The 288,358-nt window shown below is 42.7% G+C and overlaps 2 protein-coding genes and 1 long non-coding RNA gene across 4 annotated transcripts; 2 read left to right on the forward strand and 1 right to left on the reverse strand.

Annotated features, from left to right (window-relative positions):
- Positions 1 to 19,017: 19,017 nt before the first annotated feature.
- On the forward strand, positions 19,018 to 88,733 carry ELAPOR2 (endosome-lysosome associated apoptosis and autophagy regulator family member 2). The gene is made up of 22 exons (XM_034424853.3): positions 19,018 to 19,461; positions 47,907 to 48,027; positions 52,130 to 52,325; positions 53,736 to 53,883; positions 55,959 to 56,045; positions 59,017 to 59,122; positions 60,778 to 60,930; positions 62,607 to 62,695; positions 64,386 to 64,566; positions 66,328 to 66,456; positions 67,198 to 67,288; positions 68,531 to 68,633; positions 69,502 to 69,639; positions 71,080 to 71,343; positions 73,855 to 74,028; positions 76,498 to 76,687; positions 79,609 to 79,705; positions 81,637 to 81,738; positions 84,739 to 84,865; positions 86,215 to 86,393; positions 87,008 to 87,173; positions 88,416 to 88,733. The coding sequence occupies exons 1-22, from the start codon at positions 19,339 to 19,341 to the stop codon at positions 88,473 to 88,475; spliced, it is 3,024 nt and encodes a 1,007-aa protein (XP_034280744.2). The 5' UTR covers positions 19,018 to 19,338; the 3' UTR covers positions 88,476 to 88,733.
- An 8,246-nt stretch (positions 88,734 to 96,979) lies between these two features.
- On the reverse strand, positions 96,980 to 172,566 carry GRM3 (glutamate metabotropic receptor 3). Of its 2 annotated transcripts, XM_060694943.2 has the most exons (6): positions 171,922 to 172,566; positions 121,980 to 122,584; positions 119,361 to 120,216; positions 100,564 to 101,630; positions 98,270 to 98,444; positions 96,980 to 97,510 (listed from the first exon to the last, which is right to left on the reverse strand). In XM_060694943.2, exons 2-6 carry the CDS (start codon positions 122,445 to 122,447, stop codon positions 97,437 to 97,439), a joined length of 2,640 nt encoding a protein of 879 aa, XP_060550926.2. In that variant the 5' UTR covers positions 122,448 to 122,584; positions 171,922 to 172,566; the 3' UTR covers positions 96,980 to 97,436. The 2 variants fall into 2 exon arrangements, with proteins under 2 accessions (XP_060550926.2, XP_087730488.1); XM_087874362.1 differs by lacking the exons at positions 121,980 to 122,584; positions 171,922 to 172,566 and adding an exon at positions 121,255 to 121,313.
- Positions 172,567 to 195,221: 22,655 nt separating this feature from the next.
- LOC148112964 (uncharacterized) lies at positions 195,222 to 196,460 on the forward strand. Its single transcript, XR_015728820.1, has 2 exons — positions 195,222 to 195,512; positions 196,383 to 196,460. It is a non-coding gene; the product is annotated as an uncharacterized LOC148112964 (long non-coding RNA).
- Positions 196,461 to 288,358: the final 91,898 nt, after the last annotated feature.

The following is a 288,358-nucleotide window of genomic DNA, read 5'->3' on the forward strand; positions in this document are numbered from 1 at the left end:
GCGAAAATACAGCCAGCAACCCGAAGCAAATCTCACGCATGTTGTCACTATCAACACAACAGCAGCAACAGCAAAGACCCCCTCTGAGGCTCAGGAAAGCCGTTGAAAAGTCTTGAAAAGATGCTAGGATGACACCCGAAAACAGATTTGTAAGCGGGTCCAAGGTGCAGGCAGGGAATAAAACGCAGGTCAAGACAGAGACTGGAAAAAAAAAAAATTCCAAATGGCCTTTGCTGGAAAATCGTCATACAAGAGATGAGGGGTGGAAGATGAGAATTGGCAGCAGGTCTCAAGAAAAGGGAGCCAAAGTCCTGGAGAAGCTTAGCTGGTGGGTTTAATGGCAGGCAGGGCGAATGTCAGCAGTGGCAGAAAAAGAACAAGAAGGTTAGCCAGGAAGATTTGAAGACTGACAGTTTGTGTTTTCCTTCCTGTCAATTTGGCCTCGTTTCTTCCCTTCTGCCCTGTTGGGTAAATGAACATCAGCGCCCAAAATGTCACGGAGAGCACAGAACGGAAAGTCTCAGAAAGTTTTCTCTTGCTCCCCCATCACTTCAGAAGAGAGATATTCTACAGATTAACAGAATTGGAAGGGACCTTGTAGGTCATCTAGTCCAACCCCCCACCCAAGCAGGAGACCCTACGCCATTTCTGACAGATGGCAGTCCAGTCTCTTCTTGAAAGCCTCCAGTGATGAAGCTCCCACAACTTCCAAAGGCAACTTCTGTTCCACAGAAAATTCCTCCTTATTTCTAGGTTGAATCTCTCCTTGATCAGTTTCCATCCATTGTTCCTTGTTTGGCCTTCAGGTGCCTTGGAAAATAGCTTGACCCCCTTTCTCCTCTCTCTGGCAGCCCCTGAGATATTGGAAGACTGATCTCATCTCTTCGCTGGTCCTTCTCTTCACTAGACTAGCCAGGCCCAGTTCCTGCAACCGTTCATCGTATGTTTTAGCCTCCAGTCCCCTCATCATCCTGGTTGCTCTTCTCTGCACTTTTTCTAGAGTCTCAACCTCTTTTCTATAGTGTGGTGACCAAAACTGGATGCAGTACTCTAGGTGTGGCCTTACTAGGGCTTTATAGAGTGGTGTTAGTTCCTCACTTGATCTTGATTGAATCCCTCTGTTAATGCAATTCAGGATCGCGTTGGCTTTTCTGGCTGCCCCTGCACACTGCTGGCTCATATTTAGCTGGTTCTCCACTAAGACCCCTCTCACAGTCACTGCTATTATTATTATTATTATTATTATTATTATTATTTAATTAATTAATTAATTAATTTATTGAATTTCTATATCGCCCTTCTCCCGAAGGACTCAGGGCAGTGAACAGAATAAGATTTCATATACATATAATAATTTTTTTTATATATAAACAGTAAATAATAAATTGAGTCAACTTGGTGTATCTGCTAAGAACCTGGCATAGAATTTAGATGTTTCTGCTAGCCCTGCTTGTTGAAACAGAAAGGTCTTCAGGGCACGTGGGAAAGTGCGAAGATCTGGGATTATTCGTATTCCAGGGGGTATTTTGTTCCAAAGAGTAGGTGCCCCCACAGAGAAGGCTCTCTCCCTTGGAACTACTAGATGACATTGTTTTAATATAGCATATATAGATGACAGAAGTTTTTAATTGCTGCATCTTGGGAACAGCAGGCCAGGCTCTTTTGCAAAACGACGGAGACGTTCATCCAAATTTATTATGGCTGGGATAGAGAAACTCCCTCAAGACGAAGGGGAAGAATGTGGGAGGGGGAGAAACGGTGGTGGTACCTATTGGAAAGGATGCCATTGTAAGGGTGTAGATTGTTGTTCCGGGGTGGAGGGAGGGCTGAAGCTTTGGGAGGCCAACACTGCAGGGTTGCCAGTATTTTCCTCCAGGCCAGGCATTCCTGATTTAGCGTCCTGCAAATACGTTAAATTTTTTTCCAAATTTCTAGAAGTGAGATTGTCGCTTGAAGGAGGTTCCAGGAAGTTAGGGAGGATTTTTAAAGGTCCTGTTAAACTTCGCATCTCAGAACAGCTTTTTCAAAAGGCACCAGGATGGGGTTTCCCCCCCCTTCTTTTTTCTTTGAGGAAGGGGAAGACTCCTCATCCGAGAAACTCGAGCAGGGGGTTGGACTAGAAGACCTCCGAGGTCCCTTCCGACTCTGTTACTCTGTTATTCTCTTAATTAATCAGTGGAACGACTTGCCTCCAGAAGTTGTGGGGGCTCCGTCATTGGAGGCTTTCAAGAAGGGGCTAGACAACCATCTATCTGACATGCTATAGGGTCTCCTTTCACAAGCAGGGGGTTGGACTAGATGACCTCCAAGGTCCCTTCCAGCTCTGTTATTCTATGTTCTATGCTTATCCCTCGCTTTGCACAATGTTCTCAAGATGGCAAAGCTGCGAAAAAGGGAAAGCCGTTTGTTGCAGCCAAGGGGGGGTGGGGGGAGTGGAGCAGAGTTGCAACAACTCACACATTCTGGCAGCCTTCGGATCTCCCGGAAAAAGCCGAGAGGTTTTCCTTGGAATGACTTCGTTACTCTCACATTTCATACCTGTAAGTCCCACGTGCCAAACCGGGCGAGCTCTTTCTGGCTCCTGAAGGAAGATGTTGATGGCTGGCGATTCATATTAAGGAAAATGGAAGAGAACTTCTGGTGCCCGACCATTGTTGCAATTGGCAAGACTTTTTTTCCCCCTCCGGAGAAGAAAGATGCAATGGTTACCGCTAGCTATCAGAAGGCACCTGGGGTGATTTATAAATCGATTAAATATTCTACCTTCCTCCCAGGCTTTTTGTTCGTTCGGAGGAAGAATAAAAAGTGAATTGATTTGCACTGGGTTGGCGCTTTTGTTCTGTAAATATGTGTGAGTGCCGCTCGGAATGAGCTATTCAAGAGCCTTTTCTCTCTCTCTCCACCCTTCAGAACGACTACAATGCGTCGGCAATCACGGGATTTTTATGTCAAAAGTCAGGCCCTTTCAGGTTTATTTCTTTAGATCCTGCTGCCTGTAGGTGGATGACACAGAAGGGACAGTGAAGACATTCAGTTCCCTGCTTTCTAATTTTTGTTTTGGTTGAGGGTGAGAAATCAATGCCTGTCTTGTATCTTATTGTGTTTCATTCTCTCTTATTCCATCCTATTCCATCCCAAACTCTTTCAGGGGACTGAAGAGAAATAAGATGTTGCTAATAGAGGAGGAGGTAGCTCCATTCCAGCTGCCGGGTCCCGACGGAGAAAATTTGGATGACCACAAAACAGCATTAATCTTTCATCAGAATAGAGCTGGAAGGGACCTTGGAGGTCTTCTAGTCCAACCCCCTGCTCAAGAAGAAAACTCTATACCATTTCAGACAAGGGACTGTCCAACCTCTTCTTAAAAACCTCCAGTGATGAAGCACCTACAACTTCTGGAGGCAGGCTGTTCCACTGGTTGATTGTCCTCATAGTTAGGAAGTTTCTCCTTAATTCCAGGTTGCTTCTCTCCTTGATGAGTTTCCATCCGTTGCTTCTTGTCCTGCCTTCAGGGGCTTTGGAGAATAATCTGACCCCCTCCTCTTTGAGGCAGCCCCTCAATTACTGGAATACTGCTATCATGTCCCCCCAAGTCCTTTTTTTTCCTCTAGACTGAGTGACCAAACCCAAATCCTGCAACCCGTTCTTCATAGGTTTTAGTTTCCCGCCCTTTAATTATCTTAGTTGCTCTTTTCTGCACATTTTTTTGAAAGTCTCAACATCTTTTTTGTAATGGGGTGACCAAAACTGGACGCAGTATTCCAGATGCGGCCTTACTAAGGTTTTATAAAGCAGTACGAACACTTCACGTGATTTTGATTCTGTGCCTCTGTTTATACAACCAAGGATTGTGTTAGCTTTCTTGGCTGCTGCCGCACACAGCGTTTTAAAGAAACTTTTGAAAGAAACTCTTTTTTGCTATTTGTTGGGATTTGTGCATTGAGATCCAAGAGCCCCAAATTAAATCCGCCTATCAGAGATGGGGAAACATTGGAGAATAAACGTATCTTTTCTTTTATGTACACTGAGAGCATATGCACTAAGACAAATTCCTTGTGTGTCCAATACTTGGCCAATAAAAAGAATTCTATTCTATTCTATTCTATTCTATTCTATTCTATTCTATTCTATTCTATTCTATTCTATTCTATTCTATTCTATTCTATTCTATTCTATTCTATTCTTCTTATTCTAAACAGAAGAAAGATACCAACCAAACCAAGGAAAGAGGAAGAAAAATGGTCTTGAAGAGACATTATTGTATTGGAGTACCAGCATATTTCAAGAGGATTCAACCAGTTTTAAGCATGAATAGTGTCTATAACAATGACTATATTAGGGAAATAGATGGAATTTCTGAAACATAGACACCTGTATAATCCTAATTTTGGTTCCAGTTTCAATTTATTGCAATCAAAGAGCCATCCTCTCTGTATTTTCTGCAAATCTGGTTTCCTTGTGTGTAACTCATTACCTCAGTTCCCTAAAGTTACATCATGGCGCTCTTCCTTCTACAATCTCGTCTAATCAAAACCATAATTCATAAGTTTATGTTTTTCCCACAAAAAGTCCATAGGGGGTTTTCAGAGAGCAATAAACAGAGATTATTTCTTTAATCAAGCAAGTCAATTTGGCCATCTCAGCAAATTTCTCTCATCTTCACCAACCATTCTTCCACTGTAGGAATTGCCAAATCTTTCCATCTTTGTGCACACAATAATTTTTCTAAATAATATTTAGAGGAATATATGAAAAATTGCAAGGGGCCAGGGGGAAAAAATGGTGACGAGAATTGAAGCTCCATCTGGATAGATAGATAGATAGATAGATAGATAGATAGATAGATAGATAGATAGATGTGATAGATAAATAGATAAACAGATGAGATAGATGATAGATGATTGATAGATAGATGATTGATAGATAGATAGATGATAGATAGATATACAGTTAAGATAGATAGATAGATAATTGATAGATAGATGATAGATAGAAGATAGATAGATAGATGATAGATATAAAGTTAGTTAGATAGATATAGGGATAGATAGATAATGATAGATAGATATAGAGATAGATGATAGATAGATGATAGATACAGTTAATATAGATAGTAGATAGATAGATAGATAGATAGATAGATAGATAGATAGATATACAGTTAAGATAGATAGATGATAGATGATTGATAGATAGATGATAGATAGATAGATAGATAGATATACAGTTAATATAGATAGATAGATAGATAGATAGATAGATATACAGTTAAGATAGATAGATGATAGATGATTGATAGATAGATGATAGATAGATAGATAGATAGATATACAGTTAATATAGATAGATGATAGATAGATGATAGATAGATGATAGATAGATATACAGTTAGATAGATAGATAGATAGATAGATATAGATAGATAGATATACAGTTAAGATAGATAGATAGATGATAGATAGATATACAGTTAAGATAGATAGATAAATAGATATACAGTTAAAATAGATAGATGATAGATAGATGATAGATAGATATACAGTTAGATAGATAGATAGATATACAGTTAATATAGATAGATGATAGATGATAGATAGATAAATAAATAGATATACAGTTAATATAGATAGATGATAGATAGATGATAGATAGAAGATAGATAGAAGATAGATAGATAGATAGATAGATAGATAGATAGATGATAGATATAAAGTTAGATAGATAGATATAGGGATAGATAGATAATGATAGATATAGAGATAGATGATAGATAGATGATAGATACAGTTAATATAGATAGTAGATAGATAGATAGATAGATAGATAGATAGATAGATAGATAGATAGATAGATTTTATATCCATATACTTATCAACTTTAAGATTTGTGGACGTTGCTTATGTAGAAGGTGAAGAAGAGACCACTGAGCTTCAGATACAAGTCCTAGAGTGCTTCTGAAACTTGCCAATGTGAAGATGAGTGGGCTGGCGGGCTGGCTGGGGAATTCTGGGAGTTGAAGTCCACACCTCCTAGAGAGCATAACTGGCTGTCGATCTCACTGTCAGATATGAGATTCATTGGGTTTGTCACCCCTGACAGGCCCCACTCAATATGGTGTTGCACGGCTGCGGCTGAATGATGAACTCTATTGGTGAAATTCTGCACAAATGACCCCGTTATTGACATGTTCTATTTTTTTTTTTTTAAGAAAGCCACAGATTGTAGCATTTCTGCTTCTGCCTTTGTAGCAAGGAGAAGAAACCAGAACAGACTGGTTGCATGCTTTGAATTATTTCGCTTTAAATATTACCTTCTCGGTAATAGCTTGGCAGTGCCTGGAAATCTTTGCATAATAAAACAGCTTGCAGCCTAAGCAAGTTGGTAGTCTCTGAGCTGATGGCAACCACAGATCGTGTTATCCGTAAGGCCAATGCATTCATTTAAGGTCTTCCGCTGCTTTCAAGCCGCTGATAGTGAAGGAAATTCCTTTTTCATCTTGCTTGATAGGCCTTGCTGTCAAAGACCTGTGAGAGGCTTCTTAAAACTGGAGTTAAATTTAAATGGGCATTCACCAGGGAACAGAGCTGATACCAAGCGTCAAGGATAACAAACAGAAGAGGAAATTAAATCAAATGAAAGACAATCTGTTTAAAAGCTTTTCCTGCTAAGCTGCCAGGATGGATTTCTAAAGGAGATTTCCGAAAGGAGATTGCTACCAATTTCACTAGAGCTTTTATATTCCTAGCACGGAATTTGGTCTTCCTCCTGTCTGATATTTGGCAGAATATTCTCTCTCGTATAATTGTGTTCCCCTATCAGAAGGTAAGAGGACAATTAGCCTCTTGGTGTTTGAAGGAGTTAAATCGCATCTCTGGTGCGTAATTAGGAAATCGTATCAAGAATAAATCGATCCTAAAAGCCTAACCATCCCTTTCAAGAGCTCTTGTTACAGGCCGATACAGGTTGCTTTCCGATAATGCAGGATGTGGGTGTACGGTGCTTTCCCCATTCAGAAAATTAACTGGACAGAAAACGCATTTTAGTGCATTACGGTTCATGAGTCACCCTCTGCTATCACGATGGAGAAAATAAGAGGCACAAGGACAGTTGGTGAGGCTGTTCTTTAGGGGTGAGGAATACTCTGGAAGCTCAGAAGGTCTACTGCCTTCGACTATCCTCGCCTCAGCCCTTCAAACCTTAGGCCAGGGGTTGGCCAAGCTCAGCAATATTTAGGATAGGATAGGATAGGATAGGATAGGATAGGATAGGATAGGATAGGATAGGATAGGATAGGATAACAGAGTTGGAAGGGACCTTGGAGGTCTTCTAGTCCAACCCCCTGCTTAGGCAGGAAACCCTGTAACATTTCAGACAAATGGTTGTCCAATCTTTTCTTTAAAACTTCCAGTGTTGGAGCCTTCACAACTTCTGGTGGCAAGCTGTTCCGCTGGTTAGTTATTCTCACTGTCAGGAAAGTTCTCCTTAGTTCCAGGTTGCTTCTCTCTTTGCTTAGTTTCCATCCGTTCCTTCTTCTGGTCCTTTGGAGAATAGGTTGACTCTTCTTTCTTTGGGGCAGCCCCTCAGGTCCTGCAACCGTTTATCGTATGTTTTAGCCTTCCGCCCGCTAACCATGATTATTCCTTTCTGGTGGAACAACTCAACTTGGCTTTGTTCTAGATGGCCCAGATGTTCTGGCCGTAAGACCTTCCTTCCTTTTACTTCCCTATAGATGTATGGGGCTCCATTGTCCCCTGTTTGTTCTGCTTGCACAAGTTTGTGAATGCAGCTTTGTTCGGTCAGCGATTCATCCTTTCACGGAAGCCTTTGAGGGCAGCTGCTTTCAGCAGTGCCCTGGAATGAAAACATAATAGCCGAGCACACAGAGGCAAAAAACAAAACAAAGCAAAAAAAGCACCGAATCTCTTCTCATTCACTTCAATTTTGCTTTATTCTCCCCCCCCCTTAACAACCTCAGGAAAACAAGAGAAATTAAAATAAAGTGCCATTATCTGCCCATCATCCAGCTTCCTCCAGCCTGCAACTGGAAGGTGAATTCTGTCAGCTTATTTATAAGAGAAATCAAGCCAATCTCAGATAGGGATCCCAGCCGCTGTAGATTCTTCACGCTTGTCCTTTTATCCTTGGGAAGAGCAGGGAGAAATTATCTTCTGCCGCTGAGTTTCTTCGGCTGCTGTAAATGATCCTTTTCGCAAACCAGTGACCTGAGTTTTCTCGCCAAACAAATGAGGAAGGTTGCTCCAGACTGGACAAACTGTCCAAGAGTCCATACTGCTTTTTAACAAATCCCATCATAAACTGTTGGTCAGGTAGAGCTTCTCCAATGGGAAGTTCCAGTATTTGAGGGGTTGCCCCAAAGAAGAGGGAGTCAAACTATTCTCTAAAGCACCTGAAGGCAGGACAAGAAGCAACGGATGGAAGCTAACCAAGGAGAGAAGCAACTCTCTTAAGAGAAATTTCTTAACAGCGAGGACAGTTAATCAGTGGAACAACTCGCCTCCAGAAATTGTGGGTGCTCCATCACTGGAGGCGTGAAAGAAGAGACTGGACAGCCATCTTTTTGGGGACCCTGTACAGAAAATAGGGTTTATGCCAGTAGTAGGTTTCAAATCCCGGCGCTACCAGTTCGCTATCGGTAGCCTGCGGGTGTAGGCGCAGAAGCTTCTGTGCATACACAGAAGCTTCTGCGCCTACGCAGAGCGTTTTTGATGATGTCTGGGTGGAGCCTCCTGCCACCACCACTACCGGTTTGCCCGAATCGGGGTGAACCAGGAGCAACCCACCACTGGTTTATGCCTCTGACAGAGATATGCAGAAACTGTCTAGGCAAGGGAGATGAATAATTTTTTAACTGCAAAACAAGATAACATTCTGAGGTAGTTCGGACAGGTACCTCTCAAAATCTCTTGAAGAGCTACAGCGTGAGGTTCAACAGAAATAACGGAGTTAGAAGGGACCTTGGAGGTTTTCTCGCCCAACCTCCTGCTCAAGGAGACCCTGTACCATTCCAGACAAGTGACTGTCCAGTCTCTTCTTAAAAACCTCCATTGATGGAGCATTCACAACTTCTGGAGGCAAGCTGTTCCACTGGTTGATTTTTCTCACTGTCAAGAAATTTCTCCCTAGTTCTGGGTTGCTTCTCTCCTTGATGAGTTTCCATCCGTTGCTTCTTGTCCTGCCTTCAGGTGCTTTGGAGAATAGCTTGACCCCCTCTTCTTTGTGGCAGCCCCTCAAATACTGGAAGACAGCTATCATATCTCCCCTAGTCTTTCTTTTCACTAGACTAGACATGTCCAATTCCTGCAATACTATGTCACTCCTAGTCCTTCTTTCCACCAGACTGCAGATATCAAATTCCTGCAATAATCCAGGAAAGTTTATTTCTGATAGTCATTCCTGACATGTTGCATTCTTAACCAAAGAACAATGGCAAAACACTGCCAGCGGAATCCTATCACAGATTTAGACATTTTTAAAACGGGTGATGTGTTTTTTACGGCTTAAGTGAGTTATCTTGACTTTTGATGATGAGTTGCCTTGGGCGCCCTTTGTAATGGAGAGGCAGGATAGACATATAACGCGCGAAAGGTTTTTCTTCCAGTTCCGTACCAGCCAATGGCACCAGATTATTTCGGGGAACCTTCCTTTCTCCAAACCCTGAAGTTCAGCAGATGCTGCTCCCGTCTGCTCCTTTTCACAACTCTGCAGAAACTGCCTGCCCAGATAATGGCCCCTTAGAGAGCCCCCTCCGTGCTCGCTGGATAATGAGCTTGTTAAGACAATGAGGACCAGCCACAAGTGGGTCACGACATCCAGCATTTAATACAGTATCTGGACAGGCAGTTTCAGCAAGGGATGCAAAATACACAAGGAAGGTGGCTTGGAAAGGTATCCGGAAAAACCTTCTGCGGAGGCCGATGCATTCATTTTGGAAAAGTTTTTCAGTTTTATTTCTTATACACATAAGAAATTTTCTTATACATAATTAATCCTACATATACATGTTTTCCTTAAAGAAAGCATTAAAATAAGGCATTTTAATTACATTCGGAGTTGCTCTTCTACCCTTCTTCATTTTGCAACACCCCTTCTTCTCCTCCTCCTCTTCCCCTTCCCTCCATCCTCTCCTCTCCTACTTTCTCTTCCCTCCTCTCCTACTTCATCCTACTTCCCCTTCCTTTCCCCCACTCCTCTCTTCTTTCCCCCCTACTCACCTTCTCTCCTACTCCTATCCCCTCCCCTTCCTTCCTCTCCTTTTCCCTTTCTTCCATTCCTCTCCCTTCCTCTCCTCTTCCTACCCTCTCCTCCTCTCTCCTTTCTACCTTCTTTGCTGTGGAATAGTCTCCTTCTTTGGTATCCGAACAACTCCTGTATTCTAATAGTATATACTTTCTTTCAATTTCTTTTCAGATTTATTCTATCTACCAGTATTATCATCGTAATTGTACACTTATTCTTATTCTCTTCTTTCTTTTCCCCTCCCATCCCCCTTTTTCATTTACTCTGGTGTCATCTGGGTTTCTATTTCTTTTTTATCCTCTCCCTTGTTTAACTTTCTATTATCTAAATCATTTATCTATCCTCTTATCTTCATATTTCTTTTCTAACCATACGTAAAATCTTCCCCATGTCTTGAAATACACTGATTCGTCTTTATCTCTTATTCTTAGAGTTAATCTATTCATTTCCGCATGCTATCAGTGGTTATCTCCTCTTTATGATGAGTCTGGAGGATGAAACACTTACGGCCTGTTGTAGGCTGGCTGAGGAGATGAAGCCAACACCGTTGCTTATCTCATTCTGCATATTTAAGACCACACAGGTGGTCCTCGACCTACAACAGTCCATTTAGTGACCGTTCAAAGTTACAACGGCACCGGAAAACGCAACTTAGGTCCATTCTTCACACTTACAACCGTTATAGCATTTCCACAGTCACGTGAGCAAAATTCAGCCACTTGGCAACTTGGCTCATATTAATGACGGAGGCAGCATCCCTGGGCTCCCCTTTTGCGACCTTCTGATGAGCAAAGTCAATGGGGAAAGCCAGATTCACTTAGCAACCGTGTTACTAACTTAACAGCTGCAGCGATTCCCTTAAGAAGTGTGGCAAGAAAGGTGGTAGAATGGGACAAAATTCACTTAACAACTGTCTCACTTAGCAACACAAATGTTGGGCTCAGCTGGGGTCGTAAGTCGAGGATTATCTGTATGTGTGTGTCTAGGCATACGCCATTCCTTCCTTCTGTGCATAAGAAGTTTTTTTCCCCCCCCAATTCTCATGGTTTTTATAGCCGTGTGGTTATTTTCCCAAGGAGTAAATTCTTTTTGTTCTGCAAGAGACTTTCTTCTAGAATAGGATCGTGCCAGCCCAGAGAGGCCACAATTTCAGCACCAGAGAATTAAAAACCCCACAATAAAGAGGCATTCAAAAGCCTCCAGATTTCACAACCACACAATCGACCTATTGAGGTGCTTCTGGGTGCTGTTTTAATCTCCAGAGATTGTTTAAGCAATGCCTGTAATCCAAGTAAATATCAAAGGTGACTCGACTCACCGGCTGCTCTGAATCGATGACTCAGTATTGCCTTTATGGCAAGCACATTCATTTTATCAGCTGCCTGTTTACCTTCTGATAGGTAAACCTAAAGGTGGACTTCCCAAATGATAACCAAGGCGGGAATTGTGTGTTCCACCTTTCTCCACACTTCCCTCTGTGGGGTGGAGTCTGGGCCACTGAATGATGGAGCTAGCAGAGCGTTTTAATGGCTGGGTGCCCTTCCTGTCACCATTGTGGAGTTTTGTTCAGCAGATATATTCTCAGTGTGCCCAGAGAGAGAAATATCTGCCTCTACCTAGGATCGAACTCACAGCCTCCTGATTGTGAGACGAAGGCTCCACCTCTAGGTCACCACACCACTCCCAGGTAATATTCACATGGCTGACGAATTCTACTCCTGACAGTGGGATCGGGTGGTTTGAGTTTCAGGATAACGCCTCTTGCAAACCACAGGCATTGACAAAATCCCCATCAGTCAATTGCAAGAGGCAATTTTACTGGGAACAGCTTACATCCTGCAACGAGACCTTTCACATCATTAAACAATAGCATCTGCCTATCCCAGCTCCTTGGGAAGGACTCGTTAAGTGGAACAAAGGCCAAATCCTATGGGATCAACCATAATAATAATACTAATAAAAATATTATGAGCCCACTGGATACTAAAGAAAATCCTGGACAGTACATAGAAGGTATGCACATTGTCAAAATTTCCATTACAAAAGGCCCTGCTGCTTGGATCTGCATATTTACTACTTCGATTCAGCTTCTTGGGAAGAACTTGATGCAAAAAAATTGGCAGCTGTGATTTCCCATCGATGTGTATATAATAATAACTATTATTATTATTTCACAATTTTTGATAAGAAAGACAGAAATAAGCCTGGGTAGCGGACATGGCAGTACCTGGAGACGGTAGAGTGAAAGAGAAAGAACTGGAGAAAATCTCAAACTACAAAGACGTGCAAATAGAAGTAGAACGACCGTGGCAAAAGGAAGCGAAGGTAGTCGCAATAGTCACAGGCGCCTTGGGGGCAATCCCAAAACATCTGGAGCTCCACTGGAACACCATCGGCATTGACAAAATCTCCATCAGTCAATTGCAAAAGGCGGTTTTACTCGGAACAGCTTCCATCCTCCTACCAGACTTTTAACACCATCCAAACATCCATATCTGCCTATGCCCGGTCCTTGGGAAGGACTCAATAGGCGAATAAAAGGATCAAATCCAGTCTAAACATCTGACTGATTATTGTTTTTCTTCCTTCTATCTTTATTATACCAATTTTTGCCTAAATGTGGCCTGTGTTTTCAGTAAAACTAGTTTTCCATACTCAAAACAGAAACTGCTTAATTTTTAGCATTTCTTGGACGCTACTAAGACACCAAGGTCAATTTTAGCTAGTGGAAAAGATGCAGCTTACAAAAATGCTTTTTCCAATGGATGCCCCTGCCTTCCAGCTATTTTTGCCTTTAAGGAAGCAGCTGACTGAGAAAAGGAGTTTGCCTATTGCTTTTACAGAGGAATATGTCCGGTATTTGCAGAACAGGAAAAAGCTTTTTGTAAGTTAGTTATTGGCTTAAGGAGACAGTGTAAAGTGCTATCCAAATATTAGGATTTCCAGATTGTATGGGCTGATCTGCTGTTCCTGATCTTCCTGTTTGTCCCAGTGAGGCAATGGGCCACCTGTTAATTTGGGAGGGGAGAAATGAGTAATGTCATTCTCAGATTGCCCCTTAACCTGCAAGGAAGGTGAACCTCACCTGAGGTCTCTTCCCCCCCCCCCTTGCTGGTTCAAATGGTATTGGGACAGTCCATTAAGTGTGTTGCAGTTCCTTCTGTCTTGCACAAATGGGACTTGACCATTCCCGACCACTTCCCAAAATTAAAAGTAAAAACGTTAGGAGTCACCTTGCAACAAAGAAGCCAGATGAGCTGGATTTTTGAGCCACGTAAAGGGGAGAAAGGTAGGAGGTGAAGTTGGTTACCTCCAAGAAAACAAACCTTTGCGTGTGGGTTACCTCATTTGCATAAAAATTTACTCAACGTGTGTAAATGTATACAAATGGTTCTTGTGTGCTATTTATTTGATCTGTGTGGTGGCCCACCTCATTTAAGCAACTGAATGGAAACTCATCAAGGAGAGAAGCAACCTGGGATTAAGGAGAAACTTCCTAACAGTGGGAACAACTAACCAGTGGAACAGCCTGCCACCAGAAGTTGTGGGTGCTCCATCACTGGAGGTTTTTAAGAAGAGACTGAACAGTCTCTTGTCTGAAATGTCACAGGGTCTCCTGGTTGACCTCCAAGGCCCCCTCCAACTCTATTATTCTGGACGCTGCCTTTATGTGCTGTTTTATGTGCCAAGTGCTGTTTTTGACCTTGAAGTCCCTACATCCGTGATGGCGAACCTATGGCACGTGTGTCAGAGGTGGCACGCAGCGCCCTCTCTCTGGGCATGCAAGCCGTTGCCCCACTTCAGCTCCGCCACGAATGTGTGTGCGCCTCCCGCCGGCCAGCTGGTCTTCAGATCTCTGCCGTGCATGTGGGGAGGCTCATGCGGGGGGTGTGTGTGCACACATGTGCAGGGTGCGGGATGTGGGTGGGGGCACACATGCATGCGGGGGATACACGCACATTGTATTTTGGGGGGGTGTCAGGCACGCACGCACGCACACACACATTCACATGTGCATGCATGCTCTTTGGGCACTCAGTCTAGAAAAGATTAGCTGTCACTGCCCTACATGGTTTGCTACCAGAGCATTGCAAGAAGACCTTTTCTCCACCAATTTTAACCTGTCTGACTTGGACATCCTGGGGGAACCTGCTCAGGAGACCCCACTTTCATAAGGTGAGTGTGTGTGTGTGTGTGGAGAAGCTTGTAGGTGAGCATTTTCTGGGGTTACGTCTCCATTTCGGAATGGACTTCCCTCCAAGTTTCAACCTGCTCCCACTTTACTAGCTTTCTGCACACTATTGAAAACTGAAATTGTTTCAGAAAGCCTCTGGGAGAAGCAGCCGACACCACCGAAGTGACTGATGATTGCGTGGCTTTTGATTAATTGTGTTTATATCCTTTTGGTGAGATGCTTTATTGCGCTGCTGTTGATGTATATGAAGAGTCTCTTAGATTGCGGTGGACTGTAAAGCTAATAAATAAATTCACTGGGGTGTGTGTGTGAGTAATTGGAGTAAATTTATTTGCAAAACAATGTAAGATCTCTTCATATATATGCTTATCTTTGGGCATTTGCACCAAATAGATGCTCTAACTTTTCTGAATGGAACAAAAGATAAGATCGATTGGTCTTCCAGGATGCATCCATTCAAATATGAATTATATTAATAGCTAGATTCAAGGCACTTCACTTACGTGCAACTATGTGGAAGCGCTTTCAAGCTGTAGGCTTGTTTGTATATTGTTCTTTAGCTGAGACACCCCTGTGAACCCCATCCAAATTCTGGCCCTCCATAGCTCCACAGCATAGCTCTGTCTATGATGAAGACAATGTTTTCTTCCAGTTTCTCTGCTAGATTGAAGCAGATGTGTGCACACATCACTTGGTAGGTTTTTCCTTTAGAGTAGAATAGAATAACAAGAGTTGGAAGGGTCATCCAGTCCAACCCCCCCAGGGCCCAAGCAGGAGACCCTACACCATCTCTGACAGATGGCAGTCCAGTCTCTTCTTGAAAGCGTCCAGTGATGAAGCTCTCACAACTTCCGAAGGCAACTTCTGTTCCATCAATTGATTGCTCTCACTGTCAGGAAATTTCTCCTTATTTCTAGGTTGAATCTCCTTGATCAGTTTCATTCATCCATTCTTCCTTGTCTGGCCTTCAGGTGCCTTGGAAAATAGCTTGACCCCCTTCCTCCTCTCTGTGGCAGCCCCTCAAATATTGGAAGACTGCTATCATGTCTCCCCTGGTCCTTCTCTTCACTAGACTAGCCAGGCCCAGTTCCTGCAACCGTTCATTGTATTACATTAAAATGTAAATGAAATAATTTTCTTTCCCTCTCTGAATTGAAATTGGAGTGACTAAAATGCCAGCCTTCCCGGAGTTCTTTTAATAACGCTGCGGAAGACAGAATAACTTTTTTTAATCACCGTTGAGCCATTATGACACAATGTCCTAGATCTGCTTTATCTCGAAAGAGAAAACTGGGTTACTTGTGATCCTCTTGATCTCGACAATAATGTCATCAACCTGTTTTATCTGATCGTTTATAGCTGTAAAAATAACCTAAGAGTAACAGGATAACAGAGTTGGAAGGGACCTTGGAGGTCTTCTAGTCCAACCCTCTGCTCAGACAGGAAATCCTACACCATTCTGGACAAACAGCTGTCTAATCTCTTCTTCAAAGCCTCCAGTGTTGCAGCACCCACAACTTCTGGAGGCAAGCAGTTCCACTGTCAGGAAATTTCTCTTTAGTTCTAGGTTGCTTCTCTTCTTGATTCAGCATTTGCTGGATGGAACTGACCTATGGAAGGTCAACAGTATGCAGGGAATTAGAGGTGTTCCATAATTTAAAAGCTCCTTTTCTATACCCTGGACCTCCATGGGTCATCCAAGGTGATGGCCATCAGCTGTGTGTTGACAGCTGCATCCAGCTTTCATCCCATGGTTACAATCACCATATTGCCTTGTTTCTTTTTCTTTTTTTAAAAAAGTCCTCTATAAACGCTCAGAGTCCCCAGCTCTTTCCTTTCCTTTCCTTTCCTTTCCTTTCCTTTCCTTTCCTTTCCTTTCCTTTCCTTTCCTTCCTTCCTTCCTTTCTTTCTCTTTCCTTCCTTCCTTCCTTCCCTCCCTCCCTCCCTCCTTCCTTCCTTCTTTCGCACAAATTTGGCAGCGTAAAAAAAAAATCAGTGGTACAAAGTTCCTGACTTTTTGATGTAGGAGTCACCTAGAAATGAAAGCATGCCCTAAAATAGACTCCGTGGGGCTAAAAGAACAAAGGAAATTTGTCTGAAGCGAGATGGGCAGCATACAAATCTAAATAACATAAATAAACAAACAAACAAATAAATATTCAGAGCACCAGGAAACCCTAGTCCCACCTCTATGTGAAGTAGCTATACCACTCTGCATCTTTCCTGTCTCTCCAGATTCTCTGTCCAATGTTGACATGTAGCCAAAATTAGGAAAGGTTCTTCACCTTTCCCGTTTAAGAACTGAGCTAGTGTGTGTGTGTAGGTGTGTCTTTTGCCTGTCAGTAGCTTCCTTGACACTGGAACTCCATTTCACTGGAAAATTCCTGCATTATCCCGACTCCCAAACTCATGATGATGCTGGCAGATCTTGTAAGAGGAAAGGAGGCTTGGAGGCTTTTCAGCACCCAAGGAGAGGAAATGCTAGGATTTTGTTTTTTAAATAAAAAGGCATAGAAATGAATACAAGGGGAATGAAGGACGTGGATTTTCTTTCTTTCTTTGTGGGCCTACAAGCACTTTGGAAAAGATCTGGAGCCACAATTTTTTACTTTTTTCTAACAGGCTTTTTTTTGTACATAGTATTCCACATTCTATCAGCAGGTGCATTTCAGTGTCACCTACTTGAAGCTTTATGCCACTGTTATAATTTCTCGATGCTAAGTTAAAACAAATGCACCCATTAAATTGCAGGAGGAACTGATTTTATGTGGTCTGTGATTTGTTCCTTCATGGAGCTCCATAGCATGAAAATGGAGGCTTAAAACAATTTTATCTTCGCTTAGGATCGCACAGTCCAAAGATATGGCTCAAGTTCGAATTTTAAAATTACTGCATTTGCATCATAATCTTTGATTTAGTTTGTTTGGGAATAATAAAGACACAAAATGACAATCCCGATGCAGATGTTAAAAGAAATTCAGTAGAGCTGAGTGTTAGCGGCTGCTGACAGCCATTTCATTGTGCATATTTTGGAAACATGAATTAAATTGTTACAAGCCACAGATTTTTATATATATTACACACTCCCATATATAAAAATAACATGCCACTGATTGTAGTCCCATAAAGGATAAGAAATATTAGTAAGCTTCTCTGAATGTCTGGTTTTGCTTAAATAGTGAAAATTATTACCTTGCAAGATTTTTCTAGGAAGTCAAAGGAGAAATGGTGAAGATGGATGATTATGAAGGTGATAAAAATAAAGATTTCATTTTCTATTTTTTTTCTCAGTATTGCACCACAGAGAAAAAAAAAAGTCTGTTTATTTGGAATTTCTTTTATGATGGATTGCAGTTGCTTTTGCAAACATTAACTTTACAGCCATATTTTTTCTGAGTCTTTTGAAGATATTCATTTACCATTTGACTTTCATTGCATGTGCACCAAAAATCTCACATTCTACTTTATGGCAACATCCAGATATATTCTGCAAAAGCTTTTAAGGAGAATCACATGCAACCCGTAACCATGGTGAAGTAAATCTTGGTTCCCTCCATTAATCCAGTTTTACAAGTCTGCTCAACACACTGAACCATAAATTAACAGCTGAGTTAGCATAAGGAGGCTGGGTTGCGACTCTGCAGACAAGCCCACCCCCCTCCCCCTGGGGGCAGGCTGAACCTGGTTAATGTTAACCTCGGTTCTTTGTCTTGTGGCAGGAGGGACTTGGAGCAAACATAGTTTGTTCAATTACTTTATAGTGCCCTGGGCTCAGAAAACCAGGGTTAATTAATAATCATACAAATACAGTCTTTCTGGATAAAAAAATAAATAAATTCTTGCGTGATCCAATTGGTGATTCACTTAGGATTCAGGTGCCTTGTGAATCTGGGAATCTCCTGGGGCGCAGCGAGCGCATGGTGCCAACCTAACCATTCCCAGCCTGGCCCTCATCTAGAACGGATGGTATTACCTAGTTCGGTAATGAAACGCCTACAAAAACCCACCAAGCTCAGGCCGCACCAAGGACCCCTCATTTCAACCCTGAGCTACAAATACAGGTAGCCCTCGACTTACAACAGTTCCTTTAGCGACCCTTTTGAAGTTACGTTGGCACTGGAAAAAAAAGTCACCTAGGACTGTTTTCCACACTTATGACCATTGCAGGTTCCCCCTGGTCACTTGACCAAAATTGAGAGACTTGGCAAACTGGCTCATATTTATGACGGTTGCAGCATCCTGGGGTCATTCAATCCCCTTTTGTGACCTTCTGACCAGCAAGGGGGAAGCCAGATTCACTTAACAACCGCAGGGAGAAATTTGGGGCAAAATCCACTTGACAAGCATGTTTGGCTTAGCAATGGAAATGCTGGGCTCCGTTGTGGAAGTGAAGGACCACCTTTATAAATCAACACATCAAATTCTCCTATTTCAGGGGGGTTTATTATTATTATTCTGCGAGGGGGGGGCTTTGTCCCAGTCCAGGTAGCCCTCGATTTACGACCACAAGATAAAAACCGAAAGAGGCGGCTCTGCTGCCTTGGTGCCAGCCTGCATCTCACCACCTGCGCCCCTCGGAGCGCATCGGCCACTCCGCCCTCTCCCGCGCATCCCCTCCGAGCTGGCACAACGGGGCCCCTGCCTCCCCCCTCCCCATTGGCGCCTGCGCAGTGGCAGGTCCTCCTCCCCCGGCGGCCCCGCCCTCTCCCTCCCCCCAGTCTCCCCCCCTCCCCTCCGGCTCCTCGGTCGCCCAGCAGCTGGCAGGCGGGCAGGCAGGCAGGGAGCGTCGGTGCCCGGCCGGGAGGGCAGCGGAGGAAGGCAGGCAGGAAAGCAGGCAGGCTTCCAGGCGGAGCGGCGGCGAGCGGGCACGGCGCCTGCCCTGGGCGATGGTCCGGCTGCCGGGCGCGCTGTGCTGGCTGGGCGGCTGGGCAGCGCTTCTGCTGGGCTGGCCGGCCGATGCCGATGCCGTGGCCGCCACCGCCAGCCTGCAGCTGCCGCCCTGCCGGGAGGTGAGAGCCACGCGCGACGGCGGGAGGGAGGGAGGGAGGGAGGGAGGGATTCCCCCGGGGGGGGTGGGGGTTTCCAAGAGGTTCCCGAGGTGGGCTCCGCTTCCCCTCCGCCGTGGGGAAAGCCTCCCCGACCCCCCCGACCCCCGGGAAGCTGTCCGCGGAGCTCCAAGACTTGCGCGGGGAAAGGGCTTGCGCTCCTCGGTAGCTGACCCGGGAGAGGAGACCACCAGGAAAGCCCCGGAGGCTCACTTAGACGGGGCGCCGGGAAACGCAGCCGATGCCAAGGCAAAGGCGCTCGGCGGGGGTTTGGACAGTTCCTGGGCTGCGTCGCCCGGAGCTCAAGAGCAGAGCGATTTCCCCAAGGGTTGGGTGTGTGTGTGTGGGTGTGTGTGGCCTGCTTGTGTTTTGCAGTCACAACCATCTCCTGGCATGCAAAGGGCCAAGAAAGAAAGGTGCATATTTGGGGCATTAGCTGCCTTGAGCCTCAGGCACAGAAATGGAGCTGCCCATCTTCTTGGCTTAGAGAGAATAAATGGGATGCCCCTCTGAAATTTGCCAAGGAACAAGATCGGCTAGTAAATTTCCTCCAGAATCCAAACTCAATCAAATTCTTCATCTTTTTTTCTAATGAAATACCTCTATTTGCACAGCAACAGTCGTTAAGCCAGTTATTGAGTTAACCTGCAGTTTGTTTGAATCCAAAACTCTAAAGAACATAGACTGGCAGTCCAGAAACCCTCTTTCTAACAAACCAGGATAATCCTAACTTCTTCTTTTTTTTTTTGCACGTTTTATTCCTTGCCCTTTTTCTTAGTTGTGGAAATGCAGCTTTTGCGACTCAGAAGTGCAGGTGATAAAGGTGCCGTCCTGTTGGGGGGAAATGGGCTTTTCCAAAAACGTATTCCTTGGAAAGCGAAATTTGGAATTGCATCCGAGAATTGAGGAGGGTTTCCCATTTGTATTCAGAGGAACATAGATGGGCCGTTGGGATGAAATATCAGCTTGGGGTGGGTGAGGGGGGGGGTTTGGCTTTGTGACCCAGACTCTGGAGAAGGCAAGGGAATATTGGAGTCTCCTCCAAGACATTCTTCACTCCTGTGATGCAGAAAGGAATATGGTTTAGGATAGTTTGTTTGGTCTCGATCTCATGTCTGTGCAGGAAGGGAATAACTGCCTTCTAGGCGTCTCTTTATTTTATTTTCCGATTGGGTTTTAATGGTCCCATCCTGCTTAGTTTCTCGTGCCAGAGCCAGCCAACCAGGATTGGATTCTTGCTCCATGTCTTAGGATGCCTTGACCTTGTTCTCAGCTGATCTAGAACCCGACGGAGTAGAGAACATCACTGGAAAAGGGAAACGATTCGTCTGGCTTTAGAAAAAAATCAGAGGAAGTGAATTGAACATCCTTCTTCTCATTTTCTCTCCTGCGGCTTTTAATCTTATGGTTAATGATTGTAACTGTGATTTGTGACCTGTGACCTGTCGCTTTGTTGTTATTTGTGTGCACACTGAGCGCTTATACACTGGAGACCCTAACCCTTGGGGGTCCCTTTGGTCTCCGCCGTCTAGGAAACAACGTGGCCCTGGCCAGGAAGGCAACTGAAGCCTCACTTGAAGGACTTTGGTATCTTTTGGTTGTAACACACAGCAGCACTCAGCTGTAGGGTTCATTTATTTATTCATTTAATTTTTTGGCCCACTTTTAATACTTTATAAGTAACTCAAGGCAGCGGACATACCTAATACTCCCGCCTCCTCCTTCTCCTCTTTTTCTCCACAACAACCCTGTGAGGTTGGTTGGGTTAGGAGAGAGGGACTGGCTCAAAGACACCCAACTGGCTTCCATGCCTAAATCTGGATTAGAACTCACAGCTGCCTGGTGATTGGCTCAAAGTCACCCAGCCGGTTTCCATGCCTGAGGTGGAACTAGAACTCACAGTCCCCTGGTGATTGGCCTGAAGTCACTAGCTGGCTTTCATGCCTAAATCAGGACTAGAACTCACAGCCTCCTGGTGATTGGCCTAACATCAGCCAAATTGCTCTCATGCCTGAGGCAGAACTAGAACTCACAACCTCCTGGTGATTGGCCCAATGTCACCCAGATGGCTTTCATCCTAAGGCAGGACTAGAACTCGCCGTCTCCTTGTGATGGGATGATGCAATGAGTTGGTGGTCTCCCTCCCTCCTGTCCTGGCCAAGAGAAGACAGACCCCCAACTGTGAAGGGGGCTTCATCTGGATTTCTGGATTGATGGCCTGAAAACTCCCTTCCAGCTGTCGGGTTTGAATGAAGAGCCTTGTTCCTATTCAGAAAATTACTCAGGAAGGGCCTGGTTATTATAGGCTGCTTTGTCTTTTGCAAGACAACCTCATCTTTGGCATTTCAGCTTCAGAGAGACTGGCCTGGTTTTGTTTCTCTCTTACATTTTGGAGAGAAAACAGGACAAACAAACAAGTCCCTTGCTTACATGGAGGCAAGAAAAGCAACCTTCTTTGTAATTAATGTTGATGTGCTGAATTATTCCGTGGCTGTTTTGGTTCTATTATAATTCCACTCCTCTCCCCCCCAAATGGTATTTTGCTTTGAAGACCGAGGTTTTAAAAATCTGGCCCCTGGACCTATCTTTCTGCTCCTAAATACTCTTTCATTGGGCTTTTTTCTTTTTTCTTTTGGAGAATTATATTTACTGACAGCATTTGCACCAAAGACAAATTCCTTGTGTGTCCAATCACACTTGGCCAATAAAGAATTCCATTCCATTCCATTCTATTCTAATTATTTCCATTTCTATTCTATTTCTATTCTGTTTCTATTCTATTTCTATTCTGTTTCTATTCTATTTCTATTCCATTCCATTCCATTCTACTCTTTCCTATTCTATTCTATTCTATTCTATTCTATTCTATTCTATTCTATTCTATTCTACTCTACTCTACTCTACTCTACTCTACTCTACTCTACTCTACTCTACTCTACTCTACTCTATTCTATTCTATTCTATTCTATTCCATTCCATTCCATTCCATTCCATTCTATTCTATTCTAATTATTTCCATTTCTAGTCTATTTCTATTCTGTTTCTATTCTATTTCTATTCTGTTTCTATTCTATTTCTATTCCATTCCATTCCATTCCATTCTACTCTATTCTATTCTATTCTATTCTATTCTATTCTATTCTATTCTATTCTATTCTATTCTATTCTATTCTATTCCATTCTATTCTATTCCATTCCATTCCATTCCATTCCATTCCATTCTATTCTAATTATTTCCATTTCTATTCTATTTCTATTCTGTTTCTATTCTATTTCTATTCTGTTTCTATTCTATTTCTATTCCATTCCATTCCATTCTACTCTTTCCTATTCTATTCTATTCTATTCTATTCTATTCTATTCTATTCTATTCTATTCTATTCTACTCTACTCTTCTCTACTCTACTCTACTCTACTCTACTCTACTCTACTCTACTCTACTCTACTCTATTCTATTCTATTCCATTCCATTCCATTCTATTCTATTCTAATTATTTCCATTTCTAGTCTATTTCTATTCTGTTTCTATTCTATTTCTATTCTGTTTCTATTCTATTCTATTCTATTCTATTCTATTCTATTCTATTCTATTCTATTCTATTCTATTCTATTCTATTCTATTCCATTCCATTCTATTCTATTCCATTCCATTCCATTCCATTCCATTCTATTCTATTCTAATTATTTCCATTTCTATTCTATTTCTATTCTGTTTCTATTCTATTTCTATTCTGTTTCTATTCTATTTCTATTCCACTCCATTCCATTCTACTCTTTTCTATTCTATTCTATTCTATTCTATTCTATTCTATTCTATTCTATTCTATTCTATTCTATTCTATTCTATTCTATTCTATTCTAGATTCCATTCCATTCCACTCCATTCCATTCTTATTTACTTTGAAGGGGCTGGGAAGGCCACCAAGCTGCAAAACCTGAACTGTATTCCTTTTATTTCCAAAGACATCTCTGGCCACTAGGAAGGAACCTGGAGGGCTCGGCCACAATCGTCCCCATCCAGGGAAGCACCCCGACACACACACCCCGCCCAAGCAAGAATAGATAAAGGAAGACAACAAAGGTTGCTTGGAATTGGACTGGAGACTTGAAGTTGGGATGATGATGATGATGATGATGATGATGATGATGATGATGATGATATGAGGACGATAGGTTTCATGGCAGTGAGTCTGTGTCGGTTTGAGGCTGTTTTCATTCCTGTTTATATTGCCTGGTCTGTTTGGTCAGCTTTTTTTTTTTAATTCCCCCTGTGGATTTCTCTCTCTCTATCTGTGAGCATTTCCTATTGGATGCGTGCAAAACAATATTTGCTCTGGCTTTGCAGTGGGCCCGAGTTTCCAAGCCCAATTCTGCCTTTTGCATTCCTCCCTCCGCCCCCCCCCCCGATTATTTCCTCGCTTCCCTTTTAAGCTCAACCAGGGCATAAATGTGCTGTAGCAGGCGGTTCCCCCCTCACCCTCCTCCTGCTGCATCCCTGTGCATCATCTCGTCTCCAGCCCCTGAGTCAGAGAGGCTGAAGTCATCCTGAGCTGCCATGGGATTCATTCAATAATGTTTCCCCCCCCTCTGTTTCCCCACGGAGAGGCCTCGAATCTGCTGGGTTTTGTCACCCAGGACCCCCGGGGAAACTCCGGAGCCGGCCTGCATCTCGATGATTTTATCTGCCAGAAGAAATCAGAACCACCAGTTCTGTATCCGGTGTTGGCCTGCCTGGGCATTGAGTTCCATCCAAGAACCTCCTAGGACAGAGGCCTTCAAACTGGGCAGTTTTAAAACCTGTGGACTTCAGCTCCCAGAATTCCAGCTCTGCCGGCTGGAGAATTCTGGGAGTTGAAGTCCAGAAGTCTTAAAGCTGCCAAGTTTGAAGGCCTCTGTCCTAGGAGGTCGAACAAGTAGACCACAACTGAGCCCAGAATTTCTGTTGCCGAGCGAGACGCTTGTTCAGTGGGTTTTGTCCCGTTGTACGACTTTTCTTGCCACGGCTGTTAAGTGAATCACTGCAGCTGTTAAGGTTGTTGGGCAAATCTGGCTTCCTCTTAAAAAGGATTATGTGACCCCCCCGGGGCATTGAAACAGCACTTTCTAATTTTAGTATCCAATATTGCGCTCTTTCAAGGATATCATTCTTTTTGTTTAGTGCAATTACTTAATTGCTTGATATGATACAGATCCCTAATATTCGGACGTTGTGGGAGCTCCGTCCCTGGAAGCTTTCAAGAAGACCCCGGGCTGCCATCTGTCAGAAATGGGGGAGGGTCTCCTGCTTGGACTAGGGCAGTGGTGGTGGCAGAGGTGGCAGTCAGAGCCCTCTCTATGGGCACACGCACCGTCGCCCCAGCCCAGCTCCATCCTTTCTCCCGCAGGGGGGAGGGAGAGAGGGAGGGAGAGGGAGGGAGGGAGGGAAGAAAAGAGAGAGAGAGGGAGGTGAAGAGAGAGAGAGAGGGAGGGAGGGAAAGAGAGAAATGATATTACAAAAGTTTTCAAAATATTTCAAAAGCAGAAAAAAATGAAGGGGCATTTATCACGTTTTTCTTAGAACAATTAGCTGAACTCTGCCTTGTTTATCATTATTTTAGGTGGTAAAACCTCATTATTCAGGTTAAATTGCGATAAATAAGTGGGTTTGGGGTTGCAGTTTGGGTAACCTAAAGGTTAGCCATCACTGGACTTGGGGGTTGGACTAGATGACCTACAAGGTCCCTTCCACCTCTGTTATTCCGTTATTGTAACTCCTAGTGAGTAATAAAAGGCCTCTTCCTAACAAAGGGGATTTGTATAGAAGCCGGTTCATTATTCTGTAGATAATGAGTTATCAGTAGGATGAACTGAATGACAGCAGAAAAGCAACACATTTGTTAAAAAACAAACAAACCTAAAGGAAATTTTTGGGGGAAATACCGTAGCTTTCATCTATCTGACCTGCCGCCATACATTTTAGCATAGTTTGCAATCTTGCATTTATTCCCCTGATAGGAACATTTGGGATTAAACTAGAGAGAGGTTATATTGAAGGGTATTTTCCAGCCGTTGCCATTTTAAGATGTCTGGACTTCAACTTCCAGAATGGTCCAGCCAGCATTGCAAAATCTGGGAAAGGTTGCCCGTTCTTTCATTTGATTGGCAGTTTTAAACAGAAACGGTCAACGATGGAGCTTTTTCCAAAAGGCCACTGGACATTGAAAAGGTTCTCCTTCTCCTTTCATCGGTTCTGAAGTTTCTGAAGAAAAACCGAAGAAGCTTCTCGGAAGAGAAGCAAAACGTTTTCAAAGAAAAAAAAGAAAGAAAGTCCAGTCGCCTTTTGGAAGCAAACCCCCCCTCCCCCCCCACTTTTGGAACAATCATGACCTGGACGATGGAGGATCTTCATAGACCAGGGGTAGGCAACCTGCGGCTCTGGAGCCGCCTGTGGCTCTTGCATCCTTCAGCTGCGGCTCTGTTCTGCCCCAGCTCCGGATTGACACACACCAACCGTCCTTACCAAATTTATTAAGTAGCAAGAATAAACAAGACCGGCAAAGGTTGGCAACCAGCCCAGAAAACAAGATACGATAAACCAAAATACACTGATAATAAATAAGAGTTGTTTCCAGCAAGAAACTTACTAATGGTGTGTGACTTAAATAGGCTAAGGGAATGGCCAATTATCCTCAAGCCTTACTCTCGAGGAGACCTCCTCCTCCTGAGTAGCCACTCCTGCCTTTTGGCAGCCCTGCGTGCCCGAGCATTGAGGAGAGGCTCCTCCACTTCGCTCTCTCCACTTGAAGGAGCCTCTGGAGGTTCTGAAGGCCCTGGCTGAGTCTCTGCCTCTGGCACCACATCCTCTTCAGCCTCCTCGCTGTCCGACGCGAGCGCCGGCTGCGCAGGCTGCTGGCGTGACCCCACACCAACCTCCTCTTCGTCGGGATCAGCCACGATTCGCGCAGGCGGCTGGCGGGCCACAACAGGCTCCCTGTCACCAGTCAGCTCCACAGTATATTGATAATTGATAACTGAGAGGGCTTTCAGTTCGGATAGGTAGAGGAAAAAGGCCGCTGCACTAGGAGGAGACACTATGGTGGAGGGAACCGGACTTCCAGTTGGCTGCAGAATTGAATGGGGGCTTCTGGTTAGGGCCTTTGTGGCTCTGGTTGCCGACCCCTGTCATAGACCTTCAAAAATGGTCTGTAGAAAAACAGAAATAAGGGAAAATCTGGACGGATGTAGAAAGTTCCACCCCATAATTTGGTGAAGGGGGTTGGGGGGGTTGGAAAGGCTGCAAAAGGAGGTTGCAAAATGTTGGGCTCTCCGATTGAAAAGGCCGTTATCCGAGGCAGCAACAATTCTTTTCCGAAGAGCAAACAGAAAAGGCCAATGAGGAGGAGTAACTCAGGGTGGTGCATCGGCCCATTACAGCCAAGCACGAGAAACTAATTACCCAGGGAGCCTGAATGAGCCTAGATTGCTTTCCAAAGTGTAAATGGATGCCGGTTACCAAATGATCGGAAACAAATGCCTCCTTCTTCTTCTTCTTCTTTGGGCCCCTCTGGGTGCTTTGCTTTGCCTTGCCAGAAAAGGAACTGCTCGGACGGACGCCTGTTTCAGCACTATGTCTCCCACGGCTGGTTTTGTGGGTCTAAGGAAGGGCTGGAGCTCCGAGTGCCAAGTTCGAGAGTTGGGAGCGGCATAAAGGTGGCCTGAGGTATGGCTGTGGGTGTGGGTGGGTGTTTTAAACCTCTCCCGCAGGAGATCATGAGCCCGTCCATCTTCCTCTGCTGCCTTTTGCTGCCAGAAGCCCCCCCTCCCCCCACCCTCCCTTGGCTGAAGGGAAAAGGGAGAAGATCCCTGGAAAGAGGAAGAGAGTTAATTATCCATGCCGCCATAAGTAAATGAGGCATTTTACAATCCTCGTTGCAATGGTGTCTGTTTTTGCCTTGAAGTTAGTAAGTAGTTGCTGAATTGTTTTGGCAGGCAAGGAATGTGAGACAGATTAGATAGGTAGATAGATAGATAGATAGATAGATAGATAGATAGATAGATAGATATAGAGAGACCCAGTAGATAGACAGATAAATAGATATAGATGATAGATAGATAGATACAGACATGTTAGATAGATAGATAGATAGATAGATAGATAGATAGATAGATAGATAATAGGTAGGTGGGTAGATAGATAAGTGATAGATAGATGGATGGATAGATAGATATAGAGACCCAGTAGATAGACAGATAAATAGATATAGATGATAGATAGATAGATACAGACATGTTAGATGGATAGATAGATAGATAGATAGATAGATAGATAGATAGATAATAGGTAGGTGGGTAGATAGATAAGTGATAGATAGATGGATGGATAGATAGATATAGAGACCCAGTAGATAGACAGATAAATAGATATAGATGATAGATAGATAGATACAGACATGTTAGATAGATAGATAGATAGATAGATAGATAGATAGATAGATAGATAATAGGTGGGTAGATAGATAAGTGATAGATAGATGGATGGATAGATAGATATAGAGACCCAGTAGATAGACAGATAAATAGATATAGATGATAGCTAGCTAGCTAGCTAGCTAGCTAGATGATAGGCAGGCAGGCAGGCAGGAAGGCATTTAATGAATTTGATACCAAGTCTTTCTGGTCCAAAAACTAGCGAGTGTTTGCACAGAGCCAGGGAGTGTTTCCTCAGTGATCAGACACACCATTGGAAACATTTTGCTCCTTTGCTGGCTGGAGCTGGTAAAATACTCAGACAAGGATTGGCCAGGATTACCATCTGTCTGCTTTGTAGGCTGGCTTGGCAGGGGTAGGGGAAACCCTGGCACTGCGGCACAGGTAACGGTTAAACGGGCGTTTGAATAAGTGGAAATAAAGATGCAGATGATCAATGGCTGGTGTATTGGGAAAGGCAGTCTCTAATCAAACTTGTGAGTTGCTTCATTTATTCCAAGAATAATGTGTTATAATGGCTTGTAACAAGCCAAATACGTCCAGACCTTATTTCCAATTGCCCTCAAAGCTCTTCTATTTCCATAACTTTCTGCCTTTCCCCTTCATTTAGTACAAATTGCTTTGCTCTTCCTTTTCCTCAGGTTATTCAGATTTGCTCCAAAATTACATAGGCCATCCTTTTTACTCCCTTTCTGAATTCTAAGGCAAACGTAGAAGGTTCCTGAGATTAAAACGATGGGTTATCTGTTCAAGATCCCAGGATGAAGGCTGGTTGGCTTCGATCTGCTTTGACCTGGCAGCTGCACGTAAGCAGTTCATGGTGTGTTCTCTAGTTGGCTCCCGGCTATGTCTCTGCTGTTGTTGCTGAGCTCTTCCAGTTTCTGATTCCAATAATATAATCTATTTCATTTCTGTGTACTGTGTCCGGTGATGTCCATGAATACATGCATCAGTTGAAGAAGAGCATAACAGAGTTGGAAGGGACCTTGGAGGTCTTCTAGGCCATTTCAGACAAATGGCTGTCCAATCTCTTCTTAAAAACTCCCAGTATGGAGCACCCACAACTTCTGCAGGCAAGTTGTTCCACTGATTAATTGTTCTCACTGTCAGGAAATTCCTCCTTAGTTCTAGGTTGCTCTCTCCATGATTAGTTTCCATCCATGGCTTCTTGTCCTGCCTTCTGGTGCTTTGGAAAATAGCTTGATTCCCTCTTCTTTGTGGCAGCCCCTGAGATATTGGACCACTGCTATCACGTCTTTCCTAGTCCTTCTTTTCATTATACTAAGCATACCCAATTCCTGCAACCGTTCTTCATATGTTCTTAGCCTCCGTTCCCCTCATGTGTTGGCAATAATTGGATTGTCAAACCTGGTAAGTCCTTCTGCTCCTCACTTCTGTTCCCCATTGCACAGAATCCAACTGTGTTTTCCTCCATCATATTTCCCCACCATTGGCATTCCAGCAGCCCATTCCAGCCTGACTCTTCTGCCTATTTCAGGCTAAACCCGATCATAAGCCTCACCCACTTCTTCTGCCTCAGTGGTTGAACCATCAGTGGTCGTTGAAAGGGTCGTGCCTGAAGATGGCCGTAGTTTGGATTAGGAGGGGAAAAAGATGCTTCCGAGCCGATGGCTTTGTGGCATCTGCCTAAAAAGCTTCAACAAAACACTTTTTTTTTTTTGGCCAGGATTACATGTGGCTCTGTAGGACACTGCACAAGAACAAACACAATAGCTTCGTGCAGTTGAAGACATGGGCCACAAAGTCTTCTTCTGAGATCCAGGCTCAGATCCAATTTTTTTTATTGCCAGTTCTATGAGCGTGGCTTGGTGGGCATGGCAGAAGAAGGATACTGCAAAATCTTCATTCCCACTCCACTCCAGGGGAAGGATACTGCAAAATCTCCATTCCCACTCCACTCCAGGGGAAGGATACTGCAAAATCTCCATTCCCACCCCACTCCAGGGGAAGGATACTGCAAAATCTCCATTCCCATCCCACTCCAGGGGAAGGATACTGCAAAATCTCCATTCCCACCCCACTCCAGGGGAAGGATACTGCAAAATCTCCATTCCCATCCCACTCTGGGACCAGCCAGAGGTGGTATTTGCCAGTTCTTTGAACTACTCAAAATTTCCGCTGCCGGTTCACCAGAACCTGTCAGAACCTGCTGGATTTCACCCCTGGTCCAAAGTTCTCTACATCTTTACAAACGGTCCCTGTTCCCATAAGCATCAGGAACTCATGGGATAAGTGGTGAGATGTGAACACTGCAATCTAGACTGAAGGGATTTCACACTTTCTCAGAGCCCAGAGATTGTGTCCTGTAGCCACAGAAAGATGGATCTCTAACCAGGGGAATGTCTAACTAGGTCAACTCCTTTCTGCGAAGGTAGCTGCCATCTGTCTTTTTCCAAGCGACTCCAAAACAATCCCATTTTTTAAGGCCACATTCTTACTCTCTTATCCCGTGTTCCATTTCTCTCCCTGAATTGCTTTGGTTCAGGAAGCCCACTCCAGACGTGGTCCCTTTCTGAGCAGGAAAGAACATCAACAGACTTCCAAATGTGGTGAGTCTTTATGTCCGATCTATTTCCATTGACCGCTTACCTTAAAAGTCTAGCTTGCGTGCCCAGAAGATATATTCCACCAGGCATGTATCGGTATTTGTTTATTTTTACTTACTGACATTTTTATACCACTCATCTATAATGCTTGGTATGCTAACGTCAGCATCATGCAATATTAATAACCGGGGAGACGTGAATTGCATCGGTAGGAACAGTAAACTCAATGTTACAATGGATAAAAGGACCCTATGGTTGCGTGGATCTATTGCTAGGGAGGACGGGCTTCCCTGGGGACTCAAAAAATCTTGATTGTATAGTCAGATCATGGCTTTATGACTCCTTCCGTGGATGCTCCTGGCTCCATCTCTTTCAAGAACAAAAAGACACACCTTTTGTTCTTCATCCCCAGATCCTTCATGACGTTCCTTTCTAATTGCAGCCTTGAGAATGAGGTTATAACCCCAATCCTTTCTGGTTTATTCTTAGAACATAGAATCCTAGGGCTGGAAGGGACCTTGGAGGTCATCTAGTCCAACCCCCTGATCAGGGGCAGGAGACCTTATACCAGGGGTCTCCAACCTTAGCAACTTTAAGCCTGGAGGACTTCAACTCCCAGAATTCAACTCCCAGACTTCAACTCCCTCTTCTTGAAAATCTCCAGTGATGGAGCAGCACAACTTTGAGAGGCAACTTATAATCAAATTGTAATCACTGCGTAGCCTTTAACTCTGGAAATGGTAAAGGAGAATTAGATACAGGCTGTCCTTTATCTGGCCACAGGGACAATTCTTGCCATGGCCCAGGCTCTGTTCAGCTCACCACGGTCCTTCGATGGAGACCTCCAATTAGGAAAATTTTCCCCGAAGACAGGCAATTTGCAAACACAATTGTATCTGATTGGCTTTGTATTTTTCCTAATTGCAATTGATCTGTTGGCCCTGGTTCTGGAAGTAGGACAGCCTTCGGAATGGAGCTCGCATTTTCCAGCCTGCTGGCCTTTTAAGGACCAAAAGCAGGCAAGGAAACCACAAGCGGGCTTCGTATCATTTTTAACTAAGCCTTCGGTTCCCTGTATCACGTAATGGTAAACAAGGTTTATACATTGACTGGGATGAGCTGGGCGATGAGCAAAGAGCCCCAGTCTGGTTTTATATAGATTAGAGCATCAAATTCCATTTAACCTAAACTACGTAAATGTTTGATAATGATACCAGGCTAAAGAGAACTCAAAAATATTTGAGATCTGAATTCAAATATTTTCAGGAATTGCAGTAGTGCATGGTGAATGTCAAGGGGATGGATGGATGGATAGATAAATACTGTAGATAGATAGATAGATAGATAGATAGATAGATAGATAGATAGATAGATAAATTTTCTAAGAAAGCTTTTCCTTATAGGAAACTCATATCATTTTTATATCTGGTTTTTGGTTTTTTGGCCTTAAAGATAATGGCAACAGTCAAAAATGTTTCCTTTTAAAAAGGTATTGTTTATTCATCGAAAGTTACTTTCACGAAAGGCTACTTACACCACCACTCCCAGGAATGTTTTATACGCTTTATGGCGTTATAGAATTGCCAATGTTTTACATACCTTTGTCACCAAAGGCTGAATGTTTCCTAAAGCCAATTTTTCTGTTTTGGAATTTGAGACGCTGCTGGTTTTTAAAAAGTGAAACTGCCGATCCTGGTTATTAGCGAAGATCTAATAAACATCCATCTTTTATTTCAAAATAGAATAAGGTTTTAGGTTATTCTGTGCAGGAGCTGGAATCCTTCAGCTCTTCAGAAGCCGCGTCATTTTCTGGCTTCCATTTCTGCTGGCAAAGCAAGGGGCACACGCCAAGGACAAACCCCCTCCCCTCCAATCTGAGGTGGAGGATAATGCAGAGTTGGATTTAGGGGTGGGTTGTTTTTTTTTTTTTGCAAATTATTTTTAATAATTTAATAATGGCTAGAAGTGTTGGTAAGGGAGCAACGGATGAAAAATAACTAAGGAGAGAAGCAACCTGGAATTAAGGAGAATCTCCCTAACAGTGAGAACAATTAACCCGTGGAACAGCTGGCCTCCAGAAGTTGTGGCTGCTTCATCACTGGAGGGTTTTAAAAAGAGACTGGATAGCCATTGGTCTCCTGCTTGAGCAAGAGGTTGGACTAAAAGACCTCCAAGGTCCCTTCCGACTTTGTTATTCTTTCATTGTGTTTTCCTTCCTTCCTTCCTTCCTTCCTTCCTTCCTTCCTCCCTCCCTCCCTCCCTCCCTCCCTCCCTCCCTCTTTCTTTCTTTCTTTTTCTTTCGTTCCTTCTTCTTTCCTTTTTTACAAATTCAACTTCTGCTTTTGAATCTGTTCACTCAACTGAAGCAACAGGCGTGAGACTTTGTTTGAAGGTGGTGCGGAAAGAAAAATGTTTAGTCTCGGAAAGGCTGCTTCTGCCATTGCAATAAAAACCTTCGTATTAAGCCAGAGATTTTTAAAAGACATTTGTTCAGTCTTTCCCTCCAAATTACAGTCCTGTGTTTTATGGAACAAATCTGGAATTAAATGCGCATTGGAGAGACTTTACAGAACATTGTAACAAGTGGGAGATGCCAAAATACAGTTAGCCATCTGTTAAAAAACAAAAAACCCCACAGGAGAAATAAAACAGAAAATTCTGAAGAGAAAGATTGCAAATCTCCTGGTATAAAGTTATAATTATCCCGACTTATATATGTACAGTGTATCCAAGGACCACATAAAAATAAAGCCTCATAAAGCCTTCATAAGGCCACCGCAGGAATCCTGCATCCAGTTTTGATCACCACAAAGATGTTGAGACTTTGGAAAAAGTGCAGAGAAGAGCAACTAAGATGATGAGGGGCCTGGAGGCTAAAACATATAAAGGACGGTTGCAGGAACTGGGCACGGCTAGACTAGTGAAGAGAAGGACCAGGGGAGACAGGAGAGCAGTCTTCCAGGATTTGAGGGGCTGCCACAGAGAGGAGGAAGGGGATCAAGCTATTTTCCAAAGCACCTGAAGGCAGGAGAAGAAACAACGGATGGAAATTCATCAAGGAGAGAAGCAACCCAGAATTAAGGAGAAACTTCCTAACAGTGAGGACAATTAACCAGTGGAACAGCTTGCCACCAGAAGTTATGGCAAAGACTAGACAGCCATTTGTCTGAAATGGCATAGAGTCTCCTGCTCGAGCAGGAGGTTGGACTAGAAGACCCCCAAGGTCCCTTCAAGCTCTATTCTGATTTGGCTCTTAGTTATACAATCCTTTGGAAAGGAATGTGACTGCATCCAACACGCAGATGCTTCACACTCAAAAATCTTTGCATTCAGATATTGAAATCAAACGCACGGTTTAATGAACCTTGCCAAGGATTTTCCTTCTCGATTAGGACGAACAGATTGAATGCATGTTTGGGTCCCTTGTGGGAATTGAAAAAAAAAAAAAACAACATAATGAGATTATGCCCTGCCTGCCACGGTCGTTTCGGGTGGAAAGTATTTGGGATTTAAAAATCGGTTGCAGGAAGTCAAGGAAGGAAATCAGCGCAGCTCAAGGGAGCTGATAAGATTTCTGAGCTTGGGGGTAAAAACCCAGAGAGGCTGACTTCTCTGCTGACCGAAACAGCCTTCCTTCCTATGATTGGGAGTTGGACACATGTCCCGGGTGTCGAAGGCAAAAATTTGCTTCGGGGTCACAAAATGGGACACCTGTTGACTACCTTGAACTTAAATCAATGTTTGGGCTGGATGGCAATGCAGATGCGGATAGCAGGGAGTTCTTTTACTTTAATGTCACTGCATTCTTCTCACTGATAGTGAAGAATAAAACTGTTGTGGTCAGCCAGCAGCCTGCGGAGCTGGCAGTGGAGTCGGACAGTGAGGAGGCTGGGGAGGAACATGGGCCAGTCCTGGAGTCTGGGGAAGGCTCGGACAAGGGCTCTGCATCGGAGGCAGAGATGGGGCCAGGGCCATCTGGGAGTGATGCGCAGACTCCGGAGCCCCCAGAGTCAGACAACAGGAGGAGCCTGTTCCTACTGCACACATGTGCAGAGCTGCTAGAAGGCAACAGCAGCTAAAGCAAAAGGAACGACTCGGGAGTAAGGCCAGGAGATGATTGGCCCCTCCTATAAGGCTTAAAAGAGAAACAAAGGCACTTGGGCCTTTTGCAGGAAAGCAACGTTGCTAACTCTGTTTCCAATCGGCATCTCTTGTTGTTTCTGAACTTTGTGGGGCTTTGCCAAGTAAGGCCTTTGGCAGGGTGTCAAAGAAGAGAAAGGTTGGTGATTATCCCGAAGGACTTCTTCTGAAGGACTTGCTTTGCAACTAATTGGGACTCAGCTGGGAATGAACGTAATTCTCAGCTGTTACAATAAAATAGGTTGGTTTGGGACTAATTGTGTATTGTAATTACTCAGTAAGCCTAGGTCACAACAAAAACCTGCAGATACAGAAAAAATGCACACCAAAACAAAATACTTTAAAATACCTGAAGAACGTCATAAAAAAAAAATCAAAAACTCTTAGACAACTTGTTTTTCTTTCATTGTCTGTAGACACGAATCACATTTTAAATATTTGTACTTTTCTTGAAATATGGAAAACTGTGGCTTATGTTTTAAAAAATATTTTTATCTTAATTTGTAATCTTTTCATCATAATCTGTATTGAAATATCCAAACGCACCTTGCTTTGTAATGTATGTCTATGGGAGCCCTTCTAGCTTGAATGTAGTTAAAGTACGAATAAATAAAGTCAGTTTTGCCATCCCTACATATATCCTCCACTTTTGGCCTTCCGTTCTTGTATTCTTGGCAGGGTTTCCCTTTTGCAGTCTTGAGCCAAATTGGTTCTTGCTGATGTTAATGTTTCTTAGTAGATCGTGATTACGTTTTGTTTCTCCTCTCTGGAATTAATCCTAGTAAAAAATATTTGTGGTTTTTAGTCAGATGTTATTTTTAAAAAAATATTATTAATGTTTTGATGTATTCCCTTCCAGTAGCCTTGGTTGTTTTTAAACAAGCACCACGTGTGGTAGTCTTCTTTCCTTAATATTGCACTTCCGACATTTCTTATTTTAGGGTTTCTTCTTCTGGTTAACCGCTGACAGGGATTTTGTACTAATTTTCTCTCAAACTGTAGTTTCAGGTGATTTTTTTTTAAACTGATTTTTTTCCCCCTCCATTATTTTTCTCAATTAATTGCCTGTTTGGAGTTTTCCATTCATTTTGTCACACAATTTTTAATTGGTTCCTTTTCCGTGGCTTATTTCAAAGGCAATTTATAGATGTGTCTTGGTTGATTATATTGAGTTGGGCATGCTTCAAATTCTGTCCTATTTCTCAAAGTTTCTTTTGCATTGAGATCTCTTTTTTTTCTTCTAGTAACTTGTAGGTGCTCTAACTGTTTGTAAATTCCCAATTCCATTAAGCAATTCTTGCTGCGTTTTTCATCTCTTTCCTGAATCACGACACACCATATTGACTCACAAAATTACAGTTCTTACTATCTTTGGAGTGAAACCTGTCATGTATTACATTGGAAACGGAGTTAGATTCCTAAATGCACTTTAGCTACTCAGTCACAGTGAATTCTGATTAGCCCCTTGCTAATAAGGGAAAAATATACTTAACAGAATAACAGAGTTGGAAGGGACCTTGGAGGTATTCTGGTCCTGCTCAAGCAGGAGACCCTAGACCCGTGATGGCGAACCTGTGATGGCACGCGTGGCACAGGTGGCACTCGGAGCCATATCAGTGGACACACGAGCTTTGCCCTAGCTCAGCTCCGGTGGGAGGGCCTCCGGGGGGTGGGAAGGCCCATTTTTTGCTCTCCCCAGGCTCCAGAGCCTTTCTAGGAGCCTGGGGAGGGCAAAAATGGCCTTCCCCCCGGAGGCCCTCCGGAGGCCGGAAACGGCCCATTTGCTAACTTCCAGTGGGACCGGAAGGCCCAATTTTCACTCTTCCCAGGCTCCAGAGGCTTTCCCCACCTTCCCACCCCTCCGGAGGCCCCCCGGAGGCCGAAAACAACCCGTTTCTCGACCCCCCTCAAGAGAGCCTCTGGAGCCTGGGAAGGGCGAAAAACAGACCTACCAGGCCCAGAGGGAAGGGGAGCATGGGGGAGTCGCACGTGCATGTGCAGGGGGGGCACATTGAATTATGGGTGTGGGCATGCGGATGTGGGCATTGAATTATGGGTGTGGACATGCGTGACCCCCCCACGCCCCCATGCTGCTTTTGGCACATGACAGCAAAAAGATTAGCCATCATTGCCCTAGACGATTGCAGTATCTCCATGGTCACATGATCAAAATGCAGACATCTGACTCATATTTATGACCGTCTCAATGTCCCGGCATCATATGACCCCTTTTTGAGACATTCTGAGGAGTCAATAGGGAAGCCAGATTCACTTAGCAACCATGTTACCAAAGAGCCATGGTGGCGCAGTGGTTAGAATGCAGTACTGCAGGCAAATTCTGCCCACTGTCAGCAGTTCAATCCTGACCGGCTCAAAGTTGGCTCAACCTTCCATCCTTCCTAAGTCAGGAAAATGAGGACCCAGATTGTCGGGGACAAGAGGCTGACTCGGTAAACTGCTTGTGAAGCACTGTAAAGCGGTATATAAGTCTAAGTCAGTGTTTCTCAACCTTGGTAGCTTGAAGATGGGTGGACTTCAACTTATTTATTTATTTATTGGTTCGATTTATATGCCGCCCTTCTCCGGAGACTCAGGGCGGCTTACAATGCGTTAAGCAATAGCCTTCATACTTTTGTATATACCTGCTTAGTAGGGCTTTCCCCCCCCCCCAAGCGCTGTTCTTTTTTATACAAAGTCAGCTTATTGCCCCCACAATCCGGGTCCTCAGCGCTGGCTGGGGGATTCTGGGAGTTGAAGTCCACCCATCTTCAAGCTTCCAAGGTTGAGAAACACTGGTCGAAGTGCTATTGCTATTGCTGCTCATTTAATAACTGTAGTGATTCACTTAACAACTGGCAGGATGGGGCAGACTTTGCTTAACACATGCCTGAGGCGAAATTTGGGGCTCATTTGTGGTCACACGTCAAGGATGACCTACAGTTGATCTTGGAGACGTCTCGCAGCTTCTGGGGTGGAATCGAAGGGGTTTATCAAAATTATAGGGAAGAGCTGGTGCAGCTGCAGCCAAAGCATTCATATTTTTTTCCAGCCGCGCTCGTTTACATCTCGAAGGGAAAAACGGGGGCAGCCTTGTAATTTGTGCATTAAGGTGCTGAATTAGCAGGATTTGACAACCTGCTGTTTGGTAGTTGCGTTTGCTTCCGTCTTGTTGTGTTTCTCTCTCGCTGTCTAGACTACATTAACCTTGGAGAGGTTCCCTGGGGCTGCCTAGGAGAAGATGGATGGGAGCGGCTTTTTTTCTGGGCTCGGTGTCACAATCTCCCTCTTGCTGCCCAATCCAGCCAGCCCTGGAGAGTTAAATAAAGAAGACCTCGCTCAGGCCGGCAGTGACTCTTCGTTCTCGACCTGCCTCAAATGCCCTCGAAGCAGCGAGGCAGATACGGCCGAATTAAATGGCAGCAACAAGCGGAGAAAGCATCTCTGAATACAGGCAAGAAAATAGCAGCTGCAGTTGTGTCGGAGGCTTTCTTGCTGCGTGTAAGACAAGGCGGGAGTCAACCAATCAGAGCAGAGCTGGAAGGGACCTTGGAGGTCTTCTAGTCTAATCCCCTGCTTGAGAAGGAAACCCTCTACCATTTCAGGCAAATGGTTCTCCAGTCTCTTCTTAAAAATCTCCAGTGTTGGAGCATCCACAACTTCTGGAGGCAACTTCTGTTCCACTGGTTAATTGTCCTCACTGTCAGGAAGTTCCTCCTTAATTCCAGGTTGCTTCTCTCCTTGATTAGTTTCCACCCGTTGCTTCTTGTCCTGTCTTCAGAATCAGAATCAGAATCGAGATGGAAGGGTCCTTGGAGGTCTTCTAGTCCAGCCCCCTGTTCAAGCAGGAGATCCTATACCATTTCAGACAAAAAATGGTACTGTCCAGTCTCTTCTTAAAAGCCTCCAGTGATGAAGCATCCACAGCTTTTGAAGGCCAACTGTTAATTGCCTTCACTCTTAGGAACTTTCTCCTTAATTCCAGGTTGGTTCTCTCCTTGATTAGTCTCCATCCATTCTTTCTTGTCTTGCTTTCTAGTGCTTTGTAGAATAATTTGACCCCCTCTTCTTTGAGGCAGCGCCTCAAATACTGGAATACTGCTATCATGTCTCCCCTAGTCCTTCTTTTCTCTAGACTGGCCAGTCCCCAGTTCCTGCAACCGTTCTTTGTATGTTTTAGCCTCCAGTCCCCTAATCCTCTTTGTTGCTCTTCTCTGCACTCTTTCTAGAGTCTCAACAACTTTTTTACATTGTGGTGACCAAAACTGGATTCAATAGTCCAAGTGTGGCCTTATAAACTGGTATTAACACTTCACATGATCCTGATTCTATCCCTCTGTTAATGCAGCCTAGGATTGCATATAGATGTTTAAAGAGCTCAGGTAGAAAAGAACAGACATCTATGTTTTATATAGATTGTATATATAATTGTCAAAAGGCGTCTGAACATGAAAGATCATTTTTCTGGTGTCCCCCCCCCTTTTGCTTACTGTTTAAGATTCTGGTTAGTTTATATAGGTAGTCCTTGACTTATGACCATTTGCTTAATAACAGTTCAACATTGCGAGAGCCTCCGGAAAAGTGATTTATGAGCTATGCTTGCACTTATGCTTCTCACACCGCCTCTAAAATCATGCGATTGTAATTCAAATGTTTGGCAAACAGCTCGCATTTATGGCCCGTTGTAGCATCCTGTGGTCGTAGGATCACGACTTTCAACCCTTTTCTGCCCATTTTCAGCCCAAAAAAAATGTCCATCAGGGAAGCTGGTGATTTGCTTAATGGCTGGGATGATTTGCTTAACAACCATGGTCAAAATGGTTGGAAAATCCGTTCTGACTCGACTTATGACTCCCAACGACTTGCACCGAAATTTCTGATCCCGATGGAGGTCGTAAGTCGAGGAGTCCCTGCAGGATGAGAAAGTCTGTTTTGGGGGGCAGGTGAGTGACACGTGGCGAATAGATCGCTGGAGGACATCAAGGCTGGTATTTTTTCTGATAATAAAGAGAGGAGCACCTCCCAGCAGCTTTTGTGACAAGAACGCAATTACATATTTCCTGCAGTGGATAAGCACGGCCTGAAATTTAGCTAAGCCTCGAGGAAGAGATGGGACGCTTGGAGGGATGAATACGAGGTGTGAGAGGAGGTGGCTTAATCACGCGGAAGTTGCTTTCTTCCCCCTCTGTGCAGAAAAGGCCGCAGATGGGAAGATGCACATTTGCAGACGTAGAATTTGACATTTCGTCGCCAGCTGTGGAGACAGAAATAACATCCAAGCTAGGTTAAGACTGCGTCTCTATGGCTGCTCTGGTGCACATTTAATATAATGCCTGTTTTGCACGTGACATTAGCTGGCACCCAGCCAGAATCCCTTTCCTCAGCCAGGCCTCAGTTTCTCCGTGGCTTTGGAAGAATTGGGATTTAATTTTCAGCTAAGTTTGCCATATGACGAAAGGGATTCATTTTGTTCGGAGGGGAATAGAGAGAGAGAAAAAAAGTTACTTTCAGGCGTATGGCCTCCTCAGCCAGTGAGGAATCTGAGAATTAAAAAAAAAGTATAGTGGAAATGTTTATTTTAAATATTTTCCAACTTACCTTGTTTCAAAATGTACTTTTTGCATCCCCCACTCTCATCTCTATTATCTGTCTGTCGGTCTGTCTGTCCCATCCATCCATTTCTATCTCTATCTATCTATCTATCTATCTATCTATCTATCTATCTATCTATCTTTTTCATCTATACATCTCTCTCTCTCTCTCATCTCTATACCTATCTATATCTACTGTACATCTATCTGCCTGTCTGTCTGTCCGTCCGTCCGTCCATCCATCCATCCATCCATCCATCCATCCATCCATCCCTGTTAGTATATTACTAATGGATATTTGGGAAGTATGATCCCTGTTCACTAAATGAGTTCTTGTTAATTATTTTTAAACGAGAGATATAAATCTGGTCATTTCTTCAGTGAAGATGGAAACCTGGAAACCGTTTTGACAGTTGGTGTATTGTGCTCTTTTTAACACGAACAACTCAGCGTCAGAGTAATTCAGACTCAAGAGCCCAAACTAACTGTTTCATCTCTAGCAGGCTGTCATTTCCATTGAAAACACATGCGTAATTTTTTCTCTTCGAGAAAATGAGTTGGCTAGCTTCATCTTGGAAATACATTGCAAGCGGTAGTCACAAAATCTTATGTAAAAGGACATATCATTCTATGTATTAAATGCTCTCAACCATATAATTCTATGGTACTACTCCAAAAAAACAAAACAAAACAAAAAAAACCCCATGGTGTTCTTAGCTAGTTTTAGAAAATACACTACTCCCAAAAGGTTTCCGCAATTTTGGCCACTACCATATGTGATGGAACTGGCTTCTGACCTAGATCTAGGATATATTCGCTGCCCTGAATTATTTGTAAAAATAATAAAAGTGGGTTTTTTGCACTGAATTTTCTTAAATACAGCATTGGGAATTATATGGCGAGGAACTCGAAGGCATGATTGGGAAAAGATAATTGCAAATAACAAAGATATTAACAAATACAGGAGTGGAACCTTCCTGGCTAATCAGGCAGATCTGCTCTATTCATTCTTTTATCAAACCAGAATGCTGCATTTTCACATTCATGGCATTTCACACATATCTGTGTTCCCCCCTACATCTTCTTCCTGTTATAAAAAGACACTAAAAAGGTAAAGGTTCCCCTCGCACATATGTGCTAGTCGTTCCCGACTCTAGGGGGGCGGTGCTCATCTCCGTTTCAAAGCCGAAGAGCCAGCGCTGTCCGAAGATGTCTCTGTGGTCATGTGGCCGGCATGACTCAATGCCAAAGGCGCATGGAACGCTGTTCCCTTCCCACCAAAGGTGGTCCCTATTGCCTTTTTTACCTGCTTTCGAACGGCTAGGTTGGCAGAAGCTGGGACAAGTCACGGGAGCTCACCCTGTTACGCGGCACTAGGGATTCGAACCACTGAACTGTCGACCTTTCGATCGGCAAGCTCAGCGTCTTACCCACTAAGCCACCGCGTCCCTACAAACCTTGTCGTCTGCTATCAATATGAAACCTGTATTGAGGTTTTCCACGTGGGCAGTCGGATTCTGGCCGTTTTCTGCTGGCGTCTGGAAGGCCTTCTGTTCGGTTTGTGGAGGTTGGTGAGATGTTTGTGGGGGAGAGCCACCAACTGCTCCCTCTGCATGTTGAGGGTGTAACAGAAGAAACGTCTAAGCAAGGTTTCTGTCGTCTAGCCTTCTGCACAGATGGCGCGGAGGGCGCATGGCGTTTCTGCAGACACAGAATCCTCATTAGCGAATCGTGTGAAAGAACAAGGCTTCTCTTGCAAGCCTCCTCAACTGCTCATCATTTCAGACACGTTGGAGGTGCAGCCAGCGACGAATCTTTCTCTGTGCTGTGATGTTGTCATCCATTCATTCATCAAAATCATAGAACAAAGTAACCTGAAAATAGATTCAGGTATAACAATGATGGCTATACTTTTATTCCAGAATGGAATTTCAGACAGATAGCAACTTTTAAAAATAAATCTGTCTGCGTGGGAAACAGGGTGCATGAGGAACCCAGTTTGGTGGTTAAGGTAAAGGAAGATTTTACTCTGCTAACTTTTTGCTGAGTTTAGGGGGAGCTGCTCATCTCTGTTTCAAGGCCATTGAGCCAGTGCTGTCCAAAGATATTCCCATGGTCATGTGGCCACATGATGTCACAGAGCACTCCTACCTTCCCGCAAAAGTGGTACCTATTTATCTACTCGCACTTGCATGCTTTCGAACTGCTAGGCGGGCAGCTGCAGGGGTGAGGACGGGAGCTCAGCCCATCACGTGGCACTCAGGTCTCGAACATGGGCTGCCAACTTTCCAGCTGACAAGCTCAGTGTCTTAACCGCTGAGCCACCATGCCACCCCGATGTGGATCAGTTTGATGAAAGAGTTGCAGACGGAAACTGGCGATAAAATAACATTTACGTAATCCTTGTGCTATCTGTTTCCTTGTATTGTATGTTGTAAATGACTCTGTTCTTTCTTCTTTCTTCTTCTTGGGCTTCTAGGTCTTTTAGTTTACTTAGGGTGTTTTGGTTTACTTAGGGTTTAACGTCTCTGGTTTTAATCATTATCATCAATTTTAAGCTAATACATAACATCATCCTTTATCTTTGTACAAATTTACATTACTTCTTGCATGTCAAGTATATAGATTAATTCCTCCTAAAATTTTTGGCATCAAATAAGGTGTTGGTAGAAGAGATTCTAAAATTAAAAATAGAGGTTAAACCGGAATTTTTCCTATTAGGTATTATAGAGGGCAAATATAACAAGAACACAAGCTAGCTAATATTATACATATTAACAGCAGCAAGATTAGCCTTTGCCCAAAAATGGAAGAGCAAAGAAACCCAATCGGAAGAAGAAGTGCTCATCAAAATCCTCAATTGTGCAGAAATGGACAGACTGACCTTGGAGCTCAGGAATAAAAATGAATCAGCATACTACGAAATCTGGACTAAATTTTATGAATGGTTGGACAGGAGGAGGACTGCTAAGAGGAAAGTGTAGTGAATGTCTAGAAACGGACATGTCAGTGTATGTTAAACTTGTATGTGAGATATGATTACACTGAGTATGGATGTAGCTGTTTAGGAGGATCCTTTTCATAACTTGGGTTGATTGCGCTGCAATGGGTTGAGTGTCCAGGCACGCTTTGGTAAAGTTGTGTGTGTATCCACTTTGTTGGAAGATGTTGCATAGCCGTTCTCATTCCTTTTTCTGCTATTCAAGATTGCTGTAGTGCAGGAATGCAATTTCACTGAGGGCCACATCAGGGTTGTGGTTGACCTTGGGGGGCGGGGCGGCCAGGTATGGCCAGCTTGACGCCACTCCCCAAACTGCTGGCATGTTTCCTTTTTTTTTTTTGGTAATTTTTTTTATTTTTTAAGACCAACAAACATTTAATACATCAATCCTCCCTTCCCTGTGACGCCTCGGTGTTATCTTCTAGGCTTCTTCTCCATCTTCCATAAATTTCTCCTATCTTCATATTCATGCAAATCATTCTAACATTTAATTTCTAAATCAGTATTATAATCATCATTTGTACACAATTATAGCATCAGTCATTTATATCTCTTTTCCAACCAACTATAAAAATAATTCCATGTTTTAAAATATTCTGATTCCTCCTTATCTTTAATCATCAAAGTTAATCTATTCATTTCTGCACAGTCTAAAATTTTTTTTATCACTTCTTCTTCCAACGGTATTTTCTCTGATTTCCAATTTTGTGCATGCTTCCTCTTCACATTGGGTAGACCGGGCCAAAGCAATGCAGACCAGCCCCTTACATTTTCCAGGACGGCCCCATGGACCAGATCCAACCACATCGCAGGCTGGCTCTGGCCCACGGGCCTTGAGCCTGACACCCCTGCTGTAATGGGCTGTCAGGAATGTCCACTTGGTTTAAGGTTTGGAGGTGAAAATTGTGTTGGGGTTAAAGGAGAGCAAGAGGCACCTCCGCTTTCAGCTTTGTCCGGTTCTGTATTTCCTCCTTGGCTGTTTGTGAGCCACGTCCCGATTTTATCATTCTTGTCCTACCTGAAAGATCTCTCTTGTGGCTACACTGTTGCGGTCATTGAATGAGCAAGTTCTGTGTGGGTGTTATATAGTCAACACAAGATCAAGCGTGGCTCCCTCTGATTGTGAGCAATTTTTGATCAGGGGTTGAAGGAAGAATTGTGCCTGGTGACTCAGCAGACTAAAAGCACTGTTATTAACATCTGCTGTGTGCAATTACTGTAAGTTCGAATCTCACCAGGCTCAAGGTTGACTCAGCCTTCCATCCTTTCTAAGGTGGGTAAATCGAGGACCCAGATTGTGGGGGCAATAAGCTGACTTTGTATAAATATACAAAAGGATGAAGGCTATTGCTTAACGCATTGTAAGCTGCCCTGAGTCTCCGGAGAAGGGTGGTGTATAAATCAAATTAAAAAAAAAAGTTGTACCTATACCAGCCGTCTGGCTCAACTGTGGTCCTTGTTAGCTAGCGGTGCTTCCTTTTTGAACCACAGGCTTGCAAAAATATTTGGGGGAACAAAATGTGATTGTTTGAGGCCAAGTGGGAGTGGAGACAGACGTCAATCATCTGCACTGCATGGCCTTCAAGGAGAGATGTATTCAGAAGCCCAGCTGCATGTATTTCCGGGTCATAGTCTGTGCTCTGTAATGTAAAACAAGGATCTCAGCAGCTCTAGTAATATAATGCAATTTATTGCAGGGTTTGCAAACCTTGGCAACTTTAAGACCAGAGGTAGATTTCAGCAGGTTCTGACCAGTTCTGGAGAACCGGCAGCGGAAATTTTGAGTAGTTTGGAGAAGCGGTAAATACCACCTCTGGCTGGCCCCGCCCCCATCTATTCTCTGCCTCCCGAGTCCCAGCTGATCAGGAGGAAATGGGGATTTTGCACTATCCTTCCCTTGGAATGGGGTGGGAATGGAGATTTTACAATACCCTTCCCCTGCAATGCCCACCAATCCACGCCCACAGAACTGGTAGTAAAATTTTTTGAATCCCACCACTGTTCAAGACGTGCGGACTTCAACTCCCAGAATTCCCCTGCCAGGCATGTGGACTTAGACCATTTGTGAACATGTAATGATTCCAGGCCAAGTCCTCTCTTGACGCCGCCTCCGGGCTCTGCCTCTTCTTTTCCTACAGATAAACCGTGTCTTACACAAGAAAGAGAAAATATATGAATTGGTCCATGAAGGGACCCCCTGCCTTTGAAAGAGGCTTTCCATCAAAGGGGGGGGGCAGAAAGAGGTCAGATAAAACAAGATGGCAGCTTTGATTGCACTGTCATGGCAGCCCTCTTGAGGGCCTTTTAAAAGCCTCCCCCGTGGACAACCCTGCTTTCCACCGGTAATTAGGTGAAACAGAGACGAGTGGAGGAGGATGAGTAAATGATCCCCGTTGCATTTGGCAGGCAAAACAGATTGGAGCCACAGGGCACCAATGAATCACGGCAATTAGAGAGTGATGTGCCCCACAGCCGCTGGCACTGATGAAGACCAAGCGAATCAACCACCCCCGTGCGTCCTACGCAGGGATTATGTCGAATATAACTCACCTAGGCAATTATTCCAACCAAAGAGGTAGCGGTCGCTCTCTTTCCTGAATAATTCCGCATCTTCTCCCGTCGTTTCCATTCCACAGTCCTGCTAAAAGCCCTCTTGACTTGGGAGCATCTTTTCTTCCTGGTATCTTCAAACTCTAAAAATAGTGCGGCGGTGACTAGGCCCCCTTGGGGAAGGCAGGAAAGAAGGAGAAGGCTGCATGTGTGAGTGGAGGGGAGGTGGGAGTGGGAAGCTAGAATTCCTGCCAGGGAAGGAACGCAAAGTCACCCACAAACGCTGCAGGGTGATCTCGCTTTTGATCCAAAGGCCGCCTTCAGACGAACATTAGCTAAGCCACCAGTTCATCAGCTGGACAGTGTCAACACGAAGAGACCCATCAGGTCTAGTACTGGTTCTGAAATGGTTCCCAGTGCCCTAGTCTGGAATCCCCCCCCCCCACTTCACTTTGAAAAATCACCAGGATAATATTAAGATTGCTCCATATCTCTGTGCCTTATTGCTTGAGGAGTCTGAAAACGTTTTTTTAACTCTGTCCATTTGTTGGAAAACAGCTGGATTTTCACTATCTGGGTGGAGGGAGGCAAAGGTCAAAGAAAAGTGCAGAATGAAGCAATTACACACACACAAATTGCTTTCTTTGCTATATTACTGTTAACTTTTGTAGCTGACCCTTGCAAAATTTATTATGGCAGGCTCTCTGGAATACTTGGAAAAATATCAGATAGATAGATAGATAGATAGATAGATAGATAGATAGATAGATAGATAGATAGATAATCATAGATGATAGATAGATACATAGATAGATGGATGATAGATAGATTAATAATAGATGACAGATAAATAGATGGATGATAGATGATAGATAGATGATAGATGATAGATAGATAGATGGATGATAGATAGATAATCATAGATGATAGATAATCATAGATGATAGATAGATGGATGATAGATGATAGATAGAAGATTGATAGATAGATAGATAGATAGATAGATAAATAGATAGATAAATAGATGGATGATAGATGATAGATGATAGATGATAGATAGATAGATGGATGATAGATAGATAATCATAGATGATAGATAATCATAGATGATAGATAGATGGATGATAGATGATAGATGATAGATAGATTAATCATAGATGATAGATGGATGATAGATAGATAGGTAGGTAGGTAGGTAGGTAGGTAGGTAGGTAGGTAGATAGATAGATAGATAGATAGATAGATAGATAGATGATGATAGATAGATAATCATAGATGATAGATAGATAGATGGATGATAGATGGAATACACATTTATTATTTCCTTCCCTCCCTCTCTCTGTGTCTACTTCTCTCTCTCTCTCTCTCTCTCTCTCTCTCTCTCTCACACACACACACACACACACACACACACACACACACACACACGGGGGGGTGGAGAGAGAGAGAGAGAAAAGAAGATATATAAAAGGCTAAGCGGTAGGTGGATTTTTAATAGCGACATTCACCTTCTGACTCTGACCTCAAACCTCAATCTTACTGAAGGCTTTAGATAAAGTCAAACGCTGGGGGGGTGGGGGGGTTTACAACCCGGATTTGCGTGGTGTCTTTGAGATGCCTGTGAAAAGAATGACAATTCAACTACGTTTTTTCTGCCACCCCCTTTTCGAAACCTCTTCTCCTTCCCTTTCTTCTCCACCATCGACCCCCGACCAAGATCTAAACCGAGGCTGCTGACTCTCTAGAGTGAGAAGGGTTGGTGTGGAAGGGTCGAGAGCAGCAGCCGTCTTCGGTTGTGTTGTGGCTGTGGCAGAAACAACAGCAGTGGAACAGGTGGGTCCCTTCCTTGGCCGTCCCTCGGGAGGCTCTTAACCAGGTCATGTCGTGGCTGAATCTCACAAATCTCATCTGACCCAAAGAAAAAGCTTATCTAAGGCAGGGGAAAAAAAAAAGATTTAGAATATAGAATAACAGAGTTGGAAGGGACCTCGGAGGTCTTCTAGTCCAACCCCCTGCTCAGGCAGGAAACCCTACACCACTTCAGACAAATGGACAAAATTTGTTCTTATTCTTTCTTTTTTTTTTAATTTCTTGCAGGCCGACTACCACTTTGAGTACACCGAATGTGACAGCAGCGGCTCCAGATGGAGAGTGGCCATCCCGAATCCGGGAGCCAAATGTTCTGGCTTGCCTGATCCCGTCAAAGGAAAAGAATGCAGTAGGTCTTTCTGGATTTAAAAACTAAATAGAATAACACATCAGAAAAAAATAATACCCCGTGTTTCCCTGAAAATAAGACCCTGCCTTATATTTTTTTGAACCCCAAAAGAAGCACTTGGCCTTATTTTCGGGGAGGTCTTATTATTTTGGGGCGTGTGGAGCAAGATGGGGCTCCTCTTGCCGTCTTACCTGATTTCCAGCTGTGCGTTTAAATATTTTTGGGGAGGGCTTATTTTCGGGGCCGGCTTATTTTAGCGCATGTGCTCAAAAGCCCGATTGGGCTTATTATCAGGGGAGGTCTTATTTTCGGGGAAACAGGGCATGTGTACTATACTAGGATTAGTAAGGATGGCCTGATTAAATAGAATAAATTAAAGAATTAAGTGGAAAGATTAGGGGCTGAAAGATAGTATTATGCATGCTTAAACAATGTTGTAATTTGCATTAGAATGATACATTTAAATACTGAATAATTAAATAAGGTTTATATCTTAATACAAATACTGTGTTTCCCTGAAAATAAAATCCTGTCTTATATTTTTTTGTACCCTGAAATAAGCGCTTGGCCTTATTGCCATGCGCTCAAAAGCCCAATTGGGCTTATTATCAGGGGATGTCTTATTTTGGGGGAAACAGGGTAAGGGTATTAATACTAGGAGTATACAAGCTTAATTAAGGTAACAAATATTATTGATATTAGTGTTGTTATTTGTATCAAAATGAATGATACCCAGATACCACTCTGTTCATGTATTGATCTTGATGTATATATAAAAATAAAAGAAAAAACATATAACAAAAAAGAAGAAAAAAAGAAAAAAATAATTTAATTTTTTAAAAGTAACAATTTAATAATAGTAATAATAATAATAATAATAATAATAATAATAATAATAATAATGTGGTAATAAATCTGCTACAGACTTCACCAATCCTCATTGCTTCCATTTATGGGCTACGTTCATTTAGTTTCTCAGGCTGTAAAAGAGACAGAGGCAGATTTGCACTTTCAGACTTGCACGGCTCTGTCAATGTAGCTTCACAATGAGGTCGAATTAGCTCTCCTGATTGTGATCCTTACCTGGTTGATGCCATGAAGCCGACATGGTCTGACCTCAAAAACGAGCCCTTTGGACACCTCACTGAAAACTTCCTTAATCCTCATATGAACTATTTATTTAGTATCTGAGGTTGGGAAGACATCTAGCAGAGGGTGGCTCTTCTCAGCGGGGCCCCCTAAGCATGGTCACTCTTAACCTAAAGAGCTGTGGTGGCCCAGTGGTCGGCATGCAGTATTGCAGGCTAATTCTGCCGAATGCCAGCAGTTTGATCCTGACCTGTTTAAGGTTGACTCAGGCCTTCCATCTTTCTGAGGTGGGTAAAATGAGGACCCAGATTGTTGGGAGCAATTATGATGACTCTGTAAAGTGCTTACAGAGGGAGGGAGGGAGGGAGGGAGGGAGGGAGGGAGGGAGGGAGGAAGGAAGGAAGGAAGGAAGGAAGGAAGGAAGGAAGGAAGGTAGGTTAGAATGCAGCATTGCAGGCTAATTCTGCTGAGTGCCAGGAGTTCGATCCTGACCTCCTGGCACCTCAAGGTTAACTCAGCCTTCCATTCTTCCGAGGTTGATAAAATGAGATCCTGTTTCTCAGGATTTTGATCTGTTTCTCTGTTATAAATTTTATTGTTTTTGTTGGGCTGCCTGTTGCCTCTCATTAGAGGAGTCTTTGCTTCCTGCCGTTCTGTGGTTTCATTTTATTCATAACCACCTTGATATTTTAAGTAAAAGGTGGAAGAATATAAATTTACAATTAGGTGCCCAGTGTGGTTTTTCTTTTACCAGCGCAGGAGGGAAATGTAATTTCTTTTTATGTAGTTATGTACTGCTGATATTTCAGTAGAGCAAAAAAGCAGTTGTGGCTAATGAGGCTTCACAATTTCGCTGGGTATTTTCCTCGCTCAGCCTGGTCATAATTTAGCAGAAAAGTATGAGTGTTTTTTCCCAAGTTCAAGGCTTGTTGTTTTTCAGAGAACTGGCCGATGGATCTTCGTTGCTGTTTTTTTTTCCCTTTGGGAATTGAAAAAAAATTGCCCCAACTGACTAGTATTAATGTTTCATGTACGCTCCCCGTGCATTCTCCCCATGCCCCCCATACATGTGCACCCCCCATTTTGGGCCTAGTAGGCCTCCCTACATCCTCCTGGGCCCAAAAACGGGCCACCTCCCCCATGCATGCGTGCGTGTCTCCTGCATGCGTCCCCCGAGCATCCTGAAGATCGGCTGGCCAAGTGGGAACTGCGTGCACATGCGCGGTGGCGGGCGATGGCTCATGTGCCTGCAGAAAAGGCTCCGCGTGCCATAGGTCCCCCATCATGGCCCTCTACCATTTTGGACCAATGGTTATTTTTTTTTTTTGATTTTTTTTTTTCATTTGGCTAGTTACACTGACTTTTAATTTTTTTATAAAAAAAAAAAACCAGACAGCCACACCTGACTGAATGGAAAACATCATCATTATCATCAATCAATCAATATGGAAAAAAAGATCGCACAATGTATATTCTATGAAATTACCAGCAACCTCCTTTTGGGTAAAGATGCAGCTTTGGGGAAGAAATTTTGAGAGTTTGTTTTTCAGGGAGAAGAGAAATAATAAGACGGGCTATCTCAGTTTTCACGAAAGGCAGCTTAGCAACCACGGTCAGCTGTTCCTCTGATGCAAACTCACCTGGGAGCCAGGTGTGTATTCTTGGTCTCCCCAGAGAGAGCTCAGAAGCCCAGAAGGTGTGTTCCCCACACCCTCCTCACCCAGTCTGTGGCCCAGCTAATTGCAGGGGGCGGAAAGTCTTGTTGATGGTCTGAGAGAATAACAAATTTAGCTGAAAATCAAGCCGTCCGGGGGTCCCAGGTACTAATTTGCTATTAGTGGCCATCCGCTGCTGATTAAAACCGGCAACAGCTGGCATTATTCCTCCTTATGGACATGTGTGCTATTAAGGGAACAAAGACACAGCTGTGGAACATGGAAAGAAGAGGCTGAGCAGGGATCAAAGCACGTTAATGAAGAAACAGAAAACTTCATCGGTGACGTAAAACTAGCGTAGGTTCTAATTCACTGCATTTTCAGCTGAATATATATAAAAAATTACGTTCCACTCTGCTGTAGGTCAGGAATGAGAACCTACTTGGAAGGATGTGTGAGTTGTGGTCAAACCTGAAAGTCAAGTTTGGTTGGAAGGCACACAAGTGAATGATATTCTCCTCTCCTAGGAGGTTCCTCTTGGTAGGAGGCCCACAAGTTCAGCACAGATCAGCATTGTAAAGAAAAGAGCATGATGGAAATTGCATGTTCTCCTGAGATGAATTATGAGTAGAAGATCAGCAATGACCTAAAGGATATTGGTTGGATCCATCCTTCCTTCCTTCCTTCCTTCCTTCCTTCCTTCCTTCCTTCCTTCCTTCCTTCCTTCCTTCCTTCCTCCCTCCCTCCCTCCCTCCCCCCTCCTTCTCTTCTCTTCCCTTCCCCATTCTCCCTCACTCCCTCCCTGCTGCAGTGTTAGAACACAAGGAATAAATTCCGGATAATCATAGCAAAATATATTTTAATTTTGAGCTTCAAAAGCAGCCCACCTTCTGTGTAAAACAGCTACAGGACCCACATAACTCTAACCACGAAACCTCTCTGGGTGCCTTGAGAGATTTTGGTGGCAAAATTCACAGCTTCAGCCGCACAACCTCAACAGGTAACAATAAGTTGCCCAAACTGTTAAAAACCAAATGAAACCTCAGCAGGAAAATTCGTGTTCCTTGCAAAGAATTCACTGCGTTGCCATTTCACTTTTGGTGACTCTTGAAGTAAGAATAGAACAGGAGGTCTGGAGCAGCCCCTCCTCACCCTAACCACTCCCTACCATAGTTAAAACATGAAGGTCCTTGAATGCCAAAAATGGGAGGGCACGTTTAGTGCAATTCCCCGAATTGCTGCTACCATTGTTGTAAGTGAATTGTGCAATAATCAATGCTTTTTTTAAAAAAAAACATCATTAGAATGTGAACTGCTGCCTTTCTCTACTAATCATTTGTAAACTTTTTCCTCCTCAGCTTTCTCTTGTGCTTCTGGTGAATACCTGGAGATGAAGAATCAGGTTTGCAGTAAATGCGCAGAAGGGACTTACTCGCTGGGAAGCGGGATCAAGTTTGACGAATGGGATGACCTGCCAGCGGGATTCTCTAACGTAGCCACGTACATGGACTCCACTCTTGGCTCAGCCGAGAGTAAAGCAGACAGCTGTGCCAAGTAAGGACCTCACGGATCTTCTGGTCTCCAGGACTTCGATGAGAACTAACCCCTTCCTCTCCTTATGGATGCCAAGGCTCCAATAGTAGCCAGAAGATGCCAGCTAGAGGATGTAAACAGCCACTCGCCTGACAAGAATCTGGTCTAGGTTTAGCATTCAGAAGGCCAGGATCCTCCTAGAGACCAGTCCAGTGTTGTAAAAAAGCATGAGGATGTATTACACAATCATTGGTTGCAGGAGTCAGGAAGAATATTGGAAACTAGCTGGTCCAATCTTTGTCCAGTGTAGGAAGCTTTGTTGCGACGTTCCTGACTGATGGTCACCCATCCGGTGTTTATTTAAGCATCTCTAGCAAAGGCGAGATAGTGTCATTGACACAATAAACATGAGTTTGGACTAATTCCAGGAGACAATGTGGTGGGGGAACTGTCCCTCCATTCTCTCCCAGAGTTTGCCCAAATCCACCTTCATTGCGTTGATGACACCATCTAAACATCTTCTCCTCTGCCGTCTCCTTCTCCTTTGGCCTTCCATCTTTCCCAACATCAGGGTCTTTGCCAATGACTCCCCTCTTCTCATTAAGGGGCCGAAGTATTTGAGCTTCAGCGTCAGGGTCTGTCCTTCCAAAGGGCACTCAGGGTTGATTTCCTTTAGGATCGACGGACAGGATCTCCTTGCAGTCCAGGGGGCTCTCAAGAGCCTTCTCCAAAAACCCCCAATCAGAAAGCATCCGTTCTTCGGCACTCGGCCTTCCTTGTGGTCCAACTCTCACAGCCAGACATAAACCCCGTAGCTTTGACTGGAAAAGGCAATGGCCACCCACTCCGGTATCCTTGCCAAAAAAACCCCACGGACAGTATCGAAAAGGAAATAGATCCATTAAAAAAATATTTTAAGATTGCATTCTTTAAAAAAACAAACTCCCTTCCGCCATTCCAGTAATTTAGTAAACAGCCTGTTGACATAGCCAAATAGATAATTAAATAAAGAGCCCATAAGTCAGGAGTGCCAAACACAAGATCTGCGGGCCGGATCCAGCCCACAATGTGGTCAGATCCAGCCCGCGCAGCCATCCTAGAAAATGTAAGTGGGCAGCCTGCGTGGCTTTGGCCTGGTCTACCCAATGCGAAGAGGAAACATGCCAACAGTTTGGGGAGTGGCATCAAGCTGGCTACGCCTACCCAATCAGACATTCCCACCAAGTTGACCACGCCCCCTGAGTGGCGTCAAGCTGGCCACACCCACCCAGTAGGCCACACCCATCCATCCCCCTCAAGGTCAACCACAGCCCTGATGCGACCCTCAATGAAATTGAGTTTGACACCCCTGCTGTAAGTTAACAGTTCCTGATATAGATATAAACCCGGCTGGGATAAGACAAGGCTTTGTTTCTCGTTATATTTCTCCAGATCTTCGTGGGCCCCTCGTGGGAATTACATTGAGTCCAACAGGGATGACTGCACCGTCTCTTTGATCTACACCGTCCACCTGAAGAAACCCGGCTCCGTCTTCTTCGAGTATCAGTATATTGATAACAACATCTTCTTTGAATTCTTTGTAAGGGAGAATTTCTGCACTAAATCCATCTTGAATTGACGCATGGTATTCCGAAACAGAGCCTAGGGAGGATAATTTTAAGATAGTTTATTGGCCTTCTCAGCGACATTTTTTTTAGGGCTTACGAAGACGTGATTCTCCCCCTACAATAAGACAGAGTCCTTACTCAGAGTTGCCTGATGTGATCCGATAGGCTGCAATTCTCCAAGATCTCTGAGGCTTTGATGTCCACCAGATAGGAAAAGTGGCCCACTCAATGACTACCGTAACTAAGAAACCTTGTAAGGCAAAATGTTGTAGACATCGGCTCTTTAAGAGCAAATTCACATGGTTTTGGGTGCTCTAGTTGTAGCCTGTGGCTTGGTTCCTCTTGTGCTTCATGATCAGGTTGAGATGGTTTGGAAGTTCTGATCGAACTGTGTAGACTCTAGGTCATTTTCTTGGCAACAATATGGAAGTGATTCCCCATTGCTTTTTTTCCCTTCTCTCTCTCTCTCTCTTTCCAACAATCTTGGAATTTCCAGTAAGATCACCATGTGAACTTACTGAACGTCGGAAGGGATGCTGCCTAGATCTGTGAGTGTTTGACTTGGCTGGATAAAATAAGGCCACTAATGGACCGGAAATAGCCGTTGGCTATTAAGCAGATAAAACCACTGGAAATATCAGCTTGAAACTTCCAGAGGTTCCTCTAGAAACATCTGAAGGGTCTCATCGTGGAGGTCCTGAGCCAAGATAGGCAGTGAGGGCCACGTAGGATGGACTTTGTAATACTTGAGAAACAGAATAGAATAGAGTCGGAAGGGACCTTGGAGGTCTTCTAGTCAAACAGGAGACCCTGGACCAGTGATGGTGAACCTTTTTGCCTTCATGTGCCAAAAGCAGGGGGGTCGCGCGCGCATGTGCCCACACCCATAATTCAATGTGCCCGAACCCCATGCATGCGCACACAACCCCCCCTCTCCGGTGCTCCCTCCGCTTTTGGCACGCGATGGCACGGTGGGCTTTCTTGGAGCCTAGGGAGGGCAAAAACGGCCTTCCCCACCCCCCCGGATGCCAGAAATGTCCTGTTTGCTGACTTCTGGGCCATTTCCGGCCTCCGGAGGGCCTCCAGTGGGGTGGGGAAGGCTGTTTTTGCCCTCCTCAGGCTCCTAGAAAGGCTCTGGAGCCTGGGGAGAACGAAAAAACGGGCCTTCCCCACCCCCCGGAGACCCTCCTTATGTTTCTGTTATATTTGGACATCTGACCATTAGAAGGACCCCATCTTTCAACACACGCTTGTTCTTGTTAAATGACACGGACAAAAGTGTTAGACATGGATGCCACAACTTAGTATATTTTCTCTCCCAAGCCAGTTGAACTGGTTAGTAACTTGTCTACTGAATAATACCGCTCAGGGATCTTAGCGTGATTATTGTAAAGTGATATTTTTTTTTGCAGTGTGACCTGGGTTCAAACCTCACATGAATCTAAAAAGCACAAATGCTGTTACACAGCAAAGGAATCTCACTGTAAATTAGCAAAGCTTTGCTTCGAATACGCATGCAATTTTTTTCACGAGGAAGAAGGACCACACAATGGTTTATGCAAACCATGGTTCTCTTACGTTCCCCTCTGTCCCCCATAAGTCCTCTGATTCTGTAAATAGGGTGATGGGACCTGTAGCTCACTTTATGACAGGGCAAGGATGATGGGATTGCAGGTAAAGATGGCATAAATTCTAATTGTTCGTTTGCCTTGATCGACAGCCTGGTAACTCCTGTTATTATTATTATTATTATTATTATTTTTAAAAATTTGATTTATATGCCGCCCTTCTCCGGAGACTCAGGGCGGCTTACAATGCGTTAAGCAATAGCCTTCATACTTTTGTATATTTATACAAAGTCAGCTTATTGCCCCCACAAACTTGGTCCTCAATTTACCTACCTTAGAAAGGATGGAAGGCTGAGTCAACCTTGAGCCTTGGCGAGATTCGAACCAGCAGTAATTGCAGGCAGCTGTGTTAATAACAGGGTGCTTTAGACCACTGTACTATCAAGGCTCTCTTGATCATTATTTTATTATTTTTTCAGATTCAAAACGACCAGTGCCAAGAGATGGACTCCACCAGTGATAAATGGGTGAAATTAACAGATAATGGAGAATGGGGTTCCTATTCGGTAAGTGTGACCTTATGTAGCTTCAGTTGAAAGTTGTTGGTTTTTTAGAGCGATTATGTTGAGCATCCCAAAGTGGTCCAAACTACATCTATTCCAAGATCAAAATGACTTAACTCTGGATCTGACCGTTTGGCTTGACGATGTTCCAGAATTTTAACAGTGACAAATTTAGTGGTCAGATGTTCTGACCTCAGACTGTTTTGATCTCAAAACCTTTCGTGGGTCTCTGTTACTTAATGGCCGAATAATGAAGTGCTAACAGCCCAAAAGGATATGGCTTTTTAAAAAAAATATATATTATTCATCCTTCCTTATTTTTTTCTTTCCTTGGTTCTCTGATGTTACCAGCAAATTCATGAAAATCCAGCAGTCACAACTTGGCTAATCTTAGTGAATAGTGAATAGGCCCACCTGTTCTCCAAAGCCTTTGAGGGCAGGATAAGAAGTAACGGGTGGAAGATCATTAAATAAAGGTCTAATCTAGAACTAACAATTAATTACCTGACAATTAATCAGTGGGATGGCTGATTTAGTTGTGGCTGCTCCATCACTGGAGGCTTTTAAGAAGAGACTGGACAGTCACCGGTCTGAAATGGTGTAGAGTCTCCTGCTTGATTTATTGAGCAGGGGGTTGGACTAGATGACCTCCAAAGTCCCTTCCAACTTTGTTATTCTGTTATCCTTCCTTCCTTCCTTCCTTCCTTCCTTCCTTCCTTCCTTCCTTCCTTCCTTCCTTCCTTCCTTCCCTCCCTCCCTCCCTTCCTCCCTCCCTCCCTCCCTTCCTTCCTTCCTTCCTTCCCTCCCTCCCTCCCTCCCTCCTTTCCTTCCTTCCTTCCTTCCTTCCTTCCTTCCCTCCCTCCCTCCCTCCCTCCCTCCCTCCCTCCCTCCCTCCCTCCCTTCCCTCCCTCCCTCCCTCCCTCCCTCCCTCCCTCCCTCCCTCCCTCCCTCCTTCCTTCCTTCCTTCCTTCCTTCCTTCCTTCCTTCCTTCCTTCCTTCCTTCCTTCTCCATCACTGGAGGTTTTAAAGAAGAGATTGGACAGCCACTTGTCTGAAATGGTATAGGGAAGGTCTTCTGCCTGAGCAGGGGGTTGGACTAGATGACCTCCAAGGTGCCTTCCAGCTCTGTTATTCTATTATTCTATGCATGGTCTCCCTTCTGCCGTTTCACCCGGATTGAAGGAAGCGGTGCAGCCACTAAATAACTAGGCTTATGCGTTACACTAAGTCACAAGATGGCTAGTGGTGCATTTCGTGACTTAGTGCCACAAACTGTTATGGTTGGTCACGGAAATTTGTACTGTAATGAGGCCAGTTGTTGCGGCTTTACTTTTACAATTTTTTTTTTAAATCCATGCCTTTGAACAATGTAATTGATCGATTAAAGCAGCATTTAAGTGAGGCCGCTGTAGTCTTTTTGTAAGGAGTCTCCTAGAGAACTCCCAATTTCCATACTCACAATAAAGCGAAGATTGAGATTGTGTGCCTGGTGTGGGTGTGTGGACTGTCTTCAGAACGGTGGAGAGAAACGTCGCATAAAATGCTCGGATATGTGAGACGGTGCATTTTAGTTACCCACCCTTTGCCTTATCACACGTGTAAACATTTCTGAGCAAACTCCAGGGCTGAACCAACAGGGTGAGGCTTTCCTTTTAGAAATGAACTCCTTTCCTCTGGGCTTGGGGTGTGGAAATTGTGTGTTCTTGTGCTGTCAAATTGCTTTCAAATTGGGTTGTCACTGTGTTTGGCTCTAGTTAGCTAATTCCTTCAAGGCACTTCAGCAAAACAAAGTGTGGTGACCCAAAAAACTCACATCAATCTCAGTGCTTCGTTATCAGTTCAAATGTATAATACTTTTCTTGTCAGGGTTTTTTCCTATGTAGCTCAAGTTGTTTTGTGTAGCCATAGTGGGTGATAGTGATTTGAGATATCACCCCACTATGGCTACAGCCCTGGTTCTGTGAAATCTCATTCACAAGTTTCTGGGCTTTTTATTTCTAGCTGACAAACAGCAACTCAGTTGCTGTTTCTCCCAAAGAGCAGCACTGAGTTGCTGTTTGCCAGCAAGAAACAAAAAGCCCAGAAACTTGTGAATGAGATTTCACAGAACTAGGGCTGTAGAACATCTTAGCTTACATAGGTAAAACCTGGCTAGAAAGAATATGCATGCATGCATGTATGTATGTATGTATGTATGTATGTATGTATGTATATTCTCTTCTACGAGCATTTGCTGGCCAGAGATTTATACTTTCCAGGAAAAAGCTTGACTAAAAGACTAGACTAGCGCTCCATGGCATAGGACCCGGGTACCTTCGAGACCGACTTCTGCCACCAATAGCCTCCCACCGACCAGTCCGCTCCCACAGAGAGGGTCTCCTCAGGGTGCCTTCGGCCAAGTTATGTCGGCTGGCGACACCCAGGGGGAGGGCCTTCTCTGTGGGAGCCCCAGCCCTGTGGAACGAACTGCCCCCGGAAATACGTAAGATCCCCGACCTCCGGGTATTTTGCTGTGCACTGAAGACCCTGTTGTTCCGCCAGGCCGGGCTATCAACATAATAATTTTAAATTGGGGTATTTTAAATTTCTGGGGTTTTAAATGGAGCCAAATTTATTTAATAATTTTAAATTTTAAATTGATGTCTGTCTTGTGTTTTTAAATAGGCTGTACACCGCCCTGAGTCCTTCGGGAGAAGGGCGGTATAGAAATAAAATTATTATTATTATTATTATTATTATTATTATTATTATTATTATTATTATTATTATTATTATTATTATTTTTAGACAATCACCTGTCTGGAATGCTTGAGCAGGGGGTTGGACTACATGACCTCTAAGGTCCCTTCCAGCTCTCTTGTGATTGATTGATTGATTGGCCTCTTTCTCTTCCATCCAGTCTGTGCTGTGCTTAGTTTGTGTTAACGTGAGTCTGTCTGGAGTCCTAATCGTGTTATTCCTTTCTTCCTTTCAGGTAACGCTGAAATCAGGAACGAATATCTTGTACTGGAGAACCACGGGGATCCTGATGGGGTCGCAGGTGGTAAAGCCCATCCTTCTGAAAAACATCACAATCGAAGGTGACCATTTTCAGTGCATCAATGCGACAATTTTGTTTTGATTGCAAGGAACACTCTTGTCTTGTAGTCACAGCTCTTGCCACTTTTAGGATACTTAAAACAGTTCTATTCTGCTTTTCTTAAAAAAATCAAAAAATGAATCATGCAAAACCGGTCGTAAAAACACCTTGATTGTAAATGCATTTCTTCAAGGAAAGCCAATGGCAGAAAAAAAAAATAATAACCAGGGGGAGAGGATTAAATCAAAACGCAAAAAAATAGAAATTAAAAATCGGGAGGCCTTGAGTGACACTTGAAAATTTGTGCCTTTGGATACAAAGAGTTACTCTGAAAAACTCTTTGTATGCAAAGGCAAAAATTTTCATGAGGCTCAGCTCAGCCAATCAGCTGCATAGCTGGTGGATGGGACACCAACAGGAAACCCCCAAGTTGAAAAGGAATCCTTTAAAAAAGTAAAAATAATAATAATAATTTTTAAAATCATGGAAAAAGAAACTATCTATTTCTATCTTGTGGCCAGGCAAACAATATAGATAAGTTCATGGAGACTCCAGGAATTTAGATCAGATTGTGAGAATGTTTATCTTTGCAGCTGGAATAGGGGATGTATAGGAAAAGACTTAAAATGAAAATGTGAAGTTTCTGATTTCTTATTCTTACTTTCTTACTTATTCTTACTTTACATCTCTCTGAGGGAGATGGGGCGTTAAGAAATAGGGAATATAAATAAATATTTGCAGTGGCATTTTTTTAAAAAATGTATACTAGTTGGGTTAGTATATAGCAGTTTGGTGGGTGAGTTAGTTACTAGGAAAACAGTGACACCTGCTGGATAGAAGCGAATCCGCAGGGAAAATAGTAGCTTGATTAAGAATTCAGGTGAGTGAAAAATTAAAATTCACATGAGGTTAACGCATGAGTTATAGAACAATAGATGGAGTAATATCATTACACAAAATGGTCCCTCTTTTGTAGAACAGCAAGAAAAAAATGCATTGGGTGGGAAAAGAATTATAGTTTTTCATTTATGTGTAATTTGTAAATTGTGTAAATTTTATTGTTAGAATAGGAGAGCGCTCTGCAAATGTGTTGATTGCAGCCTATGAAATGGATTACACAAGGATTTTTTTCCCCAAGATGTTTTGGGAGAGGCAAAATCCCATCTAAGAGATAAGCGGCCCTTTCTGCATGCCTGTCTCCCAGGAATTTCCCTTCCTCCCACCTCCTTTTTAAAAACCTCTCGCCAAACTTTTGAGTGAAAGTTGACACCGAAGAAGACACGCATCCCTAGGTGTCAAAGGAATTCACAGAATTTTATCCTTCAGCTGTCATTTTATATGTGAGCCCTTTGAACACTTGAAGCTTTTAAAAGAAAGTAGATCTGTTATTTGTGTTCAGTTTTTTAATACATCCTCCACTGTTTAGACTTGAGTATAAAGAGGCTTTATACTGGCTAATCCAAGAAAGTTCTAGGTAAATAAAATTCTGAATTTTGTAGCTGAACAGGGATTGAAACCCAGATAATCTTGCTCCAATCCAGCATTATGCACTCCAAAATACCCTCATACGTACACACACCTCCATTGTTGCAATTGGAAGCAAGCTACTTCTGGGTTGGTTGTGTACTTTCTAAATGGCTCTGTCTTGTTTTGCAGGGGTGGCCTACACGTCTGAATGCTTTCCCTGCAAACCGGGCACCTTTAGCAACAAATCAGGTTCCTCCCTGTGCGAAATCTGTCCAAGAAACACCTACTCAGAAAAAGGGGCCAAGGAATGCACGAAGTGTCCAGAAGCCACCCATTACTCAGGTACTTTCCCTTCGCCAAGGAAGCACCGGACGGACAGAGATGCCCCCTCAAAGCGAAGGAAGATTCAGAGATTAGAGACCCACTTTTTATGAAGGCAGCTCTAAGAACTCGTAGCCAGACAGAGAAGCACTTTGTAAGCATGGAGGCCTTTGTGATGTGATATTAAGTAAGAAAGGTCATTAATGTTGCATGTTCAGAAGTTTGCATGAATGAAGGGGCATCATAGAACATAGCATGATGAGAGTTGGCAGGGACCTCAGAGGTCTTCTAGTCCAGCTCCCAGCTTAAGACAAGAGCCTTAGACTGTCCCAGCCAAATGGTTGTCCAGTCTATTTTTGAAAACCTCCAGTCCTGGGGCATCCACAACTCTGGGAGGCAAGCTATTCCATGGATTAATTGGGCAGATGTTACCGTATATTAATGCCGTTACTTGGTGGGATGCAAGCCAAGAACCAGGCCCCTTAGTGCCACCAGGCACTAAGGGGCCTGGTGGCTCAGCAGACTGATAGCATTGTGATTAACACCAGCTGTCTGCAAATACTGTAAGTTCGAACCTCACCAGGCTCAAGGTTGACTCAGCCTTCCATCCTTTCTAAGGTAGGTAAAATGAGGACCCAGTTTGTGGGGGCAGTAAACTGACTTTGTATAAAATACACAAAAGTATGAAGGTTATTGCTTAACGCACTGTAAGCCGCCCTGAGTCTCCGGAGAAGGACGGCATATAAATAAATAAATAAAAAAAGAATGGAATACACACCTAGAGGGATTTAAATTGTTTAAAAGAAACAGACCTAATAAAAGAGGAGGTAGAGTTGCACTCTATGTCAGAATTGACTACATTTCTACAGAACTACAGCAGGACAATGATGAAATAGATTTGTGTCAATATAAAAGGAAAAAAGAATTGTATTGCCATAGATGTATTCTACAGGCCACCCAACCATGCAGAATAGATGAACTTTTTGCTAGTCAGTTAACTAAGTTATGTAGGAAGCCCACTGCAATAGTAATGAGGGACTTTAACTACTCTGACATCAACTGGGAGACAAACTCTGCACCTAATGGAAGATCAAAGACATTATTCTGTCACTTATTTGCACTATCAGATTTTTTTCACCCTTATTTCTAAGTTGGATCTCTCTTGCTCAAGCTTCCACCCGTTGCTTCTTGTCCTGCTCTCTGGTGTCATAGAGAATGGGTCAATCCCCTCTTCTTTATGATGGCCCCACAAGTCCTGGAAGACAGCTACATGCCCCCCCCCATAACCCTTCTCTTCATAAATAAAGTTGCCTCGAGAGACAGCTAAAGAGAATCTGCTTTCCAGATTTATTGTAACCAAAATAGCAGGCAAACAAAGAGAGCCAACCTAGAAATAAAGAGAAATCTCCCGTCAGTGAGAACAATTAACCAGTGGAACTGCTTGCCTCCAGAAGTTGTGGCTGCTCCATCAGAGGAGGCTTTCAAGAAGAGATTGGACAACCCCTTGTCTGGAAAGGCATAGGGTTCTCCTGTTTGAGCAGGGGGTTGGTCTAGAAGACCTCCGAGGTCCCTCCCAGCTCTGTCATCCTGGCTCTTGCTTCTCCCCCAGTGGAAGAAAAAAACCCCACCTTCGGTATTTCATGTCTCATGTCTTGCCAGGCAAGGTGGGCCTCACGCTTCATGTCTTTTGCTTTCAGATGAAGGATCAGGCCAATGTCTGGAACGCCTTCCTTGCTCCAACAAGGACTTTTTCCAAATCCATACTCCGTGCGATTCGGAAGGAAAAGTGAGTTGCCGTCCCTTCCCCTGCTCCCAATCCTAAATCTTCCCAATCGGTTTAAAATGGGGAGATGGCAGTGGGTCAGATGTCAGAAGTCTCCACTCAGGAGCGTCTGAAGGCTGCTCCTCCTTTGACCAGGGATTGGCTCCTGGGTGTCAAAGTCCTTGGCTGGGCTGAAATCTGCGTTTGTCCTTTCTGGACCGGGACGCCTTGCGCACGGTCACTCATGCCCTTGTTACCTCCCGGCTGGACTATTGTAATGTTCTCTACATGGGGCTCCCCTTGAAGAACACTCGGAGGCTCCAGCTGGTCCAGAATGCGGCCGCGCGGGTGGTTATGGGCGCAACTCTTTGTGCCCGCGTGACACCCCTCCTGCGCGAGCTGCACTGGCTCCCAGTGGTCTTCCGGGTGTGATTCAAGGTGTTGGTTACCACCTTTAAAGCGCTCCATGGCACAGGACCCGGGTACCTTCGAGACCGTCTTCTGCCACCAATAGCCTCCCGCCGACCAGTCCGCTCCCACAGAGAGGGTCTCCTCAGGGTGCCATCGGCCAAGTTATGTCGGCTGGCGACACCCAGGGGGAGGGCCTTCTCTGTGGGAGCCCCAGCCCTGTGGAATGAACTGCCCCCGGAAATACGCAAGATCTCCGACCTCCGGGTGTTTCGCTGCGCACTCAAGACCCTGTTGTTCCGCCAGGCAGGGCTATCAACATAATAATTTTAAATTGGAGTATTTTAAATTTTTGGGGTTTTAAATCGGCCAAATCTATTTAATTATTTTAATTTTTAATTATTGTTGTGTCTTGTGTTTTTAAATTGGCTGAACACCGCCCTGAGTCCTTCGGGAGAAGGGCGGTATAGAAATAAAATTATTTAAATTTAAATTTATTTAAATAAATTTATTTATTTTACAAGAGTAAAATGGTTTCAAATGCCTTGGAGGTAGATTTTTATTTTTATTTATTTTATTTTATTTTATTTTATTTATTTCGAATTTATATACCGCACCTTCTCCCGAGGGTCTCAGGGCGGTGTACAGCCAGATAAAAACATACAATACAAACATTAAAAACAATTAAAAGGATATATATTAATTTGGCCCCAATTTAAGATAACAAGATGGGCCCAGTGTCAAATGTCATGGCAGAAAAGCAGTCCATGCCCAGCCAGGTTGCTCATTCTTGATGTCACCAATAGAAGGGAAGATTTGTAGCTCAGGGTTGGACAGTGCTTCTCTCTCCGAAGATCAGTTGTGCTTTAGAAGCTTTTTTTTTAAATCCCCAAGCAGGGGATAAAAAACAGCAAATTAAGGTGCTGAAGCTGACCAGACTAAGGACGCTAGCCAGATGAATACCTGGTAGGCCAATATTTTTTTTCCTCCCCAAAAACTAAGCTGCGTCTTATACTCCGGTGGGTCTTATACTCCGAAAAATACGGTACTTTTAATTAGGTGAAAATGGTGGGAATATTCAGAGTCGGTTTTCACCAAGTCTGTGCCAATATGACATACCCAGTAAACGTATTCTTTGAGGAATATACTTGCATCAGAGTTTTCGTTTGCTATGGGTATGTGACTTGGACCCTTGACAGTTGCTTCGTTCCCTTGCTTTCTTTCTTCTTCCAGCTGTGCCTACCTGACTGTCCATCTTTCTTAAGCATATCAGTCTTTCTTTGCTTCTGTGTCTTCTCGTTTTCAGACCCAGATCATGTACAAATGGGTGGAGCCCAAGATCTGCCAAGAGGACGTCTCCGAAGCGGTGAAGCTCCCTCCTTCAGGAGAGAAGAAAGAATGTCCACCTTGCAACCCTGGTTTCTACAACAACGGCTCGTCATTCTGCACTCCGTGTCCACCGGGGATGTTTTCTAATGGAAATCAGGGTATGAGAAACTGACCGGGGATGGAAACTCTGGATTAGTAATAGAAGCCCTTGCTTTTATTTGAGGTAGTGTTAGTGGTGGTACCCATACATCCTCCTCTCTATGAACTCAGACTGTGATATATATACAACACGGATCTTGAAGGATCTTCTGTCTCTTAAAAATGGGGAAACTCATTTAATCAGAGGCAAAACAGGCAGGAAACTATCAGAGTTTCTTGCAAAAATCAAATCCAGAAGCACACACAGATATTGATTCAGCTGGATTCATTAACTTCTTTATATACATAATAACAGATGAAGTATTTACAATACCGATATAGATTCTTCTTCAACGTAGTAGCAGTTACAACACAAGGCAGGAGAGAACAGTTAGTTTCATTTCAGCAGAGCAGACTAGTTCACACACAAACTGGTTTCAGTTTCGTTTCTCAGCACAGACTCAGAAGCTGCAGACTAAGACATGCCCTGGTTCCAGTCTGTCTCAGCTCCCAATTGGCTGACTTAGTTGCTATGCCTATTCATTGGCTGACCTTGTTATCCTGTCTCTGCCAGTTCATGAATAATCTGACAGAAACTAGACTGGATGAATTAATTTGACTTTATTGTAAGGCTACGTTAACAGAACCTGGCACGTCTGAAGGTACAAGCTTCTTGCTTCCAGTTTTAAGTGATTGGTTCATTAGGGCGGGTCCTTCTTAAGGATCTTTCTCTGGCCCTGAAGCCCTGGAGGCTCCCTTTAGTGCCAACTTCCTCTCGATCGTCTAAGGCAGAATATCGTAGGCTGTTTTCTGACCCAATGTGTCTATTGAGTAGTACAAGGCCCTCATGCAAGGGGAGCATCACGCTTTCCGAAATGATGAAGGCTGTGTTAACTGAAAGATAGCTGGCCTTGGAATAATCGAAGCAGGTTCATCCACGAAGGTCTGTGTCAAGATGCCACCCACAACCATGTGATCTGTGTGGCTTGTGTAAAAAAAAAGAGGACAGAGCTTTGATTCCATGGTTGCAACCATCCTCTTGAAATTTTTCATTCTCTCTCTGTGGGGGCATATAGACTGGGGTGGGGCTGTTTTTGTTTTTACGGTGCCTATTAAAACAGTTTGTTTTAAAAATCAAGGGTTTTTTGGGTGGGGGGATTGTTCTGACCCAGCTCCCCAAACATGACAAACCCTCTGAAGTGAACTCAAAGATTCCTTTAATTAGGAGCGCCAGCAGCCCCGGCAAAAAGTCTCTCTCTCCCTCACAGCGGGCTAACAAGTCCATCTGCCACGTCTATTCATCTCTGCCCCCTGCCTTTTATCCCCAGAGCTAGGGTGCACCGGTGCTAGCAGCGGTGGGTCTTCCTTCCCAAGGACCGGCTATAGATTTCCTCTCCTCTCCTCTCCTCTCCTCTCCTCTCCTCTCCTCTCCTCTCCTCTCCTCTCCTCTCCTCTCCTCTCTCCTCTCTCCTCTCCTCTGACTTCTGCACATCAGTGCATCAGGCACTGGACCCAGCTGCTTCTCCTCTTCCTCATTAGCCACCTCCAGAGCTGGGGGCTGTTGACTCTCCATCTGAGGGCTGACGGACGGCCCAGGCTCCATCTCTCTCTCTCTCTCTCTGCCAGCTCCATTCCCTCTTCCCCCTTGGAGCTCTCAGGTTGCCCTGATGCTGGCCCTGACTCCCACGCCTCCTCCTCCTCCTCTGATTCGGCTGCTGGAGGGGCTGGTGGCCGACAGTCCACAACAGGAATATCTTAATTCTCGTCTCCTCCTTCTTTAGACTGCAAGGCCTGTCCTGCTGGCACCGAGCCAGTGCTTGGACTGGAATACAAGTGGTGGAATATGCTGCCACTCAACATGAAGACTTCCTGCTTCAATGTTGGGAACTCCAAATGCGATGGGATGAATGGTGAGCTGACCTTTATATTACATTTCCCGTCTCTACCTTCCTGTTGCTTCAGGCCCTGCAAGAGATGTTGGGTGAGCAAGGATCAAACCAAGCGTAGCGTTTCCTACAACATCAAGAACTCGGTCTGTGCTTTCGTCTTAACAGGAGATAAGGATTTAGCTGTTCTCCAAGACTGGAGGACATTTTCTCCTAAGCTCGAACCTTCACCCAAGGTTCAGCTGTGTGGTTAGGAAAAGCACATCCAATCGAGAGCAAAGGAAGAAATTCCATCCAAGGAACTCGGCAGTCCCTGGCAGAGGAGAAAGTTACAGCCAAGATGCAGCCCTTGTTTTTAAGGTGAGAAATGGGCCTGCTATGCCTCTCAGAGACTTCAAGCTCCCATTTCTTCTCTTAAAAAGTCCACAACAATTTCCCTAAATTGACTCCACCCATTCTGGAGGTTCATGGCATCTTCAAGTTGTCTCTTGTGGCCCTTTTGGTGGCCAGAAGCTTGGAGATGTCCTCTGCTTGGACCTCTGGCAAGTTGGATCATTTGCATGATCAGCGATTCCTCTTCATACCAGCTTGGCAATGTTCCTTGAAGGCTACCATAGCAAGCTGTAGTTTCTGTGCCTACGGGCAAGGGAAGTGTGTCTCTCTGTGTGTTTGTGTAAACAAAAGTGATTGGATTTAGGGGAGATTTGTTTCCATTTTCAAAATTACGGCTGGTCTATCTTTAGACGGGGCTTTTATTTTTTTCAGGCTGGGAAGTTGCTGGTGACCACATCCGGAGCGGAGCAGGAGGCACAGATAACGACTATCTCATTGTGAACCTTCACGTACCTGGATTTAAGTAAGGAATCCTGCCGTATCTGATGGGCCTGGCGAGGGGCTTGTGTCCTGATCCTTTAGCCTGCTCTCAGGTGGAGCCTGCCAAACCTGGGTGGGAGGCCGTGGGGGTCCTTGTTGCAGTCGGCTTTGTCTCTGCGTTAAGAAGCAGGATTTCTTTTTTAATATGTTTTTATTTTATTAGTTTAGACTCTAAAATACAAAAATACGGGGAAAAAAAACCAGTAGGAAAATAAGGAAGGGAGAAGGGAAGGGAAAAGTGTAGGAAAAAGGGGAAAAAAAGAAAGAAAAGGTGTTGAATTCTGACTCCCTGTGATGCAGTAGAATAAGATAATAGCATCAAACCTCAATTTTTTTACTTTTCCATAGCAACAACAACTAGCCATTTCTATAACAACAAGCCTATTTAATCGGTAAAACCCAAAATCAAAGTTTCAGGTTTTTTCCACCTCAAGCACAAAGTCCAGAGGTAGTTTCCAAGTAGAAACAAAAGTAATTGTGGTGTTTTTTTTTCTTTAATAAGAAACATAATTTCTGAAACTCAACCTTGATAAGGTAAAGTACAAATAGCATAACATGCTTTATGTGACAATATATACATATATAAAATTAACAGTTCATTGCAGGCACCAAACAGGCTCTGTTTTAAGGTTGTCCAACCTTGGCAACTTTAAGACTTGTGGACTTCATCAGGATCTTTTGACACACATGAGTTCGGTCTTAAATTTAGGAAGAGGAAATAAAGATCCTTTATTAGTTTAGTAAAAAAAAAAAGAAGAAGAGAAAATGGAACAAAAATAGGCCGCACAAGGCTAAAGATGCTCAACTTTTTTTAAAATGAGAAATCCAATACTGAGTTTTAGATGAGCAAACTAATGAACAGCAAGATATTCCAAAGGTCCTTTTTTTTCAAGAGGCAGCTGGACTTTCTGGTTTTTCTTTGAAGACGTTTCGCTTCTCATCCAAGAAGCTTCTTCAGTTCTGAGCTTCTTCACCTCTGAGCTCTGAGCCGAAGAAGCTCCTTTGGATGAGAAGCGAAACGTCTTCAAAAGAAAAATCCAGAAAATCCAGTTGCCTCTTGAAAAAAAAGCACCTTTGGGACAAACGTGACCTGGAGGACGGAGTATCTCCATAGGCAAACAGCAAGATGGGCTTTTCGTTTCTTTGGACCTTAAGTGGCAAGTTGTTTTGAAAGGACTCTGTCTCGGAGCACCTGGCAACTCATCCCTTCCGCTCTGTTGAACAGGCCTCCCACATCGGTAACAGGAGCGACCGGCTCAGAACTTGGACGCATCACGTTCGTGTTTGAGACCATTTGCTCTGCCGACTGTGTGCTCTACTTCATGGTGGTAAGTGAGGAGGATCCACTGAGGACCACTGCGTGCGGCCTTCCTCCCAGCCGCTCTCATTCCTAAGCAGGAACCTTCTGGGTGGCAGTGATGGATGCCATCCCTTCAGGGGTGGTAGAAGAGAGAACTTCACCCTTGCTGACCTCTGTCCTCAGTCCTAGATAAGTGTTAAGGATATTGTTGTTGTGTTACCAACCAGCAGAGTGTAGAGCACAGAGAAACGTTGCTGAGAGCAATGAATAAGAGATGTGCAAACTGGTTTATCAAAAGTTTACTTTATAGTGAAAAAACAATCTCATAGTCTTTAAATCAATCCAAGTCTTTGCCAGTTAAATCAGTCCAGTGATACAGAAACTCTTCTTACCACACAAACAGTAGTTGGTTAGAATAACAAACTCACTCTGGTTCACAAACCACGATGGTAGCAGATCCATCCAACGATGATAGCTCAATGACAGCAACTCCATACACAATGGTAGCTTATCATCAACTGAATACTTTACAGTACCTCTCTTAAATACGTTCACAACTAATTACAGCATGACTCAGCATTACAATGAATCAGCAGGAAAGCTTTAAAGTCACACAATACATATCCATATTAAAGTCACAGAACACATATATTGCCTGGACAACTTGTTAGGCTCAAACCATATCCTAACAATAAGCAACCTTGACACCTCCTGTTCTTAAAAGGGAACTCATCCCTCCTGGTATTAAAATTCATTACCATACGAAGTAACGTCACCAGAAAAGGTTTCCTTTCCCTGGAACAGTTGACCCAATCCTGCCAACCTTATCCAACAGCCTCAGTTCCGCTACCTAACGTGCGATTTCTTGGTGTTTTTTTGGGTGGGTTGCCTTTCAGGACATCAACAAGAAGAGCACCAACGTGGTGGAGTCGTGGAGTGGGGCTAAGGGCAAGCAGTCGTACGCCCACCTCATTTCCAAGAACGCTTCCTTCACCTTCACCTGGGCTTTCCAAAGAACCAACCAAGGCCAAGATGTAAGTCCCACCAATCCTTTCGGTCAAAATAAAGCTCTTTTTTTTTTTAAGCTATGAAACAAACCTTTGTTTACAGTTTTCAAAGAGCTAGCAAACTCTAATCCCCAAGCATTACGATTACAGGGGGGCCTTGACTTAGGACCACAATGGAGCCCAGCATTTCTGTTGTTGAGTCAGACATTGGTTAAGTGAGTTTTGCCCCGTTTTACGACCATTCTTCTCTCGGTTGTTAAGTGAATCATCGCTGTTGATAAGTTAGTAACCCGGTTGTTAAGTGAAGCCGTCTTCCCCCTTGATTTTGCCTCGTCAGAAGGTCACAAAAGGGGATCACATGACCCCGGGACACTGCCACCGTCATAAATATGAACCAGTTGCTTCAAAGGTCATAAGTGTGAAACATGGTCATAAATGCCTTTTCTCAGGGCCATGTAACTTTGAACACAGACCATCAAAGACACCACAGTCCTCTCGTCCATCTCCTTCTCCTTTCTCTTCTTCCTCTCCTCTTCTTAGTTTTCCTCCTCCTCCTCCTTTTCTTCTCCTTCTCCTTCTCCTCTTCTCCTCCTCCTCCATTCTCTTCTTCCTCTCCCCCTCTTAATTTTCCTCCTCCTCCTTTCTCTTCTTCCTCTCGTCTTCTTACTTTTCCTCCTCCTCCTCTCCTTCTCCTTCTCCTTCTCCTTCTCCTTCTCCTTCTCCTTCTCCTTCTCCTTCTCCTTCTCCTTCTCCTTCTCCTCCTTCTCCTCTTCTTCCTTTCTCTTCTTCCTCTCCTTAGTTTTCCTCTTCCTTTCTCTTCTTCCTCCTTCCTCCTCCTCCCCACTCCTCTTCTTCTTCTCCTTCTCCTCCTCCTCCTCCGTTCTCTGCTTCCTCTCCTCTTAATTTTCCTCCTCCTTCTCCTCCTCTTCCTTTCTCTTCTTCCTCTTCTCCTCTTAGTTTTCCTCCTCCTCTTCTTCTCGTTCTCCGTCTCTTCCTTCTCCTTTCTCCTTCTCCTCCTCCTCTTCCTTTCTCTTCTTCCTCTCCTTAGTTTCCTCTTCCTTTCTCTTCCTCCTCCTCTTCCTCCTTCTCCTTGCTCCTCCTCCCCCCTCCTCCTCTTCCTCCTCCTCCTCCCTCCTCCTCGCCCTCCTCCCTCCTCCTCCTCCCCCTCCTTTCTGCAAACTCCACTCCCTTCTAGCACCGATTATGTTCCCCAGTGGGAGAATGAACCATCTGCAAGCTCAGAAGTCACCAAGGAGCCCAGACTTCAACCTCCAGCTACAAATATTCTCTTCTCTTGGTAATGACTGAAGTGGAGGTGTTACAAATGGCTCTTTATTTATCTGAGTGTAGCATTTCTTAGATGATGATCACGATGACAACGATAGACAAGATGGAAAAGTGATGCATTTAATGGGTCTTAATGGTCTCTCTCTCTCTCTCCTTTTTTTTTTGGATTGTTTCTTTCAGAACAGGAAGCTGATCAATGACGTGGCCAAGATCTACTCGATCACTGTGAGCAATGCAGTCGACGGAGTGGCCTCCTCCTGCCGGGCCTGTGCCATTGGCATAGAACAGTCCGGCTCCTCCTGCGTCCCTTGCCCTCTTGGGCACTACATAGAGAAGGAAACCAACCAGTGCCAGGCATGCCCTCCCAATACATACCTCTCCATCCACCAGGCCTACGGGGAAGAAGCCTGCGTCCCTTGTGGGCCTGGCAGCCAAAGCACCAAGGTAAAGTCAGAAATGTTCGACTTTGAAATAAATGTGATTAGATCAGTGGCTTGTCTAGATCAGGGTGTGTCCAATCCTTGTCCATCACCAAGTCTCCCTGAGCTCTCTCTTTGTTAGACCAAACTTACTAGTTCCCTTAGCCGTTCCTCATGCAATTTGACCCTGATCATCTTGGTTGCTTTTCTCTGCCCTCTTTTTCTAGAGTCTCGGTTCCTTTCCTGCATCATGGTCACGAGAACCGGATGCGATATTCCAAGTGTGGCTTCATTGAGGCAGTGCAGAGTGGCCCCATCACTTCCCGTGACCTTGATACCATCCCTTGTTCTGACCCAGCCTTTGCAAGTAATGCTAAGCCGTTTACTCGCGAGTAAAACAAACCCCATTTTATAATGGCAGTAACGGTCTTTCGTTCACAGGGATAAACAAAATATCAAGCGTAATTCGTCCCAACAAACCTGGGTTTAGCCAAGGAATCTGAATGGCTTGCTGTGTCCTAGAAAGGAATGATTGTCTGTGACAACCGGCCCCTCCCAATCCCCTCCTATTTATTTCCCAGCCAGGGAGGCGCTTTGCTAACATCTGCATTTGCCTTTCCCTGAGAGCCGGCTTATTGCTTTCCTTTGCTCTCCTCTCCTCTCTACGCATCTGTGCATCTGGGATGGGCCCCATCTGTTCCTCCCCCTCACTCAGCTCAGGCCCTGAAGGCAGCTGCCTCTCCACCTGTGGGCAGACAGAATGCCCCGACTCTGCCTCTGTCTCGGATGCTGTTTCCTTATTAGAGCCTTTCAAAGGCTCCGAAGCTGGACCAGGCCCTTCCTCAACCTCCTCCTCGTCTGACTCTGCAGCTAGCTCTGCTGGCAGCCGACGGGCTGCAACATCCCTCAGTTGATGTAGCCTAGGAGTGCGTTGGCTTTTTTCTTTTTTTTTTTTTAGCAACTGTGGCACACAGCTGACTTAAGCAGTTGTAAACCAACTCACGTTTCCAGAGATTAGAGAAGAGTTATCTTCTTTCTCTTTTCTCGTCAAAGCTTTACCTAGTCATGCCAGAAACTTTCAAGAACTCATTCATCTCTCTTAAATGATCAAAGGCCTGGAGACTAAAACGTATGAGGAAGGGTTGCAGGAATTGGGTATGGGTAGTCTAGAGAGAACATGAAGAATGGCTGCAGGTTTTGGGTTTGGCCAGTCTAGAGAAAAGAAGGACTAGAGGGGACAAGATAGCAGTCTTCCAGTGTTTGAGGGGCTGCCATGGGTCAGCTTATTTTCCAAAAGCACCAGAAGGCAGGACAAGAAACAATGGATGGGAACTAATCAAGGAGAGAAGCAACCTGGAATTAAGGAGAAACTTCCTGACACTGAAGGACAATCAGCCAGTGGATTGGCCTCCAGAAGTTGTGGGTGATCCATCAGTGGAGGTTTTTAAGAAGAGACTGGACAGCTACCTGCCTGAAAGGGGATAGGATCTCCTGCTTGAGCAGTGTGTTGGACTAGAAGGTCCCTTCAAGCTCTATTCTGATTGATTGATTGATTCTCTTACTGCAAAGTACAAGGAGATGATAATAGTCCCTTCTTTGGTCAACTTCAGGATATAGAACTTTCAGTGAGCTACAATTCCCAATACACCCAGCCCCTGCATGATGAATAGGAAGGAAGAAATGCTGGAAGTTATAGCTTATGAGTGTCTGGAAGCTGTTGGTGTCACCTTTTCTGATCTACCCCTTCATAATGATCCCTACAGCTGTCCCGAAGGTGATTTTTCAGGAGGCAACTGGACTTCCTTGTTTTTTCTTTTGAAGACATTTCACTTCTCATCCAAGAAGCTTCTTCAGCTCTGACTGGATGGAGGGGAATGGAAGGATTTATATTCCTTGCAGACAACTGGCCATTTGCATCCTTTTAGAGGGTCTTTGAAGCACTTGGAGGTTTATCTGTGTCCTCAGCACGGGTGAAATGCTATCGGTTCACTCCGGTTCGGGCAAACTGGTAGTGATATAAACTACCGGTTTGGGCGAATAGGTAGTAAAAAAATGCTTTAAAAAAGTAAAAAAAAAAAAAAAGGTTCTGACGATCACAGCTGTGCCACACGATCATCGGGAACCTTTTTTTTTTTTTTACTTTTTTAAAGCATTTTTTTACTACCTATTTGCCCAAACTGGTAGTAAAAAAATGCTTTAAAAAAGTAAAAAAAAAAAAGTTGGTCATGCCCATCCAATCACATGAACCCCCCCACCAAGCCACGTCCACGAAGCCACGCTCAAAGAACCAGTAGGAACAAATTTTACATTTCACCACTGGTCCTCAGGGATACCTGAATAGAGCTCCTGGTTCCTGTAGTCTGCAATTTTTTTCTTCTGGAAATCCATTCCTACTTTTGAAGCGAAACGTCTTCAAAAGAAAAGAAAAAAAACCCCTTGGGACAGCCATGACCTGGATGACGGAGAATCTCTACAGACTTTTATCTTCTGCAGCCGCTCACTTCTGTTTGGTCCTCTTTTCCTCTTCTCTTCTCAGGACCGCTCCGCCTGCTACAACGACTGCCTCTTCTCCTCCGTCAGGAACAACCGAAGCCTGGCTTACGATTTTGGCCGCCTGAGCAGGGTGGGCTCCTTAATGAACGGGCCGAGCTTCACCGCCAGAGGCACGAAGTTCTTCCATTTCTTCAACATCAGCCTCTGCGGCTCCCAAGTAAGCGCCTGCCTGCCTGCCCAAGATCTGTCACAGGCCAAATACCAGGCAATCTCATCTGGTCAGAGCCCGGAGTCGTGTGTCTCTCCTCTCTTGCGGTGCCTGCCGTTTGTAACCGTCTCCCCTCTGTCACTCAACAGGCCTTGCGCCTTTGAGCATTTAGGAAGGCTCCGAAAACCTAGGTTTCCCCACGGGAGATGAACCTGGCTAACAGAGAAGCCGGTTTTGGGAAGGTGGGAGGCGGGTTTGAAGGATGCTGCGGTTATGTCGATTTGGGTTTTGGTTCCCACCATGCTGTTCCTTTAATGTCCGATGCCTGGAGTCACGGCCCCACAGTTTGGGTGGCCGTACGAATCCGAACCTAAACAGACAGATAAATAAAGCTTGTCATCTTATTGGGATCTCCAGCCGATTGGAGAATGAGTGAAATGAAATAGGGACTGGTTGACTCTTGCCCCTGTTAGGAAGATGTCAATCACACTATCACGTCTGATCTAGAGAGGGAGGGATGTGGTTGGTCTGGCCGTAGATTTGGGATGCAAAAATCAGACAATTACAGAAAAATTTAATTCTCTGCTACCATCTGCAGTTCTGGTTTTCCTTCCTTCCTCCCCCACTCCCTCTCCTTCCTTCTTTCCTTCTCCCTCCCTCCCTCCCTCCCTCCCTCCTTTCTTTCTTTCTTTCTTTCTTTCTTTCTTTCTTTCTTTCTTTCTTTCTTTCTTTCTTTCTCTCTCCCTTCCCCCCTCCCTCTTTCTTTCTTTCTTTCTTTCTTTCTCCTTCTTTCTTTCTTCTTTCTTTCTTTCTCTCTTCCTTCCTCCCTCTTTCTTTCTTTCTTTCTCCCTCCCTCCCTCTTTCTTTCTTTCTTTCTTTCTCTCCCTTCCTCCCTCTTTCTTTCTTTCTTTCTTTCTTTCTTTCTTTCTTTCTTTCTTTCTTTCTCCCAAATCTGGCAGCCATACTATTATCAAATTATCTCCTTTCACTGTTCATCTCACTGTCAACTCATTAAAGTAGCCAGATCATTAAGATGGCTATTAAAACAGCTGCCTCTTTGTACTCTTGAAACCTGAGAAAAGAATGGCTACCCTGTATGTACAGAATAACATCAAGTCGTTTTTTAATTAGAGTTTTGAGGTTGTCATTCTATCACAAAATCTTCGCAAATATTGTTTTTGAAATGGACCCTTTTCTGGCAGACATTCAGATGGAAGAAGATCAATGTCCATACAGGGGACATTCCACTCACAAAATGATGTTTTGTATTATTGTCTGAGATCAATCATGAAACTGATTGTTTCTTGTTTTATTGGTCCCATTTGCCCCATCCCATGGCAGCATCTGACATTTTATAGCTCTCTCCTGCTATTTTTACTCAAGTTGGTGATCGTTTATTGCACTAGATAGCACCCACTGCATTCTGGTTATTTGGGGGAAAAACTAATACGCCCAGTGTCAAAATGAAATTGGAGGAATATGCCATCATTCTGTTTTGTGGCTATTGTTGTACAGTGGCAGAGCAACCTCACACAAACCCTGGCATTATTTGTGCAGTAGGAAGAACAGATCCATTTACGGATATGCAAGACTCGAAAGGTTTATAACTAGCATGCAGATAGGCAATATGGGTCAGTGGTTCCATACTGAAGTCCACAGAGCCTTTTTCTCAGGCTATTCATGAAAGTGGCAGTATCCCTTCTTCTAAATCACCCTTAAGTGGCTGGATTGTTATTTAAAAGTCAAATTACAGCTCATTGTCCTGTGCAAGAAAGCAACATGATTCCTTTCTTTCTTTCTTTCTTTCTTTCTTTCTTTCTTTCTTTCTTTCTTTCTTTCTTTCTTTCTCTTCCTTCCTTCCTTCCTTCCTTCCTTTGTCTCTCTTTTCTCTTTCTCCCTTCCTTCCTTCCCTCCTTCTTTCTTTCTTTCTTTGTTTCTTTCCTCCTCTCCCCCTCTCCTCCTCCTCCTTTTCCTCCTGCTCCTGCTCCTCTTCCTCCTCTTCCCCCCAATGCAGAAGCCAATCTCCTTTCTCTCTCTCTCTCTCTCCCTCTCTCTCTTTCTCCCTCCCTCCCTCTTTCTTTCCTTTTCTTTCTTTCTTTCTTTCCTTCTTTCTTTCTTTCCTCCCTCCTTCTCCCCCCTCCTCTTCTTCCTCCTCTTCTCCCCACTGCAGAGGCCAACCTCCTCTCCCCCCCCTCTCTCTCCCTCCCTCCCTCCCTCCCTTCCTTCCTCCCTCCCTCCCTTCCCTCCTTCCCTCCCCCCCTCCTCTCTCTCCTCCTTCTAGTTGTTTGATTATCTTCAAAGGAATCACCAGGTTCCTTTCACTGTCACGCAACTCCGTTTTTTGCGGATGGTTTCCTGAATTTGTCAGCAAACTGGCACGGAATTGTAGAAGCCTCTGACTCTGGTTTGACCTACGTTAAGAAGTTTGCCATGCTCATCAATAAACAAATCGCCCTTTCCCCCTTTCAACTTCCACAGGGAGAGAAGAGAGCCGTCTGTGCAGACAACATAACGGATATCACCCTTAAGGATATGGTGGCCGAGTCAGAAGATTATTCCAACGTCGTGCGGGCGTTTGTCTGCCAGTCGACCATCATCCCTCCGGACAGCAAGGGCTTCCGTACAGCTCTGGCCCTCCAGTCGACCAGCCTGGCCGACGTGTTCCTGGGTAATCTTCTCCTTGTGGCGATGCAAGAATGGACAGCAGTGAAGCTGAGGCTTTAGAGGGGGCATAGGAGGTCATGGACTTCATCCAACAGAGCTCTGATACTTAGAAATAGGATGGTTTTGATGGGTAGTTTTTGCAAGTCTAAAGACAGGCGTCAGGGGATGTCCGCATCATCTGTCAAGGGTGGTCTTGATAGAGGAGAATATTTGTAGTTCTGGGTTTAATTATGGGGTCCTTGGTGCTCTCTGGGCTTGGCAGTTTTCTTGCAGATGTTTCACTACCCAGCTAGGTAACATTGTCAGTGCTAGAAGAGAGGGGGGAGGAGGAGGAGGAGAGGAGGAGGAGAAGAGGGAGAGGAAGGAGGAGGAAGAAGAGGAGGAGGAGGAGGAGGAGGACTATGGGGTCTTTGGTGCTCTTTGATCTTGGTGGTTTCCTTGCAGACGTTTCATGACCCAACTAGGGAACATCATCAGTGCTAGAAGGGAGAGGGGTTTGCAGGGAGGAGGAGGAGGAGGAGGAGGAGGAGGAGGAGGAGGAGGAGGAGGAGGAGGACTGAAGGGTCCTTGATGCTCTCTGATTTTGGTGGTTTTCTTGCAGATGTTTCATGACCCAACTAAGTAACATCATGAGTGCCAGTAGGCTATTTATTTATTTATTTGTTTGTTTTAATTTGTATACCGCCCTTCTCCGGCAGGACTCAGGGTGGTGAACAGCCAAAATAAAACAGAACATACAAAATTTAAAAACAGTTTAAAAATAATTAAATATTTTTGGCCACAATTTAAAACAACCCAATTAAAATCAATTAAATTTAACCAAAACTGTGGGATCAAGCCAGCCTGGCTAGGTGAAATAAATAAGTTTTCAGGGCTATGGGGTTTCCTCTCATTTTAGAATAGAATATAACCTAGAATATAAAATGTTCACTAGAATATTAAATGAGAGCAAACTTCACTCCCTAGTAGCGCTGATGATGTTACCTAGGTTGGTAATGAAACATCTGCAAGAAAACAACCAAGCTCAGAGAGCACCAGGGACCCCTCAAGGAAGGTACCGATAGAACCTGACCTCAGGGCATCAACGGTGACTAAAATAGGAGCTGTCGCGTAGTGAAACATTTGCTTTCCATCATGACTAAGAAGGAGCAAAATCTTCCCTGACTTGTATTATGATGGTAGAAGGAGATAAACTAACACATTTCCTAATATTTGAATGGGAGACAATTAAGAAATCCCCAAATGTAGGCTGCATTTCACTACTGGAGGAAGGCAATGGTTGATCCTTCCCTTATCATTGCCAAGAAACTTACTCAAAGATGTCTATATAGTCAGCAGAAATTGAGACTGGTGGTATTTATCTTAATCTTTCCATTCCAATTGACCTCTAAAGAATACAGTAATATCTATAAATAATACGTCCATCAGAGAAATAAATGGCAGTAGGTGGGTTGCATTTCTTGGATCTGGAAGCCTTATCTCAGGTTCCTACTCTAGGATCTAACCCTGCTTCCCCATTCCTCATGGCCTCCACAGTAGATGCAAGAAATACTATTGAGATTTAATATTACCTGCAGAGTAGACTTCCAGGTTGGAGCTTCAAGTTCTTGAGATGTTCCTCAAGTTCTTGAGATGTTCTTCAAGCTTGGGCACACCCCAAGATAACCTGCTGGACAGCAGTTCTGGTAACTGTATTTTATGGAAGATGCAAATAGTCTCGTGTAACTGATGCTTTTGATACAGGAGTATCTACTAATAAATATCTCTGTTTGTTTGATCGACCAACTGATTTTAATGGATTACTGTAATTAGTACTTAAAATCAGTGGTCACATCATCCATTCTCAGTTTAGGGGGCTCTAATGACCTGAAGGAAGTCTAAAATCTTGCAGTTTTATTATATATAAAAATACTGTGCTTATTGATAGAAGAAAATCCTTCTTTTAAGATATTGGGGTGATTATTATTATTTTTTTGTAATTTTCTATACTTAATTGCTAATAAATTAGATTCCAAATTACTTTTAAAAGAAAGCTTCCTTTATCCATATGCTTCCATTGCTCAAGGGGTATCATTACAGATTCATGCAGGGAAGCTTCAGAACTTAATTGGTTTAACCGAGTAACATTTGTCTTCCTTTCTTTGAGTCAAAAAAAATCTACTACTTGTTCACAAAAATATCGCTCAGAGCCTTGATTGAGTTGAATTCCCTTCCTGGCGATTATATTCATGTCCTTTTCTTGGCAAGGATAGGCAAATAGTTTGTCACCGCTTTTTTTCTGGGACATTTTTCAATTTCCAGGCTAGTCTAAATGCTCACGTACCACCAACGTTCCCACTGAGAAACCCAACCAAAGCAAGGACGGTGGAAGCGATCCAATCTATGAATGCAAAACTTTATTGAGAACATCATTTCGGCACTGATGAGAGCAAAATCAGATCTAGCTATTCCCCACACAAGCCCACATAATTAAAGTATAGGATTCATTCTCCCTTCCCCTATTAATGCAGGTCACATTGTCCAATGGCGTGTCATTGTATTGTTATGAGAAAAAGTCTTTGACTTTGGTGAACACCTGCCAAAGTGTCCTTGGCTCTCACAGCTTGTCTCCTTGGTATCTGCAGCCTACATTCCATCTCACCCTTCCCTCCCCCCTGGTTCGTTGGCAAACTGAGAAGCGACAGTGGTTGCAACAGCATAAGCACACTTCGAACTTGACACGCGCATTTAATTCTTCCACATAGTCCTGGGGATTTTTATAAGAAACCAGAAAATATATCGAGCGTCGAAATGTCTCGGTTTGGCCTTAGACCAACTTGCATCGTAACAAATCAAATCTGCCCGATAACGTTTTGTGGAATATATAGTCTTTTTCCCAACCGCCTATAAATTCTTTCAGAAATGGTTTCCTTTTCTTCTCTGCAGGAGCAACTGTTGAAAGCACCCTGGGAAATGTTAATATTAAGCCGGAAATGTTTGCACCATCTGAGACAAAGCTGCCTGATGTTCATTTTTATTACAAGTAAGTAGAAGAATGAATCGCTTGACTCTTGGTTCTCCTTTGCAATCTGCAGAGGAGGGAATGTGAAAATTCAGGAGAAACTGACACTCTCATCAAGGACCAAATTAAATAGTCAGGAGGCATCATAATTTGTTTGGACTGTGGGTGTTATAACCCCCCCCCACCCCCACCCCCCGTAATATCATGCTTTCTTTCTTTCTTCTCTCTATGGCTACGTTCTGTTTGGCATCAAACTAATCAAGGAGAGAAGCAACTTTTCTTTTATTTATTTCATCAAGCATGCGTTAGATAACAGATATAAGTATATATACTTATATAAGTATATATATGATATAAGTATAAATATGAATACATGAAATGAATACGAATAAAAGGGAACATTAGGACAGGGACGGAAGGCACGCTGGTGCTCTTACAGACCCTTACAGACCTCTTAGGAATGGGGTGAGGTCGACAGTAGACAGTCTAAGGTTAAAGTTTTGGGGGTTTGGGGAAGAAACCACAGAGTCAGGTAGTGCATTCCAGGCATTGACCACTCTGTTGCTGAAGTCGTATTTTCTGCAATCGAGTTTGGAGCGGTTTACCTTGAGTTTGTATCTATTATTTGCTCGTGTATTGTTGTGGTTGAAGCTGAAGTAGTCATTGACAGGAAGGACATTGTGGCAGATAGTTTTATGTACTATGCTTAGGTCAGACTGAAGTCGGCATAGTTCTAAGTTGTCTAAGTCCAAAATTTCAAGTCTGGTGGCATAAGGTATTCTGTTGCGAGCGGAGGAGTGGAGGACTCTTCTCGTGAAATATCTCTGGACTCTCTCGATTGTATTAATGTTCGATAGGCAATGTGGGTTCCAGACAGATGAGCTGTATTCAAGGATTGGTTTGGCAAAAGTTTTGTATGCCTTAGTTTGCAATTCAATATTACTTGAGAAGAAACAACGCAAGATTAGGTTAACAACTCTTAATGCTTTTTTGGCAATGCTGTTACAGTGAGCTCTGGCACTTAGATCGTTTGAGATGAGTACTCCAAGGTCCTTGACAGAGTGAGGGTCATCTACGAGGGTCATATCTGCCCAGCTTGTATTTGGTGTTCTGATTTTTTTTGCCAGTGTGTAAGAAAGCGCATTTGTTGGTTGAGATTTGGAGTTGCCAGTTGTTTGGCCATTCTGACACATAGTCAAGGTCTTTTTGTAGGGTAGCAGCATTGTCAGTGGTGTTGAATAGTTGTACATCATCAGCGTTTTACATCATCCGCAAAGAGATGTAAAGGGGTAGAGCTTGACTCAAGAGTATCTTTATTGCCAAATCTTACAGCTGCTAATAAATAGACTTAGGATAACTTTATCGCCACTTTGAATGTGCACTAATCGGCATACATTAAAATGAAATTTCATTGCATTCAGCTCTCAGAGGGTCTCCACTTCCAATATACATTACATAAACATGACTAAATAAATTAATTAATACAAAATTATGCATATTAGTATGACACAGAGAAACAACAGGATGTGTACATGTAGATGGCTAGAAAAACGAATCTTGCGAGTTTACCAGACGGATGGATGGCCAAAGGAACAAAGCTGTTACAGAATCTGGTCGTCCTGCTAGAAATACTTTGAAACCTCCTCCCGGAGAGAAGCAAAAGGAACAGACTGTGAAGTGGGCGTGTGGAGTCATTATTATAAAATATTATAAAAACCGGCAATCACTTCATAAAGCATCCAGCCAAAGCTTCATAAAGCATCCAGCCAAAGCTTCATTTGTAGCTGAGACAAGCATGGGAGAAGACACCTTCTCCCACCCAAAAAAAGAAATTGAAGCTGTCAACATCCCAACCAAAGCAGGCACCTCGTTTTTCACCGCAGGAGGCCGAGAGCTCTGCAACTCTCTGGCTAACACCTGGAATTCTTTTTTCTCCTTTTTTTTTTGCCCAGGTCTTCGGGAGCTTCGGCCACTTGTGAACACGGGCGTGCGTCTGTTGTGACGATGAGGTGCAACCCCACGAAACTTGGCCAGGGAGAAATCTCAGTTCCCAGGTATGTGTTAGGACGAGAAACTCGAGCGGAGACCTCTCGGCAGGTGTCCATCCTCCTGGATAATTTCATATGTTTCAGATTCACGTGCCATTCTTTCAGAAGGTTATTGGAAGAAGCGTCTGTATGATTGGTATCGCCTTCAATTTAAGTGAAACCTGGAGAGCCTCTTGAGTGGGCTTCCTCAACCATTTTGTCCACGGAGCCTTCTGAAAAATCTGACAATAATCCCTGGGCTTCTTCTGAGAAAAATGTATTTCATTGCCTAAAAATAAAATACACAAAGGAAACTACTTACTCTCAGTGATCAAAATATTAAAAATAATTCAAATAACATTAGATAGTGAGATATATTCAGGTTACCTGAGTGGTGCGAGGTGGAGCTCTCGCCTCACAATCAGGAGGCTGTGAGTTCGTTCCTAGGTAGAGGCAGATATTTCTCTCTCTGGGCACAATGAATATATATCTCCTGAATATAACTCCGCACTGGTGACAGGAAGGGCATCTGGCCAGTAAACACTCAGCTCCATTCAGTTGCCCAGACTCCACCCCGCAAGGGATTATGGGGTCATTAAAAGAGGATGATAATATATTCAGGTTACCAAACATTTTTGGAGTCATGCATCAATTACTTTGTTGCCTACGTTCAAAACAAGTAGTCCTTGGCCTACGACCGTTTGTTCAGTGATGGTGTTGAATGAATGGTAGTTACAACCAGTCTTTGGAATTCGGGCAGTTCCAGCACCTCTGCAGTCATGTGCTGCATCCCTTAGCAATGGAAATCCCAATTGATGTCGTAGGTTGAGAACTCCTCGTAATGAATGAAAAGCTAAATTTTAGTGTCTACGGAGATCTTCAGTCATCCAGGTCATGCTTGTCCCAAAAGTGCTTTTTCAAGAGGCAGCTGCGTTTTCTTGCCCCCCCCCACCTCGAAAACGCTACGCTTCTCATTCAAGAGAAGTTGCAAACTGAAGAAGCCTCTGGGATGAGAAGTGAAATGTTTTCAAGGGAAAAAAAAAACCAAGGAAGTCCACTTGCCTTTTGAAAAAGCACCTTTGGGTCTAAATGTAATGAAGAATGTAATGAAAATAAAAGGCTTCACCTTTTCCCCATCCAGGTTCACCGATGCCTTGAAATCTATCCGCAGAAGCCATCTTAAAAACCTCTGGTCTAGAATACCAGGCTCCTATTCTTCTTCTTCCTAACAAATTTCACTCTTACTCTGTGGGGTTTTGCTTCATTTGTCTGTTCAGCCGGAGAGGCTCTTTTGATGGTGCAGGTTTGTCCTCCGAGCCTGCGGGTCGGTTTATGAGCGTTTCGTTACCAGGCTAAGTAACATCTTCAGCGGAGTTCAGGGAACGTCAGTGTCCGTGTTCTTCTGTTTATAAGGGCTTCAGGTGTGGGTGTGTCAAGTGAGGGTCTTGTGCAGGGTCGGGTTTCAAAACCCATCATGACCGGTTCGCTCATGGGCGCGTGCGCGCACTCATCCACATCTGTGACACTTCTGCGCATGCACAGAAGTGTCCGGGTGGGTGGGCGGAGCCTCCCGCCATCGTCGCTACAGGTTTACCCGATCCGGGGCGAACCGGTAGCAACCTACCACTGGTCTTGTGACAGTCTTGTGACCGTCACTTGACACACCCACATCTGAAGCCCTTATAAACAGAAGACTTGCACTGGCATCAGTGCTGAAATCCAGTTTTTTTTACTACCGGTTCTGTGGGTGTGGCTTGGTGGGTGTGGCTTGGTGATCATGGCAGGGGAAGGATACTGCAAAATCCCCATTCCCTCCCCACTCCTGGGGGAAGGATATTGCAAAATCTCCCTTCCCACCCCACTCTGGGACCAGCCAGAGGTGATATTTGCCAATTCTCCAAACTGCTCAAAATTTCCGCTACCGGTTCTCCAGAACCTGTCAGAACCTGCTGGATTTCACCCCTGACTGACATCCCTAAACTCCGCTGAAGATGTTTAGTTTAGTTTAGTTTGGATTTATATACCGCCCTACTGCCGAAGGACTCAGGGCGGTGAACAGCCAAAAGATAAAACACACATAATATAAAATTTAAAAAACAATTTAAAACACATTAAATAAATTTGGCCCATACTGATTAAAACACCCCTATTTTTAAAAACAAATTAAAATTAAACAATTAAAAGGAGTTAGGCCAGCCCAGCCTGCTGGAATAAAAAGGTCTTGAGGGCACAGCGGAAAGTGCGTAAATCCGGGATCCTCCGTATCTCCGGGGGGAGCTCGTTCCAAATGGCAGGTGCCCCCACAGAGAAGGCTCTCCCCCTGGGGGCCGCCATGCGACACTGTTTGACCGATGGCACTCTGAGGAGCCCCTCTCTGTGGGAGCGTACTGGCTGGTGAGAGGCTGTCGGTGGCAGAAGGCGGTCTCGTAGGTATGTTACTTAGCCTGGTAATGAAATGTTTGGAAACCAACCCACAAGCTTGGAGAACGAACGTTCACTCTCATCCTACACCTGAACTGCAGATATTCACCACTATTGCAAAGGATCTTTTGAATTTGACGTGCAGTTTAGCGGAGACCAAACGAGACCCCTTTCCTTTACGTAGTTCCACCAACCTGAATTCTTAACCATGTACAAACTAAACTCCAAACAGTGCACTTACGGATTGATGCTCGCAAAAGAGCAGCCTCTGGCATGTCAGAATCCAAAGAGAAGACCGTGTGATGGAGAATTGAATCCTCGTTGGAGGATGCCCTGAAAGCACGCTGAGTAACGAAGTAGAAGACAGCCCATTAAAGAAGCAGAGTGCTCATAATATATTTATCTTGGACGTAGGAGTTGAACAGACCATAGTTTTGTGTTTTCGGAACATCGTTAATGGCCAACTTGGCAATGGGTGTGGGGTTTTTTTGCAGTTCATGGACTGATGGTGTGACAGGTGGAAAAACCTCTGTGAGAACCAATTAAGTTAACAATTTTCTCCCTTCTGAATGCATCACTCTAACCCAGCCAGCGTTTCTCCTCCAGTTCTTGTCCTGCAGGTACCTGTGATGGGTGTATGTTCTACTTCTTGTGGGAAAGCGCAGAAGCGTGTCCCATGTGCACCAAGCAGGACTATCACGAGATCGAGGGTGCTTGTAAAAAGGGACACCAGGTAATTAACCGGTTACATCTTTGGTGGCAGCATCAACACAGGTTGTGTAGTTAGACATTATACTTCCGGTCTTATTAAAAATACTTAATTCTGTTACAAGTTTGGGTAGGGCATGAGGGACCTCAAACATATCGCCAATGACCTTGATCCTTCACTTTTTCCTCTCACGAGAAGAGCTGAAACATAAGATACTTTATAAAATACGAGAATATCCTAAGACTTAAAATCAGTACAAAGTACGAAGTACGAAGAGAGGAATAATAGGGCAGTTGTTGAAGACGATTGTTTACAAACCATCATTTTGATCACTAGCTGGTTTTATGTAGACCGCTAGGCCTGGGGATAAAAATGGGTGTGGATGAATGCTGATGGGGATATCTTGAATTCAAAAGAAAGGGTGAGAAACCCTCTTAAATGTGGCCATAGAGTCAAGATGTATAAAATAATACATAGATGGTGAAAGGTATTATTTGAATGGAAGATTTAGTCCCAAATGACAAGGACTTTGTCTTCCATCTATGGGGATTTTCAGCCATCCCAACTTATGGTTGTCCCAAAGGTCCTTTTTTTCAAAAGGCAACTGGGTTTTTCTTTGCTTTTTTCCTTGAAGACATTTTGCTTCTCATCCAAGAAGATTCTTCAGTTCTGGAGAAGTTAGCTTCTTGGATGAGAAGCAAAACGTCTTCAAGGAAAAAACAAAGAAAAACCCAGTTGCCTTTTGAAAAAAAAGGACCTTTGGGACAACTGTGAGTTGGGATGGCTGAAAATCCCCATAGATGGAAGACAAAGTCCTTGTCATTTGCAAAGCTTCTTACAGAGAATGCTTAGCATTCTTTGGCCCAGGCAGGAAAGTACTTCTTCAGCAAAAAGATACCTTCAATAACATGTAGATTAGTTCAACTTCTAGAAGAAATACCTTGAATGGGAAGTCTTGCTTAGAAACAAAACAGAGAGGAGTCCATTAAATGTGCTGTACAATGAGGAAGAGAGGAAGGGGGAAAAACTAGTTGTATTCCTATCCTGACTATTTACTTACAGTGGAATTATTTGTCCTCAGTGGAAATCATAGACGATGGTTGATTAGATCCTGAAGGTCCTAGGATGTCTCACTTTGACATTAAACTATTAAAATAAAAACTTATCTACACATATATAATGTACATGCATTATTTCTTAGGTCTTCCTTAGCTTTCATGGGATTGACTGATTCTGTCATTGCTTCAACATAAGCTCTGAAGAACTGAATGGAATTGCCTCCTAGGAAAAAAATCAAATTTATAAAATTGATTGATTATTGATGGGTTGACTGATTGACTGATTCATTCATTCATTCTCTCTCTCTCTCTTAGGAAACCTTATATGTCTGGAATGAACCCAAGTTATGTATAAAAGGGGTTTCCTTGCCTGAAAAAAAGATTATAATCTGTGAAACGGTGGATTTCTGGCTGAAAGTCGGTGCAGGGGTCGGTGCCTTCACAGGAGTCCTGCTCATTGCCTTAACTTGTTATTTCTGGAAGAAAAATCAGAAGTGAGTCCTAGACGTCCTTTTAAGGAGATATCTAGTTGATTGGCTGATTTTTGCAGAGTTAAATCCATAAGTCCTGACTTTTTCTGGCTTTCTAGATCGATTGTTCTCAGCTGACAGAATTTCCAGGGTGCCTCTTTTTATCCTTTCCCCCCAAATTACAAAGTACAAATAGCACACATGCTGTATGTGACAATATATATATACATACATACATAAAATTAGCAGTTCATTGAAGGCACCAAACAGACTCCGTAGTAAAGGTGTCCAACCATGGCAACTTTAAGACTTGTGGACTTCATCAGGAATTTTGACACACATGAGTTCTGTCTTAACTTTAGGAAGAGATAATAAAGATTCTTTTATTATTTAGTTTAAAAAGAATTAAGAAAATGAAACAAAAACTAGCCATTTCTACAACAACAAACCTATCTAATCGGTAAAACCCAAGCTCAAAGTTTCGTTTACTCCCCCTCTCTCCGCACCTCGAGCAGAAAGTCCAGAAGCGGTTTCCAAGAAGAAAGAAAAGTAATTGTGGTGTTTGTTTGTTTTTTTAAATTTAATCAAAGCAGTCAGTTTAGCCACAACGTTGCTTCTGTCTGTATTGGTTCCCACAGATTGGAGTATAAATATTCAAAACTGGTGATGACGGCCAATTCAAAAGAGTGCGAGCTTCCGGCTGCTGATAGCTGTGCTATCATGGAAGGGGAAGACAATGAAGAGGAAATTGTGTATTCGAATAAACAGTCGTTGCTAGGAAAACTCAAGTCCTTGGCCACCAAGGTAAGCGTGGGAGGGAGAATTTCTGACTGTGGAATTAATACAGCAGAATAAGTTAGTGGGAAATGCGCGTGGATTGCCAAAACAGGTAGTAGAACTCCTCTGACAGCCATTTGTTTAGTGACTGTTTGAAGCTGCAACAGCAGCGAAAAATGTGTCTTACGACTGGTTCTCGCCCTTACGACTGTCGCTAAAATGGCAGCATCCCCACGGTTGGGGATCTTCTGGGGTCATGTGATGGCCATTGGGACCTTCTCTGTTGGCTTCCAACAAGCAAAGTCAATAGAGAAAGTAGGAATTGCTTAATGACTGTGATTAATCTAACAACCGTATTGGTTAACTTACCAGCCGTGCCAAAAAGATCATAAAATCTGTCGTGATTCACTTAACAACCATCTCACTTAGCAATGGAAATTCCCGTCTCAATTGTGGCCACCTGTACAGAATATTTCATCAATAAGACTGGTTATTCCATGGGGCCAATTTTGTAGGAACACGTCATCTATTCTCTTTCATTATTATTTCTTACGGTACAAATCTTGTCTCCCTTTCTTCTGTTTTTTCCCTCTTGCTCATTGGTTATTTTTCCCTTTTTAACTTGAGGGAGATGGAACTGTTCCTTCCTGTAAAACTATCGTGTCCCCCATCCCTCTAAACTTCAAAGCAGCTTCCAGAAAATCTTTGGAAAGCTATTTAACATTAGACAACTAAGCATATTCAAAATGGAATGTTTTAACAAGAAATGAGTGAGGGGAATAAAAAGTTTTGCCTGAAAGATAATTATTTCCCCCCCCAGGTGTAGTAAGTATGCAAACTAGATACAAAATGTAATATGTAGAAACTCAGTCCTCACACACAGATAGACACACATTGCTATATGTGAGCTTAGATATTTTTGTTGTATTTTCCCTATTATTAAGAGCTGTGGTAGCACAGTGGTTAGAATGCAGCACTGCAGGCTAATTCTGCCCACTGTCACCGATTGTCACTGGCTCAAGATTGCCTCAGCCTTCTGTCCATCCAAGGTGGGTCAAATGAGGACCCAGATTGTTGGGGGGCAAGAGGCTGACTCTGTAAACCGCTCAGAGAGGGCTGTAAAAGCACTGTGAAGCGGCATATAAGTCTAAGTGCTATTGCCATTTTGTAGTCTGGCTTTGTAGTACACTACATTAAGGAGGGGCCCTTTGCTCAGTTCTGCTGGCTGGATCAGTGACCACCTTCAATCTTCTTTCTTTTCTGACCTAGGAAAAAGAAGACCGCTTCGAATCTGTCCAGCTGAAATCCTCCAGATCTCAAAATATATGAAGGTTCGGTTTTGCCCGTTGAGCCCAATTTCTATTTCCAGGGGACCAATTCTTCAAACTCGTGCTGGACCACATTGGAGGACTGGCTTCCTGTGTGAGAAACGTTGAGCGATGGACAAAGAAAGCAACAGAGAAAGAGAAGAAGAAGAAGAAGAAGAAGGAAAAAAAAAAAGAGGAGATACTGCCTTATTGTGAGACTCAGTTGCCAAAAGCAAAGCCAGCCCTTGGCATCCTACAGCTGGCTCAACTCAGGGAAGGAGGAACCATGATGGAGTACCCCGTTGGGTTGGCTCCGAGGCAGAAAATCTGCATGGCGTTTCCTTAAAATATACAGTAGCAAGAAACAGACAGTTTCCTGCCCTCCCTGCTCCCTCGGTTCCCGTCCTCCATTCCAGACGTTGCTTCACTCTGTCCTGGGAGAGAAGGTCCTACCTGACGCCAGGTGGAGACCTACCTGCGCGTTGCTCTGGCATGGCCGATGCTGCTTCAAGCTCCCTGCTGTCGCCCACATGAAACCGCTTGAGTCTTCGAACGTGACCACCAGGCTCCCCCCCCCCATGAGCCGTGGGTTGCCGCGTTGAGTTTTCGTCTTGAAATTGAAACATCCGTCAAATGCTTGAAACGGAAGAATGGTTCCAGTCTCAACTTTGGAAAGGAACGTGCTTGACCTCGAAAGCAATGGTGGGGTCTTGGGGAAGACTGGGAATCTAGTTTCTCTCCAGCAGAACCAGCTTCTTCTGGTTGCAGATACGTCCAGGAGGTGGACCACACTCAAGGTTAACTATGTCGCTCTCTACATGGTTATCCAGAAGGGCAACCCCTACTCCTCCGTCTTCGGTGGGACTTCTTCCCTAACCAGAATGATCTGAGAGTTGGTGCAGCTCACACCCACACCCAAACCCATTGGCTTCACACAACCCCTTTCTTACGGGGATCCCTTTTCCCCGTGATTTGGTTCGCTTCGCTTACACCTTCATCAATCCTGTGCACACTCTTTTCAAGGGTGGTGTGTGAGACATGGGGCTGTTCAGGACCTGGGTTTTGTTCATGAGGAATTAGCTGCCTTTTAAAGGACCGATGGCCCAGGGCTACCAAATGTAGGACCTTCGTGTCCACGGTCACCTGAAAAGTTTGAATGCAGAAGGGCCGTTTTTGGTCTATGCACACCTTTCTAGAAGTAGAGGGAAATAATCAGTGCAAATTGGGCTTCAAAAAAAAAAAAGGGATATAATCTTATTTCTTTTGCACGCTTTTTTTCTGGGGGTGCCCTCCCTGTTGCAACAGAAGAAATATTCAAGGGGAACAAAGGCAGAAATTGGGTATAAGAGCTGAGGGGCTGAAAGGGAAAGAAAGAAGGAATAACTCATGGATCATAAAAGCTTTTTTTGTTGCTGCAGGATCATTTCCCATCAGGTGAGAAGCCCAGGGCTGGAAAAACCATTTCGGTCTTCCTCCATTCTTCTACCGAATTCCTCCCCCATGTCAAAAATCAGCCATAAGGATTTCCTATAACCTATCACGTTTTTTTCAGAATTTCCGACATAAAGGCTGTCGATGCAAAAATATCCATCAGCATAAAACCAGGGAGATAAATTCTATGAAAGAAACAGTATGTTTTATAAACGTATAGTTAAATTATGGGTGAACCGTGGACGGGGATTTTAAATGAGTTCTAATAGGTTCTAATGATTATTGTTTATATATATATATATATATATATATATATATATATATATATATATATATATATATATATATATAAATAAATAAACTGGGTGTATAATATAAAGCACTGAAAAAATGAAGTGAGAGTACTGTAGTGAGGGTTTTTTTAAAAGAAAAAAGAAAAGAAAAGAAAAGCCATTCATTTGCTGGGGTTTATGGTAGACGTTTGATTAATAATCCTTCTCTGAATGAAACCGAAATCTGAAACTGTATACAGGATTCGGAATAATTATTCCAGAGTCCCCAATACTGGATTCTGAAGATTTATTAATCTTTCATAGGAAAAAGATAATTAAATTTACCAAATGTGCTGCATACAGTGGCAGAATATAAGATTTCTCCTTCTTTCTGCGTGGGGAGAGGGATCACAGAAATTCAGAGACGGTTCGCAATTCCTCATTGTCAAAATTGTGTTGTGCCTCACCCTGATAAACACAGGCACACAAAAGATGCAAAAACAAACAACAACAAAAAAACCCAGCACCTTTTCTTTACTTATGAATGCTTGAACAAAACAATCTTGTGCATTTTTAGTCAGAAGTAGGTTGCAAGGGAGACTTACTCCATCGTGGCTATGCATTGGATAAATAATTATAAATGCCCTTTTTTTTGTATATTTGGTGAGCTTTTGCCTATAACGTTTTCTTTATTTATTTGCTGTAACAGTTTGGGATTCCTCGACTTATGACCACAATTGAGCCCAAAATTTCCATTGCTAAGAGAGAGAGAGAGAGAGTTCAGTGAGTGTTTTCCTATTTTATGAGCTTTCAGGCCGATGTTGTTAAGCGAATCACTGCAGTTGTTAAGTTAGTAGCACGGTTGTTAAGTGAATCTGGCTTCCCCCTTGACTTTCCTCGTCAGAAGGTCGCAAAACGGGATCAGGTGACCCCCCCCTTCCCAGGGACACTGCAACCGTCATAACTGTGAGTCAGTTTCCAACAGTCTGAATTTTGACCAGGTGACCTTGGGGAAGATGCAGCGGTCATAAGTGTGAAAAACGTCACTTTTTTTTCCCAGTGCTGTTATAACTTCAAATGGTCACTAAACGAACTGTTGTAAGTCAAGGACTACCTGTACTGCTCTTTACTTGACGGGCATTGTAGTGTTATTATTATTATTATTATTTCTCTGTGGAACATCTAAGGGACATCCTTCTTGGTTTAAACAGTAGAAGTTGGCTTTTTGAATAATTTTGGTTGCATTGCTAAAATGTGAATGGGCTATTTTGAAAGTGTGGGGCCCAAGCAGTTAGAACAGAGGCCTTCAGACTTGGCAGCTTTAAGACTTCTGGGCTTCAACTCCACAAGTCTTAAAGCTGCCAAGTTTGAAGACCTCTGAGTTAGAAGAACCTTCTTGAAGGGCTTCAAGAGATGCTTGAGGAGCGTCTGAAGATCAGGGCTTTCCTCGGAAAGTGATGGCAACCCAGTTGTGCTGCTCGGGAACACTTTCCCCCTCATACTTCGGTTTTGTGGACTCCAGTTGTGGTGTGGGAAGAGTGTGAGGAAACTGCCACCTCAGGAAAGATGGTTTTAGAACAAAGAAACAACCGAATAGGAGCCTTGGCTGTCTCATAACTAATCCGGGAGAACAGAGGCCTTCAAACTTGGCAGCTTTAAGACTTGTGGACTCCAACTCCCAGGATTCTCCAGCCAGCATAGCAACCATAGGCTATCCAGAAGAATGTTCTTCTCTTTCGAAAGCAGCGTCCTCAAAAGAGTTGTCGCTTTAACAAACCCATTCGGGGGTCACCCGAGTCTTTAAAGCAGCCGCATCACTTTTTTCCAAGAGGTCCCATGGCTGCAAGAGGCCCCTAGCCTGCCTTCATCTGTTTTGAAGCGTGCCCTCTGGCCCCACAGTTCCTCTCCCACGTGTGGTTTCTGAGATGCTTAAATGGGCGTGTGGCACCACAGAGAGAACTCAACCGAAGAAGCTTCTCGGATGAGAAGTGAAACGTTATCAAAGAAAAACAACAACTCCAAGGAAGTCCAGTTGCCTTCTGGAAAAGCACCAGGACCTCCTGGATGATGGAGCATCTCCATGGACCTCAGAGAGAAAGGTGTTGGTTCTGGATCAGATGCTCACCTGGTCATTCCTGAGTGTTCAGATATCTGCTGAAGAGAAGTTCATCCTTGCCACAGGAGAATTTGTCCCCTTGTTTTGTCTTGGTTCTATCTTTCTTGGTCCTGTCGATTACTTTCACTTTTTTCTTAGATGCACATCTCCCTCTTTTTCCCCAGACGTTCAAGGCACCATCTATAACACCCTCTCCTCCAGCTTTTTCTCCTCTGCAACAACAGGTAGACTGGGTCAAGAGAGGTTAACTGGATGAGAGGTTGCACGGCTATAGCTGGACTTAAACTTGGGTCTTCCTGGAGGTTCAAATATCTACTGAAGAGAAGTTCATCCAAGCCACCGGAGAATTTGTCCCCTTGTTTTGGCTTGGCTCTACCTTTCTTGGCTCTAACTGTTGACGTCTTTCACTTCTTTCTTAGGTGTGTATCTCCCTCTTTTTCCCTAGGAGTTCAAGGCACCGCACATAACACCCTCTCCTCCAGCTTTTTCTCCTCTGCAACTACAAGTTGAGAGAGGTTAACTGGATGAGAGGTTGCACGGCTAAGGCTGGACTCGAACTTGGGTCTTCCCAGCTGACACTTTCCTCACTACACCACCCTGGTTGATGCTGGCTTATCTAAATCTCCAACCTTGGCAACTTTAAGAATTGTGGACGTCAACTGTCAGAATTTAAGACCTGTGGACCTCAACTCTGGGAGTTGCCGGTGTTGGAGACCCCTAATCTAAATGATCAATGTTGGATTCTGTGTCTTTCTATTTGTGGCACACAGAGGTACGATACGCTCTATGCACCTTAAAAGGCAAACGTCTCTACTTTCCCCCCCCTTTCTATGAAGACCAAAACATGAATTGTTTCTAATTTCTCTCAAGAGCATCTCTTTTACATGCTTGATGGGGGTATAGTCAGAACCTGTGGCCTCTGGGCAGGGGTGGGCTGCTGGGGGGTTCAAGAGAACCTCTAGCTAAGATTCTGTGCAGTTTGGAGAACCCCCAAATCCCACTCCTGGCTGATCCCGCTCACCTCGCCCCTCCCCTCCCAGGAGTCCCCACGCGGCCCATTTTGGATGCAGGTAAGTGCAGGGCACACGCGGAGCCTCCGGGAGAGTGAAAAACAGGCCTACCGGAAGTTCGGGAAGAGCGGAAACAGGCCCCTTTTCAGCCTCTGGAGCCTGGGGAGGCCGTTTTTGCCCTCCTGGAGACCCCCCCCCGGCATGGTGCAGGAGGCCAACTAGCCACGCCCACCATGGCCACGCCCACCCAGCAACCGGGCAGAGAACCCCTTGCTAAAATTTTTGAAGCCCACCCCTGCCTCTGGGTGAGGTTGAGCACGTCTTGCAACAGGGCTGTCGGAAGCCAGGGGAAGTTCAGCAAAGCAAGTGGCTCATAGAACACACCTTGACACCGTGCACAAACACAATTCTGCAAAATATGTTATTTGCCTCATTGTGCAGTGAGGTGCGAGGTGTACGGTGTCACTTGTCCCCTCTTCAACAAGTTGATTTATGTTCAGCAATTTTTCGGAAGGAACACATTCTCCCACTTCCTACTTTGTAATACCTCTGGGACACAAGGTGTACCAAATAGAGGTTCTCCGTGTGGTAGGAGAGCATGCCAGACAGAAACGTTCCGTCTCCCTCCTGTATCTGAAGAGAACAGCCAAACATCTGCCAGAAGCTTTGAACGTTTGGCCAACTGAAGTTTAGCAGGTGGTTCCACTCGGTTTACTTTTAATTTGCTTGGTAGCGGAGTTTAGCTTGGCAGCATCTTGACTTTGAATGGGTTTCAGAGCAAGCTCTTAGAGTGAGGTGGAAATACGGAGGGCAGGGATGGCTAAGCTTTCTGGTGTCGCGTGCCAAAAGTGGGGGGAGCGGGGGGGTTCGCGCACACATGTGCCCATACCCATAATTCAATGCCCCGCACACCTCACACGTGTGCACGACCCTCCTCCGCGCTTGGCACATGACGGCAAAAAGGTTACCGGTGGGCCTGGTAGGCCCATTTTTTGCCCTCCCCAGGTTCCAGAGGCTTTCTTGGAACCTGGGGAGGGCGAAAACAGCCTTCCCCATCTCCCTGGAGGCCCTCCGGAGGCTGGAAATGGCTGGTTTCCCAACTTTCGGTGGGCCCGGAAGGCCTGAAAATCAGCTGGCCAGCGCGCGCATGCACGCTGGAGCTAAGCTAAGGCAATGCCCACAGATATGGCTCCGTGTGCCACCTATGGTGAACATAAGTTCACCATCATGGATGTAGCTACAGGTCACTCGCTACAATTTTCAATGAGGAATTTGAAGTGTTAGTAAGGAAAACCAACATTTCTCTTGCTGTTAGTAAGTGCACCAACATGTCTGTAAAGGTGTATTAACAGATGTTTCCATGAGACGTTCAGGATTAGTCTGGGAATTATTTGAAGGCAGTGATGGGACTTGGTTGAACTTCAAGACTGTCCCAGGCGCTGATGAGCCAATGAAAAAATTTTGTTAGTAAAATTCAGAATGTAGGTAGTCCTCGGCTTACGACCACAATTGAGCCCAGAATTTCAGTTGCTGAGTGAGAGACATTGACTAAGGGAGTTGTGCCCCATGTTACGAACTTTCTTGCCATTGTTGTTAAGCGAATCACTGCAGTTGTTGAGTTAGTGACACGGTTGTTAAGTGAATCTGTCTTCCCCATTGACTTTGCTTGTTCCAGAAGGTCGCAAAAGGGGATCACGTGACCCTGGGACACAGTGACCGTCATAAGTAGGAACCAGTTGCCAAGTGTCCGAATTTTGATCAATGCAGACCACGGGGAGGCTGCAATGGCCGTAAGTGTGAAAACTGGTCGTAAGTCACTTTTTTTAGTGCTGTTGTAACTTCGAACGGTCACTTAATGGACTGTTGTAAGTCGAGGACTACCTGTAGACATATAACTTTCGCATAACTGGAAAAGTAGCTCGGCCTGAAGGATGATATAATTTTGGGTGGGCTGGGAAATTATGAATGTCCAAGGGTGAATTATGGAAGTTTGATTTTAACGCAATTCCTTATGCTTCTCGGGTAATTAAGAAAGGGGTGGGGTTTTATTTTCAATATTTCTCCAAAAGTTTTAATTTAAAGACTTCCGAATGCCGATTCTGCGGTTGGAATTTCTGTTGTATCCCGTGTAGCCATATTGGTTATGAAATTGCTGCTATGAGTTCGAATGATGCGGAAGGTGGTTGCTTAACCTTTGGATTTCAACTAATAAATGTCAACCTTTATTGACCTAATTGGCCTGAAATTGTGTCTTTCTTCTTAATGTCCGTCAGTCAAATAGGGACCTAAAGGATTAATTTTCAGCATATCTCAATGCTTATAGACGTTGAGAATCATCGTAGCTTCCTTTCTTTATGCTATTATTCCATTTAAACCTCAGGAAGCTGAGTTTCTGAAGCAGATCAGGGAATGGACAGAAATGGAAGAAATACCAACTTTTGGTTAACTTAAAGTAATTTGCTTGAATTACGCTCCTGCAGAAGGCTACAGATGAAAATACTGCGCAATTTCACTAATTTAATGAAGCCTTATCTTTTTGGGAGAGCTGACAACCCGGGTTCGAGACCCGACCTCCCGTTCCTTGCTCCCACTCCTGCCCACCTAGCAGTTCAGAAGAAGGCAGATGCGAGCAGATAAATAGGTACCACTTTGGTGGGAAGAGAACAGCATTCTATATGCCTGAACTTATAGTCGTGGTGGCCACCTGACCACAGAAAATGTTTTTAGAAAATGTTGGGCCAAGAAACAGAGATGAACCCTATTGTTCTGACCCAGCTCCCCAAACACGACAAACCCTCTGACGTGAACTCAAAAGATTCCTTTATTAGAGGTGCCGGCAGCCCGGGCAAAAAGTTTCTCTCTCAGGCTAAGGAGTCCGGCTGGCCGGAAGATGAATAGTTGTCTATTCATGCCTGCCTTTTGTCCCCAGAGCTAGGGTGGGACTTCTCTAGCAGTGGTGGCTCTTCCGTCCCAAGGACCGGCCCATAGATTTCCACTGCTCTCCTCTCCTCTGCCTTCCATGCATCCACGCGTCAAGCACTGGACCCAGCTGTTCCTCCTCTTCCCCATCAGCCACCTCCAAACCTGGGGGCTGTTGACTCTCCAACTGAGGGCTGACGGACAGCCCAGGATCTGCCTCTGTCTCTCTCTCTCTCTCTGCCAGCTCCATTGCCTCTTCTCCCTCGGAGCTCCCAGGTTGCCTTGATGCTGACTTTGACTCCCACGCCTCCTCCTCCTCCTCCGATTCGGCTGCTGGAGGGGCTGGTGGCCGATAGGCCACAACAACTGCCTCCTAAAGTTGGACATGACTGGAGAGGGCTTTACCTTTTTCCTGGAGATTTAGCACCGTATCTCAGAGAATGGAATATAGTTTATTGACCAGCTAATTTGACGCAACACCATCATTGTCTTCACCCAGTTTCAAGGCCATCCTTTTCTCGCAACAGATTCCGCAAGGACAGAAGTGTAGCAAACCAGACAAAATTAGTCTTTCGCGGCAGTTTTCTACTATATCGTTGCTGAGCTGGTAATAACGTGACTCGGTTTGCCCTCCTCTGCGTGCAAAGTGATTGGATAAACCTGAAGGATATGTATGTATGTATGTATGTATGTATGTATGTATGTATGTATGTATTTATTTATTTATTTATTTATTTATTTATTTATTTATTTATTTGGAAAGAAGACAGACATGCTGGAAAATCTTTTCTGGTTTTATTATGGACGTCTTTAATGCTGCCATGAAAACCGTCTGTCGCACAGAATGTGACTATAATATACAACATAGAAATGCAATCTAAATTACAACAAGGAATTACAAAAAAAAAAAAAGTCTCTTGTTAGAAAGAAAGCCACCTAACATGGCAGTTTTACCATCCTTTCTCCCCCTCCCTCCGAGGTCAACATACGGGCACCACTATATGAGTCGCAGCTACTGATACACCCCTTAGAACGGTTATTCTCCGAAGACTCCTAAAGTTGTTCCGAACAGAACAACACGATAAAGACTGTACAGTCCTCAAAAATAATTTATTAACACGGTTTCTAGAAAAGAAATGCTAGTCCTTTTAAAAGGTTCACTTTTTAATCCCAGGGTGCACAAGGAATGTGCTTTTCTCTCTAACCATCTAAGAATACAAAAGCCGGCTGAAGGGCTATAAGGAGGAGGTGGTGGAATCCACAACTTCTCTTCCATTGCAGACCGTGGGGACATAGACGTTTGCTGAGGCTGGAAGAGAAAGAAAGAAGGAAAAAAAAAACAGACTTTAGATGCTAGAGATGGCCACCAACAAGCTTCACATTTTTCAGAATCACAGTGGGATGTTTTTAAACCGAAGGGATCCTCCACGCATAAATATTTAAAAAGAAGGCAGGGCTTTGATAACACGGTCACCGATGCGATTTTGATTTGGTAGAGTTCATGTCCTACTCCTTGGAAATCCAGGTGTCAGTGCTGAAATGATACTTAGAATAGAAACCAGGAGACGGTGAGTTCTAGTCCTGCCTTAGGCATGGAAGCTGGCTGGGTGATTTTGGGCCGATCACCAGGAGACTGGGAGTTCTAGTCCCATCTTAGGCATGGAAGTTGGCTGGGTGACTTTGGGCCAATCAGCACGAGACTGGGAGTTTTAGTCCTGCCTTAGGCATGGAAGTTGGCTGGGTGACTTTGGGCCAATCACCAGGAGACTGGGAGTTCTAGTCCCGCCTTAGGCATGGAAGTTGACTGGGTGACTTTGAGCCAGTTGCTCACTCTCAGCCCAACTTATCTCACAGGATGTTAGCATGGGAAAATAGAAGGGAGAAGGGGCATATGTTCACTGTCTTGAGTTATTTGTAAAAATAGCAAAGTTGAGATACAGCTAAATAAGTATTTGTGATATTTCGCTGTCTTGTATGACTTTCTGGGACGGCGAGAGAGAAGTGACCAGTGCCCCAATGAAGAGAACGGTCAAAGGAAGAGAAGGCTGGAGCAACTCTATTGAATTACCTTGGGAATAGCTGGTTCCTGTCCCACTGACACTGAACCTGTTGAGGTGCAGCCTGTGAGTGACCACATTCTTCTGCGGTTGGAAGAGAACGATATGCACTTTGGGGGCAAACAAGCAGCCCAGGACAACGAAGCCACTCAGGCTGACGGAGATGCACATGGTTGTGGTCTGCACCTACACGGAGGGGAAACAAAACAATGCATGGAAAAAGTTATTGCAAAATTAGAGACGTCAGCAAAGGAGGGGCGTGAATGCTCATTCCAGATGTTGCCGACAAAAGAATGAAAGATGGACACTCTGCATCCAAGGTAGCCTTCTACTGTGTTTAGATGACAACTCCTCTCAGTGGCAACCTATGAGGTGGGAGGGCTCAACTAGCCATGGCCAACTCACCAACAGAACAACTCGCTGCAGGACAAAAGTTACACTAAGATCGAAGAAATTGGTGGAATAGAATCATTAAAGAAAGGATGCAAAAGGAAAGACAAAATGAAATCTGAATGACAAAAAATAAAATATTTTTAAAATTAATTTAAATAATGAAATGAAATGGTTGAATTGCCTCACAGAGAATTGGCCACAGTGAGTTGTTCCATGATGAGTTGGCAACAATGTGTTGACCGTGGCAAGTTGGCCGTGTTGAGTTGTCCCATTCCAGATGAGGATTTGATAGTCCTACCTGTCTCTTCCTTTGGGAACTTAATATCCAGAGGTTCATACTAAAAACCAAGGGGGATTGCCAATCTGACAGCTGCTGTCCAATAAAGCTGTAACCATTGCTAGTCTTCGGTGTCTACATAAATCATGGTTGGATGTCCTGGTTGCCCGTGACCAACCTCAAATTGCATCAATAGATCTAGAGCAATATAGCAGTCATGCTCTCACTTCTGAAGTCTATCATAGAGTTGAGTTATGGCCTACTATTTTCTTGCTGGCCCTTCTTCTTTCAGTTTATGGCAGACTGATATGGATGGGATCTACCTAGAGGACCAACGGAATTTCAGAGAAACCAGGGTCTTGGTGGGTGGAGACATCTACTTATTGGTACGAATGGAACTCGGAGTGAGGATGAATGACGTGCATTCTTGACTTTGTGTGTTTGGGTCAACGGGTGAATATTGGGGTTCTGCAAGGCTTTCTCATATTAAATCAAGGCAGTAAAATTTTGATTAGTGAAACCCGTCTATCAATTCAATGCATCAATTCACCAAATCATTTCAACTAAATGAAGTGAACTAAATCCAGAATTCATTTTCGGTGATAAAAAGCTTTTAGGTGGGGTATGCAGAAAACTTAGTTTTCTAAATTGAAAAACAATGAATCAAACAGTTAAACAGATCAATCGGTAGCATTGAATCAATGTTAAAGAATTAGAATGAATCCACACACTTCCAGCAGAACCAGTTTCAGTCTATCTTCATCTGTAGATGAAGGGAGCCCTGGTGACGCAGTGGCCAGAATGCAGCACTGACTGCCAGCAGTTTGATCCTGACAAGTTCAAGGTCGACTCAGCCTTCCGTCCTTCTGAGGTGGGTAAAATGAGGACCCAGATTGTTGGGGGCAACAGGCTGATTGTGTAAACTGCTCAGAGAGGGCTGTGAAGCACTGTGAAGTGGCCTATAAATCTGATTTAGGTTTGGGATCAGTCTTTGTCTTAGCCCAATGTACTTCACAGGACTTTGGGAAGAGAGAGTTTGCAGACGAAAAGGTGGGATACACATCTTGATAATGAATGGATGGATGAATGAGTGAATGAATGAATGAATTAAATGAAAGTCTAAAATAGAGGGGGAAAGACTTTGCTACTCATGTTTGAGTTCAGTCTCTCCCCCCTCTGGCTGAACTCCTGGCTCTACCCATCTCAAGGACACAATGTCTAATAATTTCTGCTGAAAAGTGGCATTTCTATTCCACATGTCTGTGTTCTTTGCCCTGACATTGCTGAAAATCTCTATCTGCCATAGACTATATTCACTTCAGTTATTCATTTAGCCCCGGGCTGACTTTTGAAGAGTTTGCAGTAAGTAAGCAAGCAAGCAAGTAAGTAAGTAAGTAAGTAAAGAAAGAAAGAGAGAAAGAAAGAAAGAAAGAAGAAAGAGAGCGAGAAAGAAAGAAAGGAAAGAAAGAAAGAAAGAAAGAAAGAAGAAAAGAAAGAAAGAAAGAAAGAAAAGAAAGAAAGAAAGAAAGAAAGAAAGAAAGAAAGAAAGAAAGAAAGAAAGAAAGAAAGAAAAAGAAAGAAATGTACTTTTAACAATGGGTTAGGGTTTGGCTGAAATGACGGTGGATGCCTTACCCTGTAGTCACTCGACGTCACATAAAAGATTGGCAGGAATGCCAGCCAGATAATGCAGGTTGTGTACATGGTGAATCCAATAAATTTGGCTTCGTTAAAATTCTCTGGGCACTTCCTTGTTTTGAAGGCATACACAGTGCATAAGAGGACGAGGATCACATCGTACGTTAAAGAGATGAGCATGCTGGCATCTTTGACGTTGCATTTCAAGATGACCGTCTGCCTCTTCTCCGGAAGGGTGTGTCGGCGAGTGCCCGGAGCTTCTAAAATCAGCCACACGGACACCAACACGATCTGCACCATGACGAGACTCAGGCAGATGAGGACTTGAGAGCGGGGGCTGATGAATTTCGGCCTCTGCGCCCCGTTCTTCACCCCGTTAAATATCCTGGCGATGCAGTTCGTTTTGGTCAAGAGAGCCGAGTAGCAAACGGCGAAGGACGTTCCCAGACCCAAACGGCGCAAGGTGCAAATGGCCGGAGAAGGCTTGGCGATGAAGAAGAAGGTCATGCTGTAGGAGAGGAAGACTCCGAAAAGAAGGATGTAGCACAACTCGCGGCTGGAGGCCTTCACCAAAGGCGTGTTGTTGTGCTTGATGAAAACTCCAACCACGAGGAAAGTACAAATGAAGCCCAAGCACGCGATCGTGACCGGCCCGATGGACCACGCATCTTCCCACTTGATGTAATCTTCTGGTAGGTCGTAACAGCTGGTGAGATCCAGACTGGGCCACCGTCCTGGGCCACAGTCCCTGCAGGTGAATTCGTCAGCCAGGTACTCGAAGGTCTCGCAGGGAATGCAGATCCAGCAACAGACATCTCCGGGTTGCATATTCTTCATCTCGTTGGGTGCGCAGGGGTCGCTGCACTGGGCCACGGGGACCAGGCCTCTGGCCCAGTGAATGGCATTGACCTCCAGGGTCAAGGTTTCGGCCCACTGCCCTACTTTCAGGTAGGAATATCGGCCTCCAGCTTGCTGGAAGTTGAAGACGTTGTATCGCCCGATCCCGTCACCGTAAATATCAAATTTAACGAGGTTGTCCACAGATTTTGAAGAACGGAAGGGAGCTGTGGAAACAGGAAGGAAATAGGGTTTTCCTATTACATTCATATATTGTTGTACTGTTGTACCTTTTGGATAGAATGACAAACAAAATATATGTGAGTTAGAAGAAAAAAGGCCCTGATCTAGTTAACAACTTTCTGGGACAATATAAGATGAATCGATTCTTGGTAATCGCATATAAAACAGCCCACAGCTTTTGTTTCTGATGAAAAAACAAAATTCAACAAGCTAATCTTGATGAACATGGAAGTGATTCAATGGATCAAAAAGACTCATTTATAATTAAGGTAGGCTTTAATTTATCCCACTGAATTAAAAAAAAATTTTTTTTAAGTATTCCAAGGTACTGGTCATTAGAGAAATGATCTGCCTGAAGACTCCGGGTACCTCCAAACCTATAAAGTTATAAAATATGAGGATATCACAGGCGACTTGAAGTTTAAAAGAGTTTTGCATCCAACCCCAGGATTCTGCAGTCATGGAAAACCACCGGTCTCTTTCCTTGGAAGCTGCTGTTTCAGGATTCCCAGCATCAATTGGCCTTCAAAACAGATCTTCTAAGCTGCTTTTATTGGTGCTTCATCAACTATCAAATACATTGAATACTGAGAGGTTGTTATCAATATGGGAGCTGGGAGGCTTGGAAGGGTTGGGGAAGGACCTAAATCCCATCTTATTTCACTACTGGGAGCCCTCTGTGATGATTAAACATTGGGATTCATTGTTCTTCTGCGTCTTCCTTTCCTACTAAAGCTGTTCCCTCAAACCCAGAAACACAGAGGACAATTACGAATGTACAATTCCTAAATATGAATGGTTTTCTTTTCCCCCTTACCCCCCAGTACGTAAAACTGATTATGAGACTTAGGAGACCCAATGTGATTCAAGAAACTAGAGAGAAATATTAAACAATTCTAGCTTCATTTTGGTTTATTTCTGGCTTCCAAGCCTGGTCTTCATTCATTTCAATTATTCTGTTTAGCCACGATCTCCCCAAGATCACTTCTGTCCAAAACTTGACCTTTTTGGCCAAAGATTTTGCTAGATTAACATTGAGTAATAGACATGACGGGTTCATTAAAATTAATCCCCTAAGAAGCAAGCAAGTAGAATAATTACTGCAGGCACCATGATGGCCCTCTGAGAAGTGCAAGTATTGGGAGTCATGCAGGGGTGAAATCCAGCAAGTTCTGACAGGTTCTGGAGAACCGGTGGTGGAAATTTTGAGTAGTTCGGAGAACTGGCAAATACCACCTCTGGCTGGCCCCAGAGTGGGGTGGAAAGGGAGATTTTGCAATATCCTTCCCCCAGGAGTGGGGAGGGAATGGGGATTTTGCAGTATCCTTCCCCTGCCATGCCCACCAAGCACCGCCCACAGAACCGGTAGTAAAAAAAAAAGGAACTCCACCACTGGAGTCATGGATCCATCTAAAGAAACTGAAATGACTTTTAGTAAACAGATAAGGGGGTCATCATGTTTTGAAGAAGTCAAACTAGATCATGAGCTCATAAACTCATCGCATCTTCAGGCTGGAAAGGCCAGTGAGGCCACTGAAGCCTTCAACTCCCCTGCAGGAATCCAATTTGAAGGATCTTTGACAGGTCTTGTAGCTGTTGACCTTCTCCCTGAGCTTCTCCTAAAGGAGGGGAACTTATTGCTCTTAACAAAATGATGTTTTTCTGATGTTCAACCAAAACCTAATTTAAGATCATTATTTCAGGTCCGCTGCCCTGGTTTTCTTTTTTTTATGGTCTATACAGCTGAAGAGGAACAATCCCTTCTTCTTGCATTGATATATTTAATGATTGACATGCTTATCTTTAAATAAATTCTTTTGTAACCAAGACTGTGGCTTTTTGGTCAGAAATCTCAACAGATCTAAAAGTTCCTTCTCCCTTGATCTGTGCAGAATTTCAAACTCTGCTATTGTCTCCCTCTCTCTCTCTCTCTCTCTCTCTCCCTCTCTCCCTCCCTCCCTCTCCCTCTCTTTCTCTCTCTCTCTCTCTCTGCACATCTATACACGAGACAAAGAATTTCATTTCCTCAGAACTGAATACAAAATAAATTCCCAAGAAAGTGCCCAGCAGCTGACCTGCTTTCTGAAATTCATCTGTACCCTTTCCAGAAATGTAATCCAAGCTCTCCAATCCCCTCAAAAGGCCCGCTGGATAATCCTGACAGGGAATTCTTAAAAAATCATTTTCTGTATTCCTGGTAGTTTCAGTTTCCATAGTTACAGGAAGATTCTGGGATTTTGCACCGACCAAAACTGGCAATCCCCCAAAGGCAAAAAGCAACATTACAACATCGTGTCAATCTTGACGACACCTACAAATTTAAAGAGAGGTGTTGTTTTGAGTGTCACCTTAAGGAAAAGATTTTGGACAGACTATCTTTGGCCCTTTTCCATCGGAATATGATACTTACAAAAAATGACGACAACAACGCAAGACCCCTGAGTGAAAATCGAACAAGTTGCCAACTGCACGGTTGATTGTGGATGCTATTTGGAGTTTCAGGGGAGGCTATGACTTTCCAAGGTTGTTCCTGTCACAATCTATCATCTCTTAGTCTCCTCATTAACTCCCTGCCTCCGGTTGTGTGTGCGATAGCAATTTGTAGTGGCTCATCATTAAAGGAGATACCTCATTACCCTCGCCACCTGGTTTTATTTCCAGTGCAGCCATTATGTAAATAGAGACATCACCACTAAGCATTAGGAAAGGAACACGGTCTTAAAAGATGATTAGAGTCGAAGAAGGTTGCTTCAAGGCAAGCGTCTACAGGATTCGGTCCACAGCATCAGGATTGTTGTGGCCCACCAGAAGCCAGCAGAGTTGGTGGCAGACTCGGACAGTGAGGAGGTTGGGGAGGAACATGGGCCAGTCCTGGAGTCTGGGGAAGGTTCTGACAAGGGCTCTGCATTGAAGGCAGAGAGGGGGCCAAGGCCGTCTGACAGTTGTCAGCTACCTTCGGAGTTGGAGGTAAGTGGGGCAGAAGAACAGCTGGAGCCTGTTCCCGATGTGCACATGCGCAGAGCTGCCAGGAGAAGGGAACAGCTAAAGAACAAGGGACGACTCGGGAGTAAAGCCACAGGTGGATGGTGAATGGCCTCTCCCATAAAGAGGAGCGAAAGAGGAGTGGAGTTTGCAGGGGACAATTAATTCATTTCAATAGTGTGAAGATCTGTTCATGACTCTCAGAGACTCTTTGCCAAGTATTTTCTTGTACAGCATTGCATTTGGAACAGAAATGCTCCCGGTTCGGACCAGATCGGCTGATCCAGTAGTGATGGCGGCGGGTGGTTGGAGAACCGGTAGCAAAAATCCCTGCCCCACCCCCACCTATGCCCACCCCAATCGCCCGGTCGCTTTAACGGAGCAGAACGGTGCTCGCTGGTGCCCAAATATTTCTTTCAAATCAGCTTCAAAGTCTATGGACTTTGGAGCCATGGTGGCGCAGTGGTTAGAGCGCAGTACTGCAGGCTATTTCTGCTGACTGCCGGCTGCCTGCAATTTGGCAGTTCAGATCTCACCAGGCTCAAGGTTGACTCAGCCTTCCATCCTTCCCAGGTGGGTAAAATGAGGACCCAGATTGCTGAGGGAAAGAGGCTGACTCTGTAAACCGCTTAGAGAGGGCTGTAAAAGCAACGTGAAGCGGTATATAAATCTAAGTGCTATTGCTATTTTCCTTCCTTCCTTCCTTCCTTCCTTCCTTCCTTCCTTCCTTCCTTCCTTCCTTCCTTCCTTCCTCCCTCCCTCCCTCCCTCCCTGCCTGTGGTGTTGCAGGCTAACTCTACCCACTGCCAACAGTTCAATTCTGACTGGCTGAAGGTTGACTCAGCCTTCCGCCTTCAATCTGAGGACCCAGATTGTTGGGGGCAAGAGGCTGACTGTGTAAACTACTTAGAGAGGGCTGCAAAGCACTGTGAAGTGGTATATAAGCCTATTGCTAGTGCTATTGCTATGTTTCCCTGATAATTTCTTCACGTAGAAATCTGTGTTTGGGATCCATTTGGGATGGAAAGAAAAAGCGATCAGCCACGCCACTCAGATTCTTCCTACTCGATTTGAAGCCTCCTCCCTCATCTATTAAAATGAGAGAGACACTCAGAGCCATGCGTGGGAATTTACCTCCCCCCCCCGCATTTTGAATAAAATTAGATGGGGCTCCCAAGGACATTCCACGGGAGCCAAGAGGTCAGCCACAAACACACAATGGAAGTCCATGTTAAAAGGGGCAGAGCTTCAACTGGGCAATGACGGCTGTCCTCGTGAGCGTTTGGACCCCTCACTCTGCAAAGACTCCCCCCTCCCCATCAGCGCAGATCTGTCCATTGGCCCGGAATTTATGTGTGCTGTCCGTAAATTAGGTCACATCCAACTTTGGGAGGATTTATGGCACTGAGGTGGGTTGGGCCTCTTGGGTTCCTAACGTTTGCTGACCCATATTTTAAGCCATTGATTGTATTGGGCGTATATATACATGTGTATGTAAATTGCAACACCCCGTCATATATTTTATATAAATACGTTACATTTTGGAGAATTTATTCTGTATCGAACACCGGATTCTAGTTGATTTCCTCAAACTTTGGGGGGGTTTTTTTTGTTTGCTGTTATTGTGGGGAGGGGCAATATGGTTAAAGGAGGGGAAAGAATAATCATTATTCAACTGTGTTTTCAGAAAGAGATTTGTCCTGTTTGATTCCTAATTCCCAAGTTTCCCCCTCTGAAATTTTAAGCACCGATGCCTTGGGGTTGATAAGAGCCATTTAATTTAAAGTTATTCGCGTTGGGAAACAGGTTGCACACAAAGCAGCCAGCATTGCAGGCTAATTTATACAAGCAATCAAATTCTAATTACAAAGGAAATGAAAAGCCCACATTTCCCAACCGCTTCCCTCCACCCCTGGGCCTTTTAAAGGTGATTCCTATCGCCGGCTTCTCATGCAGCCCATCGAAGGGGATGGAATCATAAACGGCCAGCGTGGTTAGTGGGCCGGCATAAATGAGAAAAGCACCGGCGGCCACTGAAATTGATAGCCTTGTTAACGTTGCCGTTGGGCCCAAGGATGCCTGAGCTTTAAGAAGGGCGAGTGGGGTTTCACTGGAGTTTTCCTATGAAAGTCAAAGGGAAACCACGATTCATGGTTTGGAGGCCAGTTTCCTTTGTCTGGCAGGGAGCTTGCTCACGGTGGGGCAGGAGGCCGGCTGTGCAGGCTCTTAAGTAGGGCTTATTTTGGGGATAGGGCTTATATTAGGCACATATATAAAAACCATGCTACGTCTTATTTTCAGGGAAACAGGGTAGATATATATAGACCTGGCCCTGTTTTAAAACCCTGTGGATCAGCTTGGTGCTCTGATACTAATACTACCTATCTCGACTTACGACCGCAATTGAGCCCAAAATTTCTGTTGCTAAGTGAGACATTTCTTAAGTGAGTTTTGTCCCATTTTACAGCCTTTCTTGCCACAGTGGTTACGTGAATTATTATTATTATTATTATTTTATTTTTATTATTATTTTATTATTATTATTATTATTTATTAAATTTTTATACCGCCCTTCTCCCGAAGGACTCAGGGCAGTGAACAGCCAAAATTAAAATACATACAATATGAAAATTAAAATAATTTAGAACATGATTAAATTAATTTGGCTTCCCCAATTTAAAACCCCTTACCCATAGAATGGCTCCAGTTGTTAAGTGAGTAACCCGGTTGTTAAGTGAATCCAGCTGCCCCTGTTGACTTTCCTTGTCAGAAGGTCACAAAAAGGGGATCGCGTGACCTTGGGACACCATCGTAAATATGAGTCAGTCGCCAAGCGTATGAATTTTAATCACGTGACCACGGGGATGCTGCAACGGTCATAAGACTGAAAAAGAGCCCTACGTCACCTTATCCAGGGCCGTTGTCACTTTGAATGGTCACTAAATGGACTGTTGTAAGTCAAGGACTATCTGTATTCACAATTTGCCAGAAAGAAAAGCAGAGTCGCCATTCCCAAGTTTCTCATGTCTGCACATGGACATGCATAGAAGAAGGCTGGCTCAGATCCAGAGCTAAAGCTCCATGTTGGGCCTCGAACTACAGTATTTCTTTAATTATTTCTTTATTTATAGCACATGTTGAGCTAGCAACCTCATTGGAAACAAGTCATTGGAAACAAGCAATAACCTTCATGCTCAACCTGTGACTTCCCCAAAGGCACCTGAGAAGCAGACGGAACTTTTGGTCCAACAGGGCTCTTATTAGTAAAATAATAATAATAGTAATAATGGAATTATTCAATTAAATTAGGATATCAATGCCTGGGAGGATTGAGTGATGAGTGAAATCTTCTCTGACCTGCTATGAACGAATGAAGGAATGAATGAAACAATTCTAGAAGTGCTAATCCTGCTTATTCTTTGCAGCAAGAGGGCAGCAAAGAACGCAGAGCATACTCATTGATGTCCAAAGTAAGCGAAACAATATTATATATATATATATATATATATAAATAATACTTTACTATTTAACTACCAGGAATGGGTAGGATCTGTAAATTGCCTTGATGAATTAAGCTAATTTTATTATCTTCTTGAGATGATTCTGTGAAGAATTCAAAGTGTGGCATCCAGTACAGGATGAAGGGAGAGATCTGACTCTCTGTTCTATTTCACATGACATAAAAACACTGATCTTTTATCTTGGGGTGGGCAGACTTCAGTCTTGTGGAAGTTACTCTTTAAAAAACCTACTTTCCCCGTTGTCCCAAAGATGCTTCTTCAACAGACAACTGGACTTATTTGTTTTTCTTTGAACATGTTTCGTTTCTCATCCAAGAGCTGAAGAAGCTTCTTGGATGAGAAGTGAAACGTCTTCAAAGAAAAAACAAGGAAGTTCAGTTGCCTCTTGAAGAAGCACCTTTGGGACATCCATGACCTGGATGACAGAGAAACAGTAACAGTAACAGAGTTGGAAGGGACCTTGGAGGTCATCTAGTCCAACCCCCTGCTCATGCGGGAGACCTCTACTAGGGATTCGAACCGCTGAACTGCCGACCTTTCTGATCGACAAGCTCAGTGTCTTAGCCACTGAGAATCTCCATCAACATTTAGTTTCCCCATTGTATCAAAAGAGAAGTATAGAACCCCCATCAAATCAAGAGCAATTCCTGATGTCTGCTTCCATGCACTTTTATATGGTTTCCCAGAAGTACTGAGATGTCCCCCACTCCAACTTTCCAATATTAGCAGTTAACATTCCTGGATTTTTATGGGTTAACCCATGTACCTAGCCCCGTTGACCTTGTTCAGCATCTGGGATCTGTCAAGGTCAACTTTGCTGCTTAAGCTATGATTCTGAACCTGGCCACCATTGGTGCAAGCCATCATTCCAGCAAACTCAGTGCAACGCACAAGACACAGCCACATAAGTTCTTCAGGTCTGCTTTGTATTCTGTGTCAGAACGGATCCTCTCACACGGACACACCCCTCAATCCGGCAGAGACCAAAGACCAGTGCATGCCATTATTTCGCTGCTCAATATTTTGCTCCACTGAATCATTTCGAGAGCAATCATGAAACCTCGGGGGGAAAATGATAGAGAAAGGCTGCCGGTGGATTCTTTCATTGCTAAAATACGGAAGGGTCGAGCCAAGGAGAAACGGAAGGTGACAGAAGGCTGAAGCAAACAATTTTTCCTGAAAAGGGTGTTAATGATGCCTTTAGCATTCATACTGATGCAGGATTTCCTGCCTTTCTTGCAATTTTTCACATGGACCTGTCAAAAATTAGACGAGAGCACCAATCTTGGGGAAGCACCTTGAACTTCAGAGCCTAACAGACTCTTTCAATTTTTAGCAACAAATACATTCAATATTTGCTGGAGAGTTATGGAAGGGGGGAGGGAATAGTTTAAATACAGAAGAATGATGATTAGGTTATGGATGGCTGGTCCTTAAGACGATACTCCTTCGTAAAGTCCCTAGGTGTGCAACTCGGTGAAATCAAAGCTGAAAGAAACGTTCGACCACTGAAGTTATTCCTATTAAGTCCAGGAAATAGACCGGTTAAAAAAAAGGCCCTGTACCTCATTTGACTATTTCTATTGTAAGACCTCAATACTACAGTGGCATTGAGGGAGAAGAAATAGTCAACTCAATTACTGGTTTTCAAAATTTCATGAAATAAGACATTTCCTTGATAAAGGAGGGTGTTTAAAAATGTTGTACAACTCTCCTCAAACTTGCAGGAAATGAAAATATTTAAAGCAAAATAACAGAGTTGCAAAGGACCTTGGAGGTCTTCTAGTCCAACCCTCTGTTCAAGCAAGAGACCCTATACAATTTCAGATAAATGGCTGTCCAATCGCTTCTTGAAAACTTCCAGTTTTGGAGCGCCCACAACTTCTGGTAGCAAGCTGTTCCACTGGTTAATTGTCCCCATTGTCAGGAAATTTCTCCTTAGTTCTAGGTTGCTTCTCTCCTTGATCAGTTTCCATCTGTTGCTTCTAGTTCTGCCTTCAGGACAGCAGCTACAATGATGTCACATGCATGATGATGATGTCATTGCTCAAATACATGTGCCAGTGTTTTTTCATCTTGGTTCAGTTTATGGTCACCTGTGATATATAGTTCTCTCTCCCTCCCTCCCTCCCTCTCTCTCTCATTTGAGTCAAGATAAAGATGTGTGTCATTTTTAGGTCAAGCCAATAAAACATTGCTAACAAGATCAATGCACTTCTCTGAAACTGATTCCTATTCAGGATTAGATTGAGATAATTTAAATATATTTAACACCTGAGTGCTGCTTTGGAAAGCTGCCTGAAAAACATTCATGGAAGTATCTAATCTTCTAACTATCGATTCTACAAAACCTACAGCAAATAAAAGGGAAAGGATGAGGCCCAGCAAAAAACGAAAGATCTCTTGAAAATAAGTTTAATAGGTCTTACTCTAAGGAAATTGACTACACATTTTCATCCTTAAAAGTTCATTTCTAGTGTATTTTTATTACTTATTTATACAACTGTGTGAAGCTTCAGTTGAGAGGTCTGATGATCCCCAAATGGAATCAAATTTCCAATCAAATGATCAAGTTGAACCAGGTGCCTTCAAATCAAATCACACACACACACTTCTCTTCCCCCAGAACCAATTGAACCGAAATCATTAACAGCATTTTAAAATTGGACCCTTTCCCCCTACTTGATTGCTGATTTGGGAGAAAGGATTTTCAAGCAAAGGTTTCTACTAAGTTTATGGTCGCAGAGATAAATCAAAATACAACTACAATTCTGTTCTACTTCACTGTGACTAAATTTGTATATTCTTCACTAATATTGTTTGCAGTTTAACTCCCTCCTAGGATGATACGCTGCAGAGGAGGGTGGCTGGGCTATTTCTAGCATAAGTAGGATGGGAAACTTTTTGGATGCTTTCTGAGATGTTCGTCTAGCTCAGGCAATGGCAATAGGGGTGGCCCGGAGAAAGGGAGGAGGAAGATGATGGTCCTGCACTGTGGTGGATCCTTCCTCAACATAGAGCAGGCTTTGACCAAACAAAAGGATGAGGAGAGAAGATAAGAAGCTGCCCAGAATCTACTAAGGCCTGCAAGGGGTTCTACTTCCACTGCACCCTATGTCTCTGTCTCTGTCTCTGTCTCTCTCTCTCTCTTTGCCCCACTTCCTAGCAATCTGAATGCAAAGGGAGCTGTCCATGGTGCTGGTGATGTTTCTGGCAAGAGGATGAAGGAGAAAGTGCTGATCCCACAACAGATGCCACCACCCAGGATGCGGTCAAAATCATTAAGATTTAATGACCTAATGGTGTGATGAAAGTCCCATTCAATGTTCGATGACCCTGGGTGGACAGCCCTATGCATCAGCAATGGTTAGCACCACCCTGACCTCTTATTGCTTCATCGCTTCTAGACTGGAAGCCAAATACCCAAAGATGAAACTCAAGGTGTCAGATCAAGGGATGATAGCTATTTAGCTGACTATCTAAGCAGCTAAATAGCCAGATAGATAGATAGATAGATAGATAGATAAATAGATAGATAGATAGATAGATAGATAATACATAGAGAATAAAATAGAATAGAAAAGAAAAATAGAATGAAATAGAATGGAATGGAATGGAATGGAATGGAATCAAATCAAATCAAATCGAATAGAATAGAATAGAATAGAATAGAATAGAATAGAATAGAGCAGAACACATCAGAACTAATAGAGAACATTTCACCAAGGGTGCTACCAGTAGTAGCATCTTTAACGGATGGATGGATAGATAGTCTAGATAGATAGGTAGATAGGTAGGTAGATAGGTAGATAGACAGACAGACACACAGATGATAGATAGATAGATAGATAGATAGATAGATAGATAGATAGATATAGATAGATAGATGATAGAGAGATAGATTTTGATTATTTTTCTTTTCCATTTAGTCACTCACCAAAGGACATTATCTAAGAGGAAATACTGTGGATATAACAGCTCTTTCCCGAAGCCTATTCAGTTGATATGATGAGAGAGTTAAAAATAACAACATTAGCTGGGTTCAGGATTCCCTCCCTTCATATTTTTTCCCCTGCAGAATCAAATTATGTGCCTGCTTACTTTATGGCTAAAAAAAAAAAAGAAATCTCACCTCAGATCCCCTGTTCTCCTTCCCTGGGCTTGTTTAAGAGCCAGGCAGTACCGTTTGCTGGCTTAAAAAAATAATAAAAATAAATGTGGTGTTCTGTTGAAGCAGGCCTCCATGGTCTGGAAATGAAGTGGGGGACGATGGAAATGAATTCTGCACATTGTTATGATTGGGAGAAAAATAATAGCTGTCAGTTATATAAGGATATGAAGAAAACCCTACACACACACTCACACACACAAAGACACACACAGCTGCCCTGTATTTTATTTCTAGAATTTCTGTTCAGAGGAAACCATTTAAAAATCTTGATTTTATCTTTTAAATTTCCAACCTTTCCTACTGTTTAGTTGTAAGGTTTAATGTAGATACAAACATACACAATATATATGACTCACACGTTTTGGTTTGTGTGATACGTCTGCCTGATATCTGATGTCTACAGAGGTATGTGTCTGTGTAGAGAAAACGAAAGAAGAAAATTGTTTTCTTTCCTTCTTTTTTCCCCTCTATAATAATAAAAAGTTAAATATCTGCTTCTTTTCAAAATCAATTGTGTTTTAGCTTTACTTCAAAGTAAATTATCATATTTTTCAAAGAAAGTCAACCACAGATTCCACCGAGGCCCCTAAATGCATTGATTTTTTTTTTTTAATTTCAGGTAGACTAGATCACTTTAAATCTTTTTAATGCTCTTTAACACTCTGTGGCTTGAATGATGTCTTTACATTTCCGGGGAGAGTTGAAAACTGGGAAAAACTGTGTGCATGAAAGGCAGATTTTTTTTTCATTTCTTTTCCCACTAAATCAAATTACATCCCAATTATGTGAGACAGAGGAACTTGGCCTGCCTTGGCATCTTGTAGATTGGCCAAAGTGAATGGAGCTAGTCATGAAACTTCACGAATACATCCGGATAAATGCTCTTGTCAAGGATACAGAATTGCTTGCTGCAGTCTTATTCCAGAAAGCTCCCCCTCCCCAGTTTCCCAGTCTAATCCAGAAGAGAGATAGAATCAAGATCATGTGAAGCATTAGTACCTCTTTGAATACTGCATCCAGTTTTGGTCATCATATTTTTAAAAAAGATGTTGAGACTCTGGAAAGAGTGCAGAGAAGAGCAACAAAGATGATGAAAGGCCTGGAGGCTAAAACATATGAAGAACGGTTGCAGGAATTGGGAATGTCTAGTCGAGTGAAAAGAAGGACTAGGGATGAACAGTCTACCAATATCAGAGGGGCTGCCACAAAGAAGAGGGGGGTCAAATTATTTTCCAAAGCACCAGACAAGACAAGAAAAAATGGTTGGAAACTAATCAAGGACAGAAGCAACCTGGGATTAAGGAGAAACTTCCTGACAGTGAGGACAATTCACCTATGGAACGACTTGCCTCCAGAAGTTGTGGATGCTCCATCACTGGAGGCTCTTAAGAAGAGACTGGACAGCCATTTTTCTGAAGTGGCATAGGGCTGTGATGGTGACCCTATGGCACATGTGCTGGAAGTGGCATGCAGAGCCAAATCTCTGGGCACGCCAGCCATGGCTCGTTGATCTTCCGGGTTCCAGCACAGGAGTGCGTGCTCATGGGGGGAGCACCAGAAACCAGAAGAGCAGCTCCTTGGTGCACATGCACAGGAGCGCAGGAAACCAGAAGACCAGGCGATAGGCATGCATGCGCCCACAGGAAACAGGAAGCTCAGCTTCCAGCATGTGCATGCATGCCAGGGAACTGCTCTTCTGGTCTCCGGTGCTGCTGCGTGTGTGCGCCAGGGAGCTGCTCTTCCAGTTTCCGGCCCTCCCCCCATGTGCGCACACGCTCCTGTTTTGGCACTCGGTTCCGAAAAGCATCGCCAACACTGGCATAGGGTCTCCTGCTCAAGCAGGGGGTTGGACTAGAAGACCTCCAAGGTGCCTCCCCACTCTGTTATTCTGTTATCCTGGGATTTCTTTGTGGTTTCCAGTCTATGTTTTAAGGAGATTCTTCTCTGCTCTGCTTTTTGAAATGAGCCAAGGTCCAGCACACTCTGCTTCCTAATGCACTAAGCATGTTTTCCAACAGCCCCATCACTATTCATAAGGAATCCTTGGCACTGCTAACCATTCCACCCATTTGCCATCTTTCTTACGCGGCCTTTTATTTATGCCTTATTTCTGAGAGCTCCTTGCTGGCTCTAGTCTGGCTTTCATTATTTTTAGGTTCTGCAAGCTTCTTTTAGAGAAACCTGGCCTGATTTCAGATGATTTCTACCATATTTAAATATATCTATTCAACTGGGAATCTTTAAAGTTTGCTGTTTTCAACAACATAAAGTTGAGGCATCTTGAACAAAAGACAGTTATTGTGCCAAAGAGATAAGCATAGAAATGCAAGGTACTTTCCTAGTTTGTTAACCCATAATTCCCAGAGCGATCTGCAAGAAATTCCCAAGGACGTTAAAAAAAAAAAAAAACTAGAGTTGTGTAGCCTTGCGTTAACTCACAGAATCACATTTGGGCAAGTTCCTAATTTGAAGAATTAACTGGAAGCTGAGCTCTTCACAAGCTGGGTATTGTGCCAAGAAATAAATCAGATGGAAAATAATTCTACCATATGCTAACAAAAGAATGAACAGTTTCAGCTAAACACTTTTTCAAAAAAGTTATGTAAACTACTCCCTGGGTTAAGAATAAGTTCCATCATGCCTAAGTCTGTTTTTAACTTGAATTTGCAGGTAGCTCAGAACTTGTACTGACAAACAGACAACGACTAAAAATGGTGGACGGAGTTGTCCTTCTTTGAGCTGACCAACTCTGAAAGCATCCAATGTGTTTTCATAAACTTCTGAAAACAGGCTGTTGGTTAAAAAGGCACAGCTTCAAGGGTTCGTGTTTGTTTAACCCAGATTTAGGGTTCAGCACATAGTGTGAAAACACTCTGACATGCCAAGTAGTTTTCACGCTCATTTGAGGCTGAAGAAGGCTCAAAAGGATAAAATACTTTATCTGACTTTCTATATTAGACAGAAGATGAGGTATCATTATAACAAGGGCCAGTTTAATGTAGAAGATAGCAATCTAGAACCCAGGAGATCTTCTGGTTCTCTCTTCTAGTTCTCTTAGGCATGGAAGTCAGTTGGATGACTTTGGATCTATCATTGCCTTCCCATCCAACTTTACCACAGACCACACAGTGTTGTTAAAGTGAAAGAAAATATAGACTAGACTAGACTAGACTAGACTAGACTAGACTAGACTAGACTAGACTAGAATAGAATAGAATAGAATAGCAGAGTTGGAAGGGGCCTTGGAGGTCTTCTAGTCCAACCCCCTATCCAGGCAGGAAACCCTACACAACTTCAGGCAAATGGTTATCCAACAACTTCTTAAAAACTTCCAGTGTTGGAGCATTTACAACTTCTGGAGGAAGTTGTTCCATTGATTAATTGTTCTAATTGTCAGGAAATTTCTCCTTAGTTCTAGGTTGCTTCCTCCCTTGATTAGTTTCCATCCGTTACTTCTTGTCCTGCCCTCAGGTGCTTTGGAGAATAGCTTGACTCCCTCTTCTTTGGGGCAGCCCCTGAGAAGGCAAGAGCATTATGTACACACCTTGATTTGCACAAAATAAAGGCAGGATAGACACTGAGCTGCCATAAGACAACTCCAGCAGTATATTTTGAAGCCAGACTCCATCTGGCATGGAGTAATACTTTAAGGGACTACAACAACAACCGGAAAAAAAATAGATTTTATTCAGCTGCAATTCTCAGCTGGTCTATATGGCACAGAAGGTGGGGACTTAGGGGGGCTGTTGTGAGTTTGCCTGGGGAGAATGTGTGCTGCAGGCCAACGACCCTATTTACTTTCTTACCTGAATGGAGTGGTTACCATGGAAATGGACTCTCAAGATGTGTGTATGTGTGTTTTTTTTTTCTCACTTTACTGGAAGTTCAGCAAAACCCCACTCTCTTTTTCCTTTCTTCTTGAAAAGAGGAGAATGGATAGAGATCAAGATGGAAAATAGGCCCCAGCCAATTTTTTTCTTTTTTAAAAAAAGAGCTATTGAGGTAAAGTGGCTGATTTCAGGAAAACAAAAATAGTACCCAGTGCAAAACCCCAATTCACGCGATAGGAGAACTCAAGTGTTGAACACTGTTGCGCAAATCAATTTCCACAAGATCTTTGCTTAACCTGCTTTATGGAACCATTCTTGTGGAAGAGTAAACAAGATGCCGTCTGTCAGGTTATGAGATGGGGATGCGGAGACCCAATTTCCCCTCCCCCCCTTAAACTCCTTTAAACCCTCAAATGTTGTGACTCAAGAAACAAATCAGTCTAACAAGGTCTTCAAATGTGGATTGTGCATTTCTGTGGGATGCAGAAGGGGAATTTTTGTTGGCTTATTTCTATTTTGAAATGTATTTGAATGTTATTTCTATTTTGCCTTTCCTGCAAGGAATTAAGGTGGGATGTGTGTTTTTTTAAAAAAAATAATTTATGAAATCTTGTGAGGTTGGTCAGGTAGAGAATGGGCCCAAACTCATCCAGGGACTTTGCTGGCTGATTGATAATCAGACGTAATCCAGACGTAGGCCAGGTTTTTTGATGTTAGGGACTACAGCTTCCCTAAATCTCAGCTAGTAGGACCAGTCATCAGAATTATGGAACCCTGCAGGCTGAAATCACACTGCCCTGCTCCAAATATTAAACTATATGTCCTTGTTGAAGGACTTTCTTTCAAGAAACATTTTGACCTGGATAAAAATGATCATTTTCACAGTTAGCTTCCACTTTAAAATATTGTCGCCACAGGTCCTTTTAGGATGGACCTTTATTTCAGAAAGCTGCCCTTTAAATTTATTTAATTTAATGCTTTTTTTTTTTTGGCTCCGCTCTTGTATATTCCTTTGTCAAGCAAAGTTATAAATAAAATAAAAAGTTCCAAATAAAATAAAAACATAAATATTTTTAGCCCTTAGGAACCCTTTTTTCCCGATTTGCTGTTTTTCAGGTTCGCCGTTCACTTTTATCCAAGGAAACACGGCTGCTGTATTTTGTAATACAGCCCTCCTTACTGTTCTGACCTCGGCTTCCTTAGAAATTAAACAGCATAAACTTGGCCCCTGCAAACCTCTTTAATTCATACGGCTGTAAATTACTTTCATTTACAGTCCGCAAAGCTTGATAAACAGTCTTTCAGAGGAAGATTATCAACACCTACCTATCTCACGTGGAACGCTGCCAAGGAGCTAATTTCCAGCCGCAGGGCAAGGCCAAACTTGGCACAGAGTCACAAACAGAGGTTTCAAATCTTGAATCGGCCAGATGAACTAATTGCTTCCTGCAAAAGCTCACATCCCATTTGCTCTTCTTTTATGTCTTATGGGAGGGGCCAAGCATCTCCAATCCTTACTCCCAAGTCGACCCTGTTTCCTTAATTGTTCCTGTCTCCTGGCAGCTCTGCGCATGCCCACACTGGGAACAGGCTCATGCTGTTCTTCTGCTGATGTCAGACTCCGGAGACTCCGGAGGCAGCAAAAAACTCCCAGATGGCCTTGGCCCCCTCTCTGCCTCTGACTCAGAACCATCGTCCGAGCCATCCCCAGACTTCAGGACTGGTCCACGCTCCTCCCCAACCTCCTCACTGTCTGAATCTGCTGCCAGCTCTGCTGGCCACTGGCGGGCCACAACACTTACGTCTTCCTTGAGAAAGGTCTTGGAAACACTCTTGACTGGCATCTTGGTGCCAAACAACGGCCATTTTAAAGGAAGCCAATCTGTGCCCAGTTTTTTCTCACTCTCTTTTGCTGCTTTGTCCCAAAATGCTGCTTGCTTTTGGGACAAAATATCTTCTGGAATGGGCACATTGGAAACAATCAATAGCTCAGAGAAACTGGTGACTTCATAAAGCCCTTATTTCATTCCTAGGAGGAGAAGGCAAACAGCTGTTAAAATAAGAGATGGTTTTGCTCCCATTATATAGGAAAGCAGGTTCCTGTTTTGTGGTTACTAAAGTTTTCACTAAAACCTTTGGAAGGGTAGCTAAAAATACAAACTGCACTGGCTCGCGTGCGGCTTTTCCTACGTGCAAATTTCATTTCTTAACTCATAACTTTTATTTTTAGTAGTGTTTTTAATGACTACTGGTGGTTCGTGGTGAACGTTTGTTATTTTAGCTGTTTAGTGCTATTTGTTGTATTTGAAATGTTCATATGGCTAGAAAACAATATTTTTTGAAAATCTGTATCACCCCAAATGGTTTAGGGTAGAGAAAATCAGTGCTAAAATAACCAGGTCATCTTTGAGCTAGAATGAAGCTTTTTAAGAATTTCTCTGGAAAGTGGGCAGTGAACCATTCCAGAGACATTCTGAAATTAACCAAAGAGAAAAGCAACCTGGAATTAAGGAGAAGTTTCCTAATGGTGAGAACAATTAACCAGTGGAACAGCTGGCCTCCAGAAATTGTGGGTGCTTCATCACGGGAGGTTTTTAAGAAGAGACTGGAGAGTCATTTGTAGAGGGTTTCCTGCCTGAGAAGGGGGTTGGACTAGAAGACCTCCAAGGTCCCTTCTAACTGTGTTATTCTGTTATTCTTGTTATCTGGATCTGGCTTTCTTTGACTGCTTAACTTTCTCTCCCTTGCCTAACTTCTCCAGAAAACAAACTCTTCCTACATAGAGAGACCAAAAAAAAAGTCCATCTGGCACCATCTCTTAAATGGCTCCCCGATTTACCTGTCTCTTCTAATCCTGCCTGTTTCCCTCCGAAGCGACATCTGTGTTTGTTTTCCTGACATTTTGTTGGATTTTGGTGGAACTGCTGGCTACCTCTTGATTTATACTGCCAGACCTCAAAATAGAACGAAAAGGCATTTGCAGTTGTTTGTCTTGGTAATTTAATCAACAGAAGCTCTTGGCTTTATCTAGTTCTGTTAAGTCCTCCCTTGCCTCAAGATAACATAAATATTTTACTCAAAGCAGTTGATTTTTACCTCACCTCAAACCCTGCTTGAACAAGACGGCCCAAGACAAAGAAGAGGCTGAATCAGTGAGAATAAACCATAACCATTTTCGAGGGAAAGCATCCGAAGAGGCTGATGGTTTACCTGTAAAGTTGACTTTGAGTAAGTAGTCTTTGTACAGCTTTTTGCCGTCCAGGTGCTTCATGCCGTCACAGAGCTTGGTTGTGTTCGGACACATTGTCCTCTGCATTTTGTGCAAAGCGTGGGCCAAGGCATACACCGCGTTGACCACAAACATGATCTTGGACTCTTGTTCGTAGTTGGAACTGTTGATAGACAAGTGCTTGTCACACACCTTTTTGTGGGTTTTCCTGTTCTGAAGGCCGCACTGGAATTTCTGCTCCCAGAAGTCCTTAAACCAGGGATTGCGATGGTTGGTATAAGGGGTGAGGCTCTGGAAGTATCGGTCAAACTCTTTGACCGGATGGGAAGCAAGCTCTAGAGTGATGGCCCCGCTGGCAACGTGTTCGTTGCCCTTGACCACGCTCTCCTGGGCCCCCCAGCCGTCACTGGCCACCCAGGTAAAGGAGACGTTGAACCGGTTGGCTGCGGCGATGAGCTCCCGAGAATCATCGCTACGCATGAACAAGACCACTACTCTGGCGTTGGGTTTCTGGAGAAGTTCTCTAATGACGCTGTCGTAGGACTTTCGGATATTGGACCGGCCGACTTTCTCGGAGGTGGCGATGCAGATGTTTCTCAGCCGGGCTTCTTGTTCGAAGGCTTCGATCCCCGTTTCTCCATAGTCTCCTTCCGAGGCCACCGTGGACACGTACGTCCAGTTGAAGAAGCGCAGGATCTCAGCCATGGCTTTGGCTTGATAGAAGTCAGGAGGCACCGTCCTGGCAAAGTAGTCATACCGGGATTTATCACTGAGCTTGGCGCTGGTGGAAGCATAGCTGATCTGAGGAATCTGGAAGAGCCGGAGCAAATTGGCCACCTGGAAAGAGAAAAAGGGCCATTAGGATGCGGAGAAAGTCCACTCGCTTTCCAGGAGTGGATCCAGAATTTGGTGAATGATCTGGACTCTTCTAGAAGACTCTGGGAGCATCTAATATGATGATCCTTGGATTCCTTCCTTCCTTCTTTCTTTTCTTTCTTCCTTCCTTCCTCCTTTTTTCTTTCTTTTTTCTTCCCTCCTTCCTTCCCTCCTTCCTTTTTCCTTCCTTCCTTCTTCCCTCCCTCCCTCCCTCCTTCCATCCTTCCTTCCTTACTCCCTCCTTTCTTTCTTTCCTTCTTTCTTTCCCTCTTCCTCCCTTTTTTCTTCCTTCCTTCCTCCCTTCCTTCCTTCCATCCTCCCTCCCTCCCTTCCTTCCTTCCTCCTTCCTTCCTTCCTTCCCTCCCTCCCTCCCTCCCTCCCTATAAAATTTCAGATTTAGAATTGAAGAGAGATAACTGACCTACCCATTTGAGAAGAATGAATGAATGAATGAATGAATGGGTAGGAATCAGAAATCCAATACAGGTTTTAGACTCTGGCTTATTAACGAAGCACAAAGCAGAAGACTTTGCTTTATTATCAGACATAATTCATAATCATGTCCTTCCTTCTTATAAAATTTCTATTTATTGTTATTTTTTTCCTCAGCAGCAGCAAAGGGGAGAGCGGATAGAATTAAATGTACCCGTATGGTATTCAGAAACCATAAATTAGTTTACCATTTTGTACAGATCCAACCGTTGAACTTCAAGAATTAGATATTCCTTTGCTGCAATGCAAATTATTGATTACATTCAATCAATGATTGCTCAATGAACTATTAGAGTATATGCTGTTTGGACTCAGGTATCGAATATTTAAATTAATATATCTGCATTTCTACAAATGTGAGAGTTAAATCTTTTAATTGCATCACTAAGATATAATAAGATTTTACTCCTGTATAACTGATTTGCTCACATTTGTGCCTGCAGGGAAATAATTGAGACAAAAATATCCTGAAAAAAAACCCCGAAGCGGTGGCTGTTTAAAAGTTACCTCCTGCCATATCCATCTTGAAAAATCACACTGCAAAAGCGATCTGAATATTCATGATTGGTTATTAAAACCCTCCAGGAAGATAAAAGCTTGAAGAACCTTGTGATGTCATCAGCAAACAGAACAACGAGACAAGAGGCCGATAATCCTTATTATCCTGATTGTATCGGCACTTCCAGCTGAGGAGCTGTTATCACCCAGCCAAGTCTTCTGGCTCTTGGACTGAAGGATGCGTTGTCAGATGGCCAATGAGCCAAAAAGAATAACTACTTAAGCTGGAGATCTGAGCCTTGTTTCTGTCAAGCATTCTTGGCCTGAAGAAGGCTAATAGCAGAAGTCAAAGTTTTGGAGGCCATCTCCTTTAATGTTTAAATTTTGGAAGGTTCCAAGTTTGATCTGCAGGATCTTCCATTAAATAATGTTAATCATGCCTGGAAAGATCTTGAGATCTTGGAGAACACATTCAGATTTTGAAATGGCTGGCCTTGAAGGAAGCATTATTCCGACCCAACATTTAGACATTTCATACTTTCTCGTAGATGATACTGAGATTATCATGAGAAACATTTAGTGGCTACCATCCCCTCCAATTCTTTTGCCTTAAACTGTGACTGCACAACCCAACCCCACCAGTCCTGATCTCATTGGGAGATCCTTAGATATTCCCTGAAACGGGTGAATGATCATGGACATGCTACATTATTTTTATGGATGGACCTGCTCACCTGTATGGAAACACTGCTGTAAGATCCTCCGATGACCCCCGCGATGAGTAACGGGGTGTTTTCTTGAACTGCATATGAGCCATCAGGACACATGTACTCTGCTTCATCCACTTTAGTCAAAGAAGCCCTGACAAACTCCAGGGACTGTTCCAAAGCATAGGTGTCTCGTGAGCAAGTATCCAAAATGTGAACTCCAAGCTTGATCCCTGGGAGCAAGTGGCTGTCTCTGTTGATCTCATCGATGGCAAACAGCATGGCCTCCAACCTCTGGATGCCTCGGTCTTCGTTGATTCGTCCACATTCTTCGGCGCCAGTGCCTTTCTCCTTGATTGGGAAGAGACCTCCCAGCACCAGGTCTCCTTCTATTTTGATTTCTTTCCTTAAAAAGTTGTGATCGCCTAACGAAAGGAAGACACTCCTGGAGAACAAAACCAGCACAAGCATAGAAAGCTTTGCCAACATCTTCATCTCCTCTTCCGGCAGCTCTAAGAAACCTTGGTAGAAACGTCAGAGGTCTTCATTCTCTCCAGCACGCAACTGCGCCGGAGGAAGAGCCATCCCATCGAGAAGGAAGGAGCAAACCAACTGGAGCTTCTGTCAGGTGCCTACAGAGATGGAAAAGGGTGAGGAAGAAAGTGAAATGCAGAACAGATCATAGACTTTTTAGAAGTGTTCACTGCAAATATCTTCAGGGTAAGTCTTCATGGGAAGCTTGGATCAAGCCCTCTAATGTGGTGACACGAGAATGACAGGATGACTATTCTTACCAGTCTGAAGTCCTCCTGGAAATGGGATGCAATGGTTTTGCATGGATGGCCAAACTCAACTGATTTGCTACTCTGAAAACAGGCCAGGTTATTGTCAACCCTGAAGTGAGCCTGGCCGAAGCCATCTTGAAGGCTTCAGGGCTGCCACACAGCAGTGGGAGTGGGGGGGGGGGGAAATAGTTAGATGGGGTTTTGTAGCCAAAAACAGTAAAGTTTTCCTGAGGGAACTGAGGACATTCTCACAGATGGCTGGCCAGAGGAGGAGCCGGTAACTCAGCAACCAGCCAGCACCTGAATTGGACAGCGTGACCAGTGACTTGGGAGGGAAAGGGAAACTTGTACTTTTAATTAGGTGAAAGCCGCGGGAAACCTCAGAGTCGGCTTTCACCAGTTTGTGCCAAAATGATGCATCCAATAAATCGTTTTTTGAGGAACTTGAGTGCCTCGGAGTTTGTTTTCTATGGGTGCAATACTTGGAGCGCTGACATCTATTGTTCATACAAACACAGTCTATTTCTGAACTTCATGAAAGATCCCAACGGTGTTTTTTTTTCTCAAAAGGCATCCAAGCTTCTTCAGTTCTTCTTCAGAACTGAAGAAGCTTCTTGGAGGAGAAGCGAAACATCTTCAAGGAATAACGAAGAAAGTCCAATTGCCTTTTGAAAAAGCAGTTTTGGAACAACCATGACCTGGATGACTGAGAAGCTCCATTGTCATGTAGGAAAGGACCTTCCTTTTGTACCATGATGCAAATCAGCTGCCCAGGAAAAGCCAATTTTCTCCATCTTGAAGGAGACCTCTGCAGTAGGTAACTCCTATTGGAGTCCGCCATGCTGCCTAACAGAGCTAGCACTTATGACACACACTGTGTGGATGTGTGTTGGGATTGCACAATTTCTAAGATGTTTTGGGTTGATAATCTGAGAATTGCACTCCCAGAACATTTTAAGGCAACAGGTTGGAGAGCAGGGCTTAATTAGGGATACACCCTTATCTTTTCTTGGTCAAACAGTTGGACAAATAAATGCCTTTCTTATTTATCTTTCCAACAAATATCTGGGGACATCTCCATAGATAAAGAGACGACCCACTCTTGCCCATTTTTGAGATCCGTGATAAATTAGTAGCTCTCAGCATATTCTGAAATATTCAAAACTGGCAAAAGCTTTCAATTCCAAGTTACTTGTTTCATAACCATCATAACTGTGAACGGTTGTTAAACGAGGCAGTTGCTAAGTGAAGACTTTAAGGGATCAAGAAAGGGCAGATTGCTAGCTATTCCCAGGTTTTGGACCTGCAGGGTTGCAAAATGGATGTGCTTGTCACATGGTAATATTCCTGGATGGTTGGTATGCCCTTTCAAGATATGGGTGAAAGATACCCTGAATGCTCCCTATGAAAAATAGATTGCAACCTGAAGGAAATAAAAAAAATAATTGGAGTGGACGAGGAACAGAATTTCTACTTAGACAGAATTTCTCTCGGAGGCTGAGCTCTTGTCTGGAGAACCTCTCAGCTATAAGGCTGTGCTTTTCTCAGGTCACGTTTATAGAAATGGACAGGAAAGCAATTCCTCTGTTTAGTTTCCTGGTTCTTTTTTTTTAAAATAATCTTTCTCTTTATTTATTTATTTATTTATTTTAGGCTTTCCCCCCTCAATGATTTCACTTGGAGAACCTACAGATCTTCTGCAGCCTGTGTTTTTCGTCAAAATGGCAATGCATTTTCAAGTCTTCCAAGAGACACACATTATTAAATTGTAAAAAGGTTGAACATAACACACTAAAATAGGCTACCTACTTTCCCTGAAGGGAAATCTATCCATCTATATCTATCTATCTATCTATCTATCTATCTATCTATCTATCTATCTATCTATCATCTATCTATCTATTATCTCTCTCTCTCTTTCTCTCTCTCTATCATCTCTCTCTCTCTCTCTCCATCTCTCTCTCTCTCATTCTCCATCCATCCATCCATCCATCCATCTATAATGTAATCTGTCTACTTACCTATCTATCATCTATCATCTCTCTTCCCTCTCTCTCTCTCTCCCTCTCCCTCTCTCTCTTTCTATGTTTATCTATCTATCTATCTATCTATCTATCTATCTATCTATCTATCTATCTATCATCTATCTATCATCTCTCTCTCTCTCTCCCTCCCTCCCCACCCCCTCTCCCTCTTGCTATCTAGCTACCTTGGTATCTATCATCTAGTAAAAAAAAAATGTAAGAGACTTTACATTTGCAATATTTCTATCTCCACTTTCCAGTATTTGGGCTGGCTCCTTTCGGAGTGAAGGAATGCCTTTCTGACATTCAGTAGCACAGGACTAAATGGTGACTCCTTTAAGTCCTGTGGATTTCAATTTTGGCTTTTCTCAGTTTCCTTCAAAGTACATAAAACTGTGGCTGCGATAGGTCAAAATCCAAACTTAAACTATTTTGTCGACAAAGGCTGTGATTTATACACGGGGTGTCCTTTGAACATGTTGGTCTGAATATTAAAAGAATGTAAAATGATTTCCAAATTCATAGGACTTAGTCGGAGAACAATAAATTCTACAAAAAGCAATAAAAATACAAATAAGTTATACAAAGGAGATGCACAGAAACATCATAACTCTTATGCCAAGAATCAGAAACTCCGCTCCAGCAGTGGATGCTGATGAATTTAGAATATATAACTTTATGGAAATAAGGCATCTGAAAGATGACTGTAGGATTGTGATTCAAATCTAAATTCAATCAGATTTTTCCAGACTGGAACCCTCACATTGGGATGATAACTCCATGAATTTTCTACCAACTAGTGTAACTGCACACGGACAGGTTCTACCTCCCACTCATGAGCCTGATGCTAGCTTAGATGATGGCCTGTGGCCTTCAGAAAGATGTTATTATTATTATTATTATTATTATTATTATTATTATTATTATTATTATTTATTGAATTTCTATACCGCCCTACTCCCGAAGGACTCAGGGCGGTGTACAGCCATGAAATAAAACACATAAATATACAAAATTTAAAATCGAATAAAATGAATTAAATAAATTTGGCTGAATTAATACCCATAATTTAAAATACCCATAATTTTAAAATACATTAAAAATTTAAAATTTACACTTAAAAGGGAGAAGATGTTCTCTTGCTGTTGTCTACTTCAGAACTGCCTTGAGAGTAAATGAGAAGGACAACAGTGTTCAGTCAACTATGGGCATCTCGTACAAGCCACGATTACATCACTGAGGACATGATGTCATTATACAGGTGAGACTCTTAAGATTCCATCACATGATGAGATCATGATAAACATCACTTCCGTGCATTGTTGAGGCTAATGAATTATGATGAATTTATGCATTCCTGCATAAATCTACTTAAATGTATGCTGTGTTGAATCCAGTGGAGTTTAGTGGGTACTTAAATTTGAGAAAAATCAAAGCTGTTATGTCCTCTGATTACAGAGAATCTGCTCAACATTAGAGAAGTAACTTCAGCAAATTAGCCAAAATTCAACACACTCGTACACTAAACACACCACACGCACAAACACCGAAGGATAGTAATTATTGCATTGCACAAATGTCGCCCCTCTGTCTTCGTTCTCACTGGTGCATGATGATGTCGCGGTTAATAGAACAAATGTTTCGCGAGCGAGTAAAAGCCACACCAAATTACATCGCGCGATCAGCCTGATTATTTTAACAGCTCTGCCAAGCGCGGCCTGACGATCGCTGGAGCTGTGGCAGGCGTTAAAAAAAAAGAGAAATAATTAAAGCAGCATGATGGATGGCGGATTCCACTTGCTTGCTTGTATGTTTCAATTGTGACTGTCACAAGAGCACATCGGCCACAAGTGCCGGGCCTGGTTATAAATCACTCAAAAGGTTTTTTTTTTCCAAGCGGTGTATCGATTTTTCCCACGTCTGCACACTCACATGTACATTTCTCCCGGGCAAGAAGCCAACAATAAAACCGAAGTGGATAAAATCCTGTGCTGTTTTGTTCAAGTTAGTAATCAAGGGAAGGTCTATTAAAAATTAGGAAGGAAACCAAGCCCAGCACCAACTTCATGACAGGCTACCTTAGTCTTATTTCTTTGGGCGATATTGGACCGTACGTGATTTATAGGATCTAAATTAGAGATTGGGTTCAGCGACAACTTCTTGTTCAAGATGCTGTTACCTGATCTTCTCAAAGGTACCTTGTGAAGTGCCATCAAGTCAGGCATGACTCCTGCAGACGGTTACGGTTCACAGCTCTTCCAAGGAGGCTTACGTGATATTCTTGATCCCATCCATCTGTCGTCTTCTCCTTCATCTCCTCACCTCCACCGCATCAAGTCAGTTCTTTCTTCTAGCATGTACTAGGACAGTGATGGTGAATCTTTTTTTCCTCGGGTGCCAAAAGTGCGCACATGTGCGCGATAGCACACGCGCGTGCCCACACCCATAATGCGCATGCACGCGCAATCCCCCCTGCTGCCCTGCCCCCCTGTGCAGGGGTGTGCAACCCCCCCACGCTCCCCTCCACCCCATGCATGCACACACGACCCCCCCCATGCCCTGTTTTGGCCTCCCTGAAGCCTTCGGAGGCCAGAAACGGCCCGTTTCCAGACTTCTGGTAGGGCCATTTTTCACCCTCCACAGTCTCTGGAGGCTTTCCTGGATCCTCCAGGAGGGCGAATACTGCCTCCCCTGCCCCTCCGGAGGCCAGAAATGGCCCATTTCCAGACTTTCAGTTTTTCACTCTCCCAGAGCCTCTGTGCAAGCCATGTACTTACCTGGCATGCAAAATGGGCTGCGTGGAGACTCCTGAGAGGGGCAGGGCGGCAAGGGCATGCGCGCGCATCTTCCACATGTGTGGCAGACCCGAAAATCAGCTTGCAGGCTGGAGGCACACATGTGCAGTGGAGCTGATCTAGGGCGACGGCTTGCGTGCCCACAGAAATGGCTCTGCATGCCACCTGTGGCACCCGTGCCACAGGTTCGCCATCACGGCACTAGGACATAGAATAATAGAATTATAGATCTGGATGTCTAAGCTAACGAATCTAAACTTAAACATCTTTTCAAGTCTATGCTTGGACAGCTCAAATGAAGAGAAACTTCCTTGGTTATACTAGTGAGTTGCCCTCCCTGCACTTAACGTTTTTCTCTCTGTCTTTCTCTAATTTGAGACATTATTCCCTGTTCTACAGCCTTGGATATTGGAAGCCAACTCTCTTCTTTTTGAGATCCCTTCAAGGGCCATCTTCTCTATCCTTATCTCAATTCCTTCAGTTTTTACTTCGGAGAAGTAAAAAGTGGCTGAATCTCATGAACTGTCATGGATCTCTAATCTCTTGGAAGCTGATGTAGGAACGACATCAAAGTTGTGGGCATTCTAATATGAGATCTTATGGAGTTCACCTATTGTGATTAAAAAAGAAATCCTTATATTTTATTTTGGAATGTGTATCGAGGCCTCTTGGAGTCCCGTATTGCTAAGCTCCAATTTTGAAAAAGGATGCAAGAGGAGGCACTGGTTATAAGCAAAGGCACAGAACAAACAACCAAGGATTTAGCTGGATCAGTGCTCTGTTAATGAAAATACCTAAAAGGACTGCCAGCTGCTATGTATTACTTTCGGCCACAGAACAGCTGTGCCTCTGTTTCAACTGGAGATAACACAATAACAGAGTTGGAAAGAGCCTTGGAGGTCTTCTAGCCCATTCTATACCCTATACCCATGATGGTGAACCTATGGCGCAAGTGCCCCAAGTGGCATGCCAAGCCATGTCGCCCAGCACTTGCCTGTTTGTCTTCTGGGTTTCTGGCGCATATGCACACATGATGATCAGCTATCCTTCGCGCACGCAAAAGTGCCAAAAACCGGTATGCACATGCACCCCAGCCAGCTGATTGTTGGGTGCGCATGCGTGCCAGAACACAGAACTTCGGCTTTTCCAGAGCGCCATCCCTTCACACTCACGGCAGTGTTGAAAACCGGTCTGTGCAAGCGCTCCAGCCAGCTGATCGTCGGGCGCACATGCGCACTAGAACCCGGAAGTTTGGCTTTTCTGGAGCGTGGCCCCAACAAGTGCGTGCATGTGATGTTTCTGAGCAACCTTTTTGGCACTCGTTGTTGAAAAGGTTCGCCATCACTGCCCTATACCATTTCAGACAAGTGGCTGTCCAGTCTCTTCTTAAAAGCCTCCAGTGATGGAGCACCCATAACTTCTGGAGGCAAGTGTTTCCACTGATGAATTGTTCTCACTGTCAGGAAATTTCTCCTTCATTCTAAGTTGCTTCTCCCCTTGGTTAATTTCCACCCGTTGCTTTTTGTCCTGCCCTCAGGTGCTTTGGAGATTAGCTTGACTCCCTCTTCTTTGGGGCAGCCCCTGAGATATTGGAACACCGCTATCATGTCTCCCCTGGTCCTTCTTTTCACTAGACTATCCATGCCCAGTTCCTGCAACTGTTCTTCATATGTTTTAGCCTCCAGTCCCCTAATCCTCTTTGTTGCTCTTCTCTGTACTCTTTCCAGAGTCAAGCAAATATGGAAATCTTGGACTGAAAAAAATTATTATCATTAAAGTTTTGCATAAAGTGAAATTTAAAGAAGACTTTTAAAGCTTTCCTCAGATCGAACATCAGCCAGAAGACATCTTTTTTAAAAAAAACCCCACAACATTTCAATATAGGCACTATGTTGAAGATATTAATAGAAGTGTAATATAGCTGAATTAAATATAGCTACCACATGTTAAAAATTTTAATCTAATTCTTGCAATTAGTGCCAGAATGGTTTCAAAGATGCTGATGATATCCTTCATTCTCAGACCAGCATCTGAATATTAGCTGATACCATTCAAGTTTAATAAATGCTATAATGGATTAATCCAAAATTAGACAGGATAGCCCCAAAGTATAGGCATTTCTGATGAGATTTTGTATTTGGTCACAGGAAGCTGCTTTTCTAAAGGGATGTAGAACAGTTTTCATTGAAAGAGAATCCTCTTGCCAATTTGTGCTCCTAATGCAATTTTTTGTTTGTTTGTGAAATCAAAGTCAGACCGACCATGGCGCTACTGCTGATTTTATGGAATCTAAAATCTCCCTTAATTACACAGAAGGCCATCAGGGTAAAATTCATGCACTGAAGGCTGGCCTTTGCAGTGGGGGGCGGGGAGGAAGAGGAGGAGGAGGAAATCAATCAATAAAGAAGGAAGGAAGGAAGGAAGGAAGGAAAGAAAGAAAGAAAGAAAAAAAGAAAGAAAGAAAGAAAGATGCTTGATTTCTGCAAATTGCAGAATACGGATAGAAGGAGCGGGAGGAGAAGAAGAAGGAAGAGGAAAGGAAGGAAGGAAGGAAGAGGAAAGGAAGGAAGGAGGGAAGAGAAAGAAAGAAAGGAAAGAAAGAAAGAAAGAAAGAAAGAAAGAAAGAAAGAAGAATGATGTTTGATTTCTGCAAATTGCAGAATACAGATAGAAGGAGGGGGAGGAGGAGGAGGAGGAAGAGGAGTATTTTTGTAAAATTAACATTGTTTTTACTTAGATAGTCCCATATCCACAGTACTAAACGATGTCAATGATCCTGAGGGAGAGTGACATTATGATAAAGAGAAGATTGCTTTTGTTAAACCATTAAATGTAATGCAACAACCAAATCTTGTAACCCCTGTGGGCATTTGGGGAAGGTGGGATCAAAGAACACGTGCCTGATGACACCCCAATTCAAGGGTGACTTCTTCTTACTTAAGACATTGTCAAATGTGAGGACAGCACCTCTGCCCCATCTTCATATGGAGCTGTTTTACAGCTGTTGCTGCTAATGAAATGTGAGGTGATCTGACACAGACGGTCCCACCCTCATCTAAGCTCCACCACCTCCAGCTTCTCTCATCCATTTGCAACTTTCTCTCTTTTCTTCCTTCACTCTCACACATGCACAGAGAGAGAGAAAAGAATAGGCTGAGTTTTCAATGCCAGTCGTGGCCCCATCAACTATCAAAGAGGCTAATTTTTGAAATGTGAATGAGCGTGAACAAGGTTTGCACGAATGTGGCTGTCATCTCGACTCTTCTGACCACCCCTGTAGATGCCCCCAGGCTCTGTTTAGATCGAGTGAAATCATCCCCCTGATTTTAGGATAAATGACGTGGCATTTTGCAACGACTTACATAGCTTTATTTAAGGACTTTTGGTGATATTAGCATGCGGCTGTATAAATGATTGTTCTATGTGCTCCCATCGGAGACACATCTATGATTTGTGGTGGAGCATGAATAATTTGTCAAGTTTTGCTGAAGATAGAGGCCAATTGTTCTGACCTAGGCTTCCCCAGCAGCATGAAGCGGAGTCCTCGTCCCAATAACCCCCTTTTATTTAATTTACAGTGAATTCCTCTCCAGCAAAGTCCTCTCCCACAGTCTTTCAAGATAGGTCACAATTACCGACCTTGATCAGGCTTGGAGAGTGACCACCGCAATACTTGGCAAGAATGCAGGAATGAACTAATTGTCTCCTGCAAAAGCCCACTTCCCCTTTCGCTCCTCTTTTATTCCCTCTGGGAGGGGCCATTCAACATCTGGCCTTACTCCCAAGTGGACCCTTGTTCTTTAGCTGTTCCCTTCATCTGGCAACTCTGCGCATGCACACACTGGGAACAGGCTCCAGCTGTTTGTCCGCCTCACTGATGTCTGACTTTGAAGGCAGCTGATAACTGGCATATGGCCCTGGCCCTCTCTCTGCCTCAGACGCAGAGCCCTCGTCAGAGCCTTCCCGAGACTCCAGGACCGGCCCATGTTCCTCCCCAACCTCCTCACTGTCCGAATCTGCTGCCAGATCCGCTGGCTATGCATAGTTTTCCCACCTGGAGGCAACCACTCTTTCATACAATGAATCAGTGCAAAATTAACGATATTATTGAATCCATATTTGGTGCATCGAAGGATCAAAATCTCCCACGGATTGTCCCAAAAGGCTTTCCCTTTCTGAAGATTAGGTTTTATTCTAGAAGGATTCAATACATATTTTCTAGTTTCAGAGCAATGATTCTCTTACCTTTCTTTTAATCTATCGTATTTACTTTGTTTTGCCACATTTGAATAATTTAGCATCTCTTAACCTTGCAGCTGTAATTATGAATAAAATAATTTAACTACGTAAATAGATTTTGGATGTAGCTGAGCAAAGCCAGCAAGGAGGCTAGGGTTAATCTTTTTGGAGTAAAGTTTTGTAACTTTACTCGTTTCTGGAACAGCTTAGCAAATTTACAAATGATCCGTGATACGTGTGAAGCAATTATCTACCTAAAGCAAAGATTAAAAGATTTAAAAAAAGGAAGATTTTTTAAAAACTGGAGACAAGGAATAAGTGTTTTGGAAGTAATGAAAATTATGTGGTTCTAAATATAATGTATAAAGTTATTAGATGTGGATGGTGAAGACGTTAATATCAATTTAATGTCTTCGTGGAATACAGACAATATGAATTCCTTAAAATTATAGCTTCTGCATTTAGAAAACAAAAAGTAATGTTAATCCTAATATCTTACTTGAATGAATTAAGCAAAAAGTGACACATAAACCTTTCAGAGAACATTATTCTTTATTTATCTAAAAACTCTGAAACAAGTGAGATCACCAATTACTTAGCAAACTGCAATCGCATCAAATTAATAGATAAATATAGAGATACTTCAACAGGGACAGAAGATCAAATATACAATGTCCTAATCATTTTTTTTCTTCTGTTCAATTGTCTCCAATTGTCATAGGCTGCTGAGGCAAGTCAGACTAACAGGAAAACAGAATAACAGATTGGAAGGGACCTTGGAGATCTTCTAGTAAAACCCCATGCTCAAGCAGGAGCACCTATACCATCCCAGACAAATGGCTGTCCAGTCCCTTCTTAAAAACCACCAGTGATGGATTGCCCACAACTTCTGAAGGCAAATTGTTCCACTGCTCAATTGTTCTCATGGTCAAGAAATTCCTCCTTAGTTCTAGATTGGATCTCTCCTTGGTTAGTTTCCACCCATTGCTTCTTGTCCTGCCTTCAGGTGCTTTGGAGAATAGGTTGACTCCCTCTTCTTTGGGGCAGCCCCTGAGATATTGGAAGACTGCTTTCATGTCACCCCTGGTCCTCCTTTTCATTAAACTAGACATACCCAGTTCCTGCAACTGTTCTTCATATGTTTTAGCCTCCAGACCCTTCATCCTCTTGGTTGCTCTGTCTGAATTTTGATCAATGCAGACCATGGGGAGGCTGCAAAGGTCGTAAGTGAGAAAAATGGTCATAAGTCACTTTTTTCAGTGCTGTTGAAACTTTGAATGGTCACTAAATGGACTGTTGTAAGTCAAGGACTACCTGTATTAGCCACGTCCAGGGTCTTCTGAACACGTAGTATGTGGTGCCAAAAGAGGTACAACTTATTCGACCGGATATTCTGCTGGTATTACCAAATGATATTCGAAAAAAACGATTTTCATGCAGCCAAGAATCGGTCTGCCCTCAGATCACTGGTTTACCCCAATCTTTCGTTTAAGAGTTTTCAATTTGTCAATTAACCCTGGAATGCCCAAGTTTATATTTGCATATAGATCAAAAAGCAAGGAAACGCGATTTCTTATTTTATAGATTCAAGTTACTCGGGATTTTAAATCTGGAAGCTTGATATATGCTTGAATATCTGGGGAGCCTGGTAGCCCATTGATTAGTCGTGCTAATTGATACTAAGTGTGATTTCTTTGGGCTGCTGGGTTTCTGTTTTTCTATGTGTGTAGGTCTTTAACCTGTTTTTAACATTGTTAGTTGCTCAGATTCACGTATTTGAGATGAGCAGCCCCATAAATTTAACAAATAACTAAAAGCTGTGCAAAAATTGAATTCGTGGAAGGGGGGGTTGTGTGGTCCCAGTCACGCCAAAGGGAATCGGGGTATTATTATTATTATTATTATTTGAAATGTTAATGAGCTCAGTACAGCTTCATGCGTTTTACACTTTAAGGATTGTGATTGCTGTACCAGTTACCTGTGAATAAAAATATGCTCCTGGCAAGTGGTAATTTATTCCAAAACCTCACAAAGCTCTGTGCTTCAGTGACCCCTGAACACATTTGTATGAAGATGAGACAGAGTTTCTCTTCTCCCAGTTCTTTTTGAAGTCTCTACAAAGATTTTTTCGGGTTGGTTGCTGCTTAGACTGCATATGGCTATTGGCAGGGCTCAGCAGGTGAGAACACCTGGCAAGAAGAGCACCTGGAAACCCAGAAGCTACCTGGGTTTGGTTGGTGCTCGGATGGAAGAACTGCAGAATTCTCCTTTTGCTTTAGATTTCAGGCATTTCTTGGTCCTTCTTAAATTCTGGTTTTCAAAATTCCATCCGTATTACTTCAATATGTAACTTAAAGTGTTGAACATACACCATAATCCACCATAAACAACAACCCTGTGAGAGACACGGACTGGCCCAAAGTCACCTAGCTGGTTTTCATGGTTAAGGTGGGACTAGAACTCCCTGACTCCTGGTGATTGGCCCAAAGGCACCCAGCTGTCTTTCATGGCTAAGACGGGACTAGAACTCACTGTCTCCTAGTGATTGGCTCATGCCTAATTGGAACTCACTAAGGCAAGTCTAGATGTTTCATTTTATATAGGAAAATCTATAAAAGTGTCGTGTAAGAACTTCCTATATCATATTGCTACCTCCTGCAACCGCCTTTGAAATCCATCGACCCTTTTCTAACTCCAACTGACTCAGCTGACAGTTAGCTGAAAAGATTCCTGTGCAGAGGCATAAGGAGCAATAAATCAATTCATCGGACCTTTGAGGGTGGACCTGGCCTTTTACGCCTGACAATCGCATTGTATATTAATTCTGTTGTTTCATGCAATTTTAGCTGTAGAAGAGGCTATTTGTAGATCCAGATTGAACTGCAGGCTCCTCGGTGCTCTCTGAGCTTGGCTGTTTTCTTGCAGAGGTTTCATGACCCAACTAGGGAACATCATCAGTGCTACAAAGGAGCACTGGATAGAGGAGGAGGAGGAGGAGGAGGAGGAGGAGGAGGAGGAGAGGAGGAGGAGGAGGAGGAGGAATGTGGAGTCCTCAGTGTTTTCTGAGCTTGGTGGATTTCTTGCAGACATTTCATGACCCAACTAGGGAACATCATCAGTGCTACAAAGGAGGAGGAGGAGGAGGAGGAGGAGGAGGAGGAGGAGGAGGGGGAGGATTGTGAAGTCCTCAGTGCTTTCTGAGCTTGGTGGATTTCTTGCAGACGTTTCATGACCCAACTAGGTAATATCATTGGTGCTAGAAGGAAGTGGGGTTTGCAAATGCCATTCCCTTCTAGAAAACAAGCTCAGAGAGCATCAAGGACTCCATAATTGTAACCGTGGCTTCATTTTTAATACTGGTTCAGGTTGGCCCATGTCCCAGTCACGGGGATAAGTAAATCAACGTGTCGGTTGGCTTGCTTGATACAAGGTGGTATTTCCAGGAATTTGATCCACTGAGTCTGCAGGACAAAGAGATCCCATGCAGACAGACCCAGTCCAAGAGAGAACTGAGACGTGGAGGTCGGATCTCTGGGGGAATTAGACTGTCACAAAATGCACACCCACCCACCCACCGACCATGCAGATTCTCACACTTGTGAATCCCCAGGAAGCAAGCGAGGTAGGGGGGGGGGGCTCCTCTTTCTAAGGCTCCCTTCTTGGCAAAAGCCGTCGTAGTCGTTCTGGAGTTCCCAGAGAGCTGGCTGGTTCTGAGCCACTGGGAGGTTGATGTGGGTGGCAGAACAAGTTTTTTTTTTTTTAACCACAACAAAACAAGTCCAAAATAAGAAAAGGTGTTCGTTTGGGGCACAACGCCCTCGATTAAGTGGAAATGGGCCCCTGCTGGCTCAGAGAAGCCAGAATAACAAGAGAGGCAGCCTGCTTGCCAGCTCTCTCCTGGGCACTTGGCTGGCTCTTCAAGAGGTTGGCGCTCTCAGCAGGGCTCACTCAGCACCCGGGCCCCATTCATCTGCTTCAACACATTTCCGCTAGCCGCTCAAAATAGGGAGGGTTGAATTGGCTGGAGGGAATGAATGAAAGGCAGAAATTGCAATGAGAGCTGGCCAAGACGGGGCCTCCAGAGTGACGGGTGGAAGGATTTTGTTGTTGTTGTTGTTGTTGTCGTCGTTGGGTGTTAAGAAAACGGACGTGTTAAGAACAGGCGACAAAAGAACCTGTGAGAAAGAGTTGTGCTCGTTGGTTCACGTCAAGGGTGTAGAATTGGTTTTCTCATCATTCCAGAAAGTGATTTGCAAAAAGACAAGGGTGCTTTATGGACACACAAACCACAAAAAGTTCTTATGTGAAACACAACACATACCATGAATATTAGCAAAGCCCCCTGGAATTCATACTTTTCAGACTCACAATGTTGCATCTCCAGGACCTGTACAGATGGCCTCAAATGCACACCGACATCACAAAGCCACAATTCTACCCTGCGTATTCAGTTCAAGCCAAAGAAACACCCCATTCCTCACAGGGAAATGAGTTTTCCTAAATACCCGTGAAGGAGAGAGGTGTAAGAGAGGCTTCCCTACTTTTTATTTTTATTTTTCTGTCCAGAAAAGAAAGAATGCAAATGTCACTTCCATTCCAATGTAAAACGTGGGAAAAGGGGTATTAAAGGTAAAGGTTCCCCTTGCACATATGTGTTAGTCGTTCCCGACTCTAGGGGGCAGTGCTCATCTCCGTTTCAAAGCCAAAGAACCAGCGCTGTCCAAAGACGTCTCGGTGGTCATGTGGCCGGCATGACTCAACGCCAAAGGCGCACGGAACGCTGTTCCCTTCCCACCAAAGGTGGTCCCTATTTTTCTACTTGCTTTTTTTACATGCTTTCGAACTGCTAGGTTGGCAGAAGCTGGGACAAGTCACGGGAGCTCACCCCGTGACGCGGCACTAGGGATTCGAACTACTGAACTGCCGACCTTCTGATCGACAAGCTCAGCATCTTAGCCACTGAGCCACTGCATCCCTTTAAAAGGGGTATTAGAGGATCCAAAAATTCACACTGGCCCAGAAATACATTGGGATGTTTATTCAATTTATTTATTCCTACTTCCAATTTATTTCCTATTTCCTTGGTTACTTTCAGACATTTTCAATCTTTTATATAAATGCTCTTAATGTAATAGAAAACAAACAGAAAGAAGAAATGATACCCAAAGTTACAAGGAAAGGATAAAAACAGAATGAAAGACAAGGCTTGTCCTGATTAGCTTGGTCGGATCTGTTCCTATCACCTTCCGTACCTGTGGCTCTAAATCAGAATCCCAGTTCCTACATAGGAGATCTCCAAGCAGGGGGGAAAAACATCACACGGATGTCAGACTGACTTTCTGATCCCACAACGTCAAGGATGAACGAAACGGAGCGAAGAAGACTGGTTGAAGCTCTCACCTCTGTGGCCTTTGCAGTTCAGGGCTTGATCCTGGTCACCTAATCAGACCATCTAACCAGCTTTGACGATCCCTGGGTTCTATTTCCTGGGCTTCGTGGGATGGGCTGCCCTTCATCTATTTGTAGCATATGACAACTTCCTCTTTGATCCGTAACATCTTGGCTAATTTAGCCTATGCTCGGAGCATTTTTCTTAATTAGTTTAATTCAGTTAATCTGCTTTAATTTAGAAAATTCATTTGCATGATTAAATTTGTCTTCATACAGATGCAGGTAACAGCAATCCTAACCCTGAAGCAAAAAATCATCAGCCTCCACCTCCTCCTCCTCCTCCTCCTCCTCCTCCTCTCCTCCTTTTCCTTCTTCTCTCTGCAAATCCCACTTCCTTCTAGCAGGATGACATTCCCCAGTTTGGTCATGAAATGTCTTCAAGAAAACCACCAAGTTCAGAGCATCAAGACCCTGCAGTCCTCCTCCCCCCTCCTCCTCCTCTTCCTCCTCCTCTTCCTCCTCCTCCTCTGCCTCCTCCTCTTCCCCCTCTTCCCCCTCTTCTTCCTCCTGCTCCTTCCCCCATTCATGTAAATAGCGGGTACAATGTTGTTGTAATAATAATAATAATAATAATAATAATTTTATTTCTATACCGCCCTTCTCCCGAAGGACTCAGGGCGGTGTTCAGCCAATTTAAAAACACAAGACACAACAATAATTAAAAATTAAAATAATTAAATAGATTTGGCTGATTTAAAACCCCAAAAATTAAAATAGAATGCAACTAAACAAAGCGATTCAAAGGAGTCCTTCCACAGACAAAGACAGTCTGGGCATTCACTCGAATAAAGGTATTTAAATATATATGTGGCAAAAAACCCGCCCCAAACCTCCCTGCTCCAAAGCAGCCTGCCATTATCACAGCAGGTAGCCGAGACAGCAGAATCGGGCACCGTGAGTGCTTGGATGAGAGATCTCCAAAGAACCCAAGACTGTCAACTCCATGGACAACTCAGAAAAACACCCAAGGAGAAGTTGCTCGCACACATTGCCAAGGAAACTACATAGTTTTTACACCCACAAAGCCACAAAAAAAATTGAGCTTGTCCAAAATGGGTGGGCAAGGGGCATGCATGTGTATTTGCAAGAATTTGTGCATCTTTGTGGTTGTACCTCTAAAGAATTGTGTATTTGCTCAGACAAAGGACCAAGCCAGTTTGGGCTAGTGGTTAAGGTGCTGACCTAGAAACCAGGAGACGGTGAGTTCTAGTCCTGCCTTAGGCACAAAGCCAACTGGGTGACTTTGAGCCAATCACTCTCTGTCAGCAGAGCCAACCTCACAAGGCTGTTGTTGTGGGGAAAATAGGAGGAGGAAGGAATATATTGTGTGTTCACCCCCTTGAGTTATTTATGAAAATAATAAAGGCAAGATACAAGAAAGAAAGGAAAAGGCAAGTTATAAGAAAGAAAGAAAAGGGAGAGAGAAAGAAAGAAAAAGAGGAAGGAAGAGAGAGAGAGAGAGAAAAGAAAGAGAGAGAAAAAAAGAAAGAAAGAAAGAGTCTTCAACGTTATCTTTCCAATCGGAGACTCTCCGGAGAGGAACAATCTTAATTACACCAAAATGGGATGATGACGGGTGAATCACCGTGTGGCATTTACTCTGTTGTAGGGACTTCATGCATGTCGAACAGATTCTGAACACAAAGCCCAGATTTTTACCTTCCTCAAGAAAATGCACCAGAGTGACTGACTTTATCTCCATTTCCCGCCTGCTATTTGTTCTCCAGCCCTACGGAGATAATCAATATATACAGTAGCAGAATCACAATCAGCCACATGATTAATTTATCTCTCTGGTCGTGGCACATTTGTAATACACATTACAAATACCCCCCACAAATACACAACGATGCAGGCGTTTCCCAGGCTTTCGGGTTTCAGCCCAGATGAGATACTGTACATATCCTGTCATATCCATCAGAATAAAAACATGGGATGCGGGAAACTGGCTGAACTCTGAAATTCATTTGATGACCATGGTGAGACGCCTCCGTCTCAGCTTCCCTTACAACACCTCGGTGGCTGCACTGATTCCCTTCATGCAAATGACTCTATAAACGCTGGAAAAAACGAAAAAGCAACATTTTTTCTGAGCCAAAGTGTTGTAAAATGGCTTCTGTGACATCCTCAGCCCAGAGAGTGAAACCATTAAGCAGCTTTGCATGGTGGACTATTAGCGTTTATCAGTGGCTCACTGAATATCATTATTTTAGTCCAGCTATATATTTATGATGGGCTGCCAGGGAGCCCCAATTTCCCCAGTTCTGTTTTGCTTAATTGCCTTTTTTTGCTGCTGCTGCTGCTGCTGCATACAGAGGTAGCATTATAGACTACAAACCCACCTTCTGAACCCATAATTCAGGGTGGTGGAAGAGTAGCTACCTCCAAGGCCACTTCTCCACAACTCTTGGCGGGTGCCAATTCTGGATCAGATTGATCGCAGGCCGTTTGCTGCTTTCAGACTCTGAGTAAATTATTTCTGGGTTTGCTCTGATATAGCTGAAATTGCAGCAAAGCTGGTATTTTCTTGTAAATCATTGCAACTTGGGAGCTCAATAGCAGTCTTTGTGGGAAAAGATGCTTTAATTGTCTGTTTCTGTCTGTCTGTCTCTCTCTCTTTCTGTGTATGTGAGAGAGACAGAGATAGAAAGAAAGCATACCACTGCCCAATTACAGTAAATCCAAATGCCTGGGAAGTTATGTGGTTGGATGGACAGACAGATGAATCAACAGTTATACAGAAACAAATTAGACAGAGAGAGAGGGAGAAGCAGAGAGGGAGAGATAAAAAGAGAGAGGTGGAGAATGAAGTGGAGAGAGAGAGAAAGAAGATAGCTGATAGATAGACAGACAGACAGACAGACAGACAGACAGACAGACAGATATAGATAGATAGATAGATAGATAGATAGATAGATAGATAGATGATAGATGATAGATGATAGATGATGATAGATGATGATAGATGATAGATGATAGATGGATGGATGGATGGATGGATGATAGGCAGGTAGGCAGGCAGGCAGATAGACAGATGGATAGACACAGACAGACAGAAAGGTTGCCAAAGAGACAATACACCTAAAAAACAGGTGGGACTTCAATCACCCCACCATAACCCGCTCTTGACTATTTTACTCTACCTTGCAGACACCTCTAGATATCTACTTAAATAGCTCCCTCTTTTTTTTTTTTTTAAGACAATGGATGTGCCATTGTTGCCAGAGTATCTTATTCATTGCTTATAAATGGTGACAAGTTGTTCCTGGGTAGTAAAAGATGGTCTCCAAGATGTCAGTTGCCTCGGTGCTCAACTGGTATCTTGTTGCCGTCCTGGGTCAAGGATCCTTTGGTGAGCTTTGCGCTCGGTTGTAGCCCATCCTTTGTATCCCCTCATTAGAGGAGACGTAAAAAGGTGTAATATCCATGGCCGACTTCAGTTGCTCTGAGGAAGCTGGCCGTCTGGCGAGCAACATTTCCACAGATATTCATTACCTTCCACAGAATTCCTCAGGGGACCTTTTGACACTCAATAGCAAGCGTTGAAACCTACCCTCCAAGACCATGAATATTATGGACTGAGAAAGTCTTGTGGGTGGGGGAACAGGAGTACCCACACGGAGGCCCAGAAATACCCAGTGGGCAGTCAAGAGTGCTCCTTTGAAGTTTCACCCCATTTTAATCATTTTAAATTAAAGTGGATTAATTAAATTTGTAAATTAAATTAAGGTGGGTGTTTGATAGCATGACCATGGATGTCTCAAAGGTGCTTTTTTTTTCAAGAGGCAACTGGACTTTCTGATTTTTTTCTTTGAAGACGTTTCCCTTCTCATCCAAGAAGCTTCTTCAGCTCTGACTGGATGGTGGGGAAGGGAAGGATTTATATTCCTTGCAGACCAAGCTGGTCATCTGCATCCTTTGAGAGGGTCATTGAGGCCACTTGGAGGTTTATCTGTGTCTGAGAATCTCCATAGAAGATGGATGCCATCTAAATTTTTGTGACATTCACATATGCCTGCAGAATGCCCTCTATAACAATATAAGTTTGGTGATTTGAAATTGGGATAGAAGGTGGGACCAATTCTTTTTCAAATGACATTCACCAGAAACAGACGTCCCATCAGCAAGTAAGCCTTTCACAGTATAAAATACTTGGTATTCCTGTTTCTTGAGCTGATTATGTTCACCCACGTCCTTAATATCAGAGAGCAATGATTTCACCAAGAGAAATTGAGAATCTAGCAATTGTGCAGTCTGAATTCACTGAACATCGTTTTGAGTTCTAAATGCTGCACGAGTTTTAATTTAAAAGCATGCAAATCCTATTTTCGAATCAAAACAAATCACACTTTTGACTAGATCAAATGGTTTTTTAATAACTTGTGCAGAAATAAGTAATTCGCTGCCATGTGCCTTCAAGTCAAGTTAAAAAATAAGGGAAATAGAAATGCCTGAGACTTTTATATATATAGATAAATCATTTTAATTGCTGGAACTCTTCCAAATAATAATTAAGACAGATGACTGCATTTAGTTTTAATTATTAATCTTTTGCAACAGAACACGATAATTACTTTTTTAAAAAAAAACTAGTGGCAATTCTTCTTGAATTAAAAACATCCCAATGGTTAAAATCTATCTGGGCAAAGATGGCATCCAGTAGATTCTCGTAGACAATTTTGCAGCTTTTTTATCACTGTTGATGAAGGTCTCTGATGATTGATCAAATTTGACTTCTAGGATTATTCATTGTGGCTTCACTTACAGGCATTAACCATGTCCTTAGAAGGGAAGCAGGTAGTCACTTAACTACTGAGTTGTGAATCTGCCTCAGTCACAGGATCCATGCCCCATCACTGTCCTTACAGTTTTATTGGGAGACAATTGCGAGATGACAATTGGTTGCTTCTTCTCCTGACCTCAGGTGCTTTGGACAATAGGTTCCCCCTCTTCTCTGGGACAGCCCCTCAAATAAAGTTCACCAAACACGTGTTGAAAAAGACAGGCCCACCGATTCTCCCAGAGAACGGTTAAACCCGTGTATTCTGTACAGTATATGATGTTGATCTATTGCCCAAACAGTGTTTTCCAATGTGCTCATAAAGCATTACATAAGCAGGCACTTCTGAAAATTGCTTGCCAAGAAAACTGCAGGGACAGAATCAAGTTGAAGAGTTAGTACTGCTTTATAAGGCCTTGGAATACAGCATCCAGTTTTGGTCATTATAATATATTCGATATAAAAAATATGTTGAATAGAATCACAGAGTTGGGAGGGACCTTGGAGGTCTTCTAGTCCAACCTCCTGCTTAGGTAGGAAACCCTACACCACTTCAGACAAATGGTTATCCAATCTCTTCTTAAAAACCTCCAGTTTTGGAGCATTTACAACTTCTGGTGGGAAGCTGTTCCACTGGTTAATTGTTCTAACTGTCAGGAAATTTCTCCTTAGTTCTAGGTTGCTTCTCTCCTTGATTAGTTTCCACCTATTGCTTCTTGTCCTGCCCTCAGATGCTTTGGAGAATAGCTTGACTCCCTCTTCTTTGGGGCAGCCCCTGAGATATTGCAACACTGCTATCATGTCTCCCCTAGTCCTTCTTTTCATCAAACTAGACATACCCAGTTCCTGCAACCGTTCTTCATCTGTTTTAACCTCCAATCATCCCCTAATCCTCTTTGTTGCTCTTCTCTGCACTCTTTCTAGAGTCTCCACATCTTTTTTACATCTTTTTTTACACTCATTGACTATAAATCCTTCCATTCCCCGCCATCCAGTCAGAGCTGAAGAAGCTTCCTGGATGAGAAGCGAAATGTCTTCAAAAGAAAGAAAACAGGAAGTCCTGCTGTCCCTCAGAAAAAAAGCACCTTTGGGACAACCAGAACCTGGATGACCGAGAATCTCTACAGTCCTTTTTCTACCACACTCCTGGAGGGGAAGAAGGAAATCTCGAACCCATAAAGAACAGCTTGTTGTGTGAAAAAGGAAAGCAACGCAAACATGTCAAGGCATTCAAACATGCAAGGAGCAGATTTCATTTGCAGCTTCATGCCCGAAGATGCACGGAACAGCCACACCAATTCAGTGAATTGTGTAAACCGGCTCTGATTTCCTTGTGTCTGATTGTGTGTGACTGGCCGTGTCAAAGCCAATCAGGAGAAGCGATTTGCGATCAGCCTGTCCTTACTAGCCGGCAGACTTTGAAATGAAGGATCCTAACCAAAGCAGAGCATTCGAGGGAAATGTTCAGGCTGGCTCTGATCTCCCGCTCATTGGATTAGGCATCCTGCCTCACTCCGGAGAGCTTAGCTGGAGCCCGGAGGGAGATGGGCTTCCAGAGCTCTGCAGATGAGCCCGTCTCTCCATCTCTCACGTTTGTAGGTCAATGAGACACGGTAAAATTAAGGAGGAGCCGGGGTAATTAAACACTTGTCAAAAAGGCCTCCATAAATCTACCCTACGTACCCTAATTGACATGCTCATCACACCTTGGGATCATAAATCAGAAAACTTTTAGGCTGAGAAGATCAATAGAGAAGGACATGTCCTATTTTTCAGGCAGCCTTTTCCCTCTTCAAGATTAAGTCTTCTTAAGGATCCTACCGCTCAGGAGTCCTTGCGGGCAATATCCTGTCATTCAGAAGGCTCTGTGTACAGTTGAAGAGGACAAGAAGCAATGGATGGAAACTAATCAAGGAGAAGTCCAGCCTAGAACTAAGGAGAAATTTCCTGGCAGGGAGAACAATCAATCAGGGGAACGGCTGCCTCCAGACGTTATGGGTGCTCCAACCCTGGAGGTTTTCAAGAAGAGATTGGACAACCATTTCTCCAGAATGGACAATTAGGGTCCCCTGATTGAATAGGGGATTGGACTAGAAGCTCTCTAAGGTCCTTTCCAACTCTGTTATTCGGAACCTAGATCATGAGTTTGAGTCCCTCCTAAATTTTATAGGTGAGTTGCAAAGAGGCACACAACGAAGGTCATCTTTGAACCAACCGTAGCTTCTCCTTCTTCAGCTCGGTCCCTTCCAGATGAGCATAGATTGGGGGTGTGGGGGGGAGGATATCTCAGAATTCCTGAGGTCACTAAGCCTACATTCTGGTAATTATGATTCCAACCCATTGCTGGGATGCAGAAGGCTGAGATATTTGAAATTCATATCAGGATATCTGTCCAAATATGAGTGCGGTGTTTTTTTCCCTTTCGAGAACATTTTTGGTGGATGCAATCAGCACAATCACAGCTAATTATTTCTGGCTCATTGCTGAAGTTCCCAAGACAGCAGAGCCACAGGTGACGGGATGAGCTTTCTCCTTTCAAAGTTAACCATGTTGATTTTTGGGGAGCGTTTGTTTGATTAGAGATAGTTGACACAGCTTGTGGGAAGTTATTTGGTATGGAGATGGAATCTCACTGGTTCCTTTGTGCTCCTCGCTTTCATCGTCTCCCCTGCTGAGTTTCATGAATGCCCCACCAAAAATATCTTACAGGAACAAAGGGTTAGGCTAGACAGACAGATGTTTTCCGTCATGATGCTTAGTCCAGAAGAACTGAAGAGTGAAGGAATGTGGGGCTTGGAATAACTTTGTTTCTCCATTGTTCTACCACTTGGGGTTTTCAAACGTAACTTTTCTAAAAGCACCAATCGCTTAGCTTCCAAAATAAGGCAGAATTCCTATCGTTATTCTGAAGTGATAGGTATAATCTTAATAAATATAAAATAATTCTATCTGTTCCACCACCCTGTAGCATCCCCTGGTACATTTTGCAAATTTTGGCATATTTTGGTTGATGTTCTATCCATCTGACCCTTCCTGATTGAAAATCTCCTTGTGATTTTAAGGTCTACTATCTGAACGGATGCACTGCCAGCCAAAGAGAAGTAAGTTGAAGTAAGGTAGTAACTCTGGAAGTACAGTGTTTACCTGCCCACCTTTGAACCTCTTATCTTGCAGGTGAAATGCCTGAGGAGAAAAAGAAAGCATTCCACTCATCTGCATCTCGTCTGGCCTTATCCTGAGGCTGTAGAGAAATTCATTTCTGCAACAGGAGAGCAGTGAGTCTATAACGGTGGTTAAAGGGCTTATTCCCAGGAGCCGTGAGAAACACATACAAGGACGGAAATCATAATCTCCTTCTAGAAATGTCAAACTTCATCCAGGAGCTAAGAAAGTTGCATTTCGGTTTTAATGATCTCTGTTGAGTTCCTTGCAGTGGCTGAAACTGCGAAGGATCCAATTATTCTCACTTTGGCACCTCTCAGTCTGGTATCACTTTGGTTCTTGTGACGGAAGCCCCGTTGAGTTTGTCAGTCTTTTCCCAATGTAAGACAGCTGGAAACTCCAGTGATAGATTTATGCTTTATCTTTGGCTTAACCCCAAGCCTTCCCCAATGCCATCCAAATGGAACGAAGTTCTTAGAATGGTAGCCCAGCAGATCAAAAAGCACCACACTGAGGAAGGCTGAGCTGCAGGGGTGGAATCCAGCAGGTTCTGACAGGTTCTGGAGAACCGGTAGCGGAAATTTTGAGTAGTCAGAGAACCGGCAAATACCACCTCTGGCTGGCCCCAGAGTAGGATGGAAATGGAGATTTTGCAATATCCTTCCCCTGCCATGCCCACCAAGCCACACCCACAGAACCGGTAGTAAAAAAAAGTTGGATTTCAGCACTGCTGAGCTGGTATGTTTTTTTGTGATCATCCCACTATCAAGCTACTAAGGAAGCCATAGAGATGAGTATGCCTAGACAAGGGAGTTTAGTTTTGTCTAAAACCACTCATTCTGAGGGCAGGATGAGAAGCAACGGGTGGAAACTCATCAAGGAGAGAAGCAACTTAGAACGAAGGAGAAATTTCCTGACACTTAGAACAATTAATCACAACTTGCCTGCAGAAGTTGTGAATGCTCCAACACTGGAAGTTTTCAAGAAGATGTTGGATAACCATTTGTCTGAAGTGGTGTAGGCTTTCCTGCCTGATCAGGGGGTTGGACTAGAAGACCTCCAAGGACCCTTCCAACTCTGTCATTCTATTCTATGTCCCTATCTTAGGTAATGGTTAGTGAGGGGTCCTTGGTGCTCTCTGAACTTGATTGGTTTCTTGCAGACGTTTCCTAACCCAAACTAGGTAACATCATCAGTTCCTTTGATGTCTGTGCTAGTCATCATTAGCGCTGATGATGTCACCTAACTTGGGTGAAGAAATGTTTGCAAGAAAGCAACCGAGCTCAGAGAGCACCAAGGGCCCCTCATCAGGGGTGGGCACTACTTACCTTTACTATCGGTTTGCAACAGGAGTGCGTGCACTTCTGCGCATACACAGATCGTCAATTATGACGTCTGGGCGGGTGGGCGGAGCCTCTGGCCACTTTTACTACCGGTTCTATAGAACCGGACAGAAGCGGGAGCAACTCACCACTGCTCCCCTGAGCTACAAATATTTTCCTGTGCTGGTTAGTGAATGCCGTGATAGGGACTAAGGTCGCTTAATCTTAGGCCTGACAGGCTTTCTTAGGGCTAAATCAATCTCTTGGAAGATTAGTTGGCTGGGTCTTCCCACTGATCCGAACAGACACGTGGGCACGGAGCCGGCATTTTGGTCTCAAATTCTGGGTCTAAACAATGGAGAGATTGTCGCTCCTTCCATGTTGAAACGGGCTTCTGTTGCTATGATCTCAGCACTGGCCATGAAATCTAATGTCAACCCAACAGTTTGCCTTAATTTGACTCCGCTAATCATATGCGTTGTGCCCTAGATTGACTGCATGTCAAAGATAATACTGTGAAATGATCAATTTGCAATTTTGAATTGCCTTTGAAGATACAGTACATTTCATCTCTCACACTGTTCCACTTGGCACAGAGTTACATTTTCAGAATGATTATGAACTTCTATTATTATTATTTCTTTTCTTTTCTTTTCTTTTTTTTAGTAAGAAGAGCTTCTGGGGGAAAGAAATCTGACTGATATTTAAGCACTACCGAGATATGAAATAATCCGATCATAATGTTTCCATGAATAATAGTTCCAGATATTTCCCTGCCTGGAAGATGGGACACCTGCAAACTTTCCTATTGTAGGCAGTGGGGTGATTATGACCCACATTATTGTCCTTTTGTGTGTGTGACTGCTTCCTTACAAATAAAAACTGGTTTTTAAAGCACAATCTAACGGGTTCCTTCCTATCACGTGCTAAACCACCCAAATTTAACCAGGTTAACAGTAATCAAACTTAACCTGTTGAATTAGTCCATCTACAAAGCCTTTCCTTGACCCCTTTGTAGGAGTCCCAGGCTGGGCTGCAAGGTTTTTAACCAATTGCATTTCTTTAAATGAATTCCGTATTTCATTATATTTGTCTATGCAAAGTCTGCATCTACAGGCAATCATCTTGTAGCTGGCCAGCACATTCAGGTTTTCAATTCATGGAGTGAAAGGGGCCATTCATATCTCACCATCTAGAGAAGTGATGCTGCCAGGATGGCACAGAGGTGAGGATGCAGTATTGCAGCTAACTCTGCCTACTGCCAGCAGTTTGAGTCTTACTGGCTCAAGGTTGGCTCAGCCTTCCATCCTTCCCAGGTCAGTGAAATGGGGACTCAGATTGTTGGGGGCAATAGGCTGACTCTATAAACCCCTTTAGAGAGGTCTGAAAGCACTGTAAAGTGGTATATAAGTCTAAGTGCTATTGCTATTGTCCTTCCTTCCTTCCTTCCTTCCTTCCTTCCTTCCTTCCTTCCTTCCTTCCTTCTTTCCTTCTTCCTTTCCTCCCTCCCTCCCTCCTTCCTCCCTCCCTCCCTCCCTGGTGGCAGCACCCCAATTAGGAGGATCTAAAATGGGCTTTTCCCAAACACATTACAAGGTAAGCGTGGAAAAACTATCCTACTGTATAAGGATGCTAATTTAATGTGTTTCTTTCCCCTCGCTCCAAACATTTTCAAATAACCATACAGTTTGATTGTGGATTACCTCAGAGACCTGGAAGCTAAAAGGGGCTGTTTAATTAATTAAGTGGAATTGAACTCATTGGCTGATGTGGGTCTAATGGTTAATTATGGAGTCATAAAATCCATGAGTTGAGAGACATCACGTCCGATCCATTGATTGGTCCAGGATTCTATGAGAGCATCTCCCTCTTTTTAGAAGCAGTAACAGTTTTATTGCCTGAATGGTTTCACCTGTGGAGTTTGTATGCGTTGCACACCAGAGCCTTGCCCCCCCCCAAAAGTCAGGTGACAACTCCACACACGGGGGAGTCAACGAGCCCAAATATGGTGCCATAAACAGTCACTTTGACGAGGAATAGCAATAAAAGAAGAATTCCTTGACATAAAGTAGAGATCGCTCACAGGGGCCTGTTTTGTCTCTTAATCCCAATATAGCTTCTGCGGGGTTTTAAAGCAGCATTAAAATGGGGACCCATTTTATACCTGCTTTTAATGAAAGGATTTTGCTCAGTTTCTGTATAAAGCTACAGGAAGGATGCTAAAGAATATTTCCAAAAACAGAAGATTTTTAAAGCTGCCTCCATAGGACACAACTAATCTGGCAATTAAAGCCAGCCTACGCAGTATGAAATGGAGATTTATAAAACAGAACGGTCTAATAAAGTCGTGATTTTCCTAGTGGGAAAGAATATTTTCCAAGTGAATAAAGAAAATTGGGTACTATCACATTGGAAATGTGGAAGAGTTGCACCCCCTTGAGCTGGTGTCCAAAGCACCTGAATGCAGAAGCAGAATGCAAGAAGCAAAGGACGGAAGCTTTATCAAAGAGAGATCCAGCCTAGAATTAAGGATAAATTTCCAGACAGTGAGTACAATTAATCAGTCAAACAGCTTGCCTCCAAAAATTGTGGGTGCTCCAGCACTGGATTTCTTTCTTTCTTTTTTAATTGATTTTCTATTAAATACATTTCTTAGTGCTTAATAAACATCTTGTTCTCTGGGCATTTAATTTGCTTAACAGTACAATTTTACATTCTTAATCTCCACCCCTTTTTTCCAACTATGGATAAAATAAATGCCATGTTTGATAATATTCTACATCTTCTTTCTGTTTAATTTTCAATGTCAATCTATCCATTTCTGCACAATCTAGTATCTTCCTGACTATCTCTTCATTGTTGTGGCTCTGCTCGCGGCCAGTGGAGCACAGCTGGCTGGAGAATTCTGGGAGTCGAAGTCCACAAGTCTTAAAGCTGCCAAGTTCGAAGACCTCTGCTCTACCTTGATGTCCCAAATTCAGGAATCTGCTCTAAATAATAGTGCGTAACTAAAGTTAAATCGAACCTTTTGAGAAATAGAGCTTTGTTGGAATTTAGAGTGGAGAGTCTTCTGCACTTCTTGGTGGGAAGAAAATTGGGCTTACTTGCTTTACTCAGAGAATTAAAGACATAAACAGAGGCACTGTGAAAGGATAAGTCTTCAGAGAAATGGTTTTTCTCTTGTTTACTCTAATTCTACCCATCCTTTTTAATATTGCTGATATGTACACACTTAGATAATTAAAACCATATTTAAAGCTGATTCCCTTGTTAAAGGGAATCAGCCGCAATCTTGAAGTCACTTTTGCTCAGAGGCTGGTTGACATAATGCAGTTTTGTTCCCTGAGTCCCGTTGACCTTAATAATAAGCACATATAGAGTATGAGAGAAACGATAAGACACAAATCACAAATATACACTGGAGCTAAGAAAAAAAAACTCTCATTTTCCCCCAACTCAGTTTGGACAAGTTGACAATCCTCGGTTGTATCAACAGAGGCATAGAAACAAAACCACGTGAAGTTTTAGTACCGCTTTATAAAGCCTTGGTAAGACCATACCTGGGAACCTGCATTCAGTTTTGGTCACCGCATTACAAAAAAGATGTTCAGACTTTGGAAAAAAAAAATGCAGAGAAGAGCAACTAAGATGATGAAAGCAGGGGTGAAATTAAAAAATTTCCTCTACCGGTTCTGTGGGCGTGGCTTGTGGGGGGGAGGTCATGTGACTGGGTGGGTGTGGCCAACTTGACATCACTCACATCGAGGGGCTCCTCACTGGCCCCTCCCCTCCCAGCCACTCCTTGTCGCGAATGGCAGGAAAATGGGGAGGGGAATATTCCTGCCTACCATCCTTCCCTCCGTCTGTGCTGAGACTGAGGAATGGATGACAGGCAGGAAAATCCCCTTCCCCATTTTCCTGCCTTTCACGAAAACGGCTCCATTCCAGCTGCTCCCCCTGTCCCCCTCCCTCCTGGGGACTACCTTAAAGGGACAGTTTGCAGCAGCTCCGTTCTGAATGGAGGGAGAAAAGTTAGCATTCTCTCTGCTGCATTTAACATTGAATTCTGTGGAATATTGAGTGGCCGGAAGAGGTGAGTGGCTACTGGCCAGGCATGGGTGGGGCCAAGGAGGGGTAATGACTACCAGTTCAGTGAACTGATGCCCATAATCCCCAGTGGTTCTCCTGAACCGGTCCAAACCGGTAGGATTTCACCCCTGGATTAAAGACCTGGAGACAAAAACATACGAAGAACGGTTGCAGGATTTGGAGTTGGCCAGTCTAGAGAAAAGAAGGACTAGGGAGGACATGATAGCAGTGTTCCAATATCTGAGGGGCTGCCACAAAGAAGAGGGGGTCAAACTATTCTCCAAAGCACCAGAAGCAGGACAAAAACAATGGATGGAAACTAACCAAGGAGAGAAGCAGCCTGAAGTTAAGGAGAAACTTCCATGCAGTGAGGACAATTAACCAATCGAACAGCTTGCCACTGGAAGTTATGGGTGCTCCATGACTGGAGGTTTTAAAGAAGAGACTGAACAGTCACTTGTCTGAAATGGTAGAGGGTCTCCTGTTGAGCAGGGAGGGCTGGACTAGAAGACCTCCAAGGCCCCTTCCAACTCTATTCTGATTCTGATTCTGGCTGTCTACACAACCCAAAATGCAGTTAGGTGGGGGGTCTTTGAACTTGTATGTGGAGGTGGGATCTGTTATTGGGCTAGAAGACCTCCAAGGCCCCTTCCAGCTCTTCTGTTATTCTATTAAAACTTGCTGGCCCTGGACTCTACTAACCCACGTCAGGAACCGAGGTTGCTCCAGGCCACTCGTGGTCTGCTCAACTCCTCACCCCGCGCACATTGTAGGCCAATCCACAAGGCCTGCCTGTTGCTCGTTGTTGGGGAAAGCCTAATTGTGCATAGAGATCACCAAAGATTCATCGCCTTAGACAGATGTGAACATGAATCAACTCTTCCCTTTCACACCTCCGCAGAACTGCAAACCTCGTGGCCAACGCTGACATCCACACATTTGTTCCTCAGTGCCCAGAAGGTGAGGAAAGGCACACACACCAAAGTATTTCGGGGGGGGGGGAACTAAAGACAATAGCCACTCTCCTTTTCTCCAGTTGGCTTGGCTTATCCCATCACAATCTATAAGGAAGGATGCTCTTCATCTGTGATCCAGACTAAAACCAGCAGAGTCCTGTGAAGTTCCAGGGGTTTTAACTTTGAAAAGCAATTTTAAGATGTTTCTTTTCTTAAATTGCCTCCCCTAAGGCACCCAGCCTTCCCAGCGTTGCCACTTCAGTGATGACTAATGAAGCGCTCAGTCGACACTCGGCGGTGAATGTGTGAAAGACGGAAAACGCTTTGTGCTTTCATCGTCTTTCTGCTCTGCATCCCAAACAGGTTCATTAGGTGATGGGAGCTGAGTCAGCAGCTCACCTGGGCGAACAAAACGCTGCCCGATGCACCTGCAGGCGGCCCTTTAACTTTGCAGCACAAGTTCCCTAAACTTCACGAAGGAGGGGACAAATGTTAAAAAATGGAGGAGTCCTTGGCGCTCTCTGAGCTTGGTGGTTTTCTTGCAGATATTTCATGATCCAACTGGGGGACAACATCAGCACTTAAGATGTTACCTAGTTGGGTCATGAAATGTCTTCAAGAAAACCTCCAAGCCAGGAGTGAAATCTACTTACCTTCCCTACCGGTTCGGAAGTGCGCGTGCCGTGTGCGCATGTTCACTCCGCTTGTGCACGTGCGTGCATCACGTGCAATTTTGGACCCTCTGCGCATGTGCAGAGGGTCAAAAACAAGTTACTTCCTGGTTAAAACCAAGAAGTAATGACGTCCGGGTGGGTGGGCGGAGACTTGCGTTGGTGCCGCTACCAGTTCGTGCGAACTGGTAGCATTTCACCCCTGCTCCAAGTTCAAAGAGCACCCGGGATCCCACAGTCCTCCTCCTCCTCCTCCTTGCAAACCCATTCCCTTTTAGCACTGATGATATTCCCTAGTTGGGTCATGAACCATCTGCAAGAATACAGCCAAGATCAGAGAGCACCAAGGACCCCACAATCCTCCTCCTCCTCCTCCTCCTCCTCCTCCTCCTCCTCCTCCTCCTCCTCCTCCTCCTCCACCTCCTTGCAAACTCATTCCCTTCTAGCACTGATGATGTTACATAATTTGGGTCATGAAACATCTGCAAAAAAATCGCCAAGCTCAGAGAGCACCCAGGACCCCTCATGTCAACCCTGAGCTACAGATAATTGTCTTTTATCAATAAAAAGATGGTTGAGAGAGAATGATCGTTTGTTCTCGAAAAGGCCCTGATGGTCTTTTGTATCATCTTCAGGGCTCCTCTTTGTCTCATTTCCTCAACAAAGGACAAAACCCTTTTGGTGTGACTTAACTTAAAAGAAAACGGCAGAGCAGAACAGCAATAAAACCCATGCATTTGATAAAGTAGCGGAAGGTTAAATTAAAGTTATTTTTTTTATTTGTGCGGTAGCTCTTCTCCATGAATATTTTGGGTTATTCAGAATAACAGAGTTGGAAGGGACCTTGGAGGTCTTCTAGTCCAACCCCCTGCTTAGGTAGGAAACTCTATACCATTTCAGACAAATGGTTATCTAATCTCTTCTTAAAAACTTCCAGTGTTGGAGCATTTACAACTTCTGCAGGCAAGTTGTTCCACTGATTAATTGTTCTCACTGTCAGGAAATTTCTCCTTAGTTCTAGGTTGCTTCTCTCCTTGATTAGTTTCCATCCATTGCTTCTTGTCCTGCCTTCAGGGGCTTTGGAGAATAGTCAGACTTCCTCTTCTTTGGGGCAGCCCCTGAGATTGGAAGACTGCTATCATGTCTCCCCTAGCCCTTCTTTTCACTAGACTAGACATTCCCAATTCCTGCAACCGTTCTTCCTATGTTTTAGCCTCCAGTTCCCTCATCATCTTTGTTGCTCTTCTCTGCACTCTTTCTAGAGTCTCCACATCTTTTTTACATCGTGGCGACCAAAACTGGACGCAGGATTCCAAGTGTGGCCTTACCAAGGCCTTATAAAGTGGTATTAACATTCTAATATTAACAATATTCCTTGGAATGGAGAGAAGAAGCTTATCATTCATGGTCATTTTGTGGACATCAACATATGACCAATCAAAAGTCACCTTTGCGGGGGTGGGAGACATGCTCTAAGCAGACATCAGGATGACAAACCCATTTCAGGTCATTGAGCTGGACTGGACTGGTGCATGCTTTGTAAAGCAGACACTTCTCCTCCAGTCAATATTCATATTTTCTGCTAAAGTTCCCATTGTGTCTAATGAAATCAAATCACAATGAATTATGAAAACTGGAGAAGCCCAGGATTGAAGAGTGACAATGCATGTTATTTGGTTTATTTCTCATTCATATGAATAAAACATGTCCTCTGGTGCCACATAATACCCCCTTTTTAAAAGAATATCCTTCACTCTCTCAGACCTATTGCTGAATTGCTTTGCGTGCTACAAGACTTTTTAAAACCCAGGAAAAAATGTCTGTACTGCAGAAAGAGCTCAAGGAAAGAAAGCTCAGAGGGAAGGAAAGAAGAAAGAGAGGGAGGGAGGAAGAAAGGAGAAAAGGAAGGGAGGGAGGGAGAAAAGAATGAAGGAGGGAAGGAGGGAAGGGAAGGGATGAGAGAGAGGGAGGGAGGGAGGGAGGAAAGAGGGAAGGAAGGAGAAAAAGAAGGGAGGGAGGGAGAAAAGAGGGGAGGGAAGGAGGAAACTTCAATAATTAATATACATAACACCATTTTGGTCATTTCTAGTGATTTTTGATGTCTATAATATTAAATTACTAGTAGTGTGCACATGCACGCATGCTACACCCACACACTCTTTCATTCTGGCATGAAGAGGTCATTGTAGGCCTTGAAAGAGTGTTAAAGAATGATTTAACTTGAATTTCAATATTGGACATTACTTTTGTTGTTCTAGTGAGCTGTCCAGTCAGGTTAGATGGGCAGCTATATGAATGAAAGAATGAATGAAAGAATGAATGAAAGAAAGAATGAATGAATGAATGAAATCGCAGCGCACACTTATGAATTTCTGCAGATCAAGATATTGTAAATGGGCATTGAAACAGGTGTAATATAAAACACTGATGGATGGAATAGTGAGCCATGCACAACCACAGCAAAATGTGTATCGGGACAATCTTTATACTTGTTAAAAGAAATTCAGGCCAAAGCACACATGCCTCTTGAGATGCCCAGCATGAAATACAACCTGTGAATGAATGAATGAATGAATGAATGAATGAATGAATGAATGAATGAATGAACAAATGAATGAATGAATTTTATTATGGTTACTGGCCACAATTGCTAGTCAGCTTGACTGCTTGGAAAAACGTTCTGATGGGCTTCCAGTCTTTGATAACCTGACTTAAATGTGCTGAGTGCCTGCTGACGACCCATCCTTAGGAGCTCCTCCCTGGAGAAGCCAAGACGTTGAAGCTGTTGTGCATGAATGGGATCCTGTGGTACTTCCTAGGGCTTTCTAAGAGAGGGAGGGTTCCTGGGAGTGCTGTTGGTTGGAGCGAGTCAGGAAAGCCAGCACCAAACCACTCGTGATCCCAGCCTCACGTGTTTTAAGAAGGTTGGCGTCAGTGGTGGGATTCAAATGTTTTTACTACCGGTTCTGTGAGTGTGGCTTGGTGGGTGGGCGTGGCAGGGGAAGGATACTGCAAAATCCCCATTTCTTCCCAATCAGCTGGGACTCGGGAGGCAGAGAAGAGATGGGGACAGGGCCAGTCAGAGGTGGTATTTACGGGTTCTCCAAACTACTCAAAATTTCCGCTACCTGTTCTCCAGAACTGGTCAGAACCTGCTGAAACCCCACCTCTGGTTGGCATTTCCACCTCTGTAGCTCATCATGATCTCCAGGCGCCCCGTGGCTTTTGAAGAGCCACCCATTGGGAACCATCTTCTTCTCATTAACCACACGCAACTCATTTGAAATCAGCCTCTTGGCTTCCTCTCCCTCTCCTCTCGGTTGTTGCAGGGACCACCCAGGGCATTTTCTGAATGAACGTGGGACGGGACTCCAACAGGATGGGCTTCCAGAACGAGCTCCATTCATCTTAAGAAGGCTTTTGACAAAGGAGGGATTTCATAAAGCGCTACGGAGAAGAACTGGGCCAGGTTCCAAGATGGAGAGCAGGGCTTCATTTACAGGCATTGAAAACTTACGAGGAAAACCTGGAGGTCTCCTAATTTAAGGAGACATGAGAGAATGAGCTGCTTTTAGGAAGTAAAACAAGGACCCCAGGCACGGAACTTTCTAGTATTAGTGGATGCTGATGGCCTCCGGCATTTTTTTCTTTTCAAATCTGGCAACTTTAGGATGGATGGACGTCAACGTTCAGAATTCCCAAGCCAGCATGAATTCTGGGAGTTGAAGTCCACATATTTAAAAGTTTGTCAAGATTGAAAAACACTAGTCTAAGGTAAATGAGAAAAGTGGGTGCAGGTATTTCCTACTTAATGTCCACAACTGAACCTGGAATTTTGGTCATATTATTGCAGTTGTTAAGTGGGTCACCACATGACCTGACTCAATTTTACAACTGTTTTTATGCTAGTAGTCTCAGTCAACAAAATAATGTCAAAGGCATCATACCAGATACCAGATCTCCGGGCCTTTCACCGTGCTCTAAAAACTTTTCTTTTCCATTAAACAGGACTGGCGTGAAACCCCACCCCCCTTTTAAGCTCTTTTTAGCTTTTTAGCTTTTTAAGTGTAAATTGGGTTTTAATTGGATTGTTTTAAATTGTGGGCCAAAGCTGTATAATTCTTTTAATTGATTTTAAACTTTGTATTGGTATGTTTTTTATCCTTGGCTGTGCACCACCCTGAGTCCAATAGGAGAAGGGCGATATATAAATTGAAATCATCATCATCATCATCATCATCATCATCATCATCATCATCACCGGGGTGAAGGGGGGGGAGCAGGAATCCCTTTGGAGACCACTCACAGACTGCAGTTAGTTCAGAATGTACCATTTGTTTATTTGGCTGAGACTTGTCACCAAGACTATAGCACAGGTTCTGCCTTGCTTTCCAGTAGGTTTCTAGACATATCTCAAAGATGTTTTTTTCAACGGGCAAACCAATCAGAATAGAGCTGAAAGGGACCTTCGAGGTCTTCTGGTCCAACCTCTTGTTCAAGCAGGAGACCGTCTACCATTTCAGACAAATGGCTATCCAGTCTCTTCTTAAACCCCCCCAGTGATGGAGCACCCACAACTTCTGGAGGCAACTTCTGTTCCACTGGTTAATTGTCCTCACTGTTCTCCTTAATTCCAGGTTGAATTTCTCCTTGATTGGTTTCCATCCATTGTTTCTTGTCCTGTCCTCTGATGCTTTGGACAATAGGCTGACCCCCTTTTATTTGTGGCAGCTCCTCAAATACTAGGACTCTGCTATCATGTCGCCCTGGTCCTTCTTTTCTTTAGACTGGCCAAACTCAAGTCCCGCAAGTGTTCTTCATGTTTTAATCTCCAGGCCTTTTTATCATCTTAATTGCTCTTCTCTGCATTTTTTCCAAATCTCAACATCTGTTTTGTAATGTGGTGACCAAAACTGGATGCAGCATTCCAGGTGTGGCCTTGCTAAGGTTTTATAAAGTGGTACTAACACTTCAGGTGATTTTGATTCTGTGCCTCTGTTTGTACCCAGGATTGTATCAGCTTTTTTGGCTGCCACCGCACACGGCTGACTCATGTTTAATCGATAGTCCACTAGGACTCCAAGGTCCCTCTCACAAGTACTGCTTTTGACTTTCTTGTTTTTTTTCCCCTTGAAAATGTTTTGCTTCTCATCCAAGATGCTTCTTCAGTTCTGAAGAATCTTCTTAAATGAGAAAGTAAATGTTTCCAAGGAAAAAATCAAGAAAATCCCGTTGCCTTTGGGACAGCCAGGACTTGTATGACTGAGGCTCTCCACAGATATTTCTAGGCATAATTCAAAGTACCATCCCCCCCTTTAAAGCCCTCTAAAGCTTCGGTCCTAGGTCCAAGGATTGTCTTCTCCAATCAGAATTGACCCACCCATTAAATTGCTTTTGGTGGCTCCCAATGGACAGGAAGTGAGAGGGTCTGTTATTCATTAAGGACACCAGTTGTACATCCTAGTTTTCCTCTGACTCCCCCAAATTACAGTAGCCCCTCTTTGCTGGCCGTCTGGGAAGAGGGTTACAATGAAAGTCTTCTGGAGGGCGTTGAGAAATTAATTGGACGGCACCATCTGTGTTGGGTTGTTTAGACTGTTTTTGCCTCGTTTGGTTTAATTCAATGTTTATCATTTGCTGTTGGCTGTTTTAACTATTATTATGCGTGACTATTTTTTTTTTTATTGTGGTAGCCACCTGGAGTTCTTGAAAATTATGTTGATCTCCAAATTTAATAAAGACAATAAAGGCATCATAAATATTCTGTTCCTGTCCCTGCCTTACAGGGGATGACTAATCTCAAACCAGGCTGCTGAATGTCTACGGAGATTCTCTGTCATCCAGGCCACGTTGTCCCAAAGGTGCTTTTTCAAGAGGCAACTGGACTTTCTGGTTTTTCTTTGAAGACATTTTGCTTCTCATCCAAGAAGCTTCTTCAGCTCTGACTGGATTCCATTCCCACCATCCAGTCAGAGCTGAGGAAGCTTCTTGGATGAGAAGTGAAACATCTTCAAAGAAAAGCCAGAAAGTCCAGCTGCCTCTTGAAAAAGCACCTTTGGGACAGGCTGCTGAATATAATTAGAGATAGAGATCATTAACAAGGCAAAGTAGCGATGTTTTCGTTCCTTATAGCTGGAGTTTAGGCTCAGTCATGGACTTCCAGATGTGAACTGCAATTCACTTTTGGGTTTTTTGGCAGCTGTACGCTAAGCATCTTGTTTCTACTGTCAGCACTTCAACCTGCATTTACTCTAGTGCTGACATAAGAAGGAGAAGCGAAGGCGTCTGGAAAGGGACAGCTGACTTTTCACCTACCTATTTTCCCTGGAGATAATGTTTCCGAGGAGATGAGATGGGAGGGGGGAATTCCTTTGAGCTGGAGTAGATTAGGATGACTTGGAAGATGGCCAATGAGTGCAGGGGAGTGGGTAACGGAAAGGGAGGGTTTGGGGCTGGAAGTCAGTGTTGGCTTCGTTTGGAGTCAGGTTAGGATGTCGTGCTCAATAAATAGGAGTTTTCTTCTTCAAAGATTTTGTTTGAAATGCATTTTATTCAAGACGACCTCGAAACTTGATATCTACTTCATCACCCATGATCTGATAGAAAATGTCTTATGAACTTTGGTTGTCTCTTGTCTACAAAATTGCCCATTAGAATATTGGATAAATCCCCAAGCATCTGCTGGAATCCTTCTGGACTCAAAAACCACCCTGGACATCTACTAATTGGTCCTCCTACCCTGTGAGCATCCTGAGAGGCAATTGTCTAGTTTGGACCAGGAAGTGATCTGATCAAAGAACAAACCCACATGTGTGTTTTCCATCTGCAGACCATTCATCCAGCATTCTGTGATGTTGAAATGTCTTTGAATATTAGTAGCTTGGGTTGGTAGTTACGTTGCTGGTTTGAGCTCTGAGCTTGGCGATTTGGTTGCAAATGTTTCATCCCCATTTGAGGAGACATCTTCAGTGTCTCACTTCCATCCAAAGTGCACTGAAAATGTCTCCTCAAATGGGGACGAAATGTTTGCAACCAAATCGCCAAACTCGGAGCTCAAACCAACCACATATTCTGTGATGTAATGGCATTATCAATAGCACTTAGACTTATGTTCCATTTCATACTTCATACAACTACATGCAACATTCTTCATACATACTTCATACAACATACTTCATACAACTGCTTTACAGCCCTCTCTAAATGGTTTACAGATTCAGCCTCTTGCCCTCAACAATCTGGTTCCTCATTTTACCCAAGAATGGAAAGGATGGAAGGCTGAGTCAACCTTGAACCAGTCAGAATCGAACTCCTGGCAGCGAGGAGAGTCAGCCTGTAATGCTGCATTCCAACCACTGGGCCACCACAGCTCAATATAAACAGATCCAATCTGTGACCTGCAACCTGAGTCACATCAGAGAACCCCTGGGGCAGGCCCTGGAGGAACATGGAAGCCATGTCAATCTGAAAATGTCAGATTTTACCCCCAAGACATGGAAATTGAAGCACTAATAATTGGGAAACTCCAATGCCAGTCTAGTCCAAGAGGTCAGAAAAGAATTCTACAAGGCAACATGGTGGATGGTTCATGAATGGACTTCCATCTGAAGCCCAAACTAACACACAGGAATTCATTGCTCCAAAGTGGGGCTCCTGGTCACACGGAAAACGTGTTGAAAGTGCATCACCGACTGCTTTGTGCTTTCTTGGCATCCATGCAGGACCCAGAACCCAGGAAAAGAAATCTCTGCAAGAACTACATCACCCTCCAGACACCTCAAGGATCATGTGATGCCATGGATGATGGTTGTGTAAATACCTACACAGACTTTTCTCCTTGGTCCCATCCGATGGAAGGCTTTTTAGGAATTGGAGAATTGCTTGCTTTCACTATTTTATTTCTTCAGGAAATTCTATGGAATTAAATCTGGGAATAGAGGGATGGGCCTTAATTAACCGACAGGGCCTGTTAAAGTGCAGTATAGGACAGGCCAGAGGTAACTGTGATGACATCCACTGATTATTAGCACATTGAGCTGACTTAGGCCAGCCTAAGTCCCAATCATTAGCATGCCGTATAACCTTCCTGTATCCATGCTTCTTCCCAGGGCTGGTTCTCAGGGGGTTCTAGTGGGTCGTTAATTTTCAAGTGCCCTGAAGCTATTTTGCTTAAAAAGAGAAAGAATTCAAAGGCAGCAATGATGTGCATTGCAGATGGGAGGATTGACCAGTCCCCAAGGCAGGAGTAGAGAGGAGTGTCCTGTAGCTGCTTCCACACTTACTCTTTGGAGCCAAAATCTAAAGCAGGGCTCTGCAAACTTGGCAACTTTAAAATTTGGCAACTTTAAGACTTGTGGACTTCAACTCCTAGAATTCCCCAGCCATCCAAGCTGAAACTATGGTTATATTGGTTGTAAACAGTGGTGAAGTTACTGTTACTACCGGTTCTGTGGGTGTGGCTTGGTGGGCGTGGCGTGGCTTGGTGGGCGTGGCTTGGTGGGCATGGCAGGAGGGAAGGATACTGCAAAATCCCCATTCCCACCCCACTCCAGTGGAAGGATACTGCAAAATCCCCATTCCCACCCCACGCTGGGGCCAGCCAGAGGTGGTATTTGCCAGTTCTCCAAACTACTCAAAATTTCTGCTGCCGATTCTCCAGAACCTGTCAGAACCTGCTGGATTTCACCCCTGGTCGTAAATCACAATTATTCCTGACTATAGATAGAGAGTGTTTATGGAGAACAATGGGACAGAGGAGGGATTTGGGTGAAAAGTAACTGGTTTAGATCAATGCATTAAGCTACAGTCTGATGACAAATAAGGTGGAGTGAGGATTTGTTTATATCTGTGTCAGATTCTTGGTACGTTTTGTGAAGTTTTTCTTGAGTTCATTTGCCTTTTCCCCTTAATTTAAATCCTCCGCCAGTTTAGTTACTCTGTGAATCTATTGAAGGGAGCAGCAGCTTCTCCTCTGAGTAACAGTCATGAGTCAAAAAGATGCTACTATGTCTTTCTGACTTGTTGCTACTGTAGGCTAATGTTTCTCTCTCCCCACAACGTGTTGCAGAAGACAGTGCATCTGTATTCCTGTTACCCTTCTCAACTTCTCATCAGTCCTACTATTTTCTACTACCTATTGGTATCTTGTGATTGATCACTTGTTGTTTGTATCTTACGACGAATGATTTATGATCCATGATCTATCACTGTGTTGTTTGTACATTGAGAGCTTATGCACAAATTTCTTGTCTGTCCAATCACACTTGCCCAATAAAGAATTCCATTCCATTCCATTCCACAGTTGCTATGCTAGGCTATGCTATGCTATCCCGTCCCGTCCCGTCCTTGTAACTTCTTCCTCTTGGGGTTTAAAACAATCTCCAACCCCCCCCAACTCTCAGGGAGTGCAGAGTTGAGTTAAATCGTGCGATTAATTCGAGATCCTTTCAGGAGGGGGGGGCTTATGGAGAGGTTAGAGAAAGCCGTGCCACCCTCTTCATGAGGATTTTAAGTCAGCAGGGGTTACTTAATGCATTAGTCCATCAAAGGAATAAATCCATCCTGATTGGTATTCTGGAAGCACATGGCCGATCGGAGAATGCTTCCTTCAAAAACAGATCTAAATAAATCCACTGGCAAGGTGGATTTAGTTCTTCATTTTAGATCTTCCTTGCCTGCCGAGGGGTAGAGCTTGGAAGGGGTTTGGGGGGTTTTTTTGGCAAAGGCTGCTGACCAAATGTTCAAGGGCTTTACGATTCCCACCCTTCTTTTGCTGCTGAGAAGCCTGAAGAATAAGCTTTGGGAAGCTGAGGCTGGCAGGCTCCGGGAGAGTGCAAATGTCCCTCCAGTTTGTGAATCTAGCAGAACAACAATGGTTCGAAAGAGGGAGCCCATTCATCAGTCCTCTCACGTCCAGCCTTGCTCTGGGCCCGGAGCTGCCCCGTAGAGTCCGGGGGGAGCTGCTATTCCCATGTCCCCTGACCCCCCCCTTAAAAGCAAGGGTGGCCAAAGGGGAGCTCACTTAGGGGGGAGCTGCATTCGGTGCAGAGGCTTCTAAAGGTCCTATGGAAAGCACCCACCGATATTTGGGGAAGCCATTTCCTCCATTTTTTAAACACAAAAGGTGAGCATTGATATTTGGGCAAAAACAAATTGAGGCTTTAAGTTATTGGGATGACTCTTTCTTTCTTTCTTTCTTTCTTTCTTTCTTTCTTTCTTTCTTTCTTTCCTTCCTTCCTTCCTTCCTTCCTTCCTTCCTTCCTTCTTCCTTTCTTCCTTCCCTCCATCCCTCCTTTTTTCCCCTTCCCTTCCCTTCCCTTCCCTTCCCTTCCCTTCCCCTCCCTCCCTCCCTCCCTCTTCTTTCTTTCTTTCTTTCTTTCTTTCTTTCTTTCTTTCTTTCTTTCTTTCTTTCTTTCTTTCTTTCTTCACTATTCATGCGTGGCTCCCAGATTTCACTATGCTGGGTTATTTATTTACTTATTTAGGAAACACATTTTTGTAGGCATCTCACCCAGTGTTTCTCAACCTTGGCAACTTGAAGATGTGTGGACTTCAACTCCCAAAGTTCCCCAGCCAGAATTCTGGGAGTTGAAGTTCATATATCTAAAGTTTGAGGAAAAGAAGGACCAGGGGTGACATGATAGCAGTGTTCCAATCTCTCAGGGGCTGCCCCAAAGAAGAGGGAGTCAAGCTATTCTCCAAAGCACCTGAGGGCAGGACAAGAAGCAATGGGTGGAAACTCATCAAGGAGAGAAGCAACTTAGAACGAAGGAGAAATTTCCTGACAGTGAGAACAATTAACCAGTGGAACACAGAAGTTGTAAATGCTCCAACACTGGAAGTTTTTAAGAAGATGTTGGATAATCATTTGTCTGAAGTGGTGCAGGGTTTCCTGCCTGGGCAGGGGGTTGGACTAGAAGACCTCTAAGGTCCCTTCCAACTCTGTTATTCTATTCTATTCTATTCTATTCTATTCTATTCTATTCTATTCTATTCTATTCTATTCTATTCTATTCTATTCTATTCTAGTGGTTAAAGCTGAAAAATACTAGGCAGTGAGTGAAAGATGAGAACTATTGATCCGCTGCCTAGTGGAACACAAAGGCCAAAAGAGAGCAGCTCCATCAAAGTGAAGCTCCCAGCTGACCCAGGCCCCACTGCCACGTCGTTCTGCCTGAGATACGTTCCCCTTCAAGCGGACTTCAACTCACAGTGATTTCACAAATCCAGCCATGTCATTTTTTTCTTCTTCTTGGCAACCACGTGAAAGTCATTTCCCTCTTCCTCCTGCTGGATTTTTCTTTCCTAAACTTTCTAATCTAGTCTACCTCCTGAAGGTTTCCTAGTGGCCTCCCATCCAACAATTGCAGAGGTTTGAACCCGCATAGCATTTGTAATTAGCGTATTTCTTGACTTGTATTTTTTGTGGGCGGTCTACTCTATTTCTTGCCACGTGTTTTAGGAGTGTGCAGGTAAGATGCCCTAAGCAGCTTCTACACACATTAATAAAATGGTATATGCGAGTCCGAAAGGAGAAGGGCGGTATAGAAATTCGAATAATAAATAAATAAATAAATATGCGCAATATTGATCCCAAGGAATGAAGGCAAATCTACGTGTCTCAGGATAATGTCCAATCTTGGGTCGGTCACTGGGACCAAAGGCTTAATTCTGAGCTTTCAGACGTATGCTGGAGCCCATCCCCAGAAAAAGTGACCAGTTTATGTGACACAGGAGAGAGAGAGAGGCGTTCCCTGGGGATGGGCTCCAGCACGAGTCCAAAATCTTGGAAAATTAAATCTCTGGTCCTGGTGAACGACTCAGATTGGATCCCGCAATATTGATCCCGTCTTGAGTATCCCCATGGTTAGTGAGTGGCAAATAAATTGAACAAATAAATAAATGAATATTGATCCCAAGTCATACAAGGAATGTTGATACTTTCTGGTGAGAAGAGAACAAGGTTCTGAATATGACATGAAGCAGATAATCAGACTTGGACTATGCTAATATTCTCTCAAGCTTAGTCATAAAAAAAGAGGGTCAGAGCTCCTTGACTAACTTTAGGTGCACCCAAACTCTAACCTACACCCCCAAAAATGAAGCTTTACAGAGAAATTCTCCAAATTTTATTATCCAGATGTATTTCACAAATCTTACCCTATAAGGGGCAAAACAAAAGTAGCTCTCTATGTCTCTGCAACAGAACCTCAGTCCAAAAACTCTTATCAGATCCACACGTGCAGGAGGACAACTCAGTCACAAAACAAACAGGCAAGTCTTCCAAATGTTTTCATCAGCAAAGACAGCTAAAGCACACAACACACACACAAAGGCACACAATGAGTGTGATAGAAGAGGGGGAAGGTGGATGCTATTCAGGACATGTTTAATCTCAGTTACAATCTTAATGGAATGTGTGAATAATCTCCAGCTAAGCCACTTATTAGATATTGTCGGCTGCTTATTCCCCCAAATGGGGATTCACGTTGTGTTTTGATCTTTGCAAAGCAAATTTAAATTCAACTGAAAGGCCCGGTTGACATATGCGCTAGGTGCCGCCCAAGATTGCAACCGAGTGGAGAAGAAATCCTCTTTCTTTCTTCTTTCTTTCTTTCTTTCTTTCTTTCTTTCTTTCTTTCTTTCTTTCTTTCTTTCTTTCACCTTCATTTCAGTTTTATGATTTGCTTGATGAAGAATTTCTGGGCGACTTGGAAACCTGCACATCATTGTGAAATCTTAAAGGGCTTTAATAAAGATTTGACCTTAATATGGATTTTGCTTTCATTACATCTAATTCTGATTGAGATGATAAATGTCAGGGCTGCAATGGATGCTTTACTACGCTTTTATTATTATTATTATTATTATTAATTAAATTTCTATACCGCCCTTCTCCAATAGGACTCAGGGCGGTGCACAGCCAAGATAAAAACAAAGCATACAAAATTTAAGAACAGTATTAAAATAATTTAAATATTTTGGCCGAAATTAAGATAACCCAATTTAAAATCAATTTAAAATTTAACTCAGGCCAGCCCAGCTTGTTGAAATAAATAGGTTTTCAGGGCCCGACGAAAAATCCGGAGGTCTGTTATTATACGTAACTCTGGGGGAAGGTTGTTCCAGAGGGTGGGCGCCGTCACAGAGAAGGCTCTCCCCCTGGGGGTCGCCAGCCGACATTGTCTGGCGGACGGCACCCTGAGGAGGCCCACTCTGTGCGAGCGTACTGGCCGGTGGGAGGCTATTGGTGGCAGAAGGTGGTCTCGTAAATACCCCGGCCCTAAGCCATGGAGCGCTTTAAAGGTGGTCACCAACACCTTGAAGCGCACCCGGAAGACCACTGGGAGCCAGTGCAGCTCGCGCAGGAGAGGTGTCACATGGGAGCGCCTCGTCGCCCCCATAATCCCCCGCGCGGCCGCGTTCTGGACCAGCTGGAGCCTCCGGGTGCACCCCAGGGGGAGCCCCATGTAGAGAGCGTTGCAGTAGTCCAGGCGGGAAATGACTAGTGCCTGAGTGACTGTGCGTAGAGAGTCCCGATCTAGAAAGGGGCGCAGCTGGCGTATCAGGCGAACCTGATAAAAAGCCCCCCTGGCCACGGCCGTCAAATGATCTTCTAAAGACAGCCGTGCGTCCAGGAGGACGCCCAAGTTGCGAGCCCTCTCCGTGGGGGCGAGTGATTCGCCCCCAATAGCCAGCGATGGCGTCAGCTGGCTATATCGGGACGCTGGAAGCCACAGCCACTCGGTCTTGGAGGGGTTGAGTCGGAGCCTGTTTCTCCCCATCCAGGCCCGCACGGCCTCCAGACACTGGGACATCACTTCAAGGGCATCGTTGGGGTGGCCTGGGGTGGAGATGTACAGCTGGGTGTCATCAGCGTACTGATGGAACTCCACCCCAAAGCCACGGATGATCTCACCCAGCGGCTTTACATAAATGTTGAACAGAAGGGGCGAGAGGACCGACCCTTGTGGCACCCCACAAGCAAGGTGCCTCGGGGTCGACCGCTGCCCCCCCGTCAACACAGATTGCGACCGGTCAGAGAGGTAGGAGGAGAACCACCGCAGAACGGTGCCCCCCACCCCCAACCCCGCCAACCGGTGCAACATGATACCATGGTCGATGGTATCAAAAGCCGCTGAGAGGTCTAACAGGACCAGGACAGAGGAGCAACCCCTATCCCGAGCCCTCCAGAGATCATCCACCAACGCGACCAATGCCGTTTCCGTGCTGTACCCAGGCCGGAAGCCGGACTGGAGCGGGTCTAGATAGACAGCTTCATCCAGGTACCGGGGAAGCTGTTGCGCCACCACACTCTCAACAACCTTCGCAACAAAGCGAAGGTTGGAGACTGGACGATAGTTAGCCAAAACAGCCGGATCCAGAGAGGGCTTCTTGAGGAGGGGCCTCACAACCGCTTCTTTCAAAGCGGCCGGCAGGACCCCCTCACTCAAAGAAGCGTTAACAATCTTCTGGAGCCAGCCTCGTGTCACCTCCCGGGAAGCCAGTACCAACCAGGAGGGACACGGGTCCAATAAACATGTGGTCGCGTTCAGCCGTCCCAGGACCCTGTCCATGTCCTCGGGAGCCACAGGATCGAACTCCCCCCAGATAACACTCTCAAGACCGGCCTCAGTCATCCCGTCCGGACATACCCAGTCAGAGGCCAGTCCTTCCCGAATCTGAGCGATTTTGTCATACAGATACTGCACAAAGTCCTCGGCTCGGCCCTGCTTGAGCTTAGCCAAAAGACAGCGAAGTCTGTGACCCCAATAAAGATTTGACTGACAGATGCTTTAAGCTAGCAAAGTACCTCAGAGTGGAGAAGTGTTTACACTATGGAGGGGCCCTGAGGATGACTCTTGGTAGAACTAAAGATGAGCCTGCCAGAATTTTGTCACTGATTGGAAAATGAAGATTGGTGCAATAAAGAAACGGTATTATTTATGGGAAGAGGGAAAACGGAAGGTGTAAAATACAGACACAACAAAGATCTCCTGCTTGAAGGAACCACTCACCGCATGGCTCATGGTGTACCATGAGGACTAGGGAGTGTTTATACAGGAAGATTTTACCCTCTCCTCTCGTCTCCTCTCCCCTCCCCTCCCTTCCCTTCCCTTCTCCTCCCCTCCCCGCCTCTCCCCTCTCCCCTCCTCCCCTTCCCCTCTTCTCTCCCTTCCCTTCCCTTTTCATTCCTTCCCTTCCCTTCCCCGCCTCTCCTCTCCCCTCCTCCCCTCCCCCTCTCCTTTCCCTTCCCCTCCCCTTCCCACCTCTCCTCTCCTTCCCCTCTCTTCTCCCTTCCCCTCCCTTCTCTTCCCTTCCTCTCCCCTCTCCACCTCTCCTCTCCTCTCTTCTCCCCTCCCCAATCTCATCTCCTCTCTTTCCCCTCTCCTCTCCCTTCCTTTCCCTTCCCTTCCCCTCCCCTTCCTGCCATTCCTCTCCCCTCCCCTCTCCTCCTCTTATTAGCTCATCAAGTTATCTTACCTCCAATGAACTTATCCTGCTTCCTCCAGCTTAGCAGCCATGGCCATCCAGGTGGGAAGACAATTTGTGATGCACAATTGCTTCTATCAGTCCCGACCGTCCCTGCCTTTATTTGCCAAGGATGACCTTCACTGAATAATAAGATCAGGAAATGCCTAAAGTTTTCTTTGGCTGAAAAGAGCCCCACCCTCCTAGTCGGGCAGTTCTTTAGAGAGGGAAAGGAGCTATGAGGTTTAAAAACAACTGGATTAAAATCGCCCATGCCAAAATCATCCATCTACTTTTAGAGAGCGAGAGAAAGAGAGAGAGGGAGGGAGGGAGGGAGGGAGAGAGGGAGAGAGGGAGAGAGAGAGAGGGAGAGAGAAGAGAAGAGATCCTAATGCACTAGGATCTCTGCTACACTAGGATCTGAGGTTTGGGATTGACAGATATCAGAAGAGATACCTGTTGGCCTTATGCATGCTTGCTGAAGAGCTTTGCCTTCAATCACTGAGAGGTGGATGAGCAAAGCTTTACTTTATGGAAGATGGGGGAAGGGGAAGCTTATGATTCAATTAATTAATGTTAATTGACTACTTCCTTGAATTTTTAGACTTATCTCTTTGTGGTTGTGGCTACAGGAAAAATAGGAAATGTATACATGCTGATACTTAGAAGTGGACTGGATCGCTTAAAAGCCACCCAGAACTGAGATCCGTCAAAACCTTTGGGTGAAGGCTAATTCACATGGTTGCTTAGCGTTGACTGTAACATTTAGTCTGCGAATGTGCCCGGTTTAACACCCTCCAGGGAGAGCATTCACTTCATTTCAAGTGCCAGCTTTCAGCATCTGCTTGCCAAGAGGCACCACACTTAAAGGATCTGCTTCCTCCCCACACCCACTTCAAATGCACTTCTACGCATGGCTTCTACTAAGTAGCAAAACGTTCTAAAGGACTTTAGAAAGCAAACTTCAAACTATGCATGCTTCTAATTTTCTTAGAAGAAGAAAAGTCTGCCTTTGTTTTCTTCTTCTTTTTAGATGTTGAGACTCTGGAAAGAGTGCAAAGAAGAGCAACAAAGATAATTAGGGGACAGTTGTTGAAATCGGGTAGGTCTAGTTTATTGAAAAGAAGGACTAGGGGTGACATGATAGAAGTGTTCCAGTATCTCAGGGGCTGCCCCAAAGAAACTAATCAAGGAGAGAAGCAACCTGGAACTAAGCAGGAATTTCCTGACAGTGAGAACAATTAACAATTAATTGGATTAATTCCAAGTGGGATCAAGTGGAATGACTGGCCTCCAGAAGTCGTGGGTGCTCCCATCACTGAAGGTTTTCAAGAAGAGCCTGGACAGCCATTTGTCCAGAATGATAGACTGTAGTGTAGAGTCTCCATCTAGAACAGGGGTTTGGATCGGAAAACCTCCAAGGATTCTTCCTTGTTATTCTGCTAAAAAATATCCCTCCTCCCAGCTGGGTGTTCCATCACAGGAGGATTTTAAGAAGAGATTGGACAACCATTTGTCTGAAATGGTCTAGGGATTGCTGCCTAAGCAAGGGGTTGGACTAGAAGACCTCCAAGGTCCCTTCCAACTCTGTGATTCTGTTATTATCTCCCAATTTAGCCTGAAGTACCCAGGGGGATCTTCTACTCCAGAACCAAGAAGATATTACAGATAAACCCGGGCCATGCATACTCTATCATGCTATAACTTTAGAATTTCTTGGTCATACTTATTTTTATTTATATTGGTCTCCATTTAATCGGATTTGAAGGGAACAAAATCTTGCCTTTCTCTTTGTAAAAATATACAAAAGTATGAAGGCTATTGCTTAATGCATTGTAAGCCGCCCTGAGTCTCTGGAGAAGGGCGGCATATAAATCAATTTTTTTAAAAAAAATCTTGCCTTTCTCTATGACAGTTGACCTTAAAGCCATGGATAATTCCTGGATGCTAGAAGGTATTTTAATAAAGGACTATAAACAGTTGAAGTATCTCATTATATGCATTAGCAGTTTCATGGTTCTGTTCCCCAATCAGTGAAACAAAAAAATGTTTAATTTCTGATCTTCTCTGAAAGTGAAAGATGGTTTTACTATTGGAAATGCTTTTTTACACACACACGCACGCACACACAGAGCGAGACTGTTTTAAACCTCCTGGTTTTCCTAAAATAGCATTCTTTTATTTTGATTGCTACGACTGAAATCTGCAGGTAGCATCTTCCATCCTGTGGAAGGGAGAGGAATGGGTGTTTTGTCATTGTTCTGTGGCAAGATATTTGATCAGGCGACTCCTACATTCGGTGAACAGCTTAGCAGGGACATATGACCAGGAGGGAAAAAATATTTATAGGTGTGTAAATTCGTGCTACGGTGCTGCTGTCCCATTCAGGCCAGCTGAATTTCCTTTCAGAGAAGGAAGAGACTGAAAAATGAAGCATCCACACCCACCCCAGTTCAGCTGATCACACCTGCTGGAAAGGAAGACACGAAAATGTACACCTGCTTTCCCGAGATACACTATGAAGCTAAGAGCTCCTTTTGCAAGCAACGGTATTGATCTTTGTTTGAGATGATTTTGTAAAAAAAAAAAAAATCAAATGAAATCACCATAATGCATGTCACCTTCTGGAGGGAAAAAATTGCACACAATGCCCTATTCTCAAAGTCCCAAAGAAGCGTAGAGAAGGTGGCATTTTCGCCCTTCAAGGCAAGCGACTCTTTTCTACCCAGTCAGGAACATCAAACAGAATAGGGACACACACTCAACAGTAATACAAGCTGTTGTAGGATAGAAACAGAGGAAGTCAGGTTCAAAGGCTCACGGCTTCGTGGACACCAGGTAGTACATAAATAATTCGAAATCCATGGGGAGCAGGACACGTTGTGTGGGTTGTACCAGAATATCTGTTGATCTGAAACCCCCACGGGAAGCAGAGATCCAATGGGTCTCTCCAGTTTAGACTGCTGTGGAAGGACAGATTTTTTTGCAGGACAGAAGATACGATGTCTAATGGAAGCATTAGATCCATTAGGATGTTTTCCCATAGATGAACCCTGACAGGAAGGGAGACCCAAGAGCCACCTACAAGAGGCCTTCCCAAAGGAATGCTTCTTCACCTATCAACTTGATTTGGGAGAAACACCTCTATCATATAATAAAGGAAGCTTCAAGAAATAACCAGGCTGAAACTCTGTGTTTAACCATCATGTCAGGGTTTAATATTATGCTGTCATGTTACTCTACCCAAACCATGAGGCACAAAGACCAACTCTACACTACTAGCATCTTTTAATCTCTCTCTCTCCCTCTTTCCCTCCCCTCCCTCCCTCTCTCCTTGAAAAGCCAAATCATCCTGATATTCAAGCCTCCCGTTATTTCCACCCTCCTTGGCATGTCTTTTCTCCCCAAATATTGTTTCTATACATGCAATTTTCCAGCCCCTGCTTCTCTCTCTCTTCCCTCTTGTCCCTCTCCCCACCTCCACTGCAGAATACCTGTTCTCTAGAGATGCTTTGTGCTAAATCTACCGCACTTGCCAACTGCCACACAAAAACTTCGGGCACTTCCTAGCAGAGAGAGCCTGTCCATAACCCCCAAAAGGGACTTCATCCATACCCGAGTTTAGCCAAAATGAGACCCAGTTCCTTGATCCCCACTAAGACCTGAAATATTATTTCAGGCTGACTCCACTCCCATATCTTTCTTCCCAACAGCCTACAAGATAGTTATCAAGATAATAAAGAGGATTCATTACAGGGGACTAATAAGCACCAATAAAGTCCTGGCATGATAGGAGCTTACCAAAACAACACAGTTATTCAATCCACAACCCTACTCGAACCCAATCCCAGCAGAACGCAAGTGCTTAATAACAACCTGCGCGGGATCTCAGCCAAAATAACAGCACCGCTACTGAACTCCGCTAGAAAACGTGCCCCCCCCCCCAAAACCCCCCAAACCCGCATATTACGTAAGAAGAGTTCTTCGCTGGGCTTCCTCTCCCCAAAGTAGGAGAAGGCACGGGATGCAGGCAGGCGAATTCAAAAGCCAAAGAGCCCCAGGAGGGGGGAAAGGCTTCTGCACCAGCCCAGCCACGGCTCCCACCCCAAAGCCGCCGCAGCAGCCGGGAGACAGGTGTCCGCTGCTCAGCCCGGGCCAGGTGGAGCCGCTCCAAAGCCTCCCCGGCCGCCTGGAAAGGGGAGGAGGGGGGGGCGGTCTGCTTACCGTGCCTGGCCGGAGCTGCTGCTGCCGCCGCCGCCGCCGCCGCCGCTGCTGGGCTCCCGGCAGGCGTCCCCACCCCCGTCATCCTCCCGTCCGCCTCTCCTCGGACGCCCAGGCAGGCAGGCAGGCAGGCAGGCAGGCGGTGGGGAGGGGTCGCCGGGGAGGGTCCCCCGCTCGCTCCTCCTCGGCCTCCTCTTCTTCGCCTCCTCCTGGCCGGGCTCCGGGGCGCAGCTCCTCCAGGGCCCCGGGGCAGGCAAGAGCGGCGGCCGAGCAAGCAGCTCTCGCCCTCCGTCCCGGCTCGCCCGGCGGGAGAAGTTCAGCTTCTCTCCGGGGATGCGCTCTGCTGCAGCGCCTTTGCGCCCAGGGCGCGCCTCCGCCTCCCCCGCCGCCTCCCGCTCTCCGGGGCCATTTGGGGAAGGGGACCGGGAAGCGGGGGGCTCGCTCTTGGAGGGCGGCCTTGGGAGCCCCCCACACCCAGGCGTGCACGCCCCCCCAGCCCGCACGCGCGGCCGGCAGCCCCTGGCGAGCTGGCGCTCCAGCTGTTGAACTTGCTGTCCGGCGAGAGCAAATCCCGTCTCTGGTCCCTCGGAAAGGGAGAGGATGCTGTCTCCTTAGCAACCCCTCATCAATCTTCTCCGGATGCCGCCTGATTGGCCCGGGCGGAGGGGGGAGCCACGCCCGGTTTTCCCAAAGAAGGCTGCCCGCGCTTGGCATCCTCCGGAGGTAGAAGGAGAGGAAAATCGGGGTGGTGGGTCAGACATGAGACTTAAGCCACTTGCTTAAAAAATAAATAAATAAGTGCCCATTTTCTCCCTCTGTCCCAGGGAATAATAATGATAATAGTGATAATAATGACAATGATAATAATAAAAAAATAAACTTAGATGCTCTTTCTGTTTCTATCTTAAGATACAATCAAGCCACCAGGCTTTTATATGCGATGACATATTTCGGCTGCTAACCCTGGTCTTAATAATTCATGGACATTTGAAGTTAAAAGTGTGTGTCTTTCATAATAGCCGTCTTAATAACAGTGGGGCGTTTGCAATTAAAATGCACGCTGTGAATAAACAACAATAGGCAGAGGAAATTTACAGAAAGGGGCAAAAAAGGCTCAGATTTCACATTATGAGAATTGGTTGTTGGTTGTTCTGTACAGCCTGTTCAGAAGGGAAAGATCCTTGCAAACTTTCCATCACATGTTGATGGACTTGGAGGAGGAAAATAGGATTCGGTTCTTTAAAAGCTTAGTGCTTTTATAACTCGTGAAGTGAGCAGAAAGTAGGTTTCATCCGAGATTATCAAATCAGTTCCACTCTAGAATCAAAGTGAGAATTATGAGCAGCCCAGCTTCAAGGAGGGGGGAAAAAACCCCAGTTGTCTACTACTGCTAATATTATTTGAGAGAAACTCATGTCAGTATCAGGAACTTTTGATTTATTGTTTACAAGTGGTTTTAGATTATTGTATTTATTTGTTTATCTAGGACAGAAGTCCCTATGTGGTAGATTGGAGGAGGAAATGGAGGATGGGCTTCCAACAACAGATGGAAACTAATCAAGGAGAGAAACAACCTGGAATGAAGGAAAAACTTCCTAACAGGGAGGACAATTAACCAGTGGAACAGCTTGCCACTAGAAGTTGAACCTTAACTCTGGAAGGGCATGACCTACAAAGAGGATGGCATGCCTACTTATGGGACAAAGAAAAGAAGAAAAAAACATACTTCCACAGACACAAGACAAGGGACGCGCTAATACAAACCTGGGAGGGAATTAGACAAAAACAATACATGAAAGTTCCGAATTGGCTTTCAACAATGGAATCCATGATATACCCCAACACACTAGAAATCGACAAAATGTTTAGGTACAAAGAGCTCTTAGATAGCTGTGGAAATCTTAAAACTAATGAATTATTAAGGGAACAGGGCATCCACATCGACTGGTGGCCATACTTGCTGATCAAATCGAGACATCAAAAAGATAAGGAGGAATTTGGAATAGAGATGGGAACAAATGGTTTTGATAAATTATTGATAGGCCCGGAAAAAAGAATTCTAGCCAGACTATACAATTACCTATTAGAATAGCACAGGGCAGAAGAGGTGGTAAAAGAGCAAATGATCGCGTGGGCAAAAAACATAGGTCATAGTATAAATTTGGATGAGTGGGAAACAATTTGGAATTTAAATTATAAATTGACAAAAGCAGCATCATTTAAAGAAAACCAATACAAAATGCTATATAGATGGCACCTAGTCCCTGCAAGACTAGCAAAAATTTACCCAAACATAAGCCCAAAACGCTGGAAGTGTGACCATGCCCCGAAGCGATGAAGTATTGGAAGTATTGGAAAAAGATCCAAAATTGGATACAAGAAGTAATTGAAGAAAAAATAGTTCTGGCGCCCGAAACCTTTCTCCTGGGAGTACTAAAAAGAAAATACGCGAAAAAAAAGAGGTATTTAATTATACATATCATCACAGCAGCTAGATTAGTATACGCACAGCATTGGAAAGGAAAGGAGACACCACTGGAAGAACATATAATTCAGAAAAACTTAGAATGTGCCGAGATGAGTAAACTAACATATGAGATAAATGAGAAAGAGGACTCGGAATACTGTACGGTGTGGGGACTTTGGTATAATTGGATGGAAGATCGCATAAAGAAGGGATAAGAGATAGTGTAAATATTAGAACAAATGGGTAAATTATGAGACACTATAATAAAAGAATGTATCCAATTTGTATATAAATTAAGACTGTCTAACCGATTTTACTTGTATTGTACTAGAATATAATTCAATAAAAAAATATTTAAAAAAAGGAAGTTGTGGCTGCTCCATCACCGGAGGTTTTAAAGAAAAGACTACACAGTCACTTTCCTGAAATGGTATAGGCTCTCCTGCTTGAGCAGGGGGCTGGACTAGAAGACCTCCAAGGTCCCTTCCAGCTCTATTCTATTCTGTTCCTATGCAGCAGGGCTGTGGAGCTATGGTCCTTTTACGATCTGTGTACTTCAGCTCCCAGTATTCCTGAGCCAGCCATGCTGACTCTGAGCCTTGCTGGCTCAGGAATTCTGGGAGATGAAGTTGAAAAGGCCAAGAGTTCTGGCACCCATCTGGCCATACAGCATCGTTCGTCCATCATGCCATCTCTTCAGGACCTCCGACATCACACGTGGCAATAACCAACCATATATACGGCTCTGTATGCCAATTTGGTACATTGAAGAAAAATGAAGCTATCAGTCACGGCTCGTGTCAAGGACGGAATGGCAGAGCAACCTGTGTTTCCTTTTGTTTCTTCCTGCCACATCAGCGCTTTCTTTGTATTCAGATGCAGTCATTTTCTTCAAATTTATTTACACCGCAGGGCTCAAGAAATACGTCTTGAGGACAGCCTAGCCAACCTCCTCAACTGGCTTTCCAGGAGAAAGAGGCACCGATGACTGGCCGATCTCAAAGCAGCAGCCGTTTTCTCCACGGGCAACCTCGCTGGCCTAGGAGCAGTTTTATGGGGTTGCTGCATGGTGCATTTCTGTCAACCAGTGATGATCTGGTGCCTAACTATGCTCAGCCACTGAAGATGGTTTTCTCCCAGGGGCAACCTTCTTCTGAACAACGGATGATGACAGAAGAGCCCACTTCCTCCCCATCCTATCCGATGGTTGAGATCTTAGGTGTCAAACTGAAGGCCTGCGAGGCAGATGCGGTCTGCAGGATGCTTAGTTCGAGCCCAGGGGGCCAGCCAGGAAACAGCAAAGGACCGGCCCACAGTGCCTCTGCCGGCGAAAATGGAGTGCACCAGAGGTGGGTTTCAGCAGGTTCTGACCAGTTCTGGAGAACCGGTAGCGGAAATTTTGAGTAATTCAGAGAACTGGTAGTAAAAATTCTGACTGGCCCCGCCCCCATCTATTCTCTGCCTCCCGAGTCCCAGATGATCGGGAGGAAATGGGGATTTTGCAGTAACCTTCCCCTGCCATGCCCACCAAGCTACGCCCACCAAGCCACACCCACAGAACCGGTAGTAAAAAAATTTGAAACCCACCACTGGAGTGCACCCCCTTTTTGGCCCTGACGGCCTCCTGCAGCCCTCTGCCAGCGATGTTTCCCCTTTTGCATCTGAGCATCCAAGAAGGGACAGGAAAGGAGAAAAAAGGTAAGAGGAAAGACAAAGGAAAAGATGGGAAGATGGGAAGAGAGCAAGGAAGGAAAAATAAGGAAAGAGAGGAAAGAAGAAGAAAGGAGAATGAAGAGGAAAAAGAAGAAAAGAAAAGGAAGGAAGGAAGGAAGGAAGGAAGGAAGGAAGGAAGGAAGGAAGGAAGGAAGGAAGGAGGATTATAATGAGAGTGAGGGAGGGTCTCAGGGAAGTCCTGCCTTACCACTTGACCACCACAGGTGTCCCCAACTTGAATGAGGTTAAGCTGGCCAGGGCTACCATGGCCACACCCACCCCGGCCACACCCACCATGGCCCTCCAAGGCCAAACTCAACCCTCAATGAAATCAAGTTTGACACCCCTGTCTTAGGACCTTAGTGGACCATTTTTTCAATGTTATTTTCAAAGACTGCAAACATAAACAAGAAATGCAACAAGAACAAAATGACACTAATACTCCCAAAATTAAAAGCAACTAGAAAAGTAAAAGAAATAGAAAAACTTTACTTTTTGCATTGAATTTATTATCACTGGTTTACAAAAATGTACCATACAATACCATATTACAATCAGGTGCAAAATGTGATAAAGTCATGCCAAAGAAAAGCATATTGGCTCATTCTTTGATTAGTAGAAAATATTGCCTTTTTTAGAACAGATAAAAATTTGCATTTTCAAAAGCTGCTCTGTAAATTCTGGTATAATGGCCACTTTTCTAATTTCTCGAATTTATTTGCCACCTGGAAGGACAGTACCACCATAATTCTTTGCAGATTGAAGAACTTAGTTATATAATTCAGCATTTACTCATTTATTTGATTTATATAGCTGCTCATCTCATACAAGAGACTTTTGGCAGCTTACAAGGATTAAAATACAGAAAAACCTGCAGTAAATAATGCTGGGCATCCAAGGATAAACAATAGCCCTGATTACATCAATAACAACATCATGTTAACGTCTTGAACATATAAATATGCATACATAAATCCACAAATATCCACTGAAAGGCTATTCCAGAGAAGTTTCAAGAATTCACAAGACCATATCAAATAGGCCAATACATCTTCAATGTTTTTGTTTCTCCAGCAGAGGAAATCTGTTGCCTGCCCTTTCAGCTGACTTTCAAATACAATAATTTTGATTAATCAACTTCAACTTCAACTTCATCAACCCAAATTTAATGTTTTAAAGAACATACAGCCATGGATGGGGCATTATCGGAGACTTCTGCTTCATGTATGATATCATACTGTATATCCCTGTGGTACTGACTTCAAAAATATTCTTAAGATTTCGATAAAGTTGTGTTGTAGGTTTAACTTCTGTTATATATTTCATCAAATCAAAGAGCATCTCTTTTTATTTGATGGAAGCCATTATAGAAGTTAAACCCCACAACATATTTTTGTTGTGGGTTTAACTCAAGTGCCTTTGAAGTAGCCAAAGCAGCTGGGCCTTGACACATGTTGATTAATGCTTCAATGCTTAAGTTGGAAATATCTCAACTGTTGTGACCTAGTTAGTTTTAACCATTCAGTCATGTTCAACTCTTGGTGACTAGGCAAGGGCTCTCCATGCAACCCTGTCAAGCAGAGCTTCTTTCAATTGTTGGATGTTCAACTTTGGATCAGTTTTTATGTTATCAAGACTGCCTGTTCTTTGCTTGCCCCTTCTTCTTGTTCCACTAACCATTCCTAGCATCGTCCCAAAGATGCTTTTTCAGGAGGCAACTGGACTTTCTTGTTTGAAGACGTTTCGCTTCTCATCCAAGAAGCTTCTTCAGCTCTGACAGGATAGTAGGGAATGGAAGGATTTATATTCCTTGCAGATAGTTGGTAATTTGCATCCTTTTAGAGGGTCATGAAAGAGCACCTTTGGGACAACCATAACCTGGATGACTGAGAATCTCTACAGACATTTCCAGCATCATTGTCTTCTCCAACGAGTTTTCATGCATGACATGGTCAAAGAAAATCAGATGTAGTCTTTGGCTTCTAGTGATGTTTCTGGTTTTATACAAGCCAACATCTCTCTGTTGGTTGATCTGGCAGTCCATGGTGTACATTGTGAACTAGGAAGACCAAAATCCATTTAAAGTTGGGAAAACAAACCTTAAAATCACCATTCATCATTACCTATGCTGGTTTAAAGTTGCTATTCCAGCTTCTGCTGTGCTTTCCAAGAAATATCTTGCCACCTATTTTTTTAAAGTAGAATTTTCCCAAAGAGTTAAATATTCATGGGATCTTGTTTTCAAAATCCAACCTATGCCCTCAAATGCTCCAAAGATTTCTTATAATCCACGCTCCTGAAAATATGTTGGCCACTTATCACTGGCATCCTTCAACAATTCAAAGAGTTATCAGTTATGCTACGGCTGAATCTTAACCTTGAAATGTATTATGACTTTAGTGGCCAAAACTAGGAAGACAGGCAAAATATAAAGGGGGAAATGTTGACAAGGAAACAAATGAGCAGAAGTTCTTGGGGTTGGGATTGAGGGGAAGGTCAAATCCGTTCTTCGTGCATTGACATATTTGATAGATGTTGGTACAAAACTCAGATTCTGAGGCCTATTCTCAAGTTCAGGCTTGAGAATAGGAGTAAAATTAATTTATAAGATGTATGAAGTATAATATATAATGTATAATATATAAGAACTATATAATATTGATGATAATATGATTGTAGATATTATTATAAATTAAGTGATGGTATAATATAGGATAGTGAACCATAGAAATAGAATTTGTGGAAATATGAATGTTATGGATGATATTGATACTGACATGGAAATGCTGTAATGAATGTAAAATTGTGTTTTGTGTTTTAAATGTTGGAAAAATTTAATAAATATATTTTTAAAAAAAGAAAAGGAAAAGAAACATATTTCTCCACAGTTTTGCTGGAATGAATACATATTTCCACCGCAATTACTTCAATTTCTGTAAGTACAATATACCAAAATGCTGGAGACAATCAAATTTGTTATTTTGCTTTACAGTTTCCCTTAACTTCAGTTAACTGAATAGAGGACTTAGAGTTATTTCTTTTCATCCTTCTCTGTGCCCATCTGATGTTTCCTCTACGAAGGCATTGGCCAATGCAGAACATCTTAGTTTACTGGGTAAACAACTGACTTACCTGCAGATTCATTTTCTCCAGCTGGCTCTCAAATAAATCACAGCTTCTTCTGATTCCTTGCTTTTCATGGAATGGAAAGTGAGGGTGTGAGTTTTATGGCGGCTTTTGTATTGTTGGACTAAGCCTTGGCATGTTGCTGAGTCCTGAAAAGGAGTCTGTAGGGAGATAAATTAATTGAAATAGGGCATAACTGAGATGGCAATTCCAGGAGACAGTAGAATAGAAGACAAAGAAAGAACTGGAGAAGCCCATAAATTATCCAGATCTGAAAATCGGAGTTAAAAGATTACGACATAAGCCAACTGTGATGCTCCCAATAGTTATTAGCACACTGGCCATACCAAAAAATATTGGACTTCAGTTAGAAAATCTGCAAACTGACAAAATTTCCATTTGCCTGTTGAAAAGGCCACCCTGCTTGGATTTGCACATTTAAGCCACAGATACACAACAGCATCCTATGTTCTTGGGAAGAACGGAATGCCTAGGAAGGCCAACACCAGCTAAAGAACTGCAAATTTATGTTGTTGCACAAATTATAAAGTTATCAAACTTGTGTAGAGTATAAATTCTGAGCAAATCAAGTGATGATGATGATGATGATGATGATGATGATGAGGAGGAGGAGGAGGAGGAGGAGGAGGAGAAGAAGAAGGAGGAGGAGGACTGTGGGGTCCTGGATGTTCTCTGATCTTGGTGGCTTTTTTTTTTTTTTTTTTTTAATTTGATTTATATGCTTTCTTGCAGACATTTTATTACCTAACTAGATAACATCTTCAGTGCTAGAAGGGAGTGGGGTTTGCAGAGAGGAGGAGAAGGAAAGGAGAGGGAGGAGGAGGAGGAGGAGAAGGAGGAGGAGGAGGAGGAGGAATGGTAAAGTATCTCTGTGCTGCATCCAACAAAATGAAGTGGAGGTATCTGTCCATGTGGTCATAAGGGATTAAAATTTACTTAAGGCTTTCTTGCTCTTATCTAGTTTGGAAGAGTGATGTCACACAACATCAGACAAAAGATTGTTCCGAATCTACTTGTGGATCTTTCCATGATTTGGAACAAGTTTGATAAGGATCACTTGCTCTAGCTTTCTTAGCTACAACAGCACTAAAAGGTGCCCCAGATTGGGCTGTTAAAAAGAGAGTTGGAGGACTTTTGGAAAGAAGGAGTGGAGAGACGTTTAGGGTTGAGGAGTCAAAACAATTCCCGGGCTAAGAAACCCTGTAAATCTTAGAGTATTTCTGATGGCTCACACTTTGTTCATTGGATCTCAGGGTTCTTGTAAATAAATAAAAACAACTTTCTCATCAGAACCCATGCTGTTCTTCCTCATCACATTATGAAGTGTTGTGTGCATGGATTAAAACTCTTCTGCTCTGTGTCTTAATCCACATTTGCACGTCTGTGGAGATGCTGTTGTTGATCTACAAGGTAAATATCCTCCTAAGCTGAAGCTGAAATGAATATTCATGAGCCGTTCATTTAAAAAAAATTTTTTGCTCCTGCCAAACAGCTATAAACTTTTAAGGTTTTTCAAATTCAAAATTGGATTTTGAATGCCATGTCACATTTATTGCTTCCCTTGATTGTTTTGGCCTCCACCAAATGTGACATTTCGTAAGCAGCCAACTGTCATCCAATATTAACATTACACACCATCTATCAGTCTGGTTACAGCTCAGGATCTTTTGGTGCGATAGATTTTCAGTCCTCCTGCCCCTCAGTCCTTCCCCTCCTAATTCCACGTAAGGCTGTTTTGAACCACTCCAATCAATCCAAATGATTTAAGGCGTTGGGAAATTATGAAGGTGGAAGCTGGGGACCCCCAGTTAATTGGCATTTGTTTCTTTTAGGCCAATAGCCAAGCACAGAAAAGTGTCAGTCAACAATGTTCATTTGTAGGCAGGAATTAGCTCTCGGTTCATATTCCTTCATCTTTGCACCTGAACCAACTCAAACCATGAAATAAATAAGGAGGAGTACATGCTCAAAATTTCTGTGCTTGCCATGGTGGGTAGTATGCTCTGCATCTAGCACCAGAGTCAAACCAATATTGTCAGGCTCAAGCAACCAGACCCACATATGTAGGGTTAGAGCAAACTACTTTATTGTATTGTATTCTGCCTATACTACTGGGGAAGGAATCTTCCCCAGACAGCTTCCTTTCCCTTGGGGACAGATAGATAAAGTTCCATGGATCTTCAAAGACATTGTCAGGCTCAAGAAACCAGATCCAGATCATACGTAGAGTACTCAAGCTAAGTACTTTATTGTATTTTGCCTATACTACAGGAATCTTCCCAGACTACTTTCCTTCCCTTGGGAACAGAGAGATAAGGTTCCATGGAGCTTCGGGGAGGATGGTCAGTTCTGGATCTCTTGTGGCTGCACAGAATAGAATAAAACTTTATTATGGTCATAGACCAGCAATAGGCATACAATAAATTAAAAATAATTCTATCATTATTCGTGAATAATAACATCTCTGTGATAAAATACACGATCTCAAACCTGATTTACATGCGTGTAAGTTTGTGGGTAAATGTATTGTTATAGATCTCAAAAAATTGGCACCTGTTGATATTATAATTTGGTAACCAATTTTTTTCTTATGGGCATTGCAGCGACACAGAATTTTGCCGCTGCACGCGTGGTAGCCGGATTAGAGTCTTGGAGGAGAAAGCCTACTTAAAAGTCATCTGTCCTCCCTGGCAATCTCTCTAGTAAGGGGAGAATGTATATTGACCGACATACTCTCTATAACTCTTGTGGCTGCACAAGGATTCAAGGCTAATCTCCCACCTGAGTCCTCCTTTCTACCTGGATGGGCACTTCCCAAGAAACATGTCACCAAAGTATGGTAATAGTAGAAGGCTGGTGGGAGAGCGATAGCTTCTATGCTGTCCTATGATATTTCTACTTACATAGCAACATCTATTGCTGCAAAAGGATTTCTCCCATTATGGTGCTGTTGTTGGACTCTTGTGATGATAAGATCCCCAGGAGGGATCTGGGTTCTTGCATTTACATCCCCATCTGGAAGAGTTCCGAAGCCAGTAGGTTTTCTGTGATTCCATAAAGCACATTGTTGTACATCAATGCAGGCTTAATTTATGTATACATAAAAAAGTAACCTGAGCTTTCACAGATAATAATATTGTTCCCTGTTTTGCTAACCTGTTTTCTACAATAGAAAATTAACATTTTTAATTGCTTTCGCAAACCATGAAAATTGGAAGGATTGGATAGGCGGATAAAAACACCAAATCTAGTCTAAACACCTGACTGATTATGTGGCCAACCATAACAATTCATTTTTTAAAAAAATACTAAAAGCAGTTTTTGTGAGTGTTATGAGGGAGGGTAGCAAACTAATATTAGCTAATTAGCATTCTTTGAAAATATTTAAGTGCGTGACTCCTTTGAATGTCATCTGTCAAAGACTACAGTGAAATATTTTGCATTCTGTTATTCAACGTGTCACTATTTGCTATTGACTACTGAAATAAAATATAATCTAGAGTTATATGGCTGCTCAAGAAATAGAGCAGAAGAATTTTTCTGGGTACAAATCCATGTATTCCATCGGAGTCTAGCAATGATTTGAACTGAATTCTGTATCAGATTTACTTTTAAGGTATGTAGTTATTCTAAGCAGGCTTCTGCAACTTAAGTTATCCATCCTACATTTTGATGGAGGGCATCAAAAAACATTTTCAGTGAAAAGCAGCAGTTAGCATAAAGAAAAAAAAATACTCAGTATATTTTGAAGGGATACGTGATTTAGAAGTTTTAATATGAATATTACAGGTTGAAATGGGAATTCATCTTTCATGATTTGATTCATTCTAATAGACATAATTTTCCATAAGTATTGAGCTTTGTAGCTTGCCACTGCTGATTACTACATTTAAGCAAGTTTTAGAAAGCAAAGGGTCAACTTTAGCAGCCAGAATTGCAGTAATCCATCGACAATAAAACACAACAGTTTTCTGGTATTGTAAACGGCACCATTGTAAATGGGATCAAATGTTTTCCTTCCCCTGAAATTCCCCTTGCTGCATTTCTATTACTACATTCACATTTTGTATCTTTTTAATAATGCAGCGTTTGGATTCTGAGTCATACTTCATCAACAATTTATAGGAGAGACCCAGCAAACGATCCAAATTTCATTAGTAATGTTTTCAAATTCAGTTTAGGTCTCTCGATATTCCCTTTCGGAGGAAACTGTATTTTAAACAGGCTTATGATCCGAGTTTGAGGTAAGTATCCTGGGATAAATTGAACGTCAAAAAGTTTCTGGAAAACATGTAATTTCAGCCTTACAGTACAGAACAACCTATCTACAGAGAGGAAGTAATTCCTGTTCAGTTTAATGAAACATACCCTGGGAGAAATAAATAGATTGCAGATATATCAGGTTTTTTTCCTCACCTATACTTGAGATAGTGATGTTTCTGAAGGTTTAAAATAAATGTTTAAATGTTTTCAGTGTTCCAATTTCCTTTCGTCAGTTCGTCACAACTGAAATTGTGTGTCTCAACTGCAACTGTCAATCAGTCTCAATCTCAATCAGAATAGAGTTGGAAGGAACCTTGGGGGTCTTCTAGTCCAACCCCCTGCTCAAGCAGGAGACCCCATACCATTCTCTAAAGATGGTGGAGAAAAATCAGTACCCAACTTCCAAGAAAGGAGGGGAAGAATCTTTGCTACGTACAGAAATCACCCAGTGTATTTTAGGACCCAGAGAAGGCCCTGCTCCCAGCTGGAGTGATGCAGCCATGAGCAGAGAGAAACAAGAGCCAATATGAACACGTTTCGAGGGTCTCTGTCCTCATGCCAGACCGACCCTTGGCTCGACATTGCTCGCAGGCACAGTATTGTTTCCAGATTCTCAACTGTCGTTCCAACGCAACAGCCATGACTGATTTTGAGTCAAAAGTCAAGACCGGGGATATTGACTGGACACCATTCATGACACAGAGCTGTCTTTGCAATTCCAAGTGATTTTGTCTGGTTGGATCCCAAAAGGTTAAACCTATCCCTTTTAAGATAAAGCATTCATGGATCTACGGACATCCTCCACCAGAAGGCTACACAATACTGTACATGTTTGACAACTGTACACAGAATCCTAGGCATTGGCGGTGTGGGGGCAGAACAGGCCTTCTGAGGTGTGTTGAGGGGCTGTGTAGATCCATGGCTGATGGTGATTCAGGAGTTTTATGTATTTATTATTTTTATTCCACACTTGGAATATTGCATTCAGTTTTGGTTGCCACGATATAAAAAAAGATGTTGAAACTCTGGAAAAAGCAGAGAGAAGAGCAACAAAGAGGATCAGGGGACTGAAGGCTAAAACATACGAAGGACCGTTGGGTAGGTCTGGTTTGATGAAAAGAAGGACTAGGGCAGACATGATAACAGTCTTCCATATCTGTTCTTCAAAGTACCTGAAGGCAGGACAGGAAGCAGTTGATGGAAACTAATTAAGGAGAGAAGCAACCTGGAATTAAGGTGAAATTTCCTGAGAGTGAGAACAATTAACCAGTGGAACGATTTGCCTCCAGAGGTTGTGGAGGTTTTTAAGAAGATATTGGACAACCATTTGTCTGAACTGGTCCAGGGTTTCCTGTCTGAGCAGGGGGTTGGATTCCAAAGTTCCTTTTAACTCTGTTATTCTGTGATATCTGTTATTTATTTATTGAATTTATATGGCACACCTCTCCAAAGCAATTTTAATGGGTAAAAGGAGAGCCTTAAACTTTAATCAAGTTTAAATGAATAAACGTTTGCAAAGCCAGAAGGGAGAGAAACGGATAATCCATATCAGACTGGCTGGAGGAAACCCAGGTAAAGGGAGAGGAGGATAATTTGAATCTGTTTGTGGTTTTTTTCCTCCCCTCTATTCTCTTCTCTATTAGTCAGCAATGTTCAATTCCCTTTAATTAGCCGCTAATCTGCTTGCAAAAATCTTGGTGGGGCTGGGCCTTGACTGGCTGCTGAGTTCCTGAACGGGCTGCCCGACAGCCAATATCTAATGGATGCACTTCATGAAGAGCGCAATCTTTTTCTACAGAAGCACATATATTAGCACATGGGAAATGGGGATTTTGCAGTATCCTTCCCCTGCCATGCCCACCAAGCCACGCCCACCAAGCCATGCCATGCCCACCAAGCCACACTCACAGAACCGGTAGTAAAAAATGTTGAAACCCACCAGTGGTCTAAGTGCTTATCCAGACCTGGCTGATTTTGAACGGAGAACACGGGAAGAATTTAGGCTGCGTCCCTCAAACATTTCTTTTACAAAGAGACAAACAAAACTTGGGCAAAAGTGCTTGATGGCACACAACAAAGCAGCTTCAGGTGGTTATTGAGGCCAAACATCGTCCCAAAGGTGCTTTTCTTTCAAGAGGAAACTGGACTTTCTGGTTTTTTCTTTGAAGATGTTTCGCTTCTAATCCAAGAAGCTTTTTCAGCTCTGAAGTCCAGACATGCAGTAGTTTTCTGGGTTGCTATTCCTTCCGTGCCAAGGATACGTGCACCGTTTTCCCCCAGCATGGCTCCTGTAAATCAGTTCTTGCTTCATTGCTAGAACAACATGCTGTAAAAGCAATAGACTGCGGTGACTTTTGCTCCTGTACTGGATGGATGACAAAATGTGTGCCCTGCAGTAGGAAACTTATTATTTTTTCTGAAACCTGAAATGTTGCTGTGAGGCGGTTGAAGTCTGGCTCCAGAGGTGAGCAGGAGGAGACCCCTCCCAAGAGGCCCAGCTGCAGTTGCTAAGATATTGTGGGGTTGAAGTAAACTGAAGGTGAGGAAAGAGTTTCAGATGTCTCCTGGCTGCAAGGAAGCAAGATGTGCTTTTTGCTATCTTCTAGGTTTTTCAGAAGACTTGAAGGAAATAGTCTACTAATTAGTTGCCACAAAAACATATTCCAAAGTATCTCAAAATAAATGAATTTCCAAACTGCCAATCTTTAAGGAAATCTTTTCTTTATTCGAGCACAGTAACCGGATTATGACTCGATGCGGACAAGACTGACCTTTTGCCCCCCAATCCCTCCCTTTCCAATCCCCAATTATCTGCTTCTCATTGGCTATCTTCCAAGTCACTCTCCTGACTTCTTGTCTCGTCATTTCACAGGAATGTCCCCCCTCCCTTCATTTCCATGGTGACCCAGCTTCAAAGGGATTTAGCAGGCAAAAGTCCAGGGCTTATCTTGTAATTGCAATTGTACAATCTTCCTTTCTATGTCAGCGGTGAGACGCTGACACTATTAACATGACCAAGTCATTGCCAAATATCATGAAGAGGGGGTCAACCTACTCTTTAAAGCACCAGAAGGCAGGACAAGAAGCAATGGATGAAAGCTCATCAAGGAGAGAAGCAACCTACAATGAAGGAGAAATTTCCTGACAGTGAGAACAGTTAACCAATGGAACAACTTGCCACCAGAAGTTGTGGGTACTCCAACACTGGAAGTTTTTAAGAAGAGAGTGGACAGCCACTTGTCTGAAATGGTCCAGGGCTCCCTGCCTGAGCAGTAGGGATTGGACTAGAAGACCTCCAAGGTCCCTTCCAACTCTGTTATTTTGTTATTCTTTTATTGCCTTCGGTCAACCCAGACTAATAGAAGGACTCCTAGACATTGGATAGGGATCTTTGTAATGATCTAGGAAAGTTAAATGATATAGTGTCATTTGCTTTTTAGTGAGCGCTGCACCCAGAGTTGCATTTGATAATGTCATCCTTCAGTCTACTCCTTATGTTACGTTTAGGGCCATTTCAATCAAATATGGGGATTTGGGTGGATTTATAGAATCACCAAACTGTAGGATCAAAGAATTGGAAGGGACGTTTTAGGCCATCAATTCTAACTCCTCCTCACTGCAGGAATCCAAATGCAGGCATCCCTGACAGATGGCTCTCTAGCTTGATCAGGGAAGCCAATATTACTACAGTAATTGAGTCTATTGTATTTGTTCTTACAGTTCAAAACTTTCTTCTAATGTCCGAATGGAATTTGCTTCTCCATAATTTAAATCCATCATTCCATGTTTTGCTCTCGGGAATGACAGAGGACAGATCTTGATCTTCTGTAGGACACCCTAATCTGGATTTGGAACTATTCTATCCTCCCACATGCTTTTCCAAGGTTGTTCCATCTCTCTTCATAGGATTGATGTGGCAGATGACCAGGCTGAGCCTGAGGGAAGAGTCAAACCCATCATCAGTCTCAAGTCCCTTCACTCCCACAAGGGATCTGAGCCCAGTCCACCTTGAATTCCATTAACTCTTATCTACCACCAATTTCCATCAACTGTTAGTAGTTGAGATTCTTGTAGAAAGCTTAAGCTTCCAATAATATTCATTTGAACTGCCTGGGCTTCTGATTTTCCCATGCTTAACAATTTATTTCCATTTTCCCTGACGATGCTTGTTTCTCTGCTCTGAATCTGTCATAGTTCCTCTGAATCCTTCCTAGATAGCAATGCTCAGAACCAAGCAGATGATACTTAGAGTAGAGTATGACCAACAAACAATAATACAGAATGGTTATTTGTGTGATTTGTTGGGGGGGTGCCTGTGGAGGCCCGAGGGCTCTGCCAGCGAAAATGGGTTTTTGAGCTCCGTTTTTGGCTGTGACGGCCTCCTGCAACCCTCTGCCAGTGAAAACGGAGCTTGTGAGGACTGTGCGCAGCCCTCCTGAGCTCCGTTTTCACTGGCAGAAGCACCATGGGGCGGTCCTTCACTATTTCCAGGGTGGTTCTGTGGGCCAGATCTAAGCCTCCTGCGGGCCGGATTTGGCTGCTGGGCCTTGAGTTTGGCACCCCTGCAGTAACAGCTCATCCTAAGTGAGCCGTGTTGGCTGGCATGCCTCTGACTTGGTCAGGTCTTTCGACAAATATTACCCATCCCAGGTTTTGGAGACTTATTCCTGGCCCCTGAGACCTGATAGCCTTCCATCCCATCTTTCTGGCTGGTGAAGATCACAGTTCGTTTCTGTGACTGAGTTGAGGATAAGGAGAGAGAAAGTCCTTTCATGGGCTGCCTCCATATTCTGCCATATTCATCGGTTTAGGTCATTTGATACCTACAGAAAAGAGCATTTGTAGCTCAAGGTTGAACGGAGGGGTTCTTGGTGCTTTCTGACCATGGTGGTGAATGACCCAAGTAGGGGACATCATCATGCTAGAACCTTCAAGGCACCAAAACCCAATTCCCTTAACATTGATTTTTAAGTTAGACTAGTTTTTAACTGCTTTTAATCGTACTTTTAGTCCCATTTTTATACTATTTCATGGTGTTATTTGTAAACCATCCAGAGTCACATAGGTGAGATGAGAGGTGTATACAATAGATAGATGATAGATAGATAGATAGATGATAGAAGATAGATAGATAGATAGATAGATAGATAGATAGATAGATATAGAAGGATAGATGGATAGAAATATGGAGAGAGAGAAGAGAGAGAGAGATCTGGTTGTCTTCTTAAAAAATGTATGGATGCCTTACCTTCAGTTGAGCTTAACTCCTGGTGACTCTATGGACATCTCTATACAGTTCTCATGGCAACAATACAAAAATGATTTCTGTTGAGATGTTTTATGGGTTCACGATCTAGTCACCCACCCTGGAATTGACTGCCTATCGCTTGTCCATGCACCAACTAGACTTAACCTTGTTTATCTTCCAAGTTGAGAACCAGTTGGCCAGGTGATCTGGCAATAAGACTGCCCAGATTTTGCTGGAATGTCCTTCTGAAAGGCTACACGCATTAATTGAGGGAATCAAGCAGAACTTTAAAAGAAGAATTCTTTCATTTTGCTCTTTCATTTGGTGGGAACGACGTCTTCTGCAGGATCCGTGGGTATAGACTATATGTGCCATTTAAACATAAAGCAAAACATAATTGCTGCAAAAATATTGTACTCATTCAGAGGCAAATCTGTGTAAATTTATCAACTCGATTAACTGAATTAAACCAATTAAATATTTATAATGTAACTGCAATCTGAAGCATGTTATAAGTATTAACATATAAAATGTTTTAAAGCTTTAGAACATCTCTTCTTCTACCTGCAAAATATCGCACAGCAGAGACTCGCAGAGGTCCATCTTTCTGTTCAGTGGAGCTGTCCTTTCTGCTTCATGCCGTCAGAACTCCAGATTTTAGCTCAGCAGCAGAAGGCAGGTAATTTTAGATTCTTGCCAAAGGGATCTTCTGGAAATGTGCAATACTTCACTTATTTCATAATATAAAAGTATTTCATAAAGGGCCCGCTTTGACTCTACTGAGGTTTTCAAGGACTCTAAGCCACAAGATTATATACACCTCTGGTCCAAGTATATCTCCGATACCTGGGCATAGTGGACACCCTGTGCATGATGGATAGGTTATTGAAGACCACAACAATGCACAGAAAGAACACATGGTGCTTTTCTCCCAGGTGGAATTTGTCTCTTGAAGGCACCTAAGGGAAGTCATCACCTGTTCTCCTGACACCCAATAAAATCATGCACCAAAGAAGCTAAAAGAAGAACAAGTCAACTATCAGGGGAAGGACGGACTTTGTGTATTTGTTGACACAAGGAGATTCTCATACATAGAAAGGTGAAAGGTAACTACTCCATCACTGAACATAATGATGGGAAGGAAAGGGATGTACTAGAGTTGCCAGGTAGTTATTGTTTAGGTAGTTGCCAGGAGTCAATGACAGAGTTGGAAATAATATAAGTTGGTTCTCTCCTTGAAGAGTTTCCATCCATTTCTTCTTGTCTTGTCTTCTGGTGCTTTGGAGAATAAGTTGAGCCCCCTCTTCTTTGTGGGAGCCCCTCAAATATCGGAAGACTGCTATCAAGTCACCCTTAGTCCTTCTTTTCATTAAACTAGGCATAACCAATTCCTGCCACTGTTTGTCAGTCAACAAACCCAATTTTTTTGTGTACTTTAGAAATTTGGAAATTTTGTAATCTTACCATCTGGTTAGGATGCAGATCTCTTCACTGATAATGGGAAGTTTTGCAGTTGGGTGGCTGAGATGGATCTCAACTTGCACTTTAAATTACCTTCATTTTGAAACACAGAAGTTGCGATGAAGGTCTGGTTTGGCTCTTCGTTCCTATGATTTTTGGGCTCAATGCAACTTTTTCCTCCCTCCCTCTAGTTACTATTTCCCAGGTGTTCGACGAAGCAGAAAGCACAGTGGCAGTTTGACACTCAACTTTGTAGCAACCCCTTGGGGGGAAATAATACCAAGAACAGAAAATCAAAACAAGGTTGAAGGGAACAGGGATGGAATGTCAGTTTTTACATTCTCCCTCTGATGATTTGGAAGGAATGTTGATTAGTTTTTAGGTGTTCTCATTTCAAGGTTTGGTAGAAGTGAAAATGGACATGAATAGGTTTCAAACTACCTTTCAGGAATTGCAGAGTAGAAGTAAGGTTGTGTGGATTTGCCCTAATTTTTCTGGATGTTGGTGCAATGGACCAAGCGATTGCTAGTTAAGAAGCCATGTTCTGTATTGTTTAGAAATTAGCAATCCCCAAACTAGGGAATTATTCCAATAGGAATATTCTAATCTAAACCCTCCTAATCAGATGATAAGAAGGTTACAAATTTTCCACCCCTAAAGGACAAGAAAACATTGGGGTTGTGGACTGGAAGACATACAACCTGCCTTGTTGCAGAGAAGAGCAACAAAGATGGTTACGTGTCTGGAGGCTAAAACATATGAAGAACGGTTGCAGGAATTGGGTATTATAATGCCTAGTTTAATGAGTTGCCTAGTTTAATGAAAAGGAGGACCAGGAGTGACTTGATAGCAGTCTTCCAATATTTGAGGGGCTGCCCCAAAGAAGAAGGGGTCAGCCTATTTTCCAAAGCCCCTGAGGGCAGGCCAAGAAACAATGGATGGAAACCAACCAAGGAGAGAAGCAACCTAGAACTAAGGAGAAATTTTCTAACTGTGAGAACAACTAATCAGTGGAACAGAAGTTGCCTCCAGAAGTTGTGGATGCTCCATCCATGCCTATTTTCCAAAGCATCGGAAGGCAGGAAAAGAAGCAATGGATGGAAATTGAGGAGACAACCAATTTATAGATGAGAATTTCCTGACAGTGGAACAGCTTACCTCCCGAAGTTGTAGGTGCTCCATCACTGGAGGTTTTTAAGAAGAGACTGGACACCCATTTGTCCAGAATGGTCCATGTCTCCTGCTTGAACAGGGGGTTGGACTCCAAGGACCGTTCCAACTCTATTATTTCTGTTACTGATTTGTTTGTTTGTTAAGTCAGTTTTATTTCCTGTATTGAGAAAACATTTTTCATATATATATATATATATATAAGAAAAATAGTCAAGCAAGCATTTGCTCCAAATAAAAGTGCAATTCCCAGCCTCAGACAGGGAAAATAGACAAATGCTTGTCCGTTTGCTGCACCACAGACTCGTGTATGCAATTAGTTCCACTTTTTGCAGTGCTGATCTTATAGCATGGGGAAAATTCATCCTGTAGCAGAAATGTTAATGAAATAGCTCAGGAAAGAACTGCAGTGTGAAAATCTACTCAAGGACATATTATCGGCTTAAGAAATAAAAAAAACCCCACAAGTTTTTTCTTAAATAACCATTCCTGGAGAATTTACAATTTTCATTGACCAATCCCTCATGAATAAAAGCACCGTCTTTCTAATACGAATGCAGAAATGGACTCTGGCTTTTTAAACGAAGGTAGGGAAGGTTGCTCAACCACAGTGTGACTTTTTAAATTTTTTACAACTGGCTGTTCCAAAAATATAAAGTGGACACAATGCTATCAACCGATCCCTTGTGCAGCTACTGTATATTTTTTATGTCCTGCTGCTCACTGGGTCTTGAATTATGCATTCACTGGACAGAATTTCATTGAAAGAAAGTTGTTGCACAACCACCATTTTGATAGAGGGGCAGATACACCACCCAAAATTCATTCTTCTCTTCTCTTCTCTTCTCTTCTCTTCTCTTCTCTTCTCTTCTCTTCTCTTCTCTTCTCTTCTCTTCTCTCCTCTCCTCTCCTCTCCTCTCCTCTCCTCTCCTCTCCTCTCCTCTCCTCTCCTCTTCTCACTCCTTCTCTTCTCTTCTCACTCCTCCTCTCGTCTCGTCTCATCTCGTCTCGTCTCGTCTCGTCTCCCCTCTCTTTCTCTTTCTCTTTCTCTTTCTCTTTCTCTTTCTCTTTCTCTTTCTCTTTCTCTTTCTCTTTCTCTTTCTCTTCTCTCCCCTCTGGTCCCCTCTGGTCCCCTCTGGCCAACCAATTGTCTTCTCTCACTGTTTGGAGGCTGCTGAGGTTTGGATGGAGAGATACAGGCTTAGAATAACTGCATGTTCCTGGTTCTTCTAGTGTGGTAATTTTCCTCCTTGACTTCTAAATATGGTTGCCCTCTCTCAGACTGAGCTGATATAAACTGAAAGAATCCTCCAGGGTTTGCTCAAAGAGTAGGTGGAGTTGTGGCCATGGAAATCCCTATCAGGATTCATCTGGTATGGCAATGGCACTCATTTCTGAGGAGAGGGTGAAGATGGAATTGTCAAGCTTTTATCACCCCCAAAACAAAAACCGTCTTCCATCTCTTTAATGGTGCCACCACATGCCTAGAAATTCTGTGTCCTTCAAAAGAAAAACCCACTTTCTCCCTTTCTAACCCACCATGTGATTTGATTGCATTTGGTTTCATGTGCTACATTCATTTAGCTCCTGCAGATAGAACCCGGAGCGAAGGTTAGGAGGGATATAAAAGCCAGACTTCTTGCATGCATGAGATGGACCTCCAGATTTGATGGAGCCTGACTTCTCCCTTGGATAAAATAATAATTGCCTGGCAGGATTGATGGTGTCTCAGAGAGATTTAATCAAATTCTGAGCCTCCATCTCCAATGGGCAGCTTTATTAGCTCAACCAGCTATGTATGTAGTAGGAGACCAGCTCAAGTATATATTACCAGTCATTGCAAGCACAAGGCTCAACTTTATAAAAATGTTGAGTAGCACCTTCTATTTCTGAATCTATCATCAGAGAACTCATGCTGCCTCTCCTTACATGGTTGAGGAACATAAGATCCATCAGCTGTGGACACAATTTGGTTATATGTATTGTGGCAACAGGAAAAAGAATCCACATCTCTTTTTTTATCACCTAAATTAGCTGCATGCCCGGCCTGTCAGGGTTCCAAGTAACACCCCCAATGAAAGAAGATTCCGAGGCTTGAAGTTCCTCAAAGTTCCATTTTATTGAAGATGTCATATTGGCACATCTGGGAAAACCTGAATCTGAAAGCTTCCAGGTTTTCCCTGCCCAAAAGAAAGTTCAAGTCCCTGCCCAGCACCCACAAGTCCATCACATGGTCCAATCAATACACCATCCAAAACTGAAGATACCCCCAGTCATGTCATGCAGCTGCAGGGCATGGTGGCCTTGACTCTCTGAGAAAAGAATGTTATTTTCACTATATATCACCCATACTCTATACAATCCCCCCTCCCAATTTCCCACAGTAGAAAATGTGGCAGGCCTGAAGGCCCAACTGTAAAAGATGGCTTCCAGGTCTGAAGGTCTGGCTCATAGTTCTTTCCCCTTGCTAGAATAGGAAGGGAGGGAGGGAGGGAGGGAGGAAGGAAGGAAGGAAGGAAGGAAGGAAGGAAGGAAGGAAGGAAGGAAGGAAGGAAGGAAAGGAGGGAGGAAGGAAGGGAGATGAGAGAAGGAAAGTTTGAAGGAAGGAATTGGAAAGAGGGAAAGAAGGGAAAAAAGAAACATGGGGAAAGAGAGAAATGAGGGAAATGAGGGAGGGAGGGAGAAGGAAGGAAGGAAAGAAGGAAGGAAGGAAGGAAGGAAGGAAAGAAGGAAACAGGCATTTTCTACATTTCTTTTCCTTTATTCCATTTTCCTTTATCTCAGTGCCTTTGAAAGAGGAAATGTCAGAGTTCCTAATGAGCCTGTTCGTTTTTTAAAGCTGGGACTTGTAGTCCTATCATGTCTGGAAAATGCCAGCTTGACTAAGATTGATGATCCAATGGAATGCTGTTACTTTTATGAGAACTTTGAATTAAAAAGTAGCTGATTTCCCCCCCAAAAATTTGTTAAGAGCGGGAACGAGGCTGCTTTTCAACATTGCCATAATCACACCATCGGTTTTATTGTCTATTTAAGTGATCAGCTCTGCTGCCTTGCAAGACGCCAAGCAATGAACAGCTGCTCCCATGGATCAGCTGCAGAACCAGAGGTGAGATGTTCATTTGTTAAAGGAACTCTCTGCTGATCGTTATGCTGGTGCATAAAACAAGGGGGGGGGAGAAAAGGGGGAGTCTTGTTGCCATCCCATAATCAGCTGGAATAAGATGGGAGAGAAAACAAACAAGGTGCCTTCAACTTTTAGAGGTATTATATTCCATTTTTTTTTAAATGACTATTGGGTATAATTATGGAAACCAAAGGATGATCCTTCCAATCCTTCCCTCCCTCCCTCCTTCCTTCCTTCCTTCCTTCCCATTACTTCTTTTTCCTTTCTTCATTTCTTGACCTCTTCCTTTGACCTTCCTTCTTCTTCCTTCCTTCCCTCTTTCCCCATTATTTCTTTTTCCTTCATTCCTTGACCTCTTTCTTTGACCTTCCTTCTTCCTCCTTCCTTCCCTCTTTCCCATACGCCTTCCTTCCCTCCCTCCCTCCCTCCTCCCTCCCTTCCCTCCTTCCCTCCTTCAGCATTCCTTCCTTTTCCTTCCTTTGTTCCTTGACCTTCTTATTTAACCTTCCTTCCTTCCTTCCTTCCTTCCTTCCTTCCTGCCTGCCTGCCTGCCTGCCTGCCTGCCTTCCTCTGCAAGTGTTATCAATGTACTCAAATCATTTCCCTCTGACTCAGAAAGAGGAAGGGGAGGCACATCACATCCAGCATCTACAGACCGACCCCCCCCCCCCCCGGGATGACCTTGTTTTCTTCCATCTTGGAAGCAGAGAGAAGACAGGGCAGCTTCCTGGGGGCAACAGAGCAAAGACGCTGGTAGAGAAGGGACAGAGGTCTTGTTCAAGGCCATCGTCTCTCTGGCTGCTGGCGGAGGGTCCTTGGCCCAAGAAACAGAGGCTGCCAAATAATAGACAAGGACGAAGCTTTTATGGACTCTTTGCTGACAACAGAACAAAAAATGAAATGACAATTTCTGGATCGGCTGATTCAAAGGGGTCGAGTGTGAGACAGAGGGGAAGTATGTGATGTCATCTTAGAGGCACAAAAGGAGTCATAAGAAGGTTTGTAACTGCTGTGAAGAAGTTGCTTCTTTAATTTTCTGTATGATTTCTCATGCTTTGATCTTTTCCTTAATTTTCCTTCATATATGTTTCCATGTTGATAACTAGCTCATGTAAAAATCTTCAATAAAAATGATATTTTTTTTTCAAAAAAAAATCATGGCCAAGGACTTAAGACTTCATTTAGGCAGTTTGGACAGTTAGCATGATTTAAATTTTCTGGCTCTTCCCAAATGATGGTCAGGAACATGTATTGTAGGAGAGGACTTGAATTCATAGGACTTTGCAGTATCTATGAAATAACCAAGAGTTCTACAACTTGAGGATCCGTTTTTTAAAATGCAAGTTGGCTTATCATAATATGCAAGGAGGAGGAGGAAGGGCTTCAAGTGTTATTGTTTGCTTGAAATAGCTTTTGCAAGATGAAAGGGTTAGAAATGAAATTCTAACTTAGAAAATGCATCCGACTGTTAATTTTATGAAAAATTTCAGGTGATGTTCATTGATGGGACAATAACTGGAGGCAGTTGAATTAATAAAAAAAAATAGCTGAACAAAACACCACAATATTATGATTCACAAACTGAGTTTGGAAGATAATGGAAAGGAAAATAAATAAATAAATTGTCATATCAATTATAATTGGAGCTCTTGGGGCCATATTCACAACTATTAAGAAATGTTAGTTTTAGCAGGCTTGATGCTACTGATTTTTGAAAAGGTTACTCTTTCTGGGGCAGCAAAGATTTTATGATGAAGCTTCCATGATTCTTAGGTCAGGTTGAATCACTGGGATCAACATTTAATTGATTAGACTCTGATATTTATTTGGAATAATAAATAATGATAATAATAATACTTTTTCATCAGACTTAACAGCTATCCATAAGAAAGGCAAAAAAAAAAATCTGGATAGTAGATGTAGCAGTACCTGGAAACAGCACAAAAGAAGAGAAAGAATGAAGGAAAATCATAAAATACAAATGGAAATAGAACAACGGTGGCAGAAGAGAGCAAAGATGGCCATAGGCACCTTGGTTACAATCCCAAAACATCTGGAGCTAAATCTCACCAGGCTCAAGGTTGACTCAGCCTTCCATCCTTTCTAAGGTAGGTAAAATGAGGACCCAGATTGTGGGGGCATTAAGCTGACTTTGTATAAATATACAAAAGTATGAAGGCTATTGCTTAGCGCATTGTAAGCCGCCCTGAGTCTCCAGAGAAGGGTGGCATATAAATCAAATTAAAAAAAAAAAAAAACTTGAACACCATCAGAATTGACACATTCACCTTCAGTCAATTGCAAAAGGCAGCTTTACTCAGAACAGCTTAAATTCTGCAACGATATTTTTAATACCATCAAACAACAATTTTTTGCTCATCCCAGATCCTTGGGAAGGACATGATAGGATAAAAAGGCCAAATTTAGTCTTCAACATCAGGCTGATTGTGTGACAAATCCTAATTAAACTTGAATATTATCGTTTTGCTTGGCAAAAGTCCCTGTGTTCTCTACTGCTATTTTATTGTCCATGCATTTTTTTCCTTTTGCTGTTGTTTCTAAGTTTATTTCATTATTGTGAAATACTGGTGGGTTGTTGTTGTTTCCCTGGTACATCTTTCAGTTTTTCAGCAGACTTTTCATGCTGCACTTGAAATTTCATTTACAGATCAAAAGTTTCACCTTTTTTCTTTGTTTCTCTTCCTTTCCCCCCAGATTGTGAGCAAGGGCAATCGCATCTATCATTGATTGTGTTTATCCATTACACTAAGGTATAATGTTGCTTGGTTATGGCTGACCATGTTGTGTGAAGCCAGTTATTTTAATTTAGGGAGCATGGTTCTGGACTTAATGCAATGTGTAAACCTGGGAAATTGCAGTTTATTCACTCAACTGTGATTACCAAATCTACAAGCAATCATCAGATACAAAGCGAGCCTACATCTAATTTAGAAAACACTGTTTCTCTGATTGCTCTAAGTAAAATCCAATTGCCAGCTAGAGAAATGAATTCTTTGAAATAGAGAGAAGAGTTCTTATATTTAAGGACATATTATCGCCGTGCAGAAGGAACATTAAGGGCCAGGCAGCTCCAGCAATAAGATTCTGATTGGCATTGAGGGATATAAAATCGGTTTCTGCAGGACAGAAAAATGGCTTGCCTGCTAAAAATACTGCACTCTCAGACAACAAGGCCACAAGAAGGAATCCAGCTGACCTTGGCAAATCTTTAAAAAGCTAAGTAGTGTCAAACCTGGTTAGTACTTGTAAGGGAGACCACCAAAGCTGTAGGTGAAACTAAGGGATGGGGGAGGGGAAATTCAGAAAGAAGCAATGGCAAATCACGTCTATATGTACCAATAAAAGCGAATATTTGTAGCTCAGGGTCCTTGGTGCTCTCTGAGCTTGTGGGTTTCTTGCAGATGTATCATTACCCAAACTATGCTAGCATTGATGAGGTTACCTAATTTGGGTAATGAAACATCTGTAAGAAACCCACCAAGCACCAAGGACTCTTCACTTCCATACGTCACATGCTTCGATCGCAACTTGATCTCGACATCTTGATCATTTCTGACAATACCCCGTGAACAATTTTACTGTCAAAAAACCCCATGGATGCATCTGTGTTGTCCGCAGGAGTCAATCTCATTTCAAAAAACACTGACAGAAATGTGTGACCCCTTCTTCGTCTCAATCGATGGTTTTTCAAACTTGGCAATTTGAAGATTTGTTCTGGGATGTGTCAACTCCCAGAATTCCCCAGCCTTTCAGAAAAGTTTTTTCCTCTGAGCAAACAGGTCAGTTTTGCCTTCACAGCAAATCCTGACATTTTCACAACCGACTCCTCCACTAAGGGAATTTCGTTGTTGTTAAATTGTTGTGCATTCAATAGTCTTGCTGTTTTTACTACACACAAAATCGATCTTTTCTAGTTCATTGTCCATAAAAAGAATTCTGGTTTCGTCACAATATTTATCTTTAAAATCCTTTGCTTCCTTGTATGAATTTGCCTCCAAAATTCCTCAGCTTCCATACAAGTTCCACCATGCACGATAAAATGTTCCCTCATGCTTTTCACATTTCCAATGCTGGTTTGAAATACCTTTGTATGTTTTGATCATTTCTCTGGTATCATCTAGCAACAATACATCTACATTAATTTATTATTGTATTGGATTGATGTGTGCATTGATGTACATGCATAGTTTTATATTCTTAAAGAAAATAATAAAGCAATTATTTTACATGAATGAAACTATAGCACCAGTATAACATGCACTGGTCTATAAAGAGATGTTAGTACTATTTTAAGATGATTTTAAAGGCAGATCTCATCCTATGAATCTGATTTTTTTCAAAAAATGAAGTGAGATTGGTCTTGGCTGATCTTGGAAGCTAAGCAGGGTCAGCCCTGGTTAATATTTGGAGGGGAATCATGTGGGCATTCTAAGGCTAATAGCAAGAGAAGGAAGTTAAAAAAAATGTTATTCACTTTTTCTTTTACTCTTTTATAATCTTCCTTTTTCTTCTTCCTCATTTCCTGCAGTTTTAACACCTTTATAAATCATCCTTTTAATAAAAATTATAAAGAATACAAAAAAAAAAAAAAAAAGAAAAAGGAAAGAAAAGAAAAGAAAACATCCAAGAAAAAAAAAAGAAAAAAAAATGAAAAACAACTTTCACTGTTATGAAAACTGTTTGGGTATTCCAGGTCCATGGAATCCAGCAGCTGAGCTGAATCTGAGAGTGTCTTTAGCATTATTTCGTAAAATGGAACATTTCTTATCTTACTTTCAAAACACACTGACATTTAAAGAAGCCGGGATTAAGATTGGGGAGGCATAATTGCCAGAGAAAATGGACCTCTCCGTTTGTTTGTGAGCACTCCATGACAACATCAAAATCACCCGTGGAAGTAAAACGGAATAAAACAGACATCACGACTGAAAGTCCACATCCAATTATTGAAACGGTCTTTGCCAGCCTGTCAAAACAATCCCCACCAAAAAAAAAAAAAACACACACACACAAAAGGAATTAGAGTTGTTTGCTGCATCTGAATGCCAGACAATAGATGCACATTTCTGCAATCAAAGAACAATTGCTTCCCGATTCACTGCCAGCCTGTGTGTTCCCGAAGGCAGCCAACAGCGACAAACCCTTTGTGATGTACGGAGTGTGGAATGACAGCTACAGCCATTCTGGAGACTCTGGGGTGGAAATGCTTGGTGGACGGGTTCTTTTTTCTTTGCAATAGTTTACTCTGGAGGAGGAGGAGGAGGAGGGGGAAAAAATCCTGCATGAGCAGTGATAACCCCAGCTCCTTCTGCATGAAGTAAAACAGATGACATTGTGGAGCTGAGAATGAAGGAGTGGGAATAGGACAGGGAGAAGGGCGAAAGAAGCGAGAGAGAAATGTAAAGAGGTGATAGAAAAGCTGCTTTCACGCAAAGTGCCGTTAGATGCATTAATTCCATTCATCATAACATGTAGATTCATGGGTGGGATCTTTAAATGGTAGGCATTTGGCAAGTTGTTGCAAGTCTCCTCTGCCCCCCCCCACCCCCACATTTTTATTGCTTCCACACAATACACAAGAAAATGTATTCTTTGCTTCTCCTTCACTTCCCTACCCCATTATTTTACGTTGTGTACATTGTTGGTTGTTTACACAAGTTCCTACGAGTTCTAATGAGGAGAAGTAGCGAAGCCACCAAGGCACTGGAAGAAATGGGAGGTCTGGTGAGACAATTCTTGCAAGTGGGGAAGCCAATTGGCCACAACCTCCACAGAGAAGCAGAATCTGAAAGGAAATGCTACCTTTACGCTGATTTGAAATCTACAACCGTTGAGCTAGAAACCAGAATAAGAATAACAGAAGAGCAGAGTCGGAAGGGACCTTGGAGGTCTTCTAGTCCAACCTCTCACTCAAGCAGGAGACCATATACTGTACCACTTCAGACAAATGGTTGTCTAATCTCTTCTTAAAAACCTCCAGTGATGAAAGACCCACAACTTTTGGAGGCAAGTCGTTCCACTGATTATTTGTTTTCAGTGTCAGGAAGTTCCAGGTTGCTTCTCTCCTTGATGAGTTTCCACCCATTGTTTCTTGTCCTGCCCTCAGTGCTTTGGAGAATAGTTTGACTCCCTCTTCTTTGGGGCAGCCCCTGAGATACTGCTATCATGTCTCCCCTAGTCCTTCTTTTCATTAGACTGGACATACCCAGTTCCTGCAACCATTCTTTGTATGTTTCAGCCAGTAATGGGTTTCACTTACCTTCACTACCGGTTTGGAACTGTGAGCGTGTGCAGAGTGTCTGTGATGACATCCAGGCAGGTGGGCGGAGCCTCCCACCACCATCGCTACCGGTTCTCCTAAACCGGGGCGAACCGATAAAAACTTACCACTGGTTTCAGCCTTCAGTCCCCTAATCATCAGAAGAGTGCTCTTCTCTGCACTCTTTCTAGAGCAGCCCCCCACCCATATCTGTGGGCCGTGGCCAACTAGTGGGTCACGATGGGTTTGCAACTGAGCAGTGGAAATGGCCAACAAGTGCGTGCATGTACACCCTCACTTGCAGGAGCAACAGGCGAGTATGTGTGCACACGCTCCATGTGCGTGAATGGCAGGCACAGGTGAATGCTGCTTGCACAAGTGGATTTGTGCATAATTGCCAGCCGCTTGCATGAACCATCCCCTCCCCATCACTGGTCCGCAAAGCCAGAACCGTTGGGGGACTCTGTTCTAGAGTCTCAACATCTTTTCCACATTGTGGCAACCAAAACTGGGTGCAATATTCCAATGTGATCTTACCACACTTATCAATCAACTAGTTTGTGAATACTACAAGACGGTTAAGATCATGGATCATGGAGCTCTGGAACTGGGTGCAAATTGGTACAAGTTTTCTATATTCTACCAGGGACTGCTCACTAAGCATGAGTCTATTTGTCCAGCCCAGACATCCAAAGAGCGTTCACTTCAGGTCCCATCCCGTGAGAAGTAAGAAGGATGTTGACTGGAAGACAGATTTATCTGCTAGCTGTACCTCCAGTTACAAAATGTGGCTTCCCTGCTTGACATTTTTAGAAGGCACACAAAACCATTATTTTTTCAGCTGGTCCAGAATAAGCCATGGTGGTAATTGCCTATTTTTATAGCTTTCGTTGCTGTAATGTGGGTTGCAGGAAGTTGTGGCTACATGCTGTCTGAGACATCAACCCAGAGTCAGGGGATGGAGGCGGTTAAAAAAAAATAAAGACTGTAAAATAAGTGAGAGAGAAATAGATTCTGTAGAAGAGCTGTTTTAGACAAAGTCGTTGTGGAGAAGTCTACCGTGGCTTCTAAACTTCTTGGCTAGATGGAACAATATGCTTTAATAATGGCTTTGGGAACAATGGTAGCACATTTTATGCACTTGAAACTATTCTTGGATGATATGAGAAAAAAGAGGAAAATTGGACTTCAATATCAGGAGGAAAATGCAAGAAATAAGGCAGGATTCAGGACTCCTGTGCCTGAGAAATATAGAAACCAAAATTCCTGATTGGATGGTGATCTGGATGAAAGTCTTCTCAGATTATTCTTTTGATGGACTATGCTTCATTGTCAGCCAGAAAATGTGTTTCTTTGCTCTTGAGAAGACGATGACAAAGCAAACCGTAACCAATAATCCATACTCTGAAGAGCAGCTTTTATAAACTTTATCATTAGCTTGAAGAGGCACAGAAATGAGAGAATTGTTGGCTATTTACCAAAAGGACTGGTTCGCCTTCTATTGCTGATGGGGTTAAATGCATCCTGCCAGCACAAACAATCATTCCTGAACTCGGGAGACAGTCTGATGCAACTCTATTTTCTTGGAAGTCTTCAACTGTGGCAAGATTGCGTTTCATAGGGATCCTTAACTGCAGTTTATATTTTTGTGGTTACAGGAATCAATTACCCAGGACAACCGAAAGCCCAAAGACAAGTTGATCAATCAACAAAGAGGAGGGGGTCAAGCTATTCTCCAAAGCACCAGAAGGCAGGACAAGAAGCAACAGATGGAAACTAATCAAGGAGAGAAGCAACCTGGAATGAAGGAGAAACTTCCTGACAGTGAGGACAATTATCCAGTGGAACAGCTTGCCACCAGAAGTCATGGGTGCTCCCATCACTGGAGGTTTTCAAGAAGAGATTGGGCAGCCATTTGTCCAGAATGATATAGGGTCTCCATCTAGAACAGGGGGTTGGACTAGAAGACCTCCAAGGTCTCTTCCTTGTTATTCTGTTAAAACATATTCCCTCCTCCCAGCTTCTTTGCATTGAAAATGTTAAACCTCATGCACCCACATATTTGTTTTTTAAAAACCCCATTAGCACTTTATCATTAAAGTAAACAAAAACCAGAAGAGCTTAATATATATTTTACCTATCTAGGTTAGTCCTAAGATAGGAGTTTTCTCTGGAAGTCTGTTCTCACCGATATGCAGCCTGAATCTTTTTGAAATAAATGCAAATATTGCTGAATAACAGGACACTAAAATGAATATTACAAAAACACGCGAAATGCCACCCCTCTCTTGAAAAGAAGATCTAGATAAATGCTGGATAAATGGAACTGCTTAGAGAGCTGAGGTTTGCATGACTCTTTATCCCAAAGGTGCTTTTTCAAGAGGCCACTGGATTTTCTCGGTCTTTCCTTGAAGACGTTTCGCTTCTCATCCAAGAAGCTCATCCAGGAATCCCACCATTCAGTCAGAGCTGAAGAAGCTGCTTGGATGAGAAGTGAAATGTCTTCAAGGAAAAACCGAGAAAATCCAGTGGCCTCTTGAAAAAGCACCTTTGGTTTCATTGGGTTTGGTGTTTATTTTGGTTGTGGAAACTGGTTTGAACAAAGAACCATTTGCTGCATGTTATGGGCTACTGATTTCACTTGGCTCACCCAGCCGATGTAGTCCCATTGTTAATATTCTCAGGGCTGTACAAGCCTCAAGATTTTCTGCTTCAAAATAGTCCCCTTTAATTACAAATTCAGCTTTTCAGGAATCACGTTGAACAGTCCAACGATTTCCTTGCCGTTGCCAGAGAAATCTTGACAGACCCTCCTGACGTCCCAATTAAAGCTGATATGTGGGAAACAGAGGTCAACAGCGGAATTTCTTTTTTTAAAGGGTAAAAATAATGCAGGAAATATTTATTATTCAAAAATGCTGGAGTAAAAGAATGACTAAATAGTGGCAACTTGAGAGAAGCGGTAAACAAATTAAAACATCTTCCAAATTTGAGGGGGATTTCAACAACAGGAAGTAGTAGTTGTGCAACAGACTACACCTTATTTACAAGGGATTTGTTGATGTTGTTTGTTTACCTGTATCTTTACATTTTTCTGGATGCAAATCATGTATTTTGTTATGTAAAATCCCAGAAGCTTCCATGGAGAAGTTTCCCAAATCATCTTTAAGGGTTATATTTTTCATTAGGATCTTTGGTCTACTAATCACAAAACAGAGTTGTGTTGTGGAACAGGCCTGCTGGGTGTCAAGCTTCCTTCTCTGTTGAGAGAGAGACGTGCAATTTTCACCTAGATGGCCTCTTCGACCCTCTTTTAAGCCAGCGGTCCTCTCTGTCCAGAATGTGGACTTTGCTGTCTTCAAAAAGTGTGGCCTTTGTCTTTCAAATGCAGATTCTCCTACCGGTGCAAAAGCTTAGGCTGTCCCTGGGCCATCACATTCATTGATGAGCTCCACACACCTGTACAGCCGATAGGACCAAGATTTAGGACCGTGAGCCTTGAAGACGTTGTACACCTGGGCTAATTGACAAGACTAGTTGGAGACGGGATATAAGATCAAGACTCATTTCTCCTATTTCCCAGAGATTCCCTGGTTCACCTGAAATGTTCAGCCTTTATTTCCTACTCCAGGACGCAGACCCCAATATAACTCTAAAGGTGGCAAAAATTTTTGCTGCAGTCGTGGCTGGAAAAAAACGGGAAAAGAGACAGGTAAGCCCAATGGCAGAGGATCACTAGTATTGACAGTACAGATTGTATTTGAGGCAGTAGATGGTGTACTGTCCCATGATCTATCCATATTTGTAAAATATGCTCCCTTTCTTTGTCTATTTTAATTTGGTCTCTAACCGCAATAAAGCTTACTACTACTACTAGTTGGAGGCTCTTGGGTTACCTGTAGGGCAAGAAGGCATTTCCACTCTCCGTGCTCCGATCCAGGTATGAAATAGGTAGCAGTTGGATCCTTTTAAAAACTCTTATGATAGAAAAGAATCCTCTTTGTGGACTCTATTTCAAAGGCACCAGGTAAGATGAGAAGGACATAATTTATAGGTCTCTTCCTTCTTTTAACTCTCCACTTTTGGGTTATCCTAGGAATTCCCCTACCCAGTGGTCTAGGGTCTCCTGCTTCAGCAGAGGGTTGGACTAAAAGACCTCCAAGGTCCCTTCCAACTCTGTTATTCTGTTATTCACATCCAATTTTTCAATGTAAAGTCTAAATCAGACCTTGGAAGCTGTACTTATTTTCTCAGCTTTACAAGGTGATCAAGACATCTTGCCTATTTCTTTATCATGTTTTAAACTTAACAATCATTGCACAATGCCTTTATTTTCATACATTCCATTTCTAGAGCTTCTTGATTTGAACTGGGAAGTTCAGAAATAGAAGGGAAGAAATATTTACTCTCCCAAGATTATGCATGCCAGACTTTTAAGAAGCTTAATAAGGGGGTATTGGAGGAATCCATGATTTCTCTCACTCTCTGCATAGAGTTGGACTTTCTTCCAGCTGGCATTGAAACTATCTCAGAATCAGGACAGCAAAATTCCCAAAGAGATAGAAACCAGTCCCTGAGGAATTATTTCTAAACTCAATCCTGAAGATGTAGGAATCATTTCAGTCCATCCCAAAGGTGTTTCCCACCCCCCAAAAGCAACTGGACTTTGTTTTTCCTTGAAGACGTTTCGCTTCTCATCCGAGAAGCTTCTTCAGGCCTGCTGTCAGGTCTCCTGGCTCTGCTTTTATGCCCCGAGGAAATGAGAAGTCTCTAATATCACTTTCTCACTGAGTAATTGCAAAAGGAACAGCATGGTGGCAATAATCCTCTTCCCCCCCCCAAGAGCTCAGAACACAGATAAGGAGCAAAACTGGATTATTTGTGGCCTCTGTGTAGCCCTTCTTCTGCTCTCCTCCCCTCCCTTTCCCTCCCCTCCCCTCCCCTTCTCTTGCCCTTAAACAGAAAGCAAGTTATGCAAACTTTGAATAGGAAAGGGGTTCTCTCCCCAGCAGTAAAAATAAAATAAAAAATCAACCATTAATTTATAGTGCAATATGGGGAGGTGATTACTGTAAAAATAGCCCAGCCAGCTTCAATATGTCTTCTCTGATAAGCAGAGAAAGGTAGGAGGAAGTAGCACCTTGATTTCATTCCTCTGGGGAGGCAGCGGTGACCAAGGCAGAAGTGGATCCGGGGTTTTCTCAGAACCTATTTCATTTTCATGGTGATTTGAACCTGCAAATTGCACTTCCTCATATTTCTTCTTCTTGGCAGGAGAAGCGGAGATAACACTGAGCTGGTAGAATGCCAGACTTGCATTCCTCAGCGTGAATACTGATGGAGGAGGCTATTTATAGCTCAGGGCTGAAATGAGGGGTCCTTGGTGCTCTCTGGGCTTGGTGGTTTTCTTGCAGATGTTTCAGGACCCAACTAGGGAACATCTTCAGTGCTAGAAGGGAGGGGGATCTGCAGGGAGGAGGAGGAGGAGGAGGAGGAGGAGGAGGAGGAGGAAGAGGAGGAGGGGGAACTATGGGTGCTCTGAGCTTGGTGGTTTTCTTGCAGATGTTTCATGATCCAACTAGAGAACATCATCAGTGCTAGAAGGGAGGAGGATTGCATGGAGGAGGAGGAAGAGGAGGAGGAGGAGGAGGAGTGTTCTCTGAGCTTGATGGTTTTCTTGCAGATGTTTCATGACCCAACTAGAGAACATCATCAGTGCTAGAAGGGAGAAGGATTGCATGGAGGAGGAGGAAGAGGAGGAGGAGGAGGAGGAGTGTTCTCTGAGCTTGATGGTTTTCTTGCAGATGTTTCATGACCCAACTAGAGAACATCATCAGTGCTAGAAGGGAGGAGGATTGCATGATGGAGGAGGAGGAGGAGGAGGAGGAGGAGGAGGAGGAGGAGGAGGAGAACAGTGGGTGCTCTCTGAGCTTCTTGTAGATGTTTTATTATCCAGCTGGGTAACATTATCAGGTACTATTAGTTATCGCATTATCAGTGTTACCTGGTGCTGATGATGTTACCTAGTGAAGTGTCTGCAAGAAAACCCACCAAGCTCCAAGACCACCAAGGACCCCTCTTGAGGGAGAATGTGGGTAGTGAGAGAAGGGTCAGTTTTGCCCCTAAGCCTGGCTGATGGTTGCTTCAAAAGCAGGAGGTAGAGCAGCCTAAACTATTTTGAACCCTGGATCGATTTTTAAAGTTTCATAAAGTTTCCCGACTTAAGAAAGAGCAAATAAAGAAGAAAAAAAGCTACAACTTCAAGAAAATAGCCCATTTTGTTCTATGCGGTGCTAGCTTCCTTCCTTCTTTCTTTTTAATTACTTTCCAGCACTGTCTCTCTGGACCCAATGAGTTTAGCTGGTTGCTGCTTTTCTCCCCTTATAAAAATTAGTGAAATCGATACCTTGTTTTTATTCTGCTGCAGAACATTTAATGATACCCAGAGAAGTTATGCTTTCTCTTGATTTCCTCCAATTTTTCTCCCAACGAGATCTTCACCATTTTGAAGGCAAAGCTGGTAATGAAATATTCAGCTCATATCAAGCATGTGGGTGAAACCTGGGTTTCTCCACCTTAAAACTTGTGGCCTCCTGGCTAGAGAATTCTAGGAGTTGGAAGTCTACTCCTCTGAAAAGTGTCAGAGTTGAGAAACATTGGGCCAAGCAATACAAAACAGATCCCTTGAAGAATTGGTAGGGGCACAGCTATTGCACAACTGGAGTTGCAGTTAGTGGTATCACAGAGACGTGATGCTAAGGATACTAAGGGTGAGAAAAAGGAATGGACATCACTGGAAAAGTTGAGAAGAGGACAGAATCTTCAGATAGTTCAGTGTCAGGATAAGTCTGCAAATAACAGATATTTTGGTAGTTCATGTTAGTATTAATAATGGCTTTGTCCTTTCCTGCTTTTTCATTTTCCTCTGACACCAATTCTCCCGACCCAATTATCTATCAATTTACTCCTAAAATGCTCTGTCTCTCTATCAGGGAGTAGGTTGCGGTAAATGAAAGCACCAAAGGTTGGGATTTTCCACCGGACTTTTTATGATTGCTGATGGAAGAGAGAGATGCCCTGTCTGGAAAGAGAAACATGTGACATCTGCTTCTTGAATTATTATTTTTGGCTGGGAAATGTCAGAGTGAGACTTATTATATCAGCCTTCTCCTAGGAGACGATATTGATTCCCTGGAAACAAATAATCACATATCGTGCAATTAAAACGTTCTGTTGGAGGCTTCGTTTCGTCTCTCCTGTTAACGAGGCTGTCAGAAGAATGAGTGCTCCGTGCCTTGGCTTGGTCCCATAGCAAAATGAGAATATACAGTAGTCCTTGACTTACAACAGTTAATTTAGCAACTGTTCAAAGTTACTACAACACCTAAAAACAGTGACTTAGGACTATTTTTCACACTTATGACCATTGCTGTAGTCTCATGGTCATCCAAATTTGGAAGCTTGCCAATTGACTTGTATTTATGAAGGCTGCAATGTCACGTGATCCTCTTTAGCGACCTTCTGAGAAGCAAAGTCTATGGGGAAGCCTGATTCACTTAACAACTGTGGCAAGAAAGGTTGTAAAATGGGGCAAAACTCACTTAACAAATTTCTGAGCAACATACATTTTGGGTTCCATTGTGATCGTAACCTGTATATGCATGTATACCTATGTATGTATGTGTAAGCAACTCATTCAATACTCACGATATTCCCAGGAGCTGTGAAAGTTGGACTTTTAAAAAACAAGATAGGAAGAAAACCGGCTTGTTTGAGCTGAGTTGCTGGAGAAGCTTCCTGCGTATTTCTTGGACAGCAAAGGTGACCAACCAACAAGCACTGGAGAGCCTCACACCAGACATGTCAGTAGAAGGCAAAAAACACACGAAACTGCATCTCCCTTACTTTGGCCATGTCATGTTAGGGAATTCACTGGAGAAAGTAATGATTTTGGGAAGAGTTAGCAGTAAAAGGAAACCAGGCCACCCAAAAACACATTGGATGGACACCATCAAAGTTGACACCAAACAGAGCATAGAAGAACTCAAAGAAGCAGTGCAATATTGGAAGGTGTGGAGAGACCTGGCCCAAAGAATCGTCAAGAGAGTTGGACACAACTGAATGGATATCTTTTCTTCTTCTTCTTCTTCTTCTTCTTCTTCTTCTTCTTCTTCTTCTTCTTCTTCTTCTTCTTCTTCTTCTTCTTCTTCTTCTTCTTCTTCTTCTCCTCCTTCTCCTTCTCCTCCTCCTCCTCCTCCTCCTCCTCCTCCTCCTCCTCCTCCTCCTCCTCCTCCTCCTCCTCCTCCTTCTTCTTCTTCTTCTTCTTCTTCTTCTTCTTCTTCTTCTTCTTCTTCTTCTTCTTCTTCTTCTTCTTCTTCCTGTTCCTGTTCCTTTCCTCCTCCTCCTCCTCCTTCTTTATCATCACCATCAATACCCACAAGTAACATGTCTTCCATCTGCTAGATGGGGCCATCCTTTTATCCTTCCTACTGCTCTCTTGGTCGTAAGACAGGCATGGACAACCTGTTCGTCCAGCCATCAGCTTCTGCATAAGAGGTATATAATTCCAAATTATATTGGGATGGAAATATCAAACTTTCCTTTAAAATTAAATTAATATGTGTAATGACTTTTTCATGAAATACAATTTATTTTTTTATTAAAATTATGATTTAATATTGCAACACATACATAAAATATATCTGCACAAACACATGCACACACATCAGTACATGTATTTTATAAATTAATATTAGTGTAATATTAATATGAATTAATATTAATTCATATTGCAAAAATGAGATTCAGTGAAGTGCTGTTCTCATTACATTTCCAGCCATAAGTAGGAGTCTGAAAAATTACCTTTTGTTAAATAAGCCATAATCCAAGATTTATTGAACATTTTGATAATATTTTGATAAAGATGTTAAGACTGTTTCTGGTTTTTTACTACACCCAGATTTAGCTCCGTGGCTGGGACTATTCTCTATCTGCCTACAGATTTGCTTCTATAGCTACTTAAATAGGTTTGAGTTTATGAATCAAACTTGTTGAAATGAAGGTTTTCAGAACATTTTATTGCATGTAATAGAGGCAGAAATAAATATAATTATATTAACTTCCTACTTTCAGGGGAAAAAAATAACTTCTTAAGCACATTGTTTTTGGAGTATCTTATTCTCATACTTCAATATTACAATATTACTCTAATGAAATACCTTCTTCCAAAGTTACTAAAGGTTTCTTTCAATTTTTTTCCTCTTCCAGTGTAAAATCAGCCAGCATAAAACTCAAGTGGGAACAATCCCTTTTTCTGCCTGGCTCTTTCTTAAGACTTATCAAACCCTTAAATTATTTGAAGTCAAAACTCATTACCTTTCTTCTAAGATACAGAACGTTTATATTTCCTTTTCAAAACCCTTTTCTCCCTATCTGAGTCACTCTAGGGGTCTCTATAGTGGTACAAACATATTCTATTCTTTACTTTTCCTTTTAATTAAAATTGGAAACAAGACAAATTACTGAATTCCTGTAATACAATGCAGGGCAACGGAATACTTATTTCATATTTATTACAGCCCCAAAGATCCTAATTTTGTCATATATACCACCTTGAGTACCACATCCGGATTTAAAGAAATATGCGGATGAATTGGAAGAGGTTCAAAGAAAGGAAGCCAAGATTACCTGAGAATTAGAAAGTAAAGAGCTGAACAGGTTTTGCTTTGAGAGAAGGCCACGATGCTGGGACTCTTTAAATGTCTGAAGGAAAGTCCCCACTGAAGAAGGGCGAGACTCATTCTGTCTGATCCAAGTTCAGGGCATAGAATAATGGAATTTAAAAGGGTGATTGGGTACCAGAGGTGAGAAGGTACCAGAGTAAGCTGAATGGGAGGACTGCTGATTAAATGAGGGGTATTTTATGCAACTTGGAGCCTCTTTTCAGAACATCTTAAGATCTATTGTATAAAAGGAAGCCATGAGAGGGGAATTGCAGTTAAATGCCTGCATCATGAGCCATGATGGTGTAGTGGTTAGAGTGCAGTACTGCAGGCTGCCTGCAATTTTGCAGTTCGAATCTCACCAGGTTCAAGGTTGACTCAGCCTTCCATCCTTTCGAGGTCGATAAAATGATTGCCCCAGATTGTTGGGGGCAAAAGGCTGACTCTCTAAAACGCTTAGCGAGGACTGTGAAGCAGTATATAAATCTAAGTGCTATTGCTATCATTTTTAAAACTTGTTGAATATTCAGGTCAATGTAAAAGCAGAAATATTAGATGTAAACATTATATAGACATATTATTCATTTCAGAAGTCCTTAGCAATGGCAAGAAGTATTCTAATAGGTTTAGTTAGATCATTTTATATGAGAAACTGCAAGGCTTGGAGTAGTAAGTTCTCCCAGGAATATCTTATGGGGGAGAAAAGTTAATGAGAGATTTATTTGGCCATTTTTGACCCTAGTCAGCAACATGCAAAAGCCTTCCTCCTATTCAATCATTCACTCTATTTCTTCTTCCAAATCCATCTATTCCCCCCTCCCATCTCTCTTTCCATCCATCTTCTACTTTCAATGTACCAAAGAAAATGCTCTTTGATATATTAAAACTTCCACGTATTCTCCCTGCGGGGAATGCACAAAAGACCATTCTTAACTCTCTATTCTGAAGCTTTAAAAATATAATCCCATCTTTTTTTTTTTTCTGTAACTCTGCATACTTGAGATGAAAGCTGATTCTTGATTTACCTCATAAGCTGAAAGACCTTCCAAAGTTCTGGGCTTTTTCTCATGTTCCCCTAGCAACAACACGAACATGTCCTGGTATCCATTTTTGAATATTATCTTCTCATCATGTTGCCTTTGTCTCATCTCCAACCTACAGCTAAGACTGTGAATGTTAAACTTTACTTCAGCCCTTCCTTCAGTTGTCCTTGAAGGCCATACAGGAAGAGTCCCTATCTGGAGAGACAATGCTCCTGTGATTCTAGATATGTAGGGCATGCACTGATTGGTTGCAGGAATTGGGGAGGTCTATCTTGTGAAGAGAAGGACCAGGGATGATAACATGATAGCAGTCATCCAAAATTTGAGGAGCTGCCACAGAGAAGAGGGAGGGGGGTCAACCTTATTCTTCAAACACCCGAAGGCAGGACAAGAAACAATGGATGGAAACTCATCAAGGAGAGAAGCAACCTAGAATGAAGGAGAAATTTCCTAACAGTGAAAACAATTGATCAGTGGAATGGTTTCCCTCCAGAAGTTATGGGTGCTCCATCACTGGAGGCTTTTAAGAAGAAACTGGACAGCCACTTGTCTGAAATGGTAGAGGGTTTCCTGCCTGAACAGGGGGTTGGACTGGAAGACCACTAAGGTCACTCCAAATCTGTTCTGTTCTGTTCTGTTCTGTTCTGTTCTGTTCTATTCTATTCTATGATAGATCCAGTTTGCCATCTACGTCCATCTATTGCCGCTACCCGCCTTTAGACGTCTTTTAAAACTTTTTGAGACTTTAAAAATATGTTTGGCTTTTAATATGGCATTTTATTTTGCAGTATGTTTTTCAATTTCTCATATCCCATCCTCCTGATGCTGGTCTTTGACCATCATAATAGTTTGATTTGACATGACATTTCATTTCCTTTCATTTTTGAAGCCTAATATAGTTTTCCTGTTCCTTGGCCCTATTTGAAATATTAATAGCAGATAAATTGAGAATTTCCCTTCTCCTTCAAAGCAGGCTAGGTAGCAAATATTCTCTGTTTCCAATGCGGTTGTAGGCAGTTCTCTGCCTTCAAAACTTCCCTGCTAAAGTTCCTTACGGACAGTGAGTTTCACAGCCTTTATCTAACAAATGACCAGGGTTTTCCATGTGTTGGAGAATGGCCCCGTAATTATTCCTTACCCAAAATGATTCGGAGGTGTATTCTGTATCGCTTTGAACTGGAGCATTTGCTGAACATGGAAGGAATCCACCCTTTTAATTCAACCATCAGGCTGATTCCCCACTGATCATTTCGCTTTCTAAAGCAAACAATTGTATTCTCTTTTGCAGCGCTTGGCTATTATTTAATTTAGTCTGCCTTCATTCTCTGTGATTATCTGTTCAGAGTTATCTGTAGACAAATGGAAATGATGCCCCAAATCGAGAGAATTTAATGGGGCTGGCTTAGCCTTTATGCAAATGAAGCTTTGGTTCGCTTTATCAGCTCCACAGGTCTGTTCAAGGTTAAAAGAGCTTTACAGAAAGAAGCTCTTTTGGTTGTGCCTTTAAGGCTAACTTCTCCCTTAAAAAAAAGAAGAATAAAAGGAAGCAGCGGATAGACTCTGTCATAGAGAGAAATGGTTCTTCCAAATTGCAGAAACGTATATGCTTAATCAGAGCACCCCACCAAGAGCTCAGATTGCTAGAGAGACTGAATGCGGAGAAATTTCTGCACAATAGCAGATCATTTTAGGCCGATGATAAAAGCCACGATCAGCTTACCAGCTCCGAAGGCTGGAAGATGAGAAAGGGGGGGAACTGTCTCTGGATGTCCCTTATACACGTCACCCCAGGATTCAAACGGTGCGAGTTGATCAAAGGAAACACAGCAGATCAGACCAAGAGAGCTGCGGCTGGAATGTCTCTCTGTGCATTTGGGCAAAAAAATACATTTGGTTAATGTCCCCCGCACCATCGCCCTTTGATGTTGGTTGGAAGTTATTGGGGGGGGGTCTCAAGGGGAACTTAACCTTGGTCCTGTTTCATTCATTTGAACCCCCTGTTGCACTGCACACCCAAGAGCTGCCTACGTTCCTTTGAAAAGCCACTTGACATTGTGTGTGTGACATTTAACACAAAGGGTGTAGCTATTCCAATGCTCCTGTTTGTTCCATAAAACCAATTATTGTATTGGGAAGTTTTTATTTAGAAACCCAGGTCTTCTGTAAAATTTGTAACTCAAATTCCTAAGATCTGAGAGAATCTTTGCCGGATCTAGTCTTACTGGAAACTTATCATAAACTTCCAAGGTTTGATTGGGGATCAAAATTTTGGGTTTTGATGATCAGGTAAATTGGTTGAAGAGCCGTGGTGGCCCAGTGGTTAGGATGCAGTATTGCAGGCTGACTCTGCCCACTGCCAGGAGTTATCAAGGACCCAAAAGCAACCCCATGACCACAAGGTGAGGGCTGTCCATCAAAATATCAAAACTGGGTCATAAGTAGCTCTGGGAAAGGTCTGTCATCACTTTGAATGATTTCTAAGCAACCTGTCATAAGTTGAGGAGTACTTGTATTCTAATAGGTTTTGATAACTATTAATGAAAGATTTAGCAGAATAACAAGAGTTGGAAGAGACATCGGAGGTCTTCTGGTCCAACCCCCTACTGAAGCAGCAGAGACCCTACATCACTTGAGACAAATGGTTGCCAATCTCTTCTTAAAAACTTCCAGTGTTGGAGCATTTACAACTTCTGGAGGCAAATTGTTCCACTGATTTATTGTCCCCACTGTCAGGAAATTCCTCCTCAATTCCAGGTTGCCTCTCTCCTTGTTGAGTTTCCATCCATTGCTTCTTGTCCTGCCTTCAGGGGCTTTGGAGAATAGGTTGACCCCCTCTTCTTTTGGGGCAGCCCCTTAGATATTTAGTGATGCCCATCAGTGTAGGCAATCCCTGTAATGAATTTGCATAGTGGCTAACATGAATTTCCAACAGATTTCTTTTATGCAGTTCAATGTCCAATATTTACTGTCTGCTGCCTCATTAGAACAAGAGTCAACAATTAGTTTACTGTGTAGTATCCCAAATTCAGCATCTTCTTTGATGCCATGTTTATGTATGATATTTGAGCGTGTTTGATAAGCAACACACACTATTTCTTTTAGCATAAGAAAACTAAAACAAGCTTTTGTTTTGATGGCACGCTTTTGATGTTCTATTTCTGGTCATTGATGGCAAATTAGCTTTTACATTTGGCATCTTGCTAAAATGAAGCATCTAGAGATATCTCCATCTAGAGCCCTTTAATAAGGGGACGAGGCTTTCTACATTTAAAATATGACATAATTGGAAATATTAACTGTGTTTCTCAGCTGCTGGGAGATCAGAGAGCAGGGAGCTTTTAAGCAGTGTTTTTATGAAAAACCTCACAAAATAAATTGCTCGTTCTTTTAGATTTCATAGGGATCTTCCGTTTCTTTTGATCATTGTTTGCTTCAACTTTCACTTAGTGAAGGGATAGACAAAGGATGGCCTTTCCATTAACTTCTCTGCAAAGTTTTCCTTCCTTCAAACCCAGGAACAGAACACAATCCTGCAAATATATTTCTGTCTTTGCTAAATTTGGGGATCTTCTCCAGATCTTGGAATGGAGAAACCAGTCAAATCAATAAGACATCATTGCCATTTGGCAAATATCACACCAGGCAGAGCAGAGACACACAGTTCTGTATAACTATTTGCATTTTATTAAGCATATTTTCCCTTTGACTTGAATTCTATTGTGTTTGAATGTCTGAGTGTATTGATTCCCTTTGAAAATTGTTTGGCTGCTTTGATTTTGGAATATCTATCTATGCACGTTCAATAAAATAAGTATTGATTTTGAAGCATTGACCTTCGAAAGAACCTGATGTGTGTGTGATTTATTTATCAAATTGCCAAGAGATAGTGAAACATGAGCTAAATTTAGACAGAAATCTACCAGGTGAAACCAGAAAGAGATGATGGGTGTTACTCCAGAACAATTATTTGAGAATTTTGAGAAAGATTCTGGTGAACAGTTGAAAACCAAAAGTCCAGAGATAGGTTAATTCTTGAACTGAGGAAACTGAAATGTTATCCTGATTATCACCAAACTATGACAGGTTATTTAGCTGCATGGATTACCAGAAGCCAACATCTTGCTTTGATCAAGTTTCAGGCTGATAAATCATGATATATATTTTTTTCATGAATCCAGGACTTGGCCAGATTTCTGATACTCTTGTTGGCAAGAGGCTAAACGCTGGTATTCTTGGTTTTCTTCAGCTTACAGTTTGGCACTTTCTCAAAGCTACTTTAACACGCCTTCCTCTCAACCTTGAGTTGACAGAGAGCTACATCGGCATGAATCGTGCTCAGCCCTTGGTTAAGCTTTACTGTGCTCAGCAGGGAGGCTGGGGGGCAGGGCTGCCCTTACACCGTTAATGCTAAGACAGTTTGAAGGGAGAGAGCGAGGCATTCGCCAGTTTCCTTTCCCTTCCATGGTAGGACACCTGTTGGCAGGAAAAGCAGATCCATCTAGTTAGTCTGTCTGTCTGTCTGTCTGTCTGTCTATCTGTCTGTCTGGCTATCTATCTATCTATCTATCTATCTATCTATCTATCTATCTATCTATCTATCTATCATCTATCTATCTATCTATCTATCTATCTATCTATCTATCTATCTCTGTCTATCATCTCTCTCTTTCTCTCTCATCCATTTATAATATATCTACCTACCTATTATCACCTATCTAGCTATCTATCTCTACTTATCATCTACTTACTTACCTACCTACCTACCTACCTACCATCTCTCTCTATATATATCTATCTTTCTATCTATCTATCTATCTATCTATCTATCTATCTATCTATCTATCTATCTTCTATCTATCTATCATCTATCTATCTATCTATCTATCTATCTATCTATCTATCTATCTATCATCTCTCTCTCCATCTATCTATCTATCTATCTATCTATCTATCTATCTATCTATCATCTATCTATCATCTATCTATCATCTATCTATCTATTGTCTATCATCTATTTACCTACCTATCATCTATCTAGTTGTCTGTCTGTCTGTCTGTCTGTCTGTCTGTCTGTCTGTCTGTCTATCATCTCTAGGCCATTGTGGTGAAATTAACCCTCAATTGCTCAAATGAAAGAAAGGCAGACATTTGCCAGAGTCAGAGGATCTATTCACCAGAAGTGATCGTGGCTCTCTTGGTCTTCTGGAAGCTTCTGTCAATACAAATATCCCAACTGACAAGCTAGTGGGGTGTCAGGGTAAAGAGTGAGCAGGGAAAGTTTTTGGGGACACCCCCAGAGCTCCTTCGGACAGCAGCTGCATCCCTCCCATGCTCCACTGACTGGAGTGCTGAGATGTTTTTTTTTTCTGCAGTGTGTGGTTGGTAAGAATCCTGATGGCATACAATCCATTCACTCACTTCACATGTCTAATATTGAGGTAGAGCCTGGTATGGCCAACTCTTTGCTGCGCTGAAAACCGAGCTGGCTAAATAACATTTTAAAGGTTCCTACAACATGGCAGAAGGTGTCAATATTGGACAACCTTCCGTGCATGATAATTTTGCTCTCTGCTGCAATTAAGAGATCCAAAGTAAAAGAAAGTAGATAATTGGTGTTCCCAACAGTAATTTCTACTGTACTAATGGGGATTCTCTTAGTCATTCTTTTTTTTTTCCAATAAAAAATAAGTTATTTCTTTTGTGAAGAAACTGCTGCTAGAAAATACACAAGACTTTCACAAATATTGGACCACAACAAGCTTCTTGACACAGGAAGAGGGGGGGGGGACATGGAAAAAAGTGCTGTGTAAGGTCCTGCCTGCAAAGTTAATAACCGGCTTCCAAATATGGTGACAGAACCCACACTTTTGGGTGCCTTCCGTGGACACAATAATGAAGATAAATTTGCAAACTTTGGCACGTTCTGTTTGCATTCCAATTTCCCATTCCAATTCATCAGTTGTGACAGAAGGATACCTGCATTGCCCATTAATGGGCTATTTTTCAATGTTGGGAGAAGATTGTGTGAGAACAGAACCACATGGAGCCTATTTTCATAACCCGGGAGCAATAAAATGTATATAAATAAACGTGGCTTCCTAATCCAACTTCATTAGGCGTCTCGCTTTCTATTTATTGTCGAGGGCCAGATGGCAAAGGATTAATTTCTGTATTTTTGACAGAGTGTAGAAGGAGAAGATGCAACAATCTGGTTTTGTTCCAATTGGCAGAGTTAATCCTGATTGGCGTTAAAATTCCTCAGGCAACGCAACATGTGATGGAACACGTCAATATTCGATCCACGAATATAGGGGCAAGGTGATTTTGTGTGTAGGCCTCTCTCTCTAGATCAGGACTCTCCAACCCTGGCAACTTTAAGCCTTGTGGGCTTCAACTCCCAGAATTTCTGACATTCCTGAGGAATTCTGGGAGTCGAAGTCCGCAAGTCACAAAGGTTGGTGCTCTAGATTGGTCAACCAAAAGAGCAAAAGGTTTTCTAAGATGTTATCTTACAGAATTTCCCTTCTCATGGGAAATGACCCTCTTCTGCCAAAGTAGTCACAAAACAACAACTGTTATGATACCATCACTTCAGAGGTGGCATTCACCTGCTTTCGACCGGTTTGGGCAAATCGGTAGCAGAGATCGCAGGTGGGCCCGCACACCCGCCCTGGCTCTATGCCATCCTATCTGGGCACATTTTTGAGGCTGGGTGCATGCACGGAAGGCGATTGGTGTGCGCGCGGGGTGAACCGGTGGTAACAAAGTGTGAAACCCACCGCTGCATCACTTGTGTTATGATATCATGATGCTTAGGGAGGTCATCATGATTTATAGCCAAAACCTACCCGTGTGACTAAATTACACAATCTCTAGGCTGATATAAAATCCATTAATTATAGAAATGCTATGAGACAGGGTTCTAAAGTTCAAAAGTTCAAAACAACTAGAGTTATTGCTGCTAGTTCAACCAAACGGCATCTGCTGCTCAGTAGACAAAGGAAAGCTGAAGATCTGGGCTGGCAAGATAGCCTCTTCTTGCGAAAAGTTTGCATGTTGTGAAGCAGGAAGAAGCTCTTTCTCCCTTGAAGGACTCCAACTGACTGCCATAACCTGTTTCGGTCCTTTGAGGCGTCCTATAAGCAGTTTGCATAGTGTCTACTATTTGAACCATCCAACCACCTTCTGCTGAAAGAGAAGTTCCCTGAGGATGGGATCCAGCATGAGTCTGAGAGATCAGAAAACTAAATCTCTGGTCCCGGTGGCCGCCCCAGATTGGATCCTGCATTCACAGGGTTACCATATTGATGAGGTTTAATGGTAACATTGGCTTCAAGAACTTCTGAGTGGTGCGGTGGCCTAGAGGTGGAGCTCTCGCCTCACAATCAGGAGGCTGTGAGTTCGATTCTAGGTGGAGGCAGATATTTCTCTCTCTGGGCACAATGAGAATAAATCTGCTGAACAAAACTCTGCATTGGCGACAGGAAGGGCATCCGGCCAGTAAACACTCAACTCCATTCAGTTGACCAGATTCCACCCCGCAAGGGATTCTGGGGTCATTAAAAGACAATGATGATGATTGGTTTCAAGAACTTTTACACATGGAACTGTCCATGGAGATTCTCAGTCATCCAAGTCACGGTTGTCCCAAAGGTGCTTTTCCTTGAAAATATTTCACTTCTCATCCAAGAAGCTTCAGTCAGAACTGAAGAAGCTTCTTGGATGAGAAGGAAAACATTTTCAAGGGAAAAAAACCCCAAGAAACTCCAGTTGCCTTCTGGAAAGCATCTTTGGGATACACGTGGAACTGCATTTGAGTCCACCAAAACCCAGATGCAAGGCAAAATGATTCTTTTTGTTGATGAAAAGGACTCCAGAGGACGCCTACAATCTTGGCATATTACCCCCCAAAAGAATTCGCTAGTCAGAAACATAAGATAACCCCTTTGTCTCCATTGCTCGTTCTCTTCATGCAAGGAATATCTTTCTACCCAGCAAAATAATGAAGGAAGCCACTTCCATTTACAGTCCCGTTATGATGGAAATGCAGATATCCCTTTACGTTTTGTGACTGCTTTGCATCATAACTCTATCAGGACCATAATCCTGGCTGAATTGAATTGAGCGAATGAATTGCGTTTTGTCCCTGCAAGATTTTTCGTATCCGAGGCCATCTGCTTACGAATCTGGCAGGCTCCGTTCAGGAATGATGCCCAACTGGGACTTACTCTGCTAACACAAATATTCCTTGATGAGTTCTTGCTCCACAGGATTTGCATCCAATTTGAATCATCACTCAACAAGTACCAATTAGATAGAGACATTTCATTTAGACCAGGGAACAACAGAATTTAAAACCGATATCAAGGGAGGTTTCCCTTCAATCTTCCGCCATTCACCTTTTAAGTTTTATGGGGGGAAAAATATTCTTCAGACACTAGAGGTTACCTCTCTAATGCAATTCACTTTTAATTACTTAGGATGGTGGAGAAGAGAAGCAATAACCTCTCGTTAAACAGATTTTAATCAGCCAGAAACTGATTGTTACTGCTTCCAAATGTGTTTTAAAAGATCAAAGAAAAGTTTTATTTTCAGAGCTTGCAATTTCAGATTACTGGTCGTAATGAGGCAGGAAGTTTTCCCTCAATCTCAGACACGTTTGAAGTAATTCTGTACCTTTCAGCCTTATTGGTATCCCTGCCATAGTACCTCAAGGATTTGAAAGTTGATAAGTAAGTATAAAGAAGACATATTTTCAAAAACAAATGGGATCTACAGCAAGCTGTATCAGTCCAAAACTCCCTCGGTGTGCCTTCGGGCAATGAATACATTTTACATTCCCATCCTTCTGTTTTTGTCCATAACAAAATGGTTTTTACCAAGAACCACAGTAAAGCGAGCTTCTGTGCATAAGGCCTTTGCGTTGAAACCTCATGAGAACGCGTGTGCTTCCCTCTTCCATCTGCTTTGTTGCTGTGGTTGTTATCGGTGTTAGTGTACCATCCATCATGTTGTCAAAAGTGAACCAAGGGGAAAGCTCCGTGCCCCAAAGACCTTGGGAACCGGAAGAGAAGACACATAACAGCAAGAAGGAGCACAAAGTGGAGAGAGCATTCTTTTTATGACCTTGTAATCCCTTAATTCTGGGTAGTGTCAGGGTGACTGGGTGAAGCTGAGCATTTACTGACTGGATGCCCTTCCTGACGCTTATGGGGAGTTCACAGCAGATTTTTTTTTTCTTTGCACCCTGAGACAAAAAACATCTGCTGCTTCCTAAGATTGAATTTCTGGCTGGGAGGGGAGTTTCTCCACCACTAGGCTATCATGCCACTCATGGTTATCAAGAACATGATAGCTGAAATAACCACTTGGTTTCTGTTACGCTGGACAAATATTCCTTTCTAAAAGGTAGCTGTACTCCATATGTTGAGAAAGAAGGATTGAGCTGAGCAATTTTCTCCTCTACAAGAACTGCTCTTGTACACACAAATGTTCTCTGTGTGGTGTGAGGGGTCTCACCCAGGGGTGAAATCCAGCAGGTTCTGACAGGTTCTGGAGAACCAGTAGCGGAAATTTTGAGAACTGGCAAATACCACTCTTGGCTGGCCCCAGAGTGGTGGTGGGAATAGAGATTTTGCAGTATCCTTCCCCCAGGAGTGGGGAGAGAATGGGGATTTTTCAGTATCTTTTCCCTGGAGTGGGGAGGGAATGGGGATTTTGCAGTATCCTTCCCCTGCCATGCCCACCAAGCCATGCCCACCAAATCACACCGACAAAGCCACACCATGCCCACCAAGCCACGCCCACAGAATGGTAGTAAAAAAAATTGGATTTCACAACTGGTCTCACCTACCCCTTTTTCATCATTTAGATTACTACAAGGTGTTCGACCTGGGGCTGCCCCTTAAGAGCAGTTGGAAACTTCAACTAGTGCAGAATGTAGCCGCGTGGATAGTAAATGGTGCCAGAGAGACATCACCAGAGGTAACACCCCAACTGCATTGGCTACCAGTGTGTTTCCCGGTGCAATTCAAGGCCTTGGTTGTCCCCATGAAGTCCTACGTGGCTTGGCACTTGGTTATCTTTGTTCCAAGAGTTTCCACCTGTCCGACAGATCAGGCACGCTCAGATCCCATCAGCCAAAGATCCCATCAGCCATTGGCTGATAGGAACTAGAAGGCGGGCCTTTCCTGCAGTGGTCCCTGCTTTGTAAAATACTCTCTCCTTGGAGATTAGAATGGTTCCCACCATGTTGGCTTTTGGCAAAACTTTTAAAAACTTAGCAGTGTACTTGGGACTGAGTTTGTGAATGTGCTAAGGGCCCCATTTTTTTTTTTTTGGCATTTCTGTTATTGGTTAATGATCTCAGCTGCTGTATATATTTTCTGGGATGTTTTTATTATTTTAAATGTTAACAGAATAACAAGAGGTGGAAGGGACCTTGGAGGTCTTTTAGTCTAAACCGCTTCTCAAACAGGAAACCCTCCACCACTTCAGACAAAAGGTTGTCCAACATCTTCTTAAAAACTTCCAGTGTTGGAGCATTCACAACCTCTGGAGGCAAGTTGTTCCACTGGTTAATTGTTCTGACTGTCAGGAAATTTTTCCTTAGTTCTAGATTGATTGATTGATTGATTGATTGATTGATTGATTTATTTATTTATTTATTTATTTATTTATTTATTTATTTATTTATTTATTTATTTTATTAGTCATATTTCTATGCCACCCACTCGCCAAGGGCTCTGGGCGGCTTACACCAAAGACAGTATACTAAATAGCATATTGCCCCCAACAATCTGGGTCCTCATTTTACCCACCTCGGAAGGATGGAAGGCTGAGTCAACCTTGAGCCGGTGAGATTTGATCCGCTGATCTGCTGAACTAGCAGTCAGCTGAAGTAGCTGCAGTACTGCACTCTAACCACTGCGCCACCTCGGCTCCTCCAGATTACTTCTGCCCTTCATTAATTTCCATCCGTTGCTTATTGTCCTGTCTTCAGGTGCTTTGGAGAATAGCTTGACCCCTTTTTCTTTCTGGCAGCCCCTCAAATCCTGGAAGACTGCTTTCATGTCACCCCTGGTCCTTCTTTTCACTTGAGTAGACATACCCAATTCCTGCAACTATTCTTCATATATTTTAGCCTGCAGTCCCTAATCATCTTTGTTGCTCTTCTTAGCACTCTTTCTAGTTTTTATTATTATTATTTTTTTTTTATAATTTTAAAATTGTAAGCATCCCAGAGACATTGGTTGAGATGGGCATCTATAGAAATCAGATAACTAAATAAGTAACAGTGAGCTAAATGAAAACACATTCATACATATATCCTCTGGACTGATTTAAAGGGGGTTTTGTCACATGTAAATGACTAACCCTGTGATTGACTGATGTATATATCTAAAGGATGTAAATATTAATTCCCTTTTCCAATAACCACCCCTCATAACTCCTCCTTACCTTGGCTCCACCTCCTTTGTACATAAGCCCATCCCGCTCCTTCATCCCTTGCTCTCTCCTGTCATGATACCTGTTAAGATGTTTAATAGAAACAATAAATATATTTAATAGAAAAGGAATGACTTCTATGAGTTATTGGGCTTGATCCTTGAATCTATGTAACAGAAGTTGGTTAGAAGTATAAAGAGATCAAGGGGTTCCAGGGAATAACTTCTTCCTAAGCCAACCAAGTCAGGAAATCTAAGAGTGAGAACTTTCTGAAGTACCCAAACTATATTAAACATTTTCTGTTGTGTTAACATATGCAATGATTGTCAACTTCATCAATTTCCTCCAATTTCCTAAAACAATGAGTCATTAGCTTTGGAACTATAGTTATTTCCCTCAAAACAGTGATTTGCATTGGTCTGTTTTGCATTCATTCTCGGGTGGGCCTGCCCTGTTCCACCCCTGCGTTTATCTGCCTATTAATTTATATTTTAATACATACATTTTAATAGTTGTTCTCTCCAAAGATGCTTTTCTCACCGCATTTTTTCCTGTCAAAATATATTTGGAAAACCTGTTTTTGAGGACAGAATTGAACTGGAAAATTTCCAGGAATGCTAGCGAGAGGAGATAAGTTTGCACATTAGCCAGGGAAATGTGAATCAGGTCAGTTCACGTCAAAATTCACCACTTTGACTTTCGTGAGCATTTCTGTGCCAGGTGGTTTTGATGCAGCCATGGATCTGCCAAACATTTTCAGGAGGGATTCAAACAATTTTATAGTTGTTGGGGAAAAAGATGGAGTTAAGTAAGGATATTAGAGAAATATGTTTCTCCCCTATTCTTTCGTTGTATGGATGCTTTACAAATTTGATATTTTATGAAATAATGAATAATTCAATTTCAGAAATCATTTTAAAACTTGGCTTGGATCCTACAAAGACAAGTTCTGCTTGGATCCAAAAAGTATTTTATGTCGTTTCCCCATCCCTTAATCACAGGACATTTTTAACCAATGAGGCTGTATGGGATAATTTGCACTTAGTCCTCATGAATTCCTACTCATTTCAATATTCTTTTTGGTTCTGCTTGGCTTCCCAAATGTAGAATTTATAGCTCCATAAATATGAGGACTATTTAGGCTTCCTATGAGATTTACTCTTACGTTTTCAGACTTTTGTAACCCCTGCTGCATTTTCTACATGTTCTCATAAGTCAGCAAAATAAAACTGAAGGTTGAAAGAAGGAGAAAGGAAAGAGCAAGCTAATCTAATGTAACCGACCAGATCCCCTGAATGGATTGCCCCTGTGATTATGTAGGACAGACGGGGAGGAAACTAACCACCAGATTGCAAGAACACAAGCGAGTGGTCAGATGAGGAAACCCAAACTCATTGGTACCCACACATTGCAATAAACAAGGACATACATTCAATTTTGCAGCTATTAAGATTGTTGGCCGAGCAGGTACAAAAATAGCCAGGGAAATCATTGAAGCCTGGGAAATGGGTCCCTTGTCTGTCAACAGGAGTGCTGATTTACCACCAGCTTACCAGGTACTTAGGAGTCAAGGCAGGGGTGAAATCCACCAGGTTCTGACAGGTTCTGGAGAACCGGCAGCGGAAATTTTGAGTAGTTTGGAAAACCTGCAAATGCCACCTCTGGCTGGCCCCAGAGTGGGATGGGAATGGAGATTTTGCAATATGTTTCCCCCAGGAGTGGGGAGGGAATAGGGATTTTGCAGTATCCTTCCCCTGCAACGCTCACCAAGCCACGCCCACAGAACCGGTAGGGAAAATTTTTAGATTTCACCCCTGAGTCAAGGGCTTGGCAGCACAAAGAAACAAGAGCCAATCACCAGCCATCAACACACCAATCAACCAATAGGAAGGCACCACATCAATACGATTTACAGAATAGCCCAAAGCACATACTCCAGTGGAGAGAAGTTCCCTGAGGATGGGCTCCAGCACGAGTCTGAACTGACCCAGGTTGGATCTTGCAAAGGAAAGAGTGATCATAACAAGAATGAAATCAAGAAAAATAGATTTCTGCTCTTCTGGACTCAAATCAAATTGGAATAAAGGCACAATTGAATAGACAAGATGCCATCCCTTTATGACAACGAGTGATGATTGTGTTTTGAATGATACCTAGAAGATCTGACTGATCTCAAAAAGCTAAGCAGAGTGGTTAATGCTTGGATGGAATGGAAACCATCCGAAAATCCCAGAGTTTAGTCTAGGTAGGGAGGTAGCAAATCACCTTCATTTTCATTCTGTGCGCCCAAAAAATGAGAAACAACTATGTCTATGTAGCCATCAGAAGTTAAGCTTGATTGGAGAGTGTGCTATAAGCCAAGAGACGTATATTTCATCATTTAAAAGAGCTCTTATGAATGCTTCACCAGGCTGCATGCAAACGGAACGACTTCTGCTTTATTATCTAAGAGGTGTCACACAAAGAGGCATGGCAGCCCAATTTATTCAGCATAGAAGAAAACATAAATATCTCTTTGATCCCTGGAATTTATTATAGATCACAACATGCTCCTCTTTAGTTTCTTTCATTCAGAGACTAAAAGCTGCAGCAGCCTATTTAGAATAGATTTCGTTAAAAAATGGACTGAAAATCTGATGTTATGGAACGTGGAAAACCTGCCCTGGCCTGCAGCCAGATACCACTGCTACTTCTGAAGTTTCATACAGGTGGGAGGTTCTTTGATGATTAATGTTCCAAAGCCAATTATCTTTATTTTTTTTTTAAGGAAGTAGATGCAAGTGACATTAGCAATTTATGCTTGGTAATAAAGCGCTTCAATATCCTACCCTTGCAAAACCCATCATCTTCCAATGAGGTTAATACAATTACATGGTGTATGATGAACATTCCAGAAACAGCTCACCCTAGAAGTTCCTCATCTTGGAGAAGCCGTTCTGTGGGTTCACTTAAAGAAAGGAAGGAAGGAGGGAGGGAGGAAAGAAAAAGAAAGAAAGAAAGAAAGAAAGAGAAAAAGGGAGGGAGGAGGTGTCTTCTTTGCAGAAGGAAAGAAGGAAAGAAGGAAGAAGGAAGGAAGGAAGAAAGAAAGAAAAAAGAAAGAAAGAAAGAAGAAAGAAAGAAAGAAAGAAAGAAAGAAAGAAAGAAAGAAAGAAAGAAAGAAAGAAAGAAAGCTTAAAATATTCCCAAAGCTGCAAGGCTGTCATTTTAAATTGTCTATTGCTGCGTTTTTCTTTTTTCTTTCTAAATGTGAGCATGGATACATGAAAGCCAGTGTGGTGTTAAGGTGTTAGTGTTAAGGTTGAGTTTCTAGTTCTCTTTAAGGCATTAAAACTGTTTGTGTAAGGCACTTTCTCACAGTCCTAAACTAAGTAAAAAAATACCCATCTGTAGGCCATGCTGGACCAGTATGGTAGATTACTGTCCATAAACTTGAGCGAAGGGAGCTCATCCAATAGTGGACTTTACTTTCTTTTATGCCTTCAAGTCAATCTTGACTCGTGGTGGCCCCCTGAATTAGTCCCTGTGGTTTTCTTGGCAAGGTTCTTCAGAAGTACTTTGCCTTGCTTCCTAGAGAAGAGAAAGGATGACTCAAGGCCATCCAGCTGGCTTCGTGCCGAAGGCAGGACTAGAACTCACCGTCTCCTGGTGATTGGCCCAAAGTCCCCCAGTTGGCATTCAGGCCTAAGGTAGGACTAGAACTCACTGTCTCCTGGTTCCTACCCTGATGCCTTAAGTACTAGACCAAAATGGCTCCCTGGACTGATATGGGTAGAATACACACACTCTCACACTCTCACACACAAACATACATTTATCTGCGACAGTTAAAATACAAGTATCTTACAATATTTGATGCGGGTTTTCAATTGTTATAAACAATTGTCTTGGTTTTCTGATTTTTATTGCAAACTGCAGTAAAGGTTTTCTTTTTTAAAAAAATAAAAGCAGTTATAACTATCTTCAATTCCTAAATATTCCGAATGAATAAATACGGGCCATAGCCTTCCAATCTATTGTTGTGATTCAGTAGAAGGAAAGAGATTAATGGAGGCAGAGCGCACCTCATACCTGTGCTTGACGGGGCTTGTAAACCGAGTGGCAGAACAAAGAACATCAACATTGATCAGGAATTAGATCTGCTCTGGAAATGCAAACTTTGAGACAAGCATTTTTCAGCAAACATTGCAGAAAATTAAGTGATTAAACAAACTGAAAGGTAGAAAAGCACACGGTGGTTTCTGAAGAGATCAAGGATATAATACAGCATCCTTAAACCATAAATTCAATTTATGAATTCAGTTTCAATTCTTTCAAAAGAGATTCTTGCAAACTTAGTAAAAAAAAAAAAGGTTCTCCCTCAATTTAGTCTTTGACTAAATCATGTTGTAGAATCCCAATACTTAAAAGAGCTGTTGCCCAGAGGAACGTATTGGGTACCACTTCTGGAGCAATTTTTATTTTTAGCTATTTCTTTTTAAAAAGGGGAGCAGATCTGGAAGCGATGTTTGTTGCACTTCTTTCTTCCTCCGTTACATCATCTCTGGTTTTTGGAGGCTGCCTGGACAAGTCCCTGCAGTTTTCTTGGAAAGGTTTTTCAAAAGGATTTGCCATTGCTTTCTTCCAGGGGCTGAGAGAAAGTGACTGGCCCAAGGACACCCAGCTGCCTTTATACCCAAAGCAAGACTAGAACTCACAATCTCTGGGTTGCTAGCCTGGTGCCTTCACCCCTTCACCAGTCTGGCTCTTTTTTTTTTTTTTTTTTAATTGATTTATATGCCGCCCTTCTCCGGAGACTCAGGGAGGCTTACAATGCGTTAAGCAATAGCCTTCATCCTTTTGTATATTTATACAAAGTCAGCTTATTGCCCCCACAAACTGGGTCCTCAATTTACCTACCTTAGAAAGGATGGAAGGCTGAGTCAACCTTGAGCCTTGGCGAGATTCGAACCTGCAGTAATTGCAGGCAGCTGATCTTAATAACAGGGTGCTTTAGACCACTGTAGTACCAAGGCTCTTTTGTGGAACTTAAAAATGGTTTTATGTGGATTTCTCCTTTTTCTATATGAATCCTAATCCATCCATCTTCCCTCCCTCCCTCCCTCCCTCCCTCCCTCCTTCCTTCCTTCCTTCCTTCCTTCCTTCCTTCCTTCCCTCCTTCCTTCTTTCCTTCTTTCCTTCCTTTCCTCCCTCCCCTCCCCCCCTCCCTCCCTCCCTCAAAGAAGACACCTTTAAAAGTTTTGCAGGAAAGCATAATTGTTTAATTGAACTAAGTTTTCATGCACAATTGCAATCAGAAATGTTATATCTCTACCAATTGTTCTCCTAACTTTAATGATTACATGCCGAGAATCTTTTTCATTTTTATTTTTTTGGCAACAAGGATCAAAAAAAAGGCCTTCGAACCAGCTCTTCAAATGTTTTTGGAACTGTTCTCCTTGTTCCTCCCTGAGCTGTTATCCTCCGTCTTGTAGAGCATGGGGGATACCTAGAACCAGATGTGATTATTTTTCTTTCTGTGTTGGATTGGCTACACAAATCAACCCTCCATAACGAGGAGAAAAAGACCTTAACAGAAAAGGAGGATAAACTACCCAAGACCTCATTTTGCAACACAAACATAGTAGCTCACAGACTGATGGAAACTCTAGAAAGAAACTCAAATAACGTCGATATCCAAGTTTATTCTGAACCAAGGAGAAGAGCGTTGGCATCTCCGGCTCTTCCTTCCTAATTAGGAAGGCAGCTCTGAAATGTAAGGGAGAAACATCTGGAGAACTACATACCTGGTAGTCATGCAACAAAATCTTTTGTTGTCAAGGCAACTTCTTCCTTAAAATCTTTAGCAAGAAAGCCCAAGCGAAGAAAAGCAGTCAGATAGATTCCTGGTTATCAGTTCTCCAGAGTTCAATCCACCGAGTTAGAGATTGAAATCATTCTTTCCTATGGCTCTGTAGGACACCAGAATTTTGCAACCCAGATCTGGTAGCCCTACCACAAAGTAACAAAAGATCGATTAAGATCTTGGTGAAATCTCAGGATTCCTCTGGTGCTTTGGATCATGTGGAACGTCTTCTAATGCTGACAATTTTGAGAAAGGTTTGCTGAGCCCTCTTGCTGTATATTCTTGGATAGATCAGCCCCATATAAGAATGATTTTGCTTATTAAATACGTTGGAATGTATAGAATGGAAGATTTTGGTTATTAAACACACTGTGTGCAGTTTCCTTGACCGTTATTTTCTTTAGAGTAAAAACGAAACAGCTTAACTCTACTGGTAGCCCTCATTTTTACAATAGTTTAAACATCTGTCCATCCACACATTATGTCCATGAAGTCACAGTGCAGGATTTTAATAAAAACCCTAACCCTAACCCTAGCAATGGCTCCTATGGAAATTGGCCAGTCTTGGGGTATCTCTGCTGTGATTAAGCAGCTCCTGGCAACTATTTAGAGATATAGATACCCAACAAGAGATTTGGGTATCATCTACCTTGGTACGTATGCAGTGGTGGGATTCAGCCAGTTCGCACCACTTCGGGAGAACCGGTTGTTAACTTTCTGAGCAGTTTGGCAAACTGGTTGTTGGAAGAAATCATTAGGGCAGAGAACCGGTTGTTAAATTACTTGAATCCCACCACTGTACGTATGTACCGTATGTTTCTCTTATATTGTGTTTTTAAATCTGTTTGCTTGAATTAACAACAAAGCTTAAAATTTCTTTATTCACCGATGAGCTCAATGTCTCTGGATCCAGAAGAACCAGTTGCTTGGGTACCTGATCCCTGCCCAAAACAGGTGTCTTTGAATCAGCATTGAATCCTTGCTAAACTTCCCAGTTTTCTTGGAAATATTTTCAGAAAGTGGTTTACATTTCTCTTCCTAGATGCTAGAGAAAGGGATGGGCCCAAAGCCACTCGGATGGCCTTCTGCCTCCTAACCCCTACACAAACTGACCTGTCATGAATTATAAGTCATGAAACCCAACATTTATGCATTAATGTCAGTGTTCCAAGTAACACCCCCAACGGAAGAAGACTCCGAGGTTTGAGTTTCCTCAAAATTCCATTTTATTAGAGATGTCATATTGGCACATCTGGGAAAACCTGAATCTGAAAGTTTCCAGGTTTTCCCCACCTAAAAGAAAGTTCAAGTCCCTGCCCAGCACCCACAAGTCCATCACATGGTCCAATCAGGCTCCATCCTAAACTGGAGATGCCTCCTAGTCACCTCATCATAGCTGCAGGGCATGGTGGCCTTGACTCTCTGAGAAAAGAATGTTATTTTGACTACATATCACCCATACTCTATGCAATCCCCCCTCCCATTTTCCCAAAATAGAAAACGTGACAGGCCTGAAGGCCCAACTGTAAAAGATGTTTTCCAGGTCTGACAATTTTATTTTATTATTTTATTATATTATTTTAAGTGTAACATAAATACCGATCTAGATCAGGGGTGTCCAAACGTCACAATTTTTAAGACTTGCGGACTTCGTTTCATACCAGCTGGGGAATTCTTGGAGTTGAAGTCCACAAGGCTTCAAAAACTGCCAAATTTGAGAAACCCTGATCTAGATTGTCCTTCAATAATTGCTTTACCCTGGAAAAGGATATTAGAAAGAATATTTTCAGGAATGCCTTTATGGAGAAAACATTGCAAAGTTGTTGTATTGTAGATACACACAGGAAAGAAAATAAATCAAGATGCAACGTTTTAGGATCAAAGCTTTCTGCAATGGAATTGCGCAAGACTAAAAAATGAGCTCCACACCTCCGCATGGTTCTTTCCCCTTTATTTCCTCTGTTTCCAAGCAGGTGCTTTCCTTGACTGATTTATTTGTTTGTTGTTATATACAAGTTGTGCTTCAAGATTATGGTAAAAATAAATACCGAGGAATGAAAGCTACAACTCAAAATGGATTGAAGGAAGAATTACTGATAGCAAGATAAAAGGCTACTGTTGGGAATGGGCCTGGGAGTACTTAGCTCCACTCTTTGACTGATCCACCCCATATAAGAACAGAATCAAATTTTTTGCTGGCTAGCAAGGAAACATCGGAGCAGGACTCACATCTTAATACGGAAGATTCTTAAAGTGAATATAAAGTTACAACCAGAGACTTTTCTTTCTGGCTTAATGGACTGAGAACTTGAATATAATTTTTTTTTTTGGAACTTTGATGTTATATATGCTGACAGCAGCAAGAATACTCTATGCACAGAAATGGAAAAGCGCTTTGAGTCCCACAATGGATGAATGACTGCAAAAGTTGATCGGGTTAAATTTGATGGAACATAGTTAAATTGACTGCTGGGATTAAAGAAAAGGATACAATTACTTTTGTTTTTATTTGGAAACGGTTTCTCGACTTTGTGCTTGAGGTGGAAAAAAATGAAACTTTGATTTTGGCTTTTGCTAATTAGATAGATTTGTTGTTATAGAAATGGCTAGGATTTATTATTACGTAAAAGTAAAAAGTTGAGGTTATTTGACAAAAAGAAAAGTTGATGTTTTTCTTTTTTCTTTTTCCTTTTATCTTACTTTTTTCCTTCTTTCTCTTCTCCTTCCCTTTCTTCCCATTATTCTCATTTTTCTTTGTATTTCAGTATTTTATATTTTGATAAACCAATAAAAAATCTGTAATCCTAAAAGAATTTTCGCTGGCTGAATATCTTGGCAGTATAAGAAAAAAAATCACTTATCTGATGTCCTCCCACACCCCAAAATTTCTAAATGAGTAATGGGCCAATCATCTCAGTTGAGTCTGCCATAAAGCTGCATCTTTGCATGAAAATGTACTTTATTCCCTAATTCAATGCTTCTCAATCTTGGCAACTTTTGGGTTTCAATTCCCAGAATTCTTGAAGTTGAATCCATCCTTCTTAATATTTCCAAATTTGAAACACACTGATCTAGATCAGGGAGTCTCCAAACTTGGCAACTTTTAAGACTTGTGGACTTCAAGTCATATCGTGCTGGGGAATTCTGGGAGTTGAAGTCCACAAGTCTTCAATCTGCCAAATTTGAGAAACACTAATCTAGATTATCCCTCACCACAGGCATCTTCAGAAGAACTTTTCTATCAGGTTCCCTAATCTGCATCACATAGACAGTACTCGTCTATATCTCAGCAACATCAGCCAGCCAATCAAACAGTTTGAAATCAGACCATGACTCAGAAATATCCAAACAGACAACATTCAGACTATTTTGCATCTCACAGAAAGGTATTTAAAGACCTGACAGAGGAACACAACTCAAAGCGTACTGACAACGTCTCCTCGAATGGTGACAAAATATTTGCAACCAAATTACTAAGGTCGGAGCTCAAACCAACAGCTTAACTACCAACCTGAGCTACTAATATTCAAACACATTTCATCTTCTCTATCTGTTATGACCAACATACTCCCATTTCATGTGAACTGGTATGGCAGAGTCATACTACTGTATATAACTAGAGGAACTGTATTTATTGGCAGTTGGTTTATCAGCCTTTAGGAGCTCAAGGGGGGAGGTAGGCAAGGCCACTGAGCAATTCTTAAAACAGTTTAACACATTAGAAAGGAAGAATTTTTTTAAAAAATAACACCTTATTTTATTTTATTGAAAATGAAATCTGCTAGGGGTAGTCCCAAAAAGTTAAGATGAAAAAAAAAAGAGTTTCTACCACACCATCTGACCATCCATCTTGACTATCTTCTGGAGACACTCATGTTCTGACTTGATTTGATGAATGTTGCATTCTTAAAATCTATTGGTTTATATTTTGCAAATGTAAATGAATTCTTGCCAACGCTTAGAGCGATTTACTCCTTAGGAGAATGTAAAATCCAGCTGACCAACATGGCAACACGATTCTTAGTGAGAGGTCTGTGGTTGCATCTCCTTGGTGATCTTCAGGATCTCCATGGAGAAGCTAACTTCTTCAGGCTGACCCTGGCTTGTTCTGCATTTGTTAGCTTGCAGAAAGATGTAATGTTGAATGGTGACACGTCAGCCCTGCAAAGAAATCTTCTCTGATGTGGGCATTGTTATGCAACCCCGCTTCGTAGGGTAACAGATTAGAATCGGTAGGAAATGATTTTACAAAAAAGGTTGTAATGCAACAGATTTATGATTGTCCTTCAGAGTTTGATGTGGAAAAGATGACCTTTCAAAACACTTCTTTATATCATTAGCTTTATTGCCCATGGAGCGACTCATAAAATTACAGTACATCATTAGTTTTATGATGCATTGCATGAGAAGCACATTTGGCTCTCCAAATGGATTTTACATGATCCAAACAAGGCAGTCAAAAAGGGACGTTCTAATAAAAACAGACGAATGTTCTTTTTGTTATTCATTTCACAAAAACATGTCCATTCTCCCTTTAGGTGGCCATGAAATTGGAACTATAAAGTCCATGGAATTTACATCTTTCCCAAGACTCCCAAGGGAATGAAACCAATTTTCGATTCTCTCTTCCATTTCCATAGACAGCCTCCATCATCTCTGGCTGATTCTAACATTGAGAAACCTAGATTAGGAAAAATAAATAAATAAATAAACCTGAGGGTGAACATTCATTTTCCAAGCTTCTGGGCTGGTTTCCAAATGTTTTGTTACCAGTGTTAGGAAATGATTATTACCTAACTTGTTGGGTTGGCAATATATAAACCATCAATGTAGCTTTAAGACTGCTGTATTGCATCATGCTGTGTCTTGATTGGTTAGCTCTGTAGCCAATGTCCTTAAGAGGGAGCTAGAAACATGGTTTGTTTTCTCTTTGCTGTTCTTGCTCTCTGATATCTCTGTATGCTACTGTTTGTAAATCCAAAAGAATTGTTTATTGTAAATGACTACGACAACTGGTAAGAAGACTTTGTTATTGGATTATCCCTGGACTGTCGTTTTGACTATCTCCTGCTTTATATGTGTATGACCTAGACTGTTTATTGGACTGTGTCTTACCATTTCCTGAAAGTAAACACAACTCAGTGTATTTGTGTGTTGACTGTGCTTATTCGTAACTACTCTCAATCACTTTCATGTGTACACCCTTGCTATTCAAGGGTTACTCTGCAAATTCCTTAACAACCAGACTAGGTAACATCTCCAGTGGAATTTAGGGGAGGCCATTGTTGGTGTTTTTCTGCTGATAAGGGCTTCGTGTGGTCAGTAGGTCTCGTGATGGGAGGGTCTCATCAAGTGAGGGTCTTATGATGGGTCAGGTGTGGGTCACATCAGGTGAGGGTCATTGGAGGCGAAGTGGGTTGGGGGAATTGCGTGGGCTGGTTGAGGGTCGATGCTGTCTCTGCTTGGCTGTGCAGTTGATTTGAATTCTGAGGGGTTCATAGGCTGGTTGTAGGTCATTGTGTCTGTTGATGGAATTGCTTGCGGAGTGCCAGGCTTCGATGAGCTCACGAGCATGGCAGGTGGTAGCGCGGCCAATGATTTTTGTGTTGCTCCAACCCACAAGCTCAGAGAATTAACCTTCACTCTCACCCTATATCTGAGTTACAGATATTTGCCACTATCGCAAAAAACAAAGAAAAAAAAACCTGTTGGAGAAACCTCTGCTAATGGATACAATAGAAAGCAGAATAAATTACTTGAAACCCTCTTTGCATGTCCCTTACAAGCTGTATGTATTTATCTGGTCAATGCAAAACACAGACATGTAGGCAGCCGTGACACATACTGTAAAGCCGAGCCATTCCTATAAAAGGGATACATACAACCACCTCCTGGAAGATCTGCTAGGATAAAGGAAGCTAATGCAGAGACAGGTCATCTACAAGATCCAGAGAGCCTTTGCCTGAAGGATCAATTTTATGAAGGTTACAAACACAGCCCTGCTGAGACCCAGCTGATTTGGAATAGCTTTCGAATTCTGACAGCATTGCAGGATCATGGCAGGCTGGTTCTGGGTTCAAAATGGCCAAGAAATGAAAACTGAGAGAAGATCTCAAGTTTGAAAGATCTCAAAATTCGGCTCCTTTCCTGAAATGGTTTTGTTGTTCTTCAATTGCTAAATCATGTCCGACTCTTTGGGACCCCATTGGACACCAGGCTTCCCTGTCCTCCAGTGGGATGGATTTAAATCCACTCTTCCTTGTTCCTACTTCATTGTGGGACTGAAATCCTTTGAAGGACTTCTTGTGAACCACCACTTTAAATAATTGCACCCAAATGGGATATTAAATCTGGTTGAAGGATCGTGCTCAGCTCTCCGCGTTCTTTGGCAATCCAAGAATACAAAGCCACATGGGACTTCTCCAAGGAGAGAGTTCTCTGCTTTTGTCAGCTGAAGTAAAGTCCATATTGGAGTCCAATATGGCAGTAAGAGTTGAAAGACAATTCAAAGCTTTGGGTGTGGCCATAGTCCATAATTAGGGGATATCTATTCTTTCATTCTTTGGTGTCCTTCCTTCCTTCCTTCCTTCCTTCCTTCCTTCCTTCCTTCCTTCCTTCCTTCCTTCCTTCCTTCCTTCCTTCCTCTCCCATGCAGAAGCTGCACGGAATGGATCAATCATGCTTGAAGTTTAAATTCAACCAGCTAAGGGGCGGGCTAGTTAAACTCTCCATCATAAAACACAGGTATCCAAGCAAAATCATTAATAAAATCTGACAGGACTGCAATCTATGCATAGTTATGTGGTGCTTACTCTTGGATACACAAGGTCAACTTGTAAAACACATCCAGCAGTAACTGAACTGCTGTCTTTATGAAATGCAAGCAACCTTCCTATCAAGGATGGCCACTGAGCATGGATTAAAAGGTGAAGGCTTCCCTGTCTAGTCATGTTCGATGCTAGGGGGCGATGCTAATCGTTTCTTGGCCGAGGAAGCCCGCCTTGTACGAAGACAATTTCTGTGGTCGTGTGGCCAGCATGGCTATATGCCAAAGGTGCATGGAACACTGTTACCTTCTCACCAAAGTGGTACCTATTTATCTACTCGCATTTGCATGCTTTCGAACTGCTAGGCAGGCAGGAGCTGCAGCAAGGAACGGGAGCTTGCTCTGTCACAGAGTGCTCAGGTTTCAAACCCAGGCTGTGAGCTCTCCAGCTGACAACCACAGCTACTTTAACCGTTGAGCCATTGTGCCCCCTAGCATGGATTAGTAACGGAATAAAGGAGAGGAACGTCCAATTGTTGTTTGGCTAATTTTTCCTTCTCTGGGTTCCTCTGGGTGAATGTAAAAGTCTGTGACCATCTAATTCACTTACCGAAGCAACTGGCGTGGGTATCAGTGGGGGAACGTCGTAGGCTCTGCTCTGAACGAAATCCCCGAATTGTGATTCTCTAGGATGAACTCAATTACTGTGTTCACCCACTGCACCAGGCTATAGCTTGTTTAATAAATTGGTTGGATTCACACGATGGGCTAAGTGAAAATCAAATGCATCCCATCGTTGCCTAGTGCAATGCCTGTAATTATCAGAAGTGTTCAAGTTCCCTTTGCAGGCTCCTCGCTTGGAGTAGAGATGCTCTCTATCCTATCTCTAAGCAGCAGAGAAACACTTCCATAGCCTCCTTCGAGTCCCTGGGAGAATTCTCTAGTGGATGCCTGATAAAACACATTATTTGAGTTAAATAGCTTGGAGCCACCTCCAGTTGCCAATAAACAACGATCTTGGCAACAAAATATTATCCCTGCCTAATAAAGTATACAGTATATGTGGACTTTGGGGCTACTACTGTATAAATAGGCTGATGCCACTAGATGGCAATAAAGAGTTGTGGTTTGCATTCCTGCTTTGCTGCCATCTAGTGGTTGTCTGGATGCTTGCATCACAGATCTGGTATTACCAATGGGCTCCATTTTTGTGTATGTAGAGCAGGGCTCCTCTAGCTGAGTCTTAACATCTCAGAGATGAATAGTCATAGACACAAATCCCCTTTCAAGTTAAGCTCTAGTTTTGATGACTTAGTTTCCATGGCTTTCAACCCTGGTGGTCCCTAGAGGTCTCTCATCCAATAATTGACCATTCTTGGTCCTGCTTAGCTTACTAGCTCAGTGGGTACCATAGACCCTTGGTGTGAATTTAATTCACAGTTAGTTTTGCTGGGGTTTATGCTATTGTGGTTTATCCATGTGCTAAATTCAGAAAACTTAGTGTGAATTAAGGCTGCGGTCTGATAAATTCCTCTTTAGGAGCAAATCTGATTGAGCTGCGATTTACTTTGATATAAGCACATATAAAGTTAATATAATTTCTCAATTCTTTTTCACATCTACTATAAATCGAGATCCATCTGAAGCACAAATTTAATCTAGTAACCACAAGTTGCTATTTTTATACAGAGTTTCATTGAGTTAAGGCTCAATTTACCTTCGAAGTAAATGTGGATGGGAGAGCAGTCAGATTTAGTCAAGTCCAAATTCAGGGTTGACAGAAGAGGACAAATCCAGTTTCAAATCTATGGGGGAAGCATCAAAATTAGACATGCAGTAAGAAAACAAGCCATATTTCTATTCGCAAGGAAATTTCTTTGACAGCAGCTAAAGAATAGTTTCAGTTCCTGGAATATAAATATAAAGCGAGAGAGAAGACATCCATTTTGGAATGGAGGGCTATTATTCATCCATCCATCCGTTCCAAAGGCTCACCAGGCTCTTAGCAGAGCCACGACTCTCTCTGGGAAACCACTGCAAAATCATTTATCAGCTTATCCTGAAGGATGATAAACACTAATAATTTTCAGGAAAGCTATCTGCTTTTACAGACAGCCACTAATTCTAGCATTGCAGTGAATTGTCCTTCCTTCCTTCCTTCCTTCCTTCCTTCCTTCCTTCCTTCCTTCCTTCCTTCCTTCCTTCCCTCCCTCCCTCCCTCCCTCCCTCCCTCCCCCTCCCTCCCCATGCACTCATCTTTTTCTTCTCTCCTTCCTTCCTTCCTTTCTTTCCTTCCTTTCTCCCTCCCTCCATCCTTCTTCCTCCCTCCCTCCCTCATCTCCCTCCCTCCCTCCCCATGCACTCATCTTTTTCTTCTCTCCTTCCTTCCTTCTTTCCTTCCTTCCTTCCTTCCTCCCTCCCTCCATCCTTCTTCCTCCCTCCCTCCCTCATCTCCTTTTCTCTCCCTTCCTCCCTCCTTATGCACTCATCTTTTTTCTTCTATCCTTCCCTTCCTTCCTTCCTTCCTCTCCCTTCCCTCCCTTCCTCTTAAATGATGCCATTGAAAAGAAATGATACAGAAGCCAAAATGTTACTAAAGAATGGTGAAGATTACATAATCTTGCTGGTAGATGGGGTTGTTATTATGAAGTACTTGCCTGGCCTAGCAAGTTTATTTATTTATTCTATGTATTTATTAAGGGACATGGTGGCTGAGTGGCTAAGACACTGAGCTTATCGATCGAAAGGTCGACAGTTCAGCGGTTCGAATCCCTAGTGCTGCGTAATGGGGTGAGCTCCCGTGACTTGTCCCAGCTTCTGCCAACCTAGCAGTTGGAAAGCAGGTAAAAAATGCAAGTAGAAAAATAGGGACCACCTTTGGAGGGAAGGTAAGAGCGTTCCGTGCGCCTTTGACTTTGAGTCATGCCGGCCACATGACCACGGAAACGTCTTCGGACAGCGCTGGCTCTTCGGCTTTGAAACGGAGATGAGCACTGCCCCCTAGAGTCGGGAACGACTAGCACATACGTGCGAGGGGAACCTTTACCTTTACCTATGTATTTATTAAACAAATTTATATAACTGCCCAACTCATACATAGGTTACATTGGGTGACTTACAACATTTAAAAAACAGTTGTTTTACAGTGGGTGCCTATCTGGACATGGGCATGACTTTATGTACTTCATTTAAAAAAGAAATATCTTATTGCCTGATAGGTTTTATTGCATTTTAAACAATATAAGCTGTATTTTAATATTCTACACTGCCTTGCGATCATGGCAGGACAAGCAGAATCGAAACCATTTAATTACTCAGTCCGTGGCGTGCCTTTTCTGTATTTTTCCACTGAAGTTCTTTATTAAAGAAAGTTATTAAATTGGATTCCATTTTCACAGAGTTCTGAGTGTGAGGTTACATCACTTACATCATTTTACCACTTCTTCAAAAATTCAGGCTTTTTGTAAATCCCAGCCCTGGGAAACAAAATGATTTTAGCTTTTGACTTAGGGAAGTAATAGTCATGGTGCTCACTGCAACCACAGCCCTTATAGACGGTCGTATCATTAAGTTGCCCCATTCACAGATGCCTCCCAAAATGATTTATTAATTTATAAATAATCTAAAAGTACTTGATTACCATAATCACATTTCTCATTCAGAATCAAGACCCATAACTGACCAGAATCGTATTGAGAGGTCCTTGGTGCTCTCTGAGTTTGGCGGTGTTCTTGGAGACGTTTCATTATCAGTGCTAGATTAGTTCAGATTATGAAATATCTGCAAGAAAACCATCAAGCTCAGGGAACAGCAAGGATCCAGCAGTCCTCCTTCTCCCCCTGCAAACCCCTCTCCCTTCTAGCACTGATGCTGTTCCCTAGTTAGGTAATGAAACGTCTGCAAGAAAAGAACCAAACTCAGAGAGCACCAAGGACCTTTCATTTCAATCCCGAGCAACAAATATTTGCTTTTATTGGTACAAGCGCATTGATTTAGTAGAAAAAAAACCTGACCACATAATATAGGACATGTTCAGTTGTAGATAAGATCGAGAACATTCAACAAGGTTTCTAAAGATGTTTTAAGCATAAACCACTTATTAGTTCTTTTTTTTTTGAAACCTCTTGCTGCTTGTGGTACCTGCCTTTGGCCAGATTGTGTCTGAAAATCCCACAACGCTGGGATCAGCAGGAACACCCGGACTTAGTCACAACCACAAATATAAACGGCCTATTTAAAAAACAGATTATTGTCTCTGGAAAGGGAAGATAAGCTTGGGAGTAACAGAGAATCATGGCCAGTCTCAACAGATTAGATCTATCAAACTCCTACCACCCGGTTCCTGGGCCGTGTGCTTTGATTTGTGCTTAAGTCTGCAGCTTTCCGTGCAAATCTGATTTCCAAATGACACATTTCCAGAGGAAAAAAACTGCAATTGCCCAGAGAAAAGGGGGATAAGTAAGACCCTGGTATTTCAATCTGGAAATAAAGCGAAGGTCAACCTGAGGTCTAGTTAATCAAGTGCAAGCCAATATTAGAAGACTCGACTATCAAGTTCCTGCTGCTTAATTAAAACTGGAGCTTTGGTGAAATTAGCTGCGCCCTGTCTTATTTATAACAAGAAATATCTTCTCATGCTTCACTAAAGTTAGCGGAAGGAGGGGGTTGACCGACTGTTCTGACCCAGCTCCCCAAACACGACAAACCCTCTGACATGAACTCAAAATATTCCTTTATTAGGAGTGCCAGCAAAAAAATTCTCACTGCAGGTTAATAAATCTGTCCAGCAGGGAGTTGAATAGTTATCTGCCACATCTAGTCATCTTCGCCTCCTGCCTTTTATCTCCAGAGCTAGGGCGGTGCCTTGTTAGCCGCAGTGGTTCTTCCATCCCAAGGACCGGCCCATAGATTTCCACTGCTCTCCTCTCCTCTAACTTCTGCGCATCAGGCACTGGACCCAGCTGTTCCTCTTCTTCCTCATCAGCCACCTCCAGACCTGGGGGCTGTTGACTCTCCATCTGAGGGCTGACAGACGGCCCAGGCTCCACCTCTGACTCTCTGTCTCTCTGACAGCTCCATTCCCTCCTCCCCCTCGGAGCTCTCATGTTGCCTGGATGCTGACCCTGACTCCCACACCTCCTCCTCCTCCTCCTCCTTTGATTCGGTTGCTGGAGGGGCCGGTGGCCAAGAGGCTACAACACTGATGGACAATTGAGAGTTGACTCTCTTTGGAAGTATTCTCTTGACTTTGGGGAGGAGGCACTTCTGCTGGTACCTCTGGCATGGGTAATCTTCAATGGAATAGAATATAATGAGCTGGAAGGGACTTTGGAGGACTTCCAGTCCCCTGCTCAAGCAGAAGAATCTAGTTGAACCCGGTCCTGGATTTGGATAACCTTCACATGAAGCAATGTGCTTTCATATCAATCTAGTACTGAACCGATCTTGGTTAATCTTGAAAAAAGCTAAGCTGGTTGATGGTCACCTGGGAAGATGACAATCATTAAGGACAGCTGTAATGTTGCCAAGACAATTATATGGACAGGCCCATCAAGTCACTGGTGGTCAACCTGAGCCAAAGGTCATCTCAAAGGAAATGGCCTATCTGTTGATTATATCAAGGGAGAGTTGCACGTGGCTTTCAAATTCTTGAATTCTTGAAGGTTGTCCTGATATAAAACATCTCCCATCGTATGATGAGAGTCAAATGGTCTCATAGGACGTGGAATAATGTCCTATTTTCTTGGGAATTGTTTTTCTCCTTCGGCAAACAGCTTTATTTTTGCCTCTTTCACAGGAAGTAAAGTAATTCAATTTAAAAAAATGTTTGAGAGGAAGGCCGGAGAGGATATTCTTCATGCCAGGAGATGATAAGGTAGTTGATCTTCATTTTTTTTTTTTTTAGTTTTATATCCTCTTTACCTTATAAAAAAAGACTGCTGTAAATTCGCCTGCTCCAACTTGGGACTTTCCTGGATCTTACAGATGCGAGAAGAACTCTGGGAATGACTCTAAGGAGAACAAAACATTGGAAATTGGAAATAAAACATTGGAAATTGGAAATAAATAAATAAATAAATAAATAAAACATGGGTCAAAGTGAGCAATAATAGATGTGATCACTGCAGAGATAAGAAATGGCAAGAAAAAGGAAAACGCTCAAGGCATTGCAAATCTGCATGGGAATGGAGCCTTCTTAATGTTAATGAGAAGGGAAAGCAAAAGGAGGCAGGGAAGCCCTTTTCAAATTGCAATAATCATGAGGAGGGGAATGGGGGGGAACGTGCGGAAGGCTGCAGCTTTCCAGTTCGATTTTGTGGGGTTTAATTTTTTTTTTCAAAACCCCACTTAATGCTCACTATAAGTCTCAATAAATGTCCTTTTCTTTCATTTCCTTCTCCATTCTGGTTTCTATGTCACTTTTAAGTTCATAACAGCCCCCAATTCTGTTTTTGAAATAAAGAAAACATATCAGAAGATATAATGGGTTTTATAGATGAAAAAGTAGCTAGATTTAATAACTTGGTTGGGTCCATATGTTTAATTTAAAAAAAATGGTTCTAAATGATAAGGTAGAGCGTTTTTATCTTACGTGGACATCAACTCAAACCTCCAGAAATCTTGAATTTTGGATTTTTTAAATTAATATTGATTCTATCATCTATCTATCTATCTATCTATCTATCTATCTATCTATCTATCTATCTAATATCTAACCAGTTATGTCAGATATTTTCTATTGCATTTGTCACATCTGTATCTAACTCAGAGCTCACATACAAAATATAGCATTTAGTCTTCCTTCCTTCCTTCCTTCCTTCCTTCCTTCCTTCCTTCCTTCCTTCCTTCCTTCCTTCCTCCCTCCCTCCCTCCCTCCCTCCCTCCCTCCCTTCCCTCGAGTACCATAATTCACTGATATCAACAAACATCTGGAGATGTGTTACTCTTCAGGTCTTTAGCTGTACCAGTCTGGGTGATGTTGTACTTTCTTTCCCCCCATCTGTTGACACTGATAGACAATTAGATCTTGTGTGTTGTAGGAGATTATCTTATTCCTGCCTGACAAAGACAAATTGAGGAAGACAAGTTCACCCAGGTAGGGAAGATTGGAATCCAGCTTGGCCACAACCTGGCTATCTTAACAGAATTTCAGAATCTTTTTTCTTAGGAGAAGTTTTTGTAGTGGTTTATGGCTTCCTTGCCTGGCAGCTACGTTGAGACAAACAACTTTGTGACACTGTGTAGGTTTGTGTGTGTGTTAAAAGGGGGGCATTCACTTACAATAACTAGCTGCATTGTTCTCATCTTGTTGTGCTTTCCATTCTAATCTTGTTTCTTTTTCCCTAAAGAGCCCTGTATTTGGAGTTTCTTTGAAATAACCCATTCTCGGTTATGAATAATAACTTATTCACTTATCGCTTTCAGTTGTGCTCAGTGGGGCATCTTTGGAGTGCTCTTTTGCAGACACCAACAGAAACCAAAGAAAGACTGAAGATGATAAAGAAGAAAGAAAATAACTGAAGGAGGTGCCTTAAGAAGAAGAATTTCCACAGCTTTAGAGAAATACAGTGGGGAATCAAATGATCAATCAATCAGTAAAAATATATATTTATGGTCCAAGATCAGATGCAAGAAAAGGAATTCAACACAATAACTATGAAAGGGAATTTTAAAAATATTGCCGCAATATTATTAGGGAGGAGCGAGACAACTTCTAACAGCTGTAGCTGTGGATAAAAAAATTTTTGCAATCATCTTAAGTGTATTTTGAAGAACGGTCAGCAGGAGAAAGAAAAGGATTGACAAATTTTGACGGCCATTAGAGTTGTTAAGAACTGCAAGAAGTAAGTGTGATCGTTGTCGGAGGTACAATTTAATAGCCATGTGAGACAGATTCTATCTCCAAGTACAGTCTTGTATGGGAGACTTATGATATCTGCCTGTGGTTGTTGCAATGATAACATCCCAATTGAGGTCAGGAGAAGTAGAATAGAATAGAATAGAATAGAATAGAATAGAATAGAATAGAATAGAATAGAATAGAATAGAATAGAATAGAATAACAGAGGTGGAAGGGATCTTGGAGGTCTTCTAGTCCAACCCCCTGCCCAGGCAGGAAACCCTACACCACTCCAGACAAATGGTTATCCAACATCTTCTTAAAAACTTCCAGTGTTGGAGCATTGACAACTTCTGGAGGCAAGTTGTTCCACTGATTAATTGTTCTCACTGTCAGGAAATTTCTCCTTAGTTCTAAGTTGCTTCTCTCCTTGATTAGTTTCCACCCATTGCTTCTTGTCCTGCCCTCAGGTGCTTTGGAGAATAGCTGGACTCCCTCTTCTTTATCAAGTCCCAAAGCAAGTAATGTTGCCTGTGGTGAAATCCTCTGAATGCTGCTACCGGTTCTGTGAGTCTGCTACCGAGCGTGCACTTCGCCTGAGGTGCGCCCACGCAGCACTAAAAAACGAACATTTTGAAGCCTTCTGAGTCTGCAAAGGTAAGTAGAACAGTGAGGGAGTGGAATCCGCTGTGCCACACGATTAAGATTAGCTAGAAAGCAGGAAATCTGATGATTCTAGCTAATATAAATCGTGTGTAACAGCTGATCATCACCCAGCTGATCGTTGGAAATACCAGTTCGCCTGAACTGGTAGCATTTTTTACTACCGGTTTGGGAGAACAGGTCTGAACTGGTAGCATTTCACCCCTGAGTGTTGCCCAGGTGAGACCACTAAAGGTGCATTCCTCCATCTGGCCCTCGAATGGTTTCCTTGTGGCTTTCAGGGTTCTTCTCAGCTGCTGACTTTCTACAGGGCCATTTGCCACTAAATTGTAACTGCAACCCCCTTGAAAAATGTCTCTGATCAAACTATAGGAGAAGCTGCTAACAAATTACTACAAGGAAAAAAAGGATGATATGTGGAAATGTCTTTGAATATTACTAGCTTGGTTGATAGTTATGCTGTTGGTTTGAGCTCCGAGCTTGGCAATTTGGTTGCAAATGTTTCGTCCCCATTCGAAAAGACATCTTCTGTGTCTTGCTTCCATCCAAAGCTCACTGAAGATGTCTCCTCGAATGGGATGAAACGTTTGCAACCAAATCGCCAAGCTCAGGGCTCAAACCACCAACATAAGGATGATCTGTATCAAACCCTTCCAGAACAGACGAATGGTTTTTAATTGGATCGTTCTTTCTTTTCTGAGATCCCTCCTTGGTGGCATTGTATCTGAGAGATCTTCACTGTTTCCTCTTTCTTCTTCTCAATATTGGCGGTGAGAAATGTACCCAAGGATTCGTTGCCCTGTTTTCTAAGAATTTTTATTGCCAAACTTCCAGACCTCTTTAAAGCATTTTGGTGATTTTTTACCAGAGGCAGCGCATGTTGATTTGGGGTTTTTCTTCTTTCTTCTTTCTTATTTTTCTTCTCAGCTCGAACCAAGTTTTTTCAGCTCTAAGTCAATATCCAGACGTGAAATTTAGCATTCCACCCGAGTCTGAATGTGACTCTTGAACCAAAAATTACTCATCCATATTATATTTGTTAGCTTTGCTACTGTTGTCGCAAAGAATGATGGATTAGTTCTGAAACCAGAAAAGTACCAGTGGGACTTTTATGTTTTTCTTTAAAGAACACACAACTAAAGTCAATTTCCTGCTGAAAGAGATGTGTTAGAACAATGCTCAGACTTTCAAAATTGAAAGTCCCTTTTTGAAAGTGGAATGCAGACCACGCTCCCTGTTCTGACATGTTGTCTTCATGTTTGTTTAAAATCTGGTCAATGTACAAATACATTTTATACGGAAATCTATCAGTGGTGAGATTCAGCCAGTTCGGGCCAGTTTGGGTGAACCGGTAGCTGAATTGCTGGCTGGCTCCGCCCCTCCCCTCTCCGCCCCTTCCAGGAGTCCCCACTCGCCCCATTTTGGCTCTCAGGTAAGTGCAGGGAGGCCTCCTAAGCCCAAAGCGGGGTGTGGGGGGAGGCATCTCCCCGTGGGCTATTTTTGCTCCCAGGGGGGTGCAGGAGGCTGAGTGCTTCCTGTCACACCCCCTGGCCACGCCCGCCATGGCCACGTCAGGGCAGAGAACTGTTGTTAAATGATTTGAATCCCACCACTGAAATATACTCAGACATCCCACAGCAATAACGGCACCTGGTTGGTCTGGATGCTCTCAAGAGTTACTGTAGGTGCTCAAGAACCTAAGTTCTATGAATTCCATGGTGATCATTCAGGGTGAAAACATGTATTCGCCATTCCTCTGTGCCGTTTTTTTCAAGTACTTCCACAAAATATATATATATATATAAATGTATGCAAGCTCATTAAACACAGCAAGTAGATAAGGACAAATTTTTCAGTTTTGCCTATCTGAAAATGTAAGAATAAATTATAGTCCTGCTGATGAAAGCGAAGGGGTTCCGGAAAGAAGATAGTTATGTTGTAACCACAGAGTAAATTTATAATTATACTTATGACTGTTGTAAAGAAGATCAGAAGCTTCTTCCTTGTAACGTTTTTTCTTTTTCTTTCTTGTATTTTTAACTCTCTTTGATTTTTTTTCTTTTTTCTTTTCACTTCCCATTAGTTTGTGTGAGTTTTCAACCTTATTTTAAAAAACACGAAATTATACATAAAAGATGAAAATGTAAGAATAAATTGAGACGTTGTTTGTAGCTAGAAGGCAAGCGTGGGAGCATCGCAAGTTTAATATTAATTAAAACTGCACCTTGGCTTTTTTTCATTGACAACTTAAGACTTACTAAAACGTAAACATCACATTGAAGTGAAACCCTTTAAAATGAAATGGTTTTCAGATAAAATGAAAGAAAGACTCTTCTGCTGTCTAAGATTCTCTCTTTTTTAATGGTTCAATGGCTTTTTATAGTTTTTCAGACAAATCCGTTCAGCAGAATTAATCTGGAAGTGAGTGCTTTAGAATTGATTAGCCCATAGGCCATATAAAAATACAGAATGAAGTATAAAACATCACACAGTAAAACCAGACCTAAAAGTAGAATACAAGAAACAGATTAAATGAAAACAAAAATAAAATAAGGAATATGACATCCTGTTTCTCTGTCACCTCTACAATTTACTACAATCAGACCCACATATGTTGATCTCAACTGAACTGTTTTATTCAAATAAAGGGCTGTGTTATATGTGATTTTTTGAGCTCTGACTGCACATTAAATATTTTGTTTTAATATAAGGGTCCCAGTAGTTCGTCTGTCCAATGTGCAGTCCAAAATAACAACCTCTTTCTTATACAAATAACAATCAAATAATGTGTTATATGTAAGGAGCCGTGGTGGTTAGAATGCATTGCAGGCAAAAACTCTGCCCACAGCCAGGAAGTTCGATTCTGATCAGCTCAAGGTGGACTCAGCCTTCCATCCTTCCAAGGTCAGGAAAATGAAGACCCAGATTGTTGGGGGCAAGAGGCTGACTCAATATGCTTAGAGAGGGCTGTAAAATAGAGGGCCTCCTGCCACGTATCTGGTTGCATTTTGTATTATTATTTTTTTTTAAATTATTCAGAAGATTAAAATACAAACTCCAGAAGAAAAAAAAAATAAATAACAGAAGAAGAATTTGTGAAGAAGAATTTTTCAACAATGGATGTTGCAGAGATAGTTATTTGCAATAGAGACTTACAAACTTTGGAAATGAGATGCAATTGTTGAGAAAGTTCCCAATTAAAAACTTCAGGAAAGGTTTCCTTATCAAGAGCCAAACGAGGGTATTTCATCCTAGATCAGAGATAAGGATTGGGCTGATTTGTGGTAAATAAGAAACAGTTGTACACTTACAATAACCGACTATGAACAGAGGGCCTTGATTTTAACTTCGCTGTTGTTTAACCTGCTAACTATTTTTTCTCTCATATATGTGACATATGGCAGGTCAGTTGGTTTGCATAGAGCTTATAAATTTTGGGCCCTCTTTGCAAGGAGGGGAAGCTATTATTGTTGAAGTAGATTTGTTAGTGTCCAACTAGGGAGGGTAATATGTGTTTTTGTATCTCGTTGCATTTTGGAGATGTTTTCTTTGGTTCCCTTGGGTCATTCTTGTCCTTGGCCAGTCGAGAGTGGTGGCTCCTATCAAGGGGATGGGTCACCTTGGAGCAGTAGACAACAATGGTGAAAACAATCAAACAAAACCAACACAAATGCTTTGGCAGTAGATTTTTCAGGCCATAGATTGTTCCTGTCGACTTATGTTCCCTGCCCCCAAATAATAATTTGTAAATGTTTTCTTGCTGTGCAAATAAATCTAGGTTAAACTATTCTCCTCAGTGAATTAACTTTTAATTACGGAAAAAAAACCCATAAAAAATGGAAGTGTGGTTCACTGAAGCAATACAGGATTTCTTCCCTGGCCTCATTATTGGCAGTGAATATTAGAACCGATTCATTATTAATTAGTTTAATTCACATTCATTTATTTCCCCCTTTTCCCTCTGCTTCTCCACTTCTTCCACTGTACGTTTTCCTTAAGGAGGAACAGATAATTTGAAGGATGCCGCTGCTGGCAGGTTGGTGTGCACAAAATGGCACCTGCGGTGTGGCCACCAATATTTGGGGAAGCTCCTTCATCTTCCTCACCAACAGTCCAGGAATGATCCAAGAACTGGAGAGTTTGAGGAGCAAATTGAAATGGTCTGCTCTTAAAACCAGAGAAGCCAAGCTTCTGTCTTCCTCACCTTCTGAATGAGCGATGAATGGCACACCATGTGTAACTATTTGTTATTGTGGCATTGTAATTCAGGACAGTTGGACAAATGGGCCTATTCGGTTCAATATTGATTAATCACAAACAAACATGAAGTTCTCTGGAGCTGGGTCTTGAAGAAAGATTTGTTGTTCAGCTGTGTTTCTACAAGGAGGAGGTGCCATCAAGAAGGTCTACAGCCTCTCCGTTCACTTTAGAGACATATAAAAAAAAAAAAACCCAACCAACCAGACTCCTTCAAGAAATGGTTGACTTCTGATAGACACATCCATGGAGATTTCTTGCTAAAAATATGGAATATGGAAGTGGTTTCCAGCTATCGTCTTCTGGGATTTTGTAAATTTTTGGGTCTAGTCTACAAAGTTGATTGTCTTCTAGATGACGCAGATCCAACCTTGCTGAACTTTTTCAATGTGGGCGACATTTGACTAAGTCTACTAAGGCTAAACGGTGGAGAATATTCATGAAAATGTATTTATTGTTATCTGTGTTCCTGTCCTGTCATCTAGACAATTGGAAGGCAATGATTCTCTTTCTACATTATTCATTGTAGTGGGAAAATTCCTGGTTTGGTGGGGAATATATTTTCAGTTCCTGCAGCTGACAATTTTTTTCTTAGTGCCTCTATGACAGGGTTTATGAAATGCTTTCCAATAATTATTTATGTATGTGTGTATTTTTAACACCTCAGCTTTTCACTCCAATGGGCTGTTTTAACTTAACTATCTTGATTTCATGTCAATGCCAGTTTCTATATTTTATTTAGGCATGATTTATCTTCTGATATGACTTTGAGTCTGACTTTGACTTTTGTATTGTTTATAACCCTGTCAATTATTTATTGTGATGCAATACATCTAATTATTTTATGAAGTTTAGTTCTTTCTGTTTAGCTCTTTCTGGTTTTGATGGGCTGAATAATGAGCTAGTTGTGCTCAGATTACATGTCACATGTTACAGAAATATGTTCAATAAACAAGGAACAAATTTTGTTCCTTTTAAAGAAGCCCCCCACATTAATATGATGTTTTTCTGAGATTTGATGTTTTATGAGAGGATTTGTTTATTTTGCATGGATGTCTTATGGTCTTTGAAATTAGCAGTAGACAAATTGCAGCATTTTGAGGCTGATGAGATGTAACGAATCAGAAGTTGGACGGAGACTTGGTCCAAGTCCTTCAGCTGAAGAAGCTCCATGGGTGACTTTGGCCAATCCCTCTTGGTGAGTCCAATTAGATTGCAAGATTGTTGTTAGGGATAAAAAGAAGGGGAATCCTTTAGGAACTTGGCTTGAGGTGGACCTTGTGAAGAAGGGGGATTCATATTTAATAAGGGAATAAAATGCCCATTGGGAGTCACCAAGAAGCAACAGTATAGCTATAAAAAGGGTTAGCCTTCCTTCCTTCCTTTTCCTTCCTCACTCCCTCCCTCCCTCCCTCTTTCTTTCTTTCTTTCTTTCTTTCTTTCTTTCTTTCTTTCTTTTTCTTTCTTTCTTTCTCTCTCCCTCCCTCCCTCCCCTTCCTTCCTTCCTTCCTTCCTTCCTTCCTTCCTTCCTTCCTTCCCTCCTTCCTTCCTTCCTTTATATTAAAACACAAAAAGGCTATTTCATTTGTTGATATCATCCCTTTACAATAGCTAAATCCACAGCTTTAATTAATATCCATAACATTCTTCTTGGGTTGGACTAGTTCACCTAACTCCACAAACCCACGACTCTTGCAATCTTGTTAAGTGATCTAATTCCACGATTCTTGCCGTTTTGTTCAGCTTTCCTACCAAACTCCTCCAATGCTGCATTCGCCTTCCATCATTTCTTGGGTCATTAATGGCTCCACCACTTCAGCCGATCAGCTGAAGCCGAAGGACAAGTGAAAGAAGTCAGAAGCAATTAATCCCATTTCATTCACCATAGGAAAATTAACAGGAGGCTGAAAACAAATGTTTTCCTCCGGAAATGTCAGCTGTGCCTTTGTCCCCCTCCTACATGGAATTCGGTGGGTTTGATATGTGTGTATGAATTCTTGGTGCATTTATGTATCTTAGGGAAAATTCCATCATCTACACAGGAAACAAATAGTCTCTATAAATGCTTCATGCGATAAGCCATTACACCACCTGTCTAGGTGTGAGATCTGTTTCTCACAGTGTTTTCTGCTTTTGGAAACCCAGACATTCCAAATGTTGGGAAGCAATTTAAGGGAGTTGAAGGCATCAGGTGCCCCCATTTATAAAATTAAGGAAGACAAATATGTATCCAACCCCTTCCCCATCCATCATTCTGGGTTGTAACTGTTTGAAGTCGTGGTAACACCAGGGCTTTCTTGAAACTAAATGTGGCCATTTATAACAATTCACCCAAAAGGTCGATAAAGAATTCTGTAACTTTGCATAGCAACTATATGCATGTGATAGTCAAAGCCTGATGGCCAAACTGAAGGTGTGGCAGAAATGTAGCGTTGGAAGAGTTGCTAATCCAGTCCTATCCTTAGTGCGAGGTTGATTGGACCATCTGGCCTCCAGCAGAGAAGAACTCAGCACTTCAAGTGGCAGACTGTTCCATTGGCTGAGAGCTCATACAGCCAGGATATTCCTCCTGACCTCTGGCCCAAATGTCCTTCCATTTTATAGTAATTCACCGATTCTCCTATCCTCTAGAACAACCGAGAATAAGTCCATTTCTCCTTCTCGGTGACAATGCTTTGGCTATTTGAAGACTGCTAGTCAAATTCCCTGCAAGCTAAACACATCCAGATTCTTTTAACTGTTGCTCAGAGAGTATACACTAGAGAACCTTTAGCAATCTTCATAGCCCTTCGGTCTACGTGCTCCAGTTTGTCCCCGTCCTTCTTTAATGGTGGTATCCAGAACTTGACAGAGGTCTCCAATTCGGAGCTGACCAAAACAGGGTAGATATGGAACATATCTCCCTTGGGAGTTGAGCATAGAAATGTGACGAAATAAATAAATAAATAAATAAATAAATAAATAAATAAACAAACAAACAATTAATTTGACTGAGTAATTGATTATGTGCCATCAAGTTAAGGGAATGGGAGAACTCACCATGGCCAACTTGCCATGACACAACTCGCTGCAGGGCAATTTAACAATTCTATTTAATTTAATAGCTCTGCTGGTAGCTCAGCAGACTGATAGCATTGTGATTAACACCAGCTGTCTGCAATTACTGTAAGTTCGAATCTCACCAGGCTCAAGGTTGACTCAGCCTTCCATCCTTTCTAAGGTAGGTAAATTGAGGACCCAGTTTGTGGGGGCAATAAGCTGACTTTGTATAAAATATACAAAAGTATGAAGGCTATTGCTTAACGCATTGTAAGCTGCCCTGAGTCTCCAGAGAAGGGTGGCATACAAATCAAATTAAAAAAATTAAAATAAAATAAAATAAATTATTTAAAATATTTTTTAAAATATTTTGACATTCACATTTCATTCTGTTTCTCATTTTGCATCCTTTCTTTAATGATCCTATTCCACCATATCTTTGATATTACTGTAACTCTTGTCCCGCAATGAGTTGGCCATGGCAAATTAGCCATGGTGAGTTGGCCATGGCTAGTTGGCTGTGGCAAATTGGCCTTGGTGAGTTGACCGTAGCAAGTTGGCTGTGATGAGTTGGCCGCAGTCCCAATTTAGGATTATGTCTTAGTGACCATGTACATAGATATTCTCTATGACAATATGTCTCTTACTTGGTTTCTCCAGTCTTCTAATATGGTGCCCTTCACCAGTGTAACTGAGTTCAAGAATGGAACAAAGACTTCCTGTAATCTAGACTGCCTCAAGATAGCTTTTGCTTTTTTAGCAGCTGAATCACACTTCTGGCACAAGACATGATTAATGATTGATGGATTTTGCCTTGTAGTCAAAAAGGATCCCCAGATTCCTTTCATGTCAAGCCAGGTGCGCATTTTGTTTCTCTTAGGGGAGTTGCAGATAAAATGTGACTTTTTAAAGCAAAGGAATGCTTAGGTATCCCTCTGTTGCTAAAGGCTTAGGAAACTATTTCTCTCCCGGGGAATTTCTAATTTCTGACTGCTTTGATTTTCTTCAACAAATGCTATCAATGTTGCCAAACACCCGTTGAAATATGACCCACTGATTGATATTTGATTAAATTGGAATAAATTAGTGCACGAGAAGAGAAAGAAATAGAAATGTGTAGGACTATTAATCTTATTTTTTTAATCTGTTTTGTCAAGCAAAAAAAAAAAAATGAAGCATGTCTAGAAATTGCATATAAGCTGGCCTATTTTTTTAGAACTTTCCTGGAAAAAGGGAGATTTATTTCTTCAAAGCCAAAGGCCGGAATAATTGAAACTAACGAATATCCATCAGTTTTGCATAGTGGCAAATTTGGGTGAATAGAGGGAGATTAATTGGTTGGGAGATTTTAATTTATGATGAATGATTCACTTTTTTTTTTATTTGATTTATATGCCTCCCTTCTCCGGAGACTCAGGGTGGCTTACAATGCGTTAAGCAATTGTAAGTTAACTTGATGGATTGCACAAATTCCTCTATTAAAGACTGCAGTGATAATATTCAGAGTTGCTATGCAGGATTGGTATTCATTTTTCGCTCTTACTACAGTATGTCTTCTCTCTTGATATTACTTTCTAACAGGACGGAACAGCAATTTCAATTTCTTTTGCAGGTTTGTAAAGTAAAACTTATATTTTATTTCCTCCTTTGTTTGAACATTTATAAACCACAGGAGCATTTATATGTCACCATTACCTCTAGTGACTTCATTAGCATATCCATGAATATCTGGCCAAAACATTCTAGATGGTTGTCATCAATTCCTCCATGATCTTTTATTTTTAAAAAAATCTTTCCTATGCAATCCTGATTTTTTTCTTTCAAGGCTCCACCAGCCTAGCTTTTCAAGGTGTTTTGACTGGCAGCTAAGCTGCCATCTGATGCCCCTTTGGCTTTGGGGTTCATTCTCCATTGAACAGATATTGGCATCCCTTCTCCCTTGTTATCCCATCAAATAACTTGGCAAGGGGTATCCTGATCACATCCATCTCTATTCAGGTGACCCTCAGGGTACAGATAAATCTCAGGTGGCCTCAACGACTCTCAGAAAAATTCCTAAGGACTAGATGAACTGCAAGGAATATAAATCCTTCCACTCCCCATTATTCAGCCAGAATAGAATGGAATGGAACGGAACACAACGCAACGCAACGCAACGCAACGCAATGCAACGCAACGCAACGCAACGCAACGCAACGCAACGCAACGCAACAGAACAGAACAGAACAGAGCTGGAAGAGACCTTGGAGGTCTTCTAGTCCAGCCTCCTGCTCAAGGAGAAGAATCTGTTCCATTTCAGACAAGTGACTGTCCAGTTTCTTCATCATCCAGTGATGAAGCCCCCACGATTTCTGGAGGCAACTTCTGTTCCACTGGTTAATAGTCCTCTTCCTGTTAAGAAGTTTCTCCTTAATTCCAGGTTGCTTCTCTCTTTGAGTTGAAGAAGGTTCTTGGATGAGAAGCAAAACTTCTTCAAAGAAAAACAAAGAAAGACCAGTTACTTCTTGAAAAAGCATCTTTGGGACAATCATGACCTGGATGACTGAGCATCTCCATAGACATCCATCTCTAAAGTATAGAATCTGAGATGATACAAATATGAAAGATAATCAGAAGCACACATATCCAATAACCCGACCAGCAGTTCGGCAGAAATTTGCCATTGTCTTGTTTTGGGTTGGCTTTCTGAGTTTCCTGGAGATCAGCTGTCCATATATGAACCAGGCAGGCCCAACTCTGCTTAACTTCTGAGGCTAGAAAATGTTGACCCGAAATTCCTGTGTATTCGGGTTTTATTTACATGCAGATTTATACTGCTTGTACAATAGTTAACCCATCAACTGACCTCTCTCCATCTCTCCAACCCTTTATGCAAAGGTTCCCCATCATCAGTCTTGAAAAATATCTTTTTTTTTTCCTAAATCAAAGGAGTGACATGTTCAGAAAAACCTCTCACTGTTTTGATACCACGCTCTCTTTCTTTTCCTTGAGGGCAGAAACCATCCCCTCTTCCTAAGTAGGAGCATCTCAGGTTCTAGCTCTGCAGTTAAATGACTTTAGAAAGTAATTTTAGGAATTATTTTTGCCTTGCTGAGCTGCTGCGTCAGAATAAACCACCAGGGGTTACAGAGCTGTGGCTGATAATGCAGCTTTACGTACTTATATATTTAGATTAAAGTGGAAATAAGCAGGCAAATGGATGGCAGAAACAAGGAGACGTTTTCTGCTACTTACTGTATGCCATTTAATTTTATGAGCATCTTTGCCTTGAATGGTAAATATTAATGCCTGAAATTCCTTATCAATGCATTAAAAAAACAATTTGCTCGCTCGCATTCCAAAGTATATTTGCATGCCCCACACACACAGACTGCAGAAGAATTAAGATTAAGAACTCACGAAAATCAAAACAAAACAGAGACATATTCCTGCTACTCGGAAAATATTTCCACAGCAACAGTCCAATCCATGATATATAAATGTGAAAGCAACAACTGAAGAATTTTGCAAAGGAAAATCTGATTTAAAAATACGACATATTTCAAAAAGGCAGTGAGGAAAAACTGTAGAAAGGCATTTTTTGTCAGCTGGGAATGAGATAAATGTTGCAAAAATTTGTACTAATCATATTGAACAGTCAACATAGCATAATATTTATCGTGACTCACAGGGTTATGTTAAAATGGATAAAAACTTGTGGCGGAAAGATTGTTTGCTAATGCAGACTTGTAGAGTGACCACACACACAAAAGTTGAGAATATATGTGGGGGTAATTTATTGTCTTACATAGTGACATTATATAGTTTGTTACTACAAGTTACAGCAGTAACTTTTGGCTCACAAAAGTCTTCCAGCAACTAAAATCTTTGGTTAATCATTACTGTTTGCCTAAGCACTTATAACGTTTATCTATAATTAAAGTCTGACACATCCCATTTCCTCTTCCCTTGCTCCTCTTTATTTACAGATTTAGGGTCTTATTTTCTAATACCATTTCCTGGCGCTTACGTGCACATAACCTTTCCTTATCTGAGGTTTGCCATCCAAGATAGGAAAATTTTCCTGCACATATGCAAACTCCTACACAGACTCTGTGCTCTGAACGGGTCCTTAACTTTTATCCCAAAGGTGCTTTTTTCAGGAGGCAACTGGACTTTCTGGTTTTTCTTTGAAGACATTTCGCTTTTCATCCAAGAAGCTTCTTCAGCTCTGACTGGATTCCATGACTTCCATTCTCCACCATCCAGTCAGAGCTGAAGAAGCTTCTTGGATGAAAAGCGAAACGTCTTCAAAGAAAAACCAGAAAGTCCAGTTGCCTCCTGAAAAAAGCACTTTTGGGACAACCATGACTTGGATGGCTGAGAATCTCCATAGATCCTTAACTTTGAGTTTTTAGTAGTGGCCACGGTGTAAATGTTGGATGTCTTAAGACACAGAAAGGGCAGTGGTTTTTCTGGCAATGACCGAGGCACCAGCTTACTTTTTGTCTGAATTCCTAAATTCACCCCGTTGAAATTTAAGGAATTTTGAACCGGGATAGAATCCAGCAAGACTGATATTTTAGGAATCAAGGATGGTATGCTTACGAAGGAAAACTTGCAAGGTTTTGCATTTCAGGGCAAACTTCCTTAGAGATTCATTAAAAAAACAAACAAACAACAAACCCCTCATATATCAGGAACCATAAAATGAAGCTATTTTCTAAACCGGCTGGATGCAAATGGATAAAAAAAACGGGAATGTTGAAATGCACACAACACAGGCTGAGCGTAAGAATCTGGTTACTATGGTAACCAGGCTAATGTAACACTGCCATGCCTCTGCGGGGTGGGGTATCGGGGAGGGGGGGGAGCCTGGAATGAAAATGCTTAAATGATCCCTCCCCCCCACCAGCTAATGAAATAATAAGAGAAAATGGCAAAAAAAAAAAAAATGAGGTCAGTAATGCATTTTGGCACCCCGGAAACTTGAAAAGTGGAGCAGAGAATTGAGATTCCGATACAATCTTTTTTGGAAAGTACAAACCAAGACGATGAAGAACGCATTAAGGTCAATGGAACTAAGTTTATTGGGAGGCGGAAAATGTAACCAGGGATAGACTAATGTTCTCATCAAAGGCTTCCATGCACTACAAATACATCAAAGCATACCCAGCAGCTCGAACGCTCGGCCCAAAGTTACTTTAATGGCAGGCTCACATCTGCACGTTTGCAAGAAATTAAGAAAAAATGTCTCCTGGATGAAGCAAATGGTAGCTTAGAGTTTGGGGAATTGTTGTGGTCCGCTGGCGGCCTGCAGAGCTGTCAGCAGAGTCGGACAGTGAGGAGGCTGGGGAGGAACGTGGGCCAGTCCTGAAGTCTGGAGAAAGCTCGGATGAGTGCTCTGTGTCAGAGGCACTCATCCGAGGGCCATCTGGGAGTTATGTGCTGCCTCCGGAGCCTCCAGAATCTGACATCAGTGAGGCAGAAGAACAGTGTGAGCCTGTTCCCAGTGCGCACATGCGCAGAGTTGCCAGAAGGCAAGAACAATTAAGGAAAAAAAAGGGGCGACTTGGGAGTAAAGCTTGGAGATGATTGGCCCCTCCCATAAGTCATAAAAGAGGAGCAAACGGACGTGAGCCTTTGCAGGAAGCAATTAGTTCATATAGTCAGTTCAAGCTCTGAGAAGTCCGTTTTGACTCTGTGCTCCGTTTGGCCTTGCAAAAGTAATGGACAATTAGGTCTCTGGCAGCGTTTCAAGGGAGGTAAAGGTGGGTGCTTATCAACATTACCCTGAAAGACTGTGTCCACTCGAGCAGACATCGGTCGGAATCTGCACAGGCTGTTTGTGAACCATTACGGGCTGTGAATGACCGTAATTCACAGCTGTCTCAATAAAAGAGGTTTTTTGGGGACTAAGATTGTGATTTTATGCTTTCTCAGGAAGCCTAGGTCAGAACAGGAGTGTTTTCGGGTGTCGGGCGTCCTTTTTCTGTAAGTATGCATGCCAATAAGATCTAAGATCTCACATCACGGTCCCTGGAATCTTACGGGAGTAAGATTGCAGGATCTTGCAGGATCTTGTGCAGGATCTTATGCAGGTAGATTAGGTTCTGCTGATGTTTTGCACACTCACACTCTCACACACACCATTTGACACCCCCTCAGCTGCCTCGAAGAAAAGTAATTCTTCCCAGCAAGGTTCTCGTAAGATTTCCAGAAATGAAAGAGATCGTTGCAAGAATTTCAGCAATGGAAAAGGATGAATGTGTCGTTCCTGCTGTCCTTGATGAGATGGATACAGTACAGGTAGTCCTTGACTTATGACCACAAGTTGAGTCCAACATTTATGTGGCTAAGCAGAAGAGGAAGAGGAAGAGGAAGAGGAAGAAGAAGAAGTAAAAGAAAAAAGAGAAGAAAGTTAGTTTCTTAGGTCTTGTCACACCACTTATTGTAACAGCTCTACTATAAAAGTCCCCCTCCTCCATTCTCCTTAGATTTTACTAATCCAGTGTCAACAAAGGAAGCTTTGTTATTCTTCCTCCTAGAGCTTCAATATGAATGACCAAACTTTATTAGGTTTCTTTAGAACTTAAAATGAGCCTAGTAAACCTTGCAAAGACTTTATCTGACTTTGTTCACTGTTGAATTTGATCTTTAAAACTCTGAGTAGGCAGAGTTCAGATTCTTAGGACTCCCTGTGTCAGATGAACCCACCCTGTGACGAAGACCTGCTGGCTATGAAAAACTAAGTCAAAACCAGCCTGTCAACCTCAGAGCTTCATAAAACCATGGAATATATGAAATCTACTAGCACTTTGGAGGAAGAATTAGACAGTATTATTTTATCAGTAAATCCAGCACTTCAGCAGCCTGAACTTCAGTCCTTCAGATTGGAGATGGATTTCTGCTCCTTGATATCTTCTTTCTGTATCGAGGAAATCACTCTGGCCCTTGAAGTTGAAATCCTAATTTTGCTCCGAAAGTGTTTGCCTATATATATATTTATATTAACTAGAATCATCGGATTTCCTGCTGTCCAGCTAATCTAAATTGCGTGGCACAGCGGATTCCCTCCCTCGTTGTCTGCCTTGAGTCTTCAGAGAAAGACGGCATACAAGTTAAATTAATAAATAATAAATAAATAAATACTTACCTTTGCGGACTCGGAAGGCTTCAAAATGCTCCTTTTTTAGCACTATGCGAGCACTGTCTCAAGCGTGAATGCACGCAAAAACCCGCCCGTGTGGGTACAGAACCGGTAGCAGACTTCAGAGGATTTCACCACTTGTCCTAAAGGTGCTTTTTCAAAAGGCAACTAGGCTTTCTTGGTTTTTGCTTTGGAGATGTTTCTCCAATTGCTGGAATGCCTGTAACTCCATTTCCTCCAACTCAATAAATCTTGCTAAAGAAAAATCTGTGAGATTTTGCTTGTAAAGGACGACTGCTAGTTTTAGGCAGCTGCCAATGTGCCAGATGTCAGAGAAAGGAACCGTGAGTGACACAATGAGCTGTTCAGAAGGGTATGTTTATTGTTGCTTGACAGGAATCTTGCCAGAGTAAAGCACGCTTCCGGCATAACTGCTAGACAAATATTGTGAGGTTTTAGGAAGGATCTTCCTTGTAACTCTTCAGTTCATCAAGGTTGTTTCACAAATGTCAGAACACAACTCCAGAAGTGCTTAGGATGACCTGGCTCAGGTTTTTAAGGATCTTCCCCCCCTTATATCCAGTAAGGAAAAGCCAAATGTTAGAAATGTTTCCCATGGTAAATAGCACTTCTTCAGTGAATATAATTAACTTTTCTTTGTTTGAATGTTGCCACAATAAAATGCATTCGATTTTGTTAAGGAGAAAGGTAAACTAGATTCCACTGAAGTTTGGACATTCATTAATAATATACTCTTTTCCGAAACAAATTTAAAATCTTACAGTTATATTCTAAAATATGCGTAGCATATTCTGAAGGAGGAAATGCAATAAACTTGTTGCTATTTGTGGCATTCCAAGTAGGCAATATTTGAATTTTCTGTGCTTTTTTTTTTTTCAATGGCGTGTTAAGCTTCTCCAGAGGGTGCTATCCTCCCTTGAATATATTTGAATACATTAACTCCAATTAGAAGCGAATAGAAGGAATAATTTCAGACTGAATTATGTTGATGGATATGTAAAGAGATTTTCTTGCACTTCTATCCATAATAACAGAAGACAGAACTGGAAAAAAACTATGGAATCCGCATAGAAGAAAATAAAATGGATGGCCAGTCAGTTGCTTGATTAACGAAAGGCCAATCTTGTCCTAACAGCATCCATATTTTACACACACAGCCAGGCATCCATATTCCAAAAGAGAAATAGAAAATAAAGGTATTAGCCTGAATACCTGAAGGTGTTATTCTTTGTAAGAATAGCAGGAGTTGTATTTCATGCAAATGCCATGAAAGATTTCTAGGGAATGTAAACATTGTAGGCTAAATTGGAATTAAAAAAAAAAAAATCCTTATGAGCTTTTCCTGTAAATGACAGAATAACAGAGTTGGAAGGGATCTTAGAGGTCTTCTAGTCCAACCCGTGTACCATTTCAGACAAATGGTTGTCTAATCTTTTCTTAAAAACCTCCAGTGATGGAGCATCCACAACTTCTGAAGGAAGCTGTTCCAGAGAGCAATTGTTCTCACTGTCAGGAAATTTCTCCTTAGTTCTAGGTTGCTTTTCTCCTTGATTAGTTTCCATCTATTGTTTCTTGACCTGCTTTTAGGTGCTTTGGAGAATAGATTCACCCCCTTCTTCTTTGGGGCAGCGGCTCAAATACTGGAAGACGGCTATCATGTCACTCCTAATCCTTCTTTTCATTAAACTAGCCATGCCCAATTCCTGCAGCCGTTCTTCATATATTGTAGCCTCCAGTCCCCTAATCATCTTGGTTGCTCTTCTCTGCACTCTTTCCAGAGTCCCAACAACTTGTTTACATTGGGGCAACCAAAACTGGTTGCAGTATTCCAAATGTGGTCTTACTAAGGCCTTATAAAGTGGTACTAACACTTCATGTGCTGTACCTTGATGTGTCAACAAAACCAGGAAGAGTCAAGAGGAACTTTGGGCCTTATCTCCGTGACATCTGCAACTCGAGTTCCACCCAGAAGTTGAGTGAAGCAGCTGGAAAAATGGCTATTCCCAATATCCTGAGTGTCAGCTCAGCATGGTGGCTGGGAAATTCTGGAAGTTGAAGTCCACAAATCAACGTTGCCACAGTTGAGAAACATTGCCTTAGACCAGGGAGTTGAATTCTGGGAGTTGAAGTCCACAAGTCTTAAAGCAAAGTTGGCTGAGGAATTCTGGGAGTTGAAGTCCACAAGTTAAAGTTGCCAAGGTTGGAGACCCCTGCCTTAGACCTTTTGCATAAGGGAGAAAGTGAGGGCAGCATTTAGCCAACTGTGATTGTCCTCAAACTACTTAAGTGGAAGCCCTCTGTCTCAGAAAGGAATGAATTATTTTCCTCATTGAGTGTTCTAGGCAGGAAATCAACAACAGTAAACTAACAACACCTATGTACTTATGAAGAGCCCCTGTATTCTCTCCTTCTGCCTTTACATTGACACATTTTCTTCCTTCTGCAAAAAATAAGGTGCTGTTAAAGTGTTTTCCTTCTTGACGGCACCATTCACTAGAAAACTGTCAAAGGAATGCACACACAACAGTGCAAAGACTTCCCTGAAGGAGTATCAGTTGGAACTGGGTATTAGCATTTGAATGTCTGATGCAAAAATAAAGAAGAATCGAGCAACGGAGGAAACATTGGAGCATAACGTTTCTAGATGCTGGGCACAAATGGGACAGAAATTGTACCGAATCCTATTCTTGGTGCATTTTGCCATGATTCTGGGGAGCAGCTTTTTCCATTTGTATCTGGAAATGCTCTGGTTGAAATGTCTATGGAGCTTCTCAGCCATCCAGGTCATGGTTGTCCCAAAGGTGCTTTTTCAAAAGGCAAGTGGACTTTCTTGGTTTTTCCTTGAAGACGTCTCGCTTCTCATCCAAGGAGCTTTTTCAATTCTGACTGAACTGAAGTCAGAACTGAAGAAGCTTCTTGGATGAGAAACGAAACGTCTTCAAGCAAAACCAAGAAAGTCCACGTGCCTTTGGGACTCTGGTTGAAATCTTTCAACTTTTGAATGCCAGGATATGTTCTACCGAGGACTTAGAGTTCTTCCTCGTTTCAGGAAATAGTCTGATCCAGTTCAGAAGTGCAACTTCATATTTTCGTAACCCCAAACACTGAACCAAGAACAATCCTGTTGAAACTTCCCTTGTTGATGGCGGCATTTTAGCAGCAGACTGGAGCAATCAATCTCATTCAGCTTCCAAGACAGCTTCACAGCCTCCAAATGGCATAGTAAAATAATAATTAAAAAACATGTTGTGTTCTGAAGAGGCAATGTCCTTGATCTGCAAATTACTTGAAGGTATTTAATGCTTTGTACGTCTCTCTCTTGTGAGCGCAGCTTATTTTTTACCTGAACAAGAAAGAATTCACTGAATTCCTCAATAGCAGAAGTCCATGAACTTATGTATGGTCTACCAACAACACAATTGAGGTCCAGAGAAATCCTCTGCCATCTCCACTATGGGGTGTATGGAACGTTTCAGCTCTTTTTGAAGGAGTCAAGACAAATCAGTGTTTTAAGTCTTGCAGGATCTTAGGGCATCAGTTTTGTCCCTTAAGTCCCCAGAACATGTGATAAGAAGAGGTCCTGTCCCTGCCTACTTTTGTCCTCAACATTCCACGCAAAGCCTGTTGAAGCCCTCAAGTCAACAGAAGATGGCTGCTCCTTTCTATGTCCAAGGAGTCCCAGAAGAAATTATTAGAAGCTTTGCTCAGATTAGGTCCTATCAAGGAAAATCTCTTCCAGTGAGTCTTCGCTTCAGCTCTCATGAAAGAAAGTCATTTTCAGGACAACACTGCTTAAAAAGACACATCCATACTTAGGTCTTAGCTCCTGTCCACAAAAAAACCCAAACTCAAACAAAACCCTTCCTTCCTTCCTTCCTTCCTTCCTTCCTTCCTTCCTTCCTTCCTTCCTTCCTTCCTTCCTTCCTTCCTCCCCTCCCACCCTCCCTCCCTCCCTTCTTCTCCTGGTTGCAATTTTGCCATACTGAAGAGGTGTTGCCTCAGCCTTTGTAATTAGCCCGCCTTCCTGCAGGTACGTTTTAAACCCATTCAAGACTTCTTCTGTGATGCAAATGAAGACAAAGTATCGCTAGGATCTTACCATTGTAATCTGATAATGGTGAAACAAACAAACTGAGCAATGTGATACATGCAATACATGTCCAGATCTGTACATTGGAGAAATAAAACAACCACTTCACAAACGCATGGCACAACATAGGAGTACACAATCGGGACAAAATTCAGCAGTCCACCTGCATTTGAAAGACCAAGATCACTCTTTTGAAGGCAGCAAAGTCCACATTCTGGACAGAGAGGACCCCTGGCTTGAAAGAGGGGCCAAAGAGAGGCCCCTACATTAAAATTGAACAGCCCTCTCTCAACGGAGGGGGAGGGATACGATACCACCTATCTCTTGTTTGCAACACAGTCCCTTCAGCAGTTCCAAGATGGTTCCACACCCATTTGCACTATTCAGGTGACCTTGAGGACACAGATAAATCTCCAAGACTCTCAGAAAGAGTGCTAATGACTAGATGACTGCAAGGAATATCAATCCTTCCATTCTCCATCATTCAGTCAGAATTGAAGAAGCTTCTTAGATGAGAAATGAAATGTCTTCAAGGAAAAACAAAGGAAGTCCAATTACGTCTTGAAAAAAGCACTTTTGGGACATACCTTGTTAAGTTTTTCTAATATCAATCAGTGTCTGTGAGTGTGACACTCCTATAGCTTCCAGGAAGGGGCTGTTTAATTTAAACATTTTGTCTCATTGGAACAAACGCTTTGGTTGTTTTTTTCCCCCTCACTTAAATCAACACTTATATAAAGTAGACCACTTATATCTGGAAGCCATAGTGCTTAGAAAATGAATAATTATATGCATTTTAAAAAGCCACTATCATTTCTTTCCAGAAAAGCCATAATTAATTATTTTCTCTTCCCAACCTTCAAACAAAATTGAAGGGAAAAAAAGAAAAAGAAAACTTATTTGAGGAAACTTATAGCCTGCCTCAACTGAAGTTCTAATTATCCACATTGTCTTATCAGGAAAACGTTTCTTATCTCAAAGAGGAACAGTTGCCCTGATCATATTACAACCTACTGCATTATGGGTAATGAACAAGCCTCCACTTCATAACACTTAACATTTACCAGGCCTTTAATAAAAAAATATCCGGTGACAACAAATTGTGAAGTATCAGTAAATTGTTTTTAAAGTGGGGCTTTGTAAGATGCATATAATTGAAATGCATATAAGATCCTTGGCATTGTTGTCCACTTTGCATTCATTCTGGTTATCAGAAGAATTTGTATAAAAAAGCTTCCTTCCTTCCTTCCTTCCTTCCTTCCTTCCTTCCTTCCTTCCTTCCTTCCTTCCCTCCCTCTCTCCCTCCCTCCCCCACTTGTTCCTTATCCCCTTCCTTCCTCCCATTTGCATTTTCTTCTCTCCTTCCCTCCCTCCCTCCCTCCCTTGTTCCTTATCATTTCCTTTCATTTGCACTTCTTTCTTTCTTTCTTTCCTTCCTTCCTTCCTTCCTTCCTTCTTCCCTCCCTCCCTTGTTCTTTATCCTTTCCTTTCATTTGCATTTCCTTCCTTCCCTCCCTTCCTCTCTCCCTCCCTCACTTGTTCCTTATCCCCTTCCTTCCTCTCATTTACATTTCCTTCCCTCCTTCCTTCCCTCTCTCCCCCCTCCCTCCCTCCCTCCCTCCCTCCCTTCCTTCTTCCCTCCCTTCCTTGTTCTTTATCCTTTCCTTTCCTTTCATTTGCATTTCCTTCCTTCCTTCCTTCCTTCCTTCCTTCCTTCCTTCCTTCCTTCTCCCTGGAATGGAACTGAACTTGTGTAGTTCTCTGACGGTTGGCTTCTTTGCTCGTTTGTTTATTATCACATTATTATTTGTCCCTTTCCTAGGGCTGAACTCTAGATGAATGCTGGGTGGAAGCAAAGAGGAAACTTGGTGCATTTTATTTCATGAGAGACTCTATCAATGTTCACCTGAAAACTGAACCCTGCACTAATCAGACTCAGCTCTCCTAATCAGTCCCTGATAAAATCTGGCACTCAGGCTGACAGAATTCGCAAAGGACTTTAAGGCTGTAATCCTAAATATACCGGCAAGGGAATGTCTCCCACTGAAAACTGAGAAGTATACCAGACTAAAAATACTCAAGAGTTGTACTAAAAGCAACACATCCTGTCTAATCCCATTGCAAAGTGGCTCACTTTTGAAGCAAAACGTTCATTTCTTGGCTCGTGGGATGAAGCAGCGCCCAAAAGTGAATAGTGGTGAGAAGTTGGGGCCGATATAGTCCATGACTCTACTATGACCCTGGATCTCCTAAATCGGGGTTTCTCCCTTCAGCTTCCCAGGGATTAAAGGAGAGGCAGGAGGAAGCTCTGCGTAGATCACCTTGAGAGGAAAGGGAGGCTAGCAAATGTAATAACAGGTGAACATCTTCTCGTCCTCCTCTTCCCAATTAACATACATCATCCAGTTCCACCTATTTTGCTTTGCTTGACTGGAGAAAAGGAAAAAAGAACTGGGAGTCCAGGCTATTAAATGGTTTCACTCTTCAGCTATTTCCACAAGACAGAAGTCATAAATCTAGCAAACAAGACATTTCATTCTGATAAATGAAGCCGCTAATAGTAAATACCAGCTATTCCAAACGAGGTGTAAATCCTGAAAGGGCACCGGGAGCTAGAGAGCATTTGCCCCGGGGGAATTGGGCATTTGTTCCTTCCTTATTGTTTTACCCTTTAGCCTCTCACCTGCCCATCATTTATGCTCCCAGCCACTGGCTCTCAGCTGGGGAGATTCCAGGTTGTCCTCGACTTACAACCGTTCATTTCTAGGACCGTTTTCCACACTCACGACTGCTGCACCATGGTCACGGGATCCAAATTCAGACGTTTGGCAACTGACTCATACTTATGACGATTGCAGTGTTCTGGGGTCACATGATCCCCCTTTTGTAACCTTCTGCAGGCAAAATCAGAATGGGGAAGCCAGATTCACTTAACGACCCTGTGACTACTGCACTGATTCATTTAACAACTGTGGCAAGAGAGGTCGGGGCAAAATTCATTTAATAAATGTTTCACTTAGCAACAGACATTTCGGGCTCAATTGTGGTTGTAAATTGAGGGCTGCCTGTATATGAATTGAGCAATTAGAGCTGGCTTATTTTTCCATTCCTCTTTGTCACCCCAGAGAGAAGGAATTTTGTGCTGTTGTCACGCTAGAATTTCCAGAAAGTTTCTCAAACATAAATATTCAGCTGCAGACTTGCCCACTTCTGCTTGTCTTTACAAATGGATATTTTTGTGCCAATTTTATCTACCTCTCTATCTCTCTATTTATACATCATCTACATCAGGGGTGTCAAACTCAAGGCCCGGGGGCCGATCCGGCCTGTGGGGTGCTTAGATCTGGCCTGCAGGACCAACCTGGAAACAGCGAAGGGCCGGCCTGCGGGGCCTCTGCCAGCGAAAACGGCACTCGAGAAGGCTGCGGGCGACCCTCCCAAGCTCCGTGGTCACTGCCAGAGGATTGCAGGAGGCTGTCGCAGCCAAAAACTGATCTCAGGAGCCCATTTTCATTGGCAGAGAGCTTGGGCCACCACAGCCCCCTCCCCATGAGTGATATTAAGATGGCCGTGCCCCCCCCGGTCCCCCCAAGGTCAAACACAACTCTGATGCGGCCCTCAATGAATTCAAATTTAACACCCCTGATCTATATCATCTCTCTCTCTTTCTCTCCCTCCCTCTCTCTCCATCTATTCATTTATCCATGTATCCCCCCTCTCTCTCATCCATCCATCATCTGTCTGTCTGTCTGTCTGTCTGTCTGTCTGTCTATCTATCTATCTATCTATCTATCTATCTATCTATCTATCTATCATCTATATCTATTTATCTGTCTATCTACTGGGTCTCTATATCTATCAATCAATCAATCTATCTATCTATCTATCTATCTATCTATCTATCTATCTATCTATCTATATCTATCATCTATATCTATCTGTCTATCTACTGGGTCTCTATCTATCTATCTATCTATCTATCTATCTATCTATCTATCTATCTATCATCTAATCTATGTAAATGGGATGTGTTAGAATACAGCTTCCTCCCTGCCTCCCAAAAGCCCAGATTTCTTTCATTTTTGTTTTTTAATTATTATTATTATCACTGCTTTTCCTGCAGAGCTCCAAGGAGTGGATCCCCATTCATTCAGCCTCTGAATCCCACAAAGTCTCTCTGAAATGTCTTTTGTTTCTAGCAATATTCTGTCTTGAGACAACATGACTCTGAGATACAATTCAGGCTGCGTTTCCCCAGGAGTTCTGTGCCATTTAACAGCAAAATTAAAGTTAGATGGAAATGTTAAAAAGAGGGTCCTTAAGTTGCTGCCAGGAAAGAATGTCTAGGCTGCTGTTTCACATATTAAAGGATAACAAATGTCACCACAAAATAAATGTTGTCTGCTAACAGGCTAATATTTGATCAGGGGGATGAGCTATTCTGCAAATGACAGAAGTGACACCAGGCTCCCGACTCTGGGGGAGTTGGTTAAAAAAGATAAAATTCAAAGCCAAACATAATGAAAGAGCTTGCCTTTGTTGACACTGGATTAGTAAAATCTAAAGAGAATGGGGGGGAAAACTTTTATGGTAGAGCTGTTACCATAAGTGGTGTGAGTAGACCTAAGGAACCAACTTTCTCTTCTTTTTTCTTTTAGTTCCTGGTTGCATCTTCTTCTTCACACAGCAGGATGATCTCCTCCTCCTCCTCCTCCTCCTCCTCCTCCTCCTCCTCCTCCTCCTCCTCCTCCTCCTCCTCTTCCTCCTCCGCCTTCTTTTCCTCCTCCTCCTCCATCATCATTTATTTTTATTTTATTTATTTTTCAGATGTCTATACTGCCCTTCTCCTTCCGGACTCATGATCTTCTTCTTCTTCTCCTCCTCCTCCATCATCATCATCATCATCATCATCATCATCATCATCATCATCTTCTCCTCCTCCTCTTCCTCCTCCTCCTCCTCCTCCTCCTCCTCCTCCTCCTCCTCCTCCTCCTCCTCCTCTTTATTGTTCTACATCTACAGACAGAATTCTTCCAGACTAAGCACTCTACTATCTGCATCTACAATATACTCCGTTAAGGAGGGGCTGTCTTCACCAACTTTCTCTCACACAAAATGTGTGAACTGAGTTGCCTCTTACTCCTCTGGCATGTCCCCTCTTCTCTCCTGGGAGCCGGCCCCACTACATCCTATCACAGACTCGTGGTTTAATTTTTGTTCCTTACAGCTAGTCCCTTTTCTCTTCCCACCTCCATAAACTGTCATTATTCTTTTCTGTCTTGGACTAGAAGACCTCCAAGGTCCCTTCCAACTCTATTATTCTATTTTTCTGTTCATCCGTTCTTTCTCTTCTTTTTCTCCCCTGATTAGTTCAGATTGTATTGGCCTGAATTGTTTTATCCCAACATAGAGAGATGGGCCTTTGGGGAAAACATCTCAGAATCTCAGTTATCAGCGAGGTAGAGCATCTTTGGATTCAGGGAGGGCTGGTTTCTTATCAGTACGACTGCAAACCAGTGATAACTTGCATTGTCATATTCCTTTCTTCTCTCCTAAATCATTTCCAACAGCTCTCAGCATCACAATTTCTATTATCAGAAAGCAAAATCTGCCATCAAGGAGCTGTGTTTAAGTCACTTTCCTTTAAGAAGAGAGAAAGAGAGAGTGAGAGAGATTGAAGAGAATTTGGGAAGTTTTGGGGGATATTTAGGGGTCAGGAGTGTGAATCTGATGGACCAATGTGGTAGATTTTGGGAAGAAAAGCTGTAATTGCTGCACCTGCCCAGTCCCAGGATTGACCCAGGTAACACCAGAAACTTCCATTGAAGTGTATGGTGAAAAAAGAGAAAAATTAACCCAGGAAGTAAGTGACTTAAATGCACCACCATCATATCCTCTGAAGAATATTAGAATTCAAGGAAGAGAAAGGAAGATGGTCATCCTTATCTCCTAGGTAAAGGTAAAGGTTATCCTCACACATACGTGCTAGTTGTTCCTGACTCTAGGGGGTGTTGCTCCTCTCCGTTTCAAAGCCGAAGAGCCAGCGCTGTCTGAAGATGTCTCCGTGTTCATGTGGCCGGCATGACTCAATGCCAAAGGCACATGGAGCGCTGTTCCCTTCCCACCAAAGGGGGTCCCTATTTTTCTACTTGCATTTTTTACCTGCTTTTGAACTGCTAGGTTGGCAGAAGCTGGGACAAGTCACGGGAGCTCACCCCATTACGCGGCACTAGGGATTTGAACCACTGAACTGCCGACCTTTCGATCGTCAAGCTCAGTGTCTTAGCCACTGAGCCATTACATCCCTTACTTATCCCTCATCTCCTAGTCCTCCCAAAATACTTCAACCTTTTGGGATTCCATGTTGCCTGTTGTTGGTGCTTTAAGCATCATTCCAAAAGCAGATGTTAACTAAACTGCAGCTTGTATGAATGCAATTCCTATTTCCCAAATGTTACAAACGCTCTTTTAACTTTCCTTGAAAACCTTATCAATAGGGCTATCAGAGCCTTTGTGACTTAATGCCATGTGATTACTAATTATGGTAATTCAGTGCTTTAATTCTGGCTTTTGCATCTGCCCTGGAGACCCAGCAGAAGTGACATAAACGGTAAAGAGATGTTAGACTTTGGTTCCCCAGGCAAGGATGGTCTATATGTCATTTCTTCTGTCTAACATCCTGCCTTAAGCTTAAAAGCATGTCAGAAGTTGGCTCTTTATCTCTGCATAAACCAGCTTTGACTACAGTGGAAATGGCAAAAGTAAAGAGAGATAAGAGAAAGGAGAGAGAGGGGGGGGGAGAGCGAGCCTCAGCAAAATTTCTCATTGTCTAAAATATTGGTTTCTTCTCTGATTCAAATTGTGACCTGTGCTAACAAGGAGGCTGTATGAACTAAGGAAAAATTACATGCATGGATTCATTCTTTTCTTTAATTTTTGCATTGCATTTTTATTATTCTTTTTACTCTATTATAGATTTTTCAGTCCCTGGCCTGACTTCCTTATGCACAAATGCCATTTTGCTACTTCTTAAAATTCCATTTCTTTCATGAAGAGCAAATGCATTCCTTCTCAACTTATTTCTGTATGATGATGCTTCTTCTTCATGTATCTGCAGCAATCCTTTCTTTCGGAAATAAAACACATCCAACTAGTTTATTCATTTGCATCTTTCTACTTGTCCTCAGTAGGAAGGGTGTGGCATGCAACTATCAAAAGAAAGTGCTTAATTTATGAAGTAGTGAAGATGGGGAATCTCACAGGATGATAGACACAATACTTGCTGTTTAAGCATAAGAAGACCAGAACAACAGAGTTGGAAGGGACCTTGGAGGTCTTCTAGTCCAACCCAAATTCCAACACTCCTGGACTGACCTTGGACCTTGGACCTTGGAGCCCCAACTCTCAACCTGACCTACTTCAAAATTATTGGGAAGCTAAAATAATGAAGAAATGTGTAGACGACTTTAAACTCTTTGCAAATAACTTCAAGATCATGCATTTGGGACTATGCCAAGAACCAAAATTCTTAATCCCAATTCCTTAAACGTGTGATCAGATCCATTCTCTTGGGTCACCTGAAATGATATTTTAGGAATGGACAGCTCTACAAGATTCAAGATTTGGCAATTTGGAAAAGCCTCTGACTTGTGACAGGCTGAGGTTGGCGTTTCTGATCTGAAATACGATTCAAAGGTTTATGTTGCAGTAACAATTTTTCGGCACTATTGGATTTGATTCTTACCTAACGATTCTACCTGTCACGAAAAAGCTTCCATTGTTCCAGATAACAATGCCCCCACCCCTCTGAGTGGCTTTGGGGTCTTTGCTGAGACCCCCAAAATCTGCTGCAAAGATGCTATAGACGTATTCATGTAATGTGATAAGAGGACATTTTGAAGCTGGCAAATTTGGGCTTCTGCGGCATAAAATTTGATTTTCCTCTGCGTCATTATTCTTCCTTGGTGGGAGCCTCGGAGGGTTAAGAAAGCATATGGCTCTGAAGATAAAACATATCAGGAAATAAGACACCCAGTTGGCAGTGAGGAAGCAGCGTGGAGTATTTTGTTTGTCCAACAATGAAGATACAGATTGAATCGCAGCCCACAAGATCAGTGACTGATTTGGCAGCCTCAGCGCAGTTTGCAGATAAATCTGGTCGCCATCTGGGGGCCTCACAGAGATCAGGTGTTATTGCTTAGAGAGAGAGAAAAATAACTGGAAGAAAGATTTGGATTTCCCAGGACATTGTGCTGTAGGTGGTTGGGGCTGAAAATAACAAGGCTCCATGGGGGAGTGGGGGAGAGGAAGAAAGAGAGAATGAGGGAGAGAGAGAGAGAGAGCTAGAAAGAGAGAGAGAGAGAGAGAGAGAGAGAGAGAGAGAGAGAGAGAGAGAGAGAGAGAGAGAGAGAGAGAGAGGTAGAAAGAGATAGAAAGAGAGAGAAAGAGAGAGAGAAAGAGAGAGAGAGAAAGAATGAGTGAGAGAGAGAGAGGGAGGGAGAAACCGAGAAAGAGGGAGAGAAAGATGATAGATGCATATATAGTTTTAAATTATTTATTTATTCATATCTCACCTTTATTATATTTATAAATAACTCAAGGCAGCAAAGGTACCTTATACTCCTTCCTCCTCCTATTTTCACAACAACTCTGTGTGGTGGGTTGGAAAAAGAGAGAGAGGGAGGGAGGGAGGGAGAGAGAGAGAAAGAAAGAGAGAGTGGGGGGAGAGAAGCTCAAAGTCAACCAACCAGTTTTCATGCCTAAAGCAAGACTAGACCTGTAGGTCAAATTGCCCTGATTAATATTCAGACGATGCTTAATGTTTGCATATATTCTTTCTCTGGGCCAAGATTTTGAAACATTTTGCATCCCATTCCAAGCAATGCCCACTTCTATGGTATTATGTCAGTTATGAGGAATGTTGTGATGAAAGGCTGCCTCTTGTGCACAACAGAGGTGGTAGCTGTGGGACGGGCAAAGAGAAAAACCACAACAGCAAGTGCCAAAGATTTTTCTCTGCCATACCAACACATTATTTCTTTCTATCATCTGGAGAAGGTCTTCTTGAACAATAGAGAGGATGTCTCAGTTGACTTTGGAGTTCTCTGTTCTCCACCAGAAAGTCAAACATTTTTGAAGGCATACTTGAGATGTTATTGTCCATATCTACCCATTTTTTATGGATTTCTTTCTTTCTTTCTTTCTTTCCTTCCTTCCCTCCCCTCCCCTCCCCTCCCCTTCCCTTCCCTGCCAGAAGACAAGACAAGAAACAATGGGTGGAAACTAATCAAGGAGAGAAGAAACCTGGAATTAAGGAGAAACTTCCTGACAGTGAAGATGATCAACCAGTGGAAAGGCTCACCTTTGGAAGTTGTGGCTGCTTCATCACTGGACGTTTTTAAGAAGAGACTGGATGGCCACCTGTCTGAAATGGTATAGGGCCTCCTGTTTGAGCAGGGGGTTGGACTAGAAGACCTCCAAGGTCCCTTCCAACTCTATTATTCTATTTTTCTGTTCATCCATTCTTTCTCTTCTTTTTCTCCCGTAGCTCCCTTTGAGCTGGAGTCACAGTTAAGTTTGAAGGAATAACCTAACAACTTATTTTTTTAAGGCCTGAGCATCTTTTGCGTGTGACATATGATTATTCAATTGAGCTCTTTCATAATATAACAGTTTCTGAGTTGCATGTGCTGGGGGTGGAGGGGAGGTGTTAATTAAAGAGGCTGAAGGAAACAAGCAGACGCAACCATTAATTATATCAAAGGTACCCACTTGTGAAAATGATTCCTATAGGGAGTGCATAAAACCCAGAAAAATGTAAATAGTTTAAGAGAGGGGGGGGGAGAAAATTCCACAGCTGGTTCAGTTTCTCACAGATGCTGACATAATTTATCAAAGGGCTGAAGAGGGAAACATTGTTCCTCCCTCCCAAGTTGGAATCAACTAACGAATGTTATTGGAACTGATATACTTTGTAATGGAATTACAGCACCTTCATTGGTGCATCATGCAGTGTTGGGTGCTAACTTAAAGGGTTGTAAAAGGATTGTGTGGGGAAAGAATTGGGAAGTCGTATTCTGCTTTTTACTCTGGTTTCAGGACATGACTGTACAGCAGAGCAAAGTTTACTGTCTTCAACAGATAGTTGAAGATTTCTGTTGAATCCGTTCACATACAGACTTCAATGGATAGTTACCACTGCAGAAAACACAACTGCAACCAGACTGCCTTCTGTATAATCCACGGGTCAAAAAGTGGCAGAGAAAATATCTGCAGATGCCTCACATCCTGGACATAAACTGTTTCAAGTTCTCCCCTCAAGAGGAGGAGGAGGAGGAGGAGGAGGAGGAGGAGGAGGAGGAGGAGGAGGAGGAGGAGGAGGAGGAGGAGGAAGAAAAGGAGAAGGAGGAGAAGGAGAAGGAGAAGGAGAAGGAGGAGAAGGAGGAGGAGGAGGAGGAGAGAAGAAGGAGAAAAAGGAGGAGAAGGAGAAGAAGGAGAAGAAGGAGAAGAAGGAGGAGGAGAAAGAGGAGGAGGAGGGAAGAAGAAGGAGGAGGAGGGAAGAAAGAGAAGAAGGAGGAAGAGGAGAAGAAGGAGGAGGAGGAGGGAAGAAGAAGGAGGAGGAGGAGGAGGGAAGAAAGAGAAGAAGGAGGAAGAGGAGAAGAAGGAGGAGGAGGAGGGAAGAAGGAGAAGAAGGAGGAGAGAAGAAGGAGGAGGAGGAGGAAGAGTAGGAGGAGGAGGAGGAGGAGAAGGAGAAGGAGAAGGAGGAGGAGAAGGAGAAGGGGAAGGGGAAGGGGAAGAAGGAGAAGGAGAAGAAGAAGAAGAAGAAGAAGAAGAAGAAGAAGAAGAAGAAGAAGAAGAAGAAGAAGAAGAAGAAGAAGAAGAAGAAGAAGAAGAAGAAGAAGAAGAAGAAGAAGAAGAAGAATGCTGCATATTAGACAGTGAAATGGATCAGATTAATATGACCGGTGCATTCTTACTTATGGTAGAAAAGAAATGTCATTTGAAACCTGTTCCTTGGCAGAAATTTTCCGATGAGTTATTTTATTTTTAGTAAGAATAGACTAGAATTCTTTATTGGCCAAGTGTGATTGAGTGCATATGCTCTCAGTGTACATAAAAGGAAACAAAGAAAAAAAAATACATTCATCAGGAATCATAAGATACAACACTTGGTGATAGTCATAGGTTACTAATAAGCAGTCAAATCATACTAGGAAACAATAAATACAAAATAAATCATAAAAATGGTTTTATGTGGTTATAGTTACATAGTTATAGTCATTAAAGGGGAAAGAGATAGGTAATAGGAAGGAGGAGAAGATTAAGTAGTGCAGACTGAGTGAATAGTTTGACAGTATTGAGGGAATGATTTGTTTAGCAGAGTGAAGGCGTTTGGAAAAAAACTGTTCTTGTGTCTAGTTGTTCTGGTGTGCAGTGCCCTATAGCATCGTTTTGAGGGTAGGAGTTGAAACAGTTGATGTCCAGGATGTGAGGGGTCTGTAGATATTTTCACAGCCCTCTTTTTGACTTGTGCAGTAGACAGGTCCTCCATGGAAGGCAGATTGGTAGCCATTGTTTTTTCTGCAGTTCTAATTATCGGTTGAAGTCTGTGTCTGTCTTTGCAGAACCAAACCAGACAGTGATAGAGGTGCAGATGACAGACTCAATAATTCCTCTGTAGAACTGGATCAGCAGCTCCTTGGGCAGTTTGAGCTTTCTGAATTGGCGCAGAAAGAACATTCTTTGTTGTGCTTTTTTGATGACATTTTTGATGTTGGGTGTCCATTTTAGGTCTTGAGATATGCTAGAACCTAGAAACTTGAAGGTCTCTACTGCTGATACTGTGTTGACTAGTATTGTAAGAGGTGGTAGTATAGGAGGGTTTCTCCTAAAATCTACCACCATTTCTACATTTTTGAGTGTGTTTATTTCAAGATTGTTCTGGTTGTACCACAAGGCTAGTTGTTCAACCTCCCATCTGTATGTGGATTCATCGTTGTTTTGAATGAGACCAATCACTGTTGTATCATCTGCAAACTTCAGAACTTTAACAGAGGGACCTTTTGAGATGCAGTCATTGGTGTATAGAGAGAAGAGAAGTGGAGAGAGCACACAGCCTTGGGGGGCTCTTGTGCTAATTGTACAGGTATATGATGTGATTTTGCCTAGCTTCACCTGTTGCTTCCTGTCTGTTAGGAAGTTTATGATCCATTTACAAGTAAGTGTATAAGTATATAATTTTGAAAAAGTTCATGCATTTCCCTTTGTCCAGTTACAAAACTGACAGAAAGTAGATAGTATTTGACAAAACAGTTGGATTTGATAAAGCTGGGCCCAAAATGTTAACCATGCCACATCTTAACCAGGATATCTGCTGGATTTTGTACCAGGCATTTAACCTGATACTAATATCCTATACTGATGTTTATTTCATAGATTACAGGTAAAAGAAAGGACAGAGATGCTTAATCTTTTGTAAAAAAAATAATTGCTGGGAATTTCTATACCCTACATACTTGTTAGACAAATTCTCCCTCAAAGGCAGCTGCAAAACTTTTAAAAATCCTCCTCTCATTCTAGCTGTTTATGGATGGAGCTAATAGGAATGGATAAAAAAAAAGGAGAAGTATCTTAGCGCATATCATCTTATAGCAACATCCTTTGAAGGACTGAATGCTCAAGCTCTAGCAGGCCATGAAATTATATGGTGTTCTCTAAAGGTAAATAGCCCTTAACATACAGAAAGCACAGAGCTTGTAGACAAATCAATCCCCCCGTGCATCCTTTGCTCTATGAATTCAACAGCATCTTCAACAGATTGAAGAAGACATTAAGCTGTTTCTTCACTTCTTTGAAATTAAATCTATGTAAGAGTAGGCAAGTCTTCTACCAACTATCTATAACAGGAGAGGACAACCAACATCTGGGCTGCCTAAAGTCCCTCAGCCCCCGAGGATCCCATCAATGAAATTCAGACGTACAGTATGTCCTCTCTATTCTCACAAGTACCTGAAGGCAGAACAAGAAGCAACGGATGGAAATTAGTCAAGCACAGAAGCAACCTGGAATTAAGGAAGAATTTCCTAACAGTGAGAACAATCAATCAGTGGAACAGTTTGCCTTCAGAGGTTGTGAATGCTCCAACACTGGAAGTTCTTAAGAAGAGATTGGACAACCATATGTCTGAAAGGGTATAGGGTTTCCTGTCTGAGAAGGTTGGACTAGAAGTCCTCCAAAATCCCTTCCAACTCTGTTCTGTTCTGAATGTCATCTGTGGCTGCTTAGAGGTGGGAGGGAGTAAAAGGCAAGGAAGGAGGTGTCCAACTTAAAACCCCTCCAAAGCATCTCTCAGTACAAGACCATAAAATTCAGCTCCGCTCTTTCCAGATATCTGAGCATCACAGAAAAGGCGTTGTGAAGACCTCAAGGATGCCAGGAGGTTTAATTGTACTCTTTAAACCCTGCAGATATTACCTACAGGACATGGAAGCTAATGATCACTGTTAGACTATTTATGTCGGATAGTAAGACCGCTTGGCTCAGATTTCCAAATTGTGCCTGGTGTCATTTTGTGGATGGAATTCAACTTGACTTGTCCTACATGCCTCTGAGGATCTCTCTGTGACCTTGTTAGCCTGAGGATACTTGGCTGACAACTCAGCTCATTTTCCAGAAGTGAAAGCTCTGGGGATGACATTCAGCTTAGGGTTGGACCGAGTGGCTGCCTCCTGTACATTTACTTTCCTTACAAAGTAAAAACATGATGGAATTTGTCCTGATACACAAACAGGAGAACTAAAATGTAATGGTTCCAGTGTTTGGTTTGGTTTATTGATCAGTGATGTGAGATGGAAAATTAACTCATGTGGTGCTGACAGGGCTAAAGATTTGGTCCAAATGACCTAGAAAACTGAATCAACTGCACTGGTCAACTTTTGATTTTCTGGGCTATTTCCCCACAGTTCAGGTTATATTTCCCAGGTTCCACCTTCTTTAGTATCACCAAGATACTCTTGTTTATCTGCTACATTCAAATTATAGATTGACTGCTTGATACAGCAGTGCAAACACCCTACTGCTCTGTGAGATTCTCCTTCTTCACAAAAATCAGCAGAAGAGGGGGGAAGGAGGAGGAGGAGGAAGAAGAGGAAAAGGGAAAGGAGGAAGATGACTGTGGAGTCCTTGGTACTCTCTGAGCTTAGTAATTTTTTTTACAGACATTTCATGACCCAACTAAGGAACATTATCAGTGAAGGGAATTGGGTTTTTTGGAGAAGGAGAAGGAGAAGGAGAAAGAGAAGGAGGAGGAGGAGGAGGAGGAGGAGGAGGAGGAGGAGGAGGAGGAGGAGGAGGAGGAGAATGTACACTTGACATAAGAGGCACAAGAGGTTTGAAATAAAAGATTTCAACACATATTTGCATAAATCATGTTATGACAAGTGCCTGACAAGGAACCTGAGGCCCATTTATTGGAAACCTATCCCTCTAGAGAAAACTAATTGTTGGGTTTAACAAGAGCACATGAACTGAGGGCATCAAGACTGATACTGGTGGTTTCTTATTCAGCTGCAGTTCCTTCTGCTGGAGTTCCACTGCCATGGTTTGCTTTTATTAGTAAGACAGGGAACTGGTGCCTGCAGTGATGCCTTCTCCCTTCCTCGGATCCCACCCTCTACTTCTCTGTCTTGCAAGATCAAAGACTTGTCACTTTGGATCAAAGAGGACTTTCCTTGTTTCAGATGGTCCGGCTATCTTCTTCAGACCTTGTAATTAGAGGTCTTTATTCAGCCTCCATTCCAAGATGCAAGATATCAATTCTGCAGCTATGGTATGACTTTAATAACCATCCTATACAGGCCATCCACAAGGTTTTTTAAGTCAACTGTATCATGAGAAGGAGCTATTGATAAATGACCGCTGGTCTTCATCATTCCTGCTGCGTTGGGACTGCAGTTGTCTGAATGTTAAGGGAATTCCTGTGACTTCCCAATGCTGAACATCCTATTTTCCCATTGCACCCTTTTTTATTCATTTCTTTAGTAAAAAAGCCTCCTTAGTTGAAGTCAAACAAATGCAAGAATTCCAAGGCATAGAAGACTTCGGGAAAAGATCCTAAACCAGAAAGAAACTGATGCAACCAACTTCCTGAGTGAGGTTTTTTGCACAAGTAGCAAAACCAGATCCTTGGAAACCCCTTCTGACAACGACCCTCAAACCAGCTCAGAGCTTCTGAAAGTTTTTTATCTCTTGCCTACATACCAGTAGGTAGACGAGGAGCAACTGAGGACATGATGGAAGCACATCTTTTAAGTTATGAAATATACAGTCTATTCTCAGGTACACTCCTTTTTTTATATATTCACAGCTGAACAGTGCTAGGAGAAAGGAGAGAAAATGAGAAGCGTCCTCTGCTTCTGCTGCTCTTCTCCTGTTCAGGGGATGGCCAGGAAATTAATAAGCCAAGGAGAAAAGTGAAGTTTTTTTAATTGTGACTTAATTATTTTCCTGTGGTTATCTGAGCATCATGGGGAGATCTAAGTTTAAAGCTCAGGTTCCATTGTGCTCAGAATCTCACACAAATGTACATACATCGATATACGGTTACCGTTTAGGGTAATGTTGTGTGAAGTGCAGAAAAGGAGGAAGAAACAACCGAAGAAGCTTGGTGGTTTCCTTCCAGATGTTTCATTACCCAACTAGGTGGCATCATCAGTGCCAGAAGGGAGCAGGGTTTGGGAGGAGGAGGTGGAGGAAGAGGAAGAGGAGGAGGAGAGGAAGGAGGAGGAGGAAGAGGAGGAGGAGGAGGAGGACAGGAAGGAAGGAAGGAAAGAAGGAAAGAAGAAAAGGAAGGAAGATGAGGAGGAGAAAGAGGAGGAAGAAGAAGAGGAAATGGAAGAGGACAACTGTGGGGTCCTTGGTGCCCTCTGAACTTCGTAGTTTTCTTGCAGATGTTTCATTACCCAACTAGGTAACATTATCAGTGCTAGAAGGGAGTGGGGTTTGCTTTCTGTTAATATACAAGCAGTAAACAATGCCCCAATCAAGGAGCTGCCAATTCAGTAAAGAGCAGCCTAATCAAAGAACTCCCAAGAACACTCCCACCGAAGTCAGTTAGACAAGCCGCTTATATATCAACAGAGAACAACCCCCGCTCTCTTCTAGAACTGACAATGTTCCCTAGCTGGGTCATAAAACGTCTGCAAGAAAACAACCGTTATGCCTAATGTCTGGGTTTCCATTACATGGTATTCAGACCTGCTGAAGGCCCACATTTCCTGATTTGAAAAAGAAGACTCCGGGCACGGTGGTTTCCCCTGAGGTTTAACAGAAATGTTGGGTGCCAAGGAGGCTTCAGATAAGGAAGGAATGATTGATTACCTAACAAAGGATGGGAATAACACGGCCGCTTCCAAAAGAAGAAACGCCACGTGAGGAAATTCAATGAAACTGCAAAGGATCTTCTCTTTCGTTCATTTCAATGAGAATTGGCTGGGGGTGGGGGTGGGGAAGCAAGAGATTTCCCTCCCTCCATATTTGACTGAAATCAGTTTGCATAATGATTCTTGCCAACGACTTGGAGGACGCACAAAGCTATTTTCTGTGCTTTCTGAAAAAAATTAAAACAACAGCGATGGACAATTTCGATTGGCTGTGCAGAGTATCACTCATGAAGCCAATTTTATAACAAGACTGAACAATTATTATTTTAAGATATGAAAGAATAAAATTACTTTAAACACAGAAGAGGATTTTATGATGTCAACGTTCTCAGATCTGAAAGCAAACAATTCATCTGAAGCTCAGACCAGAGAAGTAGATTGGCACATGGAGAAAACCCGGGAAGGGGGGGGGCTCTCAGGTATGTTGGGGGACCATTTTTTTCCCAAGCCAAATGGGAATATGGATGCTAGGACAAGATTCAGGGTGGAATTTCATGCTAAAAAATGGTGCTTGTTGCTCCTTTTTAAAAATCTTCCATATTTGGTGGCCAAGGAAGAAAGCTCCTGATGCTGGGATCAGGGATGTGAGTGGCCAGTTTGGACAACCCTGCACTAAACTTTAAGTTGTCAATCACTGAGTTGAGAACTTGAAAACAGTTAAGCAGAATTGAATGGATGGATGGATGGAGGGAGGGATGGAGGGATGGAGGGATGTATGTATGGAGGGATATATCTGCTTCTTCTTGAGTTCTATGGTCCATTACCTTCTGGCCTCAGGAGAAGAGGGAGATCAAATGAAGAAAGCAATGGCCAAATCAAAGACCATGTTTGATCAGGAGCATGTTTCTCCTTAGTTCTGATCCAGGGGTGAAATGCTACTGGTTCGCTCCGGTTCGCATGAACCGGTAGGGATAAAAACTATTGGTTCAGGCGAATAGGTAGTAAAAAAAATGCTTTAAAAAGTTAAAAAAACGGTTCCAATGATCACAGCTGTGTCACACGATCAACGGAACCTTTTAAAACTTTTTTAAAGCACTTTTTTACTACCTATTCACCTGAACCAATAGTAAAAAAATGCTTTAAAAAAGTAAAAAAAAAAAAGTGCGGCACAGCTGTGATCGTGGGAACCTCTTTTTTAAAACTTTTTTAAAGCATTTTTTTTACTACTGGTTTGGGCAAATAGGTAGTAAAAAATGCTTTAAAAAGTAAAAAAAAGAGAGGTGGCCATGCCCACCCAGTCACATGACCCCACCCACTAAGCCACACCCACAGAACCAGAAGCAAAAAAAATTTGCATTTCACCACTGTTCTGATCTCTTTGAGATGAAAGCGAAGGGTGTGTCCTACTAGGCTGGTGTGAAGAGGCACTAAGGATGAAGAAGACGGAGACCAAGCAATCTACGTACACAAATAGCAAAATGCATACAGGTGGAGAAAAACCTGCCCAATGCAACACGCATAACTTTCACATGGTTTGGGGGCTTCCCACTTCAAATGTTGCATTTGACAGATTGGCTAGAAACAGCCTTGTTTAAATGGGATAATGAAACAAGAGATATTAAGATGCAGTTTTCCGAAATTCCTCTCCGGAGCCCTCTTGTCTTCCTCCTTAATCTGCAGGAATTCATTAAAAATGAATACAGAGTCTGTGGCTGCAATCTGGCTAATCTATAAAAGAGTGCTGAAAGCATGCGCGTCCCAATGCACTATTTGTGTGTGTGTGTGTGTGTGTGTGTGTGTGTGTGTGTGTAGGAGATAACTCAGAACCTACCAATGTATCTCAAGATGAGCCTGCTGTAAATAGTGGCCTGCTTGCAATTCACATCAAGTGCCCGGCCAGTTGATTGGTCTGGCTGGTGTTTGTGTGGTCTCATCACGTCTTCCCTAAGGGAAGGTTTGCTTCATGCATCATGGAAATATGACCTTTGCAGATGGAAGTCCCGCAGGACTGGCTGTTGGGCAGGTGAAAAGTTCTAGCATTTTAAACGATAAATCAGCCCAAGAAGTCTGCAGCCTTCGCTCCAAGTGCCTTGTCTTTATGGAAAACCATTATTTGGTGTGAAGACGGCTTGCATCTAAGCAGGAATGGAGAGAGTGTGCAGCGGATGGACAAAGACAAGAGGCCATTCTCTCAGACAGCAACTGTCTTCTGTGACTAGAAGAACCCCAGATGCCTCCTCCTCCTCCTCCTCCTCCTCCTCCTCCTCCTCCTCCTCCTCCTCCTCCTCCTCCTCCTCCTCCTCCTCCTCCTCCTCCTCTTCTCCGAGGCTGCACTTGCTAAGTGCACAAATGCTTCACTAATTTGCACACCAATCTGAAACCAATGAGATCTCGGGAAGAGAACCTGGTGTGGATTTTTTTCCCACACTGTAATTTTTTGTTTACAGATTTTCCATCTGAAGATTTTTTATAAGGAATATTTGAATTGATGATTTGATTATGATTGAGGTGAAATCTAAGCCACCTGCTTAAATGGAATAGACTTATATACAGCTTCAACTGCTTTACAGCCCTCTGTAAGCGGTTTACGGAATCAGCATATTGCCCCCAACAATCTAGGTCCTCATTTTACCCACCTCAGAGGGCTGAGTTAACTTTGAGCCGGTCAGGATCAAACTGCTGACAGTGGGCAGAATCAGCCTGCAATACTGCACTTTCACCACTGCACCACCTTGGCTCTGATATATCTGGCACATTACACATCTGATGGTAGGGAACAAGCAGGCCACTTTAGGGACAGTGGTGTTGGGCATTAGTACTAGCTTTCACTCTGATTCACTATGATTTAAAATATTTATGACATCTGTCCATCTAGGAGATAGGTAGGAATGATGCTTAGAATGCGTTTGTTTTTATGGTGCTTTCTATAACTACTCTGTGACTTCGTTAAGAATAAATTTAAGTTGTAATTATATTATTTTTTATCTTTTACTGCTATATATCACTAATAAACACATACCAATTTGTGTTTCCATTGAAAGCTGGAACCAATAAGCCTATTTTCCATAGAAATCTCCCTTCGAATGGTGGAAATTTGAGTATAATTTGACCATATTGTGGAGTTTATTAATTGCATTCATTGAGTTCTCCCTATAGGTTATAAAAATCTGAGTTCTTTACTGATATAGAGTTATTTTATATACTAAAAACTGGGACTACATCCCAATATATAAAATAACAATGGATTTTCAGTCAGATGTAATTTAACAGGTACTGGTTTTTCAATGGCAGTTAAAAGAAGTAAATTTCATTGATTGAATTATCCATCAGGAATTTTATTAAATAAACACACACATACACACACACACAGAGAGGGAGACAGAGACAGAGACAGAGAGAGAGAGAGACCCAGGCATATGTCCAACTCCGGTTCATAGAGTTGTTAAAGGTGTTCCCTTTCCAAAAGATCCTTTATTACCGCAGATTCCAGATCTCCATATATTTACTCTAAACCACCCAGACCAATGTTTGTGATAATCACTTAAGTCGACCCTTCTTAGCCCCCCCCCCCCCAAAATCTGTTCCATCGTGTCTGCAGGGCAACCCATTAGAAAAAGCTACACTGAATGAATTTTGCACCACCGTCTAAATCTTAACGTCTTGTTGAATATTTACACAGCCTAAACAAATTAGTGCAATCATGTCATGAATTACAAGTGGTAATTCATTAAATTACCAGCTATTAATGATAATAGGGCTTATCACTTCATTTCTTACTGACAAGAATAATCATCTTTTCTCTTTACATATTGATGCTTTATGTTGTTGTTATTTTCCTTTGAGTTGTCCTTGTGTTTTGAACTACTATTTACTTACATTAGCCCGTCATAGCAAATGTTTATGACATTGTTTGTTCCCTAAAAAAAAAAATTAAAATCCTTACATTAAGAAGTCTTCTGTCTTTTCCACTGGGTAAGTATTTGTTTTTCTGTTCTGCTTGATGTTCTACATTGTTTGTTTTTAATTCTGCATACTATTCAGAACTTGAGAAATGGGAATTATAGATAATACATAAGTAAAAACAGCGCAGAGACAATGGCTGTGAATCACATAGCATTTCTATTCTCCAGATTTGATCTTCCTAGTGGCAGCTGAGAATATTCACCTCTTTAGCATAGCAAAGTAAATATCAATATACTGTAGCACTCCAATAGTTACTAACCCTTTAATACAAAATTGGGTGAACCAAGATCCAAACTATTTAGAATATGTTTCTCGACCTCTTAGTCTCCAAAAGTGGAGATTCGGTCCTGGTGAATTTTCAGCAGCTTCATAACCAAATGCACACAATAAACAGTTTGTTATATATCAATTCCCCTTATGCTTGTATTTGATCGTAAAAGAGTAAACCGTTCTTCAGTTTTTCTCTAGAGTTGCCCTAGGTGAGTTATAAACAGTATTCAAGTACCAACAAGTAAGCCAGTTCCAGAGTTTAAGGTGTGAGACGGAAGCAGTTTCCAGATCCAGTCTGGAGAAGAAGGCATCCAGGCAGTCAGATGGGAGTCACAGTCCTTCAACAGTTCCAAAAAGGCTCCACACCAATTTACACCACTCAGGTGACCCTGAGGACACAGGTAAACCTTCAAGTGCTTCAAGGACCCTCTAAAAGGATGCAAATGACCAGGTCTCTGCAATCAGATCAATCCTTCCATCCCCCACCATCCAGTCAGAGCTGAAGAAGCTTCTTGGAATGGAAGCGAAACATCTTCAAAGAAAAACCAGAAAGTCCAGTTGCCTCTTGGAAAAAAAAGCACCTTTGGGACAACTGTGACCTGGATGGCTGACACATCCATACACACAGTCCTTAAAGGTAAGGCTGACATTGGAATTATGCTGAAAGAAATCTTCCATTGGGGTGGCCTTCAATATCCATGTCTTCTGTCTAGTCCTCACCCAAAATCAGCTGAAGCAAAGTCCACATTTATGACCAGAATGTCCTTTGCTAATCAAAGCGATTGTTAAGTGAGCCATATCTGATTTTACATCCTTTTTTTTTTTTTGGCATGATTGTTAAGGAAATCACTGCAGTTGTTAAGCAAACCACACGGCTGTTAAATGAATCTGGCTTCCTCCATTGATTTGGTTGATTGGAAGCTGGCTGGGAAGGTCTCAAATGGGGATCACATGACCCCACAGGGTGCAAACCATCATAAATGCATGCCAGTTGCTAAGAGCAGGAAGTTTGATCAACATGGGATGTTGGGATCTTCATAAATGCAAGGATCGGTTGTAAATCATTTTTAAAGAGCTGTTGTAACTTTAAACAGTCACTAAATAAATGGTTGTAAATCCAGGACTGCCTGCATTCAACTTTAAGCTCAGCTGAACTGCCATCACAAGTGAATCTTGGCAGATCAGGGTTTGGCTCTTCTCATTAGAGAAGGACAAACCAGCTTGGCTCTGACTCTTTTGTAAAAGTGGAACATCTGCCTGAATTCCTGTCTGGAAGCCCATTTCTAATTTTAGATCCATTTCTGGAACCCAGTCAAACTCTGCTGATTAGTCTGAATGAAAACGAGAGCGGATCAATTTCTCAAGGCCATGGGGTCCCCCTTAAATCAAGGTGTATTTTGGTGTAGTTTGCCTCAAACTGAATGTTTTTTTATAGACGTAGATCAATTTTCCATATGACAGCATGCTGGAATTCCATAATATCCAACCCAAATAGAGCAGATGGTGATTATTGAATTTCAAACCCAAAGTCATCCAAAGACGTCGCATTTGGTGGTAGGGAAAGCTGGTGTAGATACCTGACCCATTCATTTTTGGCCACAGAACATTGCATGGAATGCCAAGGAAACACCGAGTCTTACCCAGATTATGATATTAGTGTTCACCTGTGATCTTGTCTGCCAAAAGTATTATTTGCATCTGACATTTTTTAGAACAGGAACGAAGGTCTGAGCCAGCTGTACAGCATAATTTGAAGGTAAGGATGAGGTGGTTTTGGAACACACGTATTTCTGTCAAGACATCTTGTTTATGGATTATGTTTAAATGTATTGTGTTTGTTTACTAATATTGAATTAAAGCAGCTTTTTCCAGTTGGGTATCTTTTCCACAGATTTGAGACTCGTAGTGAAATACATCTGGGAAAATCTCGAACTACAGAAGAAAAATTCAAAACTTTCTTAATTCTCAAAGTCTGTATTGTATTATATTCAATTAATAGCTTTCTCCTGCTTACTACGGAACTGCAAAAGAGAGGGATGGCCACTGGATGGGTGAAAAAAGATAGAAAAATGTAACGGTTGTCTGAATGTTTCTAGCCCAGATCTCATAGCCCTAGCAGAGAAGGCTGTTTATGGAATTATATATTGAACGAGCTTTCATCTCGATGCTTACGGGAATCTGCAGCTTTGCAAGCTAACCATTCATTATCAATTTAATACCACATTTTGCAGTTAACCTTTAATTCATCTTGAGGCCCTGGTGCCTATTAGTATATCCAGGACAAACAGGGTTTAATGTTTTACCTCAAACTATACATTTCCAGTGCTTGAAAATTATTGGGTAGATTATAATCAAATGACTCCAGAAGGGTGAAGAAAAGAATCTACCATTAATGTCTGTTTCAGGCCTGGCTGGATTCTTTTTTTACCTCCACTGTCCATTCGCAGATGGAAAACCTGGAGCCTTTTTGTGAGATTAAGATTCATAGCGATAGAGCAGTTACAATAGACAAAATCCTATTCTATTCCGTTCCGTTCCGTTCCGTTCCATTCCATTCCATTCCATTCCATTCTATTCTATTCTATTCTATTCTATTCTATTCTATTCTATTCTATTCTATTCTATTCTATTCTATTCCCTATCCTATCCTATCCTATCCTATCCTATCTTATCCTATCCTTGCTTCTGTTCTGTCCTGTCCTTCCTGTTTTGTTCTATTGTTTTGCATTTTGTTCTATTCTGTTCTAAAGCTATTAGAATAGTGAACTGAGATAGTGCCATGCCAGATGTTGGAAAAAATGTTCAAGAACATCTATGAGAAAATAAACAGATATAAAAGGCAACTGCTTTCATCTCAGATCAAATCTTTATGTCGCTCTCAGCTTCCTTGTAGAAAATTGTCTTTTTTTATTTAATAGAGCAGAGAACAGAAAAATAACCAAGAGAAGGGAAGTAAAAGAAAACACAATACAATTACACACACGTACTCACAGAGGCATTGAATTTCAGTAAAGGACAACTATATTTCATTGCAATTAACCATACTTAATCAATGCCTGTAAACAGCTCATCAATAAGTCTCAAGTTCTATCAAGTCTTCAACCCACTGAGTAATTAGGATCATAAATTTATATTTACTACATTAAAGAACTACTTGGTTAGCAATAAAAAGACCACAGGTAATCCATTTCCATTCTTCCACCATCAATTTCTATGGAGCAGTTATTTAGTTATTTCTCTGGTTTGCAAAATTAATTGAACTTTTTTGTTTGTTTGTTTGTTTGCATGTATGTATGTGCCCCCCAGTATTCACAACCTGTTTAATTCATCTAATGCCATCTCTTTAATGGTAGTTCATGCAGCACATAATGACATAATTGTATAAACAGAGATAAAATCACATGAAGTATTAGTACCGCTTTATAAATCCTTAATAAAACCACACCTGGAATACAGCATCCACTTTTGGTCACCATGTTACAAAAAAGATGTTGAGGCTTTGAAAAATGTGCAGAGAAGAACTAAGATGATTAAAGGCCTGGAGACTAGAAACATATGAAGAATAGTTGCAGGAACTAGGTATGGCTAGTCTAGAGAAAAGAAGGACCAGGGGTGACATGATAGCAGTCTTCCAATATCTGAGTGGCTGCCACAGAGAAGAGAGGGTCAACTTATTTTCCAAAGCACCAGAGGCAAGACAAGAATGGATGGATGGATGGAAACTAATGAAGGAGAGAAGCAACCTAGAACTAAGGAGAAATTTCCTGACAGAACAATTAACCAGGTGGTAGATAACCCCTGCCTTTTACTATCAACAGGAAAGGAAACAGAAGTCAAGAAGTACGCCATAACTAGCAGTTGAGAGAGTGACCATGAAAGCCTCAGAAAGGATATTAAGATGCTATGGTGTGTTCAGGTCCACAAACATCAGAATCAGCAGCACCCGTTTCCCCTGTGACACTCTACAGAAAGATGGACTTTGAACCAACATGATAGAAAGAGCATCAAGGCCGTTGAAGGTTGGTGTTGGAGAAGACTCTCGACAAAAGCATAGATGGTGGATTGAGAGTTCTTAATTGAGACATAAATGACCGGGCTCTAATTAGCATCTATTTTGAATGGACCAGGCAAAGATCGACTCTTTTGAGAAGTCTACAATGCTAGAAAAGTTGAAGAAGAAGAAGAAGAGGACATTCAATACAAGAAAAATGGACTTGGTTACAACAGTGGGTGATCTAAGGGGCCAGATTAGAGACCAATTATCCTGGTGAGGGTTTTTACATCATGGTGGCCTAGTGGTGAAGATGTTCACCTCCCACTCAGAAGGTTGAGAGTTCAATTCTAGGTAGCACAGATTTTTCTCTCGTAGAGCACAAAGAAAAAAAAAAATCTGCTGTGAACTTCACGTAGGCATCAGGAAGGGCATCCAGCCAGTAAATGCTCAACTCCATCCAAGACACCTTGACTCTACCCCGAATTAAGGGATTACAGGGTCATGAAAAGGGAGTAAATCCTGCCGAGGGCTTATTTATGTAGTTGCTAAGAGTCAAACATTAGGTTGTTGGCACATCATGCCTCCATCCATCATGACTTGCTGTCCTTTAGAAACCTACTTAAAAACATTTTTTTCCAAGAGGTTTAATGCAATGACTCATCTCATTTTATGCAACTGATGAACGTAGCTTAAATATACAAAGTGAGGAATCATTCTCATTTCTACCGTTACTGTCCGTCAGGAATCCAAATGAGTTTTTAATTTCTGTATTCATCAAAGCATAGGCTGCAAACTTGCATAAAAATAATTGTCTGGGTATGAAAGAAAGAACACTTTTTAAAATAAATAAATGCTTATTTTCTTTCCTTCTGTTATGGTCTGTTGGTGTAATGGATTCGGGGTGATAATACACAGAGGACAAATTTCTTCCTGTTGCATTAAATCCTTCTCAATTCATTAATTTGTACTAATTTAGCCATTACACTCATTGGAATCTATTTTTAGCTTCCTAACAAATGATTGTAGGATATAATATTAAAAAGTGCCAAGATATACCATACATTAATTAATAAGCCAGATGGAGTACTGGCAAACTTT

This window comes from Pantherophis guttatus, chromosome 7 (genome assembly GCF_059756535.1).
Source record: "Pantherophis guttatus breed Tessera chromosome 7, ASM5975653v1, whole genome shotgun sequence".
Classification (NCBI taxonomy): Eukaryota; Metazoa; Chordata; class Lepidosauria; order Squamata; family Colubridae; genus Pantherophis; species Pantherophis guttatus.

Excerpts from the sequence above, each read along its gene's own strand:
- GRM3 (XM_060694943.2), bottom strand. The coding sequence starts at position 122,447 with ATGAAGATGTTGGCAAAGCTTTCTATGCTTGTGCTGGTTTTGTTCTCC. Across the intron at positions 120,217-121,979 it reads ACAGCAGTGTTTCCATACAG|GTGGCCAATTTGCTCCGGCT; the intron begins GTGAGCAGGTCC and ends TTCTCTTTCCAG. Across the intron at positions 97,511-98,269 it reads AGGAACCAGCTATTCCCAAG|CCTCAGCAAACGTCTATGTC; the intron begins GTAATTCAATAG and ends TTTCTCTTCCAG.
- ELAPOR2 (XM_034424853.3), top strand. The coding sequence starts at position 19,339 with ATGGTCCGGCTGCCGGGCGCGCTGTGCTGGCTGGGCGGCTGGGCAGCG. Across the intron at positions 52,326-53,735 it reads AAAGCAGACAGCTGTGCCAA|ATCTTCGTGGGCCCCTCGTG; the intron begins GTAAGGACCTCA and ends ATATTTCTCCAG. Across the intron at positions 79,706-81,636 it reads GATGTTCATTTTTATTACAA|GTCTTCGGGAGCTTCGGCCA; the intron begins GTAAGTAGAAGA and ends TTTTTTGCCCAG.